At 47.7% G+C, this 288358-nt stretch overlaps 2 protein-coding genes across 2 annotated transcripts; both read right to left on the bottom strand.

The window, feature by feature from the left end:
• Positions 1-41323: 41323 nt before the first annotated feature.
• LOC121154300 (60S ribosomal protein L31-like) lies at positions 41324-41782 on the bottom strand. The gene has a single exon (XM_040977270.1). The coding sequence runs from the start codon at positions 41755-41757 to the stop codon at positions 41380-41382; it is 378 nt and encodes a 125-aa protein (XP_040833204.1). The 5' UTR covers positions 41758-41782; the 3' UTR covers positions 41324-41379.
• Positions 41783-92366: 50584 nt separating this feature from the next.
• ZBTB16 (zinc finger and BTB domain containing 16) lies at positions 92367-275532 on the bottom strand. Its single transcript, XM_040976966.1, has 7 exons — positions 275461-275532; positions 271097-272451; positions 183350-183447; positions 155570-155656; positions 102301-102471; positions 96889-97056; positions 92367-95241 (listed from the first exon to the last, which is right to left on the bottom strand). Exons 2-7 carry the CDS (start codon positions 272359-272361, stop codon positions 95012-95014), a joined length of 2019 nt encoding a protein of 672 aa, XP_040832900.1. The 5' UTR covers positions 272362-272451; positions 275461-275532; the 3' UTR covers positions 92367-95011.
• Positions 275533-288358: the final 12826 nt, after the last annotated feature.

The following is a 288358-nucleotide window of genomic DNA, read 5'->3' as shown; positions in this document are numbered from 1 at the left end:
TGCAGAATGAACTGCAACCCATGAAGTTTTGTTGTGAGTTGACTAAATCCATCCCAGAAATATAAGCTCAGGAGTCTATCCACCAGCCAGCAGCAGCTGGTGGACCGTCTGATTCTATCACATGTGGAAGAGGGGGGCAGCCCTGATCAGCCATGGTCAGGAGTTTCTAAGAAACAGTCATCCAATCTACTAATGGTACATGATAGGAATAATTCAGTCAACCAAATTGCATCAGTGTACAATACAAATCATCCAGTCAAATGTAGTGGTACAAAACAGACACCCAATTAGTTTAAGCATCATGCACTCTAAACTATCCAATCAGTAAGAAATAATCCTGACCAGTAGAAAACAACTGAACCAAGAAAACAAGTCCTTCCAATTCTGTGTGCAGAAACCAATTTTGGGCAATCAGCTTACTGCGTGAGCTGTAGCGGAAAGCAAGATCTCATCCTAGAATAGGTAAGTTTTTTGTTAAAAGCACTCTCATTCACATGTCTGTGACTTTCCAATAACCCAAGGTTTGTCTGAGAACCCAAAGTATGGACATATCCTGGAAAACGTTTTAGAAGTTACAATCTTATTGTTGCCATTGTTGTTGCCTAGGCTGTTACAGTTTGAGAGCATGCCTTTGATTTAGAGGTGTAACAAGGCATGTGCAGGCCTAGGAACTGAGGCTTTGGGCACTGCTTGTAGGAAAGGACAAGGAATTTCAGGAATTTGGTGAATGTCCAATTTCTACTTTAGGAATTCTCAAAAGTGTCATGGTATAGGTGCTTAATGGGAGTGAGAGTGTTGACCAATGCCTTTTTATTATAATAGGATGTATATAGGTCATTGTGAGGAAGCAGTCAGCAGCCATGTTGAATCTGTTTGGTAGGTGCCAATAACTGGCTTTGCTACAATAAGTTTCAGGTTGCTGGTTATAGAAGCAGTTTTAGTGGCAACCTTGAATGGAGGGGAGGGTTATTACAAGATACTTCTTCCAGCTCTTCTTCTGATTCTGGCCTGTCTCCTTCCCTGTAATAACACGGTAGTTCTATCTTTAATCTTCTGAATAACAAGCTTTACTTGTTCCATTGAACTTATTGGCAGATTTATTGAAAATCAGCTGACTCGGTAAGCATATGTCTGTTTAAAGTCTGTGATCTATTGGTCCATCGCACTGATCTGTCTGCCTTTGGGTGTTCCCCGGTAGCAAAGGACTTGGTACACGGAGCTGATAATCATACACATAGGCTACTGATCGATGGTCAACAGCCCAAGTTTATTAACAGCATCAGACTTTTAAAGACTGAGGGTCTTGTTAACAGCAAGCAGGGTTTAATAGTTTATCTAGCAGGGACCTTTCTTTTGTCTGTTGTCTCGACCTGAGGATGTGGGAATTCCCATACCTATGCCTGACAGAAGAAGGATCTCTCTTTGAGCTGTTATCTAAACTTGAGGATTAGGGAGTACCTCACCTGTGCATTTCCATATCAGCTGCTCCTGGAGCATTCTCAGGATTGCGGCTGGCTGTGGCTGTACACAGGCAAGGCTTCCCAGTGTCCGCTCTTAATCATTTGTCTTCCTACATTTGGGTGTGATTTGCACAGCTTTATAACAAGTGTCAAAGTCAGATAGGATTCATCTTTCAAGACTGTTCTTATTTTCAAACATGGTTTAGCTATTCTAGGTCATTTGCATTTCCATACAAGTTTTCAGATACACTTGGTGAATCTGTAATTTTTTTGAAAAACAGCCGGTTGGAGTTACTCAACTGGCTCCATAAATTATGCTACAAAGATATGACATCTTAATAATACTGAGCTTTCTGTCCCATGAAGATGGTGCATCATTCCAGTTACTTAGATCCCCTTTATTGTAGTAAATATTTGTGATATTCAACATGTATTTCACATATCCTCTGTGAAATTTATCTCTGAGCATTTTACTTAATTTTTTTAAAGATTTACTTATTTTCATTACGAAGTCAGATATACATAGAAGAGGAGAGACAGAGAGGAAGATCTTCCGTCTGATGATTCACTCCCCAAGTGAGTGCAACCGCCAGTTCTGCGCCGATCCGGGAAACCAGGAACCTCTTCTGGGTCTCCCACGCAGGTGCAGGGTCGCAAAGCTTTGGGCCATCCCCAGCTGCTTTCTCATCCCACAAGCAAGGAGCTGGATGGGAAGTGGAGCTGCCGGGATTAGAACCGGCACCCATATGGGATCCTGGCACATCCAAGGCAAGGACTCTAGCCGCTAAGGCCACGCTGCCAGGCCCCATTTTACTTATCTTTGTCACTAGTAAAAATGGATTAACTTTTCCCAGTTGTTTGATGTTGGTATATAGAAATTCAGCTGATTTTTTCTACATAAAACTTGTATTTTTATATAGACCTTACTAAATTTATGACTTAGTTCTCTTGTTTTGTTTGTTTCAATTCCACAACATTTTCTATGTAAAAAAAAGCCCTGTCTACAAATAGGAAATATTTTTCTCATCAAATCTTTGTCTTTGCTTTCTTCTTGCCTTTCAGTACTGGTTACAACATTGGGTATGATGTTGAATGGAAGCGATAATACCAGACATCAGCTTTGTTCTTAATCTTAATAGGAGAATGTTCAGAGATCAGCTAATTTTGTTTTAGCTGTGTGTTTCAAGGTGCATTTCATAACTGAGGAAGCTTCCTTCTATTCCCAGTTGACTACAAAGTTTTATCTTTGGGGGTTGGCATTGTAACACAGCAGGTTGTGTTACCACTTACTATACCAGAGGTTGATATCAGAGCACTGGTTCATGTTCCAGTTGCTCTGCTTCCAATCCAACTCCTTGCTATTGTGCCTACAGAGGCAGTAGAAATTAGACACATGGAGTACTGGATGGAGTTCAAGGTTCCTGGCTTCAGTCCAGGCCAACACTGAGCTTTGAATCAAGTGGTAATTTGGGGAGTAGACCAGAGGCAAATGGGTTTTTGGTTTTGTTTTGCTGTTAGTTTTAACCATAAATGGATGTTGAATTTTTCTATTTTCCCATTTTCCACTGAGATATATAGTGCTTCCCTTTTATTCTGTTAGGAGGAGGAATTATACTGATGGACTTAAATTGCTGTTCTAAACAAATGTTCCTAAAGTAAAATTCTTCATTCCTGACATGTATTTGATTTCTCAATGTTTTGTTGGATATTTTTGCATTGACATATGAAGGATTTTAGTTTGCAGCTTGCTTGTGATAAGGGCTACATTTGTATGAACAAGAAGTAGACAAGTGACTGGGCCCATTGAGAGAGGGCATACTGAGATTGGTGTGCTCTTGTTAGCTTTGAAATTATACTAGCAGACAATCAATGACCCACTCCACTCTAAGATGTTGTATTCATATAGTTCAAGTGTTGTTATCAGAGGATGTTTGATGCAGTGGTTAAGACTCTACAAGGGACATCTGTCTTCCATACCAGGGTGCCTGTGCTGAAGCCCTGCCTTCATTTCCAGCTCCAACTTCCTGTGCTGTGTGCCTGGAAAGCATCAGGCAGCGACCTAAGTACCTGGTGGAAAGCATCAGGCAACGGCCTAAGTACTGGGTTCCAGCCAGCCATCAGGCTGTTGGATTTGGCCTGATTCTGCCTTCGTTGTACCCATTTGGAGAGCAAACTCTTTCCTGAAAAACAATTTTTTTTAAAAAAAAACAGACTACTATAGAAATATTGTCAGTGTTTCATGATTCCAGTGATTCAATCCAATTGGCAACACAACAGCTTGAATTAATTTGAACACAAAAGTGTGAGAGATAGCAAAAGCAATTCAACTATTCAACCTTGAGTATTCTAGGAAATCGTTTGTTTTCTCTTATTTTCTCACCATTTTCTTGAATTTAGATGTATAAATTTTAAAATTCAGAAAATTCAATTTCTTGGGATTAGAAAAAGTTTTCAAGTCATTTCAGTAATCCATTTGCAGAGAAGCATCTAAATCATTGGCAAGTTCTGGCTGGCAGGTCCTTATTAATGGCAGATCTGTGAGAGGTGTTGTTGACAGCCCTTTGGTTTATTTTTCATTTGAAGACCTCCTTTTAAAGGTCACTGTCTCATATCTCTATCTTAACCTGAAAAAAAAAAAAGGATGTTTATATCTGGCTAAAAGCTGGCAGAAGGGTAAAAACAAAAACAAATAAATTGATGGAAAAGAGACAAGATAAGTGTCTCACACTGTTTTCAGATGTGAAGACAGTGAGAAGAATATGGCATTAAGGTGTTAAAAACACAAATGTTTTGACAAAGCTGACAACAAAATCTTTGAAGAGGGCTGCTTTTTACAGCAAAAGCATCCTTGTCCTGATTTAAGAAGGACAATTTTGAAGTCAGAGATATAGATAACAACATGTACAAGAGTGTGTTTTGAAAATATAATTATAATAATGAATTTCTTAACAGGTATAGAATTGTTAAATAAGCAATTATCATCATATGATGGAATGTAATACAACCATAGAAAGTCATATTCCTGAAGTATATGCTGTGTTATAGGAAATGCCCTTAATAATGTAACCAAAAGGATCTAGATATATCCATGGCAAAAACAGTGGGACCACTGAAAAATAATTAATCAAGCAGAATAAGTCTCAGATACAAGGTATGTGCATAGAACAGATAATAGAAGGGATGTAGTAATCTAATGGTAGTTATCTTTGTGCAATCATAATATTTATGATTTGGGTTTTTTTGTCCTTATAGTTTTCTGGAATTTGGGGTTCTTGCCTTAAGCATACATTATTTTTCTAATAGGAAAAAATACAGAAAAAGCAGACTTTTTAGATTTGGTTTAAAATATGGTAAAACGTTTTATATGATACATGGAAATAATTTTCCATTTAGCTTTAGAAATACATTTGTGATTCAGCAAGGAATATAAAATGGAGGAATAGCTATATTTCAGAACAGTTTACTTTGTCTGTTGGTATTTTTATGATAGCTCCAGTGAGCCAAATTTGAATTTTGAAGGGTAGTTCAGGCAGTCACATCCTAACAGCTTGACCACTCTGATTTTTGGCACGTGAGGCTGCCAACTTCTTCATTCCAAGCCCTCATGACACCACAAGCTGTTCCCAGTTGATGTGAACTGTTGATAGCTTTGGAAGCTAGTGGATATGTAGTAGGTCCATGTCTCTGCTATCCACTGGGTTTTGTTTTACACACAGTCCAGGTATGCTAGGAAATCAACTAACGTTGAAGCCAAGGCTTAAAGATGCTTGATCCTGCTGTCCAGAGACACAGCAGAGAAAATGCTGGGCTTGGCAGCAGCAGACCTGTATTTGAGTCTCTGCATGACCTTGGATAAATCCTCAACTGCCTGGGATCTTCAGCTCATCTGAGAATGCATAAATGAAGACCTTTTCCCTACTACTGTGTCAGAGTTTTGAATTTCAAAATGTGTACATACAAATTTGTTCTAAAGTCTACACAGAAAATCAGCAATAACAGAATAACTAATACAACATGGAAGAATAACGAATTCAGAAAATGGGTGCTAACTTACTTCAATACTTACTCTAAAATAGCAGCAATCCAGACACCATGATATTGGCCAAGCTAAATATATTTTTATTGCATGATCCAGAAATCTCCCTCAGTATTTACCAAAATGAGTTAAAAACATACACATGTCTACATAAGATCTTGCATACATAGATTAAAGCAGCTTCACTCACTTGTAATTGCCAAAAGTTGGGCACAACCAAGATTTTCAATAGGTGAATGGATAAACTGTAGCAAGACCTATACTAGACTATTATTCAACAGTAGAGAGAAATGAACTGAGAAGAAATAAGCTATCAAGCCACTGAAAGACTTGGAAAATTTATATACATACTGATAAATGAAAAAAGCTGATATGAAAAGCCTACATACTTCCTAATTCCATATGTCATCTTGAAAAGGCACAACAATGAAGACAGTAAGAAATTAGTGGCTCTCGGGGTGGAATGAAGGGAGGGGTGAACAGGTGGAGCACAGAAGATTTTTAGGGAAAAAACATTTCTATACAATATTTTAAAGATGATTTCTGTCTCTCACACAAACATACACACATACACACAGAAGCAACTGCCCTTTAGAAAAAGCCCTGCAGAATGTACAACACATACAGAGAATACTAATATGTGAACCCCAGATTCTAGTTAATAATAATAGATCAATAGTAGTTCATCAATAAACATGAATGTATCATACAAATATCAGACATTAATAATGGAAAAAGTCAGGGATGGATGGGAGAAGCATATGGAAATCCTACTTATGTAGACCTATGATTGACCCTAAAATGTCTATTCATTTTTAAAGTATATGAGGAGGCCATTTGTAAGTTATCAATCATATGAGGATATTTGGGCTGTAAGTAGCAGAAGGTTCAATTAAAAGTAGTGTGCTGGCTTATTATTACTATCTTCTTAGTATGCATCTCTAATGGGAAAAAAAGTTGAAGTATTCTATTATTTGAACATAAAATAATACACTGCCCATACTAATGTATATTCTATACATTTTGCAAATGTATATAAAAATAGAATTTTTAACAATGTAAATGAAGGATACCCCAAATAACCTTTAAAAGCAATTATTGGGGCTGGTGTTAGTTGCCCCACTTTCAGTTCAGCTTTCTGCTAGGGCACCTGAGAGTTAACTAATTTTTTAATTGTTATGTTCAAACCATTAAGTGAAGTTGACATATATTATTTTATATTATTTTCTTACCTCCATTTTGGAGGGCACTTAGGTAAACTGCAATAACTTGTAGATTTATTATTTACACTAGGTTCAGAATGAGTCCCAAAAGGTTAATTCCTGGCTAAAAAACATCTGAAAGGGCCCAGTGTGGTGGCACAGTAGGTCAAGCCACCGCCTGCCATGCCGACATCTCATAGTTAAACACCAGTTTGAAGCCTGGCTACTCCACTTCCAATCCAGCTCCCTATGAGTGTGCCTATAAAAAGTAGTGACTAACAGCCTAAGTACTTGGGCCGATCCCACTTTTCCTGATACTGGTTTGAGTTCTGAGCTCCTGGTTTTTGTTGCAATTTGAGAATGAACTGATGGATGAAAAAATCTCTTTTTCTCTGCATTAAAGGAGGTTTTTTATTTATGTGAAAGGCATAGTTTCAGAGAAAGGGAGAAACAGAGAGAGCAAGCTCTGTCACTCCCAAATAGCTGTGATGTTTAGCACTGGGCCAGGTCAAAGCCACGAGCATGGAACGCTACTCGTGTCTTCCATGTGGGTGGCAGAGACAACACAAGTACGTGGGCCATCTTGTGCTGCCTTCTTAGATGCATTAGCAGGAAGCTGGATCAGAAGTGGAGCCACTGGGACTCAAACCAGCACTCTTGTGGGATGTCAGCAATGCTGTGCCCAGGCATCAAAGACTCAAAGTCTTTCCATTTGTGTCTTCTGCCATCATGTGTGTGGTTTTGTTTTGGTTTTCAAGTTCGTTCTCTCTTGGTTACAACAGAATAGCTTCAAACGTTCCTTCTTCATCTCATAAGCCCCAAAGGCAGGAAGAAGGTTGGACTCACCTTATCTTATTATGACTGAGGAAATGCTTCCTGGAAGCCAGATTCATCTGAATTCTTCTCCTCTTGGCTAATCACTGTTAGGGAGGAGAACTCAGAGCACAACTGTGACTCCTCTTCCCAGTCCAGGCAGGAGGGTCTCTATCCCAGACAACTAGGTGATCCTGCTGTGTCAGGAGCCAACAGTGTCCATCACAGCACAAAGCAGACCGCCAAAATGGAGTGTGGGGGTTAATAAATGTGAACTATGCTGCTTTAATGCCGATGTCTTTGTAGTGATGGAAAATCCTTACTGTGTCCTGCATCAAATTATGGGATCATCTTCTTACTGTGCTTGTAAGTATGTATACCCGTGAAACATCCATTTAATTCAAGGAAAAACATTTCCAGGGAGGACTTTAAAAAGAATAAATTTTTTTTAAAAAAGCCTCAGAACATTCCCCTGAATTTAAGTATTGTGCATCCTGTGTGTCACTGAAGACAAACAAAGCCCCAGCATGACCATGGATTCTGCCACAGTTGTCCGTTGGATAATCTCTTGTTTATTGATGGCAGCTTGCAGCCAAAGCTGAAAGTTTTAGTGCTGTATTGATGTCAGAACACTGTCCATTGCCAAATCAAACTGCATCCCTTATGCCTAATTATGGTCCTCATATAGGTGATCTCTACTCTGGGACAGTCATTCTCAACAAGTGATAGCTTTTATTATTTGATGTGCTGGTGAGAACCCACATCCATTGAAAGTGAGCAGCATGTATCTAGGAAATACATCAATCTTCAAAACACTTATGGAAAAGGCAAGTTATAGAAACACTGCACGTGGATTTCAAAATATTTTGCACCAGAATTAGCTTCTATTGATTGTTGTAACATGTCTAAGTAGAAGTTAGTTTGAGTCATTAAAAAGGATAAAACATTGGTTTGAAAAGAGCTCTGTCAGAGCAGCGTGGATTCTTCTAAAATTAGAGCGAAAACCAACATCAAATTTTTGGTGAATTTGGGTGGGGGATGGTGAAGTCATTGCTGCTTTGTGAAAAGTTTGTGAGGACAATGACCCCCCAAAGTCAGCAGTTTACAAATGGATAATTCATTTTAAGAAGGGAGGAGCTATAGCTGAAGTCCACAGTGGCAGACCCTCTGTGCCAATTTGGAAGAAAATTGTTCATTCTTGAATTGAAGGAGACTGGAGATTAATAACAGCACCAATAGCTACATTATAGACCTCTCCTCTGGCTCATCAAGCACTTCTATGATGGAAAATTAAAGTGAAGCAAACTTCCTGATCAATTGATCAGAACTCTTGGACCCATGTGAGCTCCGGAGCTTTCGATGGAAAAACTAAACAGTAGAGATTAAGATCCTGAAGGACTTCTAAGAATCTTAACAAGAGATGAAACATGGCTTTGCCAGTATGGTCCTGAAGACAAAACACAATCAAAGCAATGGCTACTAAGAGGTAGAAGTGGTCCAGCCAAAACTAAAGCATACAGGTCAAAAGCAAAAACCACGGCAAGTTTTTTGAGATATTCAAGGCTTGTTGTTTTTCTGGAGGACCAAAGAATAGTTACACCTGTTTATTAGGAGAGTATTTTGAGAAACTTAGCCAAAACTTCAGCAGAGAAAAAAAACAACAATTTGGAACATGGTGAGAACTCATGTCTAGTTAAACTGAGTGTCTTCTACCGCTCATGCCAAAGTTCCTGCTCATTCCCCTCATCAGGCAAGGGAAACGGTGTGACAGTTTGGATAGGAAATCATTGAGCATTCATCTTACAGTCCTGGCTCGGCTCCTTCTGTATTTTATTTCCTAATTTAAAAACATCTCTGAAGGAGCCTCATTTATTTTTTAGCAAAGAATGTAAAATCATTTCATTGATATAGTTAAATTTCTAGGACCCTCAGTTCTTTAGTGATGAACTAACATCATCGCTGACAAAAGCACCTGGAACATGATATAAATTAAGTTGAGAAATAAAGTATAATTTTAAATTTTCTGTGCCCTTGTGAAAAAGAGGACAAACGCCCCCGTGATCACAGAGTGAGGGGGCTTCTCATCTCTTCTGCAGCCATATCCCCATTGCAGAATAGTACCTGCCACCTAGAAGAAATTTTAGAAATACTTAAAATAAATGAGGGAATTCAAATGGAATAAAACTGCTAATAACCTAAGCATCATTAATCCAAATCAATTAATATTACATTATTGGAATCAGTCTGGTGTTATTGGAATAATATAATTAGCTTTTATAAGAAAGACAAATGGATGTTTTTGGAAGAATGCGCTAATGTTTATCCAGCACATTACAAAGAGAAGGGGATCTGCACCTGGTGGATGTGGCATGCACATCACTCTTCTGTCTACTGAGTAAAGGTGGCTTCAGGAGGCTCTCCCGGGCAGAGCGAGGTCCCGCAAGACAATGGAAATCAGAAACTGTTTACCCACCAAGAAGCCCTTTGACCACTGCTGGTGCACACAGGCATTCTATGATAGTCTCTGGAAAAGGATAGCCTCCACTGTAACTCAATCAACTGGCATTCTTCAGTATATTTTTTGAAATCTAATTTGATGTGGAAGGCTGAGCAGGCCTGCTTGTGGTGCCAGTGCAGAAGAGGGCTGGTATGGCTGGGGCTCTGAATTTGTTTATTTCTCAGAGCTCTCAGAATTTTCCAGTTTAGGGAGACAAATTGTGTCTAAATGTGGCATTTTTCCAAGATGACAGCTAGGATAGCAGCCCCGATCTAGTGGTTTGGCTGACTCAACCCATCCTGGATTGTAGGTTACCTAGATTCTCTCTTGTGAGACCCTAGGTCAAAAGTCCCACATGCCCTGTTGACAGGCTGGCCATGTTTCAACACAAAGCCATGCGTTTCCTCACTTTTCTCCCAAGTCATAGATCCTAGCCACATTACTAAAGACTTCTAGCTACTTGGGGAAGCTACAGAACTGTTCTAAAGTATTTTACAGTACTTTAGATTACCCTGAAGCTTCCACAGCTGATGCAAGGAACACAGCCTGTATGTGCAACATCTTTGTCGCCTCTTTTGCTAATCATCCATTAATGGTGACCTTCCTGCCAGAGTTGCCTTTCTCCAGTGTATACTGTTTTTCAAGTGAAAGGATTACAGAATAAAATACTATTTTAAATTAATTTTTTTTTAATTTTATGGTATAGTTCTGTAGAGTCTGGGATTCCCCTGCCCACAATGCCCAAGCCCTGAATGGTTTTCCCCCTATTGTCACAATAGTACAGCCCTTCATAAGGAGTTACAATTCCATCAGTTGCTATCTAAGTGCAAAACTCTTTTTAATACTTGCATGCAAATAAGGCTCTTACACTACAACCTCCTAGAAATCTGGACACTTGAGGCTGTTTCTGTTGGTTGCATCTAAAACGATTGTATGGAAGGGGCCTGGCGCGTTGGCCTAGCGGCTAAAGTCCTTGCCTTAAACGTGCTGAGACCCCCTATGGGCCCTGGTTCTAATACCAGCAGCTCCACTTCCCATCCAGTTCCCTGCTTGTGGCCTGGGAAAACAGTCGAGGATGGCCCAATGCCTTAGGACCCTGCACCTGTGTGGAAGACCTGGAGGAAGTTCCTGGCTCCTGGCTTTGGATAGGCACAGCACTGGCCATTGCACTCACTTGGGGAGTGAATCATCGGACCGAAAAAAAAAATGATTGTATGGAGGGGCATGTATTTGGCATAGCAGTACAGATGCTCACTGGGACACCTGTATCCAGTACTGGCATGCCTAGGCTGGAGTCCTGACTTCATCATTATGCCAAGTTTCTGCTGCTGCATACGCTGAGAGGCAGTAGATGGTGACTCAAGGAGTTGGGTTCTAGAACCTTCTTGAAGAAAATAATGCTACTCTATGATCTATGAGTCATTGAATGATTTAATCAGAAGAAAGTGTTTTGAAGAGATGAAACTAATCAAAAACATCAAATCCCATGTGATATAGTTTCCGCTGATTTTTGTTGGTGAAGTGTGTCTCTTCTAGACAAGAAACAGATGAGTTTTGTTTTTAAATCCAGTCTACTCATCTATGACTTTTGATTGAGCTTAAACCATTTACATTCAGGGTTAATATGTATGGGTGGTACTTTGGTCCTGTCATTTTAGGAATGGGTTGTTCATTGGTTTAGCCTTCTGTTGTCATTTAACTGGGATGTTCTTCACATTTGCCTTTGGTTTTGTTTGGTGCTATTCCTCTTCTCTGTGAAGAGAACATCTTGAAGTATCCTTTTTAGGGCAGGTTTGGACAGAGGCAAATTCTTTTAACTTTTCATTACTGTGGAAGAATTTTATGTGGGTGGCAAGAATCTAGGTTCTTAAACCACTCTCAGGGCACTCATTAGCAGGAAGCTGGATGGGAAGAACTGAGGCTTGAATCCAGGCCCTCCAATATATGAAATGAGGCATCCCAAGCAACATCTTAACCATTGTGCCAAATGCCTGTCCTGTAATAGGAGGAATCCTGATTCCCAGGATTCTTCTTTAGAGTTGCCATTCCCAGTTCCTTGGAGTTAGTGTTGGTTCATTGCATACATCTCAGGCTGTAAAAGTCAGATGAAGTATGGAGAATGGTGTCGATTTAGGCAGAAACAGCAGGAATGGTTTGCTTGGTGAGCCTTTATAAACAGTGATAAAGGCAAAATAGATCAAAGAAAGAAACATCCCCGAAGATTGCCCCAAATAACATTGCCGTGTTTGAAGTTCACCCTTCCTGGTCTGGATTTCAGATTTCTGATCAAGTCTGGAAAAACTGATAAAACCCACTTGGTTGATGTCTAGAGCTGGGAACACTTCCTGTGACCCTGTCAATATCCTGTCCTTTGAAAGTCTCCCTATACAGGGAAAGGATTTCCCAGTTAGCAGCTGGATATTTTCCTTCTTCTCTGAAAATGTATGAAATTCTACTTGATATTTTGAGACTATTTTGCTAATCTTATATTTGTTATTGGAAGTTGTTTCAAAACTGACCTTGGGAGAAGGAACAAGATCAGTCACGAAATCACCATGGCTCGACTCAAGAGAGTAGGAAATAATCAGAGAGCACAGCTGAGAAATTCTTCTAAGCACAGATAAAAAGGCACACAAGGTCTCAAAGCTAATAATCTCTGAAGACAACTAGGAAAATGTCCCCATGCTAACCTTAACAAGTATAAAGTAGCACTGGGGGTTGAGTGAGGACTGGCTACAAGCTAAACTGAATTGAAAGCACAAGTTTACAATGGACTTCACTATTAATGTGGTAGCAGAGGGTATATGATAGTTAGGCATTTGAAAAACAGAACAAACAATGCTATGTGGGCCTCAAGGGAATTGCCTTATAGAGGCAGAAGATTATTTAGAAAATAATCACAGATTTTAATCACAGATATTGAGTCCTACCTGGGCATGCAAACTTCAGCATGAATGAGAATTACCCAGTAAGTTTGTGAAACACTGATTACTGGGAAAGGGATTTGCCTTTTTTGGAGATGCCTGTATCCCATATTAGGAAACTCAGTTGTCCTGCTTGACTTCACCTCCCTGGAAGCGGCAGGTAAATCGCCCAGCAGTTAGGCTTCTGCCATCCACGTGGGAGATCTGGATTGAGATCCTTGGTTTGACGCGCCCACTTCCATCCAGCCAGTGAGCCAGTAGGTGGGAACTCTCTCTGCCCATTACAATTACAAGACCCCACAAATAAAAATGGCTGGGCCCTCCTCAGTGCTAAGGACTGGTTCAGCAGGTGGATAGAGGACCTGAGAATTCACATTTCTAACAAATTCCTCAAGGCTGCTTGTTTACAACCACTTACTGAAGACCTTGGATTTAGAACAATTACAACAAACCTGGACTCCACAACTTCAAGGCACGGAGTTTTCATCTTGAACACTCGTAACAGAGAGTGAGAAATCAAATTAAAATAAGTGAGATAGCACACGTTTCCTAGCTACAATCTGTGGATATAAATCGTTTTTTCTTTTTCCTTAGGATTTAAAGAATAGAAGAGACTCTTAGTAAAAAATGATGGGTACAATTACATAAAATGCAAAACTGTGGAATAATGAAATTTCCATGAAACCAAGACAAAAAGATGTAAGAGAACCAGAAAAAAATGTATTTAAAGTGCTGAATATTTAAGTTTAATATCTAAAATATATTGGGCTGCTTCAAACCAGGTTCCCAGTGGGACAGGATATTCACAGACACTTTCATATGCCAGGAACAACGTATTAAAGCAACAATGAACCTTGAAAGTTAATTAAAGAAATGTAAAAGAAAACAATTATAAGGGAACCATTACAGACATATCAGATAATCAAATATCAGGATAAATGATAAAACACAATATTAGTGAGACTATTGGGAAATGGATGTTAGGGAAAGTATAAATTGGTTGTTTTCTTCTGAAATAAGAACCATAAAAGTGATCAAAACAGAAAATGTGTGCTGTATAAGTAATTCATAAGAGCAACACTATAATTATAAAAATATTTACAGCAGCATTATTTATAATCACAAAAACTGAAATTACCAAAATACTCAATAGTAGGGAAACAGACAAGCTAATACTAGATTAACCTAATATTTACTCATTAAGAAATGAAAACACGAAGATTCTTCAAATACAGGGAAATGTTTGCTGCATGGGAATGTGATGGGGGAACCAATGAACTGTGGTCTCTTGTTGCTCACATGACATGGACGACTCCCTGGTGCCCCTCCTGACTTTCTTCCCTCTTCTCTCCTGTAGCTCAAAAGCCCAGAAGCCATGCGAGCTACTTGCAAAAAGTCACATGAGTAACTATATCTGGTCCCACTGGTTTGGCCATAGCAGGACAGACTTAAGAGACCTGGCCGCTCATCTTCCTGAAGTCTACAGGATCCAGCCCGGGACAGAAGCCCTTGTAGGTGGTACTTTAGTGCTCAAGATTTGCCTGCGTGTCTTCTACTGCTTCACCTCTCTGAAACAGCGACTTGCAAGCATTAATTATGCTCAAAAATCACCCCAAAATCTGTTAAAACCGCAAACAGCTGGTCCTACCCCTGAAGAGGCTGACCCAATGATGTGCTTAGGTTTGAGAAGTCACATTTTTAGCTTATGCCCCAAGTGTTTGCTCTACATTTTCAGAAACTCAGAGAAGGCTGACTGGTGCGGTACTGTTGCTGTTGTTGCCTTGTATCAGCTGCAGCCCCTCAGTTCTTGAATGCCAGGAATATCCTAGATTTGTGGGCTGCTCCAGCCCTAGTCTTGAAAGATGTGTCTGTAAATAATGCTAAGTGAAAAACAGAGCAGTTGTTTGTATACTATTTGAACATTTAAAAAACAAAACTGTGAAATTTAGGAGAGATCAAAAACATGCCCATGGGCCCAACACAGTGGCCTACCTGCTCAAGTCCTCACCTTGAACGTGCCAGGATTCCATATGGCTGCCGGTTCTAATCCCGGCAGCCCTGCTTCCCATTCAGTTCCCTGCTTGTGACCTGGGAAAGCCACTGAGGATGGCCCAAGGCCTTGGGACCCTGCACCAGCATGGGAGACCCAGAAGAGGCTCCTGGCTCCTGACTTCAGATTGGCTCAGCTCCAACAGTTATGACCACTTGGGGAGTGAATCAGGAAATGGAAGATCTTTCTCTCTGTCTCTCCTTCTCTCTGTAAACCTGACTTTCCAATAAAAACAAATAAATCTTAGGGGAAAAAAAGAGATAATGCATTGAACCGCAAAGTGAAGAGACATTGCAGTATGCGTCTCTATTCCCAAATAAAAGGAAGACTTCCAGTAAAACTGTAAAATATGCCTTGACAATATGATATTAGATTTTCTACCATTACCTATCCCCACAGTGCCATGAGACTTGAGACTGTTGCTGAAGGACTAGAGTATTGTAGTAATACAGGGGAAAATAGTCGCAAGGGAGAAAGGGAAAGGGGTAAGGGCAGAGTGGAAAATCCCTATCATACAAAACTGTATCATGAAAAGTAATTCTTAAAAATGAGCTATTGAAATACGAATCTTGTTTTTAAAAACCCGATTTTTTTCTCATGACAGGGGCATAGAGGAGGCTGACAACTAAAAATAACCCTTTGGATTCGAATTTGATGTTTATGACATCATTGGTGATACTAGTACAGCAACACCATCTGGGGGCAAAAGGCGAAGTGGGTGGATAATTAAGGGAGAGAGGAGAGTGTAGTTAAGGGGAAAGGCTGGTGGAGACATCTTCGTAGCTAGAAGAATCATTTGTAAAAAGGCTGAGGTCCCAGCAGACGCTGGAATTCAAAGCCCGTTTGAACGAAGTGACCGTATCAGGAAGGTGTGATTCTGAGAGAGGAGGAGGAAGAGAAGATCTGCTACTCCTAGTTCCTCCAAGCTGGAAACATCGGCCAGCTCCTGAACAGTGCCCACGGCCGAGTCTCCAGCCTCCCAGTGAGCGCCTGAGCTTCTGGTGTCTTGGGTGGGAATGCTCCCTCCACAGCCCACGTCTGCATGAGCCAGTTCACTGGAGGAGGTGTCACTCCTTATGTCATGACCAGGATTCAGGGATTACCTGGCCTTTGCGCTGAGTTCGAACCTGCACTCTCAGAAATAGGAGGGCATTTTAAAAAGAATATGGAAAATTACAATTCAAGTTGCTACAGTGTAATTTTGAAATCCACATACAATTTCCTTATAATATGCATGTTGATGAACATCTTGGGCTTACCCCTCTGCCCACCATGGCTGCTCTAGAGATGGGCATGTGACCTAATCAGGGTCCACATTTTCTGGAAGACTGGAGAAAACCACAACACCTTGCTTCTCTTGCGACCTGAGCGTGAATGTTCGTTTCCTTTGTGAATGTCCTTAGCATTGAAAGCTACTTGCAGCCATCTTGTGGCCATCTGGGGAAATGCCGGTGGAAGGCAGAAAGGGTCTAGGATGTTATCACTGAATTTGCCAGCTGAAGTGTTGAACCAGAATTTCCTTTACTGGGTAAGCCAGTTTGAATGACATTTCTGGTAATCACAGATCTTAATGAACACACACTACAAGACAACCCAGGAGCTCAGGAAGCCAGTCTCTTTTGACATCCTTGTCCTGCTGGTTTTCCAAAGACAAGGTGATGGTCAGAGTAGGAAATCCTGTTTTCCTTTATTAGTCTTGGAGGAGAACAGAGAGAACCGATGTTAAGACAGCAAAAAACATGAAGTATTTTATGTCATCCCCCCAAGACACATATATACAAATGGAAAATGGGACCTGATACGAATCAAAACCAAATATGGTTGTCATTATTACTACTGGTCTTTAATAGATTTTATTTTTAGCACATCTTTTGGATCACAGCAAAATCGAGTGGAAGATAGAGCTTCCCGTATATTCTGTTGGCAGTAGCCCCCCGCTGAGTGGCGCTTAACCCAATGGCTGACTCTATACTAACACTACTACCCAACATTTACATTGAGGCTGGCTCTTGGTGAAATACCTCTCCCCAATCTGGACAAATGTGCAGTGACGTGTATATCACGGTACCGTAGTAACATACAGTGTTTTCACTGACCCAAAAGCCTTTCATGCTCTGCTGATTGATTCTTTTTTCTTCCCCTACCCTCCGGCCACTGATCTTTCCACTGGTTTTTTGTTTGTTTGTTTGTTTGTTTGTTTTGGTTTTTTTTGCCTTTTCCAGAACATCATTCAATGGAAGTCATGTAGTATGTGGCCCTTTCCAACTGGTGTCATTCACTCCAGCATGTGTGTTTAAGCTTCTACACCCTTCTCATGGCTTCATAGCTCATTACTCTGGTGCTTAAATAGTAGTCCATTGTCTGGATACAGCACAGTATGTAATTCATTCACCCACTGGAGGACATCTTGGTTTCCTCCAGGTTTTGGCAATTATGAATAAAGCTGTTATAAACACCCGTGTGTAGGTTTTTATGTTGACATATGTTTTTAACTCATTTGGATAAGTACCAAGAAGTGTGGAGTGCTATGTCATATGGCAGGAGTATGCTTCCTTTTTTAAGAGGCTGTCAAGCTTAGTTCCCAAGTGTCTATACCAGTTCATGTTTCCACCTGCAATGAATAAGAGCTCCTCTGTTCCAAATGCTGTCCAGCATGTGGTGTTGTCAGTGTTCTGGAGGTTGGTGTATAGTGCTATCTCATTGCCATTTCAATTGGATTTCCCTGATGTTATATTATGCAGAGCATCTATTGATCTGTTTGATGCCAATATATGTCTTATATGGGGAGATATATATAGACTTCTTCAGCCCATGGATAGGTTGGCTTGTTGGTTGTTTTCTTATTGAGTTTTAAGGGTTCTTTGTATAGTTTAGCTACCAATACTTTTATCAGTGATGTCTTAATATTCCTGCCTGTTTTGTGGCCTGTCTTTATTGACAGTATATTTGTGCAGAATTTTTAATATTAGTGAATCTCAGCCTATCAGTTCATTCTTTCACAAGTTACGCGTTCTATATTGTACCTGGAAAGTCGTTACCAAGTCCAGAGTCATCCAGCTTTTCTCCTATGTTTTATAGTTTCATGTTGTGGTCTTCGATATTTTTTGAGTTTATTATTTGGGACAAGTGAAATGTCTGTGTCTAGATTTATTTCTTTACAAGTGGATATCCTGTTGTTCCAGAACCCAGTTGTTAAAAACACTCTTCTCTGGTCATGGCACGGTGGCCTAGCGGCTAAAGTCCTCGCCTTGAACATGCTGGGATTCCATATGGGCACTGGTTCTAATCCCCACAGCCCCGCTTCCCATCTTGTGGCCTGGGAAAGCAGTAGAGGATGGCTCCCACCTGTGTGGGAGACCTGGAGGAGGCTCCTGGCTTCTGGCTTTGGATCAGCTCAGCTTCAGTCGTTGTGGACACTTGGGGAGTGAACCATCAGACAGAAGATCTTCCTCTCTCTCCTCTCTTTCTCCTCCTCTCTGTATATCTGACTTCGCAAAAAAAATAAACAAATCTTAAAAAAGAAAAAAAACCTCTTCTCTATCGTCCTGCCTTTGTCCCTTTTCAAAGACATTTTTACTTTCTGTAGTTGATTTCTGGCCTTTTTGTATTAGTCCAGGGACCTGTTTATATTCTCACCAGTATCATACTGTCTTGATTTAAGTCTTGAAGTCAGAGTAGGTGCTCCAACTGTATTCTTGTCTTTCAGTATCATGTGGTCCAGGTCTTTTGTGTCTCTACAAACTTTAGAATCATTTTGTTGTTACCAAATATGAGGCTGTGACACTATATCAGATTTTCTACCTTAACCTCTGCCCACAACGCCATGATGCATTTAAATGGCATAATGCTGCACTTGTGACGGTTGCTGAAGGACTATACTATTGTAATAATACGAGGGAAAATAGTAGGGCGGGGAGGGGATGGAGATGGAGGAGGAGGGCAAAATCCCCATATCTACAAAACTGTATCGTAAAAAGCATAATAATAATTTTGATAAAGAAAAAAGAACCGCTGGTATTCTGACTTGGATTGTATTGGACCCACAGATTAAGAAAGAACTGACATGTTGGGAATGTTGAGGCTTTCTATCCATGAACATGGAATATTCATTCATTTATTTTGAGTTCTTTCATCAGAGTTTTATAGTCTTTTAAAATATAGATCACAAAAATTTTTTAAATAAAAATAAAAATATATAGATCACATACATACTTTATTAAATTTATACTTTTGGGTGGTGCTAAATAGATGGTATTTTTTATTTCAAATGCTCCTTGTTTATTGTTAGAATGTGGGAAAGTGATTGTGTTTTATATATTACCTTGATATCCTGTAACCTTGCAATTATCATTTATTAATTTCAGGAGATCTTTTTGTTTATTAGTTCAGATTCTATATAGACAATCATATCAACTAAGAATGAGATCATTTGTTTCTTCTTTTCTAACTAGCGTATCCTTCATTTCCTTTTCCTTTCTTATTAAATTAGCTGGACTTCCTAGTGTGAGGTTGGAAAGTAGTGGTGAGCCTTTTTGCCTCCTCCCCTATGTTAGTGGAAAGTTCATAGTTTCTCACCATTAAGTATGATATTAAATGCAAAATAAGCCTGAATTCGGAGGTTAACACAAAAATTTTGCTTTTTCTCTCATTTTAAAGTGGCAAATGCATTTTTTTCAACAGCACTTTATTAACATAAACACTTTGGTCTTTTTGTTGTTGCCTATATTTAGACACATTTTCGTTTTCAATATGGCATTTACAAGCCACAATAATTTGAAAGAAAATAGGTGTACATTACTTTGGTAGAAAATCTAAGGCAGAACAAATTCTAAAATAACTTAATTCCATTGTCTTAGTCCAAATTCTAGAAAGCATATTTCCCCCTACAACTGTGTAGACTCAGTATAAATTATCTACTTTTACTTTTTGCCTTGTAAATATAATCTTTTATAAATACATTTTGTTCACTTGCTGAAAACATTTAACCACACAACAAACATTTTTGTCAAAATTGTTTCTGTAGGTCTTGTTCTGATCATGTGATTTTTCTTCAAGTTGCTGACATCATGGATTACATGAATTTTCAAAATTTTAGAAAAATCCCGGCAAGATATGGTACATTGTTGCTTTTACACGTTGTTGGATTCGATTTGTAAATATTTTGTTGGGATTTTCACATCTCATTAACACTGAGAGCTGTTTGGTTACTAACGTCATTCTAGCTTCATTGAATGAGTCAGGAAGCAGTCGTTCTGCGTCACCTGCTGAAAGACATTGAAGGGAATTGTTATCGTTTCTTAAAAACTTGGCAGAATTCACAAATGAACTCAGCTGGGTCTGCCACTCTACTTTGGAAGGTTATTGATTGTTGATTCTATGTCTTTAATAGATGCAAACCTATTCAAAGTTTCTTTTTCTTCTTGTGTGAAGTTTGGAAGAGTATGTCTGACAAGGAATTTTAGGTGGAGAGATGTTCTTAGGGTCCTTTATTATCTTTTTGGTGTCCTTGGATTCAAGAGTTTATCCCCTCTTCCATGTCTGATATTCCTAAATTTATGTCCTCCAAATGGGGGATTAGCTCGTTAAGCCCTGGCACTGGCCCCATTCTTACTATCTTTGTGCCAATTCTACCTCCATCTTTAAGAAAAAAAAAAAAGATTATTTATTCATTTTAAACGGGTAAGAGGAGCAGGTAGACAGATATCTCCCACCCACTACTGCTTCTCCAAATGCCCATGACAACCAAAGCTGGGCCAAGCAGAAGTCAGGAGCTTGGCACTTCATCTGAGCCATGCCAAAGCCGGGACCTAGGAATTCCATCTTAGTCGGTCACATTGGTGGCAGGGACTCAAGTCCTTGAGCCATCACCTGCTGCTTGGCAGGGTGCACAAGAAGCTGGATCAGAAGCAGTTCTGGAAGTTGAATTAGGTACTCAGATGTAGGATATAGGTGTTCCAACAAAAAACTTTAAAAACAAAATGTAACTTGAAAGGCAGAGAGCCAAATTTCTTCTTCTGCTTTGCTCTCCAAATGTACCCAAAAAGCCAGAGCTGGACCAAACCAAACTCAGGAGACAGGAACTCCATCTGGGTTTGCAAAGTGAGTGGCTGTCTCATCTGCTCCCTCCCAAGTCACACGTCAGCAGGAAGCTGGATCAGAAGCAGAGAAGGTAAGACTTGACCCAGATACTGTGCTACAGGATACAGGTGTCCTAAGTAGTTACTTACATCCAAAGCAGCATCTTAACTGCTGCATCCCATTGAAAGAGAGAGAGAGAGAGAGAGAGAGAGAGAGAGAGAGAGAGAGAGAGAGAATGTGTGTGTGTTCTACTCTATGCCTAGTTGAAGAAGCTAAGTGGGCCAATGTGGAGGTCCAGCTTTACAGAAGCACATACATTTTAGCATAAGCATCAGATATATTGTTGCTATTAAGAATTAGAAGAGACATTTTCATTTTACCTTTGTTTATTTCTTCTTCTATATCTTCCCCTTTTTATGTAAATCTGTTTTTCTGACCTACACTTCCCTTCCTCTCTGAAGAACTTCTTCTAACATTTCTTCTGTGCCTGACTGGCTTCTGTTGTTTTTGGAACATCTGCACTGAACATTGTCTCTCCTGCTTTGATGGTGTGCCTTTGAACACTTCATTTCATGGGCTGGCACTGTGGCATCCTGGGTTAAGCCACTACCTACAGCACCAGCATTCCAGAATGTATGCCATTCAACTCCTGCTTCTCTGCTTCCCAGTCAGCCCCTTGCTGATGCATCTGGGAAAGCAGTGGAGGATGATCCAAGTGTGCAGGCCCCTGCAACCATGTGGGAGACCCAGAAGCAGCTCCTGGCTCCTGACTTCCACCTGGTCATTGCAGCTATCTGGGCAGCGAACTAGCAGACAGAAGCCCTCTCTCCCTCTATCATTCATTGTAACTCTGTCTTTCAAATAAATAGAGTAAATTTTAGAAACAAAGTTCCATTTTAGCCAAGTTACACTTAACCCTTGGGGAGAATAACATCACAAATTATAGAGTGACTACTGGTGTTAGTTTCTTTAGGGCTAGGGGTGATCTACAAAGTATGGAAAGCTCTCTCACATAGTATCTTGTGTCATTTGAGAAACTGCTCATTTTTGAATCTTGGAAAATGAAGCCAATGAGGAAATACCTACATAAGAAATTTCTGAATAGTGGAACCAGTGGCAATGACTCTTCAAGTTGCATCGAGACAGAAGTAGTCGGCACACTTGCCTGGTTTGGGTAGGAGGCAGTGGCAGTGGATAAACAGCCTAGCAATTCTTTGCAAAGAAGGTCTGGAGCCTCTCCCTTCTAAGCAGTGATTTTTCTTGCCCTAATGAAACCCAGATGGTTCCACTAAAAAGAATGGCTGGTGCTCAAGCCATTTGCTAATTCTGCCTAGAGGTAGAGGGAAGGAAAAAAAGGCTGTGCCCCACATCATTAATTTTAAACATCCTATTTTGTTTTATTTTCGGAATGAAATGGTATGGAACAGAGTAATGAGCAATAGAAATATGGAACCAAGAAGCAATTATATCTTCAAAAGAGCAAAATGAGAGCAAATAAAAAGCCTTGCACAAGTTAGCATACAAACAGGCCGATCAGAACCCCATTTACGGAGTCCAAATTCATGCCTTTTAGTTGTGTCTGTAAATTATCTCCCACAAACATCATGTTGTACTACTGGAGACTCATTTCCAAATGACAATAAACTTGGATTTCTCAAAAGACCTTAAAATATTTCAAATTCAATTTTGCCAACGTTGAGTGCTCCTAATCTGCAGCCATTGTGCTGGGCAGTAAGATAAAGAGGGCGTCTTGCCTGCCCCCAAAGCACTTACAGTCTAATTAAGAAAACAGAGATAGTCACAAGGAACTAGAACGCCGTGTGTGCTGAGTGCTGTAATTCTACTGGACAAGCCAAGGGAAAGCTTTGCCAGGAGGAGGCAGAACTGAAACTGCCTTGGGGTTTTATGATTGGAATGAGAGTGTTAAATAACACGTATAACCACTGGGACAGGCCACAACACATCCTGGGTGGTGATCCCCTTGCTTGGAGATCACCAAGTCCACACACAGATGCTGGAAGGAAGTTAGATCTCTGAGTCCAGCATAGAGACCCACCCCACCCCACTCCAACCAGTGTCACACTGTGACATAAGCAAGAAGTACAGTTTTATTTGTCCTTCTGAGTTGGTTATACAGCATAGCATAGATTGTCCTGTGTATGTAAGAAATCATCTTGGATACAATAAAGTAAGATAAATACATAGAGAAATGAAAATGAATGGATCAACTGAGAGCCTCCAACACATATACAATTAGTGTTCCAAATGGAGAGAATAGATAAATTGAGGAAGAGGAAACATTAAAAGGGATTAGGACTGGGAATTTTCCAGAGTTCAATAGAAGTCATGAATCTTTAGATTGGATAAAAAGTTATTCCATGTACTAATTTGCTTGAAACAGTAAATGTCACCAAAATGATTATAACAAACAAATTAAGCTTAGAAAAACATTGTAGGGTCTGGTGCGATAGCGTAGCAGTTAAAATCCTTGCCTTGAACGTGCAGGGATCCAATATGGGCACTAGTTTTAATCCTGGCACCCCACTTCCCATCCAGCTCCCTGCTTATGGCCTGGGAAAGCAGTTGAGAGGTCCCAAAGCTTTGGGACCTTACACTCACGTGAGAGATCCAGAGGGGACTGGCTTCAGATTGGCTTAGCTCCAGCCATTGTGGTCACTTGGGGAGTGAACTATCGAACAGAAGATCTTCCTCTCTGTGTCTCCTCCTCTCTGTATATCTGCCTTTCCAATAAAAATAAATAAATCTTTTTAAAAAAGAAAAACATTGTAACTTTTTATATTTGCTCATTAATTAATTATTTCCTTTAACCACACAAGAAATATTTTTACTTTCTATTTATCTGTTCAAGAGGCAAAGAGATAAGCCCTCAGAGGTTTGCTATCCACTGGTTCCCTCCTTAAATGCCTACGAGAGCCAGAGGCATCTCAAACACTAGGCCAAACCTCCACTTCAATGCAAGAAATGTTTACAAAGAACTCACTCCGTCACATTCCTCATCAGGAACTAAGTTTACAATGAAGCAGCAAGTCAGAGAAGCCATGGAAAGCCACTACTGAGAGAAGGAATGAGAGCATTCTGACATTCAAGGTGGCGCCCGACAAGCAAGTGGGGTTTGAATGAAGAAAGCGGACAGGCAAATCGCCAGATCCTGTTCTGACACATCTGAAAAGCAGCTTGCAGCCTGAGGGGTAGCATGAGCAGCTCACTGGATTTTAAGAATGAGCAGAGTTTTTCCTAACCACAAAACCTGTTCCACTCATCTCTCTGAAATACAAGTCTCGTTCTACAGAGCTATAGACCCCGAGTTGCACCAAACGTGTGCTGTATCTTTCACCAACACATACAAAAAAGAAGCATGTGGACCAGGTAGCACCACTGATGCCATCCCTTCCTCGTGGTACTCTGCCTTCCTTGCTCTCTCAGAGCTTGCATTGATGCTAACAGCAGGAAAATGGGCAAGATGCAGAACTGAAGAAGGAAAACAGGCCAGCATGCAGGGCTACAGAACGAATAGCCAGGAGGCAGGAAAGGGGGCAGGTGAGGGGACGTCACAGGGAGTAAGGGACAGCCAGGCACTTGAGGAAGAGAAGTTTCGAGGCGAGAAAGGAAGCAAGGTGAAAGAATCTGCTATTATGAGATTTTTCCAGACGTCTCTATGCTGGAGTCCACTGCTGCTTTGGCCCAAGAAAAGACCTGTGTTACTCTTCAACCATCTGGGGGCCACATTTTCGTTTCATTTTAAGTTTGCACGGGTGGAGCATGGTGACAAGGGGGCCCAGCTTTACATGGGTTATGTATCCATACACTGCTTCCTTCAGTGAAACACCCAAGGGTACGGTCCCTGTAATTGTACAAGGGGTCTTCCAAATGTTCGGCGGGACCCAAGAATTTAGCTTGGCAGTGAACACTCTCATTGGGATGCCCACATGCCACAACCGAGTGTCTGGGCTCAAGTTGTAGCTCTGGCTTTTGACTCCAGCTTCCTGCTAATGTGCATGTGGGAGGCAACAGGTGATGATGGCTCAACCACTTGGTTCCCTGCCATCCGTGTGGTAAGCCATGTGCTGCGTTCCTGGCTTCTAGCTTCAGCCCTGGTCAGGCCCCAGTTGTGGCAAATATTTGGTGAATTAATTGGCAGAGGGTAACTCCCTCTTTCTGTCTCTTTGGGTTCCTTTCTGACTCTTTGCTTCTGAAATAAAATCCAAATCTTATTTTTAAAGTTCATAGAAAATGCTTACTATAAAGAAACTGCATGAATTTTGAAGATGTTTTTCACCAAAGTTACGGTTTAATTCTGTGAAGTTTTTGAAGTATGCTTACAAGGAGAACTGTAGCTAGGAGAGATAGGAAGCAGAAAGCAGCAGCAGGTGCAGGGCAGTGGGCATCTAGAGTGGGCAGGAACTGGTGGCCAGGGTCAGTGAAGACACCCTTCATCTACAACATTATCTGGCCCAAGTCCGTTCTCACTGATCCAGAGGTGACAAGGCCTCGGAGACGTGAGACGACATCTGAATAGCACAGCTATGTTTGAGAGGTTGTCCAAGTTGGAAGTGTCACCCCAATGCTGGGACTGTCAGGGCTCTCGGATGTACCCTTAGGATGGGAGAAGGAGTGCTGGCATGCTTGATCCTTGGAAGGTTGGAGTCACTTGAGAGGAATTCTGGGAAAGGGGAAGGAGGTTGGTTTTTTCCCAAGAAGAAATGATCAGAGCAGTGCCAGGCAGGAGGGCAAGAGGGAAGCTCTGCAGGCTCTTTCTTTATCCCACATGGTGGGGTGGAGACAAATGACAAGCATCGAGGAGAATCTGTGCGCAGACAGTAGCTGGCTCGTATCTGAGATACTGCTGGCCTTTCTGCCTGTGGGAAGATCTGACAACTAGTTCTCAGGCGTGGGAACTGCTCTCACTGGAGACAGTCCAGAATCGCCTTGCAGACACAGACACTCTCTCCTGGCTCTGCTAAGCTCCTGTGACCTTGGGAAGGACTCTCCAGCGAGGATTGTAAGCCACTCAGGGTGAGAATAGCAACAGTGTGTTGAAGAACAGCTGTGTTTCATAGGGCACTTGTGTTCCCAGTCAGAATGTCCAGGCCATGAATCAGGCTTGGAGGCCCAGCCCCTTCCACTAGGGAGGAGGGTCTGTCTGGCCAGACAAGTTACGTGTGTCCTTATAACCAACCAGATATTTCTTTTTCTGCTCATTTAGCCCTCGAGTACTTAGCCATCTCCTTGCAGTTCAGCAGCCTGGACATGCTAACAGCTAAACCACAGTGGCTAGGCCGAAGGCTAAGGCTTTGGTCTGATAGTCACCCACACTGACCTGAGAGCGTGTGGGATGAGCATAGAAGTGTCTCCCTGAGGGAGCTTTTGTCATGCTGCACATGACCTCTTGGATCCAAGCCATGGAAGCATGGTCTTCTCTCTGATGGTCCTAGATGGCTGCCACCGATAAGACTCACCCCCCCACAGTCGTGTCTCTTCTAGACCCCAGTCTGCGTAGCCTTGTCACCCACACTAGCGCTGCCAAGCCCCTGACCATCAAGCTAAGAGATCCCAGTTGGACAATTCACTTCGATTTCACCCATCACCAGAAACACTGCCTTCCACACAGCAGCTTTGACCACTAACCTCCTCAAACGAGTGAGTGTGAACTCAGTCCCCGAGGGCTCACACACGAGAGCTCCTGCAGCCCATCTGCCTCCTCCTCTCCCTCCAAGCGGGATCAGCTGCCACTCTGAGAAGTTGGTCAGCTGTTTATGTTGAAGATCTGGTTCTTTCTTTCTCAAAACAACAACAGCCTTAAAGTCACAGGTAGATCACACAGAAATTAAATGTTGTAGACTTCAGGTACTGCAAAAATCCTGCTCCCACCCCTATGTTGCTACAGGCGTGAATGACTTCTCACTGCTGAGCCTTGGTTAAGAGGCCTTCACTAGAATGTGGGAATAATAAAAGTGAATATCAGAGAGTTCCTCCAAGTCCTGACTGAGAGAAGCCAGGTGGAAAACTGTGTAGCAAGCTCCAATGTCAACTCGTTGTTTCCATTGCTGCTTCTTGTCGTGCTTGAACCTTTCAAGGCGTTCATGGGGCAGGAATTAGACTACAATGGAAGAAAAGTCATGTCAATGATTGACTTCAGTTCCAAGTCATAAAGGCTGCGTATAAATAATCCATTTCCATTAGTCACAGGCGCTCTGTGAATTTGCATACTCACTAAAATTAGTAACCCTCAGAATCAATACTTGCATTACTTTTGTGGTCACTTGTGGACAGCTGCCACATGGGGAAGAATCTGATTTGCCCAACACACACATTCCTAGCTGAGGTCGAACAAGGCCAGGCTGTCTTCCCGGTTAAGCTCTCAAACAGAAAACAAATGTTCTTTTCATGTGCTATTTAGCACTGTGTTTACCACATTTCTGTGCTTTTGGCTAGCCATTTCTTGGCTTAACATGGGCCACAGCAAAGGGCTGAACTGCTGTGGTCCATTCTTTTTTTTTTTTTCAAGTTATAAATTAAAAATCTTTTCATTATTATTATTAGCATTCTTATTATTTTAATTCTTAAGGACAAGAAGTCTGGGACGCAACTTGCAGGAAGTATGTGTGGTAAGTCAGAATCCTTCAGGCACAAGTGGCAGTGCTATTAGACATCAGTCCTACGCTGCTGAATCAACACCACATACTGGGTTAATGAGGCATCTTTCATCAGAAGCATGCAGCCAACAAGGATATGCGTTGATCAATTGATGACAATGAGGCCGGTGGCTTACAAAAAAATAGCACTAGGGAGCAAGGTCCCATCAGTCAGTATTGCGGAACTTCTTAGGGTATAACTATCCATGAAAAACAAGCCTCAGTTATAGGAGCAAGGAACCCAGACTCTGCCACAGCTTCTCTGAGGAAGGAATTCTGAGCTGATGCGCTGAAGGAGGAGTGGCAACCTCCACATGGATCCCAGGTTGTGGGTCGCCATGGCAAAGCAGGGAGGCCTGAAGTGTGACTGTGAGAAAGACTCCATGCGCAGCCCACTGTTTCCTCACTTGAAAAGTATTTTTTTTTATTTGTTTTTATTGGAAAGTCGAAATTACACAGATAGAAGAAGAGACAGAAAGACCTTCCATCTGCTGTTTTACTCCTCAAGTGGCCACAATGGCTGAAGCTGATCTGATCTGAAGGAGTCAGGAACTTCTTGTGCTCCTGTGCAGGTGCAGGGTGCCAGAGCTCTGTTGGGGCCATCCTCTTCTGTTTCCCCAGGCCACAGGCAGGGAGCCAGAAGGGAAGTGGAGCAGACAGGATATGAAACAGCATCCATAAGTGATCATGAGGTGAAAGACGAAGACTATAGTACTAGGCTACCATGCTGGGCCCCAACTTGAAAACTATTTACTGAATACATCTAAGAGCCAGACACTTGTGGGAGTGGATAGAAGTAGGTGGGACCATCAAGAAAGGCCTCTGATACTGGCTTCAGGGGTCTGAACCTGCTCCCCCTGGCACAACAATTCATTAAAGTCTGGCTGGCAGGACTGTGGAGTGACCCTGTGCAGCCTGGGAGTGGGGACTAAAATCCCATATTGTCTTTCAGTCACTTTGTACACTAAGCAACCCAAAGAAGCTTTGGGTTACTTTCCTGGAAATTCTGGAGGGCCAGAGAAGTAGCCATACTTCCCAAGGACAGGCTTTGCTGCTTGCTTGCAAACTGTCTTTGAAGCCCTCACAAAGTGTTTAGAAACAAGCAAAAATGCCTTTAGCCATTCCAGCTTGGCCTCTGGTTCTCTCCTCAGCCCATCTCTAGCTTCCTCCTGATTAAATCGGGTAGACCACTTCTCAGGTCTCTCTTCAATGCTGCCTAGAATGCGGTCCCCTTCCCCCAGCCCTCTCCCTGCACACACTGTTGACTATATCCATTCTCTAGCTTTCGGTTTACAAGCCACTCTCTCCCAGAAATCAACCCCACACCCGTTCCTCCGCAATTCTTCTCAAGGCATTGTGAAGCTTGATTTATTGTCTTGGCTGCCTAAGTCAGTTTGTGCTGCTCTATCAGAATATCACAGACCAGGTGGCTCCAACAACATTCTAGTTTTTGCAGTTCTAAAGGCTAAAAAGTCCAAAATTTAGGTTCTGGCAGACCTAGTATCCTCTTCCTCTGTCCACACATGGAAGGGAGCACAGCACTGGAAGGCGCTCCTGTGTCTCCTTCTATAGGAACACCAATCCCCACTTATGGAGTTTCCATTTTTTATCACTTCCCAAAGGCCTGCCACCTATTGCCATCACCTCCAGGGTTAGGTTTTAGTGTATGAATTTGGGAGAGACACATTCAGTCCATAATGCTTGCCGATAGACTGTAGGTCTGGTTTAATCTTTGTATTCTTGGTGCCTGATGTTCCACATGTACTAGGAAGCTAAAAAGAAGGGGAAAGAGCAAATTCACTCCAGGAAAGTGGGCATTTGGCTCCCCAGTCTATAAACTGGTGCAGTGTTCTGTGATGTTAAAGGTTGAATGTTCCATTCACTCTAGAGAGAGAACTCAGCTATTCCTAGATTCAGATTTCCCTGAGGTCCTAACTCTTCCAATGATTATCAAGTGACTGGGGGTGCTGAGTGCTCCCTCAAGCCAGCAGGACCCTCTGTGAACTGTGAAACAACTGATTCTTATCAAGCACACTACGTATACTTAAACATCTGTAATTACAATTGCATTTTCTGGAAGGACACTAATTATCTTTAATTTATGGATTAAACTTACTGCCTGGGAGCAAGAAAATAAAAAGCAAATTGCACTGGGGAGAGGTGCCCTGTTTCCTTGCCTTACAGTGGGTCCTGTTGGAGTCCTTTCTACTCACTGTTCTGGGTCCAGCCGCCCAGTTCACTCCATTAAGTAAGGAAGGGCATTCACTGAGTCCCAGAAGAACTAAGGGACAGAGAGAAGCGTAAGACTTTCGGGGCAAGTCTCAGAGTGGGTCTGGGTCTGGATTCAGTGTCTGATCTGCTGAATTTGCCATTGCGGGCAGAACTGGTCTAGTCTCTGGTTCACCCCAATTAGATCCCTAACAGCCTGAGTCGTAACCGGCAAACAGCATCTTTTCACTTGGTATGAAGAGTGTCCTCTTCCAGACTTTGAGATTCAGGACGTCGCTGTCCTCATCCCTAAAGCTCAGAGGATATGAGAGGGTCTTGAGAGGTATGCTCTCCCTAGATAGACACTGATACAGCAGAAACAATTGAGTTATTTTTCCCACTTTTCAAAGCAACTCATACACAAAGGGATTTTTACCTAAGTATCACGATTTTCTGGATCTCACCATCCTTATTTATGTATTTAGGAGGTTGGATTAAATCAGAATTAAAGCAACTGTGATCCTGATCATCAGAAATAGGAATGACTATCCCACATAAGAAGGCCTTTAAAGACCTATTTATTTGTTTATTTATTTATTTATTTATCTGAATGGTTACGGTGAAAGGGGACAGCAAGTGGTTGCAATGGCCAACCTGGAGAGCCACACTGAAGTCTGGAGCCAGGAGCTGCTTCCCCCATGGGTGAAGGGGTCCTAATATTTGGGTCATCTTCTGTTACTTTCCCAAACCATTATGTGGGAGCTGGGCTGTAACTGGAGTCTCTGGGGAGTGAAGCAGTGAACGGAACATTCTTCTCTCTGGTCCTCCCTCTTTCTCTGTAACTGTCAAAATAAACTTTCAAAAAAAAAAAAAGCCCAATAATCAATCATTGAAAGTGGCAATAGCTTTCCTTAGTAAAGCCAGCACTTGCTAGTGGACAGGGCTCACACTTGAGCCAGCTGTACATGGAGACTTGAGTCTCAACAACGCTCCCTTTGTCATCAGCTTGGGTTTGCTAGAAGCAGAACCGGAGACCAGGATCTGTAGATGTATTGATCATCAAATGAGTGAGGAGGAAACTGAATAGGGAGGAAGGAGGAAGCCAGGCAAGGCTTTGGTCTCAGGTCAAATCCAGCTTGGGCCTGACCTGCAGGGAAGGAGACACAGAGGGTAAAGTCCCTTGGTAGATGTCGCTCTGTGCAGCCAGCAGACAGGGCTTTCCAACCCCTGCATTGGCACAGCCCAGAGTCCTAAACTAAGCTCCTACGTATTAGCCAAGAGCAATTTTTCTTAACAAAGGAGGTTACCATGCCACGAGCTGGGTAGGCTGACCTGGAGGAAGGGGCCTAGTGGGGCACCTAGCACCTGTTACAGTCACGAGCCTTACATACCATTCCCTCTGAGCTCTGGGCTCAGAGCACCTGCTTTTCTAACTGGAAAGTCTTTCCCCTCCTTCTCAGGTTGGTCTTCCTCCAGGGTGCCATTGACAACCTTTCAACACTGGGCTGGGGGAGTGGCAGGGGTCTCCTCCATTCCCTAGCTGTGCTGCAGTAGATGATAAATCTCATTACCCACATATCTGTGTTGACCTTGACCATGGTCTCCAGGAGGTCAGACCACCTTTGTGTTGTATCCCTTTCTATTGGATTCTGAGAACCACTCTTGGTGCTCCATGCATGCTTTGTGTGTCTAGGAGTGTATTATGCTATCCTAAAGAATTTAAACATAAGGGGGAAAAGCCAAGTTATAATTGCTAATTCAAGATTTATTTATTTTTATTGGAAAGTTGAATATACAGACAAGATGAGAGATAGAGAGGAAAATCTCCTATCCAATGATTCACTCCCCAAGTGACCACACAATGACCAGTGCTGCACTGATCTGAAGCCAGGAACCCAGATTCTCTTCGGGTCTCCCTCGCAGGTGCAGAGTCCCAAGGCTTTGGGCTGTCCTCGACTGCTTTCCCAGGCCACAACCAGGGGGCCACTTCCCAGAGGGGAAGTAGAGCTGCTGAGATTAGAACTGACACCCATATGGGTTCCTGGCGCGTTCAAGGCAAAGACTTTAGCCTGCTAGGCCACCGCGCCAAGCCCAAAATTGCTAATTGAAATAAGCCTGGTATCCTAACCCATTTTCTGGGGCTGTAAAAAACTAGTGGAGACTGGGCACTTTATATAGCAAAGAACTTCATTTAGTTCTCAGTGCAGGGGGTTCAGGAGCATGGCACTGACTTGCCTGGCCCTGGTAAATGGCATTACAGTTATGGTGAGAGTGGTCACAGAACCAGAAAGATTCGAAGGCCAGGTTTGCTCTCTTTTCATAACAAGTTGCCCTTGGTGGGATTAACTAGGAGCCTGAGGGAATTACATTAATCCCTTCTAAGGGTGCTACCTCTAGTGACCTAATTACCTTTCTCTAGACCAGATCTCATGAGGGTTCCACCATTTCAGTATCACCGCACTTGAGGACCAAGCTACTAATATGTCAACCTGTGGGGACCCTTCCAAAATGTTATGGTCTAAATTTGGGCCAAATATTTATTTTCTTGCCTTGTACCTAGGCAACTGTGACACTGCTAGGAGAAAAGCAGCTAATAGCTGATGGGTCTCCTGGGCTTAGTTAATGCCAAATTTGTGTTAACTATACCAGTATGCCAGCATAGTTGCCTTTTTTTTTTTTTTTTTTTTTTTAGGATATGCGAGGGCAGATGCTGGCATGGCAACAGACAGGATCTGGGGACCCACACACATATGCATGGATTCTGGGTGGGCAGGCAGGGCCCAAGCATGGCATGGCAAACCTCCAGAGCACCAGGCTTGGGGGTGCATGCTTGTGGGCATGTGGATTGCTCAGGGAAGCAATGGAGGTGTGTGGGAGGGAGATCTCCTGAGGCAGAACTTGACAGGTGAGGAATGACTTCTGGGGGAACTTCCATCAGCAAGATTTGCAGGTAAACAAGGGGTCTGAGACTGGGTGGCTTAGAGGAGGGAAACCAGAGGACCTTTGGGGGCTAGCTAAACCAATACACCTACCCATGTGGGAGATCTGAGCTGGTGGTACCAACCACCACTGAGCAGCACACATGAAAGCCATGGCTGGCGGCCTGCCTGGCAGGGCTCAACAACAGCACCCACCAGTGAGTGTCAGGGAAGAATGTAGACCATGTTAGTCTGGGCCACGACACTAACTAGCTCACAAGAGAATTGGGCCTGGGAGCAGATTCTATGGGGGAACATGGGCTCACCCCTGTGGGACTGCCATACTGCTGGTTTACTCAATGGCTGCAGGGTGACAGCAGGCTGAGCTAGGCATGTCTATGGAGCTCACCAACATTCATGGGTATTTGATATGGGAACATGCCAGGTTAGTCCAAGCTGCAGCACCCACAGGTGCACCCAAGAATTGGAGGTGGGGAGGTCAGACCACAACATCCACCAACACACACAAGAGCTGAGACTAGGGCAGATTGTGCCAGGTAAGGGCTTAGCACCAGGTGGCATAAGTAAGATCTGGGTCTGGGAGTGGGCCTGGCAGGGGAGTCTGGGAAACTTCCCTGGTGGGCCGTAGCTCCCTGTGGTAAGCATGTGAGTCAGGGCTGGGTGTTGGTCAGGCCATGAAGAGCTGCTTCACTTGCCGACAGGTATGTGAGTTGGTTCTGGGTTGGAGAGTTGGGGCAGACCAGGCAGGGCCAGGCCAAACCATAACACATTGGCATGCACAGGAACAAGGATGGGGCATGGGCCATGCCAGGTTAGGTTAGGCTGGGCTGCCATAATTACCGGTTTGCATGAAAGTCAAGGATGGGGTCAGACTGGCAGGGCTGGTCTTCAGCACCAACCAGTGGAGGTTAGGACTGGGCACAGGTCAGGCCAGGCTGCAGCAGCTAATGACAAAGGCCAAGTAGGGTGATAGGTTATGCTGGGCTGGGTCAGAGCAACCACTGGCATGTGTGCAACCTGTGGTTGGGAGTGAGCTTGATGAGGGAGCTAAGGGGATGCCCGTGCTGGGCTGTGGTTCCCACTGCTGACTGTGAGAGCCAGAATGGGGATGGCAAACTAGGCTGGACATGGCTGCAATATCCCTGGGTGTAGGTGTGGACAGGGTCTGGGATGTGGACAGACTGGGCTAGGCTCCAACACCTGCGGGTGCTTGCAAGAGCCAGGATGGGTATAGGATGAGCTAGGCTAGGTCTCTACACCTGCTGAATCATGTGTTTAGATAGACAGGGCTTGGCTGTAGCACCCAACAGTAATAGAATGGTTGTGGGCTGGTCAGGCAAAGCCACTATACCTGCCAGGGCAAGAGGAGGCCAAGTCAGGCTAGGCCAAGAACGCACCATCGTGCGCAAGACCTACCACTGAGAGGTGACCTGATAGAGGAGCTTGGAGGACTCCTCCCTCAGGATGCAGTAACAGCAGGTGAGCACAAGAACTAAGGCTGGGAGCAGCCCAGACCAATCCAGGTTATAGTACCTTCTGGCATATGCGTGGGTCAGGTCTGGGAGCTGGTCAGACTGGGCCAGTTCACAGCACCCATTGGCAGATATGAGAATCAGGACGGTGTGCAGTCTAGGCCAGGTTGGAACACAACATCAGCCAGTTCACATGAGGGCCAGTATTGGGGATTGGCTGGGCTGGGTTAGGCTGTAGCACCCGCCAGCCTGAGCTAGAACTGGGGGCAAGCCAGACAAAGCCAGGCTGCAGCACCTGCTGGTCAATGCTGAGGTGAAGTGAGTCATACCAGACTGGGCTGCAGCTACAAGCACACTTAAGATCCAGGATGCGGCACAAGCCCAGCAGGGGAGCTGTGGGCAAGGTTAGGCTGGGCCACAGCATCCATTGGTTTGTGTATGAGAAGGGGTTGTGGACAGAACTGTGTGATTGTAACCAACAGTGTGTTTGTAGGCTGATGTGGGTGATGGAGTGAGCTGGACCCAGACTGGCTGGCACACACAGGAATGGGGGTTAACTCTGGTGAGGGTTTTTTTGTTCAGGACCTCCTCAATTGGATCACTGGACTCAGAACTCCAATCACGGTAAAAATCACAGGATCTGTGGTCTGACACTGGAGTGCATGTGTCAGAACTGGGTCTGCTTGGTTGTTGAAGCCTGTGTAGTGGACGGCATGCCCAGATGCTCATGGGGGACGTGACAGTTCATTGAAGCCTGCAGAGGACATCTAATACCATGGAAGGCAGAACAAATTGGACAGTTCTCCCTGTCAAACTTTGGCAGCAAGTATCTCTGCAAATTGTAACTCTAAGGTGGATTATGTCAACCAATGGGCCTTGGAAGAATTTTCTCAACCTTAGAGCAATGAAATCAGTAGCATCTCAGAAGTATCAAAACCACTTAAAGTAGTATCCTCAGAGCAAGCTCCACATCAGGGACCCTGGGATCACATAAGGTGGCCATCCCCCATCCCTGGGTACTGATGTAGTTGGGCTGCTGGGAGTGGCCCTCTTCCTTCCTCTCCCTTCTTGCCCCAGAAACAGAAAGAAAAAAGCCGAAGTGTGTGAGAGGAAGAGAGCCAAATAGTGAGCGACATGAGCGTCAAGGCATGAGACCCCCTTCCCAGCATCTGAGGGGGCCTGTAGGGAGTGCAGTTATACAACACTGCCCCCTTAGGGTCCCAGATAAGGACAGGTGAACTGCAATGAACTCACAGGTGGGCACAAAGGCTTATAGTGGCAGGGGAGGCAGGGCTTCCAAACTAGCTAGCTGCCTGCCCAGACCATATCAAAACCATATCCAAACTGCGGCATGAGATATCCCATAGCAGACAGGCGAATTAGTAAATTCATTCTCTTGGCTCCCATTATCAGGACCCATGGGTGCTTTCAGGAAAGACGGGGGCTATGCTGAATGACATCTGAATTCATGAGCACCGTTAACCTTACACTTGATCTTCCCAAGCTTGGGGTACAGGAAGCTCAGAGCCCGAGTCCCTCAGTAGACACACAGAGTGACTTTCCTAGTTTTAAATATGAGTTTTCAGTGAAAAGTTCTTGAAGGCGTCGAGGAAGTGAAGTCCCCAGGGTGTGAGATGTGCATAGACATTTGAAAGGAAAGGCAGGTGGCTCAAGGGAAGAGAGCTGGGAACCCAAAAAGGGAGGGCAGAGGCAGAGCAATGCAATGAGGGGCCACAGGGGACGTGAGTCACAGAGGGTGCGGGGGCCCAGGGCTTGGACTTGCTGGAGTCCCTGCACCATGAATGTCTTTCGATGTCTGGAAGCCCCAATGTTAGGTTTTTTAGATGAAGTCTCAGGATTTTAGGGTTCAAGGAGGAAAGAAGGCAGGTGTTAAGGAAGACTCTATTTTAGGAAAGAGACAATGGGAGTATGGAAGAACAAAGAGAGAATGGGGGAAGAGCTTGCCCGGACAGAGGGCCGGACAGGTGCAACTAAGCTGGAATCTGTCTGAGCAGCAGGTACAGCCTGTTCTATTTTAAGACTTATTTATTTATATTGGAAAGGTATATTTACAGAGAGAAGGGGAGAGAGATCAATCTTACATCTGCTGGTTCACTCCCCAAATGGCCCCCAATGACCAGAGCTAAGCCAATCCGAAGCCAGGCACCAGGAACCTCCTCCAGGTCTCCTAGATGGGTAAAGGATCCCAAGGCTTTGGGCCATCCTCTACTATTTTCCCAGGCCACAAGCAGGGAACTGGATGGGAGGGGGAGCAGCTGGGACACAAACTGGCACCCGTATGGGATATCAGTACTTGTAAGGAGAGAATTAGCCAATCAGCCTTATGTGGATCCCTGCCCAGTCTGTTCCTAAGCAGTAAGTCGCGGGAGGCACAGAGCACCACAGGAATCCTGGTAATGGGTGGACAGGATATGCAGAAAGTCTGCTGGGGAAAGTTTCCTGGGCAGTGTCTCGGTCGGAACGTCCCTAGGTGAGGGGCTTTCCACTACAGCGCCCAGTGCCATCAAGCCTGAGCTGCAGGCCCAGTGTTCCAACACCCAGTAGAGTCTGTGACACAGACATGCTAAGAGGCACTGGAATGTCAAGAAAATGACAGGATCAAAGTGGGCCTGGCCGGGGGTGTGTGGGGCAGCAAAGGATCTGCACATGCATGAAGGCAGAAAATCTCCCACCAGGATCTCAGCACAAGCGAGAGCTCCCCCAGGGGTCACCACGAGAAATGCAGGCTCCTTCCAAGAGGAGGGGACTCGTGGGCAGAGCCAATTTCATCTGAACTTTCTAGAAGGATGACACACTTGGTACTTGGGTTAGAATTTTACTGCAGCCAACACCGTTCTATGATTCACAAAGCACTGGGCCCCTTGGGTGCCGAATGTGACCTCTGCTTGGACAGGAGGGACAGGCAGAAAAGGTGAGGCTCCTGCAGCTGAGCTAATCTCATTTTCTTAAACTGTAAGATAGATCTCAACCTTCAGTTTTGTAATGCTTAACTCTTAGCAAGACTATAAATTGTGAGGCCAAGGGTTACATCGAACAACTGAGATTTCTGTAGCTTTTAACAAATACTGGAGGAAAAAAAAAAAAAAAACAGAAGAGGGTAAGAGGGCAATAAACTAAGAGCGTGTCTGACTCCTTCTAGAAAGATCTGCCTCTCCCCGTCACCGTTTCTCCGGAGAATCAAGTTACTGGGATGGAGTTTATAGTTCTCTAACTCCGCTTCCATTTACACACACAAAAGCTTTTCTGTAAGGGACAATGAGCTACTAGGCAAGAACCTGTGGCCTACTTTTCCACACTGAAGTCAAAACAAAGGCAATGATAACTTAAAATTACCTGCTGAGGGCTTAAAGTTCAAACCCAGCTCCTTCCTGGAATCCATCGGACACCACCTGTGTAAAAAGTTTTCAACACAATGGTTCGGCCAGCACCTAATGAAAACGCTCTTCATTTTTTTAAATGGAAAAACCCTAGGGTTTGAAAAGGCACAAAAATATCCCTCCCCCTCATTGAATAAACAGGAAATAGGAAGTGATGGTGAGTTATAACTGTATAATCTAACATCTAACATTTCTCATGCGAATCCGACCAACAGCCTTTCTAGGGTTTACTAAAATTCCATTTTGTGTATAGTCCAGAAGGGAAAAACTTCACATGCATCTGTAAAAATAATTATACAGATTTTTTGTTAAGGGAAAATATGCTGGATTCCTCTTCTCTCTTCCCTAGCAGCCTCCTAAGATGACGGTACAAAAGCATACTTCGTGGAGAAGCTTCTTGTTCCCGAAAGGTTTAACTGAATTTAAACCCTTTCTTGTGGAAATGGGCGAAGTCGGGAGCTTCAGCACGAACCTCGCGCGCCCTCTGCTGGCGAACAGGAGGCATAAGTGAAGCCAGCAAGAGAGGGGCGGACTCGGACCTACTTCCCAAGATCGCTGCAGTTTTTCTCATTCCACTCACCTTGGTGTCTTGCTTGGTGATGATCTTCCCTAATCACTTTATATTGCTCAGTATTGTCTGAGCAGAGCTTTTCTAAACATGGAACAGTCCAGCTATGTGGAAGGCCTCGGTTGTCTTGTTTAGGTTTGCTGTGTCACAAAGCACAAAGGGTTCCCAGAGGCCTGATCTGAGAATAGAAAAAGAAAAAAAACAATCTGTCTTTTCCCTGAGTTCTGACAGACAGCACTGCCTGCAGGTCTCCCTCCCAGGAACATGACCTTCTTCAAGGCCAGGGCCTGTGTGGGCCTCAGCATCCTCCAGCTGCAAGTCCAGAGCCTCACACCTACCTGGGACCCAGTCAGTGTCTTTCGAAGGACAGAGTACCTCTGGGGAAACCTGTGGGTTCCAGATGGAGCCGACAGAGATGTAAAGAGGATGCAAGGGGCCTGATGTGGTGGCCTCGTGGTTAAGGTCCTCCCCTTGTAACCACTGGGATCCCATATGGGCACTGGTTCATATCCCAGCTGCTCCACTTCCCATCCAGCTCCCTGCTTGTAGTCTGGGAAAGCAGTAGAAGATGGTCCAAAGCCTTGGGATCCTGCACCCACGTGGGAGACCTGGAGGAGGCTCCAGGCTCCTGGTTTCAGGTCAGTTCAGCTCGGGCCATTGCAGCTACTTGGGGACTGAGCCAGTGGATGAAGAATCATTCCATCTCTCCTTCTCTATGTAGATCTGCCTTTCAAATGGAAAATAAATAAATCTTAACAACAAAAACAGAGGGTGCAAGACAGGCTTTGAAGGACATAGCTCTGGGAGGGGTCAACAGCATCAAGATGATCTGACACCTGTCACTTCACAGGTCATGCCATGCCTTTCCAGGCGTTTCATTTGCTCTTAAGACAGTCCTGAATTTCCCCCCAGAGGCCCCCAAATCTAGGAAAGATAGGAGACATGCCCATGTAATCAACCAAGGAAGCCAAGATCAACTCGTGTCTTCTGTCCCCCAGACCTACACTCTCTGAGTCAGCTGTGGCTATGCTGAGAAGTGGCAGTCCAGTTTCTAAAGCCTGGCTGCCTAAGCGGAACCAGCGACAACTCCTTTTGTTTCCTCCGGACAGCCAGCTGATGGGAGTCACCAATGGGTTAACACCCTTTATAATGGGCTCCATCGCTCCCCTGGACCTTGTAGCTCCCCAGGACCTTGTGGCTTGCAACTTTCTGCATCATAAAAGGTTGCTCAGGCCAAGACTTACATGCTTGCTTCTCTGGAAAGTGGGCCCCAGACAGCCTTCATGGGGTCAGCGGTCAAAGAGATTAACAAGGCAGGGCCAGAGCGACCCCTAGTCCATGTTTGCTCACGACTTGGTTGGTCTGTTTGATTTCAGAGAAAGCAAATAAAAAACCAGAAGCCAAATGTTTGCTCAGGTCTCGGCCTGCTGGCAGAACAATCTGTGAGGAGTCCACTGTCAGCACGGGTTGGTTCTCACCTGCTATTCCTTAGTTTGCCATTGCCATTGCCTTCCTGGGTGTCAGACACAACCCTGCAAGACCCAGAGCACCTGAGCCACCAGCCTGCTGGCCCCCACACATCCAGCACCTCCTCTCTTGGGGCCCTTATCCTGCTGGACTTTAACCATTTGCAAGACAGTGTCTCTCATGGACTCAGTTCTTTAAGAGCTAGGACCAGCTCATGCCTTTTATCTTTGCATGATAGAAAAATGTTGCTTATGAGAGTCCAAGAAGCCTTGGGTATATTCCAATGGCTCTCAGACTCTTCATCAGGATCTACACTACTGCGCATGCATGTGCCATGGTCTAATGAAACAGGTACGCCTACGTGTGTGTGTGTGTGTGTGTGTGTGTGTGTGTGTGTGTGTGTGTGTAGGTAGACAGACCAACAGATACAGATGTTTACGAAACTGGAACAGAACCTCACAGATAATGCAAGTGCTACTTCCTGCTATTTTGTTCTTTAGTTTTTGTCTCTGTTCTTGTGAAAAAGATTTCCGGTGGTCCGCTTGCTTGAGTTTATGATACACTAGCAAATGGCAACTTGCATTCGGAAAAACTATCGGTGTATTGGACACTCCATCTGTAGTCTCTCCCCAACATTGCTTTCTGATTTCCTGTTTGTATCTGTGAACGCCTTTGGCCTAAGCAGCAGGAAAGGTTCCGATCGGGAGGTGGCTCAGGGAAGAGTGGAGTAGCACAGATGACCCCACGTTCTGCTGTGCTCAGCTGGTGTGCCCCTATGGGGTTTCTGCGGGCCACACCTGCATCAAGGCACTAGCCCCCACAGCAGAGACACATGCCTCTGAGACGGCCCTGCCTGCAACCGGCTCTCCTGTCCCCAGAACTGAATAGGGTGGGTATAGTGGGGAGTAAGAGATGGCGGCTGGGCAGGTGCACGTGACCTGGGAGGAGCTCTGGAGATCCCAAGGCTAGGAATTGCAAGGGTGTCTGTTCTTCTTACCAACTTCCAAGCACTCAGTGCCAGGGGAAGAGGAGAGGGAGCCCTGGGGACATGGTGGCCCCGCATGGGGCAGAAGCTGTTGCCAAACCCTTCCCAAACCCATGTCCAGATTCAGCTTTGGTTGCAGGAAAGCAGAGATGGCATCGGTGGGCAAGGCTCCCAGGGCCCATCCCTGAGGCAGGGCATCCTTGATGGGCAAGGCAAGGGTGGGGACCAGGAAAGGGCCCTGGCTTTGCTACTTGGCAGTGACTTTTTCCTTCTCTTCCTTAACAATAAAATCCTATTTGGGTCTTTTAAACAATCTGTTGGTTCATTTCCAAATGACCACAACTGCCAAAGCTGAGCCAGTCCAAAGTCAGGAATCAAGAACTTCCTCTGTATCTCCCACACAGGTGCAAGGGCCCAAGCACTCAAGCCATCTCCTGCTGCTTTCCTAGGCACATTAGCCGTGAACTTGTTTGGAAGTAGAACAGCTGGGAGTGGAACCAAAGCCCACATAGGATGTCAGTGCTACAGGCTGCAGCCTTACCCACTCCGCCACAGTGGCCAGCCACTGCTAAGTACTTCTTTTTTTTTTTTTTTTTTGCTAGGAAAGAAGGGCAGTCTTACAACTTTATTTAGTTCTCATCCACATTGACAGTCTGTAGATTTTTGAAAGTGGTGACAGGCACGTAGGTAACCAGAGTATAGAGCTTGTTGGGTGAATCTTCATCCTCGTTCCGTTTCCTGGACAGCCTCACGCGGATGCGGTACGGGACGTTCCTTATTCCTTTGGCCCGCACAGCTTTGTTGAGCCTTGTATCAATGCGCACATCTGGTGTACCCATTTCTTTCATGGCAAACTTCCGGATCTCCTTCAGTGCCCGGGGAGCTCGCTTCTTGAAGCCCACTCCATGGATGCGCTTGTGGATGTTGATGGTGTACTCCCGCGTCACCGCCTCGTTGATGGCGGAACGGCCCTTCTTCTTCTCGCCGCCCTTTTTCGCAGGAGCCATCTCGTAGGGCCCAAGCCGGAAAGTGCTAAGTACTTCTTAAGTCAGGAAGGAATTGGCATGTGGTGCAGGAACTGCCTTCCTGCCTGGAAACGGAGATATCTTTTCTCGGCTGCTGTGGCAACCAAAATCAAAGGCAATGATTATGATGATTATGATAATGACTCTAGCTAACATTTACGGAATGCTTATCAAGCACCAGACATTACTGGGGTCCTTTATAAGTAACAGTGCATTTGAATTCTCCTAATAAGAGTTCTATTTTCATCACATTTTACAGGTGAGGGAACGTAGGCACGGTAAGTTTACATAACTTTCCCAAGTAAAAACAACAAATAAGCGGCATAGCTGGCATTTTAAAATGGGCTGAACAAAAACCAGGTCCTCGGGATGAACAGAAGTCCTGGGCCAGTTTCCTGACTCCTGAAGACAAAGTGTGTCGGCACCAAGGACGCTGCCCCAGGGAGTGGCTGTGTCCCGGACACCCCAGTCAGCAGCACAGGCCACAGGGCCATAGTCTCATCCGTGGAAAGGAAAAGGAAAAGTCAACCTCCTACAACCCAGAGGAACCTAGCACCTGTCTGTGTGGACCCTCCGATCTGGCACACGCAGCCCCCGGGGAGGGGGAGAAGTGGATTTCTATTGCTTATACCACCAAACGTATAAAACTGCATATGCCTGCGTATTTATGTGAGGCTGTTTCTATTCACCCACACACCTGTCTTGTCCAGCATTCTTCACTCCTTCCTGTAGGGCTAGCCTTCCGACTGGCATCACCTAAAGAACTTCCCTTAACAAACTCTTATTACTGATAACGGAGGCCTGCTGAAGACAAATCCTCCCAGCTTATCAATGTCAGGTAAGATTCAGTGTTTTGTTTTTCATTCCCCCTGAGTAATTTAAAGCTTCCTGATACCCAGAGTCTCCCTGGCATTTTTCTTCACAGTGTTTATTATTTAAATTCGAGTTTTTCATTCAGATACCGTGAAGTATTATTTTTGTATTTTCTTTCGGTATCTGTCTGGACATCAGCTTTCAGTTTGTAATCATATTTACAATGACATGGTCACATACTCATTGAATATGATTTTTTTTTTATTTTGATTTTGAATTTTGATTCATTTCAGTTGAGACAGACTTCAAAATTCTTTTCACAGACTTCAAAATTCTTTTCACAAAGAAAGCCTAAATGACATATTTTCTAAGTCCATGTCTATTTAGGATGTATACATTGCAATGTTCTAACATTGTTTAATGTTCTCCACATGTAGCTCATTCTTTTTCTTTAATAGGAAATTGAGAGATTATTTTCATACTCTATTTTAACTTGTTAACTCATTTCTTAGAATTTTGTATTGCTAGCCTGACGCAGTAGTCTAGTGCCTAAAGTCCTTGTCTGGCACACACCAGGATCCCATACGGGCACCGGTTCTAGTCCTGGCAACCTCGCTTCCCATCCAGCTCCCTGCCTATGGCCTGAAAGCAGTGAGGATGGTCCAAAGCTGTGGGGCCCAGGAGAAGCTCCAGGCTCTCAGCTTTGGATCGGCTCAGCAGTGACCATTGTGGTCACTTGGGGAGTGAATTATCGGTGGACGATCTTCCTCCCTGCCTCTCCTACTCTGTATATCTGAGTTTCCAATTTTAAAAAAAAAATCTTTTAAAAATTTTGTATTGCTCCAAACTAAGGATTTTTTTAAAAAAAATGAGAGTAATGTTAAGCTTCTGTTTGCTTTATTGACCATGCTCTTGTTCAAAATGAGGTTGATATTAGATAGGAAAAAGAAACTCTAATGATGAAGATTTATTTGGGCAAAATCTGAAATTATTACATAAAAGTAAAGAATTCTTAGGATTTGTAAAATTTCAGAGAAAGTTTGTTTAAAAAAAAAAAAGTTCTCAGCTGCTGTTAGCAGCACACCTTTCTAAAGTCTAACTCGCGTGTCAAGAAGACTTTTAGAAGTTTGTTCTCAATTTCCCTAGCCATCACCGGCCTTTCCCTCTCATTCAGAAATGAACCCTTAAAATCTAGCAGGATACTAAAAGCATTACTTATCTCATGCCAGAATTGTCAGCTCGGAACAATTGACTCTTGAGGTGTTGTCCTTTCCCCATCACGGTGTTAGGATGAGGAACTGTATTTCTGGCAGTCAATGTCTGCGCCCTCACTCTTATCCTCCAGCTAGATCCTGCGGCTTTGACTATTTTGAGATGATAGTGATCCCATTCAACTTGCGTCTTTCTCACATCTTCAAGTACCTCTATCAACCAGCAACCTATTTCCCCCTAGATTATTTTTCCTTATCAGAACTACTTCTTGAGCTGGCGGCTGAAACTGACAATATGAGCTGCCTCCCGATCCTCTGCTTTTTGGAGTGTGATTCCTACATTTAAATATTGCTCATTTTCTGCAGCCATCGAAAAAGTTCTGAGGCATCGGTTCCCAGTTGCTGCCACGCACTGTTCATTTGGGAATCAAACACGGACATTTAATGACTCAGCAATAACGACCCAGCATTCATTAGCAACTGGCCCTAGGATCTGAACGCATTGCCTTTGTGAGCGGTGACTCAAACATCGTCCTGAAGATTAAAACAACCCCTGCCATTCTGGACTCACGCCATTTTAAGCACCCGCTTCCCCTAGATCTCTGCTTCCTCAAGATTCACTCCCATCAGGTTCAAATTTTATTGCCGCCCACCTGCTGTGACCTCACAACCCTGTTCTCCAGCAATTTGCTGTAATTTTGTAACCCTGTTCCCACCAATCACTGTAACCTCACAGCACGGTACTTAACTGCCCTATCCACCAACCCCCTGTGGCCCCTCCTTCTAGTACCCACCTACCACCACAGCTACCAGTCCTCTGAGCCCTGGTGGCCTTATCCAACAATCCCTCAAGGCCCTATTCCAACTGCCCTGGCCATAAAAACAGACTTCCACCTCCTCTTTCTGCTCTCCCTCCCCCTCTCTCCTCTCTCTCCCTCCCTTGGAGCCCCCTCCTGTCACTATGGCAGAAAACCTCTCTCTCTCTTCCTCTAACACTGTGTTTTGTTTTGTTTTGTTTTGTTTTGTTTTAAACTAACAGCCTCACCTCAGGCTCCCAGATTGCCATCTTCTGTGTCACGTGGGAGATTGTGAGAAATGAAGACTCCTGGTCCAACTGGCTAATTGCAGGATGCAAATCTGGTAAGATGCGCTGGAGTTGGATGCACATTGGAGAAGTATGTGTCTAGAGCAGCACTTCCCACCAGGTGCGCCAGGGCATACAGGTGGGTGGATCTACCACCCTGTGTTCACCAGGCCCTTGGGGCTATCAGAAGGTGCCTGGAGAGGGTGAACCCCCTCATGGTCACCTCTCTAGCTAGCAGCTCCTCCACTGAGCCCCAAAAGAAAAGCTTGAATCTCTATAGAGATGGCCATTTTTTGAAGGCAATGCCTTTCTACATAAAGTTCCTCATGGCAACTTTAAAGAAAGTTGATGAATTCTCCACAAATAGATACAATTGTGTCATTTATTTCACAAGCTAGTCAACTACCTCTACACAAAGCATCGGCAGCCTGCAAAGGGATAGGGATATTTTTTCTCAAACTCAGGGTCTTAATGGTGGCCATGACTGTCTGGTCATGCCTCTTTCAGGACCTCTCTTTCATCAGCGTGTGCCCTGACTGCATTACCTGTGGGAGACTTAGCAGCTTCAGAAAGCTTCAGCCATTTCCTTCAAATTGTAAACCTTTCTGACTTAGGTCTCAGAGTGTCTCAGACACCACATGTCCTAAGTAGAGCTACCGTCTGCTCCAAGTCTTAGCTCCTTAAACAGCACCACTGTGAACCTAAGAGACGAACCAAAAGCCTGGAAGTCCAGCTTGTAATCTCCCTCTGTCACGGCTCATGTCTGATCTAGAGCCCCGAATTCTTCTCAAATGGGCATGTTCTAACGTGCTCCGCCAGCCTGGCTGCCGTGTCAACCCTGCCCTCCTGTGGTCTCCACTTGCACTGTTGTCCCTCTTGACTGCTCTGCAGCCCAAACGAGCACTTCAGAACATAAAACTGACGGTGTCACTTCCTCCCTGGACATCCCTTCCTGCTCCCACATAGCTTTGGGAACAAGAGGCCGAGGTCCTGCTGTGGACTTAGGGAAGTCCACTTTGTCTGACACGTGCCGACCCGGTTGCCCTCCTCAGGGTCCAGCTGTCTGGGCAATCTCCTCCCTCCCTACATTCACCCCCACCGTGTGATATTCACACTTGTTCATTCCTCTTCTGGAGTGTCCTCCCTTGCCCACATAAATTGTGTAGATATATCCTCTGCAAATACAGGAGTCTTCTCACTTTTTTTTTCTTGGAAAGAACTTTCACTCGTACTTGAGCCTTGATTAAGCCAAACTCCCAACACCCACTATGAATGCCTCATTCTCTTCTTTCATTGCATTTACCGTTTTTCCTTTGTGGTTTTGTGCCTGCGTGTGGGACCTGTGCTCCACCTCTCACACGCCAAGCTAGGAGACTGTAATCTCTAAGGACAGGATCCTGTGTCCTGGGGGCCCAGCACATTTCTGCTCACATAACTGCTGTAAACTGGCTCTCGATCCGGAACATCCTTCACCTGCACAGGTGTGGCCCGTGCTGAAGGTTTGCCCATGACTCTGACATACAAATTTAGTCGGGTTTTATTTCTCTGACACGTTTAGATGCTTCTCTCTCCAGAGGGTCCGCAGGAGCCTCTGTCACTAAGACTTGGCTTGCAAGAAGTAAGTGTCCTGGAAGAAGCTCGTCTGGGAGATTCCAATCCACCACCTGCCTGTGTTACCAGGCACGAGGAGCCTCGGGCTCTCTATCTCAGGTTAATGACCTGAGCTGGAAGGCGTTCTCCCAGCAGGCGCTCCCAGGAGGCTGCCTTTGTACCTTTGGTTCCGCCCCTTCCTCACCAGTTTCCACAGGCTTTCCCAGGTAGCCTATTTACAGTGGAAATAGCTGCTCTTTTTTGCATATTGATGCATTTGAAAGAGTACATCTTTAGAACTGGAAAAATGGCCGCACCGCTGCTAGCTTTCAGTAAAACAGCCTGAAACCTCTCCCATGTGTTTATTAGCTCCCGCTGGAGCCAAGCATGAGGCTGAATGGAAATTGCCTGGGTCTCCAGGCGAGTCCATTTCCCCACAGGTGCGCTGGCAAGCGCCAAGGAGCCCTGAGGTGTAATCTTTACACAGCTGCCTCGGCAGCCGAGTTCACCAGTGTTTGCTGTGACTCCGAGGACAAGCAGGTATCCCGACAGTGGGTGTTTCTGACCAATTTCCCTCTCAAATTGGCACCTTCTCTGTGAGCTTTCAAGACTTCACAGTGTGTCTCACAGTTTGAGAACAATTTCCTCACCAACTGACTGGCAACTACTAGTTCTGGGATAATTTGTATCTTTAAAATAGCTTACTACACAATGGGGCACACAGGTCCTGTCTGCTTCTGACGTCATCACTTAAATACACATTCCTACAATGTTCTCAAGAGAGGACTGTTTTATAAACACGTTCAAAGGACCCCTGTGTTGTCACTTCTGCTTTTTGTCTGCACTTTAGCTATCAATATGTGCAGGTAGACCATTGAAAATGTTCTGGTCTACATTAATTTGTCTACTCACATCCATGTTGCTTAGGCTTCCATGGCATTATTTATTTATTATTTCCTATTCTTAGGAGGTTCTAGCAAATCATCCTTGTGCTGGCAAGGCAGCCTGGCAGCTTTGCAACTTTCCCTACCGTTGGAGTGACTAAGTGTCCTGTTTTTTTCTGGGCCTGCAAGGGACACTCAGTACACAGGATTTTAAGTGCTAAAAACAAAACAAAAACAACAAAAACCCAAGACAGATCTGGACATGGTGCTACCAAACATCAAGGGTAATTTTTATTCCCTGTGTAGATACCACGGTTGGCAGGACTCCCCTGGAGGCAGTGCCTGGTGACTCTCTCCGTCTCTCCCCTCGGTGTAATACCTAACTGAGCTGTGACTCAAACACCACGTAATTAACACAACCACTAAACGACATAGGCCGGTGGTTGTTTCGTTTTTGTTTTTTTTCTGTTTTTTAATGTACAGATTTGTGCCACCCTCACCATCAAGTTTAGAGCATTTTCCTAACTCTCAAAGGAAGTTCTGTACTCTGAATGTTCACCCCATCTCCTCTCAAGTCATTCAGTCCCTGGCCATCACTGGCCCGCCTTCAGTCACTACAGCCTTGCCTTTTCTGGACATTTCACGCAAATGGAATCAGGTAATAAAAAGGATCTTCAACAAGTTCGTGGAGATGCCTATAATGAGAAAAGTTGTGCTTGGATTTTAATCTTTTTTGTACCCAAATAAACCTGCATTTTAATTCCATTTTCCAAGAACTTTTCAAAGTACTCTCCTGTGTGTAGCCTTTTAATTTCGTGTCTTTCTTCTAGCATAACTATTTTGAGGTTGATGTAGATTAAAGTATGTATGGGAAGTTTATTTCCTTTCACTGTCATCACGAAGGCCTTTGTGTAGTTTTCCATCTTTAGACTACTTTTGAACATACAAGGTTTTGTGTGGACAGATATTTTCCTTTCTGGGCTTGTGCGGTAACTCCTCTTGTGTCAGACCGTCTGAGAAACTGCCAGACTGTTTTTTTTTATAGCACACAGACTTTTTATATTTTCCCCAGCACTATACGGAGCTTCCATCTCTGCATATCCTCCTAGCGCTTGGTATTCTCCGACTTTTTAATGGCATTTATTATAATAGAAGTGAGGTAGAATCTTCTGATTTTGATAGATGTTTTTCTGTGGTTTTTTTAAATTTTATTTTGAATAATGAGGGGAAGAGGATGAGACAGAGTTGTTCCATCCACTGATTCACTGCTCGAATGGTTGCAGTGTCCCAGACGGGGCTAGCGTGGAGTGAGGAGCCAGAAACTCCATCTGGGAGTGGCAGGAACCCCAAACAATCCAGTTCCATTACCTTGGAACTGGATTGGAAACAGAGCAGCCAACACTCGAATGGGTATTCTGATATTTAATGCCAGGTTTGCAGGTGGTAGTCTTACCCACTGCACCACAGTGCTGGCCCCATTAAAAAATAAATAAGTAAACAACACTTTCTTGTGCACATTTCTGGGATATAATGCAATATCTCAGTGTATGTATTTAATGTGGTAAGCAGTGTTTCCCCTCTCATTATCATTACTCTGTTTGGAGCCTTTTAGCAACTCCCTTCTAGCCAATCAGAAATGTGTAAGAGTTTATTATGAATTTATTTATGCATTTATTTAATTTTGATTATTTTCTTGTTTTCCTTCACTCCTCCCATAACAAATTCAGAAAAGATCCACAGTGCTCAATTTCACTCCCTGCTCTTGCCTTCTTATTCCCTTGAAGTCGTCGAATTCCTCTCATGGAACTCTGTTGATTTGTCAGAGAAGGACAGTATTTCCAGGAAGGCTACCATCAAAATGATTCCCATCAGGAAACATGCTCTCCAGCGCCTGTGTTTTCTGGAGCCTGACAAAGGAAACTGTCGCTTTCTTCTGTGCTTCCCTCTCCGGCCACAGATGGAGGATGACCATCAAGAGTTTCCGAACTTGTCTGTGGGTGACCCCACCCCACTAGGATCGTCAACTCTGCAGAGATGTTCCACATGTTATTATTTTTTTAACATTTCTTTTTAAGCTTCATATTTTATTTGTGATGTTTGAGATAACCTATCTTAAATTTGCATTATAATCATTGCTTAATGGCTCTACTCAATAAAGAGTCAAATAAAAAGACAATAGTGCAACAGAAAATACGCGACGGCTACAATCAAATGAAAGGATGTTCACCTTCATTCATTCAAGATGTTTTTTAAACAGTCACAAAATCTTTAAAACTATAGTGGTATATAATTCTCGCCAATTTGTTTGACAAGGATTTAAAATAAAGCTTGACAAAGCTTTAATTTATTTGTAATAAACTGATATATACAGTCTATGCTTTCTTTTTTTCTTTTTTTAAGTTCCCACCTGTAAGTGAGAACATGTGATATTTCTCTGTTTATATCGGGCTTATTTTACTCAGAATAGTGTCCTACAGTTCTAATCATTTTGCTGTAAATGATAGGATTTTGTTCTCTTTTTTTTTTTTTTATGGCCAATTGGTATTCCATGGCATATGTACCACACATTTTTCTTACCCACCCACCTGATGAGGGACATCTTGATTGATTCCACACTTATTACAAACAGTACTGCTATAAAACATGGTAGACAGGTGTCTCTCCGATACAGTGTGTTCATGTCTTTGGAGTATAGACCTAGTAGTGGGATTGCGGAATCATGTGGCAGGTGCATTTCTAGGTTTTAAAGACATCCCTATTCTGTTCTCCATGATGGCTGTACTTGTTTCTGTATTTAAAACCCTTTATTACTTCCTATATGGGTCAAACAGCTGTTACCTTACAGTTTGGCAGAAGGTATAAGGATAATAGCAATAATAAAAAAATAAATAATTATAAAGTGATGGAAGAATAATTTCATGGAGTAGGCAGTTGGTTGCAGCATCAGGCAGCTTCTATGATTATTTCCAGGTTATAACCCAATTCATGGAAAGGGTCATGTGCTCAGCATAACGTGACCACATTCAGATACCAACAGAGTTCCCCACTGCTTTTTCTGCTTTCCCAATACAGACAGCCCCAGCGGCACACATCTGGGGCAGCACTGCCATCTTCAGCCCCCGACCAGATATCTGGGGTGTCCATGACTAAGGCAGCAAGTGATGCTAGTTTGTGTCTTTTTCAGAAACATGGGGCTGGAGGAGGAGATGCTAGAGCAAGTTGTCAGGTAGGTGCTAATGTGTGATGTTTATGGGATCTGCCTCTGGGTACCATTGTCCCGCTTCTGTTGACAGCCAGCTCAGCACACTGAAAATCCTACTGGGAATCCTAGCCAGTGTAATAAAACCAGAAAAATAAATAAGAGGCATGCATTGGGACCAGAAGAAGAAAAATCTATTTTTATTTACAGGTGGTATATCACTGCATCAAGAAAACTCTGAGAAATCTAAAACAAAAATCCTACTAAAATTAGTGAAGTCGAAGTCACAGATGAAACATTTCGTCTCTCTCCCTCCCTCTCTGTAACTCTGCCTTTCAAATGGATGTGGACTTAAGCAGGCAGCCAGTTCAGGGTCCTGAGTTTGGAAGTCCCATTTCCCCACCTATACAGTAATCGTTTCTTCTCACCTGAGTCAAATGGCACTTACCTCTCCTTACCCAGGACCTGAGTGGGGGTGATGCCACATACCCACGCCCCTCCCAAGCCCCCTGAAGTGCTGTGCTGAGGAGGGGCTTGCTCCTGCTCCCCTCTCTGGCTGTCAGACAGAATCTTCAGAGGAAAGGTAGCAATCTCTCTGTGCCTTCCCCTTTTGCTTCCTGGCCCACTCTCCCTGATCATGGCTCACCTGTGTCTATTCCTCTCCCTCTGAAAACCCGTACCACTTCCCTGAGCCCTGCCAGTGCCTGTGTTTAAAATGCTTTTTAAGTAAGACGCAAAAAACTAGGAAATAAATATTAGGCCCTAACCAAGACTATAACAAAATAAACAAATATACATCTTTTTAATCAATTACATTTCTAAATACTAGCAAATAAAATTAGTCAAATTGACCTTTTCTCTTTTTTTGAAGAGTTATTTATTTTTCTTGGAAAAGCAGGTTTGCAGAGAGAAGAGAGACAGAGAGAAAGATCTTCCGTCTGTTGGTTCACTCCCCAAATGATTACAATGGCCACAGCTGAACTGATCTGAAGACAAGAACGAGACACCACTTCCCAATCTCCCACTTGAGTGCAAGGTCCCAAGGCTTTGGGCCATCCTCTACTATTTTCCCAGGACACAATGAGGGAGCTGGAAGGGAAGTGGAGCAGCCAGGACATGAGCCAACAACCATGTGGGATCCCAGCACTCGTGAGGTGAGAATTTAGCCACTAAACTATTCTGCCAGGCCCAGTGTTAAAGAATCCTAAGAAAAAATTAACCAAACCAAAACATTTAATTCTTTTCATTCTTTAACTTACTCATTCATTTTCACTTTTTGGAAAGGTGCAGAAAGAAGCAGATACTTTGCATCTGTTGGTTCATTTCCCAAATAAAGCCAGGAACCAGGAACTTCATCTTGGTCTTTCACATATGTGAAAGGGATTCTAGTACTTGAACCATCAACACCTGCTTCCTCCTAGGAGCGCATCAGCAAGAGACTAAATGCAAACCAGGCAGGTGCCCCGGTGTAGGATGGAGGAGTCTCAAGCAGGGATTTAACTCCCAGGTCAAACTGCAAACAAGTAGAAAGTCCCTGGCTCCATTGTCAGCCACATCTCCTGGCTAGGTGCAGGTTCTGGTCCTTGGAGTTGGTGATAATGGCCACCCTGAAGGACTCACAGCACAAGGGAGCTTAGACAACCAGGAAATGCCCCCTTCACACCACCTGCTTAGGAGGAGGGATAAGGAAGATCGCACTGTGAGATGAGCTTGTATGACCTTCCCGGAGATCCCAAAGACACCACTCTTTCCATAACTCTGCCCCCAAAAGTCTTTTCAAAATCTTTTTTCATTTTCCAATCCAAATTAAAGGGAAGGCTTATATTTGCTGGGTTATTCTAAAATCCAGAGAAAAGCCAAAACAAAACATCTGTATCTGGCAGACGTGTGCCCAACACACCCACCCAGTCATCGTCCTTTGGCTGCTCACAGCCTAGCCGCGTGAGCAGGCGCACTTCCGCAGCTGTACAGAAAGCTGCCTTTCACTTTCATGTTCTAATTAACAAAAGCTAACTGCTCATCGTATGACTGAGCAGAATGTTTGTTCAACAGATGCTCACCTGAGGGTTTCAGGGGCCCACTGGAGGGAGATGGCTAAAATTAAGGCTGAGATTTCAGATAAATGAGGAAGGCATTTACACCCTCCAGGCAAAACAGCCAAGCTTCCTATGGAAGAAACTCCCACGTAATTGCTGTCAGGATGATGATCAGAACCCACACACCCATCCATCACTAGACCCATTATCTTCCCTAACCTCACCAATTCTCTGTTCTCTTTTAACAGTCCCCTTGCTAACTTGCAAATCAAGAAAAGCAGTTTTGAGACTAAAATGTCTGCTTTCCCCCCGAAGATTGCTGGCCTCTTGAATAAACCTCTTCTCTTGCATCAGCTTCCGTCTGGTGAATTGGCTGTCAGACACAGAGCAGCCGGGGCCTAATTTTAATGGTATTGCACAGACTCCTGATCCAGAAAAACTGCCACCCTGAGAATGCAAAAACTATTAAGGAGCACTTTCAGAGACAGTTAATTTAAATACAAAAAATGAGTCTTTCTCCAAAAAGCACTCAGTTCTTGATAGATTGAGAGATTTTTATCACATGCGTATTCACCACATGCCTTTGTGTTAGGAATAGAATGAGTATGAAGGATTGACCCAGCGCCCTGGGAGAAGTCCCAAAGCTAAGGATACTTCAGGTTCCACCCAGAAATGCAAGTCACCTGTCTGGGAAAATCTCTTGGTTCCTGAGGGGAAGGACTCAGCCTGCTGAGCACATGCTGCACTTACAAGTGCACCTTGTTAGATTGAAGTCCATGTCACGGCCGACAGCTTCTGCGCACCCAGCCGCAAGACCACCTTGCAGCAGGTGCAGCAGATCCAGCTCCTCTCACACTGCCCTGGTCAATTGTCTCAGCATACATGACATCAGCCTCAACAGGTCATGTGCTGTTCCAGCAAGTATTTGAATCTCCATTTCTTTTCAAATGTATGATTGTATTATTTTTGACAGCTCCTACTTATACACACTTATGGGGTCTAACACCGTGTTTTGACATGCATACATATGGGGTTATTAAAACCAATTGACATATCCATTATTACCTATTATTTTTTTATGATGAGACCTTTGAAACGTACTCTTATTTGGAAATATAAAATATGTTGTTACTGACTATAGACACCCTGTTTTGCAATAGTTTCAAAATCCATTCTTCCTGTCTACATGGACCTGGGTTCCCCTTGGTCACCAGCTGTAGCTACCCTCCCTCACACTCCTCATTTCTTAAGTGACCCCAGGAGGCTAAATGGCTGCTTCCAGTCGCCTAGAAAATCATGGTCGACCCAAGGACACAAAAGGAGTTCCTTTTGCACGACCAAATACCATAATGGGTACAAAAGCCTTTTACTTACTGTAGCGTAGTTATCCTAGCAAGAGTTTGTATTCTAGTTCAATACAGGGTGATATGCAAGATGCTGTCAAATGATGGTGACTCAGCACTAATCCCGTCTTGCCCCAAAAGTCTATCTATGTGACACACATACTGAGGCAAGCGACCAACAGACAACAGGTACACTTACCAAGGCAGAATATCTCAAAGAGATTTTTCCAGAAGATGCCTAAGAATCTGGCTTTCTTCAGAGTAGCTGAATCCAAAGTTGGCCACCCTGAGGGTTAAAATGGCTCACCCATCTCCCCAGGGAGGTAAGACCCCATCTTATCTATATGCATTTTGTGCTGTCAACAGACTGTCCCTCTTCCATGCTTCTAGAAGCTAGGGAGTCACCCCTCAGAAGTTGTCTTTCTGAGTCTTGGGCCATCCATCTTCCTTCAGGTCAGCCCATTCCTAAGACGAAACACTAAAAGAGAAACAGACCACAAGTCTTCTAGTTGTTCTAGGGGTGATAATATTCCTTGGGAAGGGAACCTGGGAAAAGGGGGCGTGCCGACACTGTAGGCAATAATCAGCCAAGAGGGGGAAGCTCAAGCTGCACGTGCTGGGAGAGGAATCACCTGGCCTCAACAAGGAAGCGATGTTACTCACAGAACCTGAGCGTTAGAGAGATGCATCATCTCAGGACAGCCCCTTCGCGATGCTCATCCTGCAGTGATGCCTCCAGGGATAAAGTCACAGAGAACAGTTTAAATTTAAGCATATAAAAGAAATAAAAGAGGAGGTTGATGAGAATAGAAAATAATGTTCAGAGCTTATAAAAAGGAATATCAAATAAAGTCAGGAAGAATGATTTTAGCCTGGACAAGGCTTTCTACAAAGTCAAGGCCAGCCTACACTCTTGTCATTTACACTTTAAGTTCCCTATTTGTGCTTTATCGCCTCCTCCATCCCTGCTCTACTTATCTCAGCCTCAGCTGACCCAGTCATTGTGAAGCCTCAAACACTTCCTCCGCCACCCATTCCCTCACTCCTTTCAGTCAATCCAAGTCATAGTAGCTCTTTCAGAGTGAACAAGGAGCCTCTGAGAATGCCCGTGCTCACTTTTCTGAGCTTATCTCTCCTTCAAATTGATTTCACTGCCAAGCGCTTGATTTTATGATGTCATATATTTGCTCCTAGTTTTGTCTGTGTCAAAGTTTCTTCCCAAACCAAATTTAACAAGGGCTCTCATGACAAACTAAACACTCAGCTCCTTTAGATAGATCGAGGACTGTGGCTCACTTACCTTTTGTTAATTTTATTTTTGATGATGTTTACATGGTTCAGAAGGATGCATGCCCAAGTGAACTACCGAATAGGGTGGGAAGGGTCAAGGAATAGGGAAAAGTGGGTGAGACCATTGTTTCCAATTTTCTTTTACAGATGTCTGAGGGAAAGGGGGAGAGAAGGAGAGAAGCTGCACCCAGCATCCCAGCCTGGGGGCACATGGGTTTCCCAGTCCAGGATTCCTAAGTTCAGTCTTCTGGTGGGGTGGTGTGCTGTCTTGGGGCTCTGCACACTCACCAGGGACCCAAGCTCCTGACACGCGTGCTGGCCCAGGACTCTATCTTGTGTGCTGGCCCAGGACTCTATCTTGTTTGCTGCCTCAAGATCCAAGCATGAACACAGTCCCCCAAGCCCAGTCCACCAGCAGACTACACCAGTGTGCTAACCTAGGGCTCTCTCCCTCCCCTCTACCTTACCTGGATCAAGCACATAGGAAAATCCCTAGGGTCACTCTATCTGCCTGGGTGCAAGCCCCCCGGTCCCCATATACCCCCACTGGCACCATCCCCACACCCTCTGCAAGCCTGCACTCCCTAGGCAACCAGAGCAGAAACCAGGCGCTTGACGGCTATTATCTTTTTAAAGAAGATTTACTTATTTTCAAAAGTTGTAAAGGAGAGAGAGAGATCTTCCATCTGCTTCATTCCCCTGCTGGCAACAACCAAGGCAGGGCCACGCTGAAGCCTGAAGCCGGGAACCAGGAGCTGCAGTCGGGTCTTTCACATGGGTGCCAGTGTCCCAGATACGTGGGCTGTCTTCCATTGCTTCACCCAGGCTATTAGCAGGGAGCCAGATCAGTGTGGAGCAGCTGGCATCCAAGCCAGAGTCCATATGAGATGCAGGCATTACAGGTAGTGGCTTTATCTACTGTGCTACAGTGTCAGAACCACGTTACATTTATGTCCCATACTCTGCGGAATTGGTGGTCTGTTTATTGGATGTCCAAAACAATGCTTGATTGCTTGTTGCTATCTTGCACCAGATGTAATTCAGTGAGTCCAGCATTTCACAGGTGATGACCCACCAAGCACTCATTTGGTTACACGTACAGGCACTTATGCAAAGACGCAAAAAAGGAATCAGTAGAAGAATACAGTGGGGCGGGGGAGGTTCAGTATCTAAGTAGGCCTTGAAAACGAAAAAGAAATCACTAGCTTTTTCACCTTTATTTTCTTTTTGCCTGTCTTTGGAGCTCAGGGTCTCTACTCTCTCCAGATGGTTTCCTCTTTTGCTCATTCAGGGTGTGCAGCTCCGTTCTGACCATTTTCTACAGCAGCTGCCATGCCTAATTTTCGATCAGTCATTGACAGTGTCCACGAAATGCTGGTTGAAGAAGAAGACTTCCCGTGTGCTATTAACGCTGCCCACTGAGGCCGGTGTGGAGGTGCAGCAGATTTCGCTCTCGCTCTCTCGCTCTCTCTCTCGCTCTCTCATCTCTCCTTGCTCTTTGTAGCTCTTTCAAAGCAAATACATGAATCTTAAATAAATAAGATAACCAGAACACCCTCATTTGCTTGGAAATGAAAATTATGACAATAAGTAACCCTATGGGTCAAAGAGGAAATTGTAACAGAGATTACAGAGGAATTTGAATTGAATCACAATTAAATACTACATGTTAAAAATCTGGGAGTTTCAGCTCAAAGTGAAGGAGATGCTATTCCTCAAATATATGCACCAGTCAAACTTAGTAAGCTGAAAAAATTTTAAAAAGAACGACAAAATAAACAAAAAGAGAAGAAAGTCATGTAGAATAGAGAACTTACAATAGGGAAAACCAACAAAGCTAAGTGTGGTTCTCTGAAACAATTAATGGAAGAAAGAAATCTTTCTAGAATGGTCCAGGAAAAGAAGCAACTCATTCACCCAGTGTCAAGAACGGAAAAGACAGAGTCAGATAGGAAGAATTATATGCCAATATATCAGAAAATGTTGATTTATAAGTTACTACAGGACTGCATAACACATTCAAAACCCCTTAATCCTACACTCACGCAGACTATTTTCACATAAAACCCTCAGGACAGACGGTGTCACCGGTGAGTTTTGCTATATATTCAAGGAATCAATAATTGTGGTCCTCAGAAATTCTTGCAGAGAGCAGTAAAAGAGAAAACCCCTCTCAGCTAATTCTTTAAGTCTAATAAAACCTAACACCAAGGTTAATCATACGAAGGGAAAGATACAAGCTAAAATCACTCATGCAAAAACTCCTTAATGAATTATTTTCTGGTCAATAAAATAGTAAACACAGGGTGTCTAGCCTGTCCCGGGCATCCGCTTAGGCATCCTGAGCATAATGCGAAGCTCGGTAATAACTGTAGAACACAGGCCCATTTCAGCATCTGAGGAAGCAGAAGATGCTTGTCTGGGCCGCACTGCTAGCTCACCAGATGCTGGATGACGCCGACTAACTCAAGAGTCTATTGTAGCAGCTACATTAAGACGAAGATTGTTTATTCACGGCACACAGGATGATTTCATATTTAAAAATCAATTAATGTTAATCACCACATTTACAAAATAAAGGAGAAATACCTTCTGATCCCTTCAATAGATGCAGGAGGATAAACACTCATATTCAATATCCATAAAAACAATTCGTGCCACACTGGGACTACACTGAGATGTCACTAAAGATTATCCACAGAAACCTCTCCAAGCATCACACTTAATGATGGCACAATTTTGAAACTTTCCCTTCAACTTGAGGACAGAGACAAGAATGCTAAGAATTACTAACTGTATTCTGGACAGCAGATTCTGGACAAAGATGGGTAAGTGGCTGCTCGGGCTGGCAAATCCCAGGAGTATCTGGTCTGCAGCCTGGCAGCTCTGTTTCCCATCCAGCTTCTTGCTAATGCACACACTGGCAGGTGGCCGGTGAGAGCTCATATTGGGAACCCTCACATGAGAGGCCTGAATGGAGTTACCGGCTCCTGGCTTCAGACTAGCCCAGTCCTGGCTCTGGTGGGTGGCATCTGGGGAACCAGAACATGGAAGATCTCCTTGTCTCTGTCTCTCTCTGCCTTTCAAATGAAATGAAAAGTGTATCAATGATTTCTTAAGCATTAGAATGAGAAAGGAAAATGAGAAAGATTTATTGCTAGCAGATAACATGACGATCTATATCTAGAAAATAAGAAAACTACAAGCTAATCACTAGAATGAATTCAAGAGTTTAGAAAAAATTTCGGACATAAAAATTAAATTTACTTCTAATCAGCAACAACCAATAAAATGAAAGTTAAAACAGAATTTGTCCACAGTGTCATTAAAAATCATCAAGTACCTAGGAATAAATCCAAGAAAATATGTACAAGACATTAATAGAGAAAATTATAAAATTTTATTGAAAGACATTAAAGAAGAACTAAGTAAATGGAGAAATATACCACCTCATGGATTGGACGACCGAACATTGGAAAGATGTCATCTCTTTTCAAATTGATTTAGAGACTCGGTAAAATCCCAATTAAAACTCCAATAGGTTTTTTTGGTGGGACTTGACAAGCTGGCTCTAAAATTTATATGATGGTGCCAAGGGCCAAGGCTAGCAACTCTTGAAGAAGAAAAATAAGGTGGGAGGGCTTGGTCTCCAGATACAAATGCTTATTACCAAGAGACGGTAATTAAGACAGTGTAGTAATGGTACTAGGATTGACAGGCTGGCGGAAGACAGCCCATAAACACAGCTATACTTGTATGAACGTTTGAAATATGGCAGAAGTAATGCTCAGACCAGTGGGGAAACCGGTAGACTCTTTAGGAAGTAGTGCTGGAATAATTGAGCATCCAGGGGGAGGAAAATGAAATTAGAACTGTACCTCACACTATTCCAAAAAAATTAAGGTAGATTAACAAGTTATACATTAAGGGTAAAACTCTAAAGACTCAGAATGTAATACAGAGGAGTATGTTCATGACCTTGGAGGAAGGGAAGGATTTCTTAAAACAGACACATAATCCATTCATCGTAAGTGACAGGTTTATAAATTTGAGTACATTACAGTTAGGAATGTCTGTTCCAAAGCTACTTAAGACAGCGAAGTGACAATCCACAGAACAGGAAAAGATACTGCAACCCATAAAACTGACAACGGCCTGAGATTCAGGATTTATAAAGAACTCCACTGAAACAAAATGAAAATAAAGACGTGCACATACCCTGTACAAGAGAGGGAATCCAAACACCCAACAAACCTGCAGAAAGATACTTAATGCAAATTAAATCACAATTAGGTACAACTGCACAGTCATCAAATTGGCAGAAATAATAATATCGGATCGCTCCCCAGAGCCTTGACTACCAGATGGTCTCATGCATTTCTCCTGGGCCCGGAAACCAGAGCAGCATCCTGGGGAATGGTCTCTAGCCAGCAGAGCTGGGTCTGTGCATTACCTGTGCCCAGCCATCGCACGCCACAGTAAGTCCCCGGAGAAAACGTGGCACTTACACTGAATGCTCTCCGCAGCATGGTTCAGAATAGTTCCCAACTAAAAACAACCTAAATGTCCAGCAGGAGTACAATAAACAAACACACTGACGTCTATAACAATGAAAATGAACAAATCACAGCTACAGGCAACAACTGAAACTTCTCCCCAAGCGATGTAGGATTACAGAGAGGAAAAAAAAAAAAAAAAGGAAGCCCTTGATTCTGTTTATATCAAATTCAAAATAGATAAAAATGGAACTATATGGTTTTTTGACATGTAAGAGGATGGGAAGACTATAAAGAAAAGCAATCAAATTCCTGCTTAAGAGATCTCAAGATGATCGCCTCTGGGTTGGGGTTATAGGCAGGAGGGGTTTGTGTTCAGGCCCTAGAAGGTTCTTCAAGGATCCTGTAGTGCTAATCAGTGTTCACACTCATCTTCCCTACATATGTGACTCTTTCAGGACTTTTCACACAAGTGCCTTCTAATTCACGATTTTAAGAAGCATCCTGAGGCTAGGCACTTAGCCTAGCAGGTAAGACACCTGTGTCCCCAACCAGAGTGTCTGTCTGGGTTGGATACCCAGCTCTGCCTCCCCACCCCAGCTTCCTCTCATGCATGTCCTGGGAGGCAGTGGTGAGGGCTCCAGCAGTTGGGCAGTGGTGAGGGCTCCTGATGCCCACCTGGGAGGCCCACCTGGGAGGCACACCTGGGAGGCCCACCTGGGAGGCCCACCTGGGAGGCCCCGTGGCTTCTGGCTTCAGCTTAATTCAGCCTCAGGCTGTGTGAGCATTAAGGGGATAGACCAGTAGAGGAAAGCTCTCTCTGTCTCTGTTTCTCTGCCTCTAATGGGGGGAAAAGCAGCCTGCAGGTGCAAATGCCAAGTGTCATGGGTTTAGACAGCCAATGTGCTTGGTAATACTGATTTCCCCCGAGTGTCCTCCCTGAGTCAGGACCCCTGGTGCTTCCTGCCATTGAACTTTACTCAGTGGGAGTAAACTAATCAGTGACACTTACAGATGTACCATGAGCTCAGCAGCAATGGGCCCAGGATGGGGAGGACTGCCTTCAAAACTGCAACTCAAGGCTTTCCTCCAAGCTCGTCTAGGCAAGTCCTCCATGCTTCACGTGACATCAGGGCCACCTACTGTACATCAAAGTTCCAAGACGCTCAAAAGTGACAGGAATTCCAGCAGGAATCAGATCCTTTTCAATACTTCAGGGCTTCTGCTGATCCCCCAAAAAGAACAGCTCCCCACTCCTCCACCAAGGTATCCTATAGCCTCTGTGAGCCTGCTCCACAGCTGGCCAGGACCTCACTCGGGAGTGGAGAGTCCAGTCAGCGCCAGGTGTGAGCCCCTGGTCAGAATTCCAAGGCCCAGCCGAATTAAGCAACTCTTGGGGTCAGAAGAACCAGCAAGTTTAGAGCCTTTCATGAGCTTGCTAATTAATGATAAACAAATTTACAACCAAGATGATAACTCATCAAATCTGATGTGGTCCCCCGGGGCGTGATTCAGATTTTAATGAGCGGGCATGGTGAGGCCAAGGATGATTGATGTGAGGCACAAATGCAGGAAACAGAACTCTTCTTAGGGTCCACACTCTCGGTTTTCCCCTCTTCTGTTAAATGTGGGGTTCCTGTGGGGTTCGGTGGTTGCTCTTCCGTCAGGCCCTGGAGGGGGTGTGTGCACAATGGGCTGCCTCCCACCTGTACACTCTACCAGAGCTCTGGGTTGAAAGTCCTCAGCCACAAAGAGACTGATTCCCCCAGAAACTCTGGTTGTCCAGCCACCTGGCCACGATTTGAAACTGGCTACTGAATCCATTGTGCAGGTCACAGAAAGCATTGAGCAGCAAGCCAAGGGAGATTTACAAAGGATGTAAGGTAGCAAAGCACTTGGGAGAAGAAAGAAGAATGATGGCAGGAGTATTGAGATAGGGACAGTTGAGGACCCCTCGGGGAAGCTCCACCCCCGCTCCACCCAGACCTGTTTCTTTCCTCCAGCCAGGGGTTGCCTGGCCCCAGCCTCGCCCACCGCATGAGTGATGAATGCAAGGAGATGGTATCCAGGGTTGCAAGGCCTCTGACAGAGACCAGTGCCATCAGCTTTGTTACAGCAGGCAGGCATCTTGCCCGGGGTGAGCGTGTGCTAGCAGATGCAATGCTGACAAGCCAAAGGAGCTGAGGCAGAAAACCACGGTGGCGCTGACCCAGCATCCGGCTGGCACGCCCTGGGAACTTGCGGTGGCTTCTGTGCCGTGGACATCATGTTTGCTTTTCTCCTGGGTGTGTTGCTCCTTTGTCTCATTGTAGCAGACTTCCTGGACTGTTCTCTGTTCCGCTCATGACTTCGAGAGTGGCCAAGTGACTGCAGAGGCTCACGTTAGCTAGGGATGCCCGGTGGCTGGTGGCCAGGGAACAGCACCTTCCAGCATACTCTGCGTGATCAGTACCATCTACCACAGCTTGCTACGGCTGGGAGTTCCGTGTCTCAGGACCTATGCAGGAAGAGTGATGGACCACGCATGCTTGGCCTCTCCTTGCACGTAGAGGACATGAACGCAGGAACGTGTGGGAACGAGATGCATCTCTACAACCAACCGAGTCGGTTCACTATGACCAGGTGTTTTTCAAGTTTTCATCTGATTGATAACCATACACTGCTCAAACTTTACCCAGTATATGTAAGAAAAGTATAAACCTTAACCAGACCCAGTCTTGAACAGTCAACTCGAACTGCCTGGATGCTTCAGGTTTAAGTCCTCAGCTGGACTCGCCAGCCAAGCTTAGGGTTTTTTTTTCCTTCCAACCAGATGCTGATTGTTTACGTTCACGCTATTAGTTCTGAATGCTGCCATGAATTGGAGCAGGCCACACTTCACTTTCCCCCCTTTTGTTTATTGTCTATGCAAACAGCAATTCGTTTCATTTTTTGAGTAAAGAATGAGTTAGGACAATGATTGGATCATGTAACGGTTCTTCTTCTATGGTTTGGTTTTCGAAAAATCATGAATCGGGTGATTAAAAGAAAAAGCTTATTAAACCAGAAAAAAGGGCAGCAAAGCCTGCCCATAGTTTTTGCTTTTTTTTTTTTTTTTTTTAACGAACTTGCTGCCAGCCGCAATAACCTTGTGGAAATCAGATTCTGGAAAGGATACCGAGGCTCGGAAGTGCAAAGCTGTGATTGTCTGTCTTCGGTCTCCTGTCAGAGGGCTTTACAAGTGAGCTGAGAATCTGCGCAGGGCAAGTGAATGCCTCTGTTAGATTCTATTTTCTCCCTTCCGATTCCCGCTCCCACCTGCCTCCCCCGCCCCCACCCAACACCGCCAGACAACCACGCTCACGTGCCTCGCGTTTGTCCTTTTCTTTGTGTGTTTGTATGTGTGCTGCTGTTATGTATGCATGCACCTTTCTTAAGATCACTTTCACCTTGTTCTGAAAGCTCACGCACATTTCTAGGTGTGTCTCTGGTCCTTGCTTCTGTGTAGCTCCCATGACTTACACCCCCTCATTTACTTCAACCCCCAGTGTTGGGCATCCGGATTGCGTCCAAGTCCTTGGCTCAGTGACTCTGGAGAGACCCATGTTTCCTCCTTCTAGAACTGTGGGATGTGTCTCCAGAGGTAGAACTGTTGGGTCATGTGAGAAATAGCACCGGACTTGATTGAGATTGTCCAGATGCCCCAGGCAGCCTACACCAGCCTGCATCCCAGCAGGTGTACCTGCGTCACTATTCCTCACCTAGCCAATAACTCTTGGAGTAAGAGCAATGGACAAAGTTCAATGCAAATTTTGGAGCCAAATGAGAATAAGACAAGCTGTTTATTTCTGGATATTGCCTTTCTCTGATAAGTTTGAATGCGCCTGAGACAAGTATGTTGGGAGACAGGCTAAGTGATGTCACAAGTTCAACATCTCAGTGGCTCCATGCCACAGATCAGCACGGTGAGGGGCAGGGGTGCTTCAGGGAGACCTCTTCTATCACATGGCTTTGCCGTCAAGCAGGACCCCGAGTCCTCCACTGGACATGCTGCCTCCAGCCAGCCACGGAGGGGAGAGAGACTCGGAAAAGGAGGAAGGAGCCAGAAGTTTGAGGGTCCCGCCTACAGAGCACCACTCATGCTCCTTGAGTCAGATTGTCAGATGGAACAGGGCAACAGGGCTGAGAAGCCCAGGCCAGCCCTGTGCCAAAGAAGACGCGGGAACTGGTGACAATCCAGGCTGAGTCAGCCGTGGAATGCTTGCTAACTTAAGAGTTTTCCCTTCCAGAAACATCCCAATTCTATTCTCGCTCCTCTTTGTCTTTGATTTTCTTCCTCCTGTTGATTTGTGTTAGGCAGTTCCTTGGATATTCTAGAAGATATTGGCCTCCTGCTGTCCTTACCCAACACAAATATTTCTTCCAATTTGCCAGCTGTGGCTTTGATGCCCTTCATGTATTAGGGATCCAATTTTTCTATAATTTAATTCATTTTTATATTCCAGGGTTTTAAAGATTTATTCTTTTATTGGAAAGGAAGATTTACAGAAAGGAAGAGAAACAAAGAAAGATCAGTCCACTGGTTCACTCCCCAACTGGCCGCAACAGCTAGAGCTGCACCGATCCGAAGCCAGGAACCCCCTCCAGGTCTCCTACGCGGGTGCAGGGTCCCAAGGCTTTGGGCCGTCCTCGACTGCTTTCCCAGGCCACAAATAGGGAGCTGGATGGGAACTGAAGCAGGCAGGATATGAACTGGTGCCCATATGGGATCCTGGTGGGTGAAAGGCTAGGATTTAGCCACTAGGCTACCATACCAGGTCCAGTATTACAGCTTATTGTTGTTTTTAAGATTGTTATTTTTTAAAATATATTTTTATTTTGAATTTTGAATTATGTGGTACAATTTTGTGTAGGCTGGGATTCCCCCGCCAACTCCCACCCCCATCAAATTTTTCCCATTTTGTTACGATAGTGTAAAACATTTAGTTATTTATTTCAAAAGCAGATCCACAGAGAGAAGAGGTGACAAAAAGAAAGATCTTCCATCTGCTGGATCACTCCTTAAGTGGCCACAAAAGACAGAGCTGAGCCAATCCAAAGCCAGGAGCTTCTTCCCACATGGGTGCAGGGTCCCAAGGCCTTGGGCTGTCCTCAGCTGCTTTTCCAGACCACAAGCAGGGAGCTTGGTGGGAAGTGGAGCAGCTGAGGCATGAACTGGCACAAGTATGGGATCCCAGCCCTTGAAGGGGGAAGATTTAACCACGGAGCCATCACATCAGGCACAAAGGGGAGTCTTTATTAGCCAAGATTGGTGATTGTCGCTACATTCCAGGAACCACCGCCAAGGCACAGAAGACTCTTAAACCACTTTTATCTCCTCTTTCAGTTTCCCAACATCCCCTATCGCAACACAGATTCAAGTCCCAGCTACCACACCTCTGGTCCTGCTGTCTGCTAACGCACTGGGAAAGCAGCAGAAGGTGGCTTGTACCCGTGTGTTTCTGTCTCCCATGTGGGAAATGTGGATGGATTCCTTGGCTCCGGCTTAGGCCTGATCCATCTCTGACATGGCAGGTGTTTGGAGAGTGAATTGATGGATAAAGATTTCCATGTTTTTCCCTCTTCCTCTCTGCAGCTTTGCCTGTCAAATACAAAAATAAATGGCATATTTTTTAAATTCCCAACGTGCAGAGAAGACGTCATGTCACAAAAAGTAGAAGGTCCCAAAGGAAAAGACCCATCTCCAAAAAGAATTTCCCAGCTTCCAGTTCTCTTGTCTAGCATCCAATTTGCTCTAATTCTGCAGTCTCACTCATTAGTCTACAAAACTGGAGTTCTGGACCTACTGCTGTGGCTTAGTAGAAAATCCTTGCCTTGAATGCGCTGGGATCCCATATGGGCACCTGTTCTAATCCTGGCTGCTCCACTTCCCATTCATCTCCCTGCCTGTGGCCTGGGAAAGCACTCGAGGATGGCCTAAAGCCTTGGGACCCTGCACTTGTGTGGGAGACCCGGAAGAAGCTCCTAGCTCCTGGCTCCTGGCTTCGGATTGGCGCAGCACCGGTCGTTGTGGTCACTTGGGGAGTGAATCATTGGATGGAAGATCTTCCTGTCTGTCTCTCCTCCTGTCTGTGTATCTGACTTTTCAAAAAAGGGAAGAAAGAAAAGAAGACTCAGCTTAGACATTAACTTGAGGACAGGTCTCCAGTCTCCCTCAATCCCAAACCCAAGGCTAAGTTCATGTGCTTCCCAAGGCTTTGGAAACCTCTCTCTGCTCCCTCTCCTCCAGTTCCAACCACGCACATTACAATGACTAGCTAGTAAACATTTTGGAAGATCTTGAATCACCTTTGTATTTCTATCACTTGCCTTAAACCTAATTACAAGCATCGGCTTAAAAGCTGTTGGGTGGTTCAAACCAGCTGGCATACTCCATCTGTTGTGCTGGGCACTCCTGCCTCAGCTTCAGGGGCTTTAGAGCAGAGAGCAAACAGATGACATCCCTCGGGCCCAGCGTGATAGCATAGTAAAGTCCTCACCTTGCATGCCCGGGATCCAATACAGGCACCAGCTCTAATCCTGGCAGATCCAGCTCCCTGCTTGTGGCCTGGGAAAGCAGTCAAGGACAGCCCAAGGCCTTGGGACCCTGCACCCGCGTGGGAGACAGGAAAGAAGTTCCTGGCTCCTGGCTTCCGATTGGCTCAGCTCCAGCCGTTGCGACCGCTTGGGTAGTGAATCATTGGACAGAAGATCTTCCTCAAATAATTAAAAAAAGAAGAAGAAGATCCTTCCAGGGTTCAGCTCCCCCTCCTTTAATCTGCTGTCCAGGCATCTTGCCTGGACCTTGGCCTTGTGGAGGCTGGGCAGTGCATACTGTGAGTAGCTGAGCAGAAGTCAGGGTGCTCTGTGCCGGCTGCAGCCCTCTTCTGTTAGAGTCCTCCATTCAAGAGCTCAGAGAGCAGGCTGCAGGTTTAGGGAGGATATCCAAGTCCTCTAGGCTGGCTTGCCCTGCAGTCTGTCAAACTCAAGGCTCTGCTGCCCCCTTGTGGCCAGGGAGTGGAATACAGGGTAAGTCGATCCAGAGCAGATGGGTGACAGTCTGGTGACCCAGTCATCTTGGCTTCTTCTCCCACAGGGCTTTCACAGCAGGATGCCCTGCTTTGTCCCTAGAACCGGGCCGGTCCCTTAGTGCTGTTTTGTGTGTGTGTAGGACTGAGTCCCTTTTTCCTTTGGAAAGCAAAAAGGAAAGGTTTGAGAAGTTAAATAGGAACCTCATGGAGGCCCCAGACTCCTGTTGGATGTGCGTCTGCTGCAGAGTCATCCATTTGGCAGGGGTGGCTCCCTCTCTGTGTGCCGCCTGCCCTCATCTTCCTGTGCCTGCGGGTCCCAACATTGGTACATGGCACATCCCAACCTGGCTGCCCAAGGTACCCTCTGTGCTGTCATCCTGTTTGTCCCCCTTTCAAGATTTGTTTATTTTTATTGGAAAGGGATATTTGCAGAGAGAAGGAGAGACAGAGATCAAGATATTTCATCTACTGTTTCACTCCCCGACTGGCCACAATGGCCACAATGGCCAGAGCTGAGCTGGCCCGAAGCCAGGAGCTTCTTCAGTCTCCAGGTTTAGGCCTGCCAGCAGAGGTCACCCAGGGGGAGGCAACCGTGTTCTTTGGCCGTAAAAAGCTCCAGAGACAAGCTGGTGAGGCATGTCCGCTTTATTCTGCACAGGTTACAGATTTTAAAGGGGAAGAAAGGGGAGGGCAGGAGGGCATCTTCTGGCAGACTCCTCCCCGCCCCCACCGCCCACCAAAGACACTGTAATTGGCTATATGGTACGTCTGTTTCCCTTGATCTTCCGGTCCTGTCAGAGGTCATGTTTCACGTGTAGGCCTGGGAGTTGTACTTCAGGCCACAGGGAGGGAAGCTTTAGGCTCTGCCCAGCAGGTAGCAGGGCAGGGGCCAGGGGTGAGTGCCCACACTTGCGGGTCTCACTCGAGTACAGTGTCCCAAGGTTTTGGAGAATCCTGTACCTGCTTTCCCAGACCACAAGCAGTGAGCTGGATGGGAAGTGGAGCAGCTGGAGCATGAACTTGCATCCATATGTGATCTGGGAGATTGCAAGGAGAGCTTCTGAGCCATGGCACCAAGCCCTTATTTCTTATTTTTCTTCTTTTTTTTTGAGATTTATTTATTTTATTTCAAAGGAAGAATTACAAAGAGAGAAGGGTTTTCCATCCATTGGTTTGCTCCCCAAAATAGCCACAATGGTTCAGGCACTCCTTACAAGAGCCAGGCACCCCAAGGGGCAGCTTAGCCACATGCCAAGTGCCTGCCCCTCTGCCTGTGAGCTTTCCGAAGCAGCCTCCTTTCAGGTCAGCGGACCCTTCATGAGGCACACTGTGCTCCTAATCATTTACCCAGTCTGGGGTCTCACAGAACCTAGGGGAGGGCCGCTATCGTCCCTAGCTCAGACCTGAGGAGTCTGAGGCTCTGAGATGCTAATGACCCCCCAAGGTCACAGAGCAAGGTCACTGGAGAGCCAGAGTCAAAACCCCACTCCCAATGCCTGAGGTGCGGACCCTACCGTCCTCATTCTGTGCCAACATGCAGGAGCTGGGGCCAGGGGGAAGGAAGCCCCCTTCATTTCTCAGTCTCAATTCCTTTCTCCCCAGCTTGGGCCACTAGTACAGAACAACAGAAATCTCTCTGTTTGATACAAGCATCCTCTCTCCCTCCAATCTTATAGAAGACTCTGAAAGCACTGGCTGGTGAAACCTCTGCACTGAACGAAGGGAGAGGAATGCAAGCGAGGTGGGGCTGGAACAAGGTGGGAAAGCCTTCCCTGGGAGCCCCCGGCCCCAAGAAAGGCGAACCCAGGTATCCTAGCTGCCCGCTGAGCCTGTCCCGGCTTCACCGTCTCCTGGAGTGGTTCCCCTCCCAGAGGCAGTGTATACTCTGCAGAAGCTGCTATGCAAGCCATGGCTCAGCGCGCCGCCCCCCTGCGCCCACCAGGTCCTGGGTCCCAGCAGGGTCCTTAGGGCACCTTGGCCAGACATGGGCACAGTTGAAGAGCCTTGTGATACAGGAAGAACATGAAGCAGTGTGCCAGGGCCAGGCACGCAAACCCTGAGTGGAGGCAGTCAGCTGTCCTGAACTGCCCGCTGCTCCCTCTGGGCCCCTGGGACAGAAACAAGAGTGGTCCCAACTCAGGCACATCACCGAGACACAAATGTCCCTGCTGGCCATTCTCTACCTCTCTCACACACACTCCGAGGGTATGCATCCCTCAGCTCTCCCTTCCCCTGCTGCTCCACCAAACCGTTTATGTCTTCATCTCCCTCTTCTCGGTCATTTCTACAGGCGTGCTGTGCAAAGCTCTGGGTTCAGGGAGCTGAGTGAGGCTCTGCTATTTGGAGGTGTAAAAGAAAGTGCCACACCTCTGCGCTCACATGGAACTCACCCCACACCTCTGCGCTCACATGGAACTCACCAGGGAAGCCCTGTCAGGTGCGCCTGGCCACTTCTCCGGCCACGTTTCCAGCGCCGTCGTCAGAGGGGAGGGTCTTGGGAATGAACAGTGAGAACCAAGTTCAGCTTCCCCTCAGTCCACTTCCTTTCAATCAGTCCCCCCCCCCCTTTTTTTTTTTTTAAGATTTATCTATTTTTAATGGAAAGGCAGATCTACAGAGAAGGAAAGATAGAAAGATATCCTGTCCTCTGCTTCACTCAAGTGACTATAACAACCAGAGCTGAACTGATCCAAAGCCAGGAGCCTGGAGCTTCTTCCAGGTCCAATATGGGTGCAGGATCCCAAGGCTATGCTTGACTGCTTTCCCAGGCCACAAGCAGGGATCTGGATGGGAAGTGGAACAGCCAGGACATAAATTGGCACCCATATGGGATCCTGGTGCATGGGATCCTGGGGATTTAGCCATTTGCCCATTGTGCTGGGCCTAGTCAGTGGCATTCTAAACTGTCAGTATCAATGCATGTGTCAGAGGTCCACATTCCCCATTGGGTCCACTCCTTCTAAGCTATGTAGAGAGACTTCCACATAATGTCAACCCTGGGGTCAGGGCTTTGTCTTCCCCAACAACACCCCTGGCACTGCACATGGAAGGCTTGGGTGGGAGGGGAATATTAGAATCAGCAATGCTGGAGGAGAGCAATCAGTGGGGAATGAGCTTGGGGACCAGGGTCCCCCGGCTTCCCTACTTGACAAACTCTTTCTGAAGTTCTCTGTCACCCTACCGAGACCATCCCAACATTGCAGAAGTCAACAAACACAGTCCATTGAGCACCAGCTCAACTCCCAGAGCTCTGGTGGACAAGGGGGAGACCACGAAGAGAGTGCCACATCACCTGCTCCAAGAGTCCTTGACCTCCCTTCCCTAGCTTGCCTTCTCTGCAGGCCAGGAGAGGCTGGGTTGACACACAACATCAGCAGCCTGTGCACCTTGGCAGCAAGGAGGGAGAAAACTGGCTGGACCCAGGGTCCTGTTGGAATGCCTTCCCTGGCCCCACCTGCAGCCATGGAGCAGGAGGAGGCCCCTCTTTCAGCCAGGCCCATCTGCTTATGCAGGAGGCTTTGGCTATATGAGCCCTCTGTGCTGGTGACTGTGGGTCCCAAATGTCTTCAGATGGTGGAACCCCTGGAGGCCTTGGTCTTTTCTGTAGAAATAATCATCTCTCTCATCTTAATAAACCAGTTATGAACCATTTAGCAAGCAGGAGACCTGCCACTGCCATTGCCACACACAGGCAGCATAAACTCAGAGCCACGGGCGTGCAGCTCGAGGGGAGAGGCGACCACGGGAATGAGCAGGTACATTTGGTGCCCACACAGCAGTTTTATCCAGGGTACCATGGCACGTAGATCAAGGCAGGCATCATAGACATGAGCAAATGCGAGGGCAGAAAATTGTCAGCCGGGAACATCTTCTCCATGGGTTATGCTTTTTTTAATTTTCTCACACGAATCATAACAAAAGGCCCATGATTTCGTTATGATCGTCTAGCCTGCCCAGCCCCATTCCTTCTCCAGGGCACATGGCCACGATGGTAACTGGGCAAAACAGTGGAGCATATGCAGAGCTCTTCTTAACACGTGCTGACGTCCTTGCGGCTTCTCTGGCCAAGATCACCAAGGAGCACAACTCCAAGGACCAAGGAGCAGAATCTTCACTGTGTCAAATCATGTTAATCTCCTGCCTTCAGTGTCAGCATCCCAGACGGGGTGTCAGTTTGAGTCCTACCAGCTCCACTTCCAATCCAGCTCCCTGCTCATGCACCAGGGAAAACAGTGGAAAATGGCTCCAAGTACATGGGCCCTTAACACCCACACGGGAAGCCTGGAAGAAGCTTCTGGTTCCTGGTTTTGGATCAGCCCAGTTCTGACCATTGCAGCCACTCAAGGAATGAACCAGCAGAAGGAAAAACCTGTCTCTCTTCTTCTTTTTGTAACTCTTTCAGATAAAAACAAATAACTCTTAAAAAGAGAGAGAGACCTCAGAGAGCGAGAGAGACTCACACAGGTCAGCAGACATAGCCAAAACCTTTCTGGTTTTAAGCCACACACTCTCTGCCACTTGCCCGGCTGCCCTCCCAGCTCTACTCTCTCAGCTTACCATAAGGTAGAAGGGATTAGCACCTGATTTGGAATTGGCACAGCCACAAACCTCTCCCACAGTTGAAGGAGATCACTACTGGACTTAAAAGTGGCACTGCCCAAGAAATTCTGGAAAAAAACAAATAGCACAGGCTCTGGGCTGGAAGGCACCATGCGCCACGGGGAAAGATGCCAGGAGCTATGGATTCTGATGAGCCATGGTGAACAGTGAGTCAGTCCAGGGAGGATACATCATCTGAGCCCTTGGGCCTTTCTTAGCTAAGCCTGGCTCTGTAATTCTCCCTGCATTTCCAGCCCCAATCTAAGCCTTTGGACAGGAGAGCCAATGGAAGAGATTTTCTGAACCATGTTCTCTGTGTCCCGTCTCTCACCACCTCTCCCGGGGCAGCAGGTGCACTGATGCGCCAGTTTCCCTACCCAGCCTCAGGCTTTTCAGTGGCGTATATGAAAGGGTCTCCATTCTTACGATCTCTCTTTTCTCTACTGTATTCCTCTTCTATAGTGGTTTTTCAAACTGTCCAAGCAGCAGGGGTTTTGTTTTTCTTCTTACTTGAAAATGCATTTAAAGAAAGCATAAGGACAGGATTAACCAAGAGAAAAGCCGACACCAATAAGCGAAGCCGCGAGCACAGCGGGCGGACTGCGGTGAGGGAGCGGGCGGGAGGTGAGAGAGCGATGAGAGGATGTAAACAACACTTCAGAAGCCTGACTGCCGAAGGAGGGAAGACACGGGGCAGTGGCACGCTACAAGGAGGAGCCTTCGCGAGAGAGAAAAGCACTAAATATTTTGACAGTCGAGGAAAAGGCGAAGACAGCTCCTGATACAAGCCAAGTGTGTCACAATGAGCAGGCAACAGAGAGTCCACAGCGGAACCTGCTGTTTCTTCCTGAAGATGGCGCGTGGAGCAGTGCAGGTGTTTGCGACTGAGGCGAGAATCCTGCAGCAAGTGGAAGGCAAAGACCAGGGAACGTGGGACTTACTCTCAGCCTCTGTATGCACGGAGTTTGAATGTATTGCGGAAAATAATGCATGTTTCCTGAACTTCGACACACTGTCTGTCTGGTCATTATTTCCTAGGGGGGAAAAAAAAGAGCAGAAATACAGCATAACAACTTCTTGCATGGCATTCATGCCCTACTGAGTGATATAAATAACCCAGAGATGACTTAAAGCATATGGGATGGTGCAAGTGGGTTATATGCAAATAGTAAGAAGGTGCATTTTCCTGAAGGACGTGAGCACGCACAGGCTGTGGTGTGTGCAGCAGTCAGTTCCCAGCAGAACACAAGGAAAGACTGTGCAAGGTCAGGATGATGTGGGAGGAGCCCATTCTGTGAGAAGGTGAATTTTGTTCAGTGTATTCAGCAGTCAGGGCACAGGAGAACGGACTTTAGACTGATGTCAAGTTGGGATTTTCCTGGGCAAGTGGGTTTAGAAGGTAAACGGGCAAAGGTGGAAGAGAAAGCCATTTCTTCTGAATGCATTCGCTGAGTCCCTGTCATATACAGGAACAGGTTCTACAGAGAACTCAGTGTCCAGAGCCAACCTGCCTTTATCCAAACGCTGTCTCCAACGTTTGTTTTACTTAACGGATTTTGATGATTGATTTGTTTGAAAGGCAGAGAGAAGAAGACAGGGAGTGGGGAGAGAGTATTTTCATATGCTGTCTCACATACCAAGCGAATACAACAGCCAGGGCTTGGCCAGGCTGAAATCGCGAGCCTGTGACTCCATTCCTCTCTCCCACGTGGCTGGCAGAGGCCTGCCAAGGCCTGGGTCGTCTTCTGCTGCCTCCCCAGGCACAGTAACAGGCAGCTGGGTCCCACGTGGAGCAGCCGAGACCTGAGCCAGTGCTCATTATGGATGCCAGTGTCACAGGTGGAGGCTTACTGTGCCACACCACAACGCCAGCACCTACCTCCACCATGTATAAGCCCTAAGCGCATTCCTGGGCAAGTTAGTCTCATCCTGTCTCAACGCCTTCATTTGTGAAAACATGAGGATAATAATGTACCTCTCAGAATGGCCAAGAAGATTAAATCACCTAATTTAAGCAAGGAATTAAGGAAAATGGGCCTGGTGCATTAGCCTAGTGGTTAAAGGTCTCACCTTACACTCACCAGGATCCCATATGGGCGCCAGTTCATGTGCTAGCAGCCCCACTTCCCATCCAGCTCCCTGCTTGTGCCCTGGGAAAGCAGTCGAGGACGGCCCAAAGCTTTGGGACCCTGCACCCGCATGGGAGACCCAGAAGAATCTTCAGGTTCCTGGCTTTGGATCAGCTCAGCTCCAGCCATTGCGGCCACTTGGGGAGTGAATCAGTAGATTGAAGATCTTCCTCTCTGTCTCTCCTCCTCTCTGTATTTCTGACTTTTCAATTAAAAAAAAATATTGAAGACTAAAAATTTTGCTTCTGCTTACACATGAGTTAACAATATAGGAATTGCTTTGAGCCATAAAGACTAGCAAAACCGGATCGGATGTTGAGACCTCGCAGGTACTGCAGCAGAGGCTCAGCAGGACCACCACCCCTGTGAGTGCAAGTCCTGCGTCTACCAGGCACAGGACAGTGGAACCAACAGAGTTGGCACCGCTGCTGGGCTAGGGAAGCACCAATCACAGCAAGGTGTTGGTGGGGAGAGAATGTCACCCAGGGGGGGAGCCCAAAAGTGTCCCTGGGGGGCTGTACCCACCTGCTAGGGCAGCTATAACCACCACCTGGACAGCAGCAACGATGGCATCCCCGTCTCAGCACAGGAGGCTGGGGGCTGAGGCCACAGCGTTGGCAGGGCCATTCTCTGCAGCCTGTGGGAGAACCCGCCCCATGCCTGTCCCAGACTTCCCGGCGGCACGCAGGCAACCCTTGCCGGTCTTGGTTCTGTGCATAGAAATGTCACCCACGTCACACCTGTAGCTCTGTTTTGCATTCTCCCCATGAGCAAATAGCCCTCGCTTTATAAGGAAGGTTGGTTATACGGGTTTAAGATCCAGCCTCATGACCCATGTTAATCTATTCACCTCTGAGGAGCTCTCATTTCCAAATAAAGGTTATATTATGAGGCACCAAAGGTTAGGATCCCAACCATATATTTTTTTAAGGTTTATTTTTATTGGACACTCAGATATACAGAGAGGAGGAGACACAGAGAGGGAGATCTTCCATCTGACGATTCACTCCGCAAATGGCCACAACAGCAAGAGCTGAGCCTATTCGAACCCAGGAGCCTGAAGATTCTTCCGGTCTCCCACGTGGGTGCAGGGTCCCAAGGCTTTAGGCCATCCTCGACTGCTTTCCCAGGCCACAAGCAGGGAGCTGGATGGGAAGCAGGGCCACCAGGATTAGAACCTTAGAACCAGCGCCCATATGGGATCCCAGACATGTGCGAGGCGAGGACTTCAGCCTCTAGGCTATCGCACTGGGCCCATGTTTTCTTTTTCTTAATTTCATTTTTAGTATTACTTACACAGTTGAGAGGCATGCACTCTCACGTGGGTCTCTGGCCAGGTGGGGGAGGTACAGAGAAAAGGTGGCATGCCAGGTATAAATGTTTCAATTTTTTTTTCTTCTGCCAACATGCATTTTCAAGAGGACACCATTCAACCCCAAACAAAAGGTGTATGTTTGGTTAAGAACTGAGCTGTACACAGACAGATTAAGACTTTGCAAGAGATTGGCTGTTCCACCAGACGTCAGGCAGGCTGGGAGTCACAGTTAGTTGTACAGGGGGTGGCAAGAACTGGGGAAGTACAATGTTAATAACAATAACAAAAAAAAAAAAAAAGAACTGGGGAAGTCGTGCTGGGGGAGGACGGCGCGTGCCCAGGGGCTGTTTTTCAGCAAGGCTACAACAGTGCAAAGGAAAGTCTCTGCTAAATTAACTGCCAGCTGAAACAAACAACAGAACACCTGAAAGAGAAAGAACTGAATATTGAGTTCTTACAGTGCATCACTTGCCTACAACAAGAAATGTAAAAAATTACTAGATCTTCAAGAACTGGAAAAATTCTACCTATAAAGACAGAATGTATCACTGGAGGCAGACTCTGGGATGATCCCAATGCTGACATCAGCAAGCCGGAGTTGTTTTTTGTTTTTGTTCTCAAAGTCAGATATACAGAGAGGAGAGACAGAGAGGAAGATCTTCCGTCCGATGATTCTCTCTCCAAGTGAGCGCAACAGCAGGTGCTACGCCAATCCAAAGCCAGGAGCGAGGAGCCTCTTCCTGGTCTCCCACACGGGTGCAGGGTCCCAAGGCCTTGGGTCATCCTCGATTGCTTTCCCAGGCCACAAGCAGGGAGCTGGATGGGAAGTGGAGCAGCTGGGATTAGAACTGGCGCCCACATGGGACCCCGGTGCATTCAAGGCGAGGATTTTAGCCACTAGGTTACCACGTCGGGCCCGCAAGCCATAATTTTTAAGCAATTATTATAAATATGTCCAAGAATTTATAGGAAAATAAAATCTCATTAGGAAGCAAACAAGAAATATCCATAAATAAATGGAAACGATATCGATTAGGATTTATTTACTTATTTGAAAGGCAGAGTGACAGAGAGGGAGAGATGGAGCAAGATCTTCTGTCTATTGATTCATTCCCCAAATGGACACAACAGCCAAGGCTGGACCAGGTCGAAGCAGGGGCCTGAAACTCCCTCCCGACCTCCTGCCTGGGTGGCAGGGGCTCAAGCACTGGGGGCGTCTTCACTAGCAGGGAGCTGGGTCAGAGGCAGAGCAGAGCGCACCAGAACTGGGCTCTGATACGGCATGACAGAGTCACTGCACCACAATGCTGGCCCAGAAACTTACTTTTCAAAGGGAATTCTGGACTAAAAAACACAGTATTTGAAATGAAATTTCACAGAATGGTTTTAACAGCAGATTGGAGATGGCAAAATTGAGAATCCATGAACTCAACAAGAGTCAAAGGAATGACCTGATCCAAGAAAGCAGGAGAAAGAAGATGCAAACAAACCGAATGGAGCCTCAGCACGCTGTAGGAGAATCTGAGACAACAGGAAACATTGTAAATTACAGTCCTTGAAGGAGAGAAGCCAGAGAGGGACAGCAAAAACATTTGGGGAGAAAATGGCCAAAGCAATCTGATCATACATACTGACAGCCTACGGAGCAAAGAAGCGTGGGCACGAGAAAGGACGCTCACTGCCAGGCTTATCATAGCCGACTCGGAGAACCACAAAGCCAGCAGAGAGAAGTGGCATAAACCGTACAGATCACTGCCCCAAGTCATCGTGGGTTCTACTCAGGAACCATGGAAGCTGGGAGAGGATGAGGGACGGCTTTGAAACTGTAAATAAAACAAGTGGAAAAAAAGCTTGTCAACCCAGAGTTCCCACTTTAGAAAAAAAAAATCCCCCTAAAATTGAGAGTAAATTAAGAGCCTTTTCCAAATCAATGCAAGTTGAGAGAATGTGGTACCCATACACCTTTCCTTCAAGAAATGCCAAAGGAAGTTTTCCAGGCTGAAGAAAAATGAAACCTGATGAAAACTCAGGTCTACAGAGGGGTGAAAAGGCCTCCAAATGGCTTTAAAATCTTAATTTATTTTTATCTATTTAAAAAGTATGGCAAGAATCAGAGGGAGGGAGAGACGGAAAGAGAGGAGAGAGAGAAAAAGAGAGAGAGACTCTCTCTTTAGTTTGCCGGTTTAGCCCCCAGTGTCCGTAACAGCCAGGGCTGGACTAGGACACAGCCACGTGCCCAGTACCCCATCCCAGTCTCACGCAGGTGGGCGGGACCTTCTGCTGCCTTCCAGGCACATCAGCAGGGAGCGGATTGGAAACCGAGGAGCTGTAATATTCCAATATGGGAGACGGGCATCACCAACAGGGCTTTACTCTGTTCTCTGCATCATCCACTCCCAGGAATGGCTTAAACTGCAGTAAGTCCTAGCCTTCCCACCTGAATTTCTCCTCCGCTTCCATCAGACACATGTTCCTCTTTTCTTGCTCTGCAGCCTCAGATACTCAGATGCTGACCTGGAAAGTTCTATGCTGTGAGCTCCCAGAGATCAAAAGGGCCACAGGGAGACGGAAGACTCGGGTCAAGCACAGCTTTGGCTGTTGAGGTCACTTATGCGCCTGGCAGTCTTCGCAAGGACGCACTGCGGAGGACAAGCACAGCCCAGGGGACCCAGACCGTGCTCTTTGCAAATACAATTTGGAATGTCACGGGAGAAAGGACCTTTCCAGACAGGATGCCTCGGGGAAGCTTTGGGCAAGGAGAGTTTGATGAGAATGTCCCGGAGCTGCAGTCCACAGATAAGAACACAAAAGAGCACTGGCCGGAAAGAAATAATCCGAGAACTTGGATTTCCTTGACTTAAAAAATGTATTTTAGTGTATTTTAGACCTTGTATGATAATACACTACTTCATGTATATACTGCTTAAACAAGCCATGGGGTACCTGCTCAAAATCCTAGTGAAAAGTGTACACACACACACACACACACACACACACAGGTTGAGAGACGACTGGCTCCTGAACAATTTTAACTCTGAGAGCTGATATAAGACCTTTTTTTTATTTTATTTTTATTGGAAAGGCAGATGTACAGAGAGAAGAGTTGACAAGGAGAAAGATGTTCTGTCCACTGGTTCACTCCCCAAGAGACCCCAACGGCTGGGCTGAGCTGATCCGAAGCCAGGAGTCAGGAGCTTCCAGGTCTCCTATGCAGGCACAGGGTCCCAAGGCTTTGGGCCACCCTCCACAGGCAGGAAGCTGGATGGAAGGTAGAGCAACCAAGACACAAACTGGCATCTCTATGGAATCCCAGCACTTGAAGAAGGAAGATTAACCAATTGAGCCATTGTGCCACTGGAGAGCTGGTATTTCTTTGTGCATTTCATCTTAGGAACACACATCACCAGCAATTCCCATCAGATTTCTGACGTGGGTCTGCGAGCGAATGCCACCAGGGTTACATAGAATGTGGTTGGGCACTGCAGAGGCCCAGATCTGTGCCCACAGACTCTGATTCTAGGGTCTGGGAGATGGAACCAGAGCTTTGAAAACAAGCACAAGCTTCAGCATGCAGCTGCTCTGGGAACCATGGCAAGGATAACATTGGTGACCTGAAGAACATCAGAGGATGCAAGAACTTATGGGAATTCCATGGACAAGGGAGAGGGCAGAACAGATGTTTCATAATGTTACGATAGGGGATATGACACAGAGAGCTGATCTGCAAGGTTTTCAGCTCCGAGAACCATCACGCCAAGAACCCTTCAGAAGGAGCTAGCCCACTAGAGCCTGTACCTTGGCTCAATAAGCTAATCCTCCACCTGTGGTGCCAACAACCCATATGGGTGCCAGTTCATGCCCCAGCCTAGGAAGGCAAAGGAGGCTGACCCAAGTGCTTGGATCCTTGCACTCCCATGAGAGATCCAGAAGCTCCAGGCTCTTGTCTTCAGATTGGCTCAGCTTCGGCCATCGTGGCTATTTGGGGAGTGAGACAATGGATGGAAGATCTCTGTGTCTCTCCTTCTCTCTGTAGCTCTGCTTTTCAAATAAAAATAAGTAAATCTTATTTTAAGAAGTTATTTTGGAGGCAACGAGGGAAATCTGAAAATGGACTGAATGTTGACTTCAAAGCATCATTATCAAGTTCAGAAAATGTGTGAAGATCTGTACTAAAAATTCACTTAGTGCTTATGTTACAGTCGGTAGGGGTGAAATGAAAGGATGTGTGGATTGTCTTTAAAAGGCTTCAGCAAAAGCAAAGAAAAGGAAAAGGAAGGGAAAGCTGGAAGGAGGGCAGACAGATGAAGCAAGTTTGACAGTCGGAAAGCAGGGTAATGGCCTCCTTGAAGAGCTGCGTTGATCATATTTTTCTAACTACTTTTGTTTATTTTTGAAATCTCTCATTTAAAAAGGGTTTTCGATAAAGAATTAAAACACTGTCTGGCACACAAGGTGTGTTATGAAAATATCAGCATTTGTTATCACAATGATCATATGGCAAGCACAGTTCATAACACTGAAGATGCTTTTGCGCAGCACACAGAGGGGTGAATAGGGCATGAGCACAGACGGTAAATAAAAGCTGCAGCAGATGGCAGTGAATGCTCCGAAAATCAGACTTCAGATGAGGTGGTCAGGGAAGACTCCGCAAATGTGCAGCATCTGAGCTGAGATCTCAAATAGCCATGACAAGGTAGCAGGGGTAGAGTGCTCTCTCTCTCTCTCTCTCTCTCTTTTAGAAGACATATTAATTTGTATTGGAAAAGCAAATTTACAGGGAGAAGGAGAGAGACAGAAAGATTTTCTATCCACTGGTTCACTTCCCCAAGTGATCATAATAGCCGGAGCTGAGGTGATTCAAAGCCCAGAGCCAGGAGCCTCTTTCCATTCTTCCACATGGGTGCAGGGTCCCGAGATTTTGGGCCTTCTGGCACTGTTCTCCCAGGCCACAAGCAGGGAGCTGGATGGGAAGTAGAGTGACCAGGACATGAACCGGTGCCCAAATGGGAACCTGGCACTTGGACCTGGAAGATTAACCAATTGAGCCATTGCACCAGACCCCAGAGAGCGCTTATCAGAGGGAACAGCACCTGCAGAGGTGTGTGCTGCCGTGGGAACAGATGGATCAGAGGCACACTGGGACAGAAAGGGGAAATGAGGCCGGAGAAGCTTCAGGAAGTGGACAGAGACCAGGGTATTTAAGATCTCAGCGGACAGCAAAAAGAGAGATGTAGCTGGCTAGAAAGGGAGTCCCACAGTGAACAGAAATCAAACATGTAGGAAAACCTTTCTCTGCAAGAATGTGAAGGGAAGGCCAACCCAAGTACAGAGGGGTACTCAAAATAAGTGCATGGAAAATGAAACTAAAATACACCTTTGTTTTGGTGTGCACAAGAAATCAAACTCCAGACATACAAGGAGTCTTCGAAAAGTTCACGATAAGTGCGTATTTTATGGATTTCAAAATTTCTTTGCACCCAAAATAACCTGCATCTTTTAGCTCTATCTTCTGTGATCATTTTCTTCTTTCTTTCTTTCTAAGAGGCAGAGAAAGATGGCTCCCATCCCTAGTCACTACCCAGATAAAGAGCCTCAGTTAGGGTCCGGAGCTGGGAGCCAGGAACGCAGCCCAGGCGGTTCACGTTGGTGGCAGGCCTAGGGAGCAGCACTGTCCTTGCTGCTTCGCAGGGTCCTTATCAGCAGGAAGTTGGAATCAGGAGAGGAGCTAGGTGGTGAACCAAGGCACACAGGCATCTTCACCACAAAGTTAAGCACACACCCATTCAGGAATTTTTTCAGGCACCCTTTCATACTGAGTCTGTATTTCTTTTTATTATTATTATTATTTTATTGGAAAGTCAGATATACAAAAAGGAGGAGAGACAGAGAGGAAGATCTTCCATCCGATGATTCACTCCCCAAGTGAGCGCAACGGCTGATGCTATTCCGATCCGAAGCCAGGATCCAGGAACTTCTTCTGGGTATCCAACACGGGTGCAGGGTCCCAAAGCTTTGGGCCGTCCTCAACTGCTTTCCCAGGCCACAAGCAGGGAGCTGGATGGGAAGTAGAGCAGCCAGGATGTGAACCAGCATTCTTGTAAGATCCTGGCACATACAAGGCGAAGACTTTAGCCACTAGGCTACCACACCAGGCCAAGCCTGTACTTCTAACAGAAACAGTGGATGAAAGAATGAGAATAGCAGTGTCTGTTCCATGCTTCTCAGTATTTGTAGCAAGACATTACCGCTAAGAGATTAGTTCAGGCAACAACGATAAGAAGAAATGAAAAGATGAACACATAAATTTGGATTCTCTCAACTATCTGAAAATGAACTATTTGTAAGTTATAAATTACAGGAAATAAGAATGGCAAGAGCTTCCAACAAACAAAGGCTCATTATTAGAAATTCTCTTACAGATTTAGTGCTGTCCCCACATCAGGGTAGAGGTACTGCTTCCCCAGCCACCCTTGCTGTTTCAGATGATCCCGAGATAACCATTGGGAAGTTGACCAGGAGTCTTGACTGTGAAGAGGAAGATAAAAAAAAGCTGACAAACATGTCCAGGAAGGCACTGAGGTGTGTGTGGTTACTGGCCTAAGAGCCAGAGCTGCAGCTGAAGAAATTGAATCACCAAAGACCCATGAGCCTGGCTCTGGCTGTTGGCTGCTGTCATCGAAAGCTGTTGAATGTGGGACCTGTGCAAAACACCAACTCAGGCATTTGGAAGTCACTGGTGCATGCTAAAGCCAGAAGTAGAGGAAGTGCCAGGACGTAGGGCGAGGCCAGAGAATCCAGGAGTGTCACGCCACCACCTCCAGTGGAGCCTGTGTGAGAAATCACCAGGCCAAGGCGGAAGCTTCAAGCAAGGATGCCTCCTGGATCCGGCTGCATCTCTAGTGGTCTTGGCGTTCCTGGCTGTACTCTCTTTGCTCTTTATGGCTGGAATAATACTGTTTATGTGCAGCAAAAGCTCAATGTTCCTTTATAGTTCTATGAATCCTTCTGACGGGAGATTGGACAAGGATTGCAAGCAGTATGGGATAAAAACAATCAGGTCACTAGCTTTAATAAACCTACCTGGGACTATTTTTGAGAATTCCTAAAAAGAAGATTATAGTAGAAATCTAAAGCTTAAAAAGCCATACAAGAAGAAAAACTAAGAAAAATAGACAAGTTAATATTAAAGCCAATGTAAGGCACAAGGCACAATGAGAGCTAACCGCTTAATGATGAAAACTGCAGTTGGTGCCAAAATGCGTCCACAAGAAATAGCAACCGCAGTCTGTCACCAGGCTGTTAGAGAACAATCTTTCCTCAACAGCCCCGCTTACCTCCCTGGAATAATTGTTTGTAGAAATGTAACCACATGAATAAACAAAGAACATGTCCCTTTACAATAATCTATTGTATATAAGCTGATGCCTTGCTTTTGCAAAAGGCACTCAGATACAACTGCCCTGAATTATCGTGTCTGTTTGTCACTCACCGAATCCTTGCCCTCCGTTCCCGGGGTCCTGTTCCCGTCGGACTGATTGCTCCCGACCGAGCCAGTCCGTCGCAAGGAGTTCAGGAGAGAGAGCTTTACAGGCTGGGATTCAGCCCGGGAAACTGCAAGGCAGCTGCTAGCAAGGTCAGGCAAACCAGCACAGTGCCTCCAACACAGCCTGTCCATTTTGTGAACTGCTGGGAAAAAAGCGGAAGATGACACCAGTGCTGGAACCATCACACCGCAGGACAGAGCCACCAGGGGCCTTGGGAGTCAGTCTCAATGGAGTCAAAGAGGTGAGACTCGGAACAGACTCTGTAAAAAATATGTTATTATGTCAGTTTCTATCAGCAATGCTCTTGAAGTTTGCTATTGAAACGATGAGAGCAATTTGGGGGTCATGGGGTGCACATGTAAAAATTGAAGATGTGAGCCCAGTGAGGTAGCCTAGTAGTTAAAGTCCTTACCTTGCACACCTAAGATTCCATATGGGCGCGGGTTCATATCCTTGCTTTTCTGCTTCCCAACCAGCTCCCTGCCTGTGGCCTGGGAAAGCGGTCGAGGACAACCCAAAGTCTTGGGATCCTGCACCCATGTGGGAGACTCATAAGAAGTTGCTGGTTCCTGGAGATGGAAGCTCTTTCTCTTCGACTCTCCTTCACTCTGTAAATATGATTTTCCAATAATAAACACACAAATCTTTAAAAATGGAAGATGTTTGTATGTGGATGAGACTTAGAGAGGGAAAAATAGATGAACACAAGAGAACCTGGGGAGGCGGAGGTGCTGATCTTGACAGGGTGAGGAGCACAGAGGCCAACAGAAGCAGGAGCTGTTGTCACTCTGAGCTGTGACGTGTTGGGCTTGTCAGCGGTAGGGACTAAAGACAGCCCCTGTCAGGGCCAGTGCCGTGGCGCAGTGCTTGACGCTGCCGCCTACAGTGCTGGCATCCCACATGGGCACCAGTTCATGTCTCAGCTGTTCCACTTTTGATCTTGCTTCCTTGCCAATGGCCTGGGAAAGGCAGTGGAGAACAGCCCAGCTGTACGGGTCCTCTGCCACCCCCGTGGGAAACCTGGATGGAGCTCCTGGCTTCTGCCTGGCCCACATCTGTCAGTGACGCTATTTGGGGAGTGAATAGGTAGATGAAAGATCACCGTCTCTGTTTCTGCCTCTCTCTTGCTCTCTCTCTTGTTCTCTCTCTCTCTCTCTCACCCGCTCTTTCTTGCTCTCTCTGTACTCTCTGTAGTTCTGTCAAGTAATTACATTAAAAAAGAAGAAAGACAAAGATGCCCCCAAAGTGGCAGAGAATCAGCGGAGTGGCAAGATGCAGGAGACCACGCTGGCACCTGGGAACACCTGAGCTAATGCTACCCTGTTCTTGGAGCTAAGTCTCCTTGCTACGCTTAAAATTGCAGAGAACTAAGGCTAGTGTCAAGACCATGCTTGGGGTCTGAGGAATGCTCATCAGTAAGAGGTGCTTGAGAGTGAGGGGAATGTCAACCATGTTGAGTTGAATTGGGGGAGATCTCCTGTGTTCACCTGAACCTGCCACGTTGTGACTCCACCCTGGCCAAGCGAGGCATCCAGAGCCAGGCCTGTTTGCAGGGCTGCCACCGGACCATCCATCATGCCTGCATTTCCTCTTTGTTTCCACCTGGTGTCACTAGAAGCTCACTCTAGCTAGAGCTCACACTGCTGCAGGTATAGGGAGAAACAGTGAGCATGGCTTCTTACAAGTGCCTGCTGAATGGCTCAACTAGCTAATCTTCTACTTCCAAGTGCTGGCATCCCATCTGGGTACCAGTTCATGTCCCAGTAGCCTAGTTTCCCATCCAGTTCCCTGCTTGTGGCCTGGGAAAGCAGGGGAAAAGGGCTGAAGCCCTTGGAACGCGGTACCTGAGACCTGGAGAAGGCTGCTGGTTCCTGGTTTTGGGTTAGCTTACCTCTGACTGTTGTGGCCACTTGGGATGTGAACCTATAGATGAAAAATCTCTCCTATCTATGAATCAGCCTTTTCAATGAAAATTATTAAAAATAATAAATAAGGCCTGGCGTGGTAACCTAGTGACTAAATTTGCCTTGAATGTGCCAGGATCCCATATGGGCACTGGTTTCTGTCCTGGAGGCCCTGATTGCCATCCAGCTCCCTGCTTATGACCTGGGAAAGCAAGAAAGGATGGTCCAAAGCCTTGGGACCCTGCACCCACGTGGGAGACCCAGAGGAAGCTCCTGACTCCCAACTTCACATTGGCTCAGCTCTGGCCATTGCGGCCACTTGGGGAGTGAATCATTGGATGGAAGATCTTCCTCTTTGTCTCTCCTCCTTTTTGTATATCTGACTTTCCAATGATAATAAATAAATCTTTTTTAATTGATTTGGCAAAAATAATAAATGTCTTTTTTTTTACTAAGCGCTAACAGGCCAGACCAGGCCTATATTATGCTTTCTAAATCTTTCTGGCAGCCCAGCGTCCAAAGCTTCTAGAAGTTTAGCATAGGGAGGGGTCTTTCAAGTCAATTGGTTGCATCCCCTTAGATGGCTGCAGGTGTTCAGAAGCTGAGAGAGAAAGGTGGCCAACCTCAAAATCGCTTCTAACCAATGGCCTGGAAATGTAAGGATTAGACTGTCCCCAGTCTCAGGGCTCTGAGGAGTTACGCAGCCGGTGCAGCAGTGGTGGGCTTGGGGCGAGTCCTAAGCTCACTCTTTGCACTAGCAGTTCAATTAAAGGCAGGCACCCACGTCAGTGGCCTTGCACGGTGGCGTTCTGGACCTCTCAGGAGGTTCAGGGGCACAGGAAGGAAGGGAGTGTCCATCTGCTCATGGCCTCTCACTCCCGCCTCGCAGCCCCAAGGCCTGGGGCTCTCAGCTCTCTCTGTCACCTTCCCGGTCTGCCAGCTTCTTGCCCAGGAAACAGCAGCTGAGTCCACATGAGGTTGATCTTTCCCCAGTGTGCAAGGCAGCCTCATGGGTCTGTGGGGTGGGAGACTTCCAATGAAGTCTAGGGGTGGATAGAGTTGGATTTGTGGGGTTGTCTGCAGGAGAAAGGTGGGAGGAAAAAGGTACATCTTCCTGCACATCTTATCTACCAGGAGTCTGGACCACACTCATCCCTACCCCAGTCCCAAGAAGGACCTTCTCCATGCTGAGCAGTGAGACGCCCTCACACCCCATGCCCACTAGATGGTGACAGAGTCCCAGCGATGCCTGCAGCTGCTGCTGTCACTTGAGAATCCCAGACCCCTGGGTCCCAGTCACAGTCAGGTGTGGCTTCTTGCCCTGGAAGCCAATGACTAGCCCACCAGCTCTCCCTCCTGGCCAGCCCTAGCCTGCCCCTATTTATAACGCTTGTTGGCACGCTGCAGCGTGTGGTAAGCTGGTCCACATGCCTGCCTCCAGCTGGCTTCGCAATGGACCCGAGAGTGGATAGGACAGGTACTTTGTCCTCCGCACTACACAGCTTTACAGAAATGAGACCTCGGTGAGGCACTGAGATGCAGCCGGGCTGGCACAAGGCACAGCGGGGTTGGGTCTTAACTCCAATCCTCTTGACTTACATCTCAGGTTCTTCCATCCGAGCCCCAGCTGCCTCTCCCCTGCACCCCAGGGGTGCCCAGCATGGCAGCCACAGCGTTATTTCAAGCCAAAGGAGTGCCTGAGCACTTGATTCCATGCGTCCAGCTGCTACACCCTGATGGCGACCATCTGGCTATGTGAGCACTGCTGTGCCCCAAGGCCAGGGTCCAGCTCAGCCTGGGCGACTGGAAGGCACTTGGAGAGGCAGGCAGTGACAACAGCATGGTCATGACCACTTCGAACTAGAGCTGACAGCCTTGGCTGGCCTCCCCAATCCCTGACTCCCAACCCCCAAAAAGCCTCGGGTGCATGCTGGTGGAGGGCCAAGATCTGCCTCAGATGTGTCCAGGGGAAGGCCATGGGGAGGCCCAGTCCTGTTCCTAGCCAGTTCCAGGCTGCCATGTGAATGGGGCTAAAAGCGGTTGGGAGATGCAGGGCTGGATCCAACACAGAGTGCCTTGCTCATGGCAAGGGGAGAAAGCTGTAGCAAACACAGGATTCCACAGAAATGGTTCAAACTGGGCAGGTGGGCAGGGCATGACAACAAGCAACCTGGAGTGCCAGGTCCACCTTCTCCACTGCCCCGCTGGGTGGGGTTACAGAGGCCAGGCCCAGCAGCCCACCGCACTGCGGTTGTCTCCCAAGTTCCAAGGGTCCCTTCATCCTGCTGGTCAGAGGGCTGCTGTGCCTTGGTGCTCCATCCCATCAACCAGAACAAGAGGAACCTCATAGAACCCAGGAGAAAGTCCATGACCGCTCAGTTCTGTCTGGCCCAGGCAATCAGCCAGGGTGAGGTGTCAGGTCTGGGGGCTCTGGATCAGGCTGTGCCTCTGTACCCCGTCTCCTTGGGGACGTGTGGGGAGCAAGGAGGGGGATGGTGTGCAGTGGGAAGCGGCTGAAAGCTGCATGGCTTTGCTATTAATGTAGTCAGTAAATAAATAAAGGAGGGCTTAAGCTTAGTGTACAGCAATCAGTTTAGAACTACAGGGTAATTAGCGCTGCAGGGGGCTGCAGGGCTGCAGAGTCAGGTTTAAATGAGCGAGTTCACTTTCACTGAGCCCCTCCTCTCTGGGAGATGGGGGTGGGAGGACAAAATACAGCTCCGGAGGAGCCCGCCCTCCTGCCAGCAATGAGAGGTAGGGCCTGGACCCAGAACCACGGAGAGAGCTGGGGAATGACGGACTGGCTCCTGAGTCTGCCCAAGGACCCGGTGTGCACGCCAGCCATGCCCCACTCACTGTACCTCACTGTGAAGGGCCACTTGTCTGTCCTGGGCCCGCCACATCTTCCTTCCTTGGTAACTCCGTGCACTCCCAGGGGCGTGGGGGTTGGGGGGGGCAGCAGGAACCTCTCCTGGGGTGTCCATGTACGGCCCGTGCAGGTGCCCCTGTGAACGTGAGAAGTGCTCTTACTTAATCCCACCTCATTGGCCCCGAGGACCTAGACCTCTCTCATTCACTTCATCAGCAATGACTCAGGTGCCTGCCACGTGTCCAGCTGGTGCTGGGCTCTGGGAATTCAGCACAGCACATAGCTCTTGGCCTCAGGTAACTCCAGTTACAGTCACGGTGATGGCTAAGAGAGCAAGTGATAAATGGCAACACGGCAGGGGAACGGGGAGATTCCACATAGTCCAGGAATGGGGGTGGGGGCGCTGAGCAATGTCCAGTGGAAAGTTTCGTGCAGCTTTCAGGAGTGGGGACCAAGCTCGCTCTGTGTGTACCAGGAACCATTGTGGTCTGTCCCCTGGCGCAAAGAACAGGGGCGGCCTTGCAATGAGGCTGCGGTCGAGCACTGGGCCTCTGGCCAGAATCTGGCCTACCAACCTGTGGAGATGTTTAAATTCCATCCTAAGAGCCATGAGGAGCAGCCTCAGGGACCTCATCAATAAGTAAGGTGATGCTATTAGCAATTTGGAAAATCATGCTGGCTGACGGAACCTCCTTTATTTACTGGCTACATTAATAGGATGGAACCAAGGAGGGACAGGAGCGAGCGCAGGTCAGCAACACTCAGAACTCATCACTCCCTGGTGTCAGGGGCTCCAGGGGCTAGGCAGGTACCCAGGTGGCCATCTCCCCATTCCCACCTGACACAACTGCTTGAATGTTCAGCAGGTCTCCACTGGCTTGGGCCTCAGCTTACTGCCTTTGCTACAGAAGGATTCCCTCTGTAGTCACCGTAAGGACAGCTACTAAGGCTGATGGGACATGGGTACCCAGGGAACCTAGCAGCTGTGGCTAGGGGCACTCTGGACAGAGCTCGCACTCACTGTGCCCCTCTACCCTCCTTCTCTGCAGTTCCTGACCCCAGCAGAGCACCATCCTGCCAGCCCTGTCCTGGACCAGGACCAGAAACGCCTGCAGTGGGGCAGAGGGCAGCTGCGGCCAGGGCAGGCAGCAGGAGGAGGAGGGGACGGAGTCAGGCCAGGGCGGGAGCCAGCAACGTGCTCAGGCTGGCCGGGCCAGGGCCCCTTTCTCTCCATGAGATCATATCTGGGTCAAAGAGCATGTAAAGCAGGCAGACCCTGGCGGTCACACAAAGCCCATTCAGCCCGGCCCCTATTCACTCACCCCCTTCTCCCCCAGCGCCCGCGCCGCCACGACCCCAGCACAGCGCCTAAGCCCCAGCTTTGATGTCCAAGAACAGAAAACGGCGATTAAATGTTGTTTTAAAGAGGGAGTGCTCGCTGCCCTCCCATCTGTCAAGAGAAAGCTGAGGCCTGAGGGAGGGGCGGGTACTGGGGGAGGGGCAGGCAGCCACTGGGGGAGGGGCGGGGAGGCCGGGGCCTCTGGGGTGGGGCAGCCGCTCAGAGCCAAACAAATATATTCTGGGCCAAGGATTGTTTGATGAGATAAGAAATATGGGGAGGGGCAAAAGAGTGTAGGACAGACACACAAAGACCAGAAAAAAAAGGAAGAGCCCAGGAGGAGGAGGAAGAGAGGAAGGCAGAGGAGAAAGATGGGGTGAGACGGAGCCCGTGCTTGGAGGGGAGGAAGAAAGAGAGGAAAGAGAAAAGCAGAGGTGGGGAAGGGGCCAGAGGTAGCCAGGGCACTCCCCAGCTTTGCTGCCCCTCCTGGCCTCTTCCTGCAGAGCCCAGAGGCTGCCATTTTAGTCCTCGAGGGGGGCAAAGCAGGGGTCATCCCCACCAACCCACAAGACCCCATAGCCTGCAGTGGGAAGGACCGTGCTGGAGGTCAGGCCTGGGTGCATGCCACGGGTCTGCCACACTGGAGTGACCTGCAGTGGGAGTTACACCGTGTCTCCAGGCCCATCAGCAGGTGCCAGTGACAGGCCCACAATCCTAGCCCCTGGAGGGAGGAAGGGCTGGCTGCAAATCCTCTCCTCCACTGGGCTGTCCCACAGCCCTGCCCACACTCTCTCTGCACCTGTCTTAGCTCCCTCAGCAACAGGTCCAGAGGTCCAGGCTGGGTCTTGACTCACAAAAACTCCCTTATGGAAATATTTCTGGGGCTTGCTTAGCCACTGGGAAGTTGACCAGTGCTTGTTGAGGGTCCTGGGAAAGTATTCCTGGCGTGGAGCATCGGGGGAGCGGACTGGTGGGGGTTGGCATCCAGCTCAGGCTGCTTCCTGCCAGTCAGGAACCTGCGCCTGAGCAGGCAGATACACCCTGGCCAATGCTGGGACTCCAGCCACTGCTTGCTAGCATGTTAGCCCCACAGGACCAGGGCTTGTCTCTGCTACATCTTTGCTGAAATAGTTAGCATATATACACCCTCCCCACCCCACCCCACCACGGCAGTAAGATGACAGATCTTTGTGGAATAAACACTTACCTAGTAGGCTGTTCTGGGCATCAGGGGATAACTCTGTCTTGCATGCTATTTTTAAACTAAAAGGATGATGTCTTATGAAGCAGGCTTGGGCCTTGAATGCCACCTAATAGTAGTAGGCAGGGTGAATGTGAGGGAGTCTACGGAACCCCTCCTCTCTACTGCCCCCAACCCACAGCACAAGCCCCAGGGCCCCAACAGTACACCCCAGAGAATGTAAAGCACTTAAGACAAAAGCACACTTCAAACCAGAGACAACTGAATTAACTTTATTCTCTTCTAACTGCAGATTCAAGGTATACAACTGAACATTGCTATTTTTCTTATGAGACTTATAAATAAAAATACAAAAAATGTTCACTACAAAAAAATCTACTGTTAGTAGGATGTAAAAAATATTCTCTTTGCTATAGAAGGCACAAACTTCACTTAGTGACACATGGAGAGAGAAAAAAACCTGCAGCAGTAAATTCATTTTTTTTTTCTTTAAACCTTTTCAGAAACACGGAAATTACAAAGAAACGCATCAATCTACACAAAACGAAGGCAGATGCGGAAAGCTGCAGCCAGGATCGCACAACTTCGAGTCAACTGTTGCAGGATGTTGCAGGGTAGGGCAAGCATGGCGGGGGGGGGTGGGGCTGGGATGAGAGGGGGAGCAGGAGAACGGAGGGGGGGGCAGGCAGTGCAAAGAGGGGGTGAAAAGGGGAGGGGCGGAAGAAGAGGGAGACAAAGTGGAGGAGAGAAAGATGGAGATAGAGGTTGATTTGTACAAAAAGGAACCAGTAGAATTGAAGAAACAAAAATTGGGCAACCTCCTAAAATTAGGCTAAGAGGAGGTGCTGAGGTAGACATTAACTAGAACATCGATGAATTAAAAACACTATTCTGTAATACAGCGCAATCGGACTGGCACTTGTGCTGTCACGACAGAAGACAAGCCACAGAAACCAACAAAGAACAAGATACCCAGACCAAAAGGCTTAGTTTTGCTTGGTCCAGCAGGGCCACAGGGCCCTCAGTGCTATAATTTACATACATATATTTATATTTATATATATATATATATCTTTATCTTTATCTATAGGGGTCGGATGTCACGGGGTTACCACCACGGTTTCGTGACCTCACAAGGATCATGCATCACACTATGTGAACAAATACTATGATACACCCAGGAGGTGGGGACCGTCTGCCCCACGGGCCAAGGTCTCTGGGCGGGGAGGCTGCTGGCACATACGCCTGTCTCCCACCCTCTCCCCTGACCCAGCCGCCCAGGTTTGTCCTGCACCCCTCTCTTGACCATCACTAGTTGAGTTTGGCTTTTCGTCTCTCACTGAAATCTCTGGGTAAGTGCTGCCACAGCAGTCCAGCCAGCAGGAGTTCCGGGAAGGAGGCAAGGGAACAGACAACTGTAACATGAGCGCAGGGAAAACCAACACGTGGAGTCCCATCTCCTGCCTCTTATCCTGGTGTCTCTGCTTTGCACCCCAGTTGGGGCTTGCTGATACATGGGCCAAAAAGGGAAAACAAACAAACAACAAAAAAACCCCATACCGGGCCACCCCTGATGGACCATTGCTAAGACCGCCTGCACCTATGCCTACCACCCCATCAGGAGATGTGGCTGGGCCCTCTCCTCCTTGCCTGCATTGGTGGTGCTGGCAGTCTTAAGACAGGGGCCAAACACTTGCGAAAACTCACAGCAGGTTCCCCACTGCTCCTTTTTTTTTTTTTTTTTTCCTTTCTCAACATGGAAAAACTCTTCAGGCACAACAAACAATGAAACAAGCCTGCATTGCATCCCTGGATCGTACCAACCACTGGATCTCCCAGCTTCCCCATCACCCCTGGCATCCCATGTCTGCCTTCCCCATACTCACAGCCTCCAAAGCAGCAATGATAGTTACTATTTTATATCTCTCTTGCTATATATATCTCTCTCTATATATATTTGTCTATCCTATATACACATAGGATTTTAATGCTTTGAATGAGTGAAACGGGGAAAAGCACACAAGTGAGGGGTAACTGACCCAAAGTATGAATGGACAGGCATGTGGGAGCCACACATGGGAAGGGCAATATTCACAATTAGGCCTGCCCAAGCTGGAAGTCTGTGCTGGATAAGGCAGTAGCAAGTGGCGGTGGGGCAAGGGGGCAGTCAGTGAAAGGCAGTCAGCTGGCGAGCCAGGCGCAGAGGAAGTGGGGAGGACAGACTCTCAATGCACCTGGGGAGGGGGCATCCTCCACCTGCCAGGGCCTCTCATCTCACTCCAGTGCCACAGACACAGCTACAGCATGAGGATGGTGTCTTTCCCTGTCCCTCCCCCCCCTCCCCGCCCTGGCCAGCAAACCCCTGGCTAACTTTACAACTGTCTTGTCTTTGTGGATAGCCCAAGCTGGAGCCTCCTCGAGGCAGCTAGGGCTTGGCAGGAGTACAGCAGATGATGTGGCAAGAACAGGGGTGTTCCTTGTCCTGCAGCCCTCAGAAACAACCCCTCTTCCATCCAGACCAAGTCTGTGGAGCCCCAAGCAATGGGAGATGCAGGTAGACATGGTACCACCCAATGCTGCATGACCAGACCATGGCATCACATGACTGGACACACATACACACACACGGAGCACATACACAACATGCATACACATCAGAGGGATTTGGGTGGCTTTTTTTTTTTCTGTTTGTTTTCATTCTTGTTTGTCCTATTCACATTACAAAAGGGCCAGGTCCTGTAGCACTGATAGAGGAACTAACGAATATTACAAAAATACTACAATCTTGTAAAGAGTCATTCAATCCTCAGTTTTTGTGAACAGGAACTAGGGCAACCCAGGCTCAGGGAACGGGCTAGGGAGTGAATGGAGGGCCAGACTTGTGAGTTCTATGGAAGAGTTGGACTTTTTTCCCCTTCCCCGTCAATGTTGAATGACATCTTGATGTTGAAAACACTGTTTTCTGGGATTTCCAGATGTCCTGAGGGCCCGCAAAGTGGGGGGGGGGGGACCACAGTGCATAATTTCTTAGGCTGCCTCCTCCCACAGACAATTCTGCTCTTTTCACATCATCAACATGACATGTCTAGTCACGTGCTTTAAGTTTAACTTCTCTTCTTTCCAAAGCACTGTTGTTACCACTGCACGATACAGCAGTCTCCCTGCCCGACCTCTCAAACCCACAAGCCCACCTCCCCCTCACACACGATTTTTAAGGCCTTCCAATTTGGTGGGCAAGATTGAAGGGGTGGACAGGATGGACAGGACCAAGGGATGGGGGAGGGGGTGGCCACAGCTGCACCCATCCCTGCGACTTCCCTGTGTCTTGCACAACCCTTCTCAACACAGCTTCCTAAACCACTTCTTAAAACCTAAGATTCAAACGCAGCCATGACTTTCTCAGAGAGAGAAAGGAGAAAAAAAAACATCACGCAACAAATGTAAAACCTCCTACATATGAAGTGTGAGATGTCACAGAGCATCCATCCCAAAGCCAGCAGGGAGATTGCAACTGCGCTTTCCCCAATTCAGGGAGGGCAGGAATGGGGAGCAGAGCAGCAGGTGGGGAGGCCTGAGGGGGACAAACAGAAGAGGTAGCTTTTGGAGAAACGAAAGCCCCACCCCAACAACAGAACTAAAGCTGGCTCACCCAGAGACCAGCCACCAAGACATTTGCTATGGGCAGTAGCTAGGTACACAGGTGGGCAACCAGCACAGTCCAGCCAAGCGGAGGAAAGCAAGGTGGGACTTTCCTCCACACTGTTTTGGGCTGCACTCTGAGTCTGGGCACTGAAGACTCTGAGCCTGGAAGAGTCCCCAAGGACTCATGAGGCCCCTGGTGACATGGGGGAGGGGGGCGACACTGTTGTCCCCAGGGCTACGCCCCTGGCCAGTCCTCCCATTCAGATCCTGAGCACTCAAACCCTCCTGTGCACAGGGCCTTCCACCTGGGACGCCTTGGCCAGCTGAAACCTAGAAAACCAATTCTTACTTCACTCAAGAAACAGAAAAGGACACCCTCTCTGTTCCTCCAACCCCTAATGAATGGGGAAAAAAAAGAATGAGAGATGGGAGGGCGGTTAGGGGAGAGGCCATGGACAAAGCTCATGAGGTCACAACAAAGTGAGGTAATTCAAGTACAATGTGCTAACAGGGGACACAGAAAAGAAGCAAAACACAACACAAGGCCAAAACACTTTCCACTCCTCCTCTTGCTCCTTCTCCTCCTCCTCCCTGTTGTGGATTGAGGGGCCCTTGAGCTGGGAATTCTGAGCTGCTCTCTGCATCCGGGATTCCCCGCTGGACTCTCTAGGTTGCGCAGGTTCCCAATAAGACCCTCCCATGGGCAGAGTGCCTGATACTGTCTCTGCTCCAGGTACAGGACCCATCTGGAGAAAGACACACACAAGTCTCCCTTGGACAATGAGCCTTTCTTGGCTTGCTTCCCCTGGTAACCGAGGAGGTTTGGAGGGACTCCTTTTGTTTGTGTGGTAAGGAATTAGACACATGGTTGTTAGGTTTTTCCATTCTGGAAGCAAAAGCAGTTTGTAGGGAATCTTGCTCATGACGAAGGGGCTGTTTCATCCATTCTGTGGTGTGTTCTCATAAGCCAAGGGATGAGGCAGCTCCCTGTCCAGGGCACAGGTGAGGCAGGGAGATGCCTCATGCAGTCAGAACCCAGAGGGGCCCAGAGCCATCCCCCCTTCTAACCCAGCACTTGATGGACAGGGATCAAGGGGAGGCAGGAAGCAAGGGGCAAGAATCCCAGGGCTCCTGGAGACTAGGAGGGATCACTCAGGTTTAGCAGGCAGGGGAAGTGAGTGGTGGATGAGAAGGGCACTCGGCCCCTCTCTGATCAGCCCCCAGCAAGCCAGAGCTGCCATCATGAGTGCCCACTGAGGCCCAGCTCTGCCCCACCATCTCAGCACCCCCGGTCTGCTTTCCTTGCTTGCTCTGCAAGGCAGTGGGCTGAGACTGGAGTACCCACCAACTGCCCACCAACCTCTGCTTCTGGACACAAGAAGTGGGTATGGGGAGAGGGAGGCAGAGAGAAGATGTGAGCAAAACCACCCTCATCCCACTGGATCCCACCCAAGAAAGCCAGGGTCCCCCCTGCCAGGGAAGGGCATTGGCATGGTGTCCAGGGCAGCCAAAGCCCTAGAGAGAACCCAAGGCTAAACAGCTGTTTGATTTCTTTCTTGTCTCTCCATTTTTTTTCTTCTTTTTTGTTTTTGTTTTTATCTTTGTGCACAGTCCTTCCTCCATGTCCTCTCCCTCTCCTGCTTCCCCCCCTGGCTCCGGCCCCTGCTTCACGGCCTCCACGGCAGCAGGGGGTGCCTCTTCACACATAGCACAGATAGAGGTATGTCTTCTCTATCCTCCAGTCGGGTGGGATCTCCTCAGGCTTGTGGCCCTTCATGTGCTTCTGCATGGAGGAGAGGCTGGGGCAGTACTCGGTGCAGATGGTGCACTGGTAGGGCGAGGCGCCGTTGTGGGTCCGCAGGTGCTTGATCATGGCCGAGTAGTCCCGCGAGCGCTGGTGGCACAGCTTACACTCAAAGGGCTTTTCACCTGCGAGACAAGGGCAGGACAGCGCGGGAGAGGTGAGGTACCAGGAGCAGCGGGACATGGGCCTTTGTGCTGGGGGTCCCGAGGCTACAGCTCAGTTACAGAAATGCTCAGCAGGGCGCTGGCTGCCTGTTGTGCTGTTCTGACTGTGAGGTCTCTATCCTTCCAAAGAAATAGATGCCTTTGCCTGACCTGGAGGGTGGGGTCCTCTCAGCACCATTGGAGGCAGGGGCAGGAGGAAATGGAGCGATGGTCTTTCCAACACTCTCTCTGGGGCACAGTTCCATTTACACACTAAGACCCTGCCCCAGACCCTCCTCCTGTGTTTCCCCCACTGTGTTAAGCATCAGCAGAGAGCACAGGGAAGGCAGCAATGCACAGCCACATCCTGGCCTGCTCTCCACCATCCCCTGGAGCTGAGCAGAGCATGTAAGGGAACCTTGTTTCAATACAGTAATTAACTGGCCAGCCATCTCGTTATCGATACTCCTCCGTGCGGAGGCCCCAGCAAATAATGAAGTAATGAACAGCCAAAGTGATCTAACTATCGACCGGCTATTTACAATAGTCACTGCCGATGCACTTAATGATCCGTCTGCCAGGTCATATCCCCAACAAGGGGCTGAGGAAACCCCAGGGTCCAGGGAAATCCTCCAGGTCACTTGTCAGCAATGAGCACCCTGTCCCCAGCTTATAGCAACAGCCCTGATATCATGCAACCCTCCTCTCCTGGGGGAACACGAAGGCAGCAGGACCTGCCTAGGGTTATGGCACGGGCCGGTGGACCTCCCCTGTCCAGTTACCCGACTTTCCATCCTCAGTGGAAGTTCCTCTGTCTAGCTGCCATCCTTACGCCCAGCAATGGTCAGCATTTACCAACTGGCTCTCCACAGGCCCTGCCTTACAGCACTGGCCAATTGCTTTTTGCAAATACTCCCACCAACCAAGCTGATTTTAAGCAGCCTGGGATGCAGGGACAAGGAAGAAGTCACAAAACTCTAAAGCTGGGAAGAGATGTGCCAAATAGGTTTTCGCCAACCAACTCTGGGACCTACTGCTCTCAACTTGGGACCTTCCAGAAGTCTGAGCCACTTGTTTTGTTCTCAGACCCTGAGGGGAAGAGTAGATTACCTGTACTTTCACATAAAGACTGAAAAAGTGCTTTGCAAAGGGAAAACCTTATGCACAGAGAGGCCGATGCAATGCATCTGTCCCCCCAGCTCAGATGCCAACTGCATCCAACCTGACGACTTCCCCCACCCTCATCATGATCTAATTCAATTTACCCGAGCTCTTACTCGGTCCCTTGAGTAACACAAGACTGTACTAACCATCTTTGTCAGTTCATCAGGCCAACTTCACTCTAACACAGGACCCCAAGTAGATGCCACCCTGCCAGTCATGTCTGTACTACTGGTGTGGCTGCCTAGAGGGCTGGTCTGGCTTCTGGGAGAGTCTGTTCTGATTGATTATTGATGCCTGCCCTGGCCAGGAGAGGGACTCAGGAGCACTAGGGCCACCATGCTAGCGTATAATGAAATCCCTCTGGTCACGGGGCCAGCCTCTCTTGGGAATCCCTGGGCACCCATCCACTCCTCACCCCCACCCAGCTGCAGAAGCAATGCAGGTATCATTCAGCACCCATGGTACCTGTGTGCACCCTGTAGTGCGTCTCCAGCTGGTGCTTGAGGCTGAACTTCTTGCCACAGCCATTGCACTCGTAGGGCTTCTCACCCGTGTGGATGCGCTTGTGGCTCTTAAGCGTGCTCTCGTCCCGGAAGCAGCTGCCACAGAACTCACACTCGTATGGGTGGTCGCCTGTGCAAACAGGAGATGAGTCAGGTCCTGGGCTCTCCAGACCCCCTGTGCAGGAGGTGAGACTGTCTATACGCACCTCATTTAAGTATCCTCAGCCGCTGTCTCTGCCCTCCCACCAGCATAAAGAGGGGGTGTCTGTGTCCCAGCTGTCATTCAGATGGAAAAGGCCAGTCCCCAGAGAAGAGAGCCTGTTTGGTTCAGGGATGAACAGCAGCCCCAGAGAGCAGCTGCCTGCGGAGGGTAGAGCCAACCTAGCAGGTGCTGAGGTGCTGAGAGCCTGCACCTTGCACGTCCCCTTTCCTTTTGTTGTTGGTTGAGGACAAGAGCCAGTGCAATCTGATCGCTCCTCTTCAAACAAACTCTAATTTTTTGGGGGGTGTTCTTATTGTCTCCCACATTCTCTCCTCTTCCCAGTTAAAGCTGTTCTCTCTGATTTCCTCTTACTTCCCCAAGGAACACCTAATCGCCCCTCAACACGCAGCTTATTTCACACCCTTGTTTGGAAGCTTCTGTTTAAAACTCCCACACAGAACATGTCACAATTGCTGCTCTGTCCCAGGAGAAAAGATGTGGCCAGCATCATCTCCTTCATGTCCAGGACACTTTTTTGTGTGTGTGTGTGAAAATGGCCTCTATATGTTGAGCACTCACCAGTGCTCTGAGTACATCACACAGTCTGTGTCCCACAAATGTGGTGGTGACCTTCAAGAAGAATATCATTTTCACTTTACAGATGAGAAAAATGAGGTGTTCGGAGGTGCTCAGCTGCCACCTGCTGGGTCAGGCAGCTCTCTAGTGCTGCTGGGGTACTCTAAGTCTGGCCCCCCAGATTCCTGTCAGGTTGTGAGCTGACTTGTCCACCACACTGCTGTCGCGTAAGAAGGGGGCTTTCTCTAATCCTTGTCACAGAGCCCAAGGATGACCCGGAACACACTCTCAGAAAGTTCCCAGAAGATGGAAACCACGGAGAAAGTCACAGCAAATACATGTTTATCAAACAGTACACTGGATGTCAAAAATATTTTACCCTGAAATAGACAGATATTTTCATTCCACTTGTCCAGGAACTTGGTGAAGGGCCCTCCTACGTGAAACAGGGAGGTGTGGGAAAGAACTGCCTTGACTCAGCCCAGAACCTGTGCCTGCCTGCCTCCACACGAAGGACATCATATGCCCACCCACCCCATCTGTGCAGAGGGGCTGGGCTGTGGGGACAACCACCTTGTATTTTTGTTCCCAAAGTCGGGGGTTTGGAAGAGGAAAGGTGAGAACTTCAGCTACTTATTTATTACAGGAGTGAAGGCACAGACAATAAAGATAGATTGATCACCCCAGACTTTGTTCATGAATATTTAAATATCGCTGATTCGTCTTGTCACTGTAATTACAATTTCTCTGGGCTGCATCTCCAACAACCACAGTTTATGGTAAAGAATGGCCCACTGTATTTCACTTGTCCCTCTGCAGATGTGCGGGGCTGCCAACCGTGTAATGTCCTCTGCATTTCATACATTTTCTTCAGCCGCTGAGGTTTAAGTCATCCACAATGACCTACGTTTTTTCATTATCCTCATGTCAAACTGCGCTCGTGCCTGGGCATAAATTGTCCCTCTCGTTATAGACTCGCATGCCTGTGCCTTCACTTCCTCTTGAAAATGATATTTTACTCTCTGTCCTCTCTCCCTTCCTCAGGCTGCTAACCAAACCTGCCTCTTCTCCAGTGTAGACCCCTGTACCCACATAAATTCTCTCCTCCCCTGATGGCTCTGAAGGGTTTTTAAGGCTCTATGGGGAGCAGATGCTGGGGTCTGTTCTCAGCTGACTCTCATGGGTGGACGATCTGCAAGAAGCAGTGAGAGCATGAAAGCGGGGCCAATTCCACCAAGGGATTGGATGAGAGAAGCTCAAAAAGCAAAGCTAGCCTTGAAGCCAGGGTTTGGGTCCATCTGCTCTGTCAAGCACTGCCCTGGCTCTGCAGATGTGGGAGTGAACCGAGTCCTCCAGTGGTCTCCCGGGACAACCCGCACCCACCTGGCCTCTTGCTGTCAGGGCCTGCATGAATTGCCTAGGCCTCAGCCCCACTAAAACCAAGGGGACTGGAGATCTGTGCTGACCTCGGTACTACTGCTCCATCCATGACAGTGGGAGTCAGCCTGGGGCTACATGTGCCTGCATGCCACTCTTCTCCCGCATCAGCACACATGGCCTCGTCTGGGCTGACATCCCACTCCCCCTCCTTCCTGAATAGGCAACGATTACGACTTTAATCAAAGATTCAGTATCCTCATTAAGATATAAATAAATAAATAAAACCAGGGCCACGTGAGACCTCAGCCAGAGCCGGTAATTAAAACGTACATCGGCAGTCTCCCCGGCCCGAGGGGGGGGGGAGGCGGCCACCTGTGCCTTTCCCCTCCGGAGAGAGGCCCTGAGAGTTTGAGAAACAAAGGGTACAACGGAGGGGTGTGTTTGATCAGATTTTTATGAATTTAATTATGAAGTGGATCACATGTTAAATGAGTTTAAATAATCTCCTGAGTCCACTCTGGGAAAGCAACAAAAAGAACTTACAGGGAGCAAAGAAAAACGTCACCACTGTCTCCTTTCTCACATACTCTACAGCAAGGCCAGCACCTGGTCTGAAATCCCCACCCTGAGTTAATCGGGTCAGTGTCGCCACAGTGTACACAAAACTGGCTGCAGAACTCAAAATCCAATTTGTGGTATGTTGATTAACTCTGGAGCCTCTTTAATGAGCTTGACATTAAGTGCAGGACAAACGAGACTAATTAGGGCCCCTCTGGCCAGCCCAGTGCACCTGCGACCCCTCCCCACCCCCTGGGCTGTACTCACCTGGAGGCTCCCCTGCCACTGGCAGGGCTGGGAGGTGTCCTTTACACCCCAGTCCCAGCCTCTTAGCTCCTCAGGCCGCCCCCCTCCGGCTCCACCTTCCACACAGCTGAGAGTTTATTATATGACAAGCCCTGTGAATCAGGGATCCATCAATGCCAAGTGCACGGCTGGACTAACCTACCAAACACAGCTGCTGATACTAAACACCCGGCCCCGGCAGCAAATGGGCCAAGAACAACGGAAATTAATGAGGCATTGTGTGCAGGGTGTGCACAGCCTGTACATGGCTTGTGCATACCGTGCCTCATTGGTGTGAAAATCGATGTCTGTACTTCCTAGAATAAGCAAGTTCCCAAACTCTGGAAACAGCCCCTCCCAACAGATTGGAGAAGAGCTAACACTCAGGTTCTGAGTCCTTAGGAGGGGGCCTGGGCAAAGCAGTGTATATCTGGGGTGGACTTAGCAGAGTAAGAATTATTCAGATCACTTGAAACCAAGACACCTGACCCGGTAGCAAGCTCAGAAGTAACCAAGAGTTGACTGACATCTCTCATAACACTGGACATGGGGACCCACGGAGGAAGGCAGTGGCAGGGATGCTTAACACAGTTGGGTGTTTACGGACAAAAGCCTTGGCTACATCCCTTTCAGATTGGGCACTACCCTCTTTAACCTCCCCTTATCCTGACCTAGCGGTTTCAAGTAGTTCTGAGTAAATCTGGATAGGATGGCATTGGGGATTGAGAACCCAGGCCTGGAATAAATACAGCTGTTATGGACATGTACGGATTCAGGGTGGACATCTGATCTCACTGTGGCAGAAGCAGGTGGGTCTGGTGGGAAGTGGTTAGGTCACTGGGGGTGTGTCCTTGGAGGATAGTTCTCATGAGAGAATTGAGACTTATCTAGGTTCTCTCTCTATCCTGGATCCCCATGTGATTGTGCCTCTGCGTTTGCCATGACCAGTGTCTATAGGAAGCCAGGCTAGGAGGCCACTCAATCTCCATCATCTCCAAACTGAGCCAAAACAAACCTCTTCTTTCCCAAAGAAGCTCCTCCTGGGTATGTCAGTAAAATAACAACAAGCAGACTAATACAAAAGGCCTCCTTGTTCAGGAAAGCCTGCCTCCCATACAAAGTCTTGACTCATGTACAAACCCTCTGCAACAGACAAGGGCATACATTTACTCTGTTATGTATCTGGAGAGGGACCTGACCTTCGCCTCTCTCACATGCAGCATCGGACAACACAGCAGACACTCACGGGCACTGCTATCTGGGTACAGAGAAGACTCAATTTTGTCTTAGAGGAAATAAGAGATTTCAGTCATCCATGGTTGTGCTAGGGACAGGCCAGAAGGTGCTGCAAGGAAGAAAATACCTCTGGGGCCCCAGGGACCAAGTGACCCATCCCACAAAGTAGAGGCTTCATGGCAGGGATTACCTAGCAATCGGGCATCTGGCACAGCCTTCTTGACCCACACAACCTCTTGCTCACCCCATCTTGTGGAACTGTGTGGCCAGCACTGTTTCATGGCTCACTAAGGAGATGCCTTCATCATCCTTGCTCAGCAAGGTGAAGGTCCAAGGACAAACTCTCTGTTACTATGCAGAACATGGGAGCACTTCCTTAACACCTGCTCGAGAGCCCGAGGCTTTGGGAGTGTGTGTGTGTGTGTGTGTGTGTGTGTGTGTGCAGTGGGGAGACCTGGTTGATCAGTTTTCCTCAAGATGCATTGTAAGTGCACTTGCATCAGAATCCTGGGGGAATACTCGCTAAAAAGCCTGACATTCCTGAGGGTTGACATTGTGACATGCAGGTTAAGCTGCTGCTTGTAACACAACATCCCACATTCAAGCACCACTTCAAGTCCCAGCTGTTTCTCCTCCAATCCAGCTCCCTGCTCATGTACCTGCGAAGGCACTAGATGATGGTTCAAGTTCTTGGAACCATTGCCTCCCACATGGGAGACTCAGACAGAGTTCCTAGCTCCTGGTTTTCATCCAGTCAAGCCCTGGAGATTGCAGTCACTTGGGAGTACACCAACAAATGTAAAATCTCTCTCTCTCTTTTTCCTCTGTGTATGTGTGTGTGTTCCTTGCTCTGCGGTCCTATTAAATACATAAGTAAATCTATCATTAGTAAAACACCGAAGTTTCTGAAGCTGGTACATAACAAACATCCTCCATGTTAAGAATGGAGAGCTCAAGAGGCAATGGGGAGAACATCTAGCATCTTCCTGAATTATAGGAAGCCCCCACATGTATCACCCTTGGACAGGGAGGAGTTGAGGGTTACTCAGTCTGCCCTCTTCACCTTACATCTTTGGACATAAACGTTAGCTTCCAGAGACCTACCCACTCATCCTCCAACCATGTGCACGGACCTACCTGTATGTGAGCGCAGGTGGCGCTTGAGGGCCGTGTGGCTGGGGAAGGTGCGGTTGCACTCACTGCAGATGTAGCTGCGCACGCCCGCATGGACCTCCATGTGCTGCTGGAGCGCGCTCTGTGCCTGGAAGCGCTTGCCACACAGCAGACAGAAGACAGCCATGTCTGTGCCTGTGCAGAGAACAGAGGGGAGAGTCTCAGGAAGTGGGAACACAGGCCATTCTCCACCCACGCAGATGACAACACATATCAGGCTCAGGATTAGCACCCTCGGATACCCAGACTCAGCAGCAAACCCAGAGGCAGCCTGGACCACACAATGCTGACTGAGTCACTCATGTGGAGCTGGGGGCATACAGAGGCGACAATGGTCCGATGGTACCTAAAGTAGTCCAGTGGGGTGTTAAGCCAACATCTCTTTCGCAGCAGTGAACGAGCATCTGCAGTCGAGTTGGGTGCTGTGGAGGGTGGGGTACTAAGGACACAGCCCAGAGGGACTTTGCAGGGTGCAGGAGTGGAGGAGGAATAGCAATAAGGAAGATGAAAGAGCCATCATTGCAACATAATTCATATTAGTCCATGACTCCAAAATATAGGCAAATACACCTCACCCTTCAGGTAAAAAAGCCGAAGCACAAAGCAGTCAAGTAAAGTGTACAATATTCCAGTTTTTAAGTGGAAGTTTGCTGACTTCCAGAGCCAGTAGCCTGGATCTGAATCCTTTCCATAGATCAGCTTCAGACCCTGGACTTTTACTTCTCTGTCAGTAAGAATCTGTAAGGTCGTTTTAGTCAACAGATTCACATGTTATTTTGGTCCCTTTTACCAGCAGGAAACTTTCTTTGGCTGTTCTGACCCATAGCCTTTTAGGCTACAACACCACAGGAGCTCAAGTCCAAGCTTGTAGCTTCTGGCTCACTATTTTGGGATTAATTTCCCAAATAGGGACACATTTACTCCTCCTGAAGACCATCCGTATGTTTTTGCTTGTTGGCATCTGGAATAGGTCACCTGTGCTCAGCCTTACCCAGCCAATCCCTTGGGGAGAGAGACAGAAAAGGTGGGGGCAGGCAGACCTAGCCCAAAGCACAATGGGGGACACAGTCTGGGTTGCTGGTTGCTGTGTGGTAGATGGGTGTAGAATTGGGGAACTTATGGTAACAGGTGGATGTGAAGAGTGGACTGCCTGATGAACCAACCTTCCCAGCCCAGCAAGGGAGACAGGCAATGGGAGGGCTGGGTCTCATCACTTCAGGTCCATTTGTGGCTGAGCTTGGGAGGTACTAGTGGGAAGATGAGCATGGTCTCTCCCCTATCCCTCGCCTTAACCCACAGATCTCCCCTTGCAGACACGGAAGCCTAGGCCCCTGGTGCCATGCTCCCACCACCAGCAGTCAGCAAGGCTTATAAGCAAGTGATGAGGAGCACAAGTGAACACAGAATTTTGCTCCTGACCCTCAAAGAGCAGAAGGGAAAGGAAGCCAATACAGGTACTGCACTAGGCACTATAGTGCCATCCCATTTATTTCTTCTGAATATACCAGACATGCATTTTCATCCCCCTTTCTTAAAAATGGGAAAGGAGAAACCAAGTAACTCATCTAAAAGCCACCCAGTCTACAAAGGGGACCGAATTGGGATGTGGAAATAACTTGGTCGTCTGCTTCTAGACACCATGGGGTTGAGCCCAATTGTGTTTCAGGACTGGTCACCTGTTTGTCTGGGCCTGCCTGGGAAGAGACACAGGCTTGAAAACAAAAGGTACCAGTGTGTCCAGGGCTTCTTCCAGCAATGGCTCTGGAGTCTTGGACCAGGAAGTGGGGATCACAAAGCACAGTCCTCTGAAACTTTTAAATCCTCCTGAAATCCAGAAAGATTTCTGAGAGGTAGTGTTAATGGAACTAAGGCCACAGAGGTACTGGGCGTTGCTAGGGTCTGAAGCCAGTGTCCCTCCAAAGAGGCAGGTACAGACAGGCTAACTCCCAAAGTGATGGTATAAACAGAGGGGCCTTTGGCAGTGCTTTGGTCATGAGGGTGGCACCCTCATGATCGAGACTAGTGCACTTGTGAAAAAGGACTCCAGGGAGCTCCCTTGCCCCTTCCACCACAGGAAGACACTCCAAGAAGTTGGAACCTGTAACTAGGAAGAAGGTCCTCCACCAGCACCTGCTCAGGCTCACCCTGATCTCAGCCTTCCTAGCCTGTAGACCTTCAAGGAACATCTCTGTGGTGCACAAGCCACAGACAACTGCTTGTGGTCAGTTATCAGACAAGTGTGGTGCTAGCGTAATGCAGCCTGTGCTGGAGGGCAGGGTCTCTAGCATAACACGGGGAGATGAAGGGCTGTGGCAAAGGGCTGGAAACAAGAGGGCTGATGGCTCCTGGGCTGCCACCAGAAGAGGCTGCAGCAGGAGTTGTGAGGACAGGAAGAAGGATGGAGAAACAAAATTCCAGGAAGATAGTACGACAGCCAGGGACTGAACCTGAATAGGGAAGACTGCACACAGGAAGTCCCAAGACGCCAGCTCTGAATCTTACAGAGTTCAAGGTTCATCAGCTGGGAAGGAAATTTGGCAGTGTCTTTATGGTGCCTTTCTCCCCTTCCCAGGACACCCCACATAATGGTATGGGCTCTCCCAAGTGGTTGATCCACCAAGCCGGTTATAGGAAGTAAGGGGCTTCAGAGACCCTAATCCCCATTCCCCAGTCATCTTCTCGGAGACCACAGCTGTGATGATGGGAAAGAAAAAAAAAAAAAAGAAAAACAGGCAAAGGCAGAGAACTGGATGCAACATAAGAAAAGCTACTGGTGCATGCAAGTTAAAAATCTAGACACTAGATGTGAGTTATTAAACAATTTGCTGTCGTTTCTGCCTAGCTGATTGTTCGCATGTATGATGAGTCAGGGCAGATTCTATTACTCTGGGAGATTAAGCAAATAAATGCTAGCTTTTGGAAACACATTAAAATGTGGGACTATGGAAATAAAATTATCTAGAAAATTGTATTAGCAATTCATTAGCTGCAGTGAGCTGTGCAGTGGGGCTGGGGCCCAGCAGCGTTCAAGCATTCTGCTTCCTTTTGGTGCAGGAGTTTAGTGTTCCCTGATGGAGTTGTGCCACCTGCTGCCACTGGGGAAGCAGTGGGTCTCCACAAGGATGAAGGGAACGTTCAGAAGCCCTGTGGGCAGCTGACACAAGACAACGGAAGAAGGACGGGACAGGGGTCCCTGCTCAGCTGCTTTCCTTGCTTTGTGACCCTGAGCATCTCACCTAAGGTGTCTGCCTCAGTGTGCGCACCATTTTCCGTACTGCCTGTGATCCCAGCAAACATCCAATGCAATACCCACGTGAAAAAGCTTTATAACACAATGCGACTGTAGAGCCAGTGCCAGCCCACATGCTGCCTCTGTCTGAACTAGACAATCACGATTCTTCCTCAGAGCACACAGGCCTTGAGTTCTAGCGAGTATGAGGAGGACTGGGTCTCAGTCTGCTTTCCCCTTGGTTGGGAACCTTCGCACAGTGCACAACCTGAATCACGAATCATGGCAGCTGTGCAAGATACAGACACCCCCTCTCTTTTACTAACTCTGAGGTTTCTTCTTCCAAGAAACAGACCTGGAAGAAGGCTTCTTGGATGACTTAGATCCTTAAGGACTCAATGCCAAAGGCATCGTCCTGCCCTCAGATCTCAATGCCACAGTGTACAAAACTCATCACTGCATTTATTTTTGACATTCAGCTCTGCCTACCAGACTGCAAGCCTCCAAAGTGAGAACTATTCTATTCATCTTTATATCCTCCAAGACGTAGCGCAGGGCCTGACACACAGCTGGTACTAGAGAACTGCATGTTGCATTAAACAATCAATTGGGAAGTATGCTGGAGCTTTGGAGCAGTGGGTTAAGCCACTACCTGTAACTCAGCATCCCATATGGGCACCAATACAGGCTCCAGTTGCTCCAACTCCAATCCAGCTCCTTAGTAAGGCACCTGGAAAAGCAGTGGGAGATGGTACAGGTGTTTAGAATTCTGCCACTAACATGAGAGACCTGGATGAAGTTTCTGGCTTCAGAAACCAATGGCTCATATACTTGCCAATGCAGGTATCTGGGGGGAGTGACTCTAACGCTAACTTTCAAATAAAGAAATATTTTTTAAAAAAATCAATAAGGGCTGGGGGATGATCACAAAGAAAGGATGAGTCACAGCACAGACAGACAGCAAAGGCACAGGCCAAAGCTGGTCCAGTAAGCCACCAGCAAGACCCTTTGCTCCCATCAGTAACACCAAGTGACCTGGAGGCAGCTGATCCCAGTGGAGTGGGGACTCTCTCGTTCATCTGGTGGGCAGAACATGGCTCCTCAGCTCTCACTCCAGGTCAGCAAAGACTCAGAGCACAGTGTGACAGTCAGAAAACCCCAGTTCTGGCTAGGGAATGCAGACCCTGGTGGCTCTGCACTTAAGGGCCAGCTGGCTATTGTCCTTGACCTCAGGTTCTTCGTTAAGAAGGTAGATTTCGATCAGTCTCTTATTTAAGTGTATCCTGACATTGCTGGTACAGACAATGTCACAGTCCAGCATCCCATTGTTTACACATGTCCAACAGTTTCACTGGGAATCCATATTTCGTCTGGATGCAGAGATGCATGTTCCATTGTACCCCCATTTGTATATGATAGACCCCAGTACTCCATCACTATACATTACCATAAGTGAGAAGCCATGTAACAAGGTCAACAATCAGGATTATGGTTCCTTATGAAGGACTACACTACTGTAACAAAATGGGAAAATATGATGGGGGTGGTAGTTTGGTGTGTGGGGGGGATCCCAGCCTATCCAAAAATATACCACATAATTCAAAATTCAAAATATTTAAAAATTTTACAAAAGGAAAAAAAAGAAGGTAGATTTCTAGCTAAACTGCCCTTTCCAACATGAACTTCAGAGCACTATTATGAGACAACAGATATTTTAGAGCATGTAAGTCCTACACATGTATTGTTTTCTACTCATCTGTAAATTTCCATGTAAATCAGATAGTTAAATCACCTACACACCATGAAGCAGGTCAAAGAATTAGCATCTCCCGGGCTCTGGTTAAGAGTGAACTGGGCTCAGCCTCAGCCTGGCAGCCCAGCCTGTAAGCCAGAAGGTGATCTGAAGGCAGGAGAGGCACTGGGCGTGGCTCTAGGTGTTGTGGGCAGAGCCCATGCAAACATACAGGCCTCCACTTGCATCAAGTCTATCTCCAGAGAAGGTGACCTGTCCAGACTCCCCCTGGGTCACACAGCCAGTGTGGGCTGCAGGGCAGGCAAGACTCACTGCCAAGTGAAAGCAAGCCTCATGGTAGAAGGGGGTGGGGTGGGGCAGAAAGCCAGGCCAGGGTGGAAAGTGGAGGCAGGAGGGGTAGCAGATCGAGGGTATTTGTTTCACCCAGGTGACAAGGGGGTCTGAAATTAGGAGACACAAAACCCCTCATGTTTACATCTGTGTCATTTCCATACCAATTAGCTCTCTGATAGAAAAGGAAGGAACAGGATCGGAGAGGTCCACAGCTGGAGAAGATGTTCAGGTGCTACACCTTCTTGGAGCAAGGCTCTTATTATCTCCTGCTATAAGCAGTTTCCTAATCAAAGGAGCAGAGGGATCTAAATATACTACAGCTTTTTCTGGTAAGCAGGCCAGGACTGTGGTGTGTGCATGGCTGTGAGTGCATATGGCACACTCGACTGCGGGTGGGCTTCTCACACCTACCCTCACCCGAACTCACCCGACAAAGGAGGAGCTGCCTGCCCTGCCACTTCAGGAGGCTGCCTCTTTCCACAGGGTGGTGGGGGTGGGGGATTCGGGGAAGGTGAAAACCTGGACTGAAACTGGAAACATCTCCCACCCCCAAATCCTTCAGATGAATCTTTCTGTTTCCTCTAATCCCCTGGGGTCATTCTTAAAACCCCATCTCCAGCCATGCAACCCTCATGACCCCAAACTGCAGCCATGGTACCACCGTTTCCCCTCCTCCATCTCTCTCCTCCCACGTCCCCCAAGTCATTGTTGAAAAAAGTGGTGGAGCTGCATCATCCACCAGCGAAAAGGGCAGAGACGGTGGCCCCAGGCTGACTCACACTGAAGGCAAGCAGGCTCTGTCTGCATTTTAAGAGGAAAGAGGCGGCCAGAGGTGAGGGATGGCAGAAGTAGCTGCAGACAGGGAGGAGACACAGGCCCAGTGGGTGACATCTGCCACTGGTCCTGGTTCCTCCCTTTTAAGGTTTAGCTCCTTTTGAAGCAATCTACTGGGGAGAAGAAGAACCTGTCCCAGCTCTCCTGTGGGTTTCCTCATGGGATCTTTTGGAATACATTCCTGAACTCCCCAACTCCCTCCCACAGGCAATGAGCACCCAGACTGCCCGGCTTGAGGATGGCAGTGCCCCACCAGCCTGATCATTGGCATTGCCAGGAGACAAGTGCTATGACTCCTCATTTGGGGGAGGAGAAGATGTATAAGCATTTGGGAAGGTTTGCCACAAACTAAAGTGGCTTCAGGCTTGGGCGGGGCTGACTGCCTCCTGCCTACATGGCTGCCTAACTGCTGGGGCACCTTGGCATCTCCCCAAAGCAAGTGGTCAAAGTCTTAGCCTCTGGCCTTCTCATCAACGTCAGCCTCATCACTGCTCGGTCTCCTTATCCAGCCCTCCCTCTTTATTCCTGTCTTTCGTACCTGCTCAGCATCCTGGCAGGCATCTATACATCTACATAAACCATCCATTTCCACATGTCACAGGGGGCATGTCAGGGTTTCACATCATTAGTTAAGGAAGCACAAAAGTCCTCAGTGAGAAACAAAAATGGGAGGAGAAGCAGCAGCTGGATCAAATTTGCTTTAAAAGTAACCCATGGATGGGTGAGTACATTTTTACACACACACACACACACACACACACACACACACACACACACACCTCTTTCAACTCTAGGGGAATGCAGCTGCATCCCCAGGCAGGGATGGCAGCGGCAGCTACTACAGCAGCAACAGTAAGCAGAGCTGGTTTTCAGAAAAAAGTGTGTATTTGTTTAGCAGTGAGCTGCAGACACAAGTGCATTTCATTACTCGGCACCTCCAGCTACAGTAAACAAATTTGTCAGCTCACTAGCTCATTAAGGTGTACCCCGGACACGGGGGATTTATTGAGACCTGCACAATAAAAGTAACATGGATGGATTTACTAATTTTGTCAATCACTCCAACAAACGTACCAAACCCAAGAGGGAGTGAAGCTGAGGGAGGGAAGGGGCAAGAAAAGGGGTGTAGAAAAAAGAAAAAAAAATTTTTTTAAAGAAGTTCGGTTTGCAAGAATGAGGATCAAGGTTCAAAACAAGCCCAGGGCTGCAGTTTGCTGCCTGGTATACCATATTCTATCTGCCTTCTTTGTTGGGTCATTTTTCCTTTTGGCCCAGAGTTCCTGGCAGATAGAGGATCAAGGGAAAGAGAAGCTGCAGGACAGCAAATTGCAAGTCCTATATCCCTGGCAGTGTCCTGCCCATGAAGGTCCTTGTCTCCATCCTTTCCGACTGCACTGAATATGGAACCGATGGATCCAAGGATAAAACCATATTGGCAGACCCCAATGACTAACCACATGTGTCTATGATGGTCCCTGCCTTTCACCCTCCTAGTCTAGCTGCTGGACTCTTCTAGGCCTTCCAGAATGTGTCCAAGTTTCTCCTGTAAGAGCAAGAGAAGGAAAAGGGAAAGAGTTAGTGGTCAGGGGCAGGCCAGGGTGGGGCGGGGCGGTGGGATCTGGGGGGCGAGCGGAGGTCTGTAGCGGGAGGGTGGTTGGGGTGGAAAGTAAATCCGGAGAGGTATGCAGCCCTCTGGTCTGTAACTTTCAAAATGACAGCAGGACTGGGGCAAAGGTCAGGGGGTCCAAGGCCTTAAGCACCTCCGCCAGCTGTGGTGGTGAAGCCTGGACCTGCAGGACGCCTGCCTGTATAAATCAGTGGTAAGCAGCACCCGCTGGGGGGGAGGACAATGGGCCCCCACAGGGTTGGGAGGCAAGACAATGGGCCCTGGCCAGTGCGCAGGCCCGGAACAAATGTGCCCTGGCACCACAGGGGCCCCCATTTGTGAAACTAATTGGCCCACGTTTGAAAAACTGGAGCAACTTCAACAAGCCCTGAGAAGGAAAGGGCAGCTGGCAGTAGCTAACCCGGTCCCACTCTGGGTCCAGCCCACCACAGGCTGGACAGGGCAGCCTCCCTCAGGGACTACCCATTTTGGCAATGAGGCACTCTGGATTGCAGGTAAGTAGGGAGAGTGATGCACTGGGAGTGGGCCAAATATGGATCATGGTCGCCCCTTCCTCCAAATGCAGGTAGAAACCACTCGTTAGATAACCCAGTCTCCCAGAACTACTTGTTCAAGTAGGAATAAGGCTCAAAGGACAGAGACCGGCAACCTGGACCCTCTAGGTTTCTGCAGCTAACAAATGGTGGGTAGTAAGCACATCTAACTCAGCAATCAGTTCATTCCTTCCTGCATGGGTTTGTGCCCAGGTCTCCTGTTGCGACTACTATGGACAGCAAGCCCTGCGTGTCTCTTCAATGCTACACAGGAACTACAAGTCAGCAGGCTCTCTGGTCTCTAACTCTTCTGATCTTTGAGGCTTCTAGGAAAGAGACCAGAAGTGTGTGCTGGGAAGTGAGGATGGAGTGGACTGGGATGGGCTGGGACAATCCTTCCAGCCTCTGTCCCCCTGTGACTTACTGCTGCCGACTTTGAGTTAAGAGGACAAAGGGGCGCACACACAAAAACATCTTCTGCCCCTAGGCCTGTGCTCAAGTCTCAGCTCACTATGCACCCCTGGGTAAGCTTCTAGACCTCTCTGGGCTGGTTTCCTCACTGAAAAAACGATCTTCAATGAGCTCCCCACACTCTACGATTTCAGGGTTCCAGGTCTACCCAAGAGAAACATGCTGGCTGAGTGGCACGTCCTGTCTCCTGCTGAGATGTGCACCACTTCCTCCTTCACAGAACGACTCAACAGTCTTTGACATTAGTGAGAGCCACTTTCTCAATGAGGCAGGCGAACAGACAGAAAACCACAGTCAAGATGAAGATCAAGTCCAACACTGAGCACCTGGCACATGACAATCTTTATCCTTCTCAAGCAACGCCAAGAGACTGGGATATGCAGGGGGAACAGGGAAAGCACCGAGAAAACCTACAGGTTCCTGCTCTGCGGGACCACCTGTTGCCTGCTTTGTACCCCTCTCCCCGACAGCTGGCAGCACACTCAGCAGGCTGGTGTCAAGCAGCTGGGTCTGAGAGCCCCTGAAGCCTCTCAGTGCTGGGAGAGGGCTGGGCAGAGGTGAAGTTGCAGGCTGGAGGCTCCCTCTCTCCTGTGGCCCAGCATGAGGAATAGAGAGAGGACCACTGGGCTTCCCCCCGACAGAAGGTGAATGACACAATCAGGTGCTCTCATCCCCTGGCTCCAGGATCTGATACTCAGCAGGCACATGAATACTGAACAGCATGCTGAGGACTTAAAGGAGGGAATGAGCTTCTGTCACACACGGGCCCATTTCCTTATTCATGCAAGTTACCCCAGGTCTCTGTCGTTTGTGCTCCTCAAATGTATGTGATGCTTTCTTTAGAGCCCAATTTTAGGCACTTCAGAGTTACCCCAAGGCCCTCAGGAAGAACTAGGGCCCAGTAATGGGATATTTCTGGTGGCAAAACAAACTTAAAAAAAAAAAAACCTCAATTGGGTTCTTTTTAAAAGTTTCTAATAAACCCTCATGTATTTCAGAAAAATTCAGACACAGTGAAGTGGAAGCGGAAAGAGGAGATGGGGTAGAGGAGGACACACACACACACACACACACACACACACACACACACACACATCCAGACAAGAGCTAGAGGGCCAGGAGAAAGGAGAAAAGTAGGGGTCAGGGAAGACAGAATTCCAAAATTAAGGTGAAATACAAATTGTTTCAGATTTATGAAAATAGCTGGCAAACATTGAGCCCACAAAAAGACACACTCCCCCATGTAAATAAACCCACCCAAACCAAAGCGAAGATGTATTCATTTTACTGACATGTTAATGACGCCTCTCCTTCTCCCCCTCCCCAGAAGATGATTACAAATTAAGCAGCATTTAAAGGCTTTTTACTGTCAACAATTAAAGAGGGGCTGCAGGCAGCCATTCACTCCCACTGTAACAGGGCCTTCCTGCACTGTACTGCACACAATGGCCAAAAAAGAGAAAAGTGTACATGCGAATGCTGAAGGGCTTTCTAAAGCAAAATGATACAGAAAAAACAGTCTGGCTCAAAGACAGAGAACAGAGAATAAGAGCAGGACAGGTCAAACTCATGGAACTCAAATCTTGGATGCAATAGAGGCTGAAGCACAGTGTGGCTGATACCTTGTATTCAAGCCTGTTGTATTCATTTCATGCGCTATGGGTGTGTGTGTGTGTGTGTGTGTGTGTGTGTGTGCGCGCGCGCGCGTGTACGCACACATGCAGTATGGGAGAGACCGAAGGACAGAGTTGCTTTGCTTTCCTAATGACAAAGGAATAAACAATTAAATGTGAGCCCCAGAGCTCTGGACCAAACTGGTCAGGGAGTGGGAGAGGGCATACCAGCCTCCCCCAGTTCTCCCCATCCCAGCCTGGACTTCAACTTGGAGGACCGGACTCCCAATGTCCAGCCCTCTAAGAGACATACTATGACCTTCTGTGCTGGGGCTACAGGCAGAGAAGAAACAAGCCAGTCCAAATTTCACTTTGATTGGAGTAAAGGACTATACTGAAGGTGGACCAAAAGAATGATTCTACTTTTTGACAACAGACTCATCTTTCAATGTTGCAACTATCATCACCAATTCATGCCCAGCCCCTATGTGTACCCTAATCCAATGCTGCCAATACTCATGTCCTTCTGCCAAGGCCAGATCTCCAATCATCGTTGGGCTCTGGTAAATTCTGGCTAGAATTTCCTCTCAGCCAATTCAATATGGTTTCTAAGAATCAACATCAGCTCAGATACCCTGGAAAATAATGTCAATACGAAAACTCAACCCCCGAAGAAAGGGGAAGAGAAGAAGAGGATTAAAAAGCAAAAAGTGGGGGGGGGGGTTGACAGAGTGAGGACACGGTAGGCAGCTACCCATTTCCTTTGCAGTTCTTCAGGGACGAATGCAGGCTGAGCTGGTGGCCAGGTGGAGGGCGAGAGGCTGGATTCATGAGCAGCCGGTTGCATTTCTGTACCGTCAGGTTTAATATGCAGGAGGGACGATGGAGAAATAAAAGAGACACGTCCCCTTTAAAAGGAAATATAATTTACAGTGTGCAGCCAGGCGGCCCATAGTTTCAATCTCGTTTACTATAGAGAAAACTCTGCTAGCTGTTCTCTATCCCACAAATCCGATTTAATCAGACAAGCCAGCCAGCGTGGCTTGGAGTAAAAACGGATAATTAGTAAACAGAGAGCTACTCCAGTGCTTCATTGGCATTCGAGTTGGGCTACTGTGTCGCATTTAAAATGCAGTCTGATGAAGTTTACAAAATCAAACCATTTGTTACTCCTATTGAAGAGGCTTCAGGCCACTTGCAATTAAATTGGAATTAGTGCTCAGAATGAGACACAGCAAATTCATACTAAAAAGGGATCTGACTTTGAGACATTTGACTTCACTTCAACAGTTTTCTGTGTGAGTGTGTGGGGGTGTTACTGCTCTCCTCATCTACCCCGACTTTGCATGGCTCCCCCAGCTCCACACAGCAGCCCCCTACCACACCCAGGGCTGGCTGTCAGGGAGGGGAGGGCCAGCTGACACGGGGCGTGGGGTCCTGCATTCACTCTGGAAAGATACAGTACTGGGGAATGTGTCCACAAAGGACCATATGGCTGCCTTCTGCAGTGAGCCTTTGGACAAGGGGGTGGAGGAAGCTGCCAGAAGGCACACGTCTGGGGTGCACGGGCCCCGCCCACTGCAGACAGCAGGCTGGCAGCCACAGCAAGCAAATAGGCACCTTGTCCCCATGACGGCTCCTGTGCCACTTTGTGTGAGGGGGATTTCACTCACGATGGCCTGCTGGTGGGCACACTCTGAGCTGGCCACACTGCCCCTAGGCAGCATTGGTGAGCCCACTCTTGCCTCTGCAGGGCTTTGTAACTTGCAGCTGCAGACCCTCAGGCCAAAAAGGAGATAACTCGTGGGATGGGTGAACTTGGGGAGGGTAGGCAGAGGAGCGGACATGTTTATTTTCACTCACCTCCAACTAAGATGTAGGAGTTCCTTCTATTTAGAGAACGTACGTTAACAAACCAGCCTATTCAGAGCATCTGTAATGATTTCGTCCGTGACAGGTGTCACATTTTTATGCCAAATCAGAAAGGTCGTTATTTGCTCCAAATAACATTCATTTGACCACGACTTGTGATTCTCAGTGACGGTAGGAAGACTTACACATGGTGCTGTGTTGTAGAGGGATTCCTTGAGACTATTTTGATGTCCTTCTGTGAAGTCTCCATGATCATTCCATATATTTTACTTGATGCATTTACAGACATTATTTTTTTAAAGGTTACATTTTCTTTTTTTCCTTTTTTTTTTATTACATTTCATTTTATGATACCATTTCATAGGCTCTGAGGTTCCCCCAACCCTTCCCCACACCCTCCCCCGATAGTGGATTACTCCACCTTCAAATCCAATCATGCCTCTTTCATTGCAAGCATGTACCACGCATAGAGTCCAGCATCTTATGGTCCAGATAAATTCAACAGTTTCTTGGGGAGACCATCTTATAGACATTATTTAGAGAAGTCAGACTTCACCTGATTTCCAAAGGAGTCCCTGGCATAAAAAGTGCAAGCATTCGTTGCCCAGGATCCAGGGTAGGGGAAGGGGAGAGAGGAAGTCGGTATGTAATGGGTGTAGAATTTCATCTTCACAAGATGGTAAGGGTAGTGATGATGTCCATACATCAATGTGAGTGGATCTTCTGCACTCAAACATAGCTAAAACAGAGATGATCTATCCCACCTCAGGGTAAGCTTCCATGTGCAATGTTGACATCCTGTATCAGAAAGCTGGTTAGAGTTCCAGAAGCTCTGCTTCTGATTCAGCTCACTTGCTAATGTGGCTGAAAAAGCAGTAGATGATGACACAAGTTCCTGGGCCCCTTCCACCCATGTGGGAGAATCAGAGGGAGTTCCTGGATCCTGGCTTCAGGCTGACCAAGTCCATGTTGTTGTGGCCATTGGGGAAGGGTGTGAACCAAAGGATGGAAGAGTTCTCTTTCTGCCTCCCACTCCTTGCTGTCACTTTTTAAAAAATATTGGCTAAAATGCTAACCTTGATGTTGTGTACATTTTGTCATGATTTAAAAAACAAAAAAATCCCCTAGTCCAAAGCCACCATGTATCCTGCCAAACCCTCTGCCTCCCAGAGACAGCTAGACCCAAACCTTCCAACTGGTCCATCCTCAAAAAACAGAACAGAATGCTCAGCTCCCAGGGAGAGAGAGAGAGCAATGGAGCACCTCTGGGTCCCTGGAAAGGACACTGCAGAAGATCTGCATTGCCCTCTTCGCTTTCACATTGGTCAGACTGCGAGTGATACCTTCAGGTTCAAAGTTCACTCTCTCCCCTATCCTGGCAGAATGAAGACCCCTTGAGAACAGGGCCCTCATTTCTCTTGTATTCCACTGTCTCTCTGACCTGATAGATGTTCAATGAATATTGGCTAGAGAGAAGGAAGCATATATGGATGAAAGAGTAAACAAATGGATTTAGTCTCTCTGGACTTGAACTCATCTATGCAACAGAGGGGCAAGCTTTGATTCTTAAAACCTCCTATAGTTCCAAGGAGCTCTAGGGGTGCCACACCCTCCTCAACTCACTAATCCTATTAGTTTGTTGTCTCCATCCCATGGGGAGACACAGCACATTAGCAGCCAGGTGGAGGACAGGCAGTAGTGACAGAATGTCTGATATGGCATTGCCCTTGGGTCCTGGGACTCCCCTGTGGACTTCAGAGACAGTCCTCTCCCAGCCACTGCTTATATATCTATCCTGCTGATGTCCTTAAAGGATTCCAGGGGCTCATGAGGCCATTTGCCCTGTCACACTGATGAAATGAGGTGCTGGTGGTCTCAGTGGTGAGTGAGGAGACAGTATATGACCGAACAGAAAGCAGTAAGAAGGAGCTACAGAGACCTGAGACAAAGGCTGTTACATGGTATCAGGTGGCATGCAATGGCTGTTCAAGCCAGGAAGGAAAACTCTGTCCTCTTTGCTACCCAAGGAGTGTGGGAGAAGAAGCTGATTATGGAAGAAGTTGAAAGAGAAGGAAGAGAAGGAGGAAGAAGGGGAAGAAGAGGAGGCAGAAAGGAAAGAGGAAGAAGGAAAAAAGAAGAGGAAGAGGAAGAGAAAGAGGAGGGAGAGAAGAGGAGGAGGAGGAGGAGGAAGACGACCACACTTTCCCTTTATTCTTCATTGGCAATACCCTCCTTTGCACAGTGCTGCCTTCTAGCATCACTCTTTGTTCACAGGAAAAGAGACCGAGTACATGGCAGGCAGCAACTGTGACTTCAGTCACAACAGGTGGTGTGCATGCTCCTCACAAAGTGATGGACAGCATGGCCCTCCCCTCCCATGCCCTTGTGCATACACACCACCCCCAAAACAGCTGATGGGAAGAAACCCCCGGCCTCAGATGCTGACACTAGAAAGAAACCACAAAGTCAAATGTCAGGGGGTGGTTTGAAGCTTTTCTTTCCTCCCACATGGGTTTTACTTCCCAGGTACCTCCCTTTTCAATTCCCCTTCTGGAATTCCTGAGCAGCTCTAGTACAGATGGAGACCTTTAGGCCAACTCTCTCATGTCAATGACAGGCTGTCCAGTACCTGGACATAGCCGGTACTGTCCAAGGTGTTCAACACTGCCAACACTTAACTGACAAATTTTCCTGTTCCTTCCTTCCTCATTCCAGTTATTTTTAATTCTCTGATGGCAGGAGTGAGTTCCTTACAAAAGGGTGAATTTGACCACTCCTGTTGTCACTTGTTCCATATGCTCTTTCTCTTTTACCCCACCCTCTTGCCTTCTGTCACTGACTTGTAAAGCAAGAAGGAGCTCACCAAATGTTGCAGCCTTGATCTTGGTCTAACCAACCTACAGAATTGGGGAGAAATGCATTTCTGTTCTTTGTAAATCACCCAGTTCGGGGCCAGTGTGTGGCTTAACATCCCAAATGGGTGCTGATCCTAGGCCTGGCTGCTCTACTTCAGATTCAGCTCAGCTCCCTCCTAATGACATGTCAATGGTGCCTCTCCTTCCCCTTGCCTGAGAAAGCAGACTGGGAGACCCACGGCTCCCAGCTTCAGGAATCTCCAGGCTCCCAACTTTGGACCAGCCTAGTTCTGCCTACAGGGAGTTGAACTAGCAGATGGACAATCTCTCTCTCTCTCTCTCCTTCTTTCTCTGTATCTCAGCCTTTCAAATAACTAACTGAATAAATAAATCTTTTAAAAATTGCCCAGTCTCAAGTATTTTGTGAAAGCTGAATGGACTAGGAACTACCTTCAGCTCCCTCCAGGAAGTCCTCATCAAGAACACTCCTGCTTCTGTCAAGAAGAGCTGTATTTCTCAAGTTTTGCATTCAAACTTCCTTCCCAGCCTCAACTCTTGTCCAGTTTCCCATTCAGTCCACACTTCAAGGTCTGTGGTCCAACTACCCACCAATCATAGTTCTTGAATTTCTTGCTCATGATCTAACCCCTCTTCCATTCCTCAAGCTGCCTACAGATGCTGCCTCTACTTTCCAGGTTTTCATAAACTGCTTAACCCATTCACCTGCTCAAACTATCACCTCATTCTTGCTTCCATCCTTCTGCCAAGATCAAAGTTGTTTGTCTCTGAATGTGTCACTAAATCCAACATATTTTCTATACTTTCTCTTAGAGAGCTATTGGTGGCACTACAAACTACTTTTTTCATTTTAGAAATCTCTTCTAATAGTCTCCTTGACATCACACTTTCAAAGACATCACACTCTCTTCAGCCTTTTAGTGTCTCGGTTTTCAAATACATTTCCAGAATAAACACATGGGTTTTATCTACTTTAAAATCTTGTTTAGATGATGGTAATATTATCCTGATATCCTGGTCTTAAGCTGAAACCCTCCAGCATTGTGGAATGGCAGGTCAAGTCACCATTTGTAATACGGGCATCGATATCAAAGTGCTGATTTCAGTCTGGGGCACTCCCCTTCTGAACCAGTTTCCTGCTATTATGCCTGGGAATGCAGTGAAAAGTAGGTCTTGTGCCCCTGCCACCCATGTGGAGTCCAGGATGAAATTCTGGGTTTCTGGTTTTAGCCTGGCTTAGTCTTAGCTGCTTGCAGCCCTTTGGAACAGTGAACCAATAAATGAAAGTCTCTCTCTCTCTCCTTGCCCTTTTGTAAAATAGCCCACAGGGCTCTTCAGCCATGTAATAATGCCCATTCACCTTTCCAACCTCAGGTCCCATGCTCTGGCCTCAGACATTTATTCACACAGCACCCAGCCTGTCACTGTTCCCTCCCTGCTCTGTTACCCCTGCAGTCCTGATCTACTTGTTTCTACTCTTGCTTCAGATGACAGCTGTCAGGACACACCCTCCAGAAGGCCTTGTAACACATCAGCCAAGCTGGAGCACCTTGTGTGTTCTTTTAACACCCTACACCTCCAATATATGTTTATCCCCTGCACAAGCTGCTTCCTAACTTGTGTTTCTCCCTGCAAGGCACAAGACCCATGCAGACAGGGATTCTGTCCTCCTTACCTTAACACTCCTGGAGCCTCGCATCTTTCCAGGTGGCACCACCAAGAGGAGCTGTATCTGCCTGGAAAGCAAATTTTTCCCATCCTTCCAGTTTCCCTATCTAATTCCTCCCATTAGATACTTGTTGACTTTATTTTGTTTGAAAGGTACAGAGACAAAAATCTTCCTTTTGTTGGTTCACTCCCCAAATATCTCTAACAGTTGGAACTGGGCCAGGACAAAGCCAGGAGCCCAGAACTCAGCCTATATCTCTCATGCATGTGGCAGGGATCTAAGTGCTTGAGCCAAGACCTGCTGTCTCCCAGAACACACATGAGCAGAATGCTGGAAAAGAAACACAGGTGGCACTGGAACTTCAGGCACCCTTATAGACAATTCAAGTACCTTAACCACTGTTCTAAATGTTCACCTGTTCTCTTAATTGAAATGCAAATTCACAGAGAGGAGAAACAAAGATCTTCCATCTTTCATCTGCTGGTTCACTCCCCAAGTGGCTGTAACGGCTGAAGCTGAGCTTCTTCCGGGTCTCCCATGAGGGTGTACTGTCTCAAGGTTTTGGGTCATCCTCCACTGCTTTCTCAGGCAGAAGCAGGGAGTTGGATGGGAAATGGAGCCGCTGGGACATGAACCAGTGCCCATACAGGATCCTGACACTTGAAAGAGGAAGATTAGCCAATTGAGTCATTGAGCCGTGCCTTTAATTGATTTTATTTAGAAAGGCAGAGTCTGAAAGTGATAGACAGGGAGCACTCATTGTTCTTTAAACATCTCCCTAGCAAGCACATATGGCATGTATAAAAACTATTTACTGAGTGGATTAATAAATAAGCACATCATAAATATCTCTGTGAGCTTGAGTCAGAATCCTTAGCAAGTTATGATTTCCCGAGTCCAAGTCATTAATATTTGACTTTTACCAACCTCAGAGAAACACGCTCTTCTTCTTCCAGCACCCATTCACCAGCCTGGATCCCCTGTGAGTTGCTGGCTTCCTAGCCCACAGCTTCTTTCCATGTGTATCTTTGAAGATGTGAACATGTGCAATCATATGTGTACACATGTCTATATATGAAGGGCACAGCATGGGATCTCACTGGCTTGTCTTCTGCTCCCAACCTGTTTGTATTCCCTCACAGGGCTGCCACCTAGGAGTGTCTTCATGATGGACAGTCATCCACACCAATGGAGGACCAAGATTTTGGGGACAGGAGAAGGTGCAGCAGAATGGAGTTAACCATGGATTGCTGTGCAGTGGTAACAAATAAGCAGCTTCAGTTAGGGACCTGAAGTCTAGCCCGGTCACCAGCAGATCATGGATTTTAAGCTGCCAATGTCCCTACTCCATTCTATTTCAGCACCTGGACAGGCCCCATCTCTCCCTGCACTGCCCACTTTGTGCTGCTCTCAGGCACAGGAGCTGGCCTAGAGTCCAGAGGTCTCTGCATCCAGGCAGGGGCTTCTTCCAAATCACACTCTTGGTGAGGTTTTAGCCTTCCACAATGGAGACTATGCCCAACATACTGTTCTCAGATTCACTCTACCCGGCAGATGGGATTTTCATAAAACTAGACTGCTAATGGAAATGCCAAAAGCATGTCACCAGCACACTCGTAAACTGTGACCTCCAATAATTTCCTTGCAAGGAAAATAAAGATTGATACTTCATTCAAGAGTTGAACAGGATTTTTCAGATTAGAGCTGCTCTCAGCTCTGGCCTAGGACCCCCATTCTTGTGGCTCTAGAGATGATCTGTTGAAGGTGAACAGTGTCAGGTGTTGCTGTAAGCAAATGTGACCGCAGGTTGCCTCCAGGGACCCATTGGCTTTGAGGCAAAGGGGTCCCTGGACCTACCCATATCTGTTCCAGTTCCTTCTTTTGCTGAGTATCTGCCTATTCCCACATTCCTTAGTCTTTATCCTCTCAAGTCAGAAAGTCTCCAAAGTGAGAAGGGAAAGCAGCTCACTGAATCCTCTTTGGACCAATGTCCTAACTTTGGAGGAAGAAGTTGGGAAACTGACTTTCAGGCTAGTATGAGGGGCACTGAGAAGTGGGATGCACAGCTGGCACTTTCTGTTCATTCAGATTAGAGTGATCATGTGTGGGTAGGATTGAGACAAAGGTCACGGGAAGGCATGTATTTGAGCAGCTTTCAAAAATGTTCCCGTTGGAGTTCAGATGGAAGCACTATGAGGTTTCCAAAGCCTTTGGGATCAGTGGGAAAGAAAGAATGAAAGACACTGTCATTGTAAAAATGATTGCAGGGATAAGGATTTTACCCCATTCCTCCCCCAGGGCAGTGTGTGGCTCAGTGTTTTTTAGGCAGCAGGCAGTGGAGTCCACCTTGATGGACATGGTGTAGTACTAACAAGGGTCTCCTCTTGGTACTTACCAATTCTTTATTTCTTCCTGTCTCTAGTATCTCTAGTAATTCATGGGTCAGGCATTTTGCTCCCTGTCCTCCCCTTTTCTTCCCGTTCTTTGTGAAATTCAGTTGTACCTGCTTTTTGCATCAATGGACCATCGAGAGCAGACTTTAGTTTCTCAGTAATATCAACTAGAAAATGCTACAGATCTGCTCTCCTTCTGAATAGCCTGGAGAGTCAAGGACTCAAGAAACAGCTATGAGGACTGTTTGGGATCTCAGACACAAGTGGGAAACAGTCTTCAGATTATCCAACTAGGGCACTTAGGCAGCCTGAATCTTGGATTGTGGTACAGAGGCAGGTGCTAACACCACCAAGAACTCCCACATCCCATATTGGATGGTTCAAGTCCTGGTTCTTCTTCAAATTCCAGCTTCCTGTTGACACACACATCCTAGCAGGCAGACGATGACTTAAGTATTTGGGTCCCAATCACCTAAAGATGGAAGATACAGATGGAGCTCTGGGATTCTGGCGTTAGCCTGACTCAACCCTATTTGTTCTTATAGACATTCAGGAGAGTGAATGAGTGCACACAAGATCTCTGTCTCTCTACCTTTCAAATAGAAACAATATAAAAAAGACAAAGCAAAATAATGAGCAGTGGGGAAGCAGGACAGTTTAAGCAGAAGGTGGAGTAAAGAGTGATGACTGCATTATCTTCTAACCCAAGGGCCTCAAACCAAGCTGTCTTCACCTGCCTCCACTGTCATTTATTTAATATACACTTAGTTCTAAATTTCAAGACAAAAAAAATTTATCTAATCTTCAAACAAACAGGACCTAGTTTGATTCTCCAGAGAAACTCTTCTCCCAAAGTGCCATTTAGGCCTCTCATTTTCTCCAAATACCCATTTTATGTAGGGCTGGATGGGGAATCCTAGCATCTGTACAGTCAACCACTACAGAACACAAGGACAGAATGTTAGAAATGCAGAAGCCAAGAACTCCATTTGGGTCTCCTACATGAACAGCAGGAACCCAACTACTTGGGCCATCATCTCCTGCTTGCCATGCATGCTAAAAGGATGCTGAATTCAAAGTGTGTGGTAACAGGGACTATAACCACTTTGATATGGGACATGGGCACCCCAAGGGACAGCCTTAACTCACTGTACCAAAATGCTTTATGACAGCTGTAGTCAGTGTCCCTACCCCAACTCATTCAGTCCTCATAACTGGCCCTAGGAATCATACAAGGAATAGCTGGACTGTGAATTTCTTTATATTTACTTACCAACTAATGGGGAGAACCACAATAGAGAAAACTATGCTACTTGAGTTTGCCCCATTAAATTTATAAGGCACCTCTGCAGGCCCAGCACACCCTGACAAATGAAACCTACACCATTCCTGTCCTTGGAGAGCTTCCCACCCACCAAAGGAGACAGTGTCACTCAAGTGACCACTTACAGAGTCCAGGCATGGACTCTGACATGGACAAGTCCCCAAGCCTACTTCCTCACACACACACACACACACACACACACACATGCTCATGTCCCCACTCTCACACCCCCAGTGGAGGCATGAATGGCTGCTATTCAGAACTGGGGTCTGGGTGATGTCATAGTGGGGTGGCAGGCAGACAGTCACTCCAGCTTTCTCATGCTGGAAATCTGGCTTCTGCTCAGGTTGACTTTTATTCCAAGACCACCTGGGCCCAGAGAGCAATGTGCTTCTCTGGCAGAACTAGCGGTGTTGATCATATGTTCTCAACCCAACCCTGTCACCCAGTCTTCACACTTGCCTTCATTCCCTTCAAAGGAGGCCAAGAACTGTCTCTCCTCTCTCACTGGGTAGCAGAAGTTTGTCCAGGACAGCGAGCACTGGCCTCCTATCTGTGGGCCCAGCAGTCAAACCTATCACCCCGTGTGCAATATTGCAAGCTCACTCCAACAGGGCAAATCTCAGGTTCTCCAGGCCCTAAGCCAGATGCACTGCAGAATTAGCCGCATGGAACTCATCTCCTCCAAGATCTCTTGGGACATCACCGCCAAGTTCATCCCCCCACCCGACCCAGCTTTTCCATACACAGCTGCACAACACCATCACCTCCTCATGCACAGTGGCCTTAAAGTATCCTCTAGCTGCTTCCCAGTAAGCCTATCTTTTTATTTTTGTTAAAGCTACACTTTCTCCAGAGCAGGGAAGAAAAATGATTCACTTTTATCTCCCTTGCAGCTTAGGACAGAGCTAGGCCCCAAGTTACAACTCAATTTTGCAGTAAGAATGAATGACCTCACCACAGAAACCCTAAATCTTCTGGCTAGAAAAAAAAAAAAAAGCTGCTTCAACCCCGAATACACACACACTACTTCTAGACCTAGAAATCTCTGCTATGCAAGTCACCTCCCTGCCCAGTCTCCCAATCCAGCATCACATATCTGCTCAGAAAGTGACCTCTGAGGACTGAATTTGGATGCTACAAGTTGATGTTTGCGCAACTGTGTTGCGCTTTGTTAACTGTGCTAAAACAGAAAGAGCAAAGAAAAACAGGCAAATCTGAAATGCTGATTTTCAACCCTTCCTTTCTCACCCTAGCTCTACAAACGCACCTCCACTACTGCCTCCTCCATTCAAATGAGGTGGGAATCAGTGCATCCGCCACTCTGCCCCAACCTCGTTACACACACACACCCCACACACACCACACAAAATACATACAACACACACACCATACACACCACACACACACCACTCACACCCCCCACACACACCACACACATACCACACACACACCATACACACCACACACACACCACTCACACCCCCCACACACACCACTCACATACCACACACACACACACACACACACCTCTCACTTTATATCTCGCAAAAATTGATGGTGATGAGCAAAGGAGATACGGAAAAAAACTCAAGAGGATGGTTAGCTGGCTTGAGTTTATGGCAACAGGCAACAAACTCATTCACTTTGTGTTTTGCAGAATATAAAAGTGCTGAAACATTTTAATTTTAAATTCTTATCATTGAATTTACTGCTTTTCTCTCGCAATGATTTGTGTTGCTTTTTAATTTTTACAGTCTCTACAGAAGCCAGATGCTACCGCCTAAGGACAAAATAATAAAAACCTACTGCAGTCATGAGTTACAGAGCAAAAAAGAAACAAGCAGTTGACAGAAGTTAATATCTCAATTTAACAGTGCTGCTTTGCTAATGATCCTTTGATATGTGTTTATTTAGAAAGGTCTGATCTTGACCTTGAAGGCAAACTCAACCACAAAGTCTTTATGAGAAAAGAAAAAGACTTTATTTATAGATTGGCTTTATGTCAATCACGCCAGCAGCTGGTCCCCAAGTGGCGAGCCACTGGACAAGGAGGGGATGCAGGGAGAAAGGATGAAGTCCATGCAAGGGGACAGGTGGAGGCACCTAAGGGGATGCAGCTCCTGCTCCCCGCTCTGCTTCCTTGAGAAGGAAAGAGGGTGTCTGCATCCCTTCCAGGATGACGAGAGACCCAGCACAGCAAACTCCAGAAATGACACCCTGGGCAAGGTGACCAACGAGAAGGGGACATCCAGAAGCTATGTGCAGCAGGGACAGTTCTACTCTAAGCCAAGCACAGAGGACTCTCTATCTACTCTCCTGGGAGCAGTGGGCAGCCCTGTAATTCGTCAGGGTCCCACAAGTGCTGAGCTGACTCTTGAATTTGTCAGCCTCTTCTCTCTACCCCAGAGGACAAAAGTTCCTTCACAGAACAAGCCAGGGATATGGAAATGCGGGGTGCAGGGCCAGCAGAGGGCCTCCTGACTCGGGCAGGTCCTCTGTGCATGGCAGGCCATGCCACATGGCCCCTCTGGCAGCAGGTGCCCACATCCACCTTCCTCAGGACGAAGACCCTTTCCTGCTGAGCAGTGCCTCTGCCCCACTGCCACCCCATGGTGTTCTACTTGCCATCCACAGCAGTTTGTGTCCCATGTTGGTCTCAAGTGAGCTCCACAGTGGCTACCTCCATGCCACCAGAAGGATACAAACGCAGAGGCCTCCAGCCCAGAGTACCCTCTGAGCATGAAATCCACAAATTCAATTGCTGTTTGGATGCCCACAGGCATTTGCACTCAACTCATCTAAAGCCAACATCTCCACGTCCACATCTCAAGCCAGCTTCTCTTGCTGGACCTGCCTTGGCTATCAGCACAGCATCCATTCTGTCACCCTGCCAGGTGCCTGCATATCATTCTGACACAGCACCCAATCTCTGCTACTTTGTATTATGATTATCCAAGTACCCAACACTTGTGTGCCCCACCCTCCTCATTCCAGATAGGCACTGGCTTGGTCCAAGCCACCAGATTCACCACAACAGATTCCTGATACTTGTCTCTCTATGATTCGAACCCCAGGCCAGCCTACAGAAAATTTATCTGATCTCATAACTTTCTAATGGCTCCCAGGGACTCACTGTTGTTGTCACCAAGGAATATAATCTAAGCTCTACACACAGCTTAACAGGGTGTCTGTGGTATGGGAATGCCTCCTTCTTGCCTCCATTGTGGTACTTAAGCCATATCACCATTACTACCTTCAAACTTACAGGGAACCAACCCCTTTGCCCTCCTCTCCTTCCTTTTGTCTAATTTATATTTCTTTTTAAAATTCCTATGGTGTCCCCGGGGAGGCAGCAGGTGATGGCTCAAATACATGGGTCCCTGATACCCAGATGGGAGGGTTGGATTGGGTTCCAAGTTCCGCCTGGCCCATCTCTGGCTACTGTGGGAATTTCCAGAGTGAACTAGCACAGGAGAGCTCTCTGTCTTTACTTCTTTCAAATAAATACATGAAATCTTAGAGTGTCTTCTTTGTTAAGTAGCTTCATGTGTTACTGATGCAGTTGGGCTGCTGGGAGTGGCCTTGGCCCCTTCTCTCCCTACTTTTCCCAGATACAGGAAGAAAAAAGGGGATTGGAAACAGTTGTCTCATCCACTTTCCCCCACTCCTCAACCTTCCCCACTCTAATTGGTGGTCCACATGGGCATGCATCCTTTTTAACTATGTAAACATAATAAAAAATGAAATAAATTTATTATAAAAAAAAGAAGCCTGATGTGCCCCCAGAGTCTGCTGTGTTCCCTTCCACTGTGCTTCCACAGCATCCTGGGTACACATAATCTCTGTTCCAGCTTTACCTGTCCATCTGTCTTCTCAGTAACTCTGAGTCTCCTGACCTGAGGGACTCGTCCTTATATCTGCAACATGTAAGCACAAAGCAGCTAAATAATAAATGTTGAAGGAATGAGTGGCAGCAGTCTTGGTGCTTCTGAAAATTATAGGGAACAAGGGACCATTTAGTGCCTTGTCAACTTAGTGAACATCTAGGAGGGGCAGAAAGACCTTCTAAAGTCCCCTGCCCCCTGTTTTCCACACAGCAAGTGCAATGAGTATGTTGCTACAAGATGCTTTCACTGCAAAGGTTTTCAGGCTGAGAGTACATCTTTCCAGAAGGTTCTACTGGACCTTAAGCAGTCATCCAGGAAGGCATTCCCCCCACTGAAGGCCACAAGTTTCCAAATACCAGCCTCAAACACTGCCCTTGACCCTGTCCTAGTCACAGAGACTCTTGAACAAACATCAGCTTGGTAGAGATGGGACAAAGGAGAAGATTTCTCAGTACATTTGGGCATAAGACTAGCAGGGGCAAGACTCAAATTGTGGACAAAAACTGTTGCAGCTTGCCTGTCCCAGCTCTGCCAGGAAGTAATCAACATTTAGGTGGAGGATGTGCATCGTTTCTCCTCAATCCCCCGCCATAGCTGCAGCCTTAGTAGGTGCAGGTGTGTGCAAGAGGTTGGGAGTAGCACTGAGCAGGCAGGAGGGTCTTTCTCTGTCTTCTCTTCATAGACCTGAAGAAAGACAGCTCGATAGGGTCTATTCTCACCCAAGGAAGAGCTGGCAACCAACGGGAGCCACAGCCTTAAGATTCCTACATACAGAACCTGCCTGCTCTGTGCAAGTGTCTCCACATAAGTCCAACCCCCGCCTCTGACAGTTTTAGTTGGCAGTAGTCAACCTTTCTTAAATAGCATTCATGGCTACTGCTTCAATTCTGTAGCCAACATCTAGTACTTTTATGATCTGAATTCAGAAAAGCGTTCAAAGGAAATTTTCACACCGTACGAAATGGCCTAAGAGGCTTGTCAAAGTATGTATAGGTGTCCAGATGCAGTAGAAGTGGCTTGAGCCACGAGGGAGACCCCTCATTTGGCCTTGGAAGCATCGTTCCCAGTCAAGGTGATCTCATTAATGCTTCATCTAGGTTGTTGCAGCCTCTGCTTTTAAATATTTATAAAATAGATATATATTATATATATATATTTTAAAAACTCTCGTAGATTAATGTGAGAGGCACAGAGTAGAAAAACAAAGGAAAGGGGAAAGGGAGAGACACATAGACAGAAAGAGTTCCCATCCACTATTTTACGCCCTAAATGCTTCTGACAGCCAAGACTGGGGGGCCAAAGCTGGGAGACAGGAACTCAATCTGGGTCTCCCATATGGGTGCAAGGAACCCAAAGCCTTGAGTCATCAGCACTGCTACCACCCGGGGTCTGATTAGCAGGAAGCTTTATCAGGAGCCAGGGGCAGCAATAGAACCCAGACACTCCAATACAAGATGCTACAGTCTCCCTCCTTTTGTTTGTTTCCAGTTCATTGCTTCCTGTATGATAAAGCAGAAACTTTGCTGTTAGCTTCTGTTCTCTTCCCTTAACACCAGGCAACCCCACCCCACCCCCGATGGCCAGAATCACACTGAAGGAGCTGTTATACCTGTCTCTCCCCTTTCTCAGCAAGAGCCAATCCTGAAATGTGTGGACAGGCTGACCTTCTCCATCATTCTCCAGAAGAAAGACCCTGAGGCTCACCCTGTGCCAGAAGGGGTGGCAGAGGACAAGGGGCCCCCGCCCTGGGCCCCTGAGAGGAGCAAGAGGGCAACTTTCCATTGAGTGACAGCACGACAGCCAAGCAGTGCAGGTCTAGCCTCCGGTTATGGGGTCTTTGTGTTGAACAATCAGCCAGTTACCAGGTAAGCCATAAAGGATCATGCATAGAATTAGATTCACCACTTGTTTTTATAGCACTCATTAAGGGACATAAAAGAATGCTTCTTTTCAGCATTTTGGGACTGAATTATAAATTCCACTCACCAGACACAGTTGCCTTCATAGATCTTGGAATCTTTCTATCAGAGGTCATGTTTGACTATCAGAGATAGAAGACCCATTCCCATCGCCCACCTTCCAGGTCCCTCAGGCCCAGGAAGGTCTCTTCATAGCCCTCACGCACTGCCAAATCTCCACACGCACACCTGTTTTCCTGCCTGGAGAAAGGAATCTGATTTTGAAAACTGAAAAGAAAAAAATCATCTCAAAGTCCAGCCCTTCTTTCCTGAGACTCAGCCTCCTCTGTGAAGAGTTCAGTGCCACAGAGCTGACACAGCCCACTGGGTCCCAGCACCTGGCACTCACAAAAACGCAGTCAGTCATCAACATCGTTTCTATCAAACTTACACTCAGTCCAAGCTGCAGCTTTCCCTGCCTAACCCTAACCAGCAGCAATGCTCAGCGAATGAATAAGGCACTGTCCACTTCCTGTGGGAGTCCAGAGATGAGCGCAAGGACCATGTCCTTCCTCGTTAACATATTCTTCCACTAAATTCCTCCCCACGTACCACCCAGGTTGGCATCTGATTACACAGTGACCTTTTGCTGGTCTCTAGCTGATTTATATATGTCTATATATAGTGTCTCCCCTGCAAATTTATGTTAGGATAGTGGGAAAAGACAACAGAACACTAGTGCTGGCATCGCACTGCTCTCGGCTTCAGCTCGGCTCCACAACTTAAAGAGGCATGGCCATAAAGCTCCTGATGAGTCAAGTCTGCAGTCACCCATCTAGGAGTCAAATTCTACTGCTGCTTGCTGTACCTGCTGTGTGATTTGTGACAAGTGAACTAGCCCCTCTGTACATGTTTCATCCTCCACAAGGCTAGGACAAGGACCTGGATTATACGAAGGTGCAAGAAAGTGTGTCTGAAAGGCATACTGCTTTGTAGCTCAAAGCAGAAATTCTATACTGATTAGCAATTGTTATCACCAGGTATCTATCCACACCCTGGGAAGGCTGCTCACAGCTGGTCCTTAAAATGTTGATCTTGCGAAGGCAAAGCGAGAACTAAACAAAGAGGAGGACTAAGCCAAGCTCCAGCACAAAGCATGGAGAGATGCCACCAACACTGGTTTCTCCTGTCAGAGCAGAAAGAACCAGCTTTTACATAGTTTTGGCACCTTCCTCACAGGGGTCCCCCATCAGGCTGAATTAGCATTCACCAATTTAACTTGAATGGGAAGGGAAGAAATAGAAGGGAATTAGGATCTCCCAAGCTATTCCTTCAAAGACTGTTGTTCGGATTGCATTTCTTACATGGGAGTGGTGTTAGAATGTGGAGGGCCAAAGCCAGGGGAAGGTGGAGCCCTGGATTCACAGGACACAGATGTACAACTGGCTCTGCCTGGCTAAGGCTGTTCAGCAGGATTAGCCCATCAGGGCCCATTTTCACTGGCCTGGGGAGCCCAAGGCAAGGGGCCGGGAGCAGATGGAGGGATAAATTCTTGTCAGCTGTTTTGACAATGCCACAGGGCACCAGCAACATAGCCTGGGATTTCCAGACCTGTCCCAGTTCTTGGAAGGGCCCTACTGGACACACAGTTGGTCAAATGAGTGTGCATTGTCAGCTGGCAGGCCACCAGGTGACAGTGTCAGCCAGGGGTGCGGGCTCTCCTCCCAAGCCAGCGACACAGGGCCTTTCCTTCCACAGATTCTTCAGAAAGGGTGCACCCCGATGTTTCTGGGCCGTCAGCGGCGGGTCCAATGAGACCCATGCCACCTTGAAGCTCCTTAGGCCGAAGGAATCATGCAGCGAGGTGCTAAGACTCTGAAATTCAGGATTGGAAAGTAATCTAAGAAAAAGCACAGTGGCTATCTACATTTGGCCATCCAAGTCTCCCGAAACATCTCAGAAGAATCCAGATCCCGGGACCTGGCTCCACCACTCTAGGGGGTCCCCACCTGCACATGTAATAAGAGAAGGGAGGACAAGAGAATCCAAAAGTCCCTTTCTCAGAGTTTATGGCTGCACTGAAGGATGACCGACCTCTCTCCTGTTTTTTCCTAGGTAGGGTCCATATTATTTGCTAAGTGGAAGGGAACTTCAGGGAAGTTTGAAGATCTCCGGAGTTGGGGATACAACAAAATCCTTTTCTTTCTTGCCTTTTTCCCCTCCCCTGGAAAGTCACTCTGAGCTTCTTGGGACACAAAAGTATCTGTTAAGGTAAATTAAACCTTCTCAGGATGAATTTTCCTGCTACTTTTAATTAAAAGTTCTTTAGAATTAAAAGGACACTATTCAGAAAAGGTTGAAAAAAAAATGCACTGACACTCCCTCCACCCCCTCCCCCTTTTCCCAAGGAGAAGAAAAAGCTGTTTTGTGCACAGCGCACCCGGTCCACACTGTACAAAAGGGGGTGGGCTGGCGGCAAGACACACGAGATGACCCCATGACCCTGGAGCGCTGACAAGCCCTCAATGGCATAAATACCAGATAATCAATCACATGCCAGGAGGGCCAGTTCCCCTGCCCTTGCCCCGGCATCGGGGTTTATGAGAGATGCACTGTAAATAGACACTGGCTTCTTAAAAGAGGCCCCCTCGGCATTCCAGGGGCCAGGCCATAATCCTGAACCAGGCTGGGCCAGATCCTTGACCATCTCGTTTTACAGCTTTCATCGCAAGCTTATAAAGTGCTTTCTCCTTCCCCACCCCCCACCCTGAGGTGGACTTCCTGGAATGAAATGAAGTCAAACTTTAACCCTCATCCAACGTGGGGGGTGGGAGAAGAGACTCTGAGAATGACTGCAAAGCTGGCTGGAGAAGAGGCAGAACAGGAAATGGGAGGGTCAGCAAGAACACCCCTATGTGGCCTGGGATGGGGTGGCTGATGTGCAGCAAAAGGCTAGCAGGAACTGGGGAGGTGACCAAGAATCAGTAATGCAGATACTGAGGGCAGGGACAATGGCAGTAAATATTCATTAGCCACTTAGTCCCCAACAACCTTCTAGGCACATCATATAACTCCTAGTATCCATCCTCAAAATACATCTAGGAGGCAAGTGCTATGATCGCTATGCCCATTCTACAAAATAAAGAAACCGGGGCTTTGGGGTGCTGCCAACAGTCTACCCAAGGCCACAAGGACAGGAAATGACAGGGAAGATAGGATTTAACTCCCAGCGGGGCGAGGGGTGTGGGGGGGTACGACAATTCAAGTCTACACACTGCCAACCCACCCTCCCAGATCCATGTCTTTCCTACAAAGGGGAAAGACACCAGTCCTTTAGACCAGCCTGCCCTTTGAGGCCCAACAGCAGCTATGTACATGAGGATGTCAAAGAAGTTTCTGGCGGAAGTGGGTCTAAACACCCACCTACATCTAACCAGAGTCTAACCTCTAAGACAGCCAGGAATTCCACTCATTTTAGGAGAGAAAGAAAGAGCACTTTGAAATAAATTCTGAACTCCACTGGCAAGGGCAAGATTCTCACCTCTATGCTCCAATCTACCACGAACTGCAAGAGCCCTGATGGTGAACGCCAAGCTGGGAATAGTCTCTAAGGCAACAATGACCTTGTAAACCTTCAATCCTGCCCCAAAGAAGTTTACCAAGATCCTAAAGGAGGCCCTGCAAACAGGAAAGTGGGGGCAGGGCAAGGAAGGCAGAATCTCCCGGTAACCAATTTTGATAATGCTTTTGTTCCAGGGTCAAAGGTTAAATATGGCCACACTAATCCGCTTCTTCCAGAATTCAAGCACAAGGGAGATTTTTCTGTAGCTTAGCAAGAGGGCTTTTTCTCATCACTGGAGAAATGGTACTGAGAGAGCTGGCTGAATGGGATGCCTGGCTGCTGGAACTCATTTGCACAGGAGAGTCCAGCTCCTGGCCTAGGGCTGAGAGCGCTCTCTGATTGAGAACAAGGTGAAAGGATTGCAAAGTGGCATTTAAAAACATTATGAGCCTCCCTGTCCCATCTGGTCAGCTCAGGAGTAGAACAGAGGAGAAGCCCATAGCCAGAAATTGCATGCCTCTCTCTCTCTCTCTCTCTCTTTCTCTCTCTCTCTCTCTCTCTCACACACACACACACACACACACACACATACATACACACTCAGTCTACCAGCCTTGGCTCAGAGAGATGCCATTAATAACCAAAGAGCACATTTACAGAGAGTGTCACTGAGTGTGAAGTGCTTCCATACATATTATTTCATGTACGCTTCACAGCAGGCCCATTAGGCAAGTGGCTTTTTTGACCCTCTTCTGCCAACAAGGAAACCAAGCCCCTCCAAGGACAAATGACTTGATCAAGTCTTGCTGCTAACAAGTAAGCATCAGGGCTAGCAACGTTTTTGTTGCTGTGACTACAGGAAATGAATAAACAGGCATCTTCCATACAGAAAGGGGTGAGAGAGGAACTCTCCAACAAACAGAATCCCTAGAACAGGAAGATGAGAACAAATTTGGAACAGCACTCACTTTCCTCCACTTATGCCCCTGGGGAAGGGGTGTCCCTGAACTGGCAGGCGAAAGAGGGGTGAACTGTGTGGGGACTTTCTGGGGACCCTCAGAAAGCTGCCTGAGGGTGCAGCATTGAGGACCTTTACCTCTCACTCAAAAAGCTCATTTTCCTCCTCTTTCACAGCTCGCCCCTCCATGGCTGGGGGTGGAGGGGACAGTCACCACCCCAAGGCAGAGAAGAGAGCTCCTGATGGAAGCAGTTGCCTCGCAAGAAATGATTGTCCAAGTGTCAACAACCTGCTGCTTCCCAGAGCCTGGGGGTCAGAGGGCAGGAGGCAGCACAATGGCTTTCTGGAGCTGCAGGGAGAGGGGCCTCTGGGGATCTCCGGAATGCAGGAGGCTCTGAATCCAGGCACCGGGTCTCCTGTCTTGCCCTTTCATATCCTTCCTCTCTCTGCAAATCCCAGACACCACTAGCCTCAGAAACAGGAGAGCAAGAAAGGAAGGGGATTAGGAGCAGCCCACATAGGCATGCACACAAAGGATGGTCAGCAAATCAACCCCCGGGGCCGCAAAAATATTTCGCCCTGAAGTAGGAGGATGAGAGAGAGAGGGCTGTTCAATTGGAGCATCTCTCTGCTCACTTGCCTCATCAGGTTGGGCATCACTCCTTTCAGAATCTGCCAAGCAGACCACAAAAGGGGGCACCTTTGCCCCTCCCTCTCCTCCTCTCACAATTTCTAGGCACAGCAGACCAGGTTTCTTTGAAAGCTAGTGCCTGGATCAGTGGTTGCTGCTCGTAACATATTTGATGAAAGAAGGAGGCAATAACAGTCCCTGAAGGATCTTCCTTCTGAAACTTGCTACAGAGCAAAGAAGAGGTCATGCATCTGGAATGGCTGGCATGTGGACTCACGGATCCATTCAGATGACACTGAGTCAAAAATCCCAACGTACTTCTCCCAACTTCTGGCCACCACCTGATCCTGAGTACTTACTTCCTGGTACCAGCCTACTACCACCAATATTTTCTTCGTCACTCCTTACATATGAGGTATCCGTTGACTTCTTTTCATGTAGCATTCATTGGGTGTGCAGTGGTAGAGTGTGGCAGGTGCAGAAAGGAAGCCAAAAGAGAAAAAAGGGGAAAATGCTGTGCAAAAGGCCCAGACAGGTGCATGGACATTGTTGGACACTTTAAAACCAAAGCTCCCATAGGTATTAGAAGGGGACATCATAATCACAGCAACACTTGAAGCCTGGACTGTGCCTGGCCACTTAGACACCACTTTGTCTTAAAGGCGTTCTGGCCTTCACCTCCACCTCTGAGGAATGATATGTATGTTCCAAGCATGGTGCCAAGGAATCTCAATTTGTGATTATTGAGTGACTTGTCCAAGGCCATACAACTGAGGAACAAATTTTGACTCCAACACAAGAACAGTTTCTACACTCCTGCTTATAATCAGAAAGCTCCTTTATTGCTTCTGATGAATCACATCAATACATAATTGTGGAGGAACTAGTTGTGTTAATACAGCAAAGGACTCAGGCACCCAACGATGGAGCAGGTATCAGGAGCTGCAAGACATGGGGCCTTGTCCATGGTACGGCAAACCAGAAGGAGGGAACCACGTTGTGAAGGGTGTCATGGAGCGAACACAAGTGAGCTGAGAAGAAAAACACCTGGCAGACATGACACACGAATGTCAGTGTGAGGAGAAGGAAAACAGCAAGGAGAGTTTGGGGAACATTGAGTGACATTGTAGGGAATGACAAGATGAAGCCTGAGACTGTTTAGAAGAGACTTTCTGAGCCACACGTTAGTCTGCGCTCACTCTATCCAGGAAGTTCTCAGCACTGTTTATCCAGGAGAATCTTATGGGAGCTTAAAGACCACTCTGTCAGGGAGCCTGGCGAGTTTGGGGCTGGAAGGGGGACTAAGACTGCAAATGTGATTGTTTTCCAAATACAGCTCTGCCCAGCAATCTCAATGATCTCAATGTGCAGCTGAAGTCCGTTGGTGCAACCTAAGAGTTGGAAGTGCAAGTATAGGTTTTAAATGCTAAGAGTCAACCTCACCTAAGATTACAGAGCTGGAGACCAAGCTCCTAGCACCTGGGCTGTGTACATCAACTTCACACCCACCCCTTCTCTGCCACCTGCACTGGATAGGAATGAGCCAGTCATTCTGAAACAATGGTGGCTGCCACCATCCTGGGGTCCTGAGTGAGTAACCTCTCACCTAGGGTCCTGTGCCAGTGCTGGCTGGCTTCAGATCAACCAGTGACAGCCCACCTAACTGAGGGCCCCTCAGAGATCAGACAGACAAGCAACAAGGGGGGAGAGCAGCATGCAACAGCTCTGGGCTTCTGACCACAGCAGAAAAAATTTAGGCAGACAAAGGAGTAGGAAAGACTAAAAACAGTACCCCTCCACTCCTACGGTGGGTATCACATTCAGTTGTTTTGTATGCCTTGTATGGTCTGGTTTAGAAATACGCATTACCACCCTCTGCCCCCTCCCTGCCCAGCAATTCTGAAGTCACGGTAGGGCTCAAGTTTTCTATTTTGCAGAAAGTGTTTGGTGGCTAGTATAAGAGCTGCCTAGAAGGTAGGCACAGTGAGGTCTTAGAACCCACAGGGAATGAGCCCTGAGCTTGCAGGGGTGGGAAGGGAGGTCTCCTCAGGCCAGGTCTTAGTGTAGACAATCATTCATTGACAGTTAAGAAGGGCTCCCAAGAGCTAATCTCCTATGCTCAGGATTTCCAGGAAAGGCAAAGCAGATTCTTTCTGCCTGGAAAGTGCCCAAAGTTGTGGGGCTACCGAGGGGCAGGTGAGTCCCCGGCTGTGGCCCAGAATATCTCTTTCTACCTTGTATGTGATGCTGGGCACCTTGGGAAGCCCTCAGAGGCTCAGGTTCCCGTGCCCCAAAACACAGTACCCCAGGTCTGCAGTCAAACACTCTGTGGATTTTAGAACCCTAGAACTTTTTTTTTCTAAGATTTATTTATCTTTATTAGAAAGGCAGATTTACAGAGAAAAAGCAAGAGAAAGAAATCCATCCCTGGCTCACTACCCAAATGGTTGCCAACAGCCAGAGCTGGGCCTATCCAGGGCCACGAACTAGGAGACAGGAGCCTCTTCCAGGTCTCCCACATGGGTGCAGGGTCCCAATGCTTTGAGCCGTCCTCCACTGCTTTCCTGGGTCATAAGCAGGGAACTGGATGGGAAATGGAATTAGAAAATGAACTGGTGTCCGTATGGAATGTTGGTGCTTGCGACCAACAATTTAGCCAGTTGAGCCATCGTACCAGATCCAAACCTTGGACTTCTAATTGGTCTCCCAGAATGGGACCCAGAATATGTAAATAGTGACTCCACACACTGCTTTTGAAAGGTGAGGATGTGGCACTGTGACATTCCTATTAGACCAAGGCAAATCTTTCTGAGCAGCAGTCAAGCTCCCTCCTGACACACAGGGCTCAAGGTTGGGAGCCCAGCAGGTATTTTCCACAACAAGGAACCCAGGTGAGGTCAGTGACAGAGTACCACACCTTCGAACCACATCCCCGGAGACAGGCTACCGAGTGATTTCCAAACACTTGATGCCCATTCATTTGTCAAAATCCTCAAGCGTGTACTCCAGAGGAGAAAAGTCAGACCCCAGGGCCCAGGGGGCAGCTTTCGGAAGCAAAGTCTCCCCTTTTCAATTCCTGTAACTAAAATGAATATGGAAAAGATAATTACCTTTAAAACATACTTAATACTTGAACACATTATCTCTACCTGCAGCAAAAGAATCGTATCTGATGGGATCTTCCCCATAAGCTTAATCAAATTGCTATCTTAAAAGTCTCTGGAGTCCTGTGAAACAGTAATAGAAAATCCGAAGCAGGGGCTGGAACCATTTTATATTTGTTTGGTTGAAGGGGAATGCGCATCCCATCTGACAACGGGCTCTTAGAGACAAAGTCATTTCCAATCTGTAATGGATCTTCTTCAGTGGGGCAGGGAACATTCTGTCTGACCCACTCCTGCAATCCCTCTGCTAGGCAACTTTTCTTAATGTAAAGAGGAGAAAATTTGCAAAGAAAGGACCCTTTCCTAACATCTGCTTAGGCTTGCTCTAGGAAACCTTCCCTCCTTGGACCTGGAATGCTTAATATATGAAGATGCTTACCTTGCTACTTAACCCTGGGTTTTAACTTGGCAAATAAATTGATGCCTGTAGTCTCCTCGGTCTGCCCAGCCCCTGGGCAGTGCCATTTGTTACATTAGGAGAGGAGGTAAATTATCTTGCCAAACCCTGCCCAGGGCGAGTGGCTGTTTGCAAGGCTAGAGAAAACCAAAGGGAAACCACATCTTAGGAGATTGAATGTGGGGACTGGGGGTGTTGTTCCAGCATCTCAAGCTTGCCTGGAATGGCTGAGTAAACAGCTGCTGCACCACTGTTTGGCCAGCCCAGTTTATCTTGTTGACAGAAGTAGCAATAGGTAAGGGGTGCTAATGGGCCAGAGCACCAGGAAGGCACATGGGAAATTACAGTGGAGAATGCTCAGGCATCATTACAATGACCATCAAAACACAGGTTTGTTTGTATTTAGGTAACAGGTTACAAAACAGCATGTACTGTATATTATTGTACTGTTTGTGTTGAAAGAAACATGAGATCATGATGATGGTTGAATTGCAGAGGAAATGTGTCCTGTGTTCTGTGCAAGCTTTTTCATTGTCCCACACTTAACATGCATGGCAGATAGGATTCTTTCCTTGAAGCAGGCAGCCCTGACCAACTCTGTCTGTGCCCTGCCTTTGGCAAGAGTGACTCCTCCCTGGCCCCCATAGGACTGGCTTTTCTTCCTGAAATCCACACAGAAGACACTTGCCCAGCCTCCTCCTGGCTTTGGGGGCCTCAGACTCACAGCCTTTGCTTGTTGACTGTCCTGACCTAATTCTTCTTTCCTGCTGCTGAAAACAGAGGAATAAGGAGGGAATGGAGACATTGCTGAACCACCCCGTTTCCTGTTGCCTTCTGTGAATAGCCTGACTCCAAGAGAGCTGTGGTTGTCTGCACTGCTGGGATGTCCCCAGTCTCTGTTGTATCTACCTAGTGCTGTGATGCAGCAGGTAAGATGTGGGCTGAGTCTGAGAACAGTGACAAATGCCAGGAAGCCACTATTCATTTTAATGGAGATATACAACTGACATCCAATAACAATAACCCTCTAATGCTTTTACATGTACTCAACAAAGCTAGGCAACCAGAACATTCTAATTCTGGAATAGTCTCATAACCCAAAATGGAATCCTATCCCCATTAGAGGCCATTCCTCACTCTGGTCTCAAGACCTAGCAACCACTATGCTACCATCTCTGGAGAACGGAACAGATGTGCCTAGCCAGAATGTCTCCCATCGACAGAATCAGGCACGACGAGGCCTCTGAGCCTGGCTTCTTTCTTTGGGCATGTCTGCCTGCTCATCCGTGCAATGGTGTGTGTCAGCGCAGCCTTCGTTCTTATGGCCCAATCATATTAATTCGCAGGGATAGACTGCACTTTGTTCCTCTGATCTTCAGCTGAGAGACATTTTGGTCATTTCCACTTTGCGGCTACTGTGAACGATGCTGCTACAAGCGTTCACAGTCCAGTTTTTGTGTGGACACATGTTTTCAATTCTCTTGGGCTGGAAATGGCTTTCTAAAAATAAAATCTCTTTATTAGGTTGTCATTTAGCTCTCTCCTCCATTGCCAGAGAGAGAGAGAGTTTTAAAATCCTGAGACTTCTGTGTTCTTCAAGTGGTAATGGTCCATCCTTGGCATACCCAGACCTCTCACACATGGTTTGACCACCTGCCCTCTGGCCAATGCCCTGGGGTTCCATAGGACCCCACCAGCCTCACCAGCCCCATACTTCCTCCAAGGAGGAATCTGTGCTGCAGCGAATGAAATATTTAAGCTGCTTTTCTAAATATATACATTATTTAGCCTACAGTCTATAAAATATTTACACTGTTTGTCTCTCCCACCCCCAAATAGCTGCATTATTTACAGTACAGATGGGGAAATAGTAACCTATGATTTTTGTCTGGTGCGTTCTTTTCCCTGTTCCCTGGTGTCCCTGGTGGGTGGGAAGTAGGCAGAGGCTGCGAGTAGCAGCCCACGTTGCCCACGTTGCACAGCAGGCCCTGAGATATGACAGATAATCACAGTGTCCAGGAAGCACATGGACAGAACCGCAGCCACGCCTGGCCACTCAGGATTAAGGTGTGGACAGTCCAGTATTTCCGGCCAGAATTCTGAATTCCAAGTCCAGTGTGGATATGGATATTAATTGCTCCCAGGAGCTCCCCTAGGGCAAGCCACTTCCAAGTCCAGTTGAGCTCGTTCCTGGCTCATCACCTCCCACCCCCTCACTTCGGTGTGATGAAAATCTCTAACAGTACTCATTTCCCTCATACCCTTAGTGAACACGTAACACTCCTTACCTCTGAGTACCACCACAGGCCCATCCCCACTGTGCTGTTCTCAGTCAGGCATTTCTCTGTCCTACCAGTGGGAAACTGGGGCACCTGCCTGTGTGGTTAAGATAATACAGTCCTAACCCTCACTTATAACCCATCTGCTTGGATACTTGTCTTTCTGTAAATTCTCCTCCCTAGAAAGAATGGAACTCCAGGAGGTATTTTTCTTATTTAGAAGACTTTTTAATTTTTAAAAACTACCTAAATGGCACATACATACAAATAATAACTAATAATCACAAGTATATAAAGCAGAAAATATATTGCCCCATAATCTTCTTTCTAAAGATAATGACTGCTAGTACTGCACAGGTTTGGAGAGCCCTACTGGACAGCTTCTGTATTCTATATTCTATGTAACCTGCTTCCTCCTATTTACCACACCAAACAGCACGACCACCTTTCCACATCAGGTACCATAATGAAAGGATTCCTTAACCCTAGACATTTGGGTCATTTTCAGTGCTTCATCACTACAATAATAAGCAATAAGCATGTCAAAGGGAAGTTTCAAAATGGGTCTTTAGCACATAAAGGCACAAGGTAAGAATGAAACGCTGTGGGTTTCTGAGCATCGGCCATGTTATCCCAGTGGGTCAGCCTATGGCACAGAGGCAATGGCGGGAGGAAGGCAACAGGATGAGCAGGGAGCAGCCCCTGGCCCATCTCTGCAGCACACACATCTTTAACTCAGACAACTCTGATGAGACACCCAGAGTATACACTCAACCTTCATCTCTTGCTCGTCTAACTCAGAGAGGTTGTTTCTATCTCTTTTTCTTCCTCCTCCTGCTTCCCGACCTCCACCTCCCCCGCCCCCAGTACCTCTACTTACCCGGCCTCTGTTTTGAATCTCTAAAATAATGTGACAAGTTAATGATGGTACAATTATCTAAATGTTTAACAGACATGTTATCTAAGTGAGTCGGATTGAGATTCCATCCTGCTGACAATAAACATCAATGGTGGAGCAGAAAGCGATAGGCAAATTATAGCAAACCCTGCAATTTCAATGCTATTAAATTTGGAGGAATAACAGCCTTGAGGCCTGTAAACTCTGAATAAAATAGGCCCTTGTGTTTGTCCAACTATTAAATCAAAATGCTACCAACATCCTAGAAAAAACAAGGCAATTTATGGCTTTTCAAGTTTCAGTTACACATTGGTTTTTATTAACTCCTTTCTGTCATCAGGCAACGGTAGTGACACCAGAAGAAGGGGGAGAGGTCAGAGCAGAAAGCCTGAAGCAGAAAGAGAATCAGGGAAAGGGTGCTATGAAAGAATCACCATTGGGAACAGCAATCTGCACCCCAGCCTGCCACTGGATCAATCGTTTATTTATTTGTCTATTTCTTTATTTGGAGGGGGGGATGGAAAGTAGGGAGACGGGGCATTTCCATTCCCTGGGTCACTCCTCCAAACACCCCCAGAGCCTGCAGTGTCAAAGCTGGGAGCCAGGAGCTTCACCTCTTCAGGTCTCCCACCTAGCCAGCGGGAAGCCAACCACCTGAGCATCCCCCCACTGCCTGCCAGGGTCTGCATCAGCAGAAAACCTGAATGAGAAGTAGGGCCAAGGCCAGGTTCTCCCAAGCAAGACACAGGCATCTTAACATGCATCTTACCACTAGACCAGTGTCCACCCTGAGAGTCATTACAGAAATGTCTTGGAGCCTCAGCAGGGACACAGATAGTGAAGCACACTGGTCAGTGGTGCTGGAGCAACTTGATTGGCTGCCATACAAAAACCAAGAGTGCCAGGCTCAGACCAAGTCCCTGATACTTTTTCTCTAAGATTTGATTATCTCCCCCTCCTCTCATTTCTAGTGCAGCTTGTAAAAGGTAAACACTCCTCAGTTTTTGATCCACTGCTCAGACACAGCAGTTACTGAACGTCCTGTCTCCAGGTGAGGGGTAGAGGAGGCTTGCCAGAGGAGGAAGCAGCAGCTAAACTCCATTCTGTCCTTCATTTGATCACCGGGCAAAGCACTCTACCTATAAGAGAGGATCTTAAAGAAGTCTGTGGAAAATGTGTAGCCTGCAACACTATTTATGGGTTTCAAAAACTGCCATCAAAATTGGGCCCAGCGTGATAGCCTAGTGGCTAAAGTCCTCACCTTGCCTGAGTCAGGATCCCATAGGGGTGCCAGTTCTAATCCCGGCAGCTCCACTTCCCATCCAGCTCCCTGCTTGTGGCCTGGGAGAGCAGTCGAGGATGGGCCAAAGCTTTGGGACCATGCACTGCGTGGGAGACCCAGAAGAGCTCCTGGTTCCTGGCTTTGGATTGGCTCAGCTCCAGCTGTTGAGGCCACTCAGGGAGTAAACCATTGGATGGAAGATCATCTTCTCTGTCTCTCCTGCTCTCTGTATATTCACTTTTCCAATAAACATAAATAAATCTTTAAAAAAATTTAAAACTGACACCAAAATAAACATTTTTGTATTCCACATCTCTTCTACTTTTCTGTGAACTTATTCAAGTATTCTCATATTATTTCATTGAGTCCTTTCAAAAACCCTCTCTTGTTAATCATTATTTTACAGATGTAAAAACAAAAGCTGAGAAAATGGATACCATCAAAACAAGACCAGGATCTTTCGCTGTGCTTAGAATTCATTGCTCCCACCCCCAATACCCATAGAGCAATTTTTCTCACAAAATTCCTGCACCTGACATTTGAGAAACCCAGAGAAGCAGAGCAATTCGTTCCATGTCATTAACAAGCCCAAGGTAGAGCAGGAAGGACCCTGATTCTCCTTTCTCCCAGTTGATTGTTCTTTCCAAACATTCAACATCCCTGTTAATATGGTAGGAGGGTGTAAAGGGTGGGGGCCACACGTATTCCGCCTACCCCCTCCATTCCCAGCCCAGTGCCCAGCCAAGCTGGCACAAAAAGATAGCCAGGATGCCTGCTGGGTGAATGCTCTTCAACTTAGATCCAAATCAAAGTCACCCAATAGCCAACCATCACCCTGAAAATACTGTGCCAAGCAGCGACATGTAGTATAAAAATCAATGAGAAGGAAGGGCACAAGACATGTTGAGAGTTAGGCCCGGTGTGGTAGCCTAATGGTTAAAGTCCTAGCCTTGCATGCCTGGGATCCCATATGGGCACTGATTCTAACCCCAGCAGCACCACTTCCCATCCAGCTCCCTGTTTGTGGCCTTGGAAAGCCGTCAAGGACGGCCCAAAGCCTTGGGACCCAGACCCGGAAGAAGCTCCTAACTCCTGGCCTCAGATTGGCTCAGCTCCAGCTGTTGCGCTCACTTGGGGAGTGAATCATTGGATGGAAGATCTTCCTCTCTGTCTCTTCTCCTCTCTGTATATCTGACTTTCCAATAAAAATAAATTGGGCCCTGCGTGGTGACCTAGCAACTAAAGTCCTTGCCTTGAACGCACCAGGATCCCACATGGACACTGGTTCTAATCCTGGCGGCCCCATTTCCCATCCAGCTCCCTGCTTGTGGCCTGGGAGAGCAGTCGAGAACGGCCCAAAGTCTTGGGATCCTGCACCCGCGTAGGAGACCCAGAAGAAGTTTCTAGATCCTGGCTTTGGATTGGCGCAGCACAAGCCATTGAGGTCACTTGGGGAGTGAATCATAGGACGAAAGATCTTTCTGTCTCTCCTTCTCTCTGTATATCTGCCTTTGCAATAAAAATAAATAAATCTTTAAAAAAATAAATCTTAAAAAAAGATATGCTAAGGGCAGCTAAACTTCCTTGGGCAATATTACAAAAATGGCCACGCATCTTATACACAGAAAACACGGCAGCAGGGGTGACTCCCGAGGGAAACCACGTTCTGTGGGTGATAACAGCACGCCCATGTAGGCTCACTGAGGGTAGGAAATGTCCACCGTGAGGCATGAGTGCTGATGGAATAGGGGAGGATGCAGACAGATAATAAGGGACACACAGGAACTCAATACCTCTCCTTCACTTCAGCTATGAACCTGTAAATGTTCTAAAAATAGAATACCTTCAATTAAAAGGAAAAGAAAGTCGCAGGGCCCCTCCGGGAGATAGCCAGAGGAGTCCTGCCAGCCACCAGGGTGAACAGTGGGGGAAGCAGCATGGCTTGTCTAGCTAGCGGGTGACCGCTCAGTTGTCCCTCCTTACTCCACAGCAAACAGCTCCACCAGAGCCAGCAGCTCTGTGCTTGGAAAATAAAACTCTATATTAGGCATCAAGCATGCCTTTATAGTAACAGCATGAAATTAGGTCAAGAGTAAATCTAAGCTGGGCACTGACTGTATGGCAGCAGCACATGACCCGCCTTCCCCCAGCGGCTATGACGATCTGTGGCCATTCTCGAACTTGAGCTTTTGCATGTTACATTCCTTGGCACACCATGTGAAATGCTATACAAATCCCCTCTGATATTTATAAAAGTCAAGTGCTATTATGTTTTCAATGGGGAGGTCACACCAACCTGCATGGAGTCCACACAGCCACTGGATGATTCTGTGGGCTGTCCTTCCTAGTCCTCCCCACACTGGCTAGGCAGAGGCCCCAGGCTCCTTTTCTTTAATTTTTTACACAAAGTTTTCAGTAAATGAATAAGTTCTTTCTCATAATGTTTCCTGTGTCTTCTTCCACCTCCCACGGGCTAGGTACTGGAGGCTATTGATAAGAGGAGAAGGGGGGGGGCATAAGAGCTGCTGGCTGTCCCAACCTGACAGGGCTCCTCGGTGCCCAATGCTGAGCCTTGTGCCAGACCCAGAGCAGGAGAGGGGCAAGGTCAACAGCACCATGTGGGAAGTAGTGTTACTGCATGCCCTTTTAAGTCCTCTGCCTGGCCTGCTGCTCCCCTGCCACCCGCCCTTTGGTCAGCCACTGCAGAAATGACTGTGTGTGTGCATACACACGTGTGTGCATCTTAGGCTCCTTCATATTGAAAGGGGAAAGAACCCTTCAGGAAGGACCCTCTCCACTACCCAGTTGCTGCTAGAAGACAAGAGTAGTGTCAGCAGCAGGTGCACTGGCTGTCCCTGGACTCAAGACCCTCTTGTGGGTGGGACCCAGCATCACACCATCTATATTTGCTCCAGTGACTTCTGCTGCAGCATGGAGCAGTGGAAACCAAGTAACTTTTTCTGGGCCAATAAAAGAAAGCCACTATTTTGTAGCCAGGGAATCTTGGGCCACAAATTCCAACCTGTGGGCCTAACTAACCTTACTTTGGAGGGTTTTCTATGAACTGACTCCCACTTCTCAGTATGAGCGTCTTTCCCTTGTCCTGCACAGAAGACTGCTTGAGGACTTCAGACAGTATTACAACAGGTGCTGCAGGGAGCAGGAGCCAGGGGCATGTGTTCTAGCTCCTCCCTGGACTGGTCTTCTTTAACCTTTCTGGGTCTCAGTTTTCTCCAGCAAAGAACAGAAGAAACATTCATGTTTTAGGCTTTCACTAAAGACTTGCTAAAACCACAACCAGAAAGTATTCAGTAGCATACCCAATTATCAGTACCCAAGGCAGGTTCACTTGCTGACTTGTTCACATCCTTCACAACCTTTCAAAAGACAGACACTAAGCTTGGTTCACCATTATACACATTGAGTCCACAAAGTTCTTGGCACACTGCAGGCACATAAAAACTCGGTGGTGGGTCAAACATATCCGATATATTGCAAACTAGTCGGCAACCTCGTTAGTCTGCTATGGCTAACAGGAGGCTGCAGGAGTGAGCAGCTCTGATTCAGCCTAGTAGCCTGGGCCTGAGGGAGTTATCCTGAGGCTTTCCAGCCCGCTAACTCCTAAAACCAGGGATAATCTAGGGTACCTGACTCTCTTCCTTGAGGAAGAAAAGGTGGGAGGTAAAACAGAAGTCCCTGCTTTAAAAACATAGAGGGGTTTTACAACACTGGGATTCATGGCAAGAATCCCATCAGACACCCAGTGTTTGTGAGCCCTCAAGTGCAGGTATCACTGAGGACTCCTCTGTGATTTGGAAGGGCCTAGTGTTCCTGGAGGCTGCCTGCCTGGCCTCTATCCATGACACTAGTTTAGATATCGGCCTCAGGGCAGCTTTGGGCATTCCAAGGCTCTGACCCTTATGGTCTGTGACCTTGACTCCATGAGATCACCCAAAGTATGGAACTCTTCCCTACTCTTGTTTCCCTCAACTGTGCTTGAAGAGTCCCAGTAGCTTTGAGCTTAATGGATATACCTACAGTGTCTTCTGCATGGTCCAGGATGGTCCAGAATTCCATCCCCACCTTAGAAAAGCAGTTGGTTGTGGTTTATGTTTTTTCACTACTCTCACCACAGACATGGCCCTTCCCCTCCTGCCTACGCCATGGGGGAATGACAATTCTTTTTTTTTTTTAACATTTTATTATTATTGCTATCATTTTATGATACAGTTCCATATTCCCTTATCCCCTCCCCAATTCCCTCCTCCCTCACCTAGTTCCTCTATATCATTACTAACATATAGTTCTTCATACTCAGTCATATGTCCATCATTGTGGGCAAAGACAATGGCAGAGAGTCCAGAATCCTATTGTCAAGATATAGTAAATTGTTTCATTCTAAGTCCATCTTTGTCTGGAAGCAGAAATGCTTACCACACTGCATCCTCACATCTGGATGTTAGTCTCCATCTCACAGCTACTGTACATCCCCTCAAATGAAAAGTCATGATACAAAATCAACAATAGAAAGAAAAAATAGAAATTTACAATGCCATGAAGTTAAATGACATGTTACTAGATACGACAGTCTCCATTACTCAACTACTATACATTCCCTTAAATGAAGAGCCACAAAACAAACTCAACATCCAGGAGAAAAAAGAAATTAACAACACCAAGAAGTTAAACAACATGCTATTAAATGACTAACATGTAGCTGAAGAAATGAAAATCAAGAACCTTCTTGAAGAAAATGATGCCACTGCATGATCTATGAGTCACTGAATGATTATATCAGAAGAAAGTGTTTTGAAGAGATGAAACTAACAGAAAACAACAAAACCCATGTGATATAGTTTCCACTGATCTTTGTTGAAGTGTGTCTCCTCCAGACAATAAACAGATGGGTTTTGTTTTTTAATCCAGACTACTAATCTATGAGTTAAGTATACATGGTTGGTACTTTGATCCTGTCATTTTAGGAATGGGTTGTTCATTGGTTTAGTCTTCTGTTGTCATTTTACTGAGATGTTCTTCCTGTTTGCCTTTGGTTTTGGTAGGTGCTATTCCTCTTCTCTATCAAGAGAACATCTTGAAGTATCATTTGTAGGGCAGGTTTGAAAGAGGCAAATTCTTTTATCTTTACTCTGGAAGAATTTATTTCATTTTCAAAGACGAAAGAAAGCTTTGCAGGGTATGTTACCCTAGGCCGACAATTTTTTTCTTTTAGAATCTAGAATATGTCACTCCATTCTCTTCTTGCCTGTAGAGTTTCCTGTGAGAGATCTCCTGTGAGCTTAACTGGCCTTCCTTTATATGTCAATTGGTTTTTTTCACATGTACATTTAAGGATCTTTTCCTTATGTTCAATTGAAGAGAGCCTGATTATCATATGTCACGGTGAAGATTGCTTTTGATCAAGTCTGTTGGGAGTTCTGTACCCCTCCTGGATCCTGTTTCCCAATTCTTTCTCCAGATTAGGGAAATTTTCCTTGATTATTTCATTAAATACATTTGCAAACTCAGCTTCTCTTTCTGCACCTTCTGGGACTCCCATAACTCTTATATTTGGCCTCTTAATAGTGTCTTTCAATTCTTGAATACTTTTTTTGGCCTGATCCAGCTCTACTTCCAGCATTTTGTTTGCTTCCCCCTGGTGACAGGAAATACCTTTCAATTCTGAGATTCTTTATTCTGCTTGCTTCATTCTATTTTGGAGACTCTCCACTGTACTTGTAATTTGCTCTACTGTGTTCTTAATTTCTGATATACCAGCCTTGATTTGCTTTACTGCTTCCTTAAATTCTTTGAACTCTTGCATGAGCTTCTCACTTTTGATCAGAATCTTTAAAATAAGTCTTATGGATTCTGGTCCCCCATTTTCTCGATGTCTTCCTCAGTTAACTCTGAGGTTGGCAAAGGGTTTTGCTCCTTTGCAGGAGAGTTTCCAGTGATACTCATTGTGCCTTTTTCTCTCTTTTTGCTCTTGGTCATTGTACTTCTGGTTGGCAGATTCTTCTCCTTGGGGCAGGTATCTAATCTGTGTCACCCACAGGTCTACAGTGCATTTTTACTTATTGCAGTTGGTTCACAACTTTTTGCTTGCCACTTGTGCCACAATCTCCAGCGAGTTCCAGGTCTGTGTTCTTATGTCAGATTTCCACCGTGGTCTCCACAGCCCCAGCTCTTGGCTCACCACTCTCCACCTCCTGTGATACCATGCTGAGGCTGCACTATTGTTTCTGCAACCTTTCTCCCACTTCCGGTTGGAGCAGGTCCCAGGATTAGAGAGACACCAAGTGTCCTATCTAGTTAGGTTGTTGGTGGCGCTGATCTTGTTGGAACCTGTTGGACATTATATCTGGGTGCCACACGGACCTATTTTGATTGGTAGGATGCCACAGTCGGTATTATTTTCCTGTGGGACCTGTGCGAGTTCTTGCAAGCTCAGCACGTGCGCAGTTCACTGTTGTCCCCTGCAGTCCCAAAGCTATTGCCACAGTGCGCAAATGGCACCTGACATACCACCACTACAGTTCTTGATCTGCTGACCGTCAGATCCGAGGGCTACCCAGACCTGCCCTAGGTGGAACCCATAGAATGCCACGTCATTGCAGTTCACTGAGTCAGAAATGAGCTCACTCCCAGTTCAGAGCATGCTCAGTCCTTTCCCTTGCCCTTTCCTCCTTATGCAAAATGGCGCCCAATTCAGCTCTAGGGGACTGACTGGACTATGAAATCCACTCTGTTCTCGCACTGCCCGTCTGAGATTTGTTGCTCTGTCTTTGCTCCTGGTCAAATCAAACGGACCAGCAGGATGGACAGTTCTTTGTCTGGATTTACCTCCCAAGCTCCCAGTGAAAGTTCCTTCCCACCTGGTTACTGGTGGAGTTCAGATTGCCATGCTGGAGTATCAGTCACTACAACACCACACCGCTGCGCTCTCTGCTTTCCTGTGTCTGTCAGTCTCCAGGTAATCCTCTGCTGTTGTTCTGTCCTTTCCTATTCCTGAAATATGTCCTCTCTGCTTCATCCTGATTAAATGTTTCTCCGTCTATTTAAACGTGTCCTTACCCTATTCCGCCATCTTGATTCTCGTGGAAATGACGATTCTTGAAGCTCATGATGAAGACCACAATAAGCAGTAACAGGGAGCACCTCCACTTCCCAAACACTTGCTGCATGACAGGCCTATGTGCCAAGTTCTTGACATGGACTATTAAATTAAATCCTCTTGATACCCCTTCTCTACTATTAACTGCCCTGGTGACACAGGGAGGACATAAGGACTTTGGAAGTTAAGCAATTTGCCCAAGATCATGAAACTTGTAAGTGGTGGTGCTAGAATCTGTTATTACACAGACTAATACCACATTCCAAGTTCTGGTTCACAGTTGAGTGGATACCCTGAACTTTGTTCTCTGACTTCTGGCTCCTTGAGATCCCTCTTTTCCTCAGTCTACAAGATACTGAACTACCAACTGGCTCCCTAGATGTCACCCTATCCACTCCCTTGCCTACAGGTAGCTCCAAGCAATCATTTCACATCCACTTCTCCTTCTTCTTGCCTGTCAGTCACTTTGGCCTGGCCCACCCAGACTAATCCTAGCCCCCAGTTCAGCTCACAAGGAGGCAGCTGCTCTGAGGACAAGCTGAAGATGATTCCAGCCCCCAGTTAAGGCACCTCGCCTGGCCTCTAATTAACACCACCCTACCCTGCCTGTTGCCTTGAGGCTCGTTCAAGTCCCAAATGAGGACGTGCAGTGGCCTGAACAACATTATGATTTGTAAAACCCATTCCTAATTAGTTTGACTTTGAATAAAGAGGGTAATTATTTTTAAATTTATTAACTGCTGCCTGGCCGCAGAAGTTTCCAGATCAAATGACATGGAGAAGCTATTTCTGTTCAGTGATGCAGCAATTTATATTACTGATCGGTCATTAGAACCCCTGGCACAAAACCACTTGTGTTTTCTGAGCCAAGCCAGTGTCCATGTGTCAAATTTCAAACTCAGGGTATAAGTTAGGCCATTAATGGTATTTATCAGTTTATCTGGACTGAGAGAACTACTTACTAATTTCGGCGTGCCTGTGAGCGTGCACGTGCTTCCTAGCTCTGATCGCACACAGCAGCGTCAACACAACTCTGACGTGTCACCCAGGCACCAGCACCTCGGCAGCCGTCTCACTGCTCATTCTTCACCACTCAGCAACCCAAACATTTTGGAAGCAGCAGTGTTTTGCAATATGTATTTGTCATAATATAAAAGGTGTAAAACGATCTCTGTTTATCTCCTCAAAGTCTTTGCTGTACCCAAACAGAAAACTCAAATACGACAACAAAACCTGGAGTGTGGCCTTCCCAAGCAACAGCCTGAGCCCACCACGGTTGGGAATCAGGCAAGAAGGGATTCTACACACCAGGACAGAAATCCAGGAGGGTACACAACCTAGCAGCAAAGACTCCTACCTCCTGAGTCTGACCGCCTGTGTTCAATTCCTGGTTCAAGCTCCTAACTTTAGCTTCCTACCCATACAGATCCAGGGAGGTAGCAGTGAGGATTCAAGCCACTGGCTTCCTGTTTCCCACATGAAAGACCCAAGGCAGAGCTTCCAGTTCCTGACTTTGGCCCAGGACCAGCCCTGGCCACTGGGGGGTGGGGTACAAACAAGCAGGTGTCTGCGGTTGGGAAATAAACCAGCAGATAAGAGTTAGTGTGAGTGTACTCTTATTTTCCCCTTCTCAAGTAAATAAATAAATAAACTTAAGAAAGCCAGGTTAAGTGGGGTCAAGAGGGAAGATATGATGGTGCCACTTATTCAGTCACACTACAATCAGTAATACTTGGTACTACACTCATGTTTTCAGTGTCAAGAATGCCTGTGGGACACCATAGTTCCATCCCATGCAATGCTGCATGTTGGCCCTACGAATTTTAGGGCATGAGATTTAGGCTCAGGCTGATTCAGGGAAATGAGTCAACCTCAAGAGGTGGACGTGGCCAACAGGGTGTTAGGACTTCTTACACAAATCACAGAGATATGGAAGCTAAATGACTTCTTGAACTGCTCAGCCCACTCAGTCAGTGTGCAGACAGCTGGGGAGTAGTAGAAGAAGCATCAAAGTGGGAGTTGTGCCAAGTTCCAGCTCTTCACTTTGCAGTAAGTAGCTTCTAAGCTTCTGTTTTCCCACCTATTAAATGGGTACAGTAAAGTGTTTATCTTAAAGTAAGCATTTATTGTAACTTGTAGGAAAATTTTTATCATCAATATCAAGTAATATTAAATTGATTTTTTTCTCTTTCCAGGGCTCTCTCCCAACCTTCCCGTTGACTCCGTCAGTGGTATCTGCCATCATACTTGGTTTTTCCTACTTCATGAGCACAGAGTGCTAAGCTTCTGCAGTCTCTACACACTGGGCTCTCCCATCCTCCCAGGTCCCTTTTTCCTAGAACACAGGTAAGTAAACAGATTTCACATTGAGTTCCTCCAACCTGGGGTCACAGGAAGCAGTGACATGAGTGACAAAAGAATGACCCCCTGTGTCCAGGAAAGGCCTTTGGTGTCATCTCCTCGCCAACGCTACTCCGAGGGGTAGGTTGCCCTAATTTATGCCCTTAGTGCCCAGCATCATGCCTGCCTCGGGCTAAGAGATGGTTAATGCTCCCTATTGCTGGGCGAGCTTGCCTACGGCTCACTCTTAGGCTGCAAGCAAGGCATGGCCAAAGTCACCACCTTGGTCACTTGTTCCTTCTTGGGATCCATTTTCCCCACTCTCCCTCTTTCAAGAGCTTGGTTTGCTCAATCTATTTTGGGGCAAGACACATGTGGATTATTGAAAATCAGTCACATTTTCCTTCTATATCAACTGCTGTGCTAGGCAGCTGACCTCCATCCTTCTGTTGGAAGTAGCCTTGTGTATCACAAACTCTCCTGGTCAAAGACAAGTTCTGGGGGACTCACCCTCACAACAGGAAATATGCCTGCTTTAGTCACCACCATATTCTCAGCAACTGCTTGGCACATATGTAGTGCTCAGGATGGATCTAGGGTCCATGTGGGCAAAACTGCCCCGGTGCTCACCCCTTGGGAGGCTCTGCCTCTTCCCCTGCCCTTGGGTGAGAGGGCAACTTGCTCCTTGCTGCTGCAATTTAATTCAGATGAGCAGAATGAAGCTGCATGGCAAAGCTGGCTCAGGGCTTAGTCTCCCCAACACCCAGGTGAAAATTCTCAAGAGTGAGATTCTAGAGTAGAAATGCTCTCACAGTAACAAAGTAGTGGACCTGGTCTTCCTCTGGCCTTCACAGCAACTAGACCTGGATCCCTGTACGTAATAACTTATACATGCTTTACCTTCTCTGTAATGGAGCAAGGAAGGTGTGCAATAGAGTAACAGCTCACCTATAACTTCCACTCCCATCATTGCAGAGCAAGCTGCCACCAGGCCAAAGTCCCTGATTTCAGCGCTAAGAGGTATGTCTTTCACTGCCAAGAAACAGATTTTATGAGGGGGAAGGATAGGAGTTTAGAACTATCATACTAATTTTATTATTTTATTGTAATAATTTTATTATTGATGAGATTGTATGGGTACTTGTAATAGTTGTAACAGTATGACAATTATACCAGTAGCTGACTGGTTCTTCTACTCCAGTTCCTTGTAGTTTCTGATCTCTCAACATGACTGCTGCCAAATCCCTCTCTTCCTGTAGGTTTTTATCATTCCCCCATTGAGAGGGAAAGTTCAGCTTGCCACCTCCTTAAATTCTGGGGCTGACCTGTGATTACTCTGATAAATAAAACATGGAAGAGGTGAAGTTTTGTGTTTCCAGCCTAGTTTTTATAAAGGCTGGCAGTTTCTGCTTCCTGGTTCATGGAGCCCTGAGCTGTCAAGTAGCAAGTCCAAGTAGGGGCAGAGCACATGCAGGAGCAATGAAGGTCAGACACAGGAGTGAAGAAGCCATTGTGGATATGCGGCCAGCTGAGCCTCCAGATGACCACATGACTGTAAGCCAGAAGACAGACTTCAAGGGAAAAACACCTGCTAGACTGCCAGAGCTAAGCGCACTTTGTTGTTGTAAGCTACCCTTGGAGTACTGTGTGACATGGCCATTGACAGCTCAGACTGTCCCTGGGGTGAGTGCTCAAAACAGGAGCCAGAGTGATCTTTGAAACACAAAAATCAAGTCATGTTATTCTCCCACTCAACCGTTTTTTAAAATGGTACTCTACAAATACGCATGTGCATAAACACGAGTGTATGTGTATGATACCTCAGTACATCTATGTCTTTGTGCATGTGAAGCCAGTGATTCTCCCAGGCACATGATCAATATATACATGCAGTTGAACTGAGATGCTACACAAACCATACAAAACACATGCTCCCAAAGTATACAGTTTAATGAACTTGTGTATGTTCAAAGCTTTCCAACTATCACCATCTCAACATTTGAGCATTTTTATCACTCCAAAAAAGAACTCCTGTCTCCACGGACAGTCACCCCCTACTCACTCCCAATACTCCCAGCCTCCAGCATCTACTAATTAACTTTCCATCTCCATGGGTGTGCCTATTCTGGACATTTTACATAGATGGACCTTTTGTGCATGGCTTCTTTCACCAAGCATGTGAATGCTCACCCTTCCCTACCATAGCATGTGTCAGTACCCTCCCCCCCCGCCATCAATGGCCAAATTCCACTCCACTGTATGGACATACCACATATCAGTTGACAGTCGGTGTCTATACTACTATGAACAGTCCTGTTCATTTTTTTGCATGGACATATATCTTCCTATCTCTGGGATATATACCTAAGGGAAGAACTGCTGTATCCTAAGATAATTCTACATTTAACCTTCTAGGAAATTGTTTTCCAAAGTGATTGTACTATTTTACATTCCCACCAACAGTGTAAAAGTGCTCAAACTTTTGTCATAACACTTGTTGGTATCAATATTCTTTTATAGCTTCATCCTAGTAGATATGAGGTAGTAACTCATTATGGTTTTCACTGACATCTCTCTGATGGCTACTGGTCTCAGCATCCTTTCACGTATTCATAGTCTGTTTGTCTTCAGAAACATGTCTATTCAGATCCACTGACCACTCTTTATTTTGGCTATCTGTATTCTATTTTTGAGTCCCAGGGGTTCTTTATACATTTTATCTGTTAAGTTCCTTGTTAACTGATTTTAAAACATCTTTTTCCTCTCCAGTGAGCTCAGCACATGCAGAATAAACCCCACAGTGCTAGGATCCAGAGACCTACCTGATTTCTACCCTCCTCTTCCAGCACTCGCATGTCACTGCCTGACATTGAATCACACTGCCCTTCAAGCTGTTCTTTGGACCTGTTAAGCTCAACTCAGCCATGGGACTTTTGCCAGCACCTGTTCCCTTTGCTTACACTTCCTCACCCCTTCACTTTAAGACCCTACCCAAGTTATTTCCTTGGGGAGGCCTTCTTCCCTGGCTATTATATCCAAACAGTACTTTTCTCTCATTCTCTACCTCCTCTCCTGCTTTTTCTTCTAGCATTTGTCAGGCTGGCTTTAGCTCAGCGGTTCCTTCATCTAGTTGGCATATCTTCTAGCATTTGTTAGAGCCTAATGTTAGAGCACAGTTATTTGCTGATACTGGTTCTCAAATTGCAGCTCCATGAGGGGGCAAGAATGTCCTCTGTGTCATATGTTGCTCTCCCTTAAATGCTCACAGAGTGCTAGGCACATTGTAGAACTCAATAAATACTTATTAACTTAAATACATCTACTACTACCTTTCGATCAGAGTAGTTACTGTGAGTCAAACACTTTACAAAGCACCTCAAACAAAATATTTCATCTCCATAATAAAATTCTGCTATAAGGGAGATAACTAACTACTATCATTGCATTGGTTTAAGAAACTCCAAATAGAGAGTTTATTTATGTATAGTGCCACAAACAAGAAGGGGCCTCAGAATTAAAACCTAGAGGCCTAAGCCATGAACTGCAAGGCTCCATCATGCCTATGCTTCTATTGCCTTTGGCCTTCTCCCTCCTTTAAGTTTTTGACTCCCTTCTTTGTCATCTATGATGTGGGAACAGCCTCCTACGTTAGAGTGACTGAAAGACTGCCCCTGTCTTGTCATGTACACTATCAAGAACAGCAGCTGGCACACCATGAACATTCAGGAAGTGTGAGCTGCACCAACAGTGACACCAATTACAAGACGTTGATGTTGTGAAATCGATGCTTTGAAATTAAAGAAAGCTGGATCATTTATAGTGGATATGGTTAGAACACATCTTTGCATATAGACTGATTGCTTGGACAGTGGCTCAAATCTTGCACCAGGCCTTGTGGCCACACAGAAGTTTCTGAATGTTATGATAGAACGAGAGGTTTCTTAATTCTTAACCAAGGCAGGTGATGATACAATAGCATCCCAGATGTTTAAGGCCTCAGTGTGAACACAGCAGATGCTTCTGTGAGGATGAGAGCTCAATGCTTTGGTAACAGATATTCCAGCCTAGCCCAGCAGAGCTATTCTGGTCGGGGCAATGTCACACATGCAAGCTGCTGCCCAGTCAGCCATACACACAGGAGTAGCTGCTAGTGGCAGCAGCCCAGTCCCGCCCACAGCTCCTCAAGGAAATGATTGACCATCCCATCTGCTACAAGGAGAATGCCACTGAGATGCTTCATCCTCATGTACTCTCAGACAGTGGGGAACTTGCAGAAAGGGAGCAAAGTCAACTCACCAGTGTGGGTCTGCCTGTGCGTCTCCAGGGCATCTTCCTTGGAAAACTGGGCTCCGCACTGATCACAGACAAAGGCTTTGGCACCCGCTGCAAGGAAGGAGAGGTGATTAGCACAAGCAGGGTATTCCACTAGCACAAGGGGGTGGTCCTCAGCAAAGATCCCACAGGTGGATTCTGGGAAAGATTATTAGGTACTTATGAAGATCCAGAGAGAGGCAGTGTTGTAGGACACCAATAGCCACCCCAGACCCTCCTCCAAGAAGTAACTACCCACCTCACTAAGCCCTAAATATCCATGTCCAGGAGTCATCCAGAGAGAAGGGACACAGAATGCCCACAGTGAACAGAGATGAGCTCCAGGTGAGACACTCCACGAAGCAGGGGGATTCAGAAGGGCCAGCTCCAGGTGAGGAGGGACAGGAGTAGATGCTACTCACGGTGAAAAAGTGTGTCCTGTCACCTCACTCACCATTTGGGGGAATGCAGGAACTGCTGACATATGTCTGCTTGGATGTTCATAAAAACTTCTGACTGAGGATGTCCAAAACTATAAATTCACCATCTGCCTCCAACCACCACCACCTGAACCTGACCTTTAAAGACCCAGGTGCCTTGAGGATAAAGTCTGAACCCCATCCGCTGCTTCTCTTCACCACCTCTCCAAGTGCTTGTCTTTCTTGCTCCATCTCTCACATCCTAACTCCTGCTCCCATTTCCCCAGCCACCTTTTCCTTGTTGCTGTACCTCTGCACATCCCACCCATCCTCTGCCTCTGCCATGCTCCCTCCTGCCCGCTGACCCCTATGGAGTAGGCTGGAGGTCCTGCTCCTTGTTGAGGCAGCAGCTTTGAGACCTGCTCCCTGCCATGTTTGGGTGAGGTGACCCTTCTTGACACCCTGGTGCAGCCTATATGACCCAGATAACAGACTCTGCTGTGCTAAGTGCAAACACCTGTGGGCTTGTCACTACTTCTCACCACCATCAACTCCCTTGCTTGGGGACCAAGTCATCTCATGCACAGCTGTCTCTCCCTCAGTGGGAACTTCTTACCAAACTCAGCTATAGATACACCAAATCAAGTCAGTGTATCTCCATGTAATAAAATTTCTTAGAATCATAATCTACAAGTCTCAGCATAATATCACCATGGCCAAACCATACAGTACTTTCTACTACTGGCTAGTAGTCTTAAAGACTCTAAGATATCATCTAATCGCAGGTCACCTGTCACAAACCTTGGCATTTTCTACTTCCATATCTCTCTTCCACAGGATGTTGGGACTCACTGCCCCATGCAGGCACCAGCTGTGTCATGCTTAGAGCATACCACAACCCAAAGGGTATCCATACCACCAGTCACCCTCAGATGCACACCACCAGTAACAGGAGCCTTGAAGACCGCTTCCTCATTCAACAAGATGCAACAGCTCACACAAATTATGAAGCCTTCCCTTAACTCTGAGATTCCCCAGGACCTATCTCAGGGAATTGGCCATCTCCACAGCTGGCTTGTTCCCCAGACCCTCTCTGGATGAGGCTCCATTCTGCCCGAATATCCCCACTTTTCCTTCTGTTCTGGTACCATGCCATTTTCAGGACCAGAACCTGTGGATACCACATTCCAGCTCCTCGTTGTTCTGCCCTTTCCCATCTGCACTGTACGTGTTCCTATAAACCTGTCTCAACTCGTCTATAACTGCCTGGGTGGTTTTTGTATTGGAGCCTTCTGAGAGTCAAAACTTCTTCCAAATGGAATAGCAGTCCACAGTACTGATTTCAAACCATTCTGGGTTTCCCAAGGCTTTACTCCAAACCAAGCCTGTTGCCAAGTGCTTAATATGTACCATACTCTAACAACAACCACTTCAAGTACGCTCCACTTAGCAGATGACTCAACTCAGAGAAGTTGGGTATTCTGCCCAGTGTCACCCAGTGGGTAATGGTAGAAGTGGACTCAAACCCTGGCAGCCTCATTGTCGAACCTCTGTTCAGGACCCCTGGGCTTACAGACCCCTTTTATTTTTATTCTCATCTACAAATATGCTTCCTGCATTAAAAAGGTGAGATCTGGGCTCTTCTTTTGTATTAAAAAAAAAAAGGAGAGAGAGAAAGAACTTCATTTACCATTTTATGCATCAGGGCTTTGGGTAAAATTGGATTTGGAAAAAATGGTTCTACCACTTACAAGTTTGAAAGCCTCTGCCATCAAATACTTCAGGAATGTAACTCATCATGCGCACTGCTTGAGCATAGACCTGGACAACGATGCAGCATTGTGGCCAGCTGAGAATGCGCGGACCCTAGCGCAGGTCTGGAATGTGAGGTCCTATGAGAGCACTGACCTTGTCTGTCTCAATAATGCCTGCATTCCTAATAATGAGCAAGATCTATTCTAAACAGGTGCTCAGCAAGTAAGCATTGTCTGATTGAAGAAATGAATGATCAAGGATCCCAAAGAAGATACAAAATTGCTTTTTCCTGAAGAGCATTGAAAACAAATATTGTCATTTTTCATAGGTGGCTAGCATTGGGTTTCATCTGGCAACAGGGAACATCCCGTGATGACCTCTGGGTGTCCCTCCAAGCTGCAGGCCATCCTTGGCCAAGCACCTGGTGCATGGCTTACTGAGTTTTGAAGAAGGAGCCAAGATGATGCCTTACCAACGATGACAGGGAGGCAGCCACAATGTGTCTGCAGAGGTAGCTGACCATAGCACTTGCATCTCAAAATGCAGAGCTGACTAGGGAAGGGAAGAAGGGCCTGAGGGCAGCAGCATCTCCCTCCAATTAGAACCCCCCATCCCCGCCCCCTCAAGTCCCAAATCATTAGGTACCAATGATTTTCTGTGGATCTGTGAGGGATCTGATTTTCACTGTATTTATTTTTCACTTGGCTGTTCTCACAGCTCCCTACAGAACACGGGGCAGAGACCCTAGGAGAAAAATGTAGGCAGGGAAGGGATGGGTTCCTGTGGGCAGGGCCTCAGGCTACAGCACTGCATGACCCAGCAAGGAGCCCAACGGTGTGCAAGCTTCAAAGAGCTGTGGGGTAGAGGGCGTCTCAGAAAACTGCCAGCTGGGCCCTTACAAGAGCTTCTCACTTTAATGATTGCAAAGCAGAGAGCGCGGGAGGGTGGATAGGACATAAAGGGCCGGATGTGCACCATCAGAAAAGTTCAGATGAAGATCCACAAGGTCTAGTCCAGGGTGCTAGCATGGCCCACGCCTGACCACATCTGGTCCCCTTCAAAGCCCTCCACATTCCACCTACACATGCTTAAGTCACGGAACCGGGCAGAGCATGTGAAGGGCCCCTGTCCTCAAATGCGGAAACAACAGATGCTGGTTCCCGCTGCCAGTACCAGCCAAGAAGCCCCAACACTCCTGTCCCCACCATGAGACTGAGACTCTGACCCCCCACATACACTACCATCCTCCCTCCAGCTCTCCAGGATGAGCCAAACTGCAGAGACAGGCATAACCATAGCTATAGGAGTTGAGCAGAGAGAACCAGACGGAATTCTATCTTCTAAGCAGGCTGGTGCCTTTAAATTGTCTCTGTAATGGCTGGCTCAGAGGCAGAAATATTTGGCAGTCCTGAAATTAAAAGTGATAAATTTCCTCGCCAAGCTTTGATCGATAATAGAGGCCTCATCTGTTAATCAATAAGACAGTCTCTGCCTGTTTACTGTGCATATGTTGTTCGTTGCTGCCTTCAGTATGTCAGGTTTGCATTCAAAGCAACTCAAGTGTGTATAAACCACATGGCTACTCCCAAAATGCACTACGGTGACATCACTCAGCTGCTCCTACATTTATAAAGCATCAGTAGAGGGTTGATGGTGGAGGGAATAGAGGTCATGCCAGCTGAGCACAGCAGGTGCACATGGACCTACTCCAGGGCTTATCCTGGAGAGGGAAGAACCCTGGGGACAGCTCTGAGATGACCAGCACTGCCTCTTACCTTTCCTGCACACAGGGGCTGGTGGTGGGAGGTTCACTCAGTACGTCAAAAGGGAGATGATACAAAGCAAACCAAAGAGATAGAATCCTGCCCTCATAGAGCCTGCAGTCCAGAGAGGAAGGCTGACTTTTTTTTTAAGCAAGCAAATATAAGATGGAAGTTTTCTGGGGACTCCTCTGCCAGGCAAAGCCATAACAAGGAGGCCATCAGGATGAATGGATGGGACAGCAGGGGACAGGATCAGGAAAGGGACAGATGACAGGGAGAGAAATTAAACAGCAGAGGGAGAGGGAGACTTGCGGGAAGATAAGGTGGGCCAGCACCATGCCATTCTCCCTGGGGATCACAGATACTGGGGAACCCCATGTAGGCATCCGGACAGCCGATCCAGGAGCGGGTGAACGGAGTTCCGGAAGTGGCTCTGCAACTGACTCATCATAGCAGTCCTCATGCCTCAATCAGTCTGTTTCCAGGCTGGAAAATGGGAATGAGCTTATTGCCTGCCTCACAGAGGCTGCTGCAAGGATGAAAGGAGATAACCAAGGAAGAACACAAAGCTCCTAAGCAATCACAGAGCACTCAGCACGTGTGCGCCATCACTGATGCTCTGTGTGCCTGTGGATTCGAATCAGACACAGTTTGAACCCCAGTGGCCTGGAACCCCCAGCATGCTGCCAAGTGGGAGCATCAAGAGTCTGTTCTTCAGAGGCTTATGACAAGGTGGGTGCTCGTCTCTCACATGGCCAGCAGGTGTACAGACCTGCCGAAGTAGCAGCTACTGTCACTACCAGTCACGATTCTTTGAAGAAAGAACTCCCTTTGTGCAATTAAAGTATGATTGATTTTACTGAAATTCAATGTACAGTTATGTGGGAGTCATTTATCTTGTATAAAGTGAGTCTCACATTTGTAAAGACATATTTCACCACACCACATGTGCACATGCCCTTGTCCCTCCAACATAAGGTGAGTGATTGTTTTGTTGAGTGGAGCAGAAACATCTGTCATCAGACCAATACGTCAGCATCAGCAGCTATTCACTGACCTGCCTCCCAAGTTCCCTCCCAGCCCCCCGCCCTCAACTCATGAGCCCATTCAGTTGCCCTGGTCTCCTGGCTCTGTCTTCCCTAGCAGACTAAGTATCTCAAGAGCAGGTAAGCATCTGCCTGGCTCTGCTGTGCCCTGGTGCCCGGTGCCTGGCCTGACTTGATCTTATATCCACTAACTGCTTATTAAACAGATCTTCGGGCAGCTTCCTGGGTGCAGAAGTGGCCTGAGAAGGAGGCAGCGGCCACTGAGGGCACTGCCAAGCTGTCCCCTAGGGGGTGGCAGAGTCCTTATTCTACAAGCTCTGGACTCTCCACTGCCTCTTTTTGAAACACTCAAGGACAAGGCCTCTGGCTGTCCTCAGGCCAGTCCTCAGGAGAGGAAAGGAAAGCACAGATGAGGAAGTGGGGCTGTCAGCTGCTGCTAGAAAGGAGCTCTGGCCCAGCCGGCCACACATTCTCCCCAGGCAGGAAGCGAACAGCCACATCCTGCAATGGGTTCAGGGACCCTCCTATGCCCAGATAGACCCCACAAGGCCAGAGCCACGGACCGCCTGGCAGAGATCTGCTGGGGGAATCCCCCACCCCAGTCACTGAGCTCATCTGAGAGTCAACAACCCCAGCTATTAAAGAGACAGTCAGGCACTTCTGTCCCCAGTCACCTCCCAGGGCCCAATGCATGAGGGTTAAAGGATGCTCTAAGGGGGTTGCCTTCCCAAGGGGGATTTTCTACCATTTTCTCCCTAACTTTCCTGACTCTTGGAAAAGGTTAGGCGGGGACTAGAGGAAAGAGCCTGGAGCTGGGCTGAGAGCAGCTTTCACTCTGTGCTGAAGCTCACCCACAACTGCACACAGGAATCAAAGGCGAGAGCACACAGGAAAGCACATCCAAACACAGAAAGCTTTCTCTAAATGCCAGGAGCCCAGTGACAACAGAACTGAAATCTAGCAGAAGCCAGTGGCAAGCTCCTCACCACTGCCACCCTTCCCCCACCCCACAGACTCACAACCTCAAGTCGCTCTCCCTGCCCCAACCAGAAATGAGAGAAGAGGGTGGGGTGGTGTAGAATCCTGCACACTTAAGAAGGGGCAGCTGATGACGTTGAAGGCATCTGTGCAGCGGTGTCTCTTCCAGGAAACAACACAGAAGCCAATGGGAGAAGGAAAAAAAAATCCACAAAGCCCTCCTTCTCCCAAGCCTCTCCCACTCTCACGCTACGATAATAAGACCAAAAAAAAAAAAACCACACAGAGAGAAAAGGAAGCACTGAAAAAACACCCAGTGTTTGCCAGCATCTAATGGTGAGTGGTGTGTCCTTTTTTTTTAATTCCTTGAGATTTTAAAATAAACATCTTGACTGTTCTGATGAGATATGCATGCCTGCTTACATAAGGAAGTACAGAGTGTACCCAACAGCAGACCCAAAAAAAGCCCAAGCTGTCAGAACAATGAGTACAGACGCAGAGCACTTTACAGCAGGCCACGGTGTACAGTTTTATTTACAGTACCTCTTATCAGACAGAGAACAGTACACTGACTGCCCATTCCAAAGGCCAGCACTGCGTGTTCTTTCCCCTCCAGGGGATGTGTGCCCAGGGGAGGAGCTGCAGGCACGCTTGTTCCCCAGCCCTTGTGCATTCTTGTCCTTTATCAACAGAATAAAAATCGCAGCACCTCATAGAGAAAAGGGGAAGCAGGTGGGTAATGCCCGCTGAGTCGAAAACCACCAGCCCTATCAATTAGCCCATGTTGCTGTTGTGGTAGATGAGGCTGGGGGCAGTCCTCGGAGCCTGGCAGGACTGGGAGGGAGCAAGTACTGAAGGGGCAGGTCCCCACGTCAAAGGTGGGGTAGACAAAGGCACTGGCAGGTATCCTGCAGCCTGGGCTGAACAACAGAGAGAGGAGACTTCTGGGGTTTAAGGTGGCTGGCTTTCCATCTGCCATCAGTGACCTTGTGTTTGGCTTTACAACCATTTTGGAGGACACAAGTTCTTGGAATGCATCAAGAGCAAAGACTGCAGTATCCCAGTATCTAAAATTCTGTTCTTTACTCCATCCAATAAAGATCAGGCTCCCAGGAAGCTCCATGGTGCCCGGATCTTTTGGCTTGCAATGGGATCCTGTGGTAGGTTGCTGTCTCCCATCTCACTAAGGAAATACAGGTCTACCTTCATAGTCAAGGAGGGTGCGGAAGCCCCTTTATTACCACTTCCAGCACCACCAGGTACTCCAATAGGCTGAGCAACACGGCCCAGGTCCACTGCACACACACAACTACACAGCACAGCAGTCCAAAACATGCTTGCTAGAATCAAACAAATTCATATTCAAATCCTAGTTCCTCCACTTCTAGACACCATCAACAGAAGCAAATGATCTTTCTCTGAGCTTATTTCTTCACCCGTAAGACTGGGTTCAGGCTGTGTATATTAGAAGGTTGGCTGAATGATGACTCATGAAAACAGAGAGTACTTCCAAAAATTAACAGAAAACTGGAATTAAAGCTAGTTTTGGTGCTAAAAAGTTGAAATCCATGCATATGAAGTTTGAAAATATGTATATTATGGAAACACTATCCATGATTTAAAATAAATTCTGTGCCAAAAGAAATGTACCTTTTAATACCATTTTCCCATGAACTTCTTGAAGTCCTCCCATGATAAGCAGTCTTCAGCCCACCATGCCTGTTTCTTCTCAATTTCATCCTGTTACTATTTTATCCCCAGTTTTGCACTGAGATATACACACAAACATCAAATGCATGCAACAGATATATCACAACATTGAAAATGTTATCATCCCTGCCCACCAAAGCAATACAGAAGGGAAGAAGATATAAACTCTTCACGAGTCTTCACTCGGGAGACTTCCTCTGCACAGCAAAAGATAAAGACAGAAGGTACTAACCACTGTGCACTCCAGAGAAGATAGAAACCAACCAACCAATCAACCATATACAAGCTAAGTCAGGGTCAAGTCACCCTTCCTGGAAGAGGATCAAGCAAACAGTATCTCCCCCAACTCAGCTCGCCTCACGGTTCACAGCCACAATCTATTGGCATTATTTCTTCCCTCTGTTCATACAGAAGATAACCAAGGAGTACAAGCTAATTTAAGTGAAATTATTTTAAATAGAGTACAAGTAGCATGGTGCATCTATTATAATTTAAAATCATGCAAATCTTCTGATGTCTTAAAGTACTCATCTGGGGGCTCACTGACCACTGCTTCCAACCTCTTTCTTCCCATGCAACTTCTGTAATCGGATGATCAAGGCATAGCTGTCATAATACAAGAGCAATAATAATAATAATAATAATAACCTACAAAAGGAACTTCAGTCATGCTGTGGTAGATCAAACTGAGACTTCCTTCCAAATGCACTGTGCCTGCCACCAGGAAATCTCTGTGAAGTTAACGCCCAAGTCCTTTAGCCTGAATTCTCAGAAAACCTAATGTCCAGACATGGTACTGAGGTTCTTCTACTAAATGGTGAAATTGGTGCTCTTGGCATCAAATTTATAACCTTATTTCCCTCCTTCAAGTGGGGTTTATCCTCACACAGTAGTTTAAACAACAGTCTTCATGAAGTACCTGGCATGTGGGAGGTACTGAAGCCATAATCATTGTGATTATAGGATAATCTCACTTCATTCAAGCCAATGAGCTCCAAGAAGCCAACCCCTGGCCAGACCCCCCCGGAAGTCCATTTGATAACTCTCCTAGCCCCAGCCTATTAGAGGAAAGGCCCATCTGCAGTGAATGGATTTGCCTGGGTGGGTAAGATCCTCTACTCTCCAGGGCTCTTGGATGAAAATATTCTTTCCCCTAGGAGGTGAAGCAGGCCCCCTTCGATGAGGCAGAGTAGATGGATAACTAGGTCAAGGAGGTTTTTGCTGCCCAGAGCCCTCAAGATTTCCCAAAGGGTGACAAAGAGAAATGGACTCAGTCCCACGTGTCACTGTCTGAACGGTATGACCTTGAACGAGTCATTTCATGTCTCATCTATAAATAACAAGTTTTAAACTGAGACACCTCCAAGGAGAAGAACCCATGAATGAGTTTGGTAGAAGAAACTGGGAGCACACAGCAATTAAAACTAAGTGTGCTCAAACACGGAACTGAAATACTTATGATCCTCAGTGTTGGAAAGGCAGGTGCTGGCTGTTGGACCAAGCCAGGACTGGATTCCTGGGTCCAGTCAGCAGGAGCCACGTCAATGGGGAATTCCTTGCTCTAATAGGTGGGTGAAATGGAACAGAGAGTCCAGACACTGGGAGAATCATTAGCCAGAGTTCGTCTGAGCCTGTGCGGCTGTGCCAGAGGCTGACCCCTGAGTTCCAGGGAACTCCTGGGCTTTCAGGTGTTCCTAACTTTGTTTGTTTACGAGAGACAAGCCATGCAGTCATGGCATGTGTATGAATAAGTGAAAAGACCAAAGAGATCCTAATGTGGCTTTCTGCCACAATTTATGGGATGGCTCCTCAGCTCCTAGATGCCACTGTCACCTTCCTCCCTGATCCCCTATACCTAGGATGGGCAGTGGGTTATACGCACACATGTACAAATGTATACACACATACACACCATTCTCCACTGGGTTAAGATCCACAATCCTGCCTGGACAAAGGAAAAATGAAAAAAAGCAAGGTTTTTATCCTCTTCTTCCCAAGAATCTCTTGTTCATCCTGTTCACTCCCTACTCCTAGTATCTTTCTACAATACTGCTTGCAGTTGCCTTTGTGATGTGTGTGTATTGCTTGCTCTCAAGTTAAAATATCCTTAGCTAATCCTACTTCAACAAATGACAAGGTACAAAGCCTTTCTGAAGTCTTCACATGTCCTCCCAACTGGGACAACCACCATACTCCCCAAGAAGCCCGCAGGGCTCTATATCCAAGTATCCATTGACAACTCCACTGGCTGTGAGCAGAAGCCCTGCTTCCTACAAGGGCTCAATGCCCCAGCCCTCCCAAATATCCAGGCTGGGCTTCCAAAGAGAATGACAGGGTTCAGTCTGAACAAAAGGTGCACTGTGATGTTACCACCACTGAAGGTTTAGCAGGGAAGAACTTGGACTTTGATGCCCATATCTTGGGATTTCAACTTAGCTCTCCAACAGCCACAGCAAGAGCATTAGATCCCCAATCTCTCTAAGTCGAGAGTTCCTCACCCATTAAAGAAATAATGATAAATTTCTAAAGGCAGAGATTCAGCATTGCAAAACTCCAGATGCACCTCTCAGAAATGAGGTCAAAAGTTTGGGAGGGAAATTTGAACAAGATAACATACACATAGGCGCAAAGCCGAACAGCAACTTTTCTCTCTCCCTTCCCTACCCAGAATCCAAGGGGTCCTGCTACGATGTCCCTGCCATGAAGAGTGACAATGCTGGTGCTGCAGTTGCTGACACCAGTAACTCCATGCACATTAACAACCAACATCATGATACATGGATTAGCAATCTAATATCAGGTTAATTCATTGATACACAATATACCACTTAATGCTCCCAAGTGTCATTGAAAGTACAAAAATGGACTTTCACAAAGTCTTTTCAAAGACTAAAATGGTCAAGTTTTTCTTGGTTGACCAGTTAACCAGAATGTCATTCCATTGCCCACTCCCTGAGCCTCCCAGTGAATCAAGGCTTTGGAAACTGGCTCACACTCCTGGCTCACACATGCCCTGACAACTTCCCCTTTACAACTCAAATATATCCCCCAGAACAACAGAGAAATGAGGCTAGCTTGGGGCTGAGTGTGCCCCTCCTAGACTCCAGAGCTATCACTTACTCCAAGTTCACTGATACACACATGTCCAGGTACACATGCACACATACAGATCTCTACACTATGAGAGAAACAACCCATCCACCATGACTTCCACCATTGTTGTACACTTGATGACAGCAGGAAAGAGGCCCCATTACCAGCTTCACCCATCACGGTGCCTCTCTCACCCCATCTCAGAGCTGGGGCCCAGGGGACTGCCACCCTCCACTTCTCCCTCCTCCATAGGTCCCTCAATGGCACCTCGAGGCTGCCCATCTCTCCAGGCCTGCTGTGGCTTTCAGAAAGCAGAGCATGTCTATTTTTAGCCCTTCTCAGCCTAATAATACTCCCCAACACCCATTCAGCTTAATCACTTTATTGAGGACAAGAAGCGGGCTCTCCAGCCTGGGCGCTTCTGATGTTAGGAAGTAGTAAAATGTTCAAACTGGTTAAAAATGACACTCATTGGCTTGCCTTTGGTGTTTCTGAAACCTTAATTGTGGCTCAGGCCATGGATCTAAAGAACCTTGCAGGTTTCCGAGTCTGGCTCTCTTACCCCCCTGCACCATAATTGAGGTGTTACATTACAGCCACAGCACTGACATTTTCAGGCTCACAATTCAGAAGCCTGAAGGCGCCACACTCTTCAAAACAGAAATATTGCCTGTCACACTTGACGCCCATCTTCCCACTTAAAAAAAAAAAATCAAAACAAAAGCAAAACAACTCCCTTTTTGGCTCACCCCCCACAGAGGGCCCAGGTGGGGCAACCAGTTCCTATGTGAAGCCTTAGCCATGATTCAAGTGCTTCTGACAGCTGCTGTGACATAAGAGTTGCTGCTTGCAAACAGAAAGGTTTGTTTGGTGTAATGGGAGGACCTGTGAATTTGGTGTGGGCAGAAAATAGACTGTTGGCAGTTCTTAGGCATGGACCTTTGAGAGCGTGACTTGCAAAGCTTGAAGGTGAGCACTAGCAAGTGTGTGAGCTGCATGTTGTGGGCCATGGGCTGCGAGGTGGGCAGCCTGCAAAAGGGATGGACACAGCCCCAAAGCTAGAGTTGGGGTGCCAGAGCCAGGTGTCCCCAGCAGACAATCACCTCTCACTGGGTGATCTTAGGCAAGTGAACTCAGCTTCTCAGTTCCCCCATTTATAATATGGATTTAACAAAATCACAATACTAACTTCATATTGGTCCTGTGTGGATCAAATGAAATAATGGAGAAAAGTGCCTGGCACCTATAACTGCCCCCCCACCCACAAATGTTGGCTGCCATTGTCACTGCTGTCTTTAACCTTCTCCTTTACACTGTGGGCTCCTTCATCTTCTTTTTTTGAGATCTACTGTTGTTTGAAAGAATAACAGAGAGAGGGACAGATGGTGAGAAAGATCTTCTATTTGCTGGCTTATTCTCCAAATGGTCACAATGGCCAGGTCCAAGCCAGGGCCAAAACCAGGAGCCAGGAGACTCACTCAGGTCTCCTTGGATGGGCCTAAGCACCTGGGCCATCCTCTGCTTCTTCCCCAAGGCCATTAGCAGGGAGCTAGATTGGAAGTGGAGCAGTCAGGATATGAGCCCACTGCAGGCTTTTTCTAACACAAAGCATTTGGTCTTTGTCTCTTCTTCCTTTCCCAGAACAAAAAAGGCATGTGGGCACTGAAGTGGTTAACTATAAGCACTTGTGGATGGTCTGGGGCTACCCTGGGGTATGTGGTAACAAACCCCAAAATTCCAGAGGGGTCTCCCAACACAAGGGCTTGAGGAGACAACTTCTCAGATGCCACTGCTAAGAAAGCAACAGGTGAGTCCCAGACTGGACATTTACCTGGCCCTCTGCTACACACCTGAGTAGCATGCTCCTTCCCCCTTTCTTTCTTAGGTGAGATGCTCGAAGTACCTCAGCAGAACACCCTGGTCTTCTGAGGTAGTAGCGTATCACCTCATTAACTTCCCCAGCTAATTTTACAATTTAAGCAAACACCACATTCCTGCCTGATGCAGCCAGCCCCTGGCTGCGACTGGGAGGTGGGATAAAAGACAGTGCAGGCAGAGACCAAAGGTAGGTCTGGACACTGAAGTGGGAGAGGGAGAAGGAGAGGGAAAGGGAAGAGCCAGACAGGCCTGGCACAGAGCCTCCCTCATGCCCCTAGAGCAGAACGGCAGGTTGTGCAAGTCGAGAAGGGCAGGCAGAAAGCCAGGCCAGCCACGTGGTGGCAGAAAGATGGAGCGCCCAGCTGACAATGACAGTTCCCCTGTCACCTGGGGAACTGGGGGCTCTACCGGGAAGCACAGTCACACGCTGTTGTCCGAGAGACACAACTCAGCGCCGCTGGGCCACAGGCCAGAGGTGAAACAGGGCCACCCAGAGGACACTCCAGTGTGGTTACTGACCAAGGCCCCTTCCAGAGGGCAATGGAAGGGCCCTTCCCAGCCCACCAAGCCCAAGCTCCCTGGTTGGCTGCTTCCAACTCCTACTTCCTGACTCAGATTCTGCATAGGAGTGGAGTTCTGGGTAGGGATAGCCTGTCTAAGAAGTGATCACCATCTAGAATCTTGTGCAACAGAAAAGATCCTTGGGGTGTTTGCCATGGTCTCTTCATCCACATTGTATCTTGCCCACCTGGGAAAGGACAGAATCCCAGGGGAGACAAAAGGTATGATTCTGCCTGCGGTACCTGTCCTTAGGTCCTATCCTCAGTGCACAGGTAAGCCATGGAGACAGGTCCCTGCTCCCTGGTCAGCTTCCAAGCTTGCACCTATCTTCTCTCTCACCCTTATGCCAGGCATGTCTTAATCCAGATCCCAATCTCAATCAGTGCAAAGCTGGCCCCCAGCAGGGCTTGCTCACCTGTTCCTATCAGTTCCCAAGTACAGCAGCCTCCTATCTCCCAGCCACCATCTATCCTGAACTCCCACTCACAAAGACAATGGGGGGATGATTCTGGCCAATCAGAAGTTTCATTGGGTTCTCTCTTTACCTGAATTACCTTGTTACTGAAAACAACTGGGGCCTTGCATAATTACTCCAAGAAAACCCAGCAGCCAACAAGCTCCCCTGGCTCAATTAGCTTATAATAGTGAGAGAGCTGAGGAAGTTCATTCCCAATACACCAGAAGACTTTTTATCCCAACTATCTAATGAAAAGCTTAGAATTTGCCTTACCCCACTTCCCTGCCCCTCTTCCTGGCAAGCAGAAGAACTGCAATCAAAATGGGGCTAGTTTTGAAAGGAAGGAAGGGATAGTATGTTAACCAGTGAGGGAAAGTCTAGCAGAGTAATCTTTGTCAGGTTGAATCCTGGAGGAAGCCAAGCAAAGATGCCCCAACCTGTAGAAGTACCAGCCCCTCTCCCACAGGCTTCTGCCAGGAGCACTCCCTGCACTAAAGGCACACATGGGGGACCCTGGGTGCCCCGATATGACCTCCCACGGAGACCACACACGCCCTGAACTTCATCCCAGGGGCCACCCTGTGTATGGTGTTTGCTCAACCTGGGCTCAGGGGTGTTCTGGACACTCAGTGTATTTGGATGCTCATCAAGTCCCCTGTGAGGAATCAAAATGCCTCTGGATCCAGTTTTAAAGCATTGCTTTCACAGGTGAGTCTGTTCAGGTGACACTTCAGAGAAAGACAGGACCAGCTGGAGCAGCCACCTTTCCTTTTCAATGCCGTGTTTCTCGACTTGCAGAGCAGGGAGGTCACTGGGTTGTCAGGGCTGTGAGGACACCAAGTGCAGCGTACTGCACGCTCGGCCTCTTGGGGTCACAGCAGGTAGAGGAGCAGGAGCTGCTGCTTGCTGGCCACTCCTGGACCAGTCAAGTTCTTGTCTCCTCTGGTCCAAGAAAGTCGTCTTCTGCCCAGCACGGAGCTCTTTCTGGATGTTCCTGGGCAGAAACCCCATCACAATCCCATAGACCTCCCTTGTGAAGCTATTTTTTCCCTCACTCTTGTAGTACCTGTCTCCCCTTCCCCTATGAGGACATATGAGTACACCTAGCGTGGGGCACACTTTCTCTCACCAGGTCACTGCTATCACCCCTCAGACTGACCACTCCCTGCAGGTAAGAACATTGGCCTTAAGTTCCATGGCTAACACATGAACTAATCCATAAAAGATTTCTTCCCGAGACAGAACCATGCACGTGACCCAGAACAGTCACTGAGGTTTCTCTCTGTTACCCAATCCTCACCATCTGGTTCCCATTTGGCTGAGGCTCTGCTCCCCAGAGAAGGCTCCAATAACCCCAGCGTGTGCCTGGGGAAGACAAGGCTGTCAGAGAAGAGGCGTTACCTAGCCTTATGCCAAGTGGTCTAGCTCCACAGGACACACCGAGCAAGGTCAGGCGAGGAGGCTGCACTTTGCCTGAGTCATACTCCAAGGAGTGGTGGTCTAAGAAGCTCTTGGTCTTAGTTCCCCTTGGTATTGCTGCAGGATGAACAAGCCACCCCTTTCTCTGCTGAGCTAGCATCCCAGGGTACCTCACCTGGTTTGCCTTGGAAGAGGTCTTTCTCCTGTTCCCCACCTCTGTGTGACACCAGTAGGTGGGACAGCCACCCATGAATCCTTCAGTGATGCTCCCAGAACCAGCCATCTCTGCACTCCCCTAAAGAGCTGTACAGAAATAATGGCCATACCTTAGCCATTAGGGAAGACTTCCTGTGTTGGCAGAGCAGAAAGAGGCAAATAAGCCATACCTGCTCCTGGAGGCCCAGGTGCAAGGCTCTGTGCAGTAGCCAGTGTTGGCCACCCCACCCCAGGATACTTGAGGACAGGGCCTTTGCAGCTCATGGTCTAGGCCCAAGACATTGGTTAGCTCTACAAATAGGAAAAAAACAAAACCAAAAAAAAAAACAATAATTCAGGCACTAAGAAGCAGGAGGTTGAGCCCAGGACCAGGAGCAACAGTAGTATTTACTATAAGCAAGGATGGGCTGGAGGGGAAAGAAAACCTGGATTGAAATCCAGTACATTCTCAAGCGAGTTGACTCTCACAGTCTCAGTGTTCTTGGCTGTCAAATGGAATCAGCATGTCTGCCTTCAAGAAGGCCAAATTCACTGAGCTTGGATACGGCAAATATCAGGCTCAGTGCCTAGAACACGACTGGCAGTCATTATCACTCCCTCTTCCCTCTCCTGAGTCTTCAGCACCCCATCCTGGATCACTTGTTCTTTGAAGGGATGCTAATATCTCCCCGGAGCTGCTGCACATCAGGCCATAGGGATGCAACAGAACCTGCCATTGCTCGGGCCCCTGCCTCCCACTGGTCTCTGCGTTCAGACTCCTGGGGCTGGAAGAAAGCAGGGAGTATCTTGAGCATTTTCCCTCCCTGGGCCCATTCACACACCTGCCCATGCAAAACACAACTGAGAAATACAGCCCCTGTGCAGTGGGTGACCACGCCAGGTAGTGACATGGTGGGAGGGAAGGCACACACATAAGCCGCATGTTCTCAACAAGTGTGGTTGTTGAGAAATGACTGCCAGATAAACAGCTACTCAGCAAAGGGAATGACAGGGGCCTTAAGCAAGGCAGATAAGCGGTCCATGCATGCAGATGCCCAGACAAGACAGATGCATCCTAGGACTGAGCAGGTTGACTTTTTTCTTGCTTTTTAAGGATTTACTTATTTTTACTGGAAAGACAGATTTACAGAGAGAAAGATAGATAGAAAGACCTTCCATGCCCTGGTTCACTCCCCCAAATGGCCACAACAGTTGGAGCTGAGTATCTGAAGCCAGGAGCCTCTCCTGGGTCTCCCACATGGGCACAGGATCCCAGGCCTTAGAGCAATCTTTTACTGCTTTCACAGACCATCAGCAGGGAGCTAGATGGGACGTGGAATAGCTGGGACACAAACCAGCACCCAATGGGGGATGCCAACAATTAAAGGGAAGATTTAGCCAATTGAGCCATTGCACCGGGCCTTAAATGAGCTTTTAACAGAGCAAGAGAAAGGGACATCTGGCCAACCTGGCCCTGTTTCTGGCACAGGGATGGGAGGATGGACAAGGTCTACTCCAAAAGGCCAGGGGCAGACTACAATCTCTTCCAGCAACTCCCAAAGTTTGTACTTCCCAGGGCTGACTGGATAACCAGACTCACCAATCCAGTCCAAACCCCAGGAGTTCTAAAGAACCAACTAGCTGCTGCCAGGATGACAAAAGAATCTCACAATTCAAAGGCAGAGTCCACCCTCAGAGGGCGGAGGAGCCGGGGGAAACGCCCCATAATTATGGACCTTGACTGGGGGAAAAGCCGAATGGCACGGGGAATGTAGGCTCTGGAGTTGCTTTACTACCTAATTCTGTAATTTCTAAAACAATTTTATTTAAGTTCCATTTGCTACATCAAAAATGAAAAAAAATCCTACCGATGCCAAAATATTACCTCAAGGCATCTATTTTTAATCAGTTAAAAATAAAAGATTTGGGGGAGAATCTAAAAAAATAATAATAAATTAGTCCTGGTTTCTGTACATCTCTGCTGGGCAGACCACCAAACCTGAGTGGGAGGGGTGAAGAAGGGAGAGAGGAGAGGGAGAGAGACAGAAACACAGCCAAGCCCTCTCTGAGAGCCTTCCTGACTGCTGAAAACCGAGCTTGTCAAAAAAAACAAATCCATAATGGCCCGAGGCTCCTCTCCAATCTATTTTCTGCTCAGCTGGTTTTAAATGAAGTTATTATGAGTCATTAAAACACCCGCAAGCCAGTGGAAGTCAGCCAATTACAATTTTAAATTTAGCCTGTTCTCTGCCCCATTCTCTTGTTTTCTTCCTTTGCCCACAGAATGCTGCTGCTGTTATTTTTTCCCTCCCTTCCTTTACCCAAAGCAGAAGAGACAGTTATGAAAATGCATAGTAGTGCACAAAACACAGAATCATTCATAGGAAACTCAAATTCTTACACGGAAAAAAATCGCAAACTTTTATCCCCTCCAAAGTCAACCCAGGTTCTGCCTTAGCCTGCTCCATTCCTCAGAAACCCCAGGCCAGGCCCATAAAGGTAAAAGAGGCTGTTTTTCCTGGGCGGGGTCTGGCTGAGCAGCACATGCAGCCATCACACAACATCGGCAAGCCACAGGGCCGAGTCCAAGGCCATGGGCACCTGCATCATCCGAGGATTAATAACCAACGACCGGATTCTGACGCAAAGGTAGAGCAGGCTTTGCAATCAAGCATGAATGTCAGTGGAAGTCACCTGATATGATGAGTACATTTAGGTTTTAAATCTTAAGGTAATGGTCTGTGCGGGCCAGGAGAACAATTTTGAGTATTTCATGTAAACGCTGTTTTTCAATCTCTTTTTGTCCCTCATGCTTGCACACACAACCCCACACAGATATGCATATGCCCTTCACCATGTCCCCCCTCCACACACACACACACACATACAGAGAGCACTCTGCTTAGGACTCAGCACCTCACTGCTGGGAACACAACAGCTTCTCCTGCCTTCCAGCTGGGAAGGACTTCCAACCTGAAGATTTGTCCAAGCCAATTTCCTCTACCGGCCCCCAAAATGGTGAGTCTGCCTGCCCCACAGAACAATCCCTCAGACCTCCACATGTGTGCCCTGTCACCTCCATGCCCCTCTCCCCAATGGTTCTTGTTCAAAACATGCCCAGGCACACACACACAAACCACAGAGGTGCAGGCTGCTGGACCACCTGGGCAGGTACACACTGCACCATCTCTCGGAAAGTCATCAAGGGGCAATGTGGAGACTGGTTGCCCATCTACCTGGTGCCTCTGGGTGAAAAAGTGCCTGGGGTCTATCCCTACCAACTGGCCTTGATGAGAGCAGACTATGGAAGATCAGGAGACTTCCAAGTACACAGGGCCAAGCTACAGATGACTCTTAACATAAGGATCTGGCCTGAGCCCTGTGGAACACAGACTCAAGGCCTGTGAGCTCCACTGCCCCACACTTAGTCACCAGAGCTGAGCAGATGTCCCCACCACATCTGCAGCCCACGAGACTCTCCATTCAACAGAGTCCTCCACCAGCAGCTCCTCTCACCCTCAGTCCATTCTCCTGGAAGCCGAGAAAGCCAGCGCTTTGGGCCTCTCCCTGACACCAGTTTGTGTCCTAGAACAGCTCTCTTCATGGGTGATGTTTAGAATCTGTATATACCTCAGTCCCCACCCTGCCCAAATCAGCCCGTCACCAAACACATGAATGACAGGACAGTGATTTATTCAGCAAATACTTATTGAAGTTTCCTAGAGGACAGACACATGAGGAAAACCATCTGTAAGGTTTCTGTACTCAGCCTGTAGTCCAGGAGTCTCAACATCACCAAGGTGAACTTGGAGTGGCAAATTCCAGTGAGGACTTTACAACACCTAACCCTGCTTGTCTACTTAGTGCACAGCCTCAACACAACTTGGGGAAAATCAAAAAACAAATCAGACCCAGGAAAAGCAACAGCCAAGGCAGAGAAGCCCTACACTCACCCTCATGAGGCAAAAGTCAAAAGTTAAGGTTTTGAGAGTTGAGAACATTGTCCAGTCATTGGCTCAAGAGCTGTTCCCAGGCCTCTGGTTGAGAGTGACATTTTGTTCCCTCATTCAGTGACTGCCCAAGTTGCAGGCTGAGCAATTTTCAGGGAGGGAGGGATCTGGAGACAGACAGGCAGACAGTGAGAAGACAACCCAGGACAGATGGAAATCAAGGCAAAGACGTGCGAGGGAAGATAGGAAATATACACAGGATTGTCAAGAGAGCCGGGGTTGACACAGATACAAGGACAAAAAGATGAAGTGAGATGAGAGAAGACTGGGGGGAAATGGAAGGAGCAGAGAGAAGCATTGCTAAAAAGCAAACACCTGTCACCTCTGACACCTGAGCGCACTGGGAGGCCTGCACTGCCTGCAGCAGTGTGGTGGTCAGGCAAAGCAGCACCTGAGCTGTAGCAGCACAGCCTCAGAAACCAAGACCCAGGCACAGCCAGGGAAAGGAGCTGGGGAAGGAGGAGGCCATGAAATCCCTCCCCAACACCAAGAATCCTTCCAGCAGGGTGCATGCTTGGGAAGCCAAAGAAAGGTGAAAAGAGCCTGGAAGTGAGACACAAACCAGCACTGCCTTTGGGTGGATCCCATGCAAATAATGCCAACTCTGAAACCCATGATCCATTCGTATTCAGACAAAAACTAGGGCCAGCCCTTAGGATGGAGGGAAGCAGCAAGGAAGAGGACAGGACAGAATGAGAATCAACAGTGGACAGACAGATGCCCCTGCAGCTACCCTCAAGGTACCCTTCAGTGCCTAACGGGGATGTCAGCCACCAGCTCTGCACACGCATGTGCAGCCATGGGGCTGTGTGGGAGAAACCACCCTATTCTGGCATAGAAAAATCAGAGAGAGAGAGAGAGAGAGAGAGAGAAAGAAAGAAAGGAGGAGGAAAATTATTACATAATTTCCACTTTTCCTCCACCCTTAAAGTAATGTTCTATCTGACAGGCTCCTCTCTCGCGGGGGGGGGGGAGGGGGATGACAAATCCAATCCCAAATTCAACAGCCTGTGTTCTGTTCAGAGAGCACACAGTGTACTGTACAGCCCATAAAACTCCAAACAGCCTCCAGACACTGCCGCAATCGTCCTCCATCAAAACACTTTGTCTTGCATACAAAAATAAGAGACAGCGCTGAGCAGAATACAAAATCAGCCCATTACAGTACGGGGAGACTGCTCCTTAGCAACCAGGGGGCTCTACAGCCGCGACGCTCTACAGGAAGCAAAATCTGTCGAGCCTGTTGGGCAAATGATAAACATTAGCAGTATTAAAAAACACAAAAGCCATGTAAATGGTTAGACATAATGTGGAAACGAATTTATAGAATGAATTGGGATGGGGGTGGGTGAGGAAGGGGGATAGGCTGGCGATCCAAAGGGGTGGATAAGCCATCCTCCCCAACCCGTGCTAAGGCACCATATGGAGACAGGGATGTATATTTGGGGAGTGGTAGAGTCATGAACCTCTTCTTTCTCACACAGGGGGTGAGAGGTGCAAAACTGAAAAACAGGAGGTAAAGACACTGTCTATTACAATGACCTGCACTCAACTTTCCCAACTTTCTCAGCTGGTCCTGATGAGGGGTCTTCGGGGGGCTGGGGGAGCCTGGATGCACACTCCAGGACCCTCAGAGTGGACAGATTCAAGAGATCTGTCTGTCCTGGGGGCCAGCATCACACCCCCTGCCATCATAGAACCAGACATTTGCTGTCAACAAAATCTCTGGTCCCAAAAAAAACTACCAAATAATAACAATCACAACAAAAAACGACCCAGACAACAAAATCAACAACATCCATCTGGGCTGGAAAATCAGTATATTTCATCAGGTAAAAGGGAAAAACACTCTGGCTGTGAATCAGCAGTAGGGTTTCGGCTCTCAGCCAAAACGGGAGCTGAAAAGCAAAACTATATTCTTTCAGTCTTCGTTGAAGCTCTTGAGGCAGAAAGTGAGAGGGGGCGGGGGCTGAGGAGGGGGCAGCGAGGCAAGGGGCAAGGAGAAGGGGGCAGGAGAGAAATGTATTTTTCATCAGTCAGTGTATAATTTATAAACAGCATTAAACAGTTTTTGTTTTCTTTTTCCTCTCTCCTGTGTATGGGCTTGGACGGCAGTCAAGCCTGCATTAATTTCTGCTTTGGGTACAGTGTGTTCTTGGAGGCGCATCTGCAAGCCATCATAAACTCTCTGGAATGCTGGCAGAACATCCAGACCTGCCGGCAGGCCAGTGACGACACCACTCTGGGAAAAAGTTCGGGAAGCAGGCCAACTCCAGAGGGAGGGGGAGAGAGAGAGGAGAGTGTTCAAGAGAGAACCAGAGAAAACAGCCTTCCTTTCACTCTGCTGTCTCTTCGTGCTCTTTACCCACACAGACCCAAGGGAGGACTCTACGATCTTTGATCTTCAGCTCTCACAACCCACCCCCTCCAAGGTGCCTGCATCTTAGGACCCAGGCCAGGTGGGCTCCTGCGTTGGACCTGGCTGCTATCCTGAAGGCAGAGCTAGCGGAAGTAGGAAGAAGAGGTGGCCAGAGTACAGGCCAAGAAGGCTGGCCATGTGTTCTCCCATGCCTAGCAGTACCCCCATCTTTCTCTGAGCAGATTACAAATTTGGGAGGAGAGAGGGGAAAAAGAGAAGGAAGCTGCAAGCTTAGTGCTGCCACAAGAGCAGAGATCCCCATCTTTAGACCCTAAGGTGCCTCTCCCTCCAATCATGGGCACAAGGACCACCAGGGGGTGCCTCAGCTTGTCATTTTCTTCCCCAATCTTCTTGGTCCCTGAGAAGCAGGTACCTGAAACTCAAAGCTAAGTGGGAAGGAAGGAAGGAAGGGAGGAAGGGAGGGAGGGAGGGAGGGAGGAAAGAAGGAAGGAGGAAGGAAGGGGAGGGGGAGGAGGAAGGGAAGGAGGAAGGAGGGGAGGGAGGGGAGGGAGGGGAGGGGAGGGGAGGGGAGGGGAGGGGAGGGGAGGGAGGGGAGGGGAGGGGAGGGAGGGAGGGAGGAGAGGGAGGAGGAGAGGAGAGGAGGGAGAGGAGAGGAGAGGAAGGAAGGGAGGGAAGGAGGGAAGGAGGAAAGGAGGGAAGGAGGAAAGGAGGAAAGGAGGGAAGGAGGGAAGGAGGGAAGGAGGGAGAAAAAGAGCGAAGAAGGGAGGGAAGGGGGGAGAGAGGAAGGGAGGAAGAAAAGAGAAATAAGATGCAAAGAAAAGATACAAATTTTTGCCATCTGATCATATTCTCTTCTTCCAGGGGATTATAGCAGGGGAAAGCAAAAGAGAATCAACCTGGTTTCTGGTCCCAGGGCTTCCTCTTCCCTTCAGGACAGATGATCCTGATTCTACATCACAGATCCCAGCCACCCCTTGTCACGGCTAGAATCTGCAAACCCATCAGAGAAGCCCATATTCTGCTTCCTCATATTGCTGGTTCACAGCCCAGAGAAGGAGAAGGGAGAAGAGGGGATCTGGCCCCTGGCAGGATCAACTCCCCCAAAAGGACTACATGTCCCTCCCTAGCACAGAACTCTCCACACTACACCCAACGTGGACATGCCACTTTGACTTCCCCAAGTTGCCGTCTAGTCTGCATCAGCAATCCCAGAGTTCCTTCAGTTTCAGAGGGGAAATATGTCTCTTCCTTCCCAAGCTTGCTTCAGGGAAATACCAAGCATTTGGGCTAGGCCTTCCAATGCCTCTTCCCTGCACACGCTGCACTCTGTCCTCTTGCTTGCCCAGCTGACTCCACTTCCCATCAGTGGCTCAGGCTCCTAGCACCTCATCCTTCACCAATTCACCCTGCCCTGCTCTCCTCTGGAACACCCCCTGCCTGCACAGTTCCCTGTCCTGCAGCCCACACTCCATTTTTGTGTCATGATCTCACTGACGTGGTGGATGGAAACTCCCTGAGGGCAGGGATGCTGGCAGTACACAGAGCCAGATCTGCGACATGTGCTTACCTTTATGGGATCTGAAAACATGGTACACCCCAAACAGGACCAGACCACACAAATATGCAAACCTCTAATAGCTTTACAACCCAGTCAAAAAACGGGGCTAAGTGTGTGCTTTTTTCTAACCCATCAGAACATAAAGCTAAGCCATGGGAAACACCACTGGGTGAACAGGAGCCATCCTAGGGCCCATTGCAGACTCAGCTGGAGACATGGGCAGTTTGTGTCGAATGACAAGAGGCATGGGGATATTGAATGCACAGATGCTTCTGGACCCTGTGACCACAAAGGGCAGGTCAGCCACCATCCAGCCCCCAAGTTTCCCCCTTCCCCCAGGTGCTAACTTTGCAAAGCCCCTGAGATTGCCTTTCTTCCCACCCCACCACGGCCCTGTCCCCAACACTCAAACCCTTCAGACTCTCCAAACCTGCCTCCGCACGTGCAAGTCCTGGCCAGCCACCTCGTAGTTCACAACTCAGTTTACTGTTGGTTCATTTAAACTTCTTGTTATTACCAGGTATATCTCATGAACACTTGACTAGTTTACACATTCAAATCCAAATAAAAACTCCAATTAAACTGAACATTGCCTACTACCAGTTAAGGTCTTAAAAACACTAGAAAGAAAAAAAAAGAAGGAAGTAAGAGAGAAAGAGAAACCATGGTCTCTCAGAAGGGCCTCCTACAGGGCAAACTTCTAATTAAACAAATTGTCAATTTCGACACAATGCAAACTGATTTAGGAGTGTAAATTTAGTATTCCAGTCACTGGAAATAAAGCCCTGCGCTGTCGATCTCCTACAGGCTGATTCCATCTGATAGGAAACTCGGAGGAGGAGGAAGCTAAGGACTGGCTGTGGAGGAGAATGAGGCAGGAATATTCTCTGGCTTTCTTGTAATGAACATCTCTGCAGAATTCCATGTGGCCTATTTGCCAGCATCAGAGAAACTCATTCCTTGCCTCTTCCTTCACCCCACCCCTACCAGATTAGGGAAAAAAAAAATTAATCGTGTATGATGACAAACTTGGCTCAGCACTCACTGTACATACTGTACCCACAAGTCTGGCTCCCAGCCAGCCTGGCCGGGCGCCAGAACTACAATAACAAACACTGGCAGTGCTAGCCAAGAGGGGGGTGGGGCCGCAGCACGCAGAGCGAGCAAGGAAGTGAGCTCTGAGCAGCTCTTCCACCCAGCCCCCAAAAACAGCAGGCACAAACACATGGAAGGGAATGGCTGTGACTCTCAGACAGACCCAGGCCCCCGTTCACCAAAGGGGGTGCTCAGGGACTTGGAGTGATTGTCACCCTTTAGGCTCATCCACAGCCTCTGCACCCTCCCTATGAGCTCTGGAAAATGGGTCTGCACTACAGACCTGCAGGTTCCTTCCGACTTTCTGCTGCCTCCCTGCAGCCTCCAAAGCCCAGCAGCTGCAAGACTGTCTCAGGCCTTCCAGTTCAGCATCTCTGCTAGAGCATCCCACAGCTCTGTGAGCTGGCATTGGAGGGCAGCAATCAGAACGGGTAAAAACCTCCACTGGAAGCTGTCAGGGCCAGTCCAGTAAGGCCAGGTGTCTTCAGACAAGCAGCACAAAGGATGGCCCTAGCCTTACTAACCCCCTGCGCTATGTTGTTTTCAAGACACCCCTGTGAGGGATATGTGGGAGAGCAGGCATACACGGGACATGTCCGACTCTGTAAGCTCTGAGCTATGCATCAGTGTGATTCTTCACATCTGCCCAGCCCGAAATCTGCCCTGAGGGACAAGTCATTCCACGCAATCAGCTGCCCTGTCCATGGCGACAGGCAGGCAAAGGGAAAAGCAGAGTCACAGGTCCCAGCTCCCATGGCCTCCAGGCACTCACAGGAGACCACGGGAACTCCAAGGGCTTTCTCAAGGAAAACTGGAGAGTACTCCCCTAAGGAAACCCCTGCTTCCTACTGGTGGGGTGGGGAAAGAGATAACAAAGTCCCCTTGTCTGACTGCGGGGGGGGGGACACCGAGCCCACCTGAATGTGTCAAGGCAGCTCTCTTTCCACACCCAGCTGCCCCTCCAACAGGGCTAGTATGTGTGCTCCACAGGACAGACAGCAGCTAACCTCCACCCTGCTGCACCACCTCCACCTGGAAGAGGCCGCCATGTGTGCCAGGGGGCTCCAGGCTGCCCCTCTGGTGAGCTCCTCCCCAGGCAGAAGCCCAGAGTTCTCCTGAGCTGTTCACCAACTTCCTCCCAGGTTGCACTCATTCATTCAATAAACACTGATCACTCCAGTGTGCCAGGCAACGTGCCAGACACAATGAGGACAGATCGTGTCCCTGAGTAGCAGCTTCAGGTCTGTTACTAGAACAGAGGGCAGGGAAAGTCACCCTTACTAAGGCCTACTGCCTGAAAACATGACATTACAAAGCATGACACTTGATGGGCTTCTTCCATCTCCAGGTGTGCCCCATTTATACCCATGTTAATTCACATTTCTTTCCTAAGTTCATAATATCTAGTGATGGGTGCCCAAATTCCTTCTATCGCTATCACTCTGCCTTCCATGTTGGAGAGGTCAAGGAAGGTCTTAAGTACCCCTAACACAAAGGAAGACAGAGTTCAAAGAGTTTCTATTAAAGAAATGTGAGCACCCAGAGGAGGGCATGATTATTTCTGGCTGTAGACAGTCAACAGTTGAGGAGAGCACTGTGGAAGGGATGCTGGTAGGGCTGTCCTAAGCAGACAGATGGAGTGCATTCAAAGAGCAAGGAGCACATAAGCAACTCAATAAGAAGAGATTATGTCCAGCCTGTATACTGGACTCAAGGAATGGGTCACAGGGGCCAAGTTCCAGAGGACAAGGAAGCTTTAACAGTGGGCTGGGAAGTACAGAGCCTCCTTTCAACATGACCAACACCAGAGCAAAGATGGGACAGGGGTGGCTAACCAGGTTGGCAGGCACTTTGTGAAAGCACACACCAAACCTAAACAATGTCCAAAGCTGGAAAGAAATAAGAAGTTGCAGGGCACACATCACTAAAGCAGCAATATCTAAGCATTCATGAGTGCCAAGTGAGTACTGCAGGCAAGAAAGCCTGGATTTGGGTTTCTGAGAAGGTGGGCAAGACAAGGTTGGGTCAAGGAAGTAAGACGTGGTTTGTGGAGGCCCCACGGGAGACAGAAGCGTGGAGCAGACACACCAAGACAGACAGTTGCCAGGGGTGGCCAAGTCCCTGGATCTGCAAACAGGAAGACTGGGAAATGAGAGGCTGGGCACTTTAAAATGGACTGCAAGGGGCCTCAGGGTAGCTCTACATCCAGGCAATCGAGTTGAAGAAGAGGAATCTGCAACAAAGCCCTTCAACACTGTGGCCACAATGGGGTAGGGAGAAAGCAGAGCACACACAGCTCCCAGGAACAGAGTCTGTGGAGCAAGAAGCTAAAGGACAGCTTTGGGGGGTGGGATGAGGGAGCTGAAGGTGCAAACTGAAGGCACTGACATTCACTAAATACCATTTATACTGCACGGATTTGCTACAGATGTCTTTTATACACACACACAGAGCCAGGTAATACTGAACAACTACATATATAAAACAACTATTATATATAAATATACATATATAATTATTATATTAGCAACACTGCACTTGACTGAGACAGCAACTGGGGTTCACAGAATACATCTGGGCCAAGGTCACAAACATGACCTGAACCCTCCCCTGCCCAAACCTAATGCCCATGCTCATTTCACAATCACAGAAGTACCTGGCAGGCCATAGCTTGCAGCAATATGGGGTAAAAGACGGACCTGGCCATTGCCTAAGTAAGGGGAGACCAAGACCAGTACTAAGACAACTCCTCTCCTCAAGTGATTACCAAACTGAATGGCAAGGTAACTGAGCAGGCCCCTGGCAGGAAGTACTGAGGGGTCTACTACTGGAGGTAGATGACCTCTGCGTGTTATGTTAAGGTTGCAGCACCCAGCCTGCTGAATCCTCCCCTTCCCAAGAATACCGGGGGCCTGCTGACTGTCAGGGGTTTCTCCACTTTCCATGCCTCGTGGAGCAGAGCAGCTTTGCCCAAACATGAGCAAAATTACCAGCAGCCACATAGTCGACCCCACTAGAATTGGATAAAATTAACTTGCAAAAGACAGCACGCTATAACTAGCTTTGTGTTCCAACCTTTCTATATCTATTTAATTAAAGGCTCCTGTATAATGTGAACCCAATAGTCAGATTCATTAGACAGCGAGAACCTAATTCCACAACTGTTTTGCTAATGAAACTGCAGTCTACTTAGGAAGGTAGACCGCACAGGGCACTGGGTGCCCAACTTCACCCTGGGAGATCCAGGGGAGCAGAAGGGTGGGTGCAAACAGATAGGCATGCCATAGAGATGGTTTTTCTGCTCCAGAAACCCATAAGAGTCTCATAACAAAGCACCCCAAGGCCTCGGCTGGCAGATAGGACATGGGAAGGGTGACATCTGAGCCACAGCTGGCTCTGATCAGGGGTAAAAATGGCTGGGTGAGGCAGTTAAGGCATCCTTGCCTACCTGAATGAGCCAGTAAGTGCATTCTCAGACGCAAACTATCCAGGAACCGCTTTCCGCAGAGCTCACACCCGTACGTCTTCATCCCACTGTGCAGCTTCCTGTAAGGGAAAGCAAAAGACAGGTTGCTGCTGCTCAGGCTGGAGAGAAGCCAGGCCCACCCCACCTGGTGGCTTGGTGGCCATCCCTCCACAGGTAAACAAGATGGCAGGTGGAGGGCACAGCATGTATGCAGACACAGCCCTAGGTTCTCAGACTGCCTCAGCCACCCCTTTTTGCCCACATACTGCCAACCCAGAGTTTCTTTCTTGCTCTTGAGCAAGTGCCAAAAGAACAGAGCACAGCCTGTTCCACTGGAACACAGATCAAGGTGTCAGAGGAAGGGAAAAAGAAGCAACCAGCGTAAAACCAAACCAATGTTAAGAGGCCTGCTAGCTTTTCTGTACCCTGACCATGTATGTGCCTGGGTTTCCCCTTCACCTGCAAAACTCAGGAGAGCTGTACCTGGGTCTGTTCTTTGATTCCAAAGGCTACTCCAGAGCCTGGTGCACTGGAATAAGCTGATGAAAGAACTGGTGTCCCTATGGATCCTACAGGCCTCCCCTCTCAGGTCATCCAGATGTTCCAGGTGCTTAAGTAACCCTAGCACACATACCCCTCCTTGAGAACCAGCTTTTAAACTCTTCCCACTATGTCTTGCCTCAAAAGAAAGAAGGTTTTCAAGAAACCAGACAATATCCTATAAACACAAAGTGAGAGTCACTACTTGAGGCTTTTCAAAGCCCTTTCTCATGTAGTATCTGAAATGTATGCTCGCCTCTGGGAAGACAGAGGCTCCTGCAACAACTGGTACAGGCCAAGCATACAACAGTGCTCCCTGCTTAACTGCAGACCCTGTTTTAGTCATGAGCTGGCCATAAGGCCAGTAAGACACAGGGAACAGGGCAGCGAGCAGGGAGTCCAAACAGGGAAGAGGCCCTGAGCCATCAGCTGCCCCAGGATGCTCATTCTCCCACCCACACTCCCATTCTCAGGCCCTGTGTGCCACTGCCGGGTCCAGAATACAGCTTCCGCCTCTGTCCTAGTCAGCACCTTCCTCACAACATCTCCAGGGCCCTGGGCCAGAAGAACCAGGGCAGGCAGTGGCAGCCAGAGGTAGGATCTACAGGACAGACATGAAAGAACACCAAGCACTCTGGAAGCCAACAACCTGGAGCAATCCAAATGTTGCAGTGGTAAAACAGTTGGTAAAGCACTGATTTAATATAAAACCAGGGATGGCAAAGGAGGCACATACCAGGCACCTAAGCCAGCAGCACCCAGATTCAGACCCTAGAGCAGACCACAACAATGTACCAAAGCCAATTGCTGCCATCACCCTCTAAATCCCAGAGTGAGAACATAGCAGTGTGTCCAGGTCATGTGGTATCCTCGCCCAGGGACTTCCAGCACCCAGTTTGCAGGCGCCATGATCTGAGGATAGTCTGCCATGTCCAATGTGGGCAGTCTTTCGAGAGCATCACACACAGTTCTCTTCACAGAACTCTTTCCCAACCACACTGTCTTGTTTGCTTACTTTCTCTTCACTCCCTTGCCAAAGACAAATGATTTCTCAATCCCAAGTGCACATAGGCGAGCACAGACTCACACACAAACACACCCATCCATGACTCTGTAGCCCATTCCACCCCCTCCGCCTTGCGTTATCTTAACTCCCAGCCATTGCTGATCCATCCAAATTGAGAAACAGTAACAGTACAGAACATTTGAACTGAACATTCTTTACTCCAAATATATTTCACAACCCTGGGTACTGGGACATGTCCCAATTGTGTCTGGGGTAAAGTATGTTTTTAAACATATACCCAGGGAGGTGCATGCATATACCTGCACACATATTTATATGCTTGTGCATGTGCACACACACATATGTACACATGGTGGCAGAGTATTTTTGTCCCTTGCTCAGGGATGATGGATGCTTGCTTTTTCAGAGACACACGACAGAGTGGCAAAGGCTCATGTCACAAAGGGTTGGGCAGGTGAATTTCATACACACAATCACAGTGAGGCTTGGTGGAGGGCAGAGCAGGGGGGGGGCTCCCTTCATTCATTCCCCTCCTTTGCCTTGCTGGTGATTCATCAGTGGTACTCAGCTCTCGGAATGGCTACCAGGAGGAGCAGGAAGCCAGGCAGCCATCCACACCTGTTTTCCAAAAGGACTCCCAGTGTTCAGTCTTCAGATTTTAGGAGCCACCTCCAGACAAAACTTACCTCTGGGAATCCCATCTGATCCCTCCAAGGGTTCCAGAACAAATAAACTGCCCCTGACACTCTGGTTATTACTATTGTCTTCTCTCTAGATGCCCACAGACTGGCGTAGCAAGAGGCAAAAGTGGTCCTTGTTGGCCAACTGGATTTGCATAGTGGGGAAGGTGTTTATGCTTACCCTGTTAGTACCAAGGTTGCAGGGTGGAGGAAAGATGCCCAGTGAGCAAGAATCAGATCTCCATTCTGATTCAGCCATTAACTCACTTTGAGACCTTGGACAAGCCACACTACCATAGTCTCTCTACTCCTTCTTCCCTCTAAACAATGCAGTTAACATCTTAACTTTATTAAAAATTCTTACCCACTTCCTTTCACCCAGCCTCACAGGAGTCCTCTAAGTGAGACGATGATTCTTCCTGAACCATGTCTCACCTGTCACCACTCCCTGTGATGCCTTCCAATATTTGGTATTCTGACAAGATTAGATCTAGCCAAACTCCAGACCCAATCTGGCAAATTATTCATTATAAAATTTTATGATTCAGGCAACTTGAGTTTCATCCTTTATTCACTTGCTAGTCATCTTTACCAAAAGAAACTTCTAGAATTCATCAACAAACTCTGTGGAACCACTCTGTTGTTGCCAAGTGTTCCCCAGTGTTCAAAGACACAGGGGTGTTGTACTGTCCAAAGCTCAGGGTAAAAACAGTGCCTGCAACTGATCACACTATAACTCAGTACCCAACATGGGGAACAGAGGTCAGTATGGCATCCAGGTGAACCGTATGTGGGACAAGGACAAAGGTCTTACCCCACTGGCAGCTCACAAAGCCTGGAAAAAGAAAGAGAACAGCTTTCCAGGTCTCTCTGGGAGTTCAGCAGAACCCACCCTGGGTTCCTTAATTCATATTCACATACCAAAGGAAGACAGAAACAGTTGGCTCTCCTATTCCAAGACAGAGGATATGACAGAGAAGAATTTTAAGAGCATGCAAGAAACTCTGCCATCAGAAGATGCCATGGCACAGTCCACAGAATGGTCAGTGCAGGAACTGGATTTCAACTGGGTTACTACAGCAAAAGTGCTAATTGGTATGAACACATGATCCATCCTCTATAGACAACAAGATCCTAGCACCATCCCTGTGCTATGCAACTGCAAGGCATTTCGATCAAGCTGTAATCTCTACCCACATCTTTCTTCTTTACTGCACATACTCAGACTTTTCCCAGCCCGCTCCTATCTTTCCACAATTTGGCTGCACAAAGCCATCTGGGATCAGTAGCCTCCACTGTGACACAGGGAAAGAGAACTGCTAGAAACATTTTTGTACCTTTCTTCATAACACCTAGTTGATGATTTTTCACCCATTCTTCTCTGAGAAGAAGCAATGTAGAAAAGAACCTGGCTCAGCCTGACCCAAGCATCTCTTCCTCTTCCTCAGCAGAGAATCCATCCCCCCATGCATCCTCTCCTTCCTATCCATTGTGGAGGAACAGACTCGAGTCCTTTCCTACCTGCCATGCTGATTGACACCAGGCCACATCTAACTCCTTCGGTAAACTCACTTTGCTCATAACAGATTTTTGCTTACATCCATAGAGAAGGGAAACAAAATTAACTTCTAGCAAGTTTCCATCTATATTTCCAAGAAACCTAAGTCATTATAAGAAATGAGAGCTAAACAAATCTGGGCTTTTTATTTTATTTTTTTTTTTTGATTTTTTTATTTTTATTATTTTTTCATTGGAAAGGCAGATATACAGAGAGGAGGAGAGACAGAGAGGAAGATCTTCCGTCCGATGATTCACTCCCCAAGTGACCGCAATGGGCCGATACTATGCCGATCCGAAGCCAGGAGCCTCTTCCGGGTCTCCCACGCGGGTGCAGGTTCCCAAAGCTTTGGGCCGTCCTCGACTGCTTTCCCAGGCCATAGGCAGGGAGCTGGAAGGGAAGCGGGGCTGCTGGGATTAGAACCGGCACCCATATGGGATCCCGGGCGTGCAAGGCGAGGACCTTTAACCACTTGCGCCACCACGCCGGGCCCAAATCTGGGCTTTTTAACAAGTAACTGAAGGATCATTTCTTCCCACCAATTCTCAATTCCCACTAGTAAAATAAAGCTACTAAGGCACACGCTCATCATCTGAACCACTCCTATGCCACTGCAAATCTAAAAATCTAGCAATTCTTTCTGGATTGGACTGCAAACTTAATAATGACAGAAGTCCTGTCTGCATCTTCTTCAGGGAGCCAAACTTAAAAGTGACTGCTCAATATTGCTGAAGAAATACCTCTACATGGAGTACAAGTTAGGGCATTCCTCTTCTGATTCCAATGATAATTCAACTACAACAGCTTCACAGGCAGCCTCAAGTTTAGTACTGGACCCTGTGCAGTGAGCTCAGGAAGTCCACACAAGGAAAGCCAAGGGCTATTTCACAGCAGCATGAAGCCTCAGCTTGAGAGCAATCTTGTATTTTCCAGGTGAGCCTACATCAAGTCAGCCTGCTGAGACCCACAACAGTCGTCTTAACAGCAAAGGAAAGACCCTCATCAAATCCATCCTCCTTTCCTACTACCTTCAGTCAATGGCCCCTAAGGAATGCCCTCTATGTTCATCTTCGTCTTTCGGCAGGAAGGGTTCAACCCACTTCCATCTCAGGCATCAGTGACCCAAGGGAAGAAGGCCGGGAGAGGACTTCACTGTATCACCAAGAGCCAAGGGAAAAAGCTAGCAGCCTTAGCTGCCTGATAGAACAAGCATATAACCAACACTAAATTTCCTTCCAAGTTCCTTTGCCTGCAGATGAATAGCCATGGTTGGAGCCGATCAGGAGTCAGAGAAGGTTTAAGGATAAAACTCTCTGTTCCATCAACCCAATCTGATTCTCTCACTTTGAAGATGAAATTTCCTCACTTGTGAGTTCCAGCCAACCGTGCTAGGAACTAAGACCAGTACTTGGGGAACATGAGCAGGAGGGACCTCCATAGCTGTCCTCTCCCATTCCCCAGAATGAGGAAGACTATAAAGTGGAGAATCCACCTGTGAGGGCTTTTGTAAGATCATGTTTTCCTTGTTCTCAGCTTACCTGACCCAGGTCAATCCCAAGATCAGGCAATGGGTTCCAGACTGTCATGATTCACCCTACTCTACTAGGCTGCTCAACATGCAGAAGTCATCCCAGCACTTAAACGCTATCATGTGATCAACTCTGAGCTTCCTAGGGGTTCTCAGAACAGACAGAAAGGATGGAAGCTTCCAAACTATAATCTAAATAACCAAATGGCTCTCTCTGAAAGCTTGGTATCCACGGGAAAACCAACTGCCACCAACATGTTCTACTTTCCTTGTGATCTCACCACCCAGCAAACTTCCTGGTCCTCTCATGAGCAGGGCTTGGCCAGTTGGCCCTGACTGCTGCCGTGATTCCCTGTGCATGGAGAGCATCAGCAGGTTGCTCCATCTACATTCTCAGTCTCAGAGGTAATGACTTACCAGCACTGTGGGAGGAGAACCTCACCTTGTCTTCCCTTTTTCAAGGAAACAGAATTTAGAAAGGGAAGAGCCTACACTCCTCAGCAAAGAGCTTGTTCATCTTTCTTGAACCCCTGTTTAACTTCAAGAAAGTACCTAAGTGCCTGTTTATCTTTCACTCAAATAACTCAAGCCCAACAGCCAATACACCATCCTGTGCTTTGCTTTTAAGATGAAGGGATGAATGAAAAAGTATTAAGTTTCAAGAATTTCATCCCCAAGACATCCTCCAGGAAGATTGCAGGTGTTTCCATATTGAGTCCAATATCCTAAACTTCCTTCAGGTCTTCATGCAGGAAAGCAACAGTCTGAGCAGAGCTTGTTCTCACAGAGACCACCACCCTAAGCCAGACAAAGTTCCCCACTTTCAAAAGTTGACATCAGATCTTCCCAAGTAATGCCTCCTAATGCTACCAACAGTGCTATATTCCAAGGACAGGTCACTAGTCACATTTAGTGTCATTCATCTTACCTGTCTTCTTGGTATCCAACTCTCTGACTCAAAGCTCAGCCATGTGTAAGTTCTCTGACACCAGAAGCTCTCTAAGGACAGGATGCAGGCTCTCTGTCTTCAATGCCCTCAGCGTAGGTGCAGGCAGCCAGGGTAGATGAAAGAAAAACTACTGCTAGTGAAATTATTGCTGCCACCCTAAATCACAGGGACGTCTGGGCACTACCATTCAACCCTAGAATTGTCCAGAAGAAAGAGAAGGCTTGGAGACCCATGGGAGAAAGAGAAGAGACAGTTTAAAATTATGGATGGGAAGTGGGTCACTTTTATTTTCTCAAGGCATAAGGGAAATTATCCTTTTACTTTTTTTTTTAATGTTGAGATTAGACAATCATTTGACAGGCTGTGAATGCTTAGCTGGTATTACCACAAATTATCCTCTCAGCAATAGAGTTCGTTGCTCCCTGACTAGTCAATATTAATAAACATTACCGAATGCTTTTACAACACAATTTATTTTTTAATATGGCTCTTTATGTATGCTATAAAGTAAATATACCAATAAAAGCCAAAGCTCTCAAACAACAGATTTTTTTTTATTTAGAAACAACCAAGAACTAACAGAGTACTAGATAATACCTGGCATGCAGCAAGTAAGGGACAGAGGGAGGCCAGCAGGTGCTTTTCTGCTGGAGATTCCAGCCTATACAGTTACAGAAGGTGGTGTCCATTTGGTTGTCTTTGGAGCTTTTTAAGGGGCAGGGGAGAAAGTACTAAAAAGGCCATGTTTTCCTCCCAAGAACCATCTAGATAAAGATATACAAATAGATAGATAGACAGATAGACGGACAGACAGACAGACCTGACTCACACACGGATATCGATCAATTGCACTGGTGTTCATTCTAGCTCTTCTGGTGACCATCAGCTAAGCTTGGGCAAACCACTTACCCACCCTCAAGTGCCTCTCCACCTTTGCGACACAGCAAGGGTTGGGCTAGAGGATTGCATGAGTTCTTTCCAATCAGATGTACAAAATTCAAAGGCTGCAGGACTAATAGGGACATGTGCCAGGTGGATAAGGCTCCTTCATGAAGGACCCATCTCACAGATTTATCTTCTCCATCTTTTGTCATCGGGCCCAAAACATAGTAGGGACTCAGCACATTTGTGCTGAATGAACAAATAACAAGGAAAGTTTAAACAGAAAAATGAGAAGGGGAGAAAAATAAACCTCCTACACACCCACCAGATCCACCCACATATATTGGAGTGCTAGAACAATTGTCTCTGTTGTCCAAAGGAGGAACTCCCCCTGAGCCCCTTGGAAAGAAGGCTCGCCCCCTGCCTTGGCCTGGGATCAAGGCCAATCTGAAGCTGGCTCTGCAGTGGAAGGCACTGTCCTGAGCCCAGAAAATTCTAGGAAGGACAATGGCAGTTCCCAGGGCTACAACCACCCTGAGTACAGTACTTTCAGATAAGGCTGCCTGCCTGTGTTAAAATACGATGTCAGAAATGACAAAGGGACTAATCTGAGGCAGCAAGTGCTCAGGCAGGGACCTCAATGGCCGCCGCACACCAGGAGGCCGGGGCTTCTGGCGGTTACGCAACCAGCCCTTTGTTTTAAAAAACCGAGTTCTCCAAAGTCAGCTATTTGAAATATCTCTATCAACAAATTTCACCAAGAACAAAAGTTTTTCATTTGGGCACCGGGTTGCGGGGTGATCTTATCACACACAATCTCATACAGTCTCTTTCAACAAGGTCTTAACGTGCTTATCTGTGAAGTTCCTGGTAGCCAAATATGATTGAAATGTTCTATTTATGCCCACTGGATTAAGGAGATGTTGCAAAACTGCACAAAAACCTGGCAGATGTAAGCAAGGTATTACAGCCTGGCAGTTAAGATCTGAGGGGAAAGGATCAATACCCACTTTGGTAGTTCTCTTTCTTTTCTTTTTTTCTTTTAAGAAACCAGCGAAGTTCAGCTTTTAGACAAGGGAAAAGGAAAAATTGTCGAATGCCTTCGGGTTTGCAGCTTCTTGGAGCCAGTTCCAAGCCCAGAACAGGGTGCTGTGCTGCACGCTTGATGATGTCAGCTTAGAGAAACAAAAATAAATCCCAAATATTCTCTCCAGATCCTAAAAAGCCCTAAAATGGAATTCAATGGTGGCTCTGGATGAGCAGGATTTCTTTTGTTTTCCTTCCCTCCCACATGAGGCTTTTAACCAGCACAAATAGCCAATTTCTGGGAAAACAGTTTTCAAAAAGCGACAGGCTTTTCTTTCCTTCTTTTGCCTGGGGTGTGTGGAGGAAACATCTTTGTCTCCCGGTTATCTCCGCTGGATTCTGATGTTTCCACTTTAGCCAGGAAGCCAAACTGCTGCCTTCAAATCCCAGCAACCAGCGGTGCAAACCAGGGAGAGTGGTGAGCATCAGGGAGAGTTATTGAAGGCTTCCCAAGAAGGCGTCTTTGGAAATGAAACTTTCCCCGCAAACCTTTGTAATGTCTATTGCTTTATTCTTTCTACTCTAAGACACTGAAAATTAAATTATTCCCCTCTGAAGTGCCCAAGCTGAAGAGCCATCACTTGAACCATCAGCTATGGCCAGGAGATGAGACTGGGCAGATTAACTGGACACCAAGGCACATTTAAAGAAAGAAAAAAACACAAAAACCAAATAGTCAGTCACAACTTCTCTCTCTCTCTCTCTCTCTTTTTTTGTTCTTAGAAGATCTAGTTGATGGAGGTTATGGAATAATCAAACAGATGCATTTGCATTTCCTGAGGATCATCTCAATTACACTGCGGCTGGGCCAGGGACTGTGGGCACACTGTGTGGACAAGGAAACTTAGGCTGAATAACTTACTTTCCCACACAGGCAGGCAAAAGTCTCCAGACTTCTCAGGATCTGCCTTCACATTTACCCACCATAGGAGAGACCACAGGCCCTCAATGTCCATCCCAAGCCTGAGCACTGAGATCTTTCCAGGCAAGGAAAACTGTCAGCTAGAGGGAAGATGCACAGCACTGCCTGCAAGTGGCTTGACCTCACCGCAGACAGGCAAGAACAGAAACGCTGCTAAGAGCAAAGGCAGCACTTGGCATCCACATACAAGCTGGGCTTCATGGAGGATTCTGCAACCTCCCACAACTCACCTGGTATCTATGAAGCATCTACATCCTGTGTGTCAGGCTCTCAGCAAGTCACACTGCACTTGAGCCAAGCTCACCTGGGGAGGTTCCGCATCAACATCCTTCCCCATTAGCTCACTTTACTGATTTCCTTGATCCCACTTAACACAGTAGGGAGCTGCACATTGCTTTATTCGTATCCTTGATCTCTATGAGACTATAAGTAACATTTAGACAGTAACTATGCTATGTGCTCAGAGGCTGGCAGCAAGCCTGGGACCGAGCAGGCAGTCGGGACATTTCTCCAACACAGTACCTGCATACTGTGTAACATTGCTCCCAAAAGTGTACCACTCAGTGGTTTCTAGTGTACTCCACAACTGTACAACCATGACTATCAACTCCACAATATTTTCATCACCTTAAAAAGAAACTCTGTGCCTATTAGCAGTCATTTCTCTTTCCTGTCAAGCCTATACTAGGGCACAATCTCATCCACCCACTACTTATTTGGATTTGCCTGTTTTGAAAAGTTGATCCACATGAGATCCTACAGCGTGTGTGTGCTTTTGAGTGTGGCTTCTTTCTCACAGTGCGCTGTTTCAAACTTCATCCCTACTGGCACTCATACCAGGGCCTCACTCCTTTATTTTATGCAGTAAGATTCCATTGCAGGTGTGTGCCATGTTTTGTGTCCACCTTCTCATTAGCTAATGCACACTGGGCTGCTTCCCTCTTTGATTATTCTGGAATCACACTGTTATGAACATTCCCACCAAGCACATTCATGGGTAACTGTTTTCAGTTCTTCTTGCTGAACACCCAGGGGTAGAACCGCTAGATAATTTGACATCTCTACGTTTAACCTTTTAAGGACCGGCCAGACCATGTCCCAAAGCAGCTGCACCACTGGGCACTCCTGTTAGCAATAAAGGAGATTTCCAATTCTCAGTACACTTCCAAGCCAGAGGAATAAGGGACCAGAGATCCCTTCTGCTGAGAGAGTCTCCAGAGAAAGAGACACACTCTCCTTCTGCTTTGGTCAATCAGGATCTGCATCTGCCTGCCTAAAGAAAGCCATTTATGTTTGGTTCATTTTAATAGGATCAAATGGAGAAAAAAGGGGAAAAAAGCCACCTGACAGCTCAAAGTGAATCACATATGTGATTTCAACCCCTACCCTTCACTCCACAACTAGACTCATTAATTTAATAACGCACACACTCCTTACTCAGATTCAGCTGAAAAATATGAGTAGCATCCCAAGTTCACTGCAGCTGTCTTTGATGTAGCCAAAAGAGCCTGATCCGTGCCCATGATGGTAAGGGTGCAGACAGACTTAATCATATTTAAAAGCCCACAAGCAAACCAGAAAGTTCCTCCAGATCCACTCGGGCAGAGAGGCCCACAAGCTGGCACCTGCGGAGAAGAGTAGACGGCCAAGAGTCAACCATGGCCTCTTTGCCTCTAAGGCCAGTGGAGCGAGCAGCATGTCCCATGCCTGGAGAATTCTGCCCAGTGCTCCCCTGACCACCACCACCCCCTCTTTTCCTGTCTCTGTAAGAGCGGCCAGCCGTAGTCCTTTCTGCACAGACTCCTTGCAAAGAACAAACAAACAAAGGCTGGGACGGAGCAAGGCCCTTTGCAAGCTGCAGGTAATTAAAACAGCCTGTAAATGCCCCAGCAGAAAGCACTTCAAAGACACAGTAATTCCAGCAATGGCCAGTCAAGACTGTGTGGTGTAAAAATTATGAGTTTTCCCAACGGGGAGCTTTGTGTGAAAAGGACAGGAGTTGGTGGCAAAGGGAGGGTGAGCCACGCAGAGGGAGTTTACAATTGGTGTCCAGCGTGTGTGGGATGCCATTGCAGGGGGAGACACACGCAGGCCAGAGAAAGGGGTCTGTGTGCATGTGCGTGTGTGAGAGAGTGAGCATACAATTCATCATGTGGGCATAGAATTAAAAAGAAAAATAAAATAAGAGCAGCAAATTCACATCCTCTTCCCCGCTGGGCCTCATTTTCATGTGGAGAAGGACCAGACAGCTTGTGCATGCCCCTGGCTCCTAACTTGCAAGACTGCCGAACATGCAGGAAATGTTTGGTACTGACGAGGTGGGCCCAGGAGCACCTGAGGCTCCACAGCAAGCAGCTCCCTGGATATAGGAGCCCGGTCTCACAAGTCCGACATACAACAGCCAGCAACACGCTGCAAGCTCTGCTCCTCTGAAACACGGGGTGAAGCAGACAGCAGCTTCACCTGGACCATGGCTCCCTTGGCTAACCCCCCCACCACCTGACATCGTGACCAATCCTTGAGCTGTACACGTGAGAAGGGTGGCTGCAGCCTCGATGCACGAGGAGTCTAGCCCTGTTTCTGAGAATATACAAACTGACACCTATCATTGACTCCTGGCTACAGCAGTGTACATTTTAGGAAAAACAGGCCTACTGCTAGCTTAGCTTTCCTTTATTTATTTATTTATCTTGTGCATATTCCCTGCCGAGACCAGATTTCCCCCAAAGGAACATTTCCCAAGGCAGCAGGGCCAATAGTAGCAACCCCAGAAAGCCTTCCCCAGCCTACTCCATCCTTCCTTCCTCATCATGTTCTTTCTCTCCCATGTTTACTGCTGTACAAACAGCCCTCAGGTGCCTCTGCCAATTTCTCTGTCCAGCTAGATGGGCAGCAACTTGAAGTCAGGGTTTTGCCTCACTCTTCTGCGTATCCTCAAACCTAGCCAAGGGCACTAAAAAAAAAAAAAAAAGTTGCAACAGGATGGACCCATGGTGGGTGCATCCGGACTGCACTGACAGCAACCAATAAGTCACCTACATGCATTGCAGCACAGGGCTTAGTTCTAGCACCCAAGTGTCCTAACGCCCAGTCAGTGGAGCTCATGTGGGACCAAGGGAGCAGCTTCTGCTTGTCAAGGCAGCACAGAAGGTAACACTGCCCAGGGGCTTTATTTCCCCTTAAACCAAATCCTGCCGGTCCTCCCTCACAGTCCCACTCACTCACTAACTGCTCCCTGACACTGCTGGCCTTAAGCTCACACACACAAACGCTCTTTACTATTTTTTATTTCAGGAGCTTTTATTTTCCCTGCCCCTGTGTGTAGAGGAGAAAGGAAAGCCCACCTCTTAATGGGGAGAGGGAAGAGGAAGCTAAGTGGGATCTTTCCTGAAGGGGCCACGACTTCCTGAGCTCTCCCCTCCACAGCCTCTCCCCACCCCTGCCGTATCCTCCCTTCTCACCATTCCAAACAAGATGCATGGATTTTTGGACATTTGATTACTTCTAAGTATATATTTTTCTCCCAAATAGACTGAATACAATGGTTAGGAAATGTGACAGAAAACTATTCTCAGCCATTTATTGCCTTAATACCCACCTTTGTCCAACAGGCAGTTTTGACAACAGCGATAAATTCCAAATTTATGTCAACAGAGCATATGTTGAACACCTCATTTCTGAGCTAAAGCGGCATGCTGCCCTATAAATCACCGTTCTGTTTGAAATGAAAGTAGATTACAGGCCTGTGTTATTGAGCAGTTAGAGCTATAGTCATATAAATCAGAACTTTTAACTCTAGGCAATCCGTTGTGCAATTAACTAAAGGGTACTTTGTCATTTCAAGGCTTGTGCACAGACTTGGCAGGGCACTGAGCTACTGGGGAAGAGGTGGAAAGGAAAATAAAGTTTTTAGGCAACAGGAAAGTTATCAGCTGCAGCCTCCACTCCCTCCCCACCACCCCCCCTTGCCCAATCTGCCTGGTTCCTCCAGCCACCACTACCAAGAACCTGCCAAGGTTATGTACTGGCAAGGACAAGCTCATCAGCAGCATCTGCCCTGAGACCACATCATCATTCTGAGCAAGGCACCGCTGGAAACCCAAGTGCCTTTTCATCCATCCATTAAACATCTCCAGAGCACAAGCTGGGTGCAAATCCATCGTCTCCAATGCTAACATGATGCCAGAGACAGGGGAGGCGATGAGAGCAATGCAAACAATATCTATGTGATGGCAATGAAAAAGAACTGGAAGAACATTTGCACAACACGGAGGTGAGCATGCACTCTTTTGTGCTTCTTCATTTCTTTGCACTTCCTCTTCTCACAAGCTCAGAGCAGCCCAGGAGGCAGGGATTATTTTTGCATGTTTTTCTGAGGAGAAAATAGAAGCCCAAGGAAGCAAACAACCTATCCAAAGCCAAAAAGCTTATGGCAGAGTCCAAGGCAACCAGTTAGTAGATTAAGACCCTCAAGAACTAGGGCTCAGAGGCAAGCTCTATTGGAAAACTCCACAACTGCAACTTACAAGCTCAAAGATGTTTGGATTCCCCAGGTCTCGATCTTCTCACCTGTCAAACAGGGTAGTAATATGTACTTCACAAGGCAGATCAAAGAAGACTACGCAGGCAGAACAACCAGCTTGGTGCTGAGAACACAAAGCATGGAATAAGTATATGCAGGTGCAAGGCTGAGGAAGAACTCCCTGGTCAGTTACAGCCTACTGGACAAAGAGCCAGAGAAGAAGACAGAGCTGGCATCTGGAAAGGAGGATGTGATGCTAAGGCCAGCATGTCCACAAATACACAGCATTAAGGATGTGCAAACGAGAAGCGTGCAGCCAGAAGCTGCTGTTGCTGGAAATGGCTCAGGATATGCTAAGACTTAGCCTGCCGCCTTAGGGTTCCTTCAGGTTGCAAGGGGCTCCTCTATCCAGGGTCAGGAACATTAAGAGCAAAAATGCCTCCGTTGAAGGCAAGAGCTACATGGGCTGGAGGTTTGACTTGAGCCAAAACTTAAGATTGAGAATGAGCAAGTCATGCTGGACCAGCTCTCATGCCTTATCCACAGGGGGCAGATTGGGGAATGGGTGTGGAAAAGCTTGCAGGGGTGCTGGAATGGGCTGGATCATGCAGTGTTCTGGGAAAAAGGCTGCCATCTGGAAAAGCTCTCCTCAGAGCAATGGAGGTGGCTGGGGGTGGAAGGCTCAGCATGGGCACCACCTGCAATACCATCATCTCATATCAGAGTATCAGCTGGCTTCTCTGCTTAGGATCCAGCTTCCTACTTCAAAACACACCTGAGAAGGCAATGGAAGACAGCCCAAGTGCTTGTGCCTCTGCTACCCATGAGGAAGACCTGCACAGAGTTCTTGGTTCCTGGCTTCAGGCTGGTTCAGACTTGGTTATAGAAGCCAATCAAGAATGAACCAGCAGATGAACACTTTTCCCCTCCTCTACTTATCAAATAAAACATATTTTTTAAAAATCCAGACAGTAGCAAGAATGACTGCAGGGAAGGTCTGCCGTGTTTGTTTTTTCCGTTTGGTGTTCTGAACAGGCTACCAGCTCAGCGTGGTTGAGGGTACAACTCTTCAGATCCTTTCTGTCCCTTGTGAGCGTAGACAGATTGAGAATCAATTAGGTATTCATCTAGCATGGTAAAAGAGACAACAAAAGCGTACGACACCAAGTGATCTGCATACAGCTTTCATTGAAGAAAGAAGACAACACACAAAGTACCAAAGACAAATCCTTGCTCACACGGTCCCTTGTCAGGTCTTGCCTGCAATCACAACCCCTCGTGTGAATAAGAATCAAAAGCTTAGAGACCTCCCTGTAGAGCATGGGCTCAAGACTGGGCGCAGACGACATGAGGGAAGCAGCAAGCACAGAAGGGAGGACATTTCTGGGAAGGAAGGAACAGGCCCAAGAGTCGCACTAATGGACAAGACACAGCCCAGATGGCAACAGGTGAACAGTGGAGGTGAATGCTGTAGAGCAGTGGGAAGGAGTTTAGGCCAGAGAGCTAATGGGGGAGGTGGTGGGGCTGACACACGGCCAAACAGGGGGCATTGTCTGCTCTTGACAGAGGAGGGAAGGGGACATGAAGATGCTGATAGCCCAAGAGCAGAGGTCTGACATGTTCTGGACACCCTCTGCCATCCTTCCTGTCATGACATATGGCACCACAGAACATCTGGCCTTGGAGAACAGCCAGACATTTGCTCCTCCAACCTCCTCCTCCTCAGTCTCCCATTCATGGAAAAGAGGATTCCTCGCAGGAACATGGAGGCTAGTGAGCCTCCCTGCCACTCACTCTTTATTTGGTCGCTTGCCAGGGTGCTGCGTCTTGCTCCATAGTTGGAAGTCAACGAGGCAAGAAAATGCAGCAAACACCAGCGCCCTCCCTAAGTGCCCTCTACACACACTTGGATGGGAGGCACACTTCCCTACCCCCACCAACACACACACACACACACACATACACCACCCCTCACCATCTGGCTGAGCAAACTGCTGGTGGTGTCTGAGCAGAGGGAAAAAGAAAACCTCTTAGAGATATTTGTTTAATAACTGAAAGGAGGGGGCAAATCAAGTATGCAAGATTCATTTAGAAAATCATTAAGCAACTATTATAGTAAAAATGAGCTTTCCAGTTTCCAAATAAAGCTGAAACAATCACACTGAACAAACTGGCAGAGCTGGTGAATGAAGAAGCTGCGAGGGAGGAAGTACGACAAAAATAACAGCTGGAGGAAAAGAGGAAATCGGGAAATGTCAGGGCACTGGAGGCAGCCCTCTTCTGCTCTGGGATTGGGGGGGTCACTTGGCCATTCAGCAATGCAACAGCCAGAAATCAGAAGTGACAGCCTGCAGAAGGGTTTCCTGTTAGCCATGGTAGAGAGGTGCCAAGACTATATGTACACTGGACACTGGTTGTGACCTCAAAAAGCTGACAATAAAGTAGGAAACACAAGCCACATATGTATGGGAGACTGCAGAATGGTGCACACCAGCAACATGGCAAGAACAGGGGATATGTGAGGCCCAATATCCGATGAAGAGACCTAAAAGCTGTAAAGCAGACATCCCACTCCAGCCACAGGAGTAGAAAAGAGCCTCCTCCTCTCTCTGTAAGATTGATCACCATCTGGGAATATCACATACACTTGCAAAGCCTTACGCATCCCTTCTGCAGTTCCTGGCCTCCACTGCAAAATACTAAAGATGGAAAGATTTTCTACCAAGATGGAAATACAAATCCCATCCACGCTGCAATCCTATGTCCTACTTCTCCCTAAGATGAGAGCGCCTAAGGTTGACATTCATATGGCCCCTGGGCACAGGAGTCCCCTCCACACTGTTTGCCTCTCTCTGGTTTAGCGATGGAGGACTGATGGCTGGACCTGCCAACAGGTCCCATGCACACGGTCATCATGGTGCCTAACAGGCATTCCTCCAAAGGACCCCCAGGTTCTGCTCTGCTCACTGTCTTCTTCATGAGCTTGGCAAAGAGCTATACCTGCTTGAACAATCCTCTCTCCACTTTCACTGAGGCACAGCACAGGGCTGACTGCACTCAGTACCAGGCAGCACCTGCTCCCATCTCTGTACTGTTTTTGGGAGGAAGGGCCAGACCCTCCCAGGGCCTCAGAAACCCCTTTCCTCTGATGCGGTAGAGTTCTCCATAACCACTGATACCCTGCTTGACTTTTTCCATAGACTCCATCCAATTCTCTGCCTTTTCAAGGAGAGGGACATGGTCAACCTTAATGAAATAAGCCGTAATAGAGTGGGCAGGGAACTTTATCTCCCTTCCAGAAAATACAATCTAATTCACACGCTAATTGCCTCATTGGAAGCCTCCAGGCCTCTCTCCACAAGCAGGCTGAAAAGGAGGTGGAGGTGTCGTGGCCTGGAAATCCTCATGTTTAGTCATATAAATACTTAATGACTACCTGAACATCCACTATGTATCACTTTGGTACAGTCAACCAGGGCTAGGAAGAGACGTGGAGTGGACCCCAGGCAGCCTTAACCTCCCATCTGTCTCATTTGCACTCCACTTCCTTCTCTTTCCCAAATCACCACCGTCCTAAAAATGGAGGTCTTACTGGAGGCTGAGAGGGGAGCAGCAGTGGCTTCTTTAACCAGCTGCAGGCTGTGACCTTAACTAGGACAGGGAAGTTTCATTTCTCTTTTGGTAAAATGAACCAACAGAGAATGTCGCTGTTCTGAACAATGTACCCCAAAGGTCACGGCTGCACACAAGGAACTAGAGAAGACCCTGACGCGATGCCTGCTTCTGCAAGAGTCTAACCTTGGGGACGGCAGAGTCCTTGGACAGCTGGGGAGGTCCCCGGTCCTTCAAAGGCCTCTAGGTACAGAAGCACTCCAGCGTTCCAGACACATCTTAGAGTATGTTTGAGAACATCCAGAAAATACATGCTATGTAGAACATACAACAGTTGTGCAGCCTTGCCAGGGAGTAGGAAAATAGCAATGGTGAGTGTGAGAGCAACTCAGAGGTAGCGTGGTGAGAATGACTTTCAGCAGGGCTCAATGCACAGAAAACCTGGAATGCCCCAGACCAAGACCTCTCCAGGACACAGCATTCTCAGGAGCCTCCCAAGCCTAAGGATGCCAACTGAAGTCCATGCCCACCACATCCCCTACTCAATCAGAACCGACTCCGTGACAGTCTCTGCCCACAAAATGACTTCGCAACATACAGCCCACAATGAACCTGCGGATGAGGCAAAGAAAGGGCAGAGTCTCTTTTCTTCAAGCTGAACAAGGCTGGATAAAGGTTCGTGCTGCCTGGACTTCACTGTCTGTCATGCAGTAACTGCAAAAGGAACAGTGCTGGTTCCCATTTGCCCCAGGAGGAGCCATGGGGTTGCTTCTTCACTGTATCAGTCCCTTAGTTACTACAATTAATTGTCATAAGTTCAGTGGCTTAAAACAACACAATTGGGGGGTCAGGACTAATAAGCCCACCATCCCAAAGCCTCTCTTCCCCACCTTGCCTTTTGCTACCACTATATTTGGAAACCAAAACGTAAAACTGGAGGAAGGGAAAGGACAGAAAGACTCCGTTGCAAAGCTGAGGTGAGGAAACATACAGCTCCATTTCGCAGTCTGGCAATCACTGTTGGAAGATCAAATCCAAGCCATCAGAGTCTAGCCAATCTCTTTTTCCTTGTACCTGCTTGGCACTGAGACAAATAGCAGGGGCAGAGCAGAAGGCAAATGCAGTGAGACCAAGGAGCTCCCGGGGTCCTTGGAAATTAAGTGCAGAGCCTGTATCTGAACAATGCTCAGTGTTTTTCAGACTCACCCCTGCTCAGCAAAGCCCCGTCGTGCTCTGATCATCTCAAAAGCCACACTTCACTCCCACCGGCCTCACTAAACTGGGTCGATCTAGGCACTGTTGAAAATGTGAGGTCACCGAAACACCTCTATGATAATCGGAAAATCACGGGTCTTTAAAAAGTCCATAAAAGTGGGCCAGGCGCAGTAGCCTAGAGGCTAAAGTCCTCACCTTGCAAGCACCCGGATCCAATATGGGTACCAGTTCGTGTTCCAGAGGCCCTGCTTCCCATCCAGCTCCCTGCTCGTGGCCTGGGAAAGCAGTAGAGGATGGCCCATAGCCTTGGCACCCTGCATCCAAGTGGGAGACCCCAAAGAGGCTCCTGGTTTCTGATTTCGGATAGGCTCAGCTCTGGCCATTGTGGCCATTAGCTCATCAGTGGATGGAAGATTTTCCTCTCTGTCTCTCTTCCTCTCTGTATATCTGACTTTCCAATAAAAATAAATAAATATTTTTAAAATGCCCATAAACGTGGTCAGCACTATGACACAGTGAGTTAAACCATAGCCTGCAGTGCCGGCATCCCACATGGGTGGAGGATCAAGCCCCAATTGTTCCACTTCCACTCCAGCTCTTTATTTATGCACTGGGAATGCAACAGAGGATTGTCCAACTGCTTGGACTCCCACATACACAGGGGACCCAAAAGAACCTCCTGGCTCCTGGCTTCAGCTTTGTATAGCCTCAGCCATTGATGTTATTAGCGGAGTGTACCAGCAGATAGAAGATTTCTCCATCTCTTCTCTCTGTAACTCTGCCTTTCCAAAAAACAAATTAAACTACTTTTTTGGGCCCAGCACAATAGCCTAGTGGCTAAATCCTTGTCTTGCATTTGGCAGAATCCCATAAGGGTGCCAATTCATATGCTGACTGTTCCATTTCCATCCAGCTCCCTACCTATGGCCTGGGAAGCAGGAGAGGATGGTCCACAGCCTTGGTACCCTGCACCTGCATGGGAGACTCAGAAGAAGCTCCTGGCTCCTGGTTTCAGATTAGCTTGGCTCCGGCCATTGTGGCCACTTGGGAAAAAGATCTTTCCCTCTGTTTCTCCGTCTCTCTGCATATCTGCCTTTCCAATTAAAATAAATAAATCTTTTTAAAAATAATCTTTATTTTTTTCATAAAGTCCATAGAAAAGTGCATTCTGAAAAAAAAAAATGGGTTTGCTAACTTTTGCACCAGCACAGATTTACCTTGCAGTTTCATCTTCCATGAATGCTTTGAGGCTCCCTGTTACTCCCCAGTCTGTAAGGGACTCGCTAAGAGTCCTGGGGGTCCCCCACTGGGGCAGAGTGCTCTTTGACACCACAATCAGGCCCTCTGCCTCGACTGCGGTCATGGAAGCCACAACAAGTTTCTGCAAACCACGAGGATGGGTAAGCTAAACACCTGTATCGGGAGACCTCAGTGAGGTTGCCACAAGAGCCATCTCCACCGACACTCACCTGCCAAGAGACCCATTTCCTCTACCTAAAAGTCATCGACCTAGCAGGCCACGGCCAGGACCGGAGAGGTCCACATTCCTGCCTTACACGTGATACCACAGAAGGGACCACAGAAAGAACATGTCACCAGCCCGTGATAGGGCAGCCTCCTGCACAGACTTCAGCCTAGAGCTCAGGACTTGGGAAGAGAAAGGCACTTTCGGGATGTGCTTGACCTCAAGAGTGGCCTTTTCAATTCCAAGGTCAGACTGGACTTTGGAGAAGTTAGGCACCTCCTCCCAGAGGCTCCTGGGGTTTAGCCAAGCAGGCATCATAGAAAACACTGAGGGAGACCTTCACAGGGAAGACCCCATGGGTCCTCAGCCAGTGTCGACCCTCTGAATGATGGCTCCTCTGGTTTTAGGGCACTGGTTAGGACTGAAAAGTGCAATCTACACATTTTATAAATGGACTCATTCAGAAGAAAACCTAGTCACCTCAATGAGGCAGGGTACCTGTGGATGTCATGGAGAAGGGAGTAGAGAACTGGACGGGCAGCAATTTGGATTTTGGTGAGATCTGGAAGGTTACCAGCCCTGTGAGGAGCTGCACTATAAAAAGAGTCAGACACTAAGTATTTCCTTTCCCATAAAATATTCATTGCCGCATGGAAGAGCCAAGAAGCCGAAACCTCAAGCATTTCTAACTTTGTACTGCAGTAATAACAGAGTTTTACTGGAGCCTTCTGAGTGTACACAGACCAGGCTATAAATACACCTCCACCTAAGAGAAAGGACAGGAGACATGTCCAGTTCCCTCTCGGAGTCCGCAGGGTAAGACAGAAGACCCCAGGCCACCTATACTTGCATTCAGATCTCAATCAACAGCAGTGGGAGGGACCCACCGCACCAGTTCTTCAAGAAGCGCCTGCAGGGAAATCCCAACTCCTCTGATTAACAATGTTGGAGATCTACTCCAAGTGACACGTGGCACCACTATTGCTTCACAATGGAACAATGTCCCAAGTGCCTGGTATTTATTCAGCTCTTGGCAACGCACAGGGTGCTTTCCTAGCCCTTCGTCCCCTAAATAAGCAGCAAAGTAGGCACAGTGGGTGCCATGGTCTCGACAGTGTTCACGGAAGGTAAGTAATTTGTCCACAGTTGCACAGCCAGCAGGCAACAGAATCAGGCCAAGACTCTCCTCTTTCCTTCACCCCAGTCCAGTCCTCTCTCCCTCCTAGCTCACACAGAAAGGTAAAATGCTAAAGCATGGCCAGGCTGATGAACCACACCTCAGCAGCATGACTCCGACCTTGTGAGTACTTCGGAAAATTCATCTTGCAGGGGTAGTCTCTTCCCTCTTCCGCTGGAATAAAATAATGAGCCCCTGCCAGAGGTTATCACCATGAATAATATGCACATGAAACCAGGTGTGGAACATTCCACCTCAGACTTCTCACCAGCAGCCACCTAACACGTATTCAGACACACACTGGCTTCACTTAACTACTCTTCCACAGTACCCTGCACAGAAAGGTTATAGGTTAATAAAATGATGCATAATAGTTCCATAACGTTTGACACTGACGTTTAAATTTGAGATTAAGCTCAAAAGCAAAAGCTTTCCCTCTGCCTTAATAAAATAGGTTCTCTAGGCTCCCTGGATATCCTGCCAAAGCACCTGCTTTCTGCCTAGGAACCCTCCCATATGTGAATTTATGGACTTTCAATGATATATTCACAAAGATGCAGAGTAGGCAGAATCTCCCCATTTGTCCTGTAATACACCTATCACAACAGGGCCACGTTGATCCTGCCAGAGACTTACTTGGGGCCACTGAAAAATGATGCACTTGTCTCTATTTTGAAAGCATTGTGAAGTGCAGCATTGCCAGGCTGCCTCTGTCCAGCGGTCAGTAAAAAGAACAACACCTTCCATCATCCAAAAGCTTAGTCTCTGGGCATTCAGTTTGGGTAGCAAAGAACAAGAAGTGAATGAATGACACCTTCCTCTGAGATGATTGACTCCACCTCGGTCAACTTAAAGCTAGTGTGGCCCTCACAATTTTTAATGACCCTACATGGTTCAATGAATTTGGGCATTCACTGGTGGGCCATCTGGGGACAGGCCTGCCCATCTGCAAACTGGCAGGCTTCCCTACTTGTTCTGTGGAACAACAAAGGGCAATGCATTAGCAGCTTCTACTATTCACAATGCTCCTAGCACCCAACTCGTAAGAAAAACCAGATCAGTGAACACAAAAGATCTCATCTGCAATAACTGACTATATACATTAGGGGCAAAAAATTTTTTTAATCAGAATTTTTATTACTTATTTATTTTTAAATTGTATAAATTTTATTTTCGATAATTTTTACATATTTGATTAGGGTGCAAAGTGTCAAGGGCTAAAGGAAAAGTGGCTAAAACCATTGTTTTCACATTCTCTTCTTTCCTTCCTGTATCTGGGGGAGGGGAGAGATAAGGAGAGAAGACACACCCAGCCCCCAACCATCCCAGGGTGCCCGATACAGGGCATGCTCCAAGGGTCCTGTTCAAGTGGTTTTGATAGTTCAACAGTTCTGTATTGCTGCCAATCTTGCCACTCCAATCACGAAGCCCAGGACCCTCCCCACACCTAGCAAATGGATGGAGAGCTAGGACCCCCAGCAGGATACCTGGGCCTGCATGGGTACTCTCAGCCACAGTCACAGCCACGTGGCTGGGGGATCCCCAGGGGCAATTTTTTTTTTAAGATTTATCATAAAGGGCAGGTTTTCACGATTTCAGCACTCTTAGCATTTTAGAACCAAGAATGATCTGCAGTGGGGTGGAGCAGTGGGAGAAGAGAGACTGCCTTGTCCATTTTATGGAGTTTAGAAATACCCCTACACTATACCCCTATATATCAGTAATGATCTGCCTTGGTGTGACAAGCCAAAAAAAAAAAAAAAGTCTCCAAACATCGCAAAAGTTGCCCTGGGGGAGACACCTGTCCCCAAAGTGAGAATCACCTTTTAAGGGTAAATATGAATCCATGCTAATTCCATATTTTTCAGATAGCATTGTGTAACCACCAGTGATAACAGAAACACCAGCCTTTGCAGGCTGTTAGATTGTGAATTGTCAAAGGACTCAATCAGCTTGCTATCTTAAGATTTTAGGAAGCACAAAAACACCTGCTCTGTTGCATACAATGTTACACCACCAGAATTTGCCAAAACCACCTGTTAGCCAGAAAGCATCATGAGTTATTACAGTCTCATCCCCCCAAATACTACAGCTGTGCTGTACTCTCCTTACATGAGCATAGGCAAATATGCACAGTATCATTTGGAGCTATGCTTACTTAGCCTAATAGAACGATTCAGGTGTCAACTATCGACTGAAAGCATCTATTTTATTTAGGAGCAACTCAGAGAGGGAATTGGGAAAACAACCACAAAAGAGATAAAAATGAAGCTCTGATCACCTCACTGGATACTGTCCTTTTGGCCGTGCACAAATCATTAATAAAAGCTACCAGGAGTCAGGAGACATATTCATTCAGTCTCAGCTAACCTGTAGACAAATCTCAGCTGCATTTCATGTGTGTGTACTTGCAAGTACACATATCCTTCCATCCATGCCCAGCACTGATGCAGATGTCTGCCTATGAAATGCACACAATCAAGCACATCCCCACTATGCCCATAGGACACACATCCATCCCAGATTGGTAAGTGAAACTTCTCTGCTAACCTGAGAAACAGAAGTGGCAATGGGAGTGGGTGAGGGACAGATACATTTGGAAAAGATGCAACTGTTTCAGGTGAGTTCATCTCCCTGACCATGTCGCCAGGTGCACATGAGCTTCCAGTACATCTTGGAAGTTTCCCAGCTCTCTCCATGACCAAGTAACAGGGGTGTCTAGAGACAGGCTCTCTTCCAACGCCCCAGGATGTCACTGGGGTGGTGCAGTCCTCTCTAGCGGGGTATGTGTGTGTGCATGTGTGTTCAAGCAACGCCCTTCCCACAAGAGTGTGAACCTACCGAGCCATGTGGCTTCTCTCCCAGGCTCTCAGACAGAAACTTTTCCTAAGTGCAAGAAAAACAAAGCCAGCTCCTCCCCAGGCATCTTGGCTCTCCCTAGGACCATCATTAAGAGACGCTTGATTTCCACACACACCCTTGCTCGTCCTAGGAAATCAATATGAAAATCAATTCATCCACTGATATATTTTATCAAGATACATGTGGCCATGCCACATTTCATTTACAGTGCAGCACTCCAGGAAGCCAAGGTCACTGGGATAGAGAGCAGGTTGCAGGAGGAAGGGAGGGGGCAGAAGCCCAGAGCCTACGCTGGCTGCAAATAGAAAAGTGAATGAAATGGGAACAGAGATAGAAAAGGGAGCCTGGGGATGCAACAATTACTGTATGTAGGAGGCGCAGCGACACTCCAGCCTGCCAGCCTGTTTAAATGTGAAATAGTTGGTAGATTTGAAATTCTAAGTGTTTTTCTTCTAACCGTGGCAAACGGAAAATGGTTTCACTCACGTGCTGGTCAGTAGTAGAATAGAAATTATTTTTTAGCAGAAATGAAGAGGCAGCGGGTGGGGGTGAGCGTAGAAGCAGGGGATGGTTGAGGCAGAGGACAAGCCAGCCCAGATAGAAGCTGGCAAGAGGTCCAAGACAGGAAAGAGACTGAGCAGGTGGGCTGAGGGACGCGTGCTGGGCGCCAGAGTAAGGCAGGAAGCGAATGGGAACTTCAACAAGCCTCGTGGAGGAAAATTATGATATCCGCATGGCTGCAAAGGGGCATATTTTTAGTAAATTTGAAAGTGATTTGCCACACACGACACCATCCCACTCAGAGGGTTCTCCGCCGGCTCCAGTGACTGCACCGCCATGGATCAAATGTACTCAGTAATTGCAGAGTCACTGCTACCCTCTCACCTCTAAACAGAGCAGATGAAAATAGCATGAACAGCTATAATAACAGGTTTGGGATTCAGCTTTTACAGCCAGAAAAATGCTTATGGAAATAAGGATTTTTGCTGACTATTTTCCAAGAGAAGTGAAAGGAAAAAAAAAAAAAGTAGCCACAGGAGCTGAAGGGCAAACTGTGCTCTGTGTCGAGTGGGACCCTGGCAGCTGAGCGGCACTGCCCATCCAGGCCATGGCTGGGACAAGGTGCCAGACAGACTCTGGGTACTGGAATATACACCAGCATCTGGCCTCACCTCCCACCCCTAATCTGGGGCTTGTCTCTATCCAGGCCTTGTCAGAGATCCCTGTCAGGGATCCTCTAGAGACTATCCTTGTGCTTACAAGCCCCATCCTCCCCCAGCCACTCCAGAGCTCCAGAGAAGGGAACTTGAGCAGCATAAACATCACATAGGATGCAGGCAGATAGCAGGTACACACCCACTTTGAGGAAGCATAAACAAATTCCACTAACTTAACCTGTTCTAAAGCAGCCCCAAGGTTCACTACCAGAATCCAAAGCTAGACACTGTTTGCCTTTGAGAAGCTGAGCTTCATCAAAGAATGCAGCTTCATTCTGCAAACATAGCTGAGCATAACCACAGCTCCTATCCAGGACTGCTTCTTGGGGACCAGACCCCAACAAGGCTGTTTCACCTCACTGAATCTTCATCACACACACAGGAACTGGCTGCTTGCTGCTTGACCTCTCAAATTTGCAGATGAGAATACTAGGAGTTCAAAGCCCCAGGCACTTGTCCACAGTCCTACTAGACAGAGGTGCTTGAGTCAGAACTCAACCCATCCTTATACTGTCCATAGAGCCACTGGGTTCCATAGATAAAAGAGCAAGCTACATTGTCCTGCGGTTCACTACTCTGTCTCAGCTTGAGAGGGATTCCTCCTAAGAGATACTTTCAGGACCTCGGCTAGTGTGAGATACACAAGTGAGCTGACCCAAGTCACTGCTCTCCCAAATCTAGAGCACCTGTAGAGCTCACTTCTTTAGGAAACCCATGCTACTCTTGTGGCTTCTCTCACCTTGGTGCATCCACATACACTGCCTGAAACTCAGGGCCAGATGGGCAGTAACAAGGACACAATGTATATCCCAGAAAAGGAAGCCAAGACTAAGCAAGAAGAGCAAAAAGGCAAGCCTAATCCAGCCCGGGGACCTCTCCTGCCTGGTCCTGATGAGCTCATCTTGCATCGTTACAGATGCACTGGGGAGTGGGGTGCAGAAGACATCCTGACTCCCTGACTCTCCACAGACAGCCCCAGCCTCACAAGCAGCAGACAGTGCAGAAATTCTGCACCTCTGTCCATACACACACACACACATGCATGCCCAATTGTGTATTCCCAGGCACAGGAGTCATCCCAGAGGTCCTCCCAACGCTTCACTGCAGGACAGCCAAGGGGACACTGACGTGAGAGTGAGAGAGCTGCCTGGCCACGGGCAGTGAAGCAGGCTCCTTTCTAGGCCCCTCTGCCTCAACAGCCCCACAGTAGCCCCAGGCTGACACGTGCCTTCTGAACTCTCCTCTTGACACAACACTTGTTCAAGAGTTCAGTACCAGGTACTGCCTCCACCCATTCACCAATACCTGGAAAACAAAGCATTCTCAGCAGCAAAAGCTGTCATTTAACTCTGTGTGTGTTTGTCTTTTACTAGGATGGAGGAATGGGTAGAAGGTCAGATCATTACACTGGTCTTCTAGCACATGTACACTTATCTGGGGAGCTTATTTAACACAGTTCTCTGTCCTCACTCAAGGGTTCTGATTCCAACCAACTCACATGAGTCCAGAGCCTTTAAGATGCACGCTGTGGGATTTCATTGTGAGTAGCTCATCAGATGACTCTAAGAAACCTGCATCTATGGGCTGCAGTAGAAGCAATGACACATCCAGGGCAGGGGTCCTCACAAGGGCAGCTCCACCAGAAGTGCAGCACATGTGATGGGCTTCCTGAAAGCAGCAAGGTATTAAAAAGTTCATGGGAAATGGGATGTAAAAGCTAAGTTTATTGAAGTTTATTTTTGTGAAAAGCATTGAGATTTCATGCAGTTTTTTGCAATTTCCCACTAACTTAGAAGACCCTCCATAGGCAAACATGACTATCCCTGTCTTTACCTTAAGACAAATGGGAGACACTGCAGCCCTGAGACTCTTGAGGGGGAAGGGGGTTGTGCAAGTGTCAGAGAGCACTAACCTCTGAGGTCTCCCAGTTCTGGATCCCGGGAAGAAAGGTGCTGGCCTTTAAGGAGCCTCACAGCCTGCTAGGGGAGAAGATTGCACCTCACACAGTCAGGGGACCCCACAAATTGGGCTCAAAATAAGTGCACTGCTGTCCAGCAGAGACTCACTATGGACGGGAAGATGGAAAATGAAGGACCCCCATGGGGTTAGGAGCTCATTGGGTCCCCAGTCCAGCAGTGGCTTCCCTCCCAAAGTCACATAAATTTGGCTTCTGGTTTCAGTGCAGGACTTCAGTTGATGCAAATCTCCAAGAATTCAGCCTCCAAAACCTACCTCAAGAGAATGTCTGATCACTGCCCATTCTCTTACTCGCCACCATCACAGCAGCCCAGGGCCCCAAACTCACCGGGATGAAGATGATGGCATGCCTAACAACAAGGCTCAGCTCCTTCAAAATGGGTGTAAGGCCCCTGGCCACCTTCTCTGCTACAGACCCCCAAGGACCCAGCTCCTTCCTGGCCAGACTTTCTGAAAACAACCTTATAGGATGCAGGTGGCCTACCCTGCATTCTTCATCACCACCCATCACAGTAATCTCAAAGTCCCAGAGATAGGAATGAGACTGAAAGGACAGCAGAGAGAAGCAGGTTGTAGGGCTCCTACTGTGTTGCTCCCTCCTGGATTATTTCAATTCAGAGCAGCCGAAGCACCCTATGTTTAAGACCAGATGGGACAAGGCTGGCACTGGATGAAAGCTATGCCTGGGCAGGAGGAATGGGTTCCAGGGAAAGATCGCAGAACAAAGCTTCAGAGCTGGAAAGATCCCTAATGTGGCAGGACCTATGGGTACAGTGTGTTCCAACCCTTCTATCTATGAGTGCAAATGTAGCAGAGGTGGGGGCTGCAGGAAGGATTGAGGGCTCCATTCCCAGTGTAATCAAGTCCTCTCACAAATGACAACACATCACAAGCAAGGACAAGACAATTCTACGAGTTTGTGCACACCCAGATCTGGCTCCAAAGGCCCTGACTGTTGCTACTTTAGGAGTGAGACAAAACTCCTCTTCACTGGAAAGCATATGCATGTGTGGAGTTTCGTTTATAGGAATTAGATCTGACTCCAGAAGACCTTACCTACTGCAAAACAGAAAGGGGCTGGGGCAAGATGACACTCCTGAACCTAACACCTCGGGGTTCCTCCCATCAGGCCAGGCTCTGCCCCAAGAAGAAACCTAAATGGTCCAGCAGGTGCTCACAGGTCCAAGGCAGGAAAATAAGAGCAGCGTTTCCTGCAAGCATCTCACTCTCATGAAGGAATCAGAACCCCCTTCTGCAGATTTGATCAAAAGAGACATCCTATGAGTAAAGAAAAATATTAATGTAATAGTGAACTCATGGAGAAACATGACAGGGATCCCAGCTGTGACCTTTTTTTAAAGATTTATTTGAAAGGCAGAGTTATAGAGAGGGAAAGAGAAAAAGGGAAGGAGGGAGGAGGAGAGAGAGAGAGAGAGAGAATCTTTCCCAAATGGCTGTGACAGCTAGGTCATGCTAGCCAAAGCCAGGATTCATGAGCTTCTTCTGGGTATCCCACGGGGTGCAGGGGTCCAAGGACTCTTCTGCTGCTTTCCCAGGTGCATCACCAGGGAGTTGGGTCAGAAGTCAAGCTGCCAAGACTTGAACTGGTGCCCATGTGGGAGGCTCTTGCTATAGGCAGCAGCTTAATCTACTACACCACAGTGCCTGTCCATGAGACAACTTATTAAAAAAAAAAAAGAACTATTTATATGCTTTAGAGCTAGAGTGAGAGGACAGAAAAACTTCTTCCACGTGCTGGTTCACTCCCCAAATACCCACGACTGCCAAGGCTAGGCCAGGCCAAAGCCAGGAAAACATGTGTGGCAGGTTCCAAACACTTGATGCCTCCAAGGAGACAAGAGCAGGAAGCTGGACTGGATGTGGAGCAGCTGGGACTCAAACCAGCACTCTGATATGGGATGCAGGCATGCCAAACTGCAACTTAACCTGAACACTTGCCCCTGCCATTCGACACATAACCTTGGCCACAATGCCCAAATGCCCTGGGCCACAGCTTCCTCACCTCCAACACAGCAAAGGTTAGTGCCACCTACTTCCAAAGAAACCAGTGCAGCAAATCTGTTAAACATCTGTCATGACTCAAACAGGTAAAGGCCAAGTGGGAGCTCTCTCCCCTGCCTCCCACCCCACCTGCTGGCCACGGGATGGACATACCTCCCCCGACATACCTCCCCCATCCCCATCCACACTTCACACAAAATTCCTGGGAGGTTAAGAAATGGCTTTCCTCTCACTTATGGCACTCTGCCCCCACAGCCTCCAGGGCCACACTGTGTCCTTGCTTGTCACTCAATACCTGAGTCCGCCTGACAATGAGAGCGTGTGAGCGGCTGGAACAGGTGTCCCTCATGAAGGACAGGGAGATTTTCATCAGCCTGGCTCAGCTTAACTGTCTCCTGGTGCCTGAGGCTCATGTTTCAGGGATGTGGCCAGGGGCTGCTGATGTGCCAGGGGCTGAAAAGGTGAGGCCACCTCGGTGTCACGGGCCTGAAGGGTTAACATTTGGAGGCTGGATTTTGTTTTCCTCTCCCATCATCCCCTTTCCAAATGACTGGCCTTAATCCTTGAGCTTTAGCAAGGTGGAATTCCAGAACACCTCAGCTCCGGATTTTGTGAGGCAAGGGGCTGGAGTGTGCAGAGAGAGATACTCAGAGAGCAGAGAGTGGCAGAAGCCCCACAGGTAAACCTGAAGACTCTTGCCCATAGCTGCATTTTTCTCATCACAGCAGTGAGCCTGAGCCTGGCCCTGGCGCCTGTCACCTGCTCACTGCTATGTGAATACTGGTGACCATGGTGCATTAAAGCTGCAAGAAGACTGCTTGCTGCCATGTGTTACCTGGTCCCCGGCGTGGCACTTCCACACAGGCTGTGATTTGAACATATAAGACATGGATGTCTCCTGGGTCACAAACGGGAACCATCGTCCCAACCTCCCCGAGCATACTGACCTTAAAAGCAGAAGACATCTGCTGCTCCCCTGTTGAGATTATTCGTATGTTTTCATTTCTAATTCAGAAATAATAAGTGGTTCATGGGTTCCAAGTTTAAAAATATATTCATCATCTGGTCTCTGTCACAGCACGCATCCCACTAGTCCAGGCGCTCCACTAGGAGCCTGGAGCCCAGATATCCTCTTAGCCATGGGGCACAGGAGGGTAGGGCCTCACAGTGCCCCTTTCCACTTTATTAGAACCCTCTTCTAAGGCATTGTCAGGAAGACTGACTTAATTCCTTAGCAACATGGAGCGAAGAGCCTGGCAAACTGTAAATCCAAGTTGTTTGGTTATTCCTCAGAACGCAGGTTACCCACAAGCAAGAGAAGTAGGAATTAATACTCAATTCCAAACCTCATGTGTAAAACTGACACAGAGAAAATGTGTAAACACGGACCCAAAGTTGTACACAAACGTTCCTTTTCCACAAAGTTCTCTGTAGCTTTCTATGTATACACACACATACACACACAGCACACATGAACAAATCTGTGGGTATGTATGATGTATATTTATGTACTTATGTATATTTATTCACATATACAAGGAAAGTTTACCGTGTTTGTGAAAAATCCAGTTAGGAAATTAAGTTTTGGTGTGAAAATTTTTTGAAATCCATGCTTAAGTTTTTCACAACATACTTCCCATGAATTTTTTTTTCTTAAGATTTATTTATTTTTATTAAAAAGGTAGATTTACAGAGAGAAGGAGACACAGAGACAAACATCTTCTGTCTGCTGGTTCACTCCCCAAGTGAATCAGCTTGGCTCCAGGAGCCAGGAGCTTCTTCTGGACCACGCAGGTGCAGGGTCCCAAGGCTTTGGGCCGTCCTCAACTGTTTCCCCAGGGCACAAGCAGGGAGCTGGATGGGAAATAGAGCAACTGGGACATGGACTGATGCCCATGTGGGATCCCAGTGTGTGCAAGGCAAGGATTTAGCCACTTAGCCATCATGCTGTGCTGGGCCCTTCCATGAACTTTCTGAGGACACCTGGTAGATATGTTTTTTGAATCATATCTTTCAACTTTTTGGTTCATGAAATTCTGAAGTGCCCTCATAAAAACATGGCTGTACACCACATGCACAGGCACACACATACAACCACATACATGCGTATACACAGCACAGCTATTAACTCCAACTGTGATCCCACCTGCATGGAGGTTCATAGATGAGTATTCAGCTCAGCAGTTAAGATGATCCTCAGAATACCCAATAACCCATATTGGAGTTCTCAGGTTCAGCTTCCTGCTGATATACACGCTTGGATAGCTTAAGTAGTCATGCTGCTACCAACTTCATGGGACACAGACTGAGTTCCAGACTCCCGGCTTTGACCTGGCACAGTCCTCGTTATTATAGCCAACTAGTGAGTGAAACAATGAAAGGAAAATCTCTCTCACTTCCTGCCTTTCAAATAAAATGAAAATACATCAAAATTTAAAAAATAACAATGAGGTTGAGTCCAGCCTGGCACAGGACATTGTCTTTGAAGTATAAATAATCATGTAGTATGCAATGATGTCCTGCTGGGTTCCCCACAGAGCCCCCTCCTAATCCACAAGGCCCTAGACTAGATGCCAGCAGCCATGTTATTATGCTTTATGACTGCACAGCCTAAATCGTGTCCCTAAAATTACCACCTGGAAGCTCTAGCCCTCAATGGAGTTGTACTTAGAGACAGGATCTCTAAGGATGAAGTGGTAAGGGTGGGTCCCTGATCTAACAGATTGAGGTTGTTACAAAGAGACACCAGAGAGTTCATGCCACCAACAGGTGATGACCCATGGAAAGGCAGACATTGACAAAACACCAGGCACCAGACCTTGCTGAATCCTCATCTTAGATTTTGTGTGACAGGCTGAACAGAAAAACAATGGCACCCCTGATCGCATGAAGCCTTCAGGGAGGAGCTGGCCAAGGACAGACCCTCCTTATGCCTCATTAGATAGATTCTTGTTCTTTGTAGAACTGGAGAGGCAGGCGGGGAAAGGTGAATCAGGCCCCAAGCAAACCTGAGTGTCCTGGGGTGGTCACTCAGACTCTGTGATCTAAAGAAAGGTGAAAATAGAGCCTGATGCACATGCTGGTCCAGGACAAGAGAAAGAGTTTAGACAGCTAGATCATAACTCCATTCATCTGCCTTTCAAAGGTGGGTCTGTATCCCTGTCCACAGGCTCCTGTATGTCACAATGAACTCTCTAAGCAATTTTACCAGCCTAACCTCTTACAAGCAAAGGTATCCTAAGACCCCAAGGCCAGAAACCAAGCAGTCTTCTCATGATTTTTAAACTCCCTGTCCCAGAGAAATGGCCACCTTCTAGAGAGACCTAGTGACAAACATTCATTGACTAAAAACCAACAGGTCCATCTGCCAAAGGATGCATTTCCACACCCAACAGAGTCCACATGAATCTCCAGACACGGATCAGTTGTCGGCAACATGTACTTCTCTGCCGGCCAGAGATCTCGTGCCAACGCTAAGGATGCCATGTTGCCCCTCCTCCGTGCATCACATGCAGGGCGTGCATTCAGGAAGTGAAGAATAAAAGGCCGTTTCCATTTTTGATCCCACCCTCTCTGCCAACCATACCAGGCACACATCTGCTAGAATAAATGGTTGCTATAGAAATCACCATTTTTGGAACAGGCAAACCCAGTATCTATGAAGAATGCAGTCATTTCAGTCCTCAGTGAAATCTGTGGACTTGGGGCTGGAGAAGTGTCTTGGAGAAGAGCCAGGGAGGGCCTTGCAACCAAATTCACCATTAATCGATCATGAACCTCACATCTCAGAGATGCCATCTCAACAGCCCAAAATGAGGAGCTGCCAGTAGGAAGGAAGGTTATACTCTTAGGACCCTAATTTCAAAGAAGAGTTCAAAGTTTAGAGATATATGTGAATTATCCAAAACTAGGAGGGCCAGAATCTGTGATCTGATATCAAATCATTCTGATTTCAAATTCTGACTCTCTAAGTTAAGCCATATGAAACCCTGGGCATTTACCCAGCCTGTGTCTCAGTTTCCTCATCTGTGAAATGGAGATCATAATTACACCAAATCTCATGGGATTGTAATGACTCACTGGCATCACAAATGCATACATTTCACTGAAGGCAGCAACAGGAGCAGCAATAATTTCACTGAATATCCACAGGGCCAGCCAGAACCAAAACCCGGATATGAGAATGGAGAGACGAAGAACAGAGCCATGGATTTCCAGTTTTGATGTACTGAGGAAGTACCTCCACAAGGATGAGACTGCCACTCCAGAGTCTGGCAGTAGTTTGCAGTAGTTTGATGCTGGCAATCCGAAGCCAAGGTGCCCTGGAGCTGGCCTGTCCTATGGTATACACTACTTCCTGACTCTGCTCTCAATGACATCCCCTGGTAACCTGAAACAAGCCGCAGTGGAAGTGTTTACCCCACACAAGTTGGCAAAAGCTTCGAAGCAGGACTTACACCGTACACTTCCCAGCACAATGGAAGAACTTCCTCCGTGAGAAGACTAGGGATCTGATCAATACTTGACACCTATGACTCCAAGCAGCCAAATGGTCTCTCTGACCATGATAGGGTTTCACAGGTAACTGAGTGCCCACGACTGCTCCTTTACTTCTCTTCTCAACCATTTCCTATGGAGACTGGCTCCATGGCTAGGTGCTGCCACAGTAGGTGCCGTATTGGAGAGGCTGAGGCTATGTGGCTTTCAGGGAAGATGAGAGGAAGGAATCCTGAGGGAAAGGCAGAAGAGTCATAGATGATGGCTAAGGAGGTGGTGGGGACCACAGTGCCTCCATCCTGTCCAAGATGAATGGGGGCAAGGGACAGGGCAGCAGGCTGGGAACAGGTGATCTGACTTTCCACTAGGCGCATGGCTGCCCCTGGACCTTCAATCCTCTTGAGCTCCTTTTCTGCTATTTTGTGACAGCACCTGCTTCCAACCCCATTCATCCTGACAGCGCCTCTAGAATGGAGGCCTGAGGTGGCTCGGGCAGCCTCTGCAGCTCCTGGGACAAAAGGTATTTGTTGGTCTCAGGCACTCATCCACCTTCTAAGCAACCCTCCTCTTCCACCCTCAAAGAACTCCTCCTGTGAAGGTCCCAAGAGGCCACCTTGCTTGTTCCCCCACTTCCAGATAACACCCTTCAGCTGTATCCCTGGGATTCTGCCCTTCCTGTAATCACCAGAGAAAGTTTTGTCATCTTCCTCTGAGAAAGCCATCCCCTAAGGACAGGTGTTTCTCATTCAACATAGTGTGTCACTCTCCTCCCTTGCTAGGATGCCAGAAGGAAACAGGGAGCCACTGAACTAGCAAAGCCAGAGAATCAGCATCAAGGTCCCAGCTCCATGGCTTCCTAACAATGTGATGTCAAATAAGGCACCTAAACACTTTGATTCAAAGATACCACAACAGTGGAGAATTAACTAAAATCTGGTTTTGAAGGACAAGAGCTGCAGTTCTTGTCATTCTTGTCACTGGTAAAACCCACATGACTCATTTCTGCTAAGAACCAAACAGAAGTTCTTGACCTCTTCCAGAGTCCTCCACCAAGCCAACTATAAACGTCAGTGACCCACGCCCCACACATGAACCCAGAGCACCTTGTCAAGTTCTCCCTGTCTAGCTTCACAGGGAGAAGCCTTTTTGCATCACAGCATAGATGCTAAGGTCAAGGGTCCCTAGCAGGAAATCCATCAAGCAAGCTCTAGGTTACCAAAGAGAATGGTAGTGGTAGAGAGAGGATATGTGTCTACACCTGCCCATTCACACAGCATCTCCCTACACGGTTTGTCCCAAGGGTCAGCCTGAACTGTCAATCTCCACTATAAGTCACTGCTTGTGAAATGGGGTCCTTCCTTAGTCTCTGTTGCTCCTCCACTCCAGAATTCTTGACTCTGAGACACAGAAAACTGGGGAAGTCAGAGCACTCTGTCTCACCACCGAGTCTCTCTTACTAGAAGCATTATTCTCTCTTAATCCATCATTCAAGACTACTTTTCTTCCACCTGTTCTAGGAATAAGCAAGGAGACAGACTATGAAACAGAAAGTACAAGTTCTGGCTGCTTCATCTCCCAGGGCCTAAGTTTCTGCAGGTGAGACGGTTAATCGTGTAATCTCCAAGAGTTCAGATTCCATGATACACATCTGACAATCAGTTGACATTGTCAAAAAAAAGAAATCGTAGCCTGTATTTTGCAGATCGTGTGAATTTTATAATAGTGATCAAATATGCAACAGATTCAAGACATGAATTTCAGATACACACCTGGGCTCCTATGATAAAGCCAGTTGAGTCTATACAGCCAGGGATTAAAATTTCATAGAGTCATGATACCATCAGTCACTAACTACAAAGGATTCACTAGGAGCAGGGAAAGAGCTTATGGCTTGGGAATCCAGAATGAAAAAAAATATCTATCTCTGTTCCCCAGATGTCAGCACACATATGAATAAAGAGCTTTGATGAAAACACTTCTCATTATTCAGGGAACTCCAAAAATACTGTTTTTCTGCCTTGGAATTAAGATACTTACGAGTCTTATTCACTCTAAAATGTCATCAAAAGTCAATGAGTACAACTGGATTAGTCAATGGATGTCTTCCGCTTGCCAACACAGCTTTCCTTCACGACTTATCACAAACACACATGCCACCTTGACAAAGTTCTCCCAAAACAGAAACTGTAGTGTTTTTCTACCCAGAGTTCCTTTTAGATTCGCCCCCCCCCCCAGTCTAAGAGTATACTTTCTAGATTGCCATGATTCAGCCTACTTCTTCCCAACCCAAACCACTCTACTGGCTCCTAGTATACCTGTGACTCCGAGCCAATTCCCTCAAATTCATTCTCAGTGCCAATACTCAGGAGTGTTTTGGTCCTCTTCTAAAACATAGCTCTTTGATGAAAACCTTGCAACACCTCCAACCCAAACTCACAGAGCAAAGAGTAGGTCCTTTTGCTGCACAAGCAAGACCTGTTTGTTGAGCTCAACCCAGTTCCCAGCCATCACCTCTACTCTACACATCTGCTTCACACATCTCAAGCCCCTGGGAGGTCAAACATCCCACTTCCCTGGGCCTATACACATGCTATTTTCTCTTCTTAGAAGCACTTTCCTTCTTGTCTAGCGAGCAATCTTCCTCCCCACTTTTAAAACCTTGATTAGAGGTCACTTTCTGAGCAAGGTCTTGTCTTCAACCCCTTCAAAGTATAATCAACTGTTGCTTCACCATCCCCTCTGTCCTTTTTCCTTGCATCATATGCTAATATGCTATTATGTTTATAGGTCCACTACCTCCTACTAGCTTATTAGATTCATGCAGACAAGAAGTAATTCTTTGAATCTCTGCATTACCATTGTCTGGAATACAGCAGATCTCAACTCAGTGGTCACTACACCCCTCTGGAAGTTTCCATTTTCTACTGGTCTCAGGGAACACGTTTTATTCTACCTTTTATTATGGCCATCTGCGTAGTAGTTTCAATTCTAAATTGAAAGCCAGCAGAAAGAATATGTGTTCCTAGTAGTTCTCCAGTGGAGCCAAGCACATCTGGTAGGTAACTCAGCAAATATTTGATGAGTTGAACAAAGTGAGTTCAAAGTTATTCCCCATCAGAGATCTAGCTTTTAAAGCAGGACATGGTGCTGAATCAGCTACTTGGGAGGCCCGGAGAGGTTTCTAAATGCCCCCTTCTGGGCCAAGGGTTACAGAGGGTCAGATTCTAACCTGAACCTGAGGGGAACCTGAGCTAAGAAGACTGAAGTATTTCAGGTCAATGGCTCCTTCAGCACTAACGTCCCCATCACTCCTTAACCTCACCCTAAATGTCTGCTGAACTCGTATATACACATGCACTTACATTCCTGTTTCTCTCTCCTAAAGCTTTCTGTCTCTGATTGCAGCAAAGTTGGAAGCTGGAAGTCAAAAGTGCAATTTTTCTCACAAACTGAAGAAATCAAGTAACCCCATCTCCAGGGTCCACTTGTGGTAGTTCTGACTGTGTGGCCGGAGCAGGGAGGAGGTGTAGCAGGCGACCCCCGTTCTGCATTAGTAAATCTAGCAGGGGCACAGTCCCCTGAAAGCCCATGTGAACCTGGGGTGGGAGAGCCATTCTGCAGAACAGGGCCACGCCCCTGCCTCCCCGTCCTTCTCCCCTCCCTTCCTCGGGAAAAGATAAATTAGCAGGCTGTCAACAGAGGACAGCCAAAGCAGTTGTGTTTCTGTAAAGGGGCAGTGGAAGTGTCTTTGATTAATGAAACCTTAATACGTGCCTGTTAGACAGCCTCTCTTCAGTCACTCTGATGGAAGACAGATCCCTTCAGACAGGCTTTAAAAAGCAGAGGAGAAACCCAGCACACACCCTCCACTGGGAGACATCCTTGGTCAGCACAGCCCAGGAAGGGTGCAGGGCTGGGGACTCCTGCCATAGGGCTAAGAACATGGTGGAACCCATTTCCCTCTCCCAGAAGAATTTGGGACTCTCCCCTGGCCACTAAAACCAACACCTGCCCATGTGCTAAGAGTCCTCTCCAAGTACCAAAAACAGACTTCAAAGCTGGTATTTGGGAGTTGAGATAACAAGGAGAGGGAGTTTAAACATACACACACACACACACAGAGGGAATCAACACCAACAGAAAGTCTGTCTCACCTTCGACCTCTGCAGAGGCCACAGACCACGCTGTTCCCCACTGTCATACTCACATATAAATGACTGCTTGCTTTCTCCAGGTTTGTCCCAGATACCACAGCAAAAAAGTTTAGCTCTTAAAGTAAAAGGATCCAGGTTTGTAGCTATGCAGTATCCCAGCCTTACCCAACCATCCTGCCTCCCTCTTAGCAAAAGCAAAGAAGGATGGAAGGGAGGGATCAGTGGCCCGAGGTCTCTAGTCCTACATCCTGGTAACCCATCGTGGAACAAGAGTGTGCAAAGGTCTCTAAGAAAAATCAGCCCAGCCAGCTTGGAAACACCTTAGCTTCCATCCTGACTCTGCCCAGGTACTGAAAAGTGTGCCCTGTTTCTGAAAGAATCCAGGTAAAAACTGAAACAAAATTTTGATATCTAAACTCTGGCTTCCATCACCTCCAGGCAGCTACAAAGACACAAGATCTCCCAGGTGGTACAACTGTAAGAACAAGAACTTTTAACCAATATTTCAGAAATTCAACCAGTCTGAACAACAGCAAGATAAAATACCCAACTCCTGTGTGTGCCTCTCCAATCAGGTTTCCCCTACCATCCCCAAGAGAGCAGCCTCATAAATTTCAATCTTTTTCCATTTGCTTTTTCAACAAACATTCAATGCTCTCCTATTTTTGTGCCAAACTCTGTATCAAGCATTGGGGACAGACATGTTCTTAAGAAATCATTTCTAGGTCCGGCACGGTGGCCTAGCAGCTAAAGTCCTCGCCTTGCACATGCCCTAGGATCCCATATGGGTGCTGGGACTAATCCCGGCAGCTCCACTTCCCAACCAGCTCCCTGCTTGTGGCCTGGGAAAGCAGTCAAGGACGGCCCAAAGCCTTAGGACCCTGCACCTGCGTGGGAAACCCAGAAGAGGCTCCTGGTTCCTGACTTTGGATTGGCTCACCTCCAGCCACTGCAGCCACTTGGGGAGTGAATCAATGGACAGAATATCTTCCTCTCTGTCTTCCTCCCTGCATATCTGCCTTTCCAGTAAAAATAAATAAATCTTTAAAGAAATCATCTCCAATTAGAATTCCAGGCTATTCTAAATCCAAATTAAGTAGTCCCCAAAATTATGCCCAGCAGGTAGAAACAGTACTGGTTAATGGTAGGCCAATCCATGGAGTTGGAATTTTTGATAGCAATTTGATCCCACCAGTGATACTAAAAGATCAGATTTCTAATAGAAAAAGGGCTTCAGTTTTAGCATTCTTGCACTAAACACTTGCCAATAATCAACTAATCCAGCTAATATTGATTGCATAACTTTCTGTTGAATGGCTAACTGGACAAACGAAGAAGCAAGGCCAACTAGGTGGCTAACTAGGTGGCCCCAATAACCTCCTTAGAGACGATTTTGGGAAAGGTCCTTACCAGAGTCCACTTCTTCTAAAAAAGACAAAGAACAGAAGGGAATGGAGGGATAACACAAAGTATCTGTATCTTTTAACTCTTTTTCCTGAAAAACAGTGTTCTAAATCTTGGAGAACTGCCTCCAAGGGCAGAGATCACATATTATTTCTATTTGTCTCACATGCCCTCTCGGCCCCCACCCAAAGCCGTCAGGTAGGCAGGCAGTCAATAAATGACTATTGAATAAGCTGCTGGTAACTCATCTGGGAGTGGGAGGGACCACAAGACTGGAGGGCTTTTAGATTAATAATACCCTGAGATCAGTGCTATAACTCTACATTCCTTCTTACCTGGTCCGCTCCCCTGCCTTCCTCCTCAAATACCAGCCAGTCTCCAAGTAAACCCTTCACTCTAATTTATGCCAAGTATCTGAATGCTGGACGAGGTGCAGCCCTTTCTCAGACAAGGTAATGGAGAAAGAATATAGGAGAGATGATGTGTTTGGAAGACTATTTATTGATAAACGCTAGAAATAGTGTAGACTGGGGTCTGGCTTGTTGTGTAGCCTCTACCTGTGACAACAGGATTCTGTATGGATGCCAGCTCACAACCCAGTTATTACAGCTCCCTGTTGATGTGCCTGGAAAAGTAACCAAAGATGACTCAGGTGCTTTTGGGTCCTAATACCCACATGGGAAACCTGGAAGAAGATCCAGGTTCCAGGCTCCTAGTTTTGTCTTGGCCTAGTCCTAGCCACAGTGGCTATTTGGAGAATGAACCAGTGGATAGAAGAGTCTCTCTGCTTCCTCTTTCTTTGTAACCTGTCTTTCAGATATATTAAAAAAAAAAGTTTAAACCCAAAAACTTAAAAAATAAGTATATATAGGTTCTTTACTGTTAAGAAACAACCTACAGAAAAATGTAACACTTAAAGAAATTTTACTAGGGCTAGAATGCAACACTCACTAGCATTAGCTGGAACTGGGGTAGACTGGGCAGAGCCAGGCTGCAGCACCTGCCAACAAACTCCAAGGTGAGGCAGGCCATGCCATACTGAGCTGCAGCACCCACCAGCACACGTGAGACCCTTGGGAAGGGGTGAGCAAGCCCAGTAGGAGGTAGCAAGGACTCCCCTGCTGAACCACTGCTCCTGCTGGTGAGCATGAGAACTGGGACCAAGGGCAAACCAGGCTGGGCATGGCTACAATACCTATTGGCCTGCATGGGAGCTGGGTTAGGGAGACAGCCAGGTTAGGGTAACCATATCCACTTCTGCATGCATGAGCCAGAGTAAGTGCAGGCTGGCTGGGCTTTGCCGTATCATCAGCTGGCAAGTGCTAGGAATGGGGGCAAGTCCTGTCAGATTAGACGACAGAAGCACTTGGAAAGCACAAGATCCAGGACTGGAAGTAGACAGGGTAGGGAAATTGTAGGCACCCCTCTGATGAGCTGCAGCCCCCAACTGGTGAACATCAGAACCAGGGCTGGGGTGGTCATAGCTGAACAGGCGATAACACCCACCAGCACAGACTGGACAGTGGGGTCTGTCAGGCTGAACTAGGCTTCATTCTTTGGTGTGTACAAAAGACAAATGGGATGCAGGATAGACTGGACCAGTCTACTGCACATGCAGGAACCACAGCAGGGTCGGCCTGGTGGAAGTTATGGGGGGGTCACTCCGACTGGACTGTAGTTCCCACTGGTGTGTGAGTGAGAGCCGTGTGTGTGGTATGGAGGGCATCCATCAGTTTGCATAAGAGATGGAGCTGGAGAACTGATCCAGCAACTGCAACTACCAGTGTGTGTGTAGGCTGATGTGGATGACGGACTGAATCAGACCTCATACTGGTTGGCACCATAAAAGTCAGGTCTGGGATCACCTGAGACAAGGTTTCTTTGGGGACCTCCTACCCCAAACTGAACCAGAGGACTCAGAACTTCAACCACAGGAAGAATCGTAGGATGTGTGGTCTGACTGTGGAATGCATGTGTCTGAACTGGGCCTCCTCAGTTGTTGAAGACAGTGTGGTAAACAGCATGCCCAGAAGCACATGGGAGATATGGAAGTTCATTGGGGCCTGCAGAGGACATCCAGTGCGTAATAGAGGATGGAGGGCAGAGCAATTTGGACAACTCTCCCAGCCAAGCTTTGACTGCAAGTATTTGAACAAATGGAGACTCTAATGTGAACTATGTCAGCCCATGGACCTTGGAAAGATTTCCTCATCCTTACAGCAACAAAATCAACAGAACTACAAAACCTCCTGAGCAGAGCCCTCAGAGCATGCTTCACATTGGGGACCCTGGGATGATTTCGGGTGGCCATTCCTCATCCCTGGATACTGAGGTAGTTGGAGTGCTGGGTTTCGCTTCTCCCCATCTCTCCCTTCTTCCCCAAGTTGCAAGAAGAAAAAGAAAACTGAGGTCTCGTCCACGTTTCCCCTGTTTCTCAACGCTTCCAATTCTGGTATGCAGTCCACATGAACATGCATCCTTCTCAGCTATGTACACATGATCAAAATAAAATTTAAAAAAAATAAAACATCTATTAAAACAAAGAAAAAAGTTTTTACTGGGGCCAATGTTGTGATACAGAAGATTAAGCCACGACCTGTGATACCAGCATCCCATATAGGCACCATTCAAGAACCTGCTGCTCCTCTCTGATCCAGCTCTCTGCTGAGTAGTCTGGGAAAAGTACAGGAAGGTGGGAGACCCAGATGAAGTTCCTGGCTTTGGCCTGGCACAGCCCTAGTTGTCACAGCCATCTTAGGAGTGAACCAGCAGATGGAATCTGTGAAATATGTTTTGTGTTCTTTTTTCTCTGTAACTCTGACTTTCAAATAAGTATATAAACCTTGTTTAAGAAATTTTACTGCCACAAATAAAAAAAATGCACAAAATAAAAAATCAAGCCAACATGGCTTTATGAAACATGTATTTCAAGTGGGAGAGAAAACACGGTGGAACCGCCTTCTGGTGACTCTTAGGAGGAAACTCTTCAAGATACGGGAAGTTTTATGCCACAAGAGCATGCTAAAAGCACCAGAGCAGGTTTCCCCTTAGAGAGGAAAGCCCTGCTCAGAAGTCAGTGGCAGGAGGGATACAGGAAGGGGGTGAAGTGTTATGGTGCAGCAGAATAAGCCATTGCTCCCAGCTGCTCCACTTACAATCAATCTCTCTATTGCTGTGCCTAGGAAGGCAGCAGAAGATGGCCCAGGTCCAAGCTTGGATTCTGGCCACTCACATGGGAAATCCAGATGGCGCTCTCGATTCCTGGCTTCGGCCTGGCCTGGGAAATGCACCAGCAGATGGATGATCTCTTTCTCTCTGTCTCTCTGTCTCTCTTTCTCTCTGCCTTTGCTCTCTTTCTCTCCTTCCCCTATATCCTCACCCCCTTCCTCCCTTTATCTCTCTGTTGCTCTGCCTTTCAAATAAAGAAAGTTAAAACCAAAGAAGACAGTAGGCCTTTTTATTGAACAACAACAGCAAAAAATCATCCTTGAAATACCGTTCATCCTTATCATTCCCTACTTTCTTTCCCTCACTTTCTCCCTCCCTCTACTCAAATATTCTTCCCAAATGGAAACTGCATGATATGATGATCTAAGGCTCTATACCATCCATTCTAGGATGTCACTCTGACACTTAAAATTAAATAATAAAAACATTCTGTGATAAATAGAGCCACAATAAAAATGTGGAATAAACGACAAACTCGGGAAAAAAACAACTGCCACATATTTGACAAGTGAAGGATTAGTAGTTTTGATTTATATAGAAAGCAAATCAACAACTGTATAAGGAAAGAGCAGAAACTCAAGAGAAAACACATAAAAGTTTGATCGTTTTTGATGAAGTCAAATTTACCTATCTCCTTTACTCCATTTACATTTTAGATACTCATATGACTGTCTTAAAGATGGATTATTTAAAATGCACAACCCCCACCTGAAAACAAGGCACCTGACACACGCACACTAGAGTCTTCGTTTATTTTGAAGTAGATCTGGAAGCTTCATAAAAAAAGGACAGAGACTCAGAATTAAAAAAAGGCGGGGGGGGGGGAGGGGAAGAAGACTGTATCTCAACAGGAGCCAATAAACACACTCAGGATAAATAAATACAGCATTCTGGCATCTACAGACCCAGCAAAACTCAACTCCAGATTACATCCATTAAGAAAAACCACCCCAGATCAACAGCACCAGGAGAGGCAAGACGGCAGTGTGAAACACAGGTGTTACAGCAGCCCTCAACTGCGCCAGGCACTGCCTGCTGCTTCCAGGACACGGTGGTCTCTGCCTCTCACTCACAATGTTTGCCTTGGCCGAGCTCCTAAACCACAACATCTGTACAGAAGGAAGCAACTGATTTCAGTGAACTCACCCTGGAAACTTCTAAGATCTTTAGAGTCATTTCACAAAAGGACAACACAGTTCACATCCCTCACTGAGGGCGTACTCTGGTGGTTGGCAGAACTGGCCAGTTCCTTTTCTCTCTCCCTATTGGTGTGGAAGTCAAAGAAAGGAGGAGATGGGGAGGGTTGCACGATGGAGGAGAGCAGAGATAAACAATTTAAGCAGCTACAGCCAATTATATAGGTTGCTTTAATTTTGAAAGTGGTGCTTAAATACCATCCGTATTGCCTTTAGCTGCCTGGAAACAAACTACAGTGTAATTAGGTTCACTCAACTTAACTTCAACCACGGCCACGCAGTAGAATTTTTCTTAATCCAGCCAAGTCATTACACACACACACACACACACACACACACACACACACACACACTCCTTCACCCCTTATCTCTAAGCCAAAAGTACATCATGTCCCCAAGAAACAGCAAAGCATGTTCTTGGCTTTCCAGACACCAGGCTCACTTTTCATGACCTTCCACACAGATAATGTTCTCACGATTAATTAATTTATGAATAGTTTTCCCCCACAACATGCACAACAGGTTCCATGCAAATTCTTGAGCTTTTAAATTATACTGTTAATGAAAGCAAATAAAAGCAGTTAAAAGGCAATTTGCTCAATTGGTGTTAATATTTAAGCACAGCATGTGTAAAAACAAGATCGCAGAATTTAGTTTTTACCAAGAAAACTTGAATCCAACTTCGTTTCCAAAAGATCAAACGTGTTACCAAGAGTCTTTTCTCTCTCTCTACCCTTCAGCATCAGGTAATGAGGCTTTTTATTAAGTAAATATTTCACATTAACCTCATCAGTTTCTATCACTTAGAAATTCCAATCTATAAAATCAAATCAACTTAATCATGTTTAGATTAGATTCTGCATCCTGAAGGCAAACTAGATTGTTTACTTCCTCCATCTTCTTGGCATACTCAAGGTACCAAGATTCTCCAACACCAGGATGAAAAGCTTCCCATCACCACCACCCCAAAGTCTGCGTCAATACCCGACCCTCATTCTTTGATTTTGAATCAGTGACACCAATGGGCCAGTCTTGGCATCTTTGCAAATTCTTTTAAGCCAGCCTCACAAAAAAGTCCTGAAGGCTTACAGGGCTAAAATGGCTGTGGTAGCTTTCCTAGAGCAGTCCTACACTCCCCAGGGAAGATCAGGTAAGGAATGGGGAATGGCTCCTGGCAACCCCTGACTCATGCTGGAGGACCTGTGCAAATGGCAGCCACAAAACACCACTTACTGCCCAGTCTTGCCACCCCCAGGGTCCAAGTGAAACCTCAGATTCTCTGATAGTGTGAGTCCCTCAACGAAATAGGATAAACTGGCAAAAAGAGTGAAAAGGGTCTCACCATGGCACCAAGAACCCCTTACCAGGAGCCTTTCCTGTAATTAGCGTGAGTGCGCACACACACTCACTCTCCTTCTCTCCTGATATCCCTCAAGCCCAGTTTCCTCAAAGTATAATGATGCTCAAGAGCTTCCAAGTCCTTCTAAGGACTTGGGTCGAATGGTCTAATCCTTCAGATCATCTTCAGGATGTAGGATCTAATCTAGATATTGATTGATTGATTGATTGATTGATTGAAAGATGTATTCATTTTTCTTGGAAAGGCAGATTTACAGAGAGGAGAGACAGAAAGATCTCTGTCCACTGATTTACTCCCCAAGTGGCCACAACAGCTGGAGCTGAGCTGATCTGAAGCCAGGATTTCCTTTCGGTCTCCCACTTAGGTGCAGGGTTGCAAGACCTTGGGCCGTCCTCTACTGCCTTTTTCTTCCTCTCTTCCTTTCTTTCGGCCATCCTCTACTATTTTCCCAGGCTACAGAAAGATAGCTTGATGGAAAGTGGAGCAGCCAGGACTTGAACCAGCACCCATATGGGATCCCGGTGCTTGCAAGGTGAGGATTTAGCCACTGTGCCATTGTGCCTGGTCCTTGTAGGATCTAATCTAAGCATGAGTTGGTAGGATCCTTCCAGAAGTTTCCATGTGGCTTCCTTCTGATCTTCCACTGCTCCTCTCCTTCCTCATCCTGGTTTTTCTAACCCAACTCAGTTTCCCTCCCATTGTTTCCCTCAACACTGCCTGAGGGAAGTCAGTCGCCTAAAAGAGAACTGTCCCAGTTCTTGTTCCATTAACTCCATGAAGTCAGTTTTCCAGTCAAGACCCGCCCTGTGCCTGCCTCAAGACCCACCACAAGGTGGCCAAAGACAGCCTTGCATGTCTCCCCTTCCCCCAACTCTGCTTTTCCTCTCCCCAACCCCCAAGCTGCTCATTGTGCCACCCCCCCACCCCCAACCACTGCAATTGGATGAAGGAGACCCGCTCAGGAAGGATGTTTACATTAGGCTCACTTCCAGGCCATAACCTGTCCTGAGGGAACACATTCCTGATCAGGGCAACAGGAAAACTATGCAAAACATCTGGCCTTCTCTGTGCTCCCCAACTCCAGCTTTGGGGAATTCCACCAACCTTCACATCTATCCAAAAGGGAATGACACCAGGACATGGAGCCCAGGGCCTTGCTCCAGAAGAGGGTGCAGCCATTTTAGTCTCACCAAAATCCCAGCTAAAACTGAGATACCAACTTCAAAGCACCACACTCCATCTCCCTCTCACAGACCAGCCACACTCCTACAGAAGCAGCACTGGGCCAAACAGCGACAGGGCCAGCTCATGATGGCACAAAAGTTCCCTATACAATGGCCACAGTCATATGAACAGCCACTGCAGAGCAGTGAACTCCACCAGAAGGAAAAGGTGCCTCACAGAGAAGGACATGGTGGTCCCACTCTTTTCCTTCCTTGCCCTGACTCCCACCTAACACTACTCTCTCCCCTGATCGACCCCTACCTCCCAGACTGCCCCCCAACACACAAACACAGTGATAGCTCTCAGTTCACCTGAGCCTATCATGGACTAGAACAGCAGATATGCTGCCACCCACCTCAAAAATGGGACTGACTCATTGACAAAGCAAACACAGAGGTAAGCACACCTGTGGTGAGGTGCAGCCTCTGCTGGGTGCCTACCTTTATCTGCCCATCAACACTGTGTCCAGCCAACTCTGTATTCACAGAGAAAATTCCAGAAAGCACCAAGAGAGCAGGCTAACAATCAGACAGCTGTGGGATGTATCACAGCAACCCAACACCATGAATCTCATCTATAACACCAGGATGCCAAGGACTATGGAGAAGACTAAGAGAGATCACAGGTGCCAATTCCAAGCTCAGAGGTGGGCACACTGTAGGGGCTGCACCACCACAGCCACTTCCCACCAAACCTAGGGAGGAGGGCAGCCTCCACCACTACCACCACCATCTAGTTGAGTTGTCATCCTCCTCCCTACCTCCACCTCACTGGCAATCCCCTAATAAATGAGGTGTCCTACAGTGAATTGAGTGGGAAAGGGAAAGAGGAGGCAGAAGAGCTCAAAGTTCCCAGGTGAATTTAAAGACTTGGACTCCTTGCAGAATAAGGCAGACAGCTATTACTGCAGAGAACCATGAAGAAACACACGGCCATCAATTCCACTCTAAAGCTCAGATACTGTGACCGCTGCTGCAGTAAGAGCAGTTGGTGCATGGTCCCTGTCGGCTTCTCCTCTTACGAACTAAGGTATGCGATCCCAGCATCTTCAACACTGCAGCTTCCTGAAGTGCGAACCAGCAACAGGAATAATACAGAAGGGCAGATGCACATGGAACCTCACTGCAAGGAAGGCAGATTTAAGGAAAAAAGATGGGTCTCAGAACTCCCACCATATTATGCATTTGCTCCAGAATCATTTGAAAAGCTTTCTTCTCAGGGGGTGGCACAATAGCTCAGCTGGCTGATCTTCCCCTTTCAAGCACCAGGATCCCATATGGGCACTGGTTTGTGTCCCGGCTGCTCCACTTCCCACCCAACCCCCTGATTATGGCCTGGGAAAGCAGTAGAAGACATCCCAAAGCCTTGGGATCCTGCACCCACGTGGGAGACCCAAAGGGGGTCTCCTAACTCCTGACTTCAGACCAACTCAGCTCCAGCCATGGCAGCCATTTTGGGGGGTGAACTAACAGATGGATGATTTTTCTTTCTTTTCTTCTCTCTGTAAATCTGCTTTTCCAATATTTTATTTATTTTAAATAAAAAACTTGGAGGAAAAAAAGAAATCTTTCTTCTCAAAAACAACACAAAAACAATAAACGTATTATACTGCATACCCCATCTCCCATCTCTAGCTCCTCCCAGCCCAGCTATATGCAAGGTCCATTAGCTGACACATTGCACATCCCTTTCCCAGGATACACAGATACCTACTTACATCACACAATCAAGAAAGAGTCACACACACACACCTTGTAAAAAAGCAAACCATCTTTTTAATCACCTCAAATGATTACCCAATTGTTCTCCCAGGATGAAACATTCCATGCTGCCAACACTTGAGTAGGCTGAAGGGGAAAAAAGTGTGCTTTGGAGAAACGACTCACAGGATGAAGAGAGAGGGAAGCACCACTGCACACAGAAGCCCCTGGCAGAGCAGGGAGACATGTTCACTCTGAGCAGTTCGGCATCTCTGTAGCACATGGATCGGAACACAGGAAACAGGGTTAATTTAAACCTTGCATGGGTGAAGGTAGATCCAAAAGCAAAGTGCTTTTACAGTGCAAATTACAAGGCCTATAAAGTTCTCACGCCATCATCGGAAACAAAACACAAGCCATGAGTGAATGTCACTAACCCCAAGTTCTCTTCCAGGACCCGGATGAATCCAACTACACTTGTCTAGGCAAGTGGTCATTTCTGCCAAGTCAGTGACACTCACGTGGGCTTTAACATGCTGGCAGCATGACCTTAGGGCTGGTCACAGGTCCCCTACACTCATACCTGGTCCCCACCACCTCACGGCTGTAACAGGGACCAGGATGATCTTTTCTGAGGCACATCTACACAGGAGTTCTTAAAAAACCTCATGGAAAACATATATTATGAAAAACAAGTATGCCGGGATTTCAAAATGTTTTCCTCCAAAATAATCTTTTAATTCCATTTTTCTACAAACTTTTTCCATGTATCTTCTTGTCTCCAGCTTTACGCCTGCCCCTTCATAAGTCCAACCAGTAAAGACAAGACTTATAAAAACCACTTTTTTGAAAAAAAGTGTTTAAATAAAAAGTATTTTGGGGAACTGGGCTATGAGAGCTGGTTTGAAAAGCAAAATTCTAGGATCAGTGGCACCTCCCTCAGTTAAAAAAAAAAAAAAAAAAAGCCCAAAGAATTCACATCATTTTTGGAAGTGGCAAGGGAATAAGAAGAAATAAGAAAGAACTACACTTCTTTTCTGCCAGAAAAGAGAGGATTGTGAAATCATAGGCCCTTGGGCCAATTTATACAGACTTCTAATGAAATCACCAAAGGAAACCAGAGCTAAGTGTTCGTGTTTTATTTTCTTTTTAATTTTCCCATCTAATCCATCATAATGAAGCTTCTTAAAAGGCAGTAGAGGCCACAGTGACCCTAAAAGAGGGTAAATACAGATAAGAAATGGGACAGGGGGGCAGGGATGAGCAACCCCCCTCAACAGAAAAGGGACAGAACCCTCCAGAAAGGGTCCGACTGGGTGAGAAGGGGAGGACAGACACACAGCAGCAAGCCCAGGGCTTTCCTCTTCACAACCCTCTCCTGCTAAAGGTGAATGCCAGCTGAAGGGCTGGGGCTGGTAGAGAGGAGGGGACAAGAAAACATTACGCAATATTAGAATGCTACTTTTATTTTAAAAGCCATCATGTGTAAAGCATTAGTGTTTTTGAAATTGCATTCTTGAGTTAATTAAATGGACAATCTTTTATACATAAAAGTGAAAGAAAGCAATTAAAAGCTAAATGAAGAAAAACCGTCTTCCCCTGATGATCTGGGCTACCCCCAATCCCTTTGTATTAACATCGAGCAAAGACAAGGATCTCCCCAGAACCACTGTCCAAATGTCTCTTTTATGGCACCCTTGGTGACAGTTGGAGAAGTATTTGTCTTCCTTCTAAGTTTACCTAGGAGACTGTTAGGATAAGAGGAGGAGGAGAGAATGACAAGGGGAGAGGGGAATGGAAAAAACCTCATTTAAGCAGAGTTTATAAACAAACAGGGAACAGAGAGAGAGAGGCCAGATCTCTGCCTTAAATGGAGCTGGCACACACACCCCACCTCTTTTTTGTTACCTCCACCAAAATGCAGCCCCACCCAGGGCTTCAACCAGAGAATGAACTCAAGAGTTTGAGCTGTCTAGCTCACAGGTGTGTTGCAAAAAGCAGAGACGTGTACTCAGATTACAACAAAGAAAACCAGGATGAATTATCAGAAGAAACATCCTAAACATACCACAATGTTCACCAAGCAGGTGCCAGCCATCGATGTTTTGTTTTTCCCCCAATGTATCTTCCCCAAGCGCAAGGGTAGCGTTGCCGGCCTACTGTATAAAATGGAAGTGTTAGGGGAAGTATGACTATTAGTATAGTAACCACCTCTCATTTCCAGGCACACTCCCCTTCTGATGGCCAAAAAGCCAGAGATACTGCCTGTATCTTCATGAAGAGCATAAGCTGATTCATGCCCATTCACAAAATGGCATGATGCAGAAGCTACAGTGACGTTGTCTATTTTGCAGCCTCAGAGAGCCCATTCTCACAGTGAGCTACCACAGCCCAGGTCTCCTGGTTCCCAGGATTTCCTACTCCCTTTGCACTGCCTCTGAAAATCACCCCAGAGACGTTTCTGGAGAATGCACAACCAATGGCAGCAAAGTAGAACCAATGCATTCTTCCCTCTCCACTCACCCTCCTCCCAGAAAACCCAAATCCTCCCTACAGGGCGTGGTGCTGGGAGCTAGCTGCTCCAGGGTACTTTCCTCTGCCTTCCAGCTGTGATCCAGAGAGAATGAGAAGTACTTTTTAAGTACTGAAAGTGAAGGCAGACGTCTTTCACCAATTCACCCTGTCCTTCTCTTGCTGGCAGGCAATGTCTACAGGCTTGCACATGCCTGGTGTTCACTTCTAAAGCCTTGTTAAACCACTCCCTACCTGGCTTCTACCCTTGCTGCCTTCAGAGGAGGAACCACTGCAGGGCTGAAAAGCAGAACACAGTGAGTTCCCAATCTCCCATGTGTGTTGAACCGAGGTTATAAAGAAAATTCAAACTTCTACACAATTCAAACGCATCACGGTAGCAAAGAGCCTTGTGTTGCTTCTTAGAATCTAAGTCAGTTTTCACTCCCTTCCCTACACAACCTGAGCAAGTGTGCTTCAGTTGAGCACCTTGGCCAAAATGCCAGGGCAAGGCGGAAGGGAGGAGGGTGAGAAAACAAAAGGAACTGGTGTGGACAACCCACAAACTCAGCATTCAGCCCCCACACAATAAAGAACAGTTTGTTAAACTTCCCTTTGATTATCCAGGCTCCAAACCCACACATGAGGGTCCACAGAGTGGGTAAGTGAGCCGCCGACCCCACCACAGAACCAACATCTTTTGTTCCAGCCAAGCCTTCTCTCTTCTGTGGTTGAGCTCTTTTTGGGCCCCAGCTCGTGAAAGGAATTCAGGGTGGGTTAAACGTTACCTCTATCTTTACCACGCATCTCCTAAACCATCTGATAAGCACTGGAGAAAACATCCTGTGTGCAGAGGTTTAGATGCTGACGTGAGGTGGGGGAGCACCAACGACAGGCCCACAAGGAGTTAATCCCCCAAGAGATAGGGCCCCATTCTTTGGAAAGTTCAGAGAGGGCAAAGAGAAGAAAGATTCCACTGGCTGTTATATGTGGTTACCAAAACACAAATGCAGGTAGAGACTCTAAAGCAAAAAGTCAAAAAACCAACCACTGAAACTTTAGTCCCAGAAGGCAGTTCACATTTAAAAAAAAAAAAAAAAGAGGGAAAGAAATGTGTGTTTAAGCAGAATGTTCAGCCAACTGGCAATTCGGGTGCAATGCATCCTCTCTGTGCCCACTACCAGGAGACAGGCAAATTGCGCGTTGTTCTCAAGCTGGGGAGTGGGAGAAGTCCACCTTTGCCACTCCGCCACTCTGTTTTAATTCCTGCCTGCATTGTGCACTTTTTTTCCTGTTTCCTATATAATACAGGAAACTACCTAAAAGGCAGGAGAAGGTTTTCAACCATTTCCAGGTCTCTCAACCCCTATTTGGAGCTGCAAGATTTAAAGTAGATATTGTGATCAATGCAATAAAGTGTCATTCCACTGACCTCAAATTTCAACATCACTGATAAGAGGCATCTTCAAATAAGTTTGTGGGGAAATGAGATTAAACAATATACCCATTCTGGTACAAAACATACACACACACAAACACCACACCTGAAATCCATGCACAGCTTTTTTTCCCCAATACTCATTTTTTATGAACTTGCCCTCAAATAAATTCTTAATACTTCCAGCAGCTGGGAAGAGCAAGACGTAACAGTCTGCAAGGGTACCCACTTTGGACTAGATGAATTTATACAGGCAAACACCCTACCCAACATACAACTGGTACTGGAGGCTACAAACAATGGGAGCCATCAGAGGCTTCAAACCCAAGAAGGCCAACCCCCTGCAATGAATTCCAAGACTGGCCTTTTCAAGGTAAAACTGCCCTAGGTGCTCCTGTCTATAAAATTCTCCAGGCACCCTATAAATAATTAAATGACAGTTTACCTCTTATTAAACTACACCTCAACAATGCAGGGCCAACCCCCAGGGTTTCAAACTAAAGATACCCCCTCTTTTCTACACACACCAAAACCATCCCGGAAACGCTGGTGCAAGCATTTCCAAGAGTTCACTCCCCACCCCCCTACACAGCCTGGTCAGAAAGTCAGGGGGCGAGGGGGAGGGCAAGCATACCTGGAAGAAAGAAAAAGTGTGAACAACTCTGCTACCTTTTCCCTCTCCCCTCTCTGCAGTGAGCACCTCCTGAGTGCTGTGATGGATGAGAACAGTGACGATGAATGACAAACCTTTCTCCTGAAAACCACAGAGTGAGAAATTCACCAAGGATCCAGAGGACAGTCCTTGCATAAAAAGACCAAGAGAATGTTAAGGAACAGCGGCTTCACAGCCTCCATCCCCAATGAGATTCCAGCCCAACTCGGCTGCCAACAGTTCACCAGTGCCTTAGAACCACAATAAAAAAAGCCTTTCCAAAGCATTTTTTTAAAGGATTCTTTTTTTCCTCGAAAGGAAAACAGAAAAAGAACTAACACACAGAGCAGAGTAGCCAAACCTTGGAGCTCCACATAGGAGGGCCTGTACGGATACCTCCCACTGGCATGTTCACCACCAACACTAAATGCCCAGACAAGACCAAGACAGAGAGAGAAGCAGACCACCTACCTAAAGGGGTCCTTGACCACTGAAGTGAAACGTGACTGACCCCAAGCTCTCCCTCCCTGCGACAGCATTCAATTTCATCCAAAAAACAGGAGTCACTCGTAAACCTTAACCTTCTCCCTCCCCATCTGAGGTATCACCAGTTGCCTGTCAGCACCATAACAGAGACAAAAATAAGCAAAAGGCATACAATTTTGTCTCCATCTGTGCAATGACATTAAAAAACACAAAGAAATAAAATCAAGTGTTCTGTTCTTAAGAAGAGAAATGAGGATACGGGAGCCAGGGCTCTCTGGATATTTTCATAAGAACAGTCAGGAGATCTGTGTAAGTTTTTCCATTGGACAGTCACAGTAACTTTGCCAGTGACAGATCTGACCCTGTGAATGTCACCAGGATGTGTCTAAGGAGGCACACAAGTGCCACATGGCCTAGCTCTGCATTTAGGCCTACAGGATTCCAACATGCACTCTCACAAATGCACCATGTGATGCTGCTCTCTTCTGTCACTCAGGTTTCTAGCAAACTCATCAAATAAGTCTGGTTAAACAGATAAATCAATCCAACCCAGAAAACATGCCTCCACAGCCCCGAATGCTGGGCCAGAGAGCATTAGAGAAAGAGTTCTATATCCCTCAATAGGATGATAACTGTCTAAAACCAAAGTCTTCCCCATCCCCCAAGAAAACTAGCCTGGCCACAAGTTTCCCCCAAGTCCTTGAAATGATGGACCAGAGGGGTCTACCTTCATGACAACAGCTCCAAGGCCACTGCCCATGCCCGGGTTTCAACTGGACTCCCACACCAGCAGGAGGTTTTGTGAAAGCAATAAAGCACTGATCTTTCGAAGTGAGAGGCCCGCTCTGGCCCCGTTCTATCCGTCATTACCACAGTCTTGTAAAAGGTTAGTAATTTCACGAAGCAAGATATGTTGCATCTTGAAAGGGGTCCATCAGAAAGGTCGGAATCGCTTCAATTCCCAGCACCGCTCAGGGACTGTCCCAGAAAGCTACAATAATTGGAAGCAGCCTCACTGAGCTTCATCTTTTTCCATTGGTGCCTGAGTAAACTCAAGAGGAAAGGGACCATTTCGCTAACACCCCCAAACTCCCATATTACACTGTGATTCCCTCAAGCAAGTAAGTATATTTTAAAAAGAAAACAAAAGATTCATTCATTTGTTTGGAAGGCACAGTGACAGAATCTTCCATCCACCAGTTCACTTCCCCAAATGGCTGTATATGCATTGTCAGCACTGGTTAACCATACACATAGCTCCAGGCCCCACGTCAAGTCGTCTATCCTCCAGTCATGTCTCAACCAGAAAAACTGGAGGCCAGAGTTGTGACACAGTGGGTTAAGCTGCTGGTTATGCTGAGATGTGCACTCTGTTAGTGGGCTTGTTCGATTCCCAACTGTTCCGCTTTCCACTCATGTCCCACTAGTATGCCTGGGAATGGGAACGCAGTGGAAGACATCCTGAGGACGTGGATCCCTACCACCTATGTGGGAGACCCTGGATGGAGTTTCAGGATCTTGGCTTCAGCCTGACTCACCCCTAGCTATTGCAGCCATTTAGGGAATGAACCAGCATGTAGATTTCTTTCCCTCTCTGTCTCTCTCATTCTCTTTCTCCACTATGTATATGTGTGTGACAGAGAAACTCTGCCTTCTAAGCAAATGGATACATCTCAAAAAAAAAAAACAAAAACCTAGATAAATTAATAAAACTAAGTACACCCTGATCCTCTCCCCATGACCACTAAATTAGTGGTGATTCAGAGGTACACAAGTAGATGAGGAAAGAATATTTTTACCTGAATTCTGGGATCATAATAGTCATCAGCAGTGCAGATCCAGCCCTCTTCCTGGGCTTGGGCTGATGGAGCCAAGCTCATCAAACCTTCCTACCCCAAGCTCCTGCCATCCAACTTTAAGTATCACCTTGGGCTGAGCACAGCAGAGAGAGATGACAGGATAGGCCATTTACCATCATGTGGAAAAGAGAAAAGAAAGAGACATTTTGCCACTATTGATTAAAGAGAACCTGCCAATCTGAGTTAAAAAAAAAAAAACAACACACAAACACAAACATCAGGTCTCAGGCTGTATTAGTGTCATCAAGAGAGCATAGCCCCGTCTGTGGGGCTCCCCAGGCAGGGCAGCAACTCACACTGCAGCAGCCTCTGTGGTGCCTCTGGAAGGGCTCCTCTTCCCGAGCCTTTAACTCACATCGGGTTAAGATACAGCACAGCCGCCTGTTTCTGTGTAAGGCCACTGGAGCCACAGGACACAATGCATGAAGGAAAAGGTTGAAGACTTCTCAGAAGGTATAGGAACATGGGAAGGGTGTGCACCCCTGGCAGCCACAAGCCCACCAACAGAGTGCATATTTTATACCCCAACGTCTGACTGTTCTCAAGCAACATGCTGGGAAATGCATGTCTTTCCCTACTGAATCTCTCCAATAAGCGTTGGGAGGCCAAGGGAAGAGGAAAAGGTTGCCTCCACATGCGACACTCATGCATCACACACAACCACTGCTCCACTTGCTAGCACGCCGCTTTAACCACTTTAACTGCTACGGACTGGCCAACACACAGGGTCCCAAGACGGCAGCCTCATTCATGGGCTAAACTCAAACCTCACTAAATGAAGTCCAAATGCCTACTTTCCAGCAGCCATATTTCCCATTGCTTTTCTTTTTTTGAAAGGCAAAGTCATGGAAGACCAAGAGCCTGGAGAGCATTGAATCAGGGTAAGCCAGGGTCTGGGAGAAGAGACCAATTTAAACAACACCTTCACTTCCTTGTTACAAACGATGCTCCTGCTTCCAACTGGCCACATCATAAATATTACCAAATAAATGGATGTTGATATGCATGTATCTGTGTCTAGAGTGCCACAGCATCCACTCCCCTCCTCACAAGACAGGGATCAGAAGCTGTGAGACCATTGCTGAGAAGTGTAATTCCATACTGAGAAAAACTAAAATCAATATCAGTTGTAACACATCTCTCTCCTCGCTTGCTCTCTCTCCCCGAGTCAGGTTGTTTTAGGATACAAGCTCCTGAAATGCAGCCTTAACAAACAGAACATTGCTCAACTGTTCCAGAGGCAGGTGTCATAAACAAGCAGCCACATGGCAAACATATTGATTTCCCAGCCCTTATCTCACAGCAACCAGTGCTCAGTTACCAGGCTACTTTAATATGTAATTTACTGCAGGGAGGAGAGAGCAGGGCTGAGGACCTCTGAAAGGTTTACTGTAGAATTCGACAATGTCAGGGAGGCTGGTGAGCAAATGGGAGGAAGTCTGACTTGAAAATCAGGCAAGGGTCATGAGCATTTCTAAACTGTACCACCAACAGACCCTCCCCACCTCCTGTCCCCTCAACAAAAACCCTTTCCTCCGGCACATCAATGACACGACTGCTATGAAAACCTAGCTCACCACACCTCAATTTTCAACACAGATGCATAATGTCTGTCCCAACAGCCCAAGGAGATGACACCCATCTAATGGCACGTGTTCCTTCCCTCACTGCCACCCCACCTGAAGATAAAAATAAGGAGGATGGAGAAGGGGGTGGGGGAGGTTAGAGTTCCAAAGCTCCTGTGTTCATTTCTGCCAGACTCGTGAGAATGTCAGCAGTTAGCTCTTCTTCTTTTTAACTCCGACTTTTTATATATCCCAAGCTGCAAAACACCAAAAAAGATCCAACACTAATTAAAAGCAATCAATGTATAGCTACATTAAGTGGGAAGGCAGCACTGTGTCTGGCATTACCTAGAAATGCCAAAGTTAAGCTTTCTCAGATGGGCGCCAGCGCGCTTACGCGCCTACGCTCCTGGGTACTATATATATGGTGAGCGCCATACCTTCCCCTCACTGGCCAGCAAACCTTGAGGAGCTCAGAGGGAGGCTGCTGGCTGCGAAACCACTGTGGGGGTAGGGAACACTTCCATTTCCAGAGCTAACATTTTCAACTCGAGGTTCTGATTTGGGGACAGACTTCTTCCCACTTGAATTCCCTGGGGAGTTTGTCATTTGCCGTTAGATAAAAACTAAACAAAAATAAGGAATAAGAGAGAAAAGCTTCCATTCGGAAGCTACATCTGCCACCAGTTTGGAGGGCAGAAGGTATAGCCCAGATGGTGACTAAAACCCTGACCACACAGGTACCAAGTCTACAACCACAAATACCTCTTGTATTATTTTCAGAAGTGCTGTAACCTAGATCGAATTTCCTTCCTCAATGAACCCTTTTGGCATTTCAGTGCCATAGACTATTTTTTAATTATTTAAGTGCCAAAATAAAACAAATAAAAGCCCACAAAGGGGGGGGGGCAAGTTAAAACACTGCCTGCAGTGCCACATCCTTCACTAGGATGCCAGTTTGAGTCCTAACTACTCCGGATCCAATGTAGCTCTCTGCGAAGGCAGCTGAAAAGCAGTGGAAAATGCTCCACTAAGTACTGGGGCCCCTTCTCCCTACATGGAAGACCCTGATGAAGGTCCTGGCTCCCGACTCCATCCGGCCACTGCAACCATGTAGGGAATGAAGCAGCAGATGAAAACTCTTTGCCTCTCTCTTTCCTTCTCTATGTCACTCTGCCACTCGAAATAAATCCATACTTAAGAAATTATTTTAATGAATGAATTTTTTAAAACATTAAGAGTGGAGGATTTCCCTGTGAGAAGAGCTTAGCATTTGCCAGCCTTTCTCTGTGTGTTTCTAGCACATTTTGTCTATTCACTCACGTGTCAATGCATGTCTGCATTGCTTCCCCCTTTTGACTTTGGTGAATAACGCTGCCACGAACTCCCTTCAACTTCCTGCATTCACTTCTTCTGGGTTACACACCCAGAAGCAGAACTGCTCAGAAAACGTATTTCTGCTCCTTTAAAACCCATCCATCATTTGTATTTCTGTGATCAACACTCATGAGTACAAAAATATGAAGAAGAAACCCACTTAATTCATTAGAACTCTGAAGGAGACACTGTTGGGAAAACGGCCACACTTAGGGCAGTGGGTCACCAAGTGCCTGTGAAGAGCCACACTGCCATGCGGAAGGGGGAACCTGGCCTGCTACCCTCACGTCCAGGCTGGCAGGAGGCGAGAGACCTGAGTTCAACACCAGAAACGTGCCTCCATAAAACACTCATAGGTGCCGGCAACACCACCAAGCAGTTTAATAAGCCATTTCAGTTGGTACTGCCTGGCACCTTGGCAAGACAACAATGTTAAAAACATATGCATATTTTCTAATATGACTTTTTTCAAAATTATTATTTAAGAAGCAGAAACACTGAGGTTGGGGGAGAGGTAGGGAGAGACAGACAGAAAGCTCCCATTAGCTGGCTCACTCCCAACTCCCCCGAGTATCCAATACAATGAATGGGGCTGAAGCCAGGAGCTATACACAACATCCACATTTCCCATGTGCGTGGCAGGAACCTAATTTCTTGAACCATCCCCACTGCCTCCCAGGGTTTGTGTCATAGGAAGCTGGAAGCAGGACTCAGAGCCAAGGATCAAACCGAGGAACTGATACAGGACATAAGCAGCTTAAACACTGGCTGAATACCCATGCCCAGGGCCAGCATGTGGCACAGCAAGTTAAGCAGATGTTTGTTAAGCCAGTATCCCATGAGTGCCCATTCAAGTCCTGGCTGCTCTACTTCTGAGGCAGCTCCTGCTAGTAAGTCTGGGAAGGCAGTAGAAGACAACCCACATATAGGGGACCCCACCACCATAGGGGAGAATACCATGGAGCTATGAACGAGTGGCTTTGGCTTCATTCAGCCCTGGCTAATGTAAGCATTTGGGGAGAGAATCAGCAAATGCACTCTCTCTTCTCTCTTGCTGCTCTGCCATTCAAATAAATAAACGTTTTTTAAAAATAAATAAAATGAATGCCTGCTCCCAGCATGACTTTCTGGAAATCCACTGGGGACAGACTGTATCAGGTAGCATGTTAAAATTTGCCTGCTAACCCGACAGCACTCAAAAAAGTTCATGGAAAAAAATGTTAAACATTAAGTCCATTTTGATGCAAAAAAATTCTGTTCAGAATTTTTTCCTGCTAGGGATTTTTCATGAACTTGCTAAAGACCCCTTACACAAGCATGCAAAGAGATCACAAAAGTCCTTTCTCCCATCTTTCAACAGCTTAGCCACCTGCCATGCCAAGATAAAAGTTGTGTGTATCTCTTTAAGATAGGCCTATTTTAAGAGGTTTATGCCTTACCACAAATCAGAACTAATAGATAAGCCAAACCCTCCAAAGGGCAATGAAAGCCAAGACCACATCAGCTCTCCACCATCCATAGCCTGGCAACGGATCTCAGAAGCTCAACCAGGGCTCCAAACAGACAAGGGCGAGCGTGGCTGTAGGTTCCAACAAGGTTCCAAGCCAGGACTTTAACTCTGTCGTGTCCCTGCCTTCCTCAGAAGGAGGCACTGACTTTTTCACAGAACCAACTTTTCTCTTATACTCTTTTTTTTTCTCTCAATACAGTGTTTTAAGTAGATCTTTTGGAATTTACAAGATAAATACTAGTAATTTGATTCTTATCTTCTCTAAATCCAATTCTAAGCCAATTTTGTGTAAAGGACACTAATTATAGCCTACAGGGAGAGGAAAGGTAACCTATCAGAAAGAATACACTTGCAACATTTAAAAGGTTGCAGGACCCTGAAAAGTTAAATAGATTTCAAACCTACTAGAGTAAGAATAATAATTAGTTCAATGGGAATAATTCCCAGGCCCTGGTCTCCTTCCCATGGGCACTTGGCACCTTAGCAATGCACTACTCCCAGCTCACTGAAGCTGCAGAGACCCTGAGTTAGACTCTCCCCAGATCCAGCCGTACAGTTGCTTTAGTGAGATTCACATCTTACCAAGAATTAAATGGTGTCTAGTCCACAGGCCTCTTTCTCTCTTTCCTTGTGAGTAAAAACCTGCATCTTTTTCCAGGCTAACCCTACAGATTATAAAGGCCAAGACCACAGGGCGCATGCAGATTCACCAATCTTTCTCTTTTGCACTATTTTTCTTAGCCCTGATTAAAGGAGGCAGTCATGCTTCAAGGATGCCATAAACCCCATCCAACATTTCCAGACAGCTTTAGGGACACCACAACATGCGGACAGGCCCCAGTTTCTCTGGTGTTGAGCTCCCAGTGACCTGCGGCCTGGACAGGCTGTGGGCTGGCTAAGCAATCAGGGAAAATAGATCCCAGAGGTTCTGGCCTTGGAAAACTCAATGAATCGACAGCTCAAAGCTTCTTGGCTTTTATTTCAGGACCACTGTAGTACTGAGACCCCCCCCACCCCCACCCCTTACACCAGGAAAGCCAGGCTTCTGAAACAAGGACAATAAGATCCAGCCCCACGCTAGATCAGTTCACTGAGTATTGGTCCCTGGTCGAGAACCACATCCTGTGATAACGAAGGGCACCTTTCCCAGTTCAGATGGATGCACTGTGAGGCTGAACCACCAAGCCTGAGCCCACACAGGAACGTCCTACGTGAGCAGCATAGGCTCTGCCCACGGACCACCGCCTCCTGCCTTCTGTCTATACCATCAGGTTTCCCACTAACCTCCCCAGGCTGCAGCCTTTTAAGCAGCAGCAGCTCTACCACCCAAAGGGTAGCTCTAGCCCTGCACCAACTGCAAGAGCAAACCTTCCTCAAGCGCACCCCATCCCAACATCCCAGGGCTCAGATGAACCAACATCTCAGACTGCAAGTGGACACACACAGGTTTTATTTTACTAGAAAGTCAGAACAATACTTTTAAGGGACTTTGTGGGAAAACCTTAACCGCCTTAACCAGACAAGACCTCCAAGTCTACAACAGTGATAACAACACTATTTTAAACACAAAAAAGCAAGAAAATAAAGCGTCCTTTGACCATTTGATTTACCCCACCCAGATGCCATCCTTACCTATGAAGCACTGCCTCAAAGAGCTATAAGGGTGTCAATTTTTCCTTTAAAGATTCATTTATCTATTTCAGAGTCAGAGTTGGAGAGGCAGAAAGAGAAAGAGAAAGAGACTGTCTACCCACTGGTTTACTCCCCCAATGTCCACACCAGCCAGGTGCCAGATGGGAAGTGGAGGAGCCAGAACTTGAATCGCTGTCCAGATAAGATGCCAATATGGCAGACAGCAAACTTTACCCACTATGCCTCAACACTATCCTCCTCTGCCCAAAAAATGATGTGTTTTCTATAAACCAACAAGAAAAGGCAGGCAGATTCAGAGGCAGAAATCAGGCTCTCCATTTCTCTTGCAGATCAGTCCTTCTGAGAAGCCAGGAGCAGAATGAATCAGTGCCAGCTACAAGAGAAAACTCCGTGAATGTGTCTTTCCCATCTTTCTGCAGGCTCCTGTCGCTTCAAGCTGCTGGACACAGAAGTGGCTTGAGGGGTGTAAGACATCGCCTGGGAGTACACCAGAGTCTATGCCAGAAGCCAGCATCCTGCCATCTCTCCTGGGTTATTTGCCTGTCTCCCTCTAAGGTGTCCTCTCATAGCTTCTTACCTCACTGTTCATGCACTGCCTCCCTAGGAAATGGGTAAGCATGAGAAAAGCGGGCTTTCCCTGTGGGAGCAGAGAATAAAGGCTAACAAGGACCAGCCCCTCTATGCCTGGAACACAGCACCACCCACCCACCCCTCAAAGCTGCTCACCACCCAGAACTCTCTGGGCAGCCTAAGGCTCTCAAGTAGAGGCTAACAATGTCAGCCCTGGCTACAAAGATACAACGAAAGGGCACTGGCAAGAAAGTGTGAATCCTCATATCCCAGAAGTCCAGGTTGGTAGTTTGCCAGGGGTCACCTAGTCAGGGTAGGCACTGGTGAATTTTTCTTTTTAAGATTTATTCATTTTTATTGGAAAGTCAGATTTACAGAGATGAGAAGAAAAGACAGAGAGGAAGATCTTTTGTCCACTGATTCACTCCCCAGGTGGTCACAATGGCTGGTGATCTGAGATTCTTCCAGGTCTGCCATGTGGGTGCAGGGTCCCAAAGCCTTGGGCCATCCTCAATTGCTTTCCTAGGCCACAAGCAGGAAACTGGATGGGAAGCAGAATCATGGGGACAAGAACTAGTGCCTATATGAGATCCCAGTGCATGAGAAGTGAGGACTTTAGCCACTAGACTACCAGGCCAGGCTCAGTGACTTTTTTAATTTTCTAAAAATGCAACTTCAGAAGTCGGCATTGTGACACAGTATGCTAAGCTCCCGGCATCTCTTACTGCAGTACCTATTCAAGTCCTAGCTGTTTTTGCTTCTAATCCAACTATTTGCCAATGGCCCGGGAAGGCAGTGGAGTGCAGTCCAAGCACTTGGGCCCCTGTCATCCACACAGCAGACACAGATGGTGTTCCAGACTCCTGGCTTTCATCTGCTCCAACCCTGGCTGCTGCAACCATTTAGGGAGTGAACCAGAGGATGAATGATCTCGCTCCCCACCCTGCCCCTTCTTGCCCAACTCTGTCTTGCAAATAGATTCTTTTCAGAAAAAAAAAAATCATCAAAAAAAAATAAAGAATAAAGAACAAACTGGGCATGAAACTATTCTTTGGAGAGAGGAGATTATAGGAAAAAGAATGAGTTTTTCTCCCTCTCTGCATCCCCAACCACCACTGGTGTGAGAGGACCAGACCCTCATGAGGAAATCCGTTCTCCAAAGACAGGATCAAGATGATGCGCCTGCCCCAATTCCAGACCACAAAATTGATTTTCAGGAGCAGTTTGGAGCGATCCCAACAGGCACATGCTCACCATCCTCCATGTGGCCTCTGGCCTCTCCCACTACCTTCCCCCTAAGCCAAACTGCCCGTGACAAAAGGCCCCTTCAGGGCTCTGGGTGCCCCCACCTTTTGTAGCAAACCCTGGAAGGCCTGGATGCACAAACACAGTACCCTTTCACCGAGGCCTCTCGGAGCTCCTGTGTCCGGGGGGCAGTGAAAGAAAGTACTGTAAATAAAAGAGGCCTCTTTGACCTGCCCCTCTGGCCCCTGGCCCTCCTCCTGCTCCACTGTAACAGAGCTGGGGCCCACACAGCCTTGGTCCCTCCTCTTTGCCCCACTGTCCATGCCCCCTGGGCACCAAGAGGATACCAAGACTAAAAGATTTGGGTTGGGGCTGGGTTAGAGGCAACCATTAGCCAGGAAGCACTGGCCTGGCCAGTCCCAGGACTTGTCTGAAGGGCTGCAGGGAGCAGGATGCCAGAATACCACTGCTTGACTAGTTGGGGGGGGGGGGGGAGGGGAGGCCACTTGGTTTTGTTCCCTTTGTCCAGCCAACTGGACAAAGACACAGAGACTGGGGTCCACCCTCAGTCACAGCTACATACCAAGAATGCAGTCCCCACAAGCCTGAGGAGCAAAAAGGAATTATAGTTCATGCTAGGTACAGTCTCGCACTTTTAAAAAGAAAGAAAAATGGAAAGGAACGACAGAATAAGATTCAGGGAAAGAAAGGCACAAGCAAGAACTGGCAACCAAACTCAGCAGTACAGCCACACCCCCAGGCTGGTTCAGCAACCTAACATACTCCATGCACCCACACTCAAGACCCTGTACCACAGGATGAGTCGGGAGTTGTACTGGGAGAGTCATGATAATCAGGTGGAAGGTTCTATTCTGAACACACGTGGCTTTGGTCTCTGCAGCCAGATAGTCAGGAGGAGGGCCTTTTTACCATCCTGCCAGACCTGTGGTGACTCACTGGTAACACCTGATGGCAGAACAGGCGATAGGGCGAATGAAAGTCAAAACCCGGAGAACAGAAACAGGTAAGCAGAGACAGCAGGAAGCATACATGCTTCTGCAACAGCCTCCAGAGATAAACTGCTTACCAAGAAATGGGAACAGAGAACAGAAGGAAGCTGGGAGTCCAGCAGGGATTTTCAGATCTCACCAAGAATGAGTCGCAGGGACAGCCACAGAGCACATGAGCTCTGGCCAGCAAAGTAGAAGTGAGAGTCCAACAGCAGCACAGAACCTGCCCAGCGGAGTTACATAAGGAGTCATCTGGGATGAAGGGATGAAAGGACTGAAACTCTCAGGGCAAGGATGCTGAAGGTTCCACTGACAGCCTTTGGCATTAGGGAGGCCTCGACACAGAGAGATCCCAGAAATCAAATCCGACCTCCCCATCCTCCCTAGGAATGAGACAGGACAGTCTCAACAACACTGAGCCTCCTTGTCTCACCTCACAGAACCACATGCTCATGAAGGCACCACCCCACCCCTAGCCATCCACACCATATCCTGGGAATGAGCCAAAGCCCAGACCCAGGGAGCCACATTCAAAACTACAGAGGAGCCAGGCTGCCACTAAGAGCCTTTGTCACCTGTCTATATGTGGGGCATGCCGACAGTACACTCGCCTTCTGCAGCTCCTCAAGTCCCCTCTAACTCTAAGACCGCAGTTGCAGGAGCCACCACAGCAGCAGCTAACAAGAGCAGCCAAGTGACCCAGAATCAGCCGCTTCCTGCCCTGAGCTTGGTTGGCTGCCCCAGCAGGGCCCCAAGCAAAGGGATGGTACCCACACCTGCCAGCTGGGTGCCTGTGAAACCTCTGGACCCTTCCACAGCACCAAGGCAACTCCTTGGGCTTTGCCAATAAAGTGCAGTGGAAGGAGATTCCAGCTCCTAACTGTATCACATTCTCAAGTGCTAGAGGGTGTGCAGCACCTGGGCAAAGCAGATGCACAAAGATCATTCCCTCCTGGGTGCTTTAGGACTCCCACCCTGCTGCATATCTGCCAGCTCATTCAGCAGCCTCTGTAAGCTGCTGTAACCTGGTACAGATGGGAAGATCTCTGGGCAGCTCCCAAAGAACTGATGCCTTCCCCGGGGAATTGAGCCAACTCCAGACCCCTCCCCAACCTACCTCTAATTCAAATCCCCAAATCAAACATCAATCGTGATCCTGTGTTACCTGCCAGTCTGGGCACTGAGACAGCAAAAAGCCACAATCCCTGTCCTTACAGTGCTCCCTCAGGCTTAGTAAAGGGGAGGTGTGGAAAAGGAAGGTGGCAGCATAATCACTAGGCTAGCAAACCAGCAGCTGCAGAGGAAAAATCCTTGCCTGCCAAGGGTCAGACCCTTCCCTCTCTCTCCAAGACCCACTCCATATAGGAAACAATCCCCAGGAAAACCCTAACTTACTCCTTGCCTGCCACTTGCAGCAAAGGTCTCGCTCAAGGACTGTTTCTTATTGGGATGTGACTCCAAAGGATGGTTGCTGGGTGGAGATACAGAGGGTGAGAAAAGGGAAGAAAGGAACCCAATAGCAGGGGTTCAGGGTCTTCGTCCACAGGTGGCCGGCTCATTGTCATCTGACAGGTGCACAGTGCACAGTAACACAGTGAATGGGAAAGGGAGGCAAACTGGCCACCTTCCCGGGCCCTGCACTGCTGCCTGTTCTAGATCTGACACAGTAAAGACCCAAACAGGACCAGGTTTCCACCCATTAAAGAGAAAACTCCCCTAAGCCAAAATGATTCTGCTTAGTAGGACCTGAGCCCAGGGCCAGCAGCTGTGCATTCCTTATTCCCAGCACCACCTGGGGAGTTAACCCTCAAAGGCCACACTGCAGATATTCAGAGAGCTCAGCCCACTCCTCCCCACAGGAATATGGCCATTCTTCAGAGAGCCTCCAGCCCTTCACTGGCAAGACTAATGGACCACACAGACATGAGAATAACAGTCTCTCCCTTGAGGTATACACCAAGAAAGAGAAGCCAAGGAGAGATGCACAAAGAATCCAGAGACCTGGCTGGCTGTGGGTCAGACAGAGAACTCCTGTATCTTCTCTAGAGGAGGGAAGAGCTGGTAACTGAAGGTGTCTGAGCAGAACCTCAGGCTGTCAACAGAGCTCTGCTAGGGAGAATGTGATGGGTGGTGGGCCACAGCAGTGAGGGCACCGCAGAAAGCTTGATAGGAGGGCAGAAGAACCATCTAGTTCTGCGAACGGCAAGCAGTAGGCACACAGGACTGAGCAAGCCAGAGAGGAGGACAAAGTCTGGAGCTGGGTGCCCAGGAAGAGAGCAGAGCCCCTGGTAGGACGTCAAGACACAGAATGAGAGGATTCAAGGCGGACGGTGACAAACACAGCTCAAGACACATCATGTCCTGGCTCCTGGCAGGACTGGTGTGCCCAGCAGGCAAACGGAAAGGAATGTGTGGAGCACCGGAACAGACAAAAAAGAAAACAAACAAGCAACTAGCAGTGAATATCTGGAAGTCGTCCACAGAGAAGTGCTCATGTAAACTACTGGACTGTCAGAGCGAACCTGGAGGCCAGGGAGAGGGGGACAGAGGCAAGGACACCCCCTTAGGAAGCACCTGCTAAGAGGCTATGGACAGAGGCAATACACTCACCACCCAGCCTCGCCCCAGCAAAGGAGACTGACCCTATCTGCATTTGCATTTGAGGAAATACACCATGAAGAGAGCTGGCAAGTGTTTAGATTATCAAGATTCAAACACACACCCCACAGAGGACTACCCACCAGGCTGTACTGCCTCAGGGAGAGAGTGCCAGAAAGCACCAGGGATGTGAGGGGAAGGGCAGGCAGGGGTTAAGGGATCAGCAGGAATCACGAATGACCTCTCAAAGAACAAGGTCCCCTACACTAAGCAGCTCTTGGGGCAAATGACCACAGCAGTCCCCAGCAGCAGGGACACATTTATAACCACCCAAGTATTTCCTGTCCAGGGAACCCACCTCCTACACGCTGGTGGGGCTGGAAGGTGGTGATGCCAGCAAAGCACTTGGCCCATGGTAAACTGCCTGAGTGCCTACTGCAGGCTCAACATGGTGGCAAAAGGACAAAGGAGAACCAGGATCGTCATCTCCACAGACCTCAGTTTCAGTTGGGGGAGCAAAACAAGAACACACACAAACTCAACCAGGAGACAGAGCTTAGCACTAAGCAGAGCACATGGTGAGGGACAACATTAGGAAGCCAGCGAGCACCCAACACAGCGAGACAACACTTCCCCAAGCAGCCTGACATGCACAGGCTAGCTGGGATGTGGAAGAGGGGCAGGGATGGACAGTCCAAGCAGCAGTGGAGGGTAATGGAAGTCACAACCACCAAAAGCAAACACTTCCACACCAAGAGCTGCACACCTGGCCATGCCCCAACTCCCCCTGAAGCCTAAGGGCTGAGTGGGCAGGGTTGAGTGGGCAGGGCTGCATGTGCTGTCTCCAAAGGCTGCAAAAGGATGGACAGGGAGCCACCTCCAAAGGTCCCCCTGCACTGCCACTCACGACAGCAGGTGCTGGGAAAGATGCAACTCCAGACCAAGGGCTAGCACCCAACTCCGGCTGCCCACAAACTCTTCACCATCCACAACCCCACCAGCAGGCCCCAAGGGAGGCTGCTTGCCCAATGGGAAGGCCAGCATTCTGAGTTCTCACACAATCCTACCTTTCCCCAGCTCCACCTTCCTGGAAAACCTCAGTCGTGGAACCTCCAGGAACCTCTGTCAATGTGCAGAACCATCCTGGCATCCAAAGCACCCCACAGCCTGGCTCCCATCCTCTTTCCCTGCCTGATCTCCCACCCTATCCCTCGCCTTCCCCCATTCCAGCATGATTCCCAGTGTGTATGTCCCCACCCACTCACACTGCTACAACTTGGCTCAGAGTTCACCTGAAAGAGCAGTCCCTGTCTTCACTTGTCCAAATCCAAGCCGGCCTCTAAGCATTGGTCAAATGCCACCTCTTCCTTGAAGCCCTCCTGAACAGTCACTAGGAATCACTCCAGTCTCCTCCTTTGCTTTTCCTATATACCTCACTTACATGATAATTGGGCATATGGTCTGAGATATAAATATATGAGATATAAATATATATATGCACATGGCCAGTTATGTATGGTGTACATATTTTTCTCTGTCCTTTCTGTTTCACTGGGTGTCTTTCAGGAGTTTATCTATACCTCTGTGCCAGCCCCATCTATACCTCTTAACAACTGCCTTGCACAGAGCAGGTGCCCACTGAATAAATTCAACTATCCATGGCTAGGACCTCACTGTTCTGGAGAGTTCTGGAAAGTTCTCCAAACCATGGTACCTACCCACAGGTGAGCCCTGATGAATATTTTCAAATGAAACAGGATAGGAAGAATGAACAAGAAGTCACCCAAGCATACAGGAATTTGGAGTGTCCAGGAACCTTTGGTTTGAAGGATATCTGTCTGCACTCTGGATTGAGATGGAAAATGTACTGTTAGCCACGGGTCATGCCTCCACCCAAGAATTAAAAAAAGAAAAAAAAAGAAAAGAAAAAAGAAGCAGGCTATCAGGGGTGCCATCTGAAACAGAACTCAGGGAGAATTCCTGGGGGTTAGGGGTCACTACACACCCATGCTACACTTGCGTCTTCTACCTCAGCATCACAGCAGATCATCACGGTAGGTTTTCGGAATTTGAACAGGTGTTCTCCATCATGGAACACCCCAGCAGGTCCAAGAGATTCAGGACAAGCCCAGCTCCAGGGTGAGCCGACCTATAACCAGCTTTATGACAAAAAGGGAGGGGCCACTTTAGCCCTCAGCTTACGGCCCGTGTGTCGGAGCAGCAATTCCTGCAGGTGCTGACTCTAAGTCAGCTCAGCGACACCAGGCCAGGAAGCCTCCTCCAGGGTTTCTGCAGGAGCCCAGCACCTAGGTCAGAGAAGGGCACCTGATCTGGGCTTGGCCACACAGGGCTCCAGGGCCACCTCACCTGTCTCGGCACCCAAGCCTGGCTCCTGCTCTGCCTCCTGACAGCCTCTCCAACACAGGGTTTGCAACCTGGGAATCTTGCAACCTGGGAATCATGCAGCCATGCCATGGATCTCTAAGTATGTTCTGAAGCCTCGTTCCCCAGGAGCTCTTATCATTCTTACATAATGAATTTCTCAGCCCTAATTAATGCAAGAATGGGACGATATACATTTCTCTGTTGCTTTAAGTTACAACCAATTGGACACTTTGAGGAAAGAGCAGCTTCCAGCAAAAGGGTCAGATAAGCTAAAATCAATAGAAGCCACACCTTCGAATCTTTCAAATCACATCTTCCCTCCCCTGGCCATCCCTGAGCCAGACCCCTACGTGGGCATGAAGCAGCCTCCAGACCAGAAAATGACCATTCAGGCTGACGGTGGGAGAGGCAGACAGCATTCTCATTACAGCCTCTGGGAGCAACCAGGTAGCAAAGAAGGGACATAATCAGGATATGCAATGGAAAAAGCAGGAGGAAAGTATTTAAAGGACATGTCAGGAGGAAAAAAAAATCTCTTAACAACACAGGTGAGCATGTGCTTCTACAAACTGGTCACAGTGACCAGGTTATATTACTGATATAATCAGATCAAACAGTAACACAAAATGTACCAACTGGGAGTAGACAATTGGGCCAGCAGTTAAGGCAACAGTATACAGGCCAGTGCCCCATAGCTGAATGCCTGAGTTCAATCCTCAGCTCTACTTCTAAGCAGATTTCTTTTAGATATTGTTTATTTTTATTGGGAAGGCAAATATACAGAGAGGAGGAGAGACAAAAAGAAAAATCTTCTGTACACTGATTCACTCCTTAAGTGGCCATAATGACCAGAACTGAGCTGATCCGAAGCCAGGAGCCAAGAGCTTCTTCCAGATCTCCCACATGGCGCAGGGTCTCAAGGTTTTAGACCATCCTCCATTACTTTCCCAGGCCACAAGCAGGAAGCTGGATGGGAAGTGGAGCAGCCAGGACAAGAACCAGTACCCATATGGGATCCTGGAGCATGCAAAGACAAGGATTTAGCCACTAGGCTATCATGCAGCTCTGCCTGTGACTGCAGCTTTCTACTCATGCAGACTCCAACAAACAGCAGATCACGACTCAGGTTTTCAGTTCCTTGCCACTCATGTGGGACACCCAGATGGGACTCCTGGCTCCCGTGGCTTCTGGCTTGGGCCTGGCTAGTGGCTGAGCATTCTCTTTGCTTCTCCAAACAATTAATGAATGAATGGATGTTTCCGAAGAAATGGCAACCCTGCATCTCCCTAGAGATGGGGTACAAAAAACAGTGAGAAGGACAGAAACCACTACCCCCCCAGAGGAGACAGGTAGCTACAGCACCTGAAAGAGCACTGTGGTGGTGTCCCAGGGTCCCTAGAACCCTACAGGAATGAGGCACTTCCAGGCTTGTTAAGAGTGTTACGAAAAATGGAAGACCTGCCCTGGGAACAATGACATCTCCCTCTGGAGGGTGGGGGGCTCCAAGGAGAGGCAGCAGAGGATTTTAGAATCGGTGGCCGGGCCTGGCACAGTGGCGCAAGTGGTTAAAGGTCCTCGCCTTGCACGCCCAGGATCCCATATGGGCGCCAGTTCTAATCCCGGCAGCCCTGCTTCCCTTCCAGCTCCCTGCCTGTGGCCCGGGAAAGCAGTCGAGGACGGCCCAAAACCTTGGGACCCTGCACCCGCGTGGGAGACCCAGAAGAGGCTCCTGGCTTCGGGTCAGCATAGCATAGGCCGTTGCGCTCAACTGGGGAGTGAATCATCGCACAGAAGATCTTCCTCTCTGTCTCTCCTCTCTGTCTATCCGCCTTTCCAATAAAAAAATAATAAAAATAAATCTTTAAAAAAAATAAAAATAGGGCCTGGCGCGGTGGTGCAAGTGGTTAAAGGTCCTCAACTTGCACGCCCGGGATCCCATATGGGCGCCGGTTCTAATCCCAGCAGCCCCGCTTCCCTTCCAGCTCCCTGCCTGTGGCCTGGGAAAGCAGTCGAGGACAGCCCAAAGCTTTGGGAACCTGCACCCGCGTGGGAGACCCAGAGGAGGCTCCGGGCTTCGGATCGGCATAGTATCGGCCCGTTGCGCTCACTTGGGGAGTGAATCATCGGATGGAAGATCTTCCTCTCTGTCTCTCCTCTCTGTATATCCGCCTTTCCAATGAAAAAATAATAAAAATAAATCTTTAAAAAAAAAAAAGAATGGGGTGGCCACAAAACCCCACCGAATATATCTCCTATGACAGCAAATGGGCAGGAGCCAGGGCACTGCATTGTATCAGGTCTACTGGATCAGGGATCCAGAGTGAGAGGCCCCCACCTGCCCTGAAAGGTGGGGGAGGGTCTGGTGTGATGGCTCAGTGGCTAAATCCTCACCCTGCAAGCACCTGGATCCCATATGGGCCCTACTTCATGTCCTGGCTACTCCATTTCCCATTTAGCTACCTGTCTGTAGCCTGAGAAAAGCAAAGCAATAAAGGATGGCCCAAAGCTTTAGGATCCTGCACTCACTTGGGAGACCCAGAAGACGCTCCTGGCTCCTGGCTTCAAATCAGCTCAGCTCCAGTCCTTGTGGCCACTTGAGGAGTGAGCTATTGGATGGAAGATCTTTCTGTATCTCCTTCTCTCCGTAAATCTGCCTTTCCAATAAATCTTTAAAAAAAGAAAATACAGGGCAGTATGTGGCTGGGAGAGATGGGAGGAAGTAGATGCACAAAATGCAATGCATTTTCTATCTCTGCTCTCTAGAACCAAAGACCATGCTGCCAGAAAAGTTGGTGTGTCTTCAAGTTTCCAAAGCCAGTTCTTAGAGCTAGACGCCTGTACCACCTGTGGGATTTCAGCTGACACTTTAGTACTGTTGATTTTGTTTGGAGCAAAGAGTAATAGATGCCAAGCAAGACTGTCCCTCTTTCTGCTTCTCTTTAAAAAGAGACAAAGAGAAAAAAACAAAACAAGCGAAGGCCCAGAGCCCAAGGCCATGCTGCGCTGTAGGCGGCCTACGTGAGCTTCCTTTATCCAACCACAAAAAGGCATCCGTGGAACCAGCGAGGGGCCCTGGAACGGCATTTCCAAGCCCCGCGGCTCCTGGGTTGAGGTTAGCAGTTACCCAGGGGCCAGTACCCACGGGGCAAACAGCCCATAGCCCTTGTTACACAACGATGGAACCCTTATCTCTCTGTGCCACAGTCGGTTGCAGCCATTGCGTAGAGCTACAACCACAGGCACACTGGCCTGCCAGAGATAGCTGTCTCGGCCCCTATCGGAAGGCAGGAGGGGCACAGACGGTTAGCCGAAGGCAGACTTTGCACTTCTATTAAAAGTGAGTAAGAGGCTCGGCAACAGTCCAGCTGCCCAGCTCCGAGCTCTCACTTCCTTTGCTCCTGCCTGCGCAGCCTCCCTCCCAGGATCTCCGCCCACCCAGGAGAACAGGCTTGTGTCCGTTTCATGTCATTTCATCAATCTTGGTGGAGTGTGAGATGCAGGTCTGGGAAGGGGAGGGCCAGCCTCTCAGCTCCTTCTCCGACTGTTTCTCGAAGGCAGGCAGGAAACAGGGGCAGCTGGATGTGTGACTGGTGAACACAGCCTCGGTGAGGACATCTCCTGACACTTCATTCTAGTCCTCAAATGTCATCAAAGTCCCACCTGCCCAGGATTAAGTCTGTGACAGCACAGCACTCAAGTTTGTGGAGCAACTATGGCTGTTCTAGGCATGGCACACAGAGGGTATTAAGAATGAGACTTCAGAATGCGCACCCCATAATGGAATCAGAAGGTTAAGTTCATTCCTGGTGCAAAAAAAAAAAAAAAAAGGCAATTTTTGAAAATGTTGTAAACTAGGGATTTTCAACAAGTTTAGGAAAATATCTACTGGGAAAAGATCATATAGAGATTTCAAAATGCCCCTTGACCAAATGACCATGCCTTCGGATTCCATTAACTGTTGGAAGTGCCCTCACAGAAGAAGGACTCTGTCTCTCTCCCACCCCTATATCTCTGCCTCTGGCTCTCAACCCTCTGTCTTCAAATTAATTAAAAACGCACTCCATCTCTGAACATGCATCTGAATAAGTACCATAGCCCTTTCACTTCCCAGTCCCTATCATAGTCATCAACATACACAGTATTTTAAGCAGTTACCTTTCTGTGTATATCAGGGACAAACTGTTTGTCTTATTAATCTTTGATCTCAAAATCCCCGACACACAGCATTGCCCATAAACCCTGAGGAACTGACATACTTGGGTGTCATCAGGATAGTAGTGCGGGTAACGAACACCCCAAAAGCACAGGCACCTGGCCCTTCACCAGGATCTGAAACTGTTCTGATAGCACTCTAGGCCCACCTCACCCAGGGACATAGAGACCAGACCTAGACAGTTGGGTTGGCTTGTGAGAAAGCAATCAAATTAAGCTGTGAAGGACCACTGTCTGCAATGCTAGCATCCCACATGGGTGTCAGTTTTGAGTTCCAGCCTGCTCCACTTTCCATTCAGCTCCATGCTAAGGTATCTGGGAAAGCAGCCAAGGCTGGCTCAGTGCTTGGGCTCCTGCACTCATGCGGGAGACTCAGATGGAGTTCCAGGCTCCTGACTTCATCGTAGCCAAGTTCTAGCCATATAGACCATTTGTGGAGTAGACTAAGAGATAGACAGAAGCTTTCTTCCTCTCCCCCTGCAATTCTGCCTTTCAAATTAATCAATAAATAAATATTTTTAACATTAAAAATATATCTACAAAGTGGGCTGAGGGAGAGATCTGAGATCAAATCCTGGCTTGGACAGTAACTTGCTCTGTGACTTCAGATGATTTTAAAGACCTCCCACCCATCACCTCTTACATTCTAGGATTCCTGGTTACCTTGTGAGCCCACACCTGCCAGTCATGCACGCAAAAGTCATGCACCCCTTTTGCACCACTCTTCAACCCTCCAAAAATAAACAAACCTTAGCTAATGAATCAGCCAATGCTCCCATTAACAAGAAAGAGAAACACAACATATCTGAATCAGAAATAATGGCAAGGGAGAAAGCAAATACTGAAATGGATTTTCAATAAAGAACTCTCCTCTAGGTAAGCCTGAATTTTTTTTCCCCACACATATGTGTACTTTCACAGATCCAGTTTGGGAGTGTTCAAATTAGCACAACCTAGCCTTAAATGCAGTGTAAAACACATAGTAAGCATTTTGCTTTTATTTATGTCATCAATGGTTTCAATGGGAATGACTCATCCTTCCTCTTTAACACTCTGTTCTAATATGGTTTACTATAAATAATGCAGAGACAGAGAAGAGAGGCCGTGCACAGGGCCCTCTGTACAGCCAGGTCAGACCAGAACCAGGTCTGACCTGAATCCCTGCCTGTTGATGGGTGAGCAATGGTTCCAAGGGGAAGAACAGTCAGCATTCCTCTCTCCTCTCTCCACTCTCCGGCATTCAGAGCAGGTCACCTTGTCAGGAAAGGCAGCTAGCACATGCCATGTATGTGCCAGGGACCAGGTCAGCATTTGAACACATGAGCACCTCAAACCTTCCAGAGCCTTCCAAAGAGGCAAAGTCAGGATTCCCACTCAGGCTACTGCACCACCCATGCTTACGGCCTCAACATGTATGGATCAAAACTGGATCCAGTGCTGCTAATTCTAGGTAACACCTACCTACGATGGGTCATAATTTTAGGCGACACAGACCTGTGATGGACCACAGTTTTTAACAGAAGGGACTTTCAGGAACCCAAACTCACAGGAGGCCACGCTGCAAAAACAGAAACAGTTCAGCAATAAACAGGCCCAGGATGGCCCAGCACAACAACCTAGTGGCTAAAGGCCTCACCTCGCATGCGCCAGCTCTGCTTCCTATCCAGCTCCCTGCTTGTAGCCTGGGAAAGCAGTCCAGGACAGCCCAAAGCCTTGGGTTCTTGCATTCACATGGGAGACCCAGACGAAGCTCCAAGCTCCTGGCTTCAGATCAGCTCAACTCCAGTCATTGGGGAGTAAATCATCGGACAGAAGATCTTCCTCTCTGTCTCTCCTCCTCTCTGTATATCTGACTTTCCAATAAAAAAGTAAATAAATCTTATTTAAAAATATGATAATAAATAAATAGGTCCAGGCAATCGACTCTTTTCCCCTCTGAATTCCAGCCATGGCAGTTGTCCACCTTCCCATCTACAAAGTGAGACCAGCGTTGAGCCTGGACTGGGCTGACCTGCCAACCTTACACACCCTTGCAGAATCCGTCCTCTGAGCAGTCATCCGCTGGTGCTCGTATCTCACTGCATGCACCAGATTTGCAACTCCAGTCTGTGGGTCATTTCCAAAAAACTACCCTCTGAAAGACGGGGCCAAAGAACACAACACAGACTTTTGGCAAGGGGCTGCGGCAGCCTCCCGGGATTATACGATCATTTATTAGATACGGCATATCTATGCAGCAACAGCAACAGCAGCATCTTGCAAATGGAGACCTTTACAAGCATAACACACAGGCAATTTTCACCTATTAGTTTATCTGCTGGCTACCAGCAGAGGGTTAGTATAGTCATCCATTCTGCAAGGCCCAGAACAAAACATTTCACTGCTCCTTTCCAAATTTCCCCCTAGGCCAAAAGAGCAGAATTCTGAGGGCTCAACAGCAAGAGTTTATCCAGTACCCTCACTGCATCAGGTACTTTATGCCTATTTTATCGTCATAACCATACCTAGATGGTCCCTTTGTACAAAACAAGGAAACGGGAGCTCAGAGAAGCCAAGTAACTTTCCCAAGATTCACCGTAAATTCAAGAACCTGGATTTTTGCCCAGCATGTCTCCTTTGGAAATCTGGGTCCTTTCCCTTCCTCCATCCTGCCTTTGGCACCTACACTACTTTCACTGCTTCCTTGAGGAGTCTCTTTCAGGAGTGAGGATCCATAGCCATCCCACCCCAATTCCTACAGTACGGCTCCATGTTCAGCATCCTGTGGACATTGTGCTCAGCTGCTTCAACTTCCCGTAAGGCTCGAAAGAGCATGCTCCGTGACCTGCAAACACTACATGAACCTCAGAACAAAGCTATCAGCTAGGTCCCTAGTTTAGCAGCCCAGCCAGACCCTTTTGTTTGATTCTCAGACAACTTATTGACTAAGCTGATGGGGTCATAAGTTTTCACCCAGAAGTGGCAAACTCAGTGCACACAAAGAATTCTACACACTGAAGAGTTACAACTTGCACAGTTTGTATAACACTGATGACTTATCCACCAACATCTTGGAGGGGTAGGACAGGGCAAGGGAGAAAGAGGTAGGGGCTAAAGAAGCAAAGATCTGTATTAACAGGGGTGCGGGCAACTCACTTGATGAAATGTTCTGTGGTGCCACGGGTCCACAGGATGGAGGAGGGTAACAGGTAAGGGCAGGAAGCTGACAGAACGTGTGATCGATGCAGCTGCTGTGGTTGACAAGACCTGTTTTCTGCCATCAGGCTCTTTCCCACATCTCCACCCCAATCTGAGAAAGATTCCACCTCCCACCTGGTCCCCTCCTTCCCAACACCACCACCCTTCACCCCGACCCCACAGTTTATCTTTGCATATTGGAAAAACTGGCATTTATCAAGTCATCTACTCCTCATAAGACTGTTAAACAGACTCCAGGGGTTATCAGCCTGAGCTGATACAGGAAGATAAACAGCAACCTCTTATGCAAATAGCACTAAGAATGTGGGACCAGCCAGAGGGCAAAAGCAGAGTTTAAAAGAACATGAATCTTAACACTTCTCCTCCTCCACTGCAGCCCTGGAGCAGCAGGTCCTGGTTGGCTTTGCCCCAGCCTTTCCTGCAGGGAGGGGCAGGTGTGCTGCAGGCCCTTCTTGCGAAGCTGGAGCCGTCACAGCTGAGTGATACCAGTTCACTCTGAGTTATTTTCCCCAAGACTAGAATGTGCTGTGTTAGGGTTGAGGAGGTGGAAAACTGACTGACAGGGAGAGAGAAGATGCTCCCCAAGGCAGAAGTGGGGTTCAGAGGGAAAGGGCACAAAACCTCCCAGCGATGCCAGGCGTGATCGGTGCAGAGCTGCACCCACGTGCACGGCAAGTGCCCCATGGATCTGCCTCTGCAGGGAAAGCAGTAGACAGCAGCCAGGTGGCATCTCTTCGAAGCTTTCTCACTATTCTCAGGACAAACACATCAAGAATCAAGAGGTGAGTGCAACTGACAAAAGAATTGTTCTCAGAGGGACCTGAGAGTGAGCCAACTGCCTCTCACACCAGGCTGCAGGCCTGGGAAGGGAGAAAACGGGAGCTGAATGACAGAGTCCAGGGCTGGCCAGAATGAAAGACTGAATGGAACAGGCTAATTTACACAGGAAGTAAGCACTTACCAGACCCTTCATCTCAACACACAAAACCCTCGGCCATATCTGGAAGCAATTACATCCAGTTAACATGATCTGCTTGCCACTAAAATTAACTGCAAACAGAAATATTTTTCACTTTTGCAACAGGGGATGCCAAGGTTTTGGCCTGTTCTCCCCCTCCCTCCTGTCCTGCCCCAAGCCAGGGGATTCTGGCTGCTGGGGAATATTTAGCATCTATTCTGCTCAAAACACACACACACAACCACTCTTGTAGCTGTCAGGCCAGCAGAAAGTAAAATAGAGGATAATTATGAAGGGGAGAGGGGAGGAGGGGGGAGAGGTGCAATGAGAACCATGATGCTAGGAAGGGAGGGCGACAGACCAGGAACACAAGCCTGCCTCCCTCCCAAGCCCAGCTCTGTGCTCCGTGTTCACAGAGCACTTTACTGGGAGAAAAGTGGGGTTTTTGAGTCACTGGATTTAGCACCTGCTTCATGTTGTTCTGGGGCTCATCTTTATCCCTCCTGACAACGGGGTGGGAAAGAAGGTGCACCCTACCCCCATCCAGCCACAGGGAATAGCTTCAGAAATGTGAGTGGAAGCTGAATTCAGCAGATCTTTTACAGGGAAACTCATGATTCCTCTTCCACATTGGGCCTTCTCAGGCCCAAGGAAGCTTTCACCTGCTCTGAGGCTCCAAGCTGCTTCCCCAGGGGAGGCAGACAACATAGGAGAAGCCCAGGAGAGGGTAAGACTGTGCCTTTCACAGCCGTGTGTGTGTGTGTGTGTGTGTGTGTGTGTGTGTGTGTGTGTGTGTGTACATATGCACACACAAATGCATTTCCCTAGAAATGAGCCAACATCCCATCCCATGCAACTCCAGGTCTAGCCACCTGAGCCCACCGTGGGGTAAGCATTTATTTTTATTTTCCCGTAAATTGCCATCAACGATGCCATAAATGCCAGACACAGATGGGCAGATCTGTTTTAAGGTTCCCAAGGAGGTGTTGTGTCCCATCCCTTCCCCCTTGACCACTTTTCTGGATGATTCAGGCACGTTTCCTCCACCCTACCCCCACTCCCAGCCCCAACTAAAAAGTGCAGCTCACTCCTTCATCACCAGCAGTGGCAGCAACAGCCGCCGAAGTCACGCATCCCTCTGCCAGACAACTCAGAAACATCTCCAAGAATCGGGAGAAGTTTGCCCTCAAGAATGAGGTCACAGGCTGCTGTTCTCTGCAGAAATCACTTTTAGAAATAACCCTGGCAGGCACTGGGGAGCAGGCAAGGGACCACTGAGGGGGCCTTTCTTTAAGCACTCTACGCAGTACTCAGTGGAGGAAATGGGCTCTGTTCGTTAGGAAGAAATCAGTAAGCTTTCTTAAAACATATCTCTTCAAACTGATATTTTTACACATGAAAAAAATAAATAAAGGAGATGAAGTGGAGGAAGAAGAGTCTTCAAAAAGCTGGAACAAAAGGCCTGTTGTGAAAAAACTACATGTGGTCTTCAACATCTCTTGGCACCAAAATAAAGTTACCTTGGCATTCTTTCTCCACCAACTTTACAAAGATTCCCTCTCCTGCACAACCTTGCAAATATACAACCAGAGGCCACCCTGCACAACAACCGCACTAGGAACTAGGGAATTGGGAGTTACTACTCTCACCTCCCGGTGGGGAAGCCTGGGTGGGGAGTTAGGATTCCTGCCGCCAGGGTCACACAGCTTTTAGAAAGCAGGTTCAGTTCCATCCCCCCCTACCCCTGCGCCACCCCAAACCAACAACTGCAAGGATTCAGCCATTACGAGGATGCAAAAAAAAAAAGAAAGAAATTCCACCCCAAGTCCTTCCAGCCCCCAGAAACAATATACCTGGGGCTCTCTCCATGCACCCACACACACACATGCTCAGCTCTGTCACCATGCAGCTGTCCAGGCATGGAAATGGTTAAGTCTCCCTCACCACATAAATCAAGAGTTCAAGGCTGCAACATACCACAATGATTCCCTCTTTACCTATGACAAGAACCAGAGAGGGACTGAAATCCCAAGCATCCTGCGACGGCTCTCCCGGCCCGCACAGGTTACGCCGCCAGGGTCAGGGCCGCGGACCTTTAGCGGCAACATTCATTTCCTGAACAGGACAGGTTCTCCTGGCCATAAAGCTAATAAGAACTTCCTCGCACGACCAGCTCGGGTTGACGGGCTACTTGTCACTGGCCACGCAGGAGGAGGGCCCTGGTTCCCATTAGCGGGTTATGATGCCAGGTGCTACTAATAAGGTACATTGGGAAGAAACAAGAGCCTGCTAGGCTGCCTCTCCACTCTGGAAGCAATCAGGCCTCCTCCTTGGCTTCGGGGCTGGGGAGGGGCCTTGTTCCAAGAGATGGACAGGGAGGGCACAGAGATTAGGGGCAGGCACAGCGGTCGGAAGGGGGGAGCACTGGGGGTGGTTTGTCAGAGTAGACCTCAGCGGCATCCAGTTCGCTGAGCAGCTTAAATAGATTTCCAACCATCCCTCCACATTTCCCCCAGCTCCCATAAAAGGCTCCCCCAAATTAACACTAATAACGCTTCCCCCAGTACCCCCGGGCCTGATGGCTCACCCCAGGGCCATTACGGTCAGCCACATCTGCTTCTCACTACGGCAAGCAGAGTTGTGCCAACAGGCCTAATGGCATTAAAAGCCCAACGCTCAGCTAATCCACTTAGAGAGCAAGGCCGGGTGAGGGTGGCAAGGGCTTGGCAGCTCCCTTGTCAGGCTCAGGGTCCCAAGAGAAGGGAGAAGGATGAAGGTGGTGATCTCATTCGATCCGTTTGTTCTATAAGCTATACTCAGAGATGGGGCTGACTTCATGTCACAAAAAAGGGGATCCACTCTGAAAACACTAGGATGCAGTCGTACTTAATGCGGTGCTAGCATCAAATCCAAGCTGGCCCACCCTGCCCAGGTTTCAATGCCTGTACATGGCCATCAGACTGCCCGTGGCTTGCTGGTGTGCCAGTCCTGTTTCCTGCAGGTCTGGAGGTGATTGGCTGTATGCTCGTAGCTACCTTCACTTCTTACTCCTCAGCAGAGGATCTCAGCGGTCCTAGGAAGGGAGACTCGCCAAACTACCTCTCCTTTCCATCAAAATACCTGTGACTGAGTCTCCTACTAACTTCCTAGGCAATGAGCCACTGCTTCTAAGAAGCTTCCTCCCTAACTGGGATGTGTCCTACCGCAAGGCTGTATCCCAATCTGTCACCAGGTCAGCCTCCAGGACAGAGCGGAAGGGGAACAGTAAGTTTCGACTGGAGCAGGTTTCGGGTAAAATTTCTGTGCTGACAATGAAATGAGGGTCCCTCTGCAAGGCAGCACCCCCTGCAGCTACAGAGAAGCCTCATGGAGGCAGGATGCAGGCACAGCTCTCCCAGACTGAGCCGGCATCATAAGGACACTGGGACTTTTCAGGGGAAACAGTGGAAAAGGGGGTTTTCTGATTATGCTGGCATGGAATTAACAGCACCGGATTTTTATTTTTGTAACTGCATTTATTTTTCTCTTCCTTCTTCTCTTGTCTTGAGTCAGCACGAAAAGTTTCTATCACTGAGAGCTGATTTCTCCATTGAGATGATAATGAAATGGAACTCCTTGGACCCATGGACAAACCTGGACCCCCAGGTTTCCAAACTTCTGTAGCAAATAACACACTAGCTACCCAGGACCACAGGCAGGGAGGAGGCCAGGGCAACTTTGCCACAGACTAGCCCAGTAATCTCTCAAGCTTCCCTTGGCCCATCAACAACGTGAAACTAGCACCCACCTGTCAGGGCAGCTGGAGATACTGACCAGGAATGTGCTTAACCCAGAGCCTGATATGTGGGGGTTATTGTTGTGGCACAGAGAATTAAGCTGCTGCTTGAAATGCTGGCAACCAATATTGGAATACTGGTTCAAGTCCCAGCTTCTCCACTACTCACGTGCCTGGAAAGGCACTAGAGGATGCCTTAAGTCCTTGGGCCCCTGCACCCATATAGGAGAACTGGATGCAGTTCCTGACTTCTGGCTTCAGCCTTGCCCTGCTCCAACTACTGTAGCTCTTTGGGAAATAAACCAGCAGATGGGCGAACTCTCTCTCCTCTGCCAATTCTCCCTTTCAAATAAATAGAATAACTCCTAAATAAATAAATAAATGCTAAAGTTGCTGAGTCCACAGGCAAAAGCATCCCAACGGAAGGCACTCTGAAATGCCCAGTCCCAAGACTTGCTTGCAGTATCTTGGTGCTGGTGCCCGGTCTCTGCTGTCACCAGGGTGACATAGACACTGGCAACAGGACACTGTGTTGCTGAGCTACCTCGGCATTTGCAGCTGATGACAGCAGCACACTGCCCAGCTAAATTTAAACAAGGGACTGGAATGACTCATCAAGCCTCAGGTCATTGGGACAAAGAGTACCCTGGCCACCACAGTACATGAAGAGAGAAGCCTCTGGAGACCAATGTAGGGACACAGGGAGTCTCAGCTCAAGCCATGGGTGCCCAAGACGGCCGTGGCATGGTGCTCTGCCCACGTGACCCACTTCACAACAGCAGTGGCAATAAACACTCAACCTATGGCACAGCTCCCTGTGCCTAGGATTAAACATGTACTGATGACTCCTCATAGCAATCCAGTGAGTATCTACTAGCAGGATGCCCATTTGACAAGCAGGCATGTAGGCTCAGAGAGGTTAACTCACATAGCCACAGTCACACTAGCTAGGGGCTAGTGAAAGTAGGATTCTGCCCCAAAAGTTAAAAATGTGCACATGTATAAAATACGGCATCTGAGGTCGCAGTGCGGGAACGCTTTGGTCAAATTTTCTTTCTACGCAAAGAATGGTCACAGTCAGGGCTTTCATCAACCATAGCAGAAACAGAACCTGGCTAAGAAAACCTTCAGTTACTACAGAAAATTTGGAAAGTTTTCAAGGGGCAATCAAGGCACACCTGTATTCATTTAGCAACTTAAGTCTTATATTTTCACCTTGAGTCGGACTTGCTTTAATGTCATTCATTTAAATAGATTTAGATTCGGATTTAGATTTAGATTTAGATAGATAGATAGATAGATAGAGAGAGAGAGAGAGAGAGAGAGTTATTGGAAATGTTTTTCTCCTGGATTAACAAGAAATCAAAACTCTGTGATCCCAGTTTGATTCTATCAATTCAGGATAATCGGTATTGTAAAGATTCGTGATCGTTTTCTTCAAACAAGCCAGCCAGAGAAAAAGGTGTTGCTAACTCCAGTTCCCACCACCCCCCTCCACACCCCCAACTCCAGCAATTAGCAGCTCTGTCCAACAGTGACAGTGAATTAAAGTGGGACTTCTCACTGAGATGAAAGAGCGGGCAACTTTCCTTCACTGGAAATAAAAGAATTCGCCTTCAGAAGTTCCCGGAGTGCCTTCTACACCCCAGATGGCGGCGAACCCTAAGCAGGCTGAAGTACTAGAAAGTGTGGGCTGAACACGCAGCATCAAATCAGAACGACCCCCCGCGTGGTCGGCCATACTGCCAATCCAGATTCCAAAGCAGAGCAAAAGTCAATTAGCCGGAAAGTCTCCATGAAGATGTACGTGTATGCACAAGGAAAGTTTCTTAAGAGCTCAACAATCCAGAAAGAGTTCATCCAAATGGCTCATCTTTATAAACGAAGAAATTAAACCTCGGGGAGAAAAACACTGGCCATAGTAACACAGCTAAGAAATGCAGGCTAGGGTGCAGTCTCGGCACGCCATTGCCCCTGTACTGTCGGCTCAACATCCGCGCCCAAAGACCTGATGTCCAGGATCTCGGGAGATTATAAACTGAAGCCATACATCACCACCACCCCCCAAAAAAGATACTTCCTGGAAATAGAGACAGATTCAGAAAGGATTTGGGAAAATCTGTGAATGACAGAGGAGCCATAAATAGCTACTAGGACAAGCTGGTATACACCTGACCTTTAGCATTGACGTCAAGGAAGACGGCTGTAGCCTCCAACGGTGGTATCGCGGGGATGGAGTTGGCAACCAAAGACTGGGTCAGATGGCTCCTGCCCAGAACAGCAATACCCATGTGCTTATATGGCCTGGTGCAGAGTGCCCAGGACTGTGAATTAGAGGGCCAACTGGGCACCCGGCTGTATCCATTTATAGCTGTGCAGCCAGGGACTGGTCACTTACCTGCTCCAATCTCAGTCTCCATATCTGCAAATAAGAGCCAATAATGACCCACAATCCCTTTACCCAAAATCCTCAGGTGCTTCAGAAGTCAAAAGTGCTCAGCTTTTGGAAAGTGTTCTGCAGTCTACAGTGTTTAGCAACCCTACCAGAGTCTAGGGCAGCATTCTATAATCAAACACATTAATATTTTTGTAGCAAAACATATGAATATTCAAAATAAGCGGGATAAATATAGCCTCACGTCAGATCAGATTTTTGCTACTAAATGAGTTTGCCGCAAACTTGCATGGAGCCTTTTAGCCTTCAGAGCTTGCCAGACTTCATAATCACAGACAGAGGATTAAGGGCCTGTACCCTCTGAGGGAGGCCTGGGAGGGAGAGAGAGACAAAGTCATTTAAGGTGCTTTGCAAAGAAGGAAAATGCTCAAATGGGTAACAAGCCTGGCTATGGCTGCTGTTCTCTCACTATTCCACATCAGACCCTTCTCAATAAAGAGCTTGGTTTGACATCAAAGGCCCCCAGCAGAAATAAGAATGAGAATCAAGAGACCCCCCCCCCTCACAATCTCTAACCTCCTCAAAGTGACCTGGATCAACAATAACAGCCCTCTTCGTGGTCAACCACTGGAAACAGGGCAGTTGGCCATCTCACAAAGATAAAGGCAAAGGGCCAACAAGGACTTGGGCACCTCAAACATATGGCTCATGTAACCTTTGAGCTGGCCCCAGAGAAATCTCCAGAAAGAGCCAGGCCCAGAGAGCTGACGGAACCTTGCCTTGTGGCTGCTGAACAACTCCTCAGTCCTCAGATAAAAGCTCTGACTCTGGGCAGGATATACAGTGCAGCTGGTGCAGACCCCACTCACAGAACTCCTAAACACACAAAGACCAGCTTGTATGAACCTAGAAGGAGACTAAGGTGACCCCTGAGAAGTGTGCTCCCAATATGAATCACCTGTGTTGCACCTTGGATTCTTGTCACCTACACATAGAACTCTTGAGAACAATAAGGTAGACCTGGACCACCGAAGCAGTACCTCAACCATATCTAAACAGGCCTAGTGCAGAGCTGCTCCAATCTTTTGAGATAAAGACCTAGAGAGACAGAGAAGGCCTAGAGGAAGTGAGTCAAGCCTTCTGAGGCCTGAACCCACCTCTCTTAAATACTGTGGGCTCACGGGGGAAGGCCTGGGGGATTCAGCGCTTCTCGGGCCTCTGCTAAACAAACTGGCTAACCAATTAGACCACTGTTCCGACTTCATTGGGATTCCTTTTTTGGATTCCTTTTGGTAAGGAAGCCCTGCTTCATTGACCAGGCAGTGTCTTTACCCAATCTCTCCAACAATCTGACTACACCTGACGTTGCTTTTGCATCTTGTTATTGGCTGCAAGGCTCATAATACACAACTTCTTCATGCTTCTTTCTAACTAGGTGCCTGGCCAACAGGTTCACCCCTCCCTCCACACTAGACTGGGGTCATGTTGAGGCCAAAGCTACAGGTGGGACTCCACAACAAACAGCAAATTCCCCCTTGCCTCTCTTCCCAGCTCTCTGCCTTCCTCTCCATACCCTTTTTTGTTTTTAAAAGATTTATTTGATTTTTATTGGAAAGGCAGATACACAGAGAGCAGGAGAGAGAGACAGGGAAGATCTTCAGTCAGATGATTCACTCCCCAAGTGACCTCAATGGCCGATGCTACTGATCCGAAGCCAGGATCCAGGAACCTCCTCCAGGTCTCCCACGTGGGTGCAGGATCCCAAGGATCTGGGCCGTCTTTGACTGCATTCCCAGGCCACAAGCAGGGAGCTGGATGGGAAGTGGAGCTGCCGGGATTAGAACCAGTGCCCATATGGGATCCCGGCGCATGTAAGTTGAGGACTTCAGCCACTAGACCACCACGCTGGGCTCTCCATATCCTTTCGCTCTCCCAACAGAAAAAAAAAAAAAAAAAGCTAGAACAACCACTAGGGACTGAAGCTTTACCAACACTCTAGCCTACTGACTTAAAAAGCAAATAAAGTGAACCATGTAACCTATTATTTCATCACAGTCATCCACTGCTCATATTTCCAGCCCTTTTCATGGCTCCTTGGCACCAAACTCTCCCACTCAGATATGGTTTTGCTCTGCCTTTTTGTAGTGGTAGCAGTGATGTTTTTTCTTCCACCAGAGTTATTTTTTCAGATCTTTGATGGGAGTGGGTAGAGAACAGCAGAAAATTGGCAGGTAGCGTAGTTAGCCCAGGAGCTGTGAGAGGAAAAGGCCTTCCACGGAGTGCATGGAGCCAGGACCCAAGGGGTTGCCACAGTCAGGACCAAGCACACACAGGAGTATTTTTTCCTCTCCTTGATTTCTTTTGACCCCCACAGCTGTCCATGGAAGATGCCGTCCCAGTGCAAGCTGCCTGGGCTGTGCAGCTGACTGGCCCCCTCAATCAAAAGCATGTTCTCCCTGTCAACAGCCTTCCACGTGACGCTGAGGAGACCAGGACCCGTGTCCCACTGTCACAGGCTCAGAGGGACAGGGATGATGTCCCCCAGGGATGATGTGGCACTGTCTCCCAGGCCACACAACCCCCATGGAAAGGAGCACCGTGGACGCTGCAGAACCCAGAACCACAGCAGATACTGCAGAAATGAGACCCAAACAAGGACAAGTAAACAGAAGGGTCACCTGTTCACCATGGTAGGGACCGCAAGCCAGTTACAGCCCTACAGGTTTCTACATCTTACTTCATTCACTCAGCACCAACCCTAATACTCAGCTCCATTTTTAACCAACAATACTGCCAGGCTCGGCAGGTTCAGTAACAGTAATGCAGACAGTCATCTGACATGCCTACCACCACCCACCTGGGCTCTCTGCAATGGGACCGTCACCCTCCCATCTCGCCCAGGGGGAGTGAGGACCCCACCGGCCAGGAACAGGGACGTCTTTGGAGAGCCCTCGCAGGTGTAGGAAAGCACGCAGGATCCTATGAGAGCCAGGAAGCAACATACCCACACCCATTTCTCAGCACACCGCTGAAAGGACTTACACAGCAGAGGATGACAAACCTAGGGGTCAAATGTGGGGAGGAGCTTTCCTCCAGAGGAAAGTGTGAGAACAAACCCAGCTTCGGTCTATTTCTGAGAGGGACGGATGTCGGGAAGACACACCTAGGTGGCGGTTACTTTTCGTACCCACCGGGGCGGGGGGATGTGGGGGGAGAAATGGGCTCCATTTAACAGCTTGTTTTTCCACCAAGATGGGTCTCCAAACCGCAGCGTCGGAGCAGGTTCCGGGGAGGGTGAGCTGCTCGGCTTCCAGAAACTCAGGCCCCACCACCCTCACTTACTGCCCACGCTGAGGCAGCATCAGAGGCCCTGGGCTGGGTGCCATGGGGTGCTCATAGGCAGGACCCACATAAGCCCAGCCACAGAGCATGGAGGGTGACTTCTTGCCACCCTGCCTGTGACCTAGAAGCCGGACAATCAAATGACGGGCGCACAGCTTCTCATGGACACCAGAGAGAGACAACCCTGCTTCAGAGTCCCCATCTCAGGAACACCCACGGGCAGGGCTATGGGAACAACATCACGCTTCATCAGGAACAGAAGCTGTCCTAACAGCTCCCTGAATGCTAGCTGAAAGGAAACAGAAGCCAGCAACATTTAATTCTGTGTGAGCAGAGATGGGACAGGAGTAACACTTCACAATCTGTAAGATCAAGACACTTCTTCCCACCTTGAATGTTAATCAACCAGCCCCCAACATGTGACTGTAGGAACAGCGACCGAGAAGGGACAGTGAACGTAAAGATGCACATTCGACAAGAGCCGTCTACAGCAGCACCTCTTGTCGTCTCGGCAGCATCCAGTTCCCCACCTTCCAAGCTGCAAACAGTACCAGCCTTCCATTGCAGGTGCAGAACCCAGCACCTGAACCTGGAAACACAAGCAGGTCCAGACTCAACCTGAACTCGCCTCCTCCTCACCTTCCCTACACTCCTATCATTCCTAGCAGAGGAGGGTGGACTAGATTACAAAAAAAAAAAAGCAAAAGGGAGCACCCCACCACCAAAAAAATGAGATAGAAGGGTCTAAGACCCATGAATTCCCTAATCCTAATGGCTTGAAAAGACCTCCAACCCTCCTCACCCCACATTGAATAATGTGCCCTCCTACCCCATCCCTACCCCAGAACTTTGGAAGAAGTATTCTTTCAGGGAAAAAAAAAAAAAAAAAAGATAGCAAGGTAAAGAGAGGAAGCTGGTCCCCAGGTGCAGGAGCAGCCAGGATCTTAGAAATTCTGCAGCAGGTGCAGGACTGCAGCGAGGCCTACCTGTGCTGCTCCACAGCCTCGTTGTCAGGAAGCTCAACTCCACACACACTGCACTGCTCGCCCATGCTCCGGCTCTCCGACTTCATGCCCACCGCCAGCTCGCCCAGCTTGCTGAACAGCTCCCTCTGGATGAAGCCCTGCGGCAGTAGCCCCCCATAGGTGCTGAAATCCATGGAGACGGCCAGGGTGGGCTGCACGTGCAGGCCAGAGGTCACCGAAGATGGCATGCTCAACACGGCGTCAGCCTTGTGGTTGGGCAACACTGAGTAGATACCCAGGTGTTTCTCGGTGGGCGGTGGTGCGGAGTGCTCCAGGCGGCCCGGAGGGCCCTGGCCAGCCTCAGCTGGGGGTGGCAGCTGCTCAGCGCTCTCCTCCCGCCCGTAGTGCAGCTCCCTAGCGCTGGTGATGACACTGCTGCGTGTTGGGGTCCCAGGACCCTCTTTGCTTCTTTCCTCTACTTTGTCCCCCAGTCCTCCTGAGACACTGGACTCAACTGGCCCTGGACTGTCCTGGCCGGGGACCTCATCCACCTGCATCATCTCTGTCTTCACCTCGGCCACCGCAGGGTGCCGCCCGGCCAGTGTCGGTTCCTCTGGTCCAGCAGGTGGCTGGAGCGTCCCCTGCAGGAGAGACTGCCCTATGGTCATCAAACTGTCCACGGCAGCTTTGGTGGGACTCATGGCTGAGAGACCAAAGGAGGTGGAAACAGAAGGGCCCTGGCCCACCATAGGCCCAGCAAGGCTCTGTCCAGCCACACTGGCGTACCCACTCTCCTCGCTGGAATGCTTCGAGATGAAGATGTTCTTGAGGTACCGAGCCTTGCGGTCCTCTTCTTCCTCTGCCCCACCATCAGCCATGGTGGCCTCTGTGTCATTGTCATCTGAGGCCTGGATGGTCTCCAAGATTTTCAGGCACTGCTCCTCCAGGTACTCGATCTCCAGGATCTCAGCCGCATACAGCAGGTCATCCAGGTCTTCTGCCTTGGCCTGCAGCGTGGCCGTGTAGGCATACTCCAGAATCTGCTGGAAGGTCTTTGGCGAGAGGAAGTCCAGAGTATAGTGCTGGCTGTTGCGATGGAAGAGGATCTCAAACATCTTGCTGGTGCAGGCCAGCACCGTCCGGTGGGCGTGGAACTCCTGGCTGTCCACCATGATGACAACATCACACAGAGTCCCGGCCAGCCGCATCTGGTTGGCCTTGCACAGCAGCCCAGTGGGGTGGCTGGGGTTTTGCAGCTGGATCATGCCCATCTTTGTCAGATCCATGGCGCTCCCCTCGGCTCAGGCATTAGGCTCCCCTGGCGTCTCTGCTCTGCGTGGCGGGGCACGGTGGATTTCCTGGACGAGTGCAAGGGACTGAAAAACAGAAGCGGGCAGAGGCAAGAAAGATGAGAACCAGAGGCAGACAGACAGCATCTGCAGGAGGCATGGCACTCAGCCTGCTTCGCATCCCCACTCGCACAAGCCCCCAGCAAGAGGAAGCTGCCTAAAGGTCTACAAATCTGCCTTTACAAGCCCAGGGATGATGAAAGTGACAATGTTCTGGCACAGCACGTGCTGCCTCCTCTGCTGAGTGACATCTTGAATGACAGTGAACCATGAATTACAGCGAAGTCCTCTGAACCTGTTCCCAAGCAAGGCCAACATTCACTAGAAGGAGCTGCCCAAGCATCTTTATACAATGAAGGAAGATTTTGAGCCCCTCCTTTAGGCAACTTACATATGCAACTTTGCCCTCAACCTCCAATCGTTTGATCTCTTAACACAAAGCAGTTTTTAAAAACCTTGTCGTACTTGGTAGCCCCAAGAATCAAACACAAATTCTTCTGGGACTTGCAGGCTGCAGTTGTGGGGGCCACAGACAGCCACGGACAAGGGGCTATGCTCGCCTAGCCCATGCTCTCACCAGCCAGTGCCTTCCTAGCTACGTTTCTGCCTGCTTTTCTCCTGATTGCAAAGCACAAGCAGACCCCAGGTCCTGAGACCCTTTCCAGGTTACAGGAACACTCAAGCAATCTGCATCCACTGACTTGTGGGGGGAGGGCCTTCAACCACAGCTGCCTTGAAGTTACTGCACATGGAACCCAAAATTTGGATTCTGTTATGTGTGCATACACATCAACCGGAAAGCTCTAATCCATGTGCCCACACTTGACCCTCCTACCCTCAAGCGCTCAAAAACCTGAAGAATGGGCCATGTGGGTACAAAGAGTAATCACAGGTGGCTGGCTGTTTTCCCGCAGCCAGGAGGGTTCCTGCTTGGCTGGGTGTGGCCTCCAAGGGTGTCCCACAGGAGTTAGCAAGTGGCAACCAGGAGCAGCAACTGATGCTGGCCATGGCTCAGGGGTACTGCAAGTGACAGTGGCAACCAGAGTGGACCTTCTGAGTTACAACCAGCAGGAAAAATAAATAAATAAATAGCCGGCCAGAAGACAACTGGCCTCTCCCAGAATCTGTTGGGGCTCGGCAGCCCATTACAGGAACATCGAGAAGAACTCGCGGGGCCTGGCTCCTCTCAGCCTCTGCCTAGCTATCTGCTGGTGATATTGCAGCGCGACCGACCGCGAGCGCGCAGCCAGCTCTCCCCAAACACGGCTCGCCACCACGCCCAAAAGCAGTCCTACAGGCTCACGAGCCACCAAGCTCCCACAGAAATAAAGGGTTAACAAGACACCTCGTTCCAGACACTTCGGCTGCCCAGCTCCAGTTGGGGACCGTGGCTGTGAGAGTGGGACGCCCGTCCACACGCACCTCGATTCCCTGTGCTTTCTTGCTCGGACACCGAGTTTTCGGTGGAAAGTAGGGGGCAAATGGTAGAATGGAAGCTTTCCCTCTCTCTAAACCAGCCCTGGGAGTTATCCCGGAGACCTGGGGCACCCGTCTCCTCACTCCACGGCTCCGCGCCGGGCCGCGCGACCCAGCCAGCACTGGCTACCGCACGAATCCCGCGGCGCGGGTTAGGGGGAAGCCGGCGCTAACCCGCCGGAGCAGCGGACACCTAGCGCACGCTTTCTTTCTCTCTCAACACTACCAGCTCTCAGAAACCCCCCACCGAGACTTGGAGACTCGGAGTTTGGCAAACTTAAGAAAGCAACTTTTTCTGGGGAGTCATACGCCTGAAAGAAAAGGAGCCGAGCCAGGCAGAGGGAAAGCGAAAGGCGAAGGCAAGTGCGGGCGGGCTGGACACCGCGGCCAGGAGGCGGACCCGGCCCGCTGCGGAGGGGAAGCACAAAAGCCCTACAGCGAAACGGGCGAAGAAAAGCCAGAAAGGGTCTCCAGGCTTCCTCTCGCTCCAACCCCGTCTCCGACCTGAGGACCGTGACCCCCCGGGGAAGCGATGACCAGGGTCCCCGTTTCCGCGCGGGCGGCGCCAGCTGCCAGCGTGCCGGGCCCGGGCAATGTCGCGAGCGTCCGTTCCAAAGAGGCGGCAAGCAAGCCGGGTGTGGAGCGCGTCTGTGTTTCAGTGTCTCTCTGGCTGGCAGGATCGGGCGCGTTTCAGAGGCGTGCGGGAGTGCGTCAAGGACTGCGCGAGCCGGTGCGCCCGCGGAGGGAAAGGCATCCCGCACGCATCAGGTGCAGAGCCCGGGCACCCACCGAGCGCGACAGGGAGCGCACGGAGAGCTCCGGCGCCACGCACCGCTCCTGCCGAAAGCCGAGAAAGGCCCGAAGCGCTGGGGAAAGAGGGACCCTCCAGAGCTTTCTTCTCCCAACCAGTCGCCCAAAAAAGAGGGACGAGTCCAATGAAGAAAAAAAAGAAAGGAAAAGAGCCCACCGGCATTTCCGAAAGAGCAACAAAACGCAAGCATGTCTCTCTCCTGCTCCCCTAGGCGGCCCTGATTCCACTCGCCAGCTCCACTGAGTCCAGCTTCTCAGCCGGCCGGCAAATAAACACACAAATACATAAGCCACAAGCCTCTCTCACACCCGCGCCCCGGTCCGCATACGTATGAACCCCCTCCGGCCCCTCGCTGTAGCAAGCCTCCGGTTCTCCGACCCCCCGCGCCCGCGTCCCCTTGTCCCGGCAGCCCGCAGTGCCTTCCACCTCTCACCCGGACGGTGCCCTGCAGAGGAAAGGCTGAGAAGGCAGCTGCGCCCAAGCTGACAGCCGGGGCTCCCCCTCTACGAGCTGACCCCAGCCAGCGGCGGCTGTGGCGGTGGCGGCTGCAAGCCGCAGGACGGGAACGCGCGGGATAAAATAAGGTACAAGCCCAGGGGCCGAGTGGCCAGAGCAAGCGCGCCCCCACCCCCTCCCGCCCTGACCTCTCCGGCCCCGGGGCGCCCGGGCGCGCGGCACTTGGCGGGGCGCTGCGCCCCTCCCCGGCCCCCCCCCCCCCCCCCCCCCCACACACACACCCCTCAACTCACCGCTGCCGAGCCGGGCTCCGCGGGGTGGGCGTGCGGGCCTGCCGGCTTGGGGTTGAGGGGGGAGAGGGGGGCGTGTGCCTGCCTCGAGGAGGGGTGTTGCTGGGGAACTGTTGCTCTCGGGATCACGGCGGCGGCAGCGGCGGCAGCGCCCGGCAGTTCGCAGTACCCGCTCTCATCGCCCTCAACTCCTCTCTGCCGCGAGGTTAGCAAATCACCACAGGCTGCGGCGCCTCCGCCGCGTCTCACGTCAACGCCGAGCCCCCTCCCCTGCGAGGCCCCGGCGCCTCTCCATCTTTAGTGCTGGCGGCCGAGCGCGGCTCCCTGCCCACAGCTGCCCCCTCCGCCCCCTCCCGCGCTGTCCCCGGGCTCAGCCCGCCCCCCCCCACGCCGGCCCAGCCCGTGCGCGCTCCCCGCCCCCCCCCGCCCTGCCTGCGCCGCGCTCGGCGCCCCGGGCTTCGCCTGACACCTAGCTGCTGCTGGGGCGCCGCGGTCGCCGCGCTCCGGCCCAGCCCAGAGGCCGCCGGAGACGTTGCGGGGGAGGCCGGGAACGCTGCGTGAGGGCACTGGGGTCCAGGGGGCAGCCCCCACCTCACTCCAGTTTTTTTTTTTTTCTCTCTCTCTCTCGCCCATTTTTTTTTCTCTTGCACTGGACACTGGTTCGTTTGCGCCACTCCTAAGCTCCGAGCGCGGAGTTTTGTGTCGGTCTCCAATGTTTTCCCCCCAATTCATTGCGTGCCATCTCGCCTTTCACCTTTTCTCCGGGTTTGAGGCTACCTCTCAGGACCCCCGATTTCAAAGGTCTCTGTCCCTGTTCATGCCCAGGCCTCTGTTGCCCCGCGCATTCTGCGCACCAGCGGGCATGAGGAGTCTTGGGGCGCAGAACCACTGAGCCCTGCTCGACTAGGTTGTCAGGGGAGGTTCCCGAGGAATTGTCTAGAGTGGATCCCCATCTTCGCAGCCGCGGTCGCTGGAGGCTGAAGTTGAGACCGGAGTGAAACTTTTTCTCCCTTGTGGTCTCAGCATCCCTTAGACTCAACCCCTCAACCAGCCAGCGCAGTCTTCGGGGCGGGTGGTGGCTTGGAAACGCTCGGCAACGCCCTAAAAAAGGGCGCCCTCCTCCCCTGGCCCCCTGGCCTTGCGCAGGCACTTCAGATCGCTAACGCCAGGGAGGAGTCGCACCACGGTAGAAAACTGGCCTTCCCCCCTTTTTCCATGGAGCCTGCCAAAGGCAAGTCAGGCAAGAGGTGGGGAGCGTTCTTCCTAACACCGTGGAGGCCTCAAACGAGTCCAAGAGGTTGGAGGATGGGGGTAGCAGAGAGCGCCATCCAGGGGTCTCCGCGCCGTCAGTAACCAGCATCCTGCGGTTGTAGCCGGCCACAGGGCGTCGGCCACTGAATCTGCCGGTTCTCTAGGTACCTAGTAGATGGGTTAAAGGTTTTCCTCACAGAACTCAGACGGAACTACTCTCCATACGTGCCCCCTGGCACTACACCGGACCTAGAGTAAACCCTGGAAAGTGTAAGGTCATGGATGGTGGCAGAAGCCGATCAGAGGCAGAAAAGGAAAGAGCAGCTGGGCAGTGTGCATATGCGAACTGAGAGGCTGCACCAAGGTGCTAAGAGACAGGGCACTCCATCCAGTCCAGCAAGCCTGGCCCCTGGCTCCTATTTGCAGGTAAACCAGCAGGTGTTTGAGGCAGGAGAAAGGATTTTTCACTTAGCAGCGAAAGAAAAGCTTCTGCTATCCTGAACAGCGGGGTATGCAACAATGGCCAACTCCTGCCCCTCACTGCCTCATTCATTTCCTCAACGCGGAAAAGCAACCGTTACCTACTTCGAGCCTTCCTGTTTTCCTAGCCAAAGCCTACAGCCCTCTGGAAAAGGAAGGGGGCTTAAAGTCAAGAGGGAACTGAGATGCAAGGAGCTCATGAGTGGAGAGAATGGAAGGAGAGGAGAAAACACACCCACTAGATCCTCCCAGAGAGCCATCATTCACCTGTTGGATTTCTGCCTAGCTGGTGCTGACTGGAGCTTGCTGCCCAGCTGTCCACAACTACCCACTAGTATCTCCCAGTACAGTGGCAGAAAACACCCAATTAACCCCAGATCCTAATCTCCTATTAATCCTCAAATCAGAGCAAGAGAGAAATCTCTGAAAACAATGGAAGAGAAAGAACCTTCCCTCCATGGCCCCAAGCCTCCCACCCCCATGCCAGTCACTCTACATGAAAATCTCCCTTGCTTCATAAACTCTGCCCATTAAAAAGCCCAGCCCTTGTTAGGAAGTGTTAAAGAGAGATTAATGCCTGAATTTAAGAGGTGGAGAAGGTAACAAAAAGGGAAGAAGGCAGGCGAGGCAGTGGGCTGGGTGCCAGCGTTGGGCTCCAAGCGTTTCCACTTAGCACAGAAGGCTGGCTGCAAGGCAGTTTGATAAGGTTTATTGGGTCCAGATAAAGCAGCAGTCACAGCTCCGCCACCAAAACTGGCACCATTTATAGCCACAACGATGTCCTTGCGTCCTGGGAAAGCTGATGAGAATCCCCAGTTCAGAGATTTCATGTGGCAGTACCTAAAAACAAACAGGATGGAAAATTGCAGGAGAAAACACACACACTCTCTCTTTTTTTCTCTCTTTGTCTCTGCCTGTGAATTTCATGCTTTGGCAGTGATTTTGTTGTTGTTGCATGTCTTCTTGAAGGTTGCAAGTGAGGGGAACCTGGGACAACAGCACTTGGAAAATACAAGACCTCTGTGATAGGGAAGGTCATGGTGGAGACGGGCAAGGAGAAGCTGGACCTTTGATGAAATCACATTGCTGAATCTTCTTACTGCATGCCTTCCCCTGTACTCACGCATCTCCCACCTAGCAGAGGTCAGTTCATGGACAGGGAGGGTATACAGAGCCTCAAGGACCATGGAGAAAAAAGACAGTAGGAATACTCATTTGGCATCTTAACATGAATTACATTGCCTGTGTTGCCTTATTAATCATTACAGCCCTCATGCCTGGCGCAGTGGCCTAGCGGCTAAAATCCTCGCCTTGAACATGCCAGGATCCCATATGGGTGCCGGTTCTAAGCCTGGCAGCCCTGCTTCCCATCCAGCTCTCTGCTTGTGTCCTGGGAAAGCAGTGGAGGACGGCCCAAAGCCGTGGGACCCTGCACCCGTGTGCAGTCACATGGACTGAAGATCTTCCTCCCTGTCTCTCCTCCACTCTGTATATCTGCCTTTCCAATAAAAATAAAATAAATCTTTTAAAAACAATCATTGCAGCCCTCTTCATTCAGATACCATTTACTTCTGTGTCTCAGCAGAGAAGACTGTGAGGGTCAAAGAGGTTATATTCCTTACCCAGCAGGTAGGTCGCAGCATCACAGCTGAGACTTGGGGTGAGACCACTCTGACTGCCAAGTTTCTGTGACACAGGTAGCCTCTACTGAGCTACACCAAAGAGACAAGGACTCTCCATTTTCCACTCCACTGGGACAGGCTCTGTGCGGCAGCAACCCATGCTGAGGACGGACCAAAAGTTCTCTTCTCTGCCACTAAGTAAATAGGCTTGAATCATTGTTCTTTGTCTCCTTCATTAACATGAAGGTTTCCCATCACAATAAAATGTTAACTGATACCCAAGGACAATGGTTTTCTGAGTGTCTTGATGGTCAATGGAATGTTGCAACTCTTTTTGGGTGGGCTCTTCATTTGAAGAATAAGTTTAAAAAAAATTCTTAAGCATTGATTTGCTTTTAGCTGAAATGAAAATCGACAGACAGAGAGACAGAGAGAAAGAGGAATCTTCCATCTGCTTGCTCAGTCTCCAACTGGCCACAGTGACAGAGTTTGGTCAGTCTATAGCCAGGAGCCTGGAGCTTCTTCCAGGTACCCCAAGTGGGTGCAGGGACTCCAGCACTTAAGACACCTTTTGTTGCTTTCCCAGATGCATTAGCTGCGAGCTGCATAGAAACTGGAGCAACCAAAACTTGGACTGGGATCCAAATGTGTTCCTGGCATTATAGGGAGAGAAGCTTAACCTTTTATGCCATGGTGCCAGCCCCAGAAAATATATGGCTAAAGTCCTTGCCTTGTGTGCTGGCATCCCATATGGGCACCAGTTTGTGTCGCAGTGGCCTTGGCTACCCTGCCTCCCATCCAGCTCCCTGCTTGTGGCTTGGAAAAACAATCGATGACAGCCCAAAGCTTTGGGACCCTGAATCCACAGAGGAGACCTGGAAGAACCTCCTGGCTTCTGGGCTCGGATCAGCTCAGCTCTATCCATTGTGGCCACTTAGGGAGTGAATCGGCAGATGGAAGATCTTCCTCTCTATACATTTAAGTTTCCAATCAAAATAAATAAATCTTTAAAAAAATATGAAAGTCAATTTTCTTATCTTGGTAAGTGAATTGAAGGTCTAAACCCACTGAGGAGAAGAAATTGTTTTACATATTCCCTGAGCATTGAGATCACTGGAGAGTGAAACCTACTTGGGGAAGGTGGTAGGCAGCTCCTGAATACAACAAAACACTCGGATTACTCTGAGTGCCATTGGCAAAATAGGTAAGGCTAGTTCCACTTACTCTAAAATCTTTGCTGTGCAAGCTTAGAGGAAGATAAAGCTAACCATATGTCCCTTTCCAGTGGCCAAGGATCCTGCCATCCTTCAGGTCATCATTTCCAACACTTGCTACAATGTCAACACTCAGGCAGGGCTGGAATAAGCATTTGGTCTGTGGGTAAGACTGCTTAGGATCCCTACATCTCTTGTCCAGGCACTTGGGTTCCAGTCGCAAGGCTGTTATCAATGATGACTTACTGCTGAGGCAAACCCCCGGGAAGCAGCAAATGATAGTTTAGCAGTTGAGTTCCTGTCACCCACATGCAAAACTTAGATTAAGTTCCCAGCTTCTGGCATCAGTCAGACCTAATCCTAATTGTAGCAGCCATTTAAGGGAAGTGAACCAGCAAAACCCAAGACTGATATCTGTACCATCTCCCCCTCCCCTCCCTGTTTCTCTCTCCCCATCATTGTGCCTTTCACATAAACAAAATTTTAAGATACATAGGCAAAATAGCATTTATTGTTGCTTATAGTAAAAGGTTCTTGAGTGTTTAAAAGATTTTGTTTGTATTTTATTAAAAAATTGAATTCTTTCATGTCACTTCCTACAAGCAGGAGGAAATGAATCAGGAGATTTGTGTGTTCTGGTGAGGGCAGAAAAGCTAACAAAAAGAAGGTTCTTTGAGTGGTACTGCCTTCATCCCTTTTGCAGGGATGTCTACATACTTGGGTTTTCCCTTGCAGGTGCCAAATATACCCTTCCTCTAATCTTTTTTTTTTTTTAATGAAAATGGCCTTCTTTTTCTTATTATTTATTTTGTTATTGGAAAGTCAGATCTACAGAGAGAAGGAGAGATAGAAACATCTTCCATCCGCTGGTTTACACTTCAAGTGGTCACAGTGGCCAGAGCTGGGCCAGTTGGAAGTCATGACCCAGAAGCCTCTTCCCGGTCTCCCACACAGGTGTAGGGTCCCAAGGCTTTGGACCATCCTCTAATACTTTCCCAGGCTACAAGCAGGGAGCTGGAAGAAAAGTGGAGCAGCCAGGATAGGAACCAGAGCCCATATGGGATCTTGGCACAAGCAAGGCGAGGACTTCAGCCACTGGGCTAATGTGCCAAGCCCTAAAACCACAACTTTTCAAAGAGGAAGGAAGGGAGCCTTTGAGGTCTCAGATCACTGTGACCCCAAGATCTCCATGATCAAGGAAAAGACAGCTTTTCCTCCCTCCCTCCCCAGCATATTGCAAATGGTGTTGGGACCTAATGTTGTCAACTCAAATAGCAAATCAGAGTTGTTATTAGTGCAAAGATGCCCTGAGGGGGTCGGCAGCGTGGATGAGATCTGCCATGGATGTTATGGGGAAGTGTGTTTATAATTATAATGGGATTTAATGTACGCTGGGACCAGATGACGGCAGCCATTTAAAAAAGAGATGCTTAATAAGAGAGGTCCCTTAATAGCAGACAGCAGGGCTCAGGTTATTACAGAAGAAGCACAGTGTCTCACCGAGCGTCACAAGCCATGTGTCAGGTTTTACGGAGTTCCAAACAAAGCTCAGAGGTGAGGCATTGCAACCGTTGCTGCTGGCTACTGGACACACGGCATTTCAGTGGTGTTGTCTTTGAAGAGATCACAGGCGCTGAGACGAAGGCATTTTCTCCCTTTCACAATCACGCATGCACGCACACACACACACACACACTGCGTTGGACAACATTGAATAGATTTTAGTGTTTCTGGAAATCTGTTTTGTTCAAAGAAAGCCTCAATTTCAAAACTAAACTTTTGTAGCTATCGAGGGGTGCATTTTGAATATAGTGTGTATCCAGCGAGGCACCATCACTCCCGTTAGGGGAGGCCACAGCTGAGTCCCCAGGCACTGTTGCTGAAAACAAACCCCCAGGTTCTCAGAGGGGGAGCAGGAGCCCTTCCAACATGCCCATGGGTCTTTGTTGGGGGCCAGAAAGAAGGGAAGAATGTAACATTTGCTCATCCTGTTGACTGTTGTACGGGTAACTGGTAAGCTAGTGGGTACCTCTTAGGGATTCCAACACAAGGCAAGGGCATGGCTACATGAGCTTGAGGACTATGGACACAGCCTTCCAAGGCTTGGAGGCAGACAGGCAAGCCCCCTAGAAGTCCCAAAGGGCACCACAATCCAGAAATGCAACTCCATGTCCTCTACTGGGTTGCAGTATACAACATATTTCTACTTTAATGGGAAAGAAATATACCAAACCACTTTGTTGACTTAATATAGGCCTCTGTTCTGGGGCTGTGCTGACTGTTGCCAAGGCACATGATAGCTAGGCTTCACGGTGTCCCTAAAGCAGAATGCATGTCTCTCTCTTTCCCTCTTCCTGTAACTTGTTCAAAGTAAATAAATAAATCTTTGGGTGGGGAGTATAGGTGAAGATGTGGTATTATGGATAGAGATTAAAACGGCCAACAGTAATATCAGCACCTCGTTTGGGCACCAGTTCAAGTCCCAGCTGCCCCAGTCCTAATCCAGCTCTCTGCTTGTGGCCTGGGAAAAGCAATAGAGGATGGCCCAAGTACTTGGGCCCCTGCTATCCACGTGGGAGATCCAGAAGAAACTCCTTGCTCCTGGCTTCCGTCTGGCCCAGCCATTTGGGAAATGAATCAGCAGATAAGTTTCTTTCTTTCTTTCTTTCTTTCTTTCTTTCTTTCTTTCTTTCTTTCTTTCTTTCTTTCTTTCTTTCTTTCTTCCTTCCTTCCTTCCTTCCTTTCTTTCTTTCTTTCTCTCTTTCTTTCTCTCTCTCTCTGTATACATATTATATATATATATATAATATATATATGGGACACTAGTCACTGCCTCAATAAAATGAATGAAAATGAAAAAAAGAATACATATATAAGGAATATTATATATATATATATCAATGTCTCTTTAACATTTGTTTATTTTTATTGGAAACACAGATTTACAGAAAGAGAATCAGAGAAGAGAGAAAGATCTTCCATCCACTGGTTTACTCCCCAAGTGTTCAAAAGGCCAGAGCTGAGCCGATCGAAAGCCAGGAAGCAGGAGTTTCTTTTGGGTCTCCTATACGGATACAAGGTCCCATCTGCTACTGCTTTCTCAGGCAGGGAGCAGATGGGAAGTAGAAAAGCCGGGACACAAAGCAGCACCCATATGGGGTCCCAGCGCATTGCAAGGCAAGGACATTAGCCAGTGAGCCATTGCAGCAGTCCCTATATCACCATTTCTAAATAAATAAATATTTTAAAGAAAAAAAAACAGAATTCATTGTGTGTCACAATCCTACAGAGACATATTCAAAGAAATGCACCATTTGGAGACTGCCATCACAGGAGTAGAGTTCCAGGATTCCTGCACTAGCTCAGTTAGCTAATCCTCAAGCTGGAAAGACTCAGCAGCCCACATGGGCACCACTCATGTCCTGGCTGCTTCACTTCCCATCCAACTCCCTACTTGCAGCCTGGGGAAGCAGTGGAGGATGGCCCAAAGCTTCGAAACCCTGCACCTGCATGGGAGAGTCAAAGGTGGCTCATGGCCCCTGGTTCCAAATAGGCTCAGATCCAGCTGTTTCAGCTGTTTAAGGGGATGAACCAACGGATGTCAGATCTTTCTATCTGTCTTGCCTTCTCTCTGTAAATCTACCTTTCATATAAACTTTTAAAAACACGATAAATAATGTTTAACAGAAATTACAGGGTGGTGGTATGGTGTGCTTTTTTGTTTTCTAAAGATTGATGTATTTTTATTGGAAAGCCAGATAAACAGAGATGAGGAGAGACAGAGAGGAAGATCTTCCATCTACCGATTCACTCCTCAAGTGACCACAAGCCAGAGCTGAGGTGATCCAAAGCCAGGAGCCAGGAACCTCTTCTGGGTCTCCAACACAGGTGCAGGTTCCCAAGGGTTTGGGCCATCTTACTTTCCAAGGCCACAAGCAGGAAGCTGGATTGCAAGCAGGGCCACCAAGACATGAATCGGCACCCATATGGGATCCTGGAATGTGCAAGGAAAGGACTTTAGCTACCAGGCTACCACGCCAGGACCATAAATCTTTTAAAAATGGCTTTTAAAAAAACAGCTGCCCTGTTTTTCACAAGGTTATATAGTGCAAGAGAACCACATTCATAAACGCAACCAATCAATAACTGAACTCTATGGCAAGTTTCTATTTTTTCTTTCTTTTTTTTTTTACAAGTTGAAAACAGATTGTTTACTGTCTAGAAATCTATACATTTAAAAAAATCCACCAACGAAGCTACTCTCCCATTTCCCCAACTTCTTTTCCTTCAACACCTGATATAAGGACATTCTTATACTTTATTAACACTTCACACAGGGTCCAGCACAGTAACCTAGCAGCTAAAGCCCTCATCTTGCATGCGCCGGGATCCCATATGGACACCAGTTCTAACCCTGACAGCCCCACTTCCCATCCAGCTCCCTGCACCACGGAACAGCACACAGGAGAACCGGGGAGGAGGGGCAGAGCCGGCAGGGGCAAAGTGGGCTCCCCTGCTGGACAGCCACTCCCACTGGAGAATGTGAGTCGGGATGGGGGCAGACCAGACCAGACTGGGCAGGGCTGCAACATCTGTGGAGCTCATGTGAGCTAGATCAGGGAAAAGCCAGGCTGGGCTGACTGTTTCTACTGGCTCAAGCATAAATCAGAGTGGGTGAGGGTTGTGCTTAGCCACAGCATCTGCTGGCAGAGGCTGGCACTGGGGGCTAATTCTGTCAAATTAAACTGCCAGAACCACCTGGAGAGTGCATAAACCAAGAGTGGGAGTGGCCTAGTAGGGAGATAGTGGGCACCCCCCTCTTGGGTTACCATTCCCACTGGAGAGCACAAAAACCAGGACAGGGACAGGGGTGGCTAGACAGAAAGGCACCCCCCAGTATATGTGTGGGCTGAATAGTAGGGTTGATTGGATTGAATTAGGTTTCAATGTCCATTGACATGTAAGAGAGCTAAATGGGATGTGGGACAGACTGAACAAATCTGTGGTACATGCTGGCAAGCAAGGGAACCAGGTAAGGGACAGGCCTGGTGGGTATTATGGGGAGTCACCCCAACTAGGCTGCAGCTCCCACTGGTTTGCATGAGGGCCAAGTATGAAGTGGGCAGGATCAGGCTGGACTACAACACCCATCGGTTCAAGTGGAAGACAGGGCTGGAGACAGAACTGACCCAGCAATTGCAACAACCAGCATGTGCATAAGCTGATTGGGGCGACAGACGGTGCTGGACCCTGTACTGGCAAGTATGCACAAGAATAAGGTTTGGGATCATCTCAGACGCGGTTTCTTTGGAGATCCCTCCAACTGAACTGCTGATCTCAGAACCCCAACCATGAAGAGACTATGTCAGCCAGTGGATTCTGAAGAGATTTCATCTCGATTGGAGTGGTGAGATTAGCAGCAATTCACACCTGTTGAACTATCAAAACTGCTTGAGTAGGACCCTTGGAGCACACCTCCCATTGGAGACCTGGGATGGGTGGGAGGCTGGGTGGGGCTTCTCCCTTTGTTTCTCTCCTGACCCCAAATACAGGGAAAAAAATGATGATATTAGTGTGTAAACAATGGTATTACCCACTTTCCTGTAGCCCTTGACCCTTTGTACCCTAAGCAACTAAGTAAAATTCTTTTAAAAAAAAATAAAAGAAAGAAAAGAAACAACCCAAAAAATATATGATTGCTATTTGGACTAAGATCTTGCAATAGATGATTTTTAAATCTCTTTCCAAGATTGCAACATGGTCAGGGACCCTTGGCTTCTCGTTGTAGCAGACTGCAGCTGCGCACTGCCCTGTGCTCTCAGCCTGGCCTTGTGTGTTCCGTCGGGAGCGAGGCAAGTGGGTGATGCAGAAAGAGGTCTGATGGGCAGGGGGTGGTGTTAATTTTCACCTCGTAGCATGACGTGTTTATTAGCATGTGCGTGTGCTGAGCGCACCAGCCTGGTTTCCTTGAGTGAAACAGCAGTCATGCCCAACTGGCTCTCCATGTACCATTACTCCAAGTGATTGAACCAATTTCTCCCTCTGCCTTGAGTTTAAGTTGTAAACCTCTCAGCCAGACAGGGAGGCAATGATGGGCTGCCTGTTGTGATTATGATTAACCTTTAGCACGGGACTCAGGGGACCAGGGGTCTGCAGGGTAGCTGGGGTCTGCATCTCTTTACCAGGAGTCTGGTGAGTACTGAGTGCCCCCTCAGCTCCAGCCCACCTGGCTAGAGCGAGAGACCCCCATGTTGCAGGAAGGGAGAAACTGTGTCCTATTCTTCCTTTGGCTGGGCATACAAATAGCACTGCATACAAGTTAGAGAAACAAAAAAGAAAAAAGCAACAACAACAACTAAGGCTGTAATTTCTTCTTTGTCTTAGATTTCTTGGTGTCTTAGCCAGACATCAAGCTGCCCACTGAAACTGGGCCACCTTCTGGTTGCTGGGCACAGTGGCCACCTTCCAGATGCTCACCTGTCCCCCTGCATCCTGCTTCTTTAGCAATAATTATCCTGGGAGCCAGGGATCTCACGGGAAGAGGCAGAAGAGTGAAGATGACTAGTGTACCTATCTATAGGCCTGCCTCACTTTTCCTCTTCCAGTTCCTTCCCTTTTCCTTTTTTAAAGATTTATTTATTTTGATTGGAAAGGCGGATTTACAGAGGAAAGGATAAACAGATCTTCCATCTGCTGATTCACTCAGCGACAGCTGGAGTTGAGAGAATCTGAAGCCAGAACCCAGGAGTTTTGCTGAGTCTCCCACGTGGGTCCAGGGTCCCAAGGCTTTGGGCCATTCCCCACTGCTTTCCCAGGGCAACAGCAGGGAGCTCATTGGAAAGCTGGGACACAAACCAGCACCCATATGGAATCCCGGCGCATGCAAAGGGAAGATTAGCCAATTAAGCCATGGTGCTGGACCCTCTTTTCTTTTTTTTTTTTTCCTTTTCTTTCTTCCCCCCCTCTCCTCCTCTTTCCTTCATCCCAGGACCAAGCCTTCTTCCTGTGGACAGATCCCTTGTTCTCTGGAATGGGGATTCCCTGAATGGGAGTCTCTTGTGCTTTTCTCTGCTGTCTCTGTAGGAAAGGAGCCCTTGGTCATTCCTCCCCACACCAGCACTGCTTCTCTTGGTTTAAAATCCAGGTGCAATTGGCAAGACATGCAGAGGCTCCACTCTGTCCTCGGGAAGCCCCAATCTAACCAGCCAGACCAAAGGCAGGGTAGGTGGGGTGGAGGAGAGGGGAAGCTTTGTGTTTTTTGCTTCTTTGTTTTCCAAAGTCAAAGTGGCTGCAGAAGGGAGTGGGTGTCTGGGAGGACGGGCACTAGGAGGAACTGCTGCAGAGACGATAGCGTGACCACAGGCTGATAGAGGTCAAGTTCCAGTTAAAAAGGACCAGCCACAGCACACGCTCAGTGAGGCCTCAGTTTGATGCCTGGCACTGGCCCTGGGCGCACATGCTGTCCTTTATTCCTCCAGATAATCGCACAGACTGGATACTCTTATCATTCCCATTTCACAGTGAACCCAACTGTGCTGGAACATGATGTGAGCTTCCTGAGGCAGCTAAGGGGCAGCCAGCCCCACCAGTCTGCACTGGGGAACGGCTTGTCCTCATTCCGCCTGGGTGGCAGACACTGGGGCCCTCATCAGTAGAAGGGAAGGCAGTAGCACGAAGCAGATTAGAAGTTCTGCCCTCCTTCCCTCTCCCTCCCCACCCCTCAGCTTTACAGATTTGATTGCTAGGCCATCAGAAGCAAGGACAGCTTTGTTGAACCTGGGGCTCCAGGGGCTGTCAGCTTGCCTGGGAGCAAGAACGAGGTCTCCAGTAGACTTTCCCCACCTTATGTGACTGAAGAGGGAAGAAAATGCCCCAGCCCCTTGTAGGTTGCAAGTGAATGATACGCGTTCCTCGGATCTGTTTATGCCACACTCCGGGTGTGTCCTCTAGCTAAATGGGGAGGAATGTAGGCAGTGGATTAACATGAAAAATAGGTAGGCTTGGGCCTGGCACAGTGGCCTAGTGGCTAAAGTCCTCGCCTTGAATGCACCAGGATCCCATATGGGCACCTGTTCTAATCCTGGCAGCTCCACTTCCCATCCAGCTCCCTACTTGTGGCCTGGGAAAGCAGCCAAGGATGGCCCAAAACCTTCGAGGACAGCCCAAAGCCTTGGGACCCTGCACCCGCGTGGGAGACCTGGAGGAAGTTCCTGGCTCCTGGCTTTGGATTGGCGCAACACTGGCCGTTGCAGTCACTTGGAGAGTGAATCATCGATGGAAGATCTCCCTCTCTGTCTCTCCTCCTCTCTGTATATCTGACTTTGCGATAAAAAG

The sequence above is a fragment of the Ochotona curzoniae genome, unplaced genomic scaffold (assembly GCF_017591425.1).
Source record: "Ochotona curzoniae isolate NIBS_2020 unplaced genomic scaffold, NIBS_Ocur_1.0 contig_2723, whole genome shotgun sequence".
Classification (NCBI taxonomy): Eukaryota; Metazoa; Chordata; class Mammalia; order Lagomorpha; family Ochotonidae; genus Ochotona; species Ochotona curzoniae.
This window is presented reverse-complemented; position numbering and strand designations above follow the sequence as displayed.

Excerpts from the sequence above, each read along its gene's own strand:
- LOC121154300 (XM_040977270.1), bottom strand. The coding sequence starts at position 41,757 with ATGGCTCCTGCGAAAAAGGGCGGCGAGAAGAAGAAGGGCCGTTCCGCC.
- ZBTB16 (XM_040976966.1), bottom strand. The coding sequence starts at position 272,361 with ATGGATCTGACAAAGATGGGCATGATCCAGCTGCAAAACCCCAGCCAC. Across the intron at positions 155,657-183,349 it reads GCACTTACTGGCTCATTCAG|CGGGTGCCAAAGCCTTTGTC; the intron begins GTAGGCAAGGAT and ends CCTTCCTTGCAG. Across the intron at positions 102,472-155,569 it reads GCACAGGCAGACCCACACTG|GCACAGACATGGCTGTCTTC; the intron begins GTGAGTTGACTT and ends TTCTCTGCACAG.